The following is a 269,662-nucleotide window of genomic DNA, read 5'->3' as shown; positions in this document are numbered from 1 at the left end:
TTTTTCCTTTTGTACAGATGGGGTCTCACTATGCTGCCTAGGCTAGTCTCAAACTCCTGTCCTCAAGTGATTCTCCTGCCCAAAGTGTTGGGATTACAGGGGAGAACCCCATGCATCCTGCCTTTTCTGTTTTCTTTTCTATTTTTTTTTCTTTTTTTTTCTTTTTTTTTTTGAGATGGAGTCTCACTCTGTTACCCAGGCTGGAGTGCAGTGGCATGATCTCTGCTCACTGCAACCTCCGCCTCTCGGGTTCAAGGGATTCTTCTGCCTCAGCCTCCCAAGCAGCTGGGATTATAGGCACAAGCCACCACACCCAGCTAATTTTTTGTATTTTTTGTATTTTTTTTTTTCCAGTAGAGACAGGGTTTCGCCATGTTGGCCAGGCTGGTCTCAAATGATCCGCCCACCTCGGCCTCCTAAAGTGCTGGGATTACAGGCATGAGCCACTACATCCGGCCTTTCCTTTTCTTATTGAGGGCCCAGCACAGAAGATTATTAAAAACCACACAAAGTTGTGTGGGATGAAGTTCCCCTAAAAGACACAGAAATAGAAAGCACTGAAGCTGCTGGCTTTCTGGCACAAGCCCTTCCTGCTGCAGATGGACCCCTCCTGCACAGGGACCACAGCCCTTGAAGGTACCAGCCCTAAGGTACAGCCCTTTGTCAGTGCCCATCTCCCCTACCCTCTTTTTTTTCTTTTTTGAGAGTGCACAGCTAGGCCTCCCTGCAGACAGAGCCACCTTTGGAAGTTCTGTGCAGCAAGGCTCTTTGCCCAGGCTCACTTTTTTCTGCACATCATCACCATCAGCATTTTGATTATACCTGCACCATCAAAACAGGTTATACCAAATGCAAATGAGTTTCTGGGGCAGGAGTTTGCACTGACCCCATCCAGCTGGGCAGAAGCAGGGCTTTTCCAGGATCCTGGTGGGGGATAGATGTGCAGCCTGAAGGTGAGGTCCTGGAAGAGTCCAGAAACTGTGGAAACTGGGCTCTGTAAAGCCTGGACAGACTTCCATTGAGTGAGAGTAGCTTAGGAACAACTTAGAAATTGTGCAATGCTGATGGACTCTCAGCATGGACATATGCAAACCAGATGCAACATTATGCAAATTATATACAAAATACATGCACAGGTCTCCCAACTATTGCAAATGCCAGATATGGTCCTTGAGGACCCTGAGTTTAGCTGAGACCTGTTGTGGGGCAGAGAGATCACCCTGGACTTGCTCTTTCCTTCCTCCCTCCCTCCCTCTCTCCCTCCCTCCCTCCCTCCATCCCTTCCTTCCTTCCTTCCTTCCTTCCTTCCTTCCTTCCTTCCTTCCTTCCTTCCTTCCTTCCTTCCTTCCTTCTTTCTTTTTTTTTGTGTGTGTTGAGACTGACTCACACTCTGTTGCCCAGGCTGGAGTGCAGTGGCGTGATCTTGGCTCACTGCAACCACCGCCTCCCAGTTTCAAGCCATTCTTGTGCCTCAGTCTCTGGAGTAGCTAGGACTACATGCATGAGCCACCACACCCGGCTAATTTTTGTGTTTTCAGTAGAGACGGGGATTTACCATGTTGGCCAGGCTGGTCTTGAACTCTTGACCTCAAGTGATCCACCTGCCTCGGCCTCCCAAAGTGCTGAGATTACAGGTGTGAGCCACTGCCCCCAGCTAGGACTTGCCAGTTTTCTTATGGTGGGCAGGAAGGGCTTTGCTCCAAGGTAGTTCACACACTGGGGGGAAGAAATCAGGCAAGGAGTCAGTTAGACTTGGGTTTGAATCCCAGCTCTTCCACTCACAAGTTGCATGACCTCCTTGGAGTCACTTTACCCCTCTGAGCCTCTGCTTTCCTATAATAAAATGATTATTATTATGAGGAATGGATGAGAACTTTGGCCAAGGCTCCCATGTGCACAGTCGTGCACATAACAGATGCCCAGTGAGTGTGGCAGGGCTCTGCAGAGTCCCTTCTTGGGGGTTGGCTATCTGGGGCTCCTTTCTAGTCACTGCAGTAGCAACTATGCCCCCTCAGCTCATGGGCAGGACCTTCTTGCAAGGCAGCACATGCAGCTCTGGGTTTGGAAAATGTCAGTGCTTGGATGGGCCAGGAATCCATGTTCCTCTCACTCATCAAGAAATCTGGCAGAGGTCACACTCAACAGGGGTGCTGTGGGTACCCCACCCAGACTCCCTTTCCCTGGTCAGTGTACCCACGAATCCCCTGGCTGCAGCTGTGATGACGGGAATGCTCCCAGCTGCCCCTTCTGCGAATTGCCCTTCGCTGAGGAGTGACTGGCTGATAGGGTGATATGGTTTGGCTGTGTCCCCACCCAAATCTCATCTTGAATCGTAACTCTTACAATTCCCATGTGTCGCGGGAGGACCCTGGTGGGAGGTGATTGAATTATGCGGGCAGGTCTTTCCTGCACTGTTCTCATGATAGTGAATCAGTCTCACAAGATCTGATGGTTTTAAAAAGGGGAGTTTCCCTGCACAAGCTCTCTTTTCTTGTCTGCCACCATGTGAGACATGCCTTTCACCTTCCACCATGATTGTGAGGCCTCCCCAGTCATGTAACTCTAAGTCCAATAAACCTCTTTCTTTTGTAAATTGCCCAGTCTAGAATATGTCTTTATCAGCAGCGTGAAAAGGGACAAATACCCAGGGGGACATAAAAGGCAGCCTCCTCGTCTCCTGGTGGACAGCCCAGTGTTAGTTTATGTTGCAGAGCCCCCTTGGTCAGGCCCCTCTAGACTCTACCTGGGATCCATTCTTGCTCTATTTCCATCCTCTCCTGTTTTCCTACCTCCCTTATGTGTCTCTCCCAGGAGCCCCCTTGATAAATGACCTATAACTAGATCACTGTCTCAGGGTCTGCTTTTGTGGAACCCACCCCAAGAGAGGGGGACAGGCCTGCATGCAGAGGGGGACATTAACTTGTAGAGTCAGGAACCATAGGGTAGCATGGGCTCACAGAGGAAGAAGCGCCTGGTTCCTGGGCTTGGTGAAAGGGATCAGAGGGTGTTTCACAAAACAGGCAACACTAGAATCCACCGCATGGCGAGAAGCACCCTGGGTGGTGGGTAGGGCATGTGCATGGCCTGGAGGCAGGAGAGAGCCTGGTATGTTTGGGGAACCTGCAGAGCTCTGGGTAGCCCAGGCTCCAAGACAGGTTGGCAGAGGCCAGACGAGAGGGGCCTTGAATACCCCATTGAAGAATCTGGACTTTACAGCTGGGAAACGAGACGTACAGAACTGTCAGGGAAGGCATCCTGTGGCTGCAGCTGTGCGGAGCAGACACTGGAGGTGGGGTGCCAGTGGGGTGGCCCTGGCAGCTGTCAGCCACCAGGCTAACAGGCACCGAGAGATGGGGAACAGGGTGAGATTCTAAAGGCTTTCAGGACAAAGGACTGAAAGGCCTTGGTGGCTAATGTGGGGATTCGCTGTGGGAAGGAGTCTGGAAGGCACCACAAAGAGGGGAGACAAAATGTCAGGGCTGAGGCAGGGTTGAATGAGCTGTACAGGGCAGGGGTCTGCATTCCGTGTGCCCACCACAGCTAGAGCCAGCCTGAGCCTCCAGCTGGAAGGTCTGGACACTGACCAGAGTATGTGGCACAGCTGGCCTGACCCCAGTAGGACCTGGGGCTGCCCCTCACTGGAGGGGCTGGCCTCCAGGCCTGATTAGGACAGGGATGGGGAGAGGCTGGGGGCGGGGGAGTGAAGTGGAGTGCAGAGCTGCTCAGGCATTGATGCGGGGGTGTGGTTGCAAGGCCCTGGGAAGGGCTCTCCGTCAGCTCTTCTCTAACTCTTCTATTCATGGGCACCAGAGTAAAAACTACACAAGATTACCCGCCGGTGTGGGGGAGACTTGCAAGGCAGGGCGGGTGCAGAGAGGCCAAAATGAGCAGGGGAGGGGGCTACTCTCCATGGGGGGAAGGAAGGGGAGGTTGTTGCCATGGAAGACTCATGCTTGGACAGGCAGAACCTGACCTTCACCCAGACACTGTCCTTATCTCAGACCTGCTCTGCCTTAATTCCTTAATTTGCTGGGACATTTGCTGGGCACCCAGTGCTGGAAGCGCAGACAGGTCGGCTCCAGGCTCTGTGCTCAAGGCACCCAGAGGGGCAGAGGTGGATGAGAGTTAGAGAAGCCCCAGGAGGGGCCAGAAAGGGGCCTGGGGAGGTGAGAGGGGAAGGAGCATCCATGGTGGGAGGCACGTGCTCCAATCAGAGGGAGGGGACTTAGCAGGGGATGTGGCTGGAGGGGAGAGGGTTGCGTGCAGGCTGAGGACTTGAGGAGGCTGGGGGGGGTGGTACCTGGAGACGCTTGGCCTTCAGCCCCTCGAATCCACTCCAGACCGCTTCCTAGTGCCACTGCCATTTTCTGTTTCTGAGTCAAGCTCCAATCCAGACTGGTAGTCCTGGATGCAGGGGCCATCTCCTGCCCAAGTTGGCTGAATGGATGCACCGTGGGCGTTAAATGGGTCATTCTGTAGCCATGAGGAGATGGCACTAGGCAGGCTGGCACTGGGATCCAGGCAAGAGATGCTGGAGATGAGAGAGGGTGGGCATTTTGGAGACAGAGTCACCAGGCTTCAATGAGCTGGCTGGAGAAGGGCTAAGGTCAGGGTCGGTGGGGCCCCAGGATTCTGTCTTATGCTTAGGGCTAGATGATATATTTGGCATCTATTCAAAAGGGCTCCCCAGGCCAGGCACTGTGGCTCACACCTGTAATCCCAGCACTTTGGGAGGCCGAGGCGGGCGGATCACGAGGTCAGAGTATCGAGACCATCCTGGCTAACACGGTGAAACCCCGTCTCTACTAAAATACAAAAACTTAGCCGGGCGTGGTGGCAGGCGCCTGTAGTCCCAGCTACTCGGGAGGCTGAGGCAGGAGAATGGTGTGAACCTGGGAGGTGGAGCTTGCAGTGAGCCGAGTTCGCACCACTGCACTCCAGCTGGGTGACAGAGCGAGACTCCTTCTCAAAAAAAAAAAAAAAAAAAAAAATGGGCTCCCTGCCAGGGCCTGATCCTCTGACACCCCTTTCTCCTCCAGAGCAGCCCAGCCTTCTCCTTTTGCTGGGGTCCCACCCACCTGTCCTCGCCACCCACCATATGACCTTTGAGGCCTTCCCCAGGTTGAGTCTTTGCAGCCGGGAATCCCACATTCCTGGCTATGCTGGTGTTGGCCAGCAGCCCCAGTTCCTTCAGGAAAGAGAGGACAGGAGGCTCCCACGGGTGGGACTGTATCCTTTCCTTCCCTCCCTTGCCCCAGGAGCTGCACTGGGATTAGGGTATCTTCCTCTCTGGCCATAGCACCACAGTCCCACCTCCAGTCACAGTCTCCCCTCCCCTCCCTCTCCCTCCCTCTCTCCATCCTCCTCCTGTGTCTCTGGCCTCATGAAAAGGCCCATCGTCCCCCCAGCTGCCCACCATGGAGTGGGTGGTTGGTAGTGCCAGTTAGGTGGCAGTGCTGGTGCCTGAGCCAGGGTGAAGGCTGGAACCATGTTGGTGAGGATGGAAGGGAGCAGCTGAAAGCATCCAGGCGATGAGACCTTTTGACTTTTGAGGGGCTCCTGGATGACTACAGGCTTCTGGCTTGGGGGGCCTTTTGCTGAGACAAGGGCAAAGGGGCACACCAGTTTGGAGGGAAGCCATACTGAATTGGAGGTGCCTTCAGGTACCCCGGGGGAGAAGGCTGTCTGGAGGCCAGCAGGATATACACACTGTTAAGGTGTCCCATTTGTTGGCTGCCCCTTTGAAGCTGGGGGCAGGGCGGGGACGTGCTGTAGTGCAAGGTCAGAGGTCCACCCTATCCCACTGCTGTCCAGGGCTCCTGTTAGAGCCACAGGGAAGTGGCTGACTGGCTGTCCTGGTGCCCCCTCCTCCCTGATAGCTGATGAAGGCACTTGGTCAGAGGGCATGGCTGGCTGAGGCCACAGCCCCTCTGCTGCCCCGAGGCCATCCTTCCCTGTTCCACGGGCCTGGCACTTCCCAGGTGGCTGCTGCACCACGGATGATCTTTCCAGCTTTGGGTCCCTCATGTGTTTTTCGTCCTTCCCCCCATGCCTAGCCTCTCTTCTCACCATCTCCTTCCCAGGAGCCCTCCCTTTCTCCTCCCGCAAACCTCATTCTCCTTTTCCCATAATCAGGAAAAGCTTTGATTGCCTATTATACCTGGAGCCCAAATTGTCACCAGGAGAGAAACTGGTTTCCCCCACCTTGAGAGCCTGACCTTAGACACTCAAGTGTGCCAGTCAGGGCAACATTCCTGGGAAGAGAGGGGAGGAGTCTAGGTTCCAACCAGGCAAGGGTCACCCTCCCCAGAAGAATGGGCCAAATGACTCCTAATGCAAGGGAAAATAGAGACAACCCCCCAAAAAAGTCTTACAACAAAACCAGCTAATGTTCAAAACCTGCCCTGTCTCATTTCTTTGAAATTGAAGATAATTTAACTCATCAGAAAAAAATAAAGGCTATGGGAATGAAGAGATCTCCAAAGGAGTTTGTAGGCTGAGCACAGTGGCTCACACCTATAATCCCAGCACTTTGGGAGGCTGAGGCAGGTGAATCTTTTGAGGTCAGGAGTTTGACACCAACCTGGCTAACATGGTGAAAGCCTCTCTCTAGTAAAAATACAAAAATTAGCCAGGTGTGGTGGCGTGTGCCTGTAATCCCAGCTACTCAGGAGGCTGAGGCAGGAGAATCCCTTGAGCCTGGGAGGCGGAGGTTGCGGTGAGCCAAGATTGTTCCACTGCACCCCAGCCTGGGCAACAGAGTGAGACTCTGTCTCAAAAAACAAACAAAGGAGTTTGTGTGGTGTAAGAAGAAAACTGGGGACATTTAGGGTGAAAACTAAGGAAAATGAGTCAGTGAAGGAGATCAGAAAGAAGTGGTCAGAGGAGCTGGAGGAGGGGTGGGAGAGGAGGGGAGAGAGAGAGGGAGAAAGATGGGGGGAGACAGAGACAGAGAGAGAGAGAGAGACACCAGCCAAGATAAGAGATCAAGAGATGGAGGAGTTTCCAAGAGACTGAGAGAAGCTGCAGGTGAAGAGTTGGAGTTCACAACCCAGAGGGAAGGTGGTGGTGCCCTCTGCCTGGACCAAGTTGGGTGGAAGCAGGGTGGGAGGTGAGGGAGTCATGGAGTGCAGGCAGTGACTGTGGGGAGGGGGCCGGAAGAAGTCTAAGGCAGCTGAAGGAAAATGAGTGAGCCCAGGGAAGGGTACGGTGCTGAGCTGGAAGAGCTGAGATGTTTCTAGGCAAAGGGGAGGGAGCCAGAGAGAGGAAAGCAAGGCCCCTAGCGGGCAGGACCCAGGCTGGAGGGAAGAGGGGCAGGAGAAGGAGGAGGCGGCAGGCAGGCTGGGAGGCAGAGCACCTGCGGGTGTGGCGGGGACTGACGGGATGGCAGGAAGCAGAAATGGCCTCAGCTTATTGGTCTGAATGGGCAGTGAGGTTTTCTCTTGAGATCTGGAGAGAGGATGGAGGGATATTTAGATAAGGCTGAAGAGAAGTGAAGGTTTGAGGACAGGCTAGACCATAGCCTCTGCGGTGGCCGCAAGGCTCTGGTGACTGCCCCTTGGCCACAGCCCCCCGCAGTTTGAGGGCGGGGCCAAAATGTTGCCTACAGGGGTGGGTCCAGGGCTGTAAGGGTGGATCTAGGGAGGGAGAGGAAACCTGGGGGTAGTAAGGATTGCTGCTCCGCAACCAGTTTCCTAGAGAAAACCAAATTTAGAATCAACGGAAACGTGGCTGGGCATGGTGGCTCATGCCTGTAATCCAGCACTTTGGGAGGCTGAGGCAGGTGGATCACTTGAGGCCAGGAGTTCAAAAGACCAGCCTGGCCAACATGGCGAAACCCCGTCTCTACCAATAAAATACAAAAAATTAGCCAGGCGTGGTAGCACGTGTCTGTAATCCCAGCTACTCAGGAGGCGGAAGCATGAGAATTGCTTGAACCTGGGAGGCATCCAGCCTGGGTGACCGAGAGACTGTCTTGAAAAAACAAACAAACAAAATCAACAGAAACCTGGCAGGGCCTTCAGAATTGGAAAATGTGACTATTTGCTTTGTGGCAATGTAAAAATAAATCACATTTTCACTGAGAAAGAAGAACAAATGAAGAAAACCGAATGTCTGGGGACAACCTGACGCTGACATTTCTCTGCCTTGCTGGTGTCCACCTGCCCACCTGCCTGGCTTGTTTGTCGCTGTGCTTACAGATATTTCCTACTCTTTACTTCTTGACATCTTGACCAAGGTAACTGTGATGAGTGAAGACACAGTCTGTTGTTATTTTCCAGTAAGAACTCACCCAAGGAGTTAAGTGATGGCCCAGAGTTTTCCAGAATCATTAGCACCTGGCACTAAAATAGAGGCAGAGACTGAATGATACTGTTCCAAGACAGGTGTCTCTTATCGTGTGAAGATAAATGCTGGTTGATATCGCCCATTAGGCCGGGTGCAGTGGCTCACGCCTGTAATCCTAGCACTTTAGGAGGCCGAGACATGTGGATCACCTGAGGTCAGGAGTTTGAGACCTGCCTTGCCAACATGGTGAAACCCTGTCTCTACTAAAAATACAAAAATCAGTTGGGCATGGTGGTGCACATCTGTAGTCCTAGCTACTCAGGAGGCTGAGGCAGGAGAATTGCTTAACCCGGGAGATGGAGGTTGCAGTGACCCGAGACTGCACCACTGCACTCCAACCTGAGAGACAGAGCAAGACTCCATCCCAAAAAAAAAAAAAAAAAAAAAAAAAAATTGTAGGAAAAGAGACCTTTAGATCAATGAAGATGAGTGGTGCTCTTTGCAAAAGTGTACAAATTCTAAATGGAATTGCAGGGAAAAATAAACACTGAAACATTACAGGGTTTTATATCTATCAATGTATTCCCAGCTTAAAAAAAAAAAAAAGGAGTCATTGGACCCTAGTGTTGGATCCACAGAGATTCAATATGTTATGGCTCCCCTTTTGTGTAGTGTGTGTTCAGAAGTTTCCATAATTGGCCAGCCTGTAATCCCAGCACTTTGGAGACTGAGGCAGGCTGATCACTTGAGGTTGGAAGTTCAAGACCAGCCTGGCCAACATGGTGAAAACCTCTCTCTCTATATATATACACATATATATCGAATATATTATATATATAATATATTAACTATGTAATATATTAAATATATAATATATAATATATAAAATATATATTATATTAAATATATAATATATTAAATATATATTATATTAAATATATAATATATAATATATAAAATATATTATATATATAATGGTTCCATAATAAAGTCTTAACTTTTTTTTAAAAGATGGAACAATTGACAATAGACACCTGTCATTCCTCTTTTCCCCTTCTTATTTTGGAAGCTCTGCTAAATGCTGCTGTCTGCAAGTACTGACCTTGCCTTTTCTGATTTTCATTAAAAAGAAACTCATGGCAACTAGGTACCAATTAATTCCTCTCACTGGCGAGCTCTTGTCCCTGTTTCTCCTCCCCCAGACAATAGGAGATATGTAAAATGCCTTTTCAGGCTCCCTTTCCCCTCCTCAATACCTACATTTTGCCATCATTCAGCACTTTCCCTTTAGGTTAGCAACACATGTTATTGCATCTCTCTTCTATTTAAAAGAATATACTTAGCCCTTACATTACAAATTCTGTCCTATCATTATTTATTTGAAGGTAATTGTACATGATTTGGTCGACTCATGGCTCACCACGGGTTCCTCTTTTCTTCATCTCCTTGTCCTCAATCTGATTCATCTATTTCCTGATTAGATTCCTTTCTATGGGAAAATTACGTGGACCTTTGCATTTTTTCCATCCTGGGAAGGTGAATGGCAACCTGGTTAGTTTAGGATGCTTTTCTCTCCGTGGTCTATGGAGGTGATTCATATTGGTTTCTAGCTTGCAAATAAGATGTATGATTTCAGTCTGATTCTTTTCTTTCTATGCAACTTATTTTCTCATTAGGGAAGCTTGTCTGAGTTTTCTCTTTAATCGTGGAATTCGGGAAACTTACCAGGCTATGCCTCGATGTGTGTCTTTTTTCCATCATTCCTGCCTGGAACTCAATGAGCCTTTTAATCTGCAAACCCAAGGCGTTCTTCAAACCACAGAAAATTTTCTTTCTCATTTAAAAATGATTGCTTCTCCTCTATTTCTTCTTTTTTCTTTCTGAGATTTTTATTCTTATTTTCATTATTCACCTATTACAACTCCTGGATCTCTCTCCTCTGAGGCGTTTTTAGACTTTTACTTTGGGTTTTATGTTATCTCTTCCATGTAGTTTCCCAAGTCTCCATCCTCCCCTCCAAGTCATTTTAAATTGAAAACAACGTTTCCTCGTTCAGGAAAGTATTTGATTTCGCCTTTGCCTATTTTATTTTATTTTTGAGATGGAGTTTCGTTCTTTCACCCAGGTCGGTGTACAGTGGCGTGATCTCAGCTCACGAGATCCTCCGCCTTCCAGTTTCAAGCGATTCTCCTGCCTCAGCCTCCTGAGTAGCTGGGATTACAGGCACCTGCCACCATGCCTGGCTAATTTTTGTATTTTTAGTATTAATGGGGTTTCACTACTTTGGCCAAGTTGGTCTCGAACTCCTTGTGATCCGCCTGCCTCAGCCTCTCAGTGCTTTTGGTTTTTTAAAATATGAGCTTATGGTTTTGTTTACTTTTCCTGTTGTGCAGGTTGTGGTTGGCCTCCTCTTGCCATGCTGAGTGAATTGCAGGCTCTTCCTTCCTGGCTGCTGGATTCCCTCAGGTGCCGACTGTCTTTCTGCCTTCTTGCAGCCCTAATCATCTCCAAGGCTCAGATCCAGCTGACAAATTGGCTGCACCTCTCTGTGTCCCAGGAGAGAGCTCTCTGCTCATTCTGCTATTCTGCATCCCCGTCTCCCAGCCTCAGGGCAGGGAGGGATTCTGCAGGGCCTCCCAGGACCACCCAAAGCTGCTGGCTCTGCTTCTCTTGTGTATCCCTGTGCCAAGTTCACTCTTGGAGCCTTGGAGGTCTCGTTCTTACCCAGGGCTCTCTCTGCTGCGGGTCCCTACTGTCTGCCCCAGAGGGAGACTAAGTGACTAAGTCCTAAGCCAGCCCTATCAGGACAAAGGCCCTGTCCAACCCACCAGGCCTGGCTGCTGGCTGACCCAGGAGCTCTGCTGCGGGAGCCCATTGGAGATTGGAAAGGAGGGCAGCAGGGTGGTCAGGCTGCCTACACCCTGGAGGTTTAATTAAAGAGAAGTTCTTGGGTTTCATGATATTGAAGAGATGACTGGGATCAATTACCTTGCAAAAGTATACTTATACTTGCAAAAGTATATCAGAAAAAAATAAAAATAAAAGGCAAAATGGAATGGATTTGAATAAAATCAGTTTTTTTTTTTTTTTTAACTAGGTCTATGAAGATGCATCTAGCATGCATAGAAAATTGAGTGACATTGAAGGAGTTCTGAGGAATTCTGCACATCTTTTGGTTCTGGTAATTATAGCATTTTGTGAGGAAAAGAATAAACCTTAAATGCTCTCAGTTCTCTCCTGTACTATGTACCCACAAAAGAGTTTTCCAAACCTTTGAACGTGGGTGAAGATGAAGTGTGCAGGGAGCAGGGTGATTTCTTTCTTCTTTTCTTTTTTTTTTTTGAGACAGAGTCTCACTCTGTCGCCCAGGCTGGAGTGCAGTGGCGCGATCTTGGCTCACTGCAAGCTCCGCCTCCCGGGTTCATGCCATTCTCCTGCCTCAGCCTCCCAAGTAGCTGGGACTACAGGCGCGCACCACCATGACCGGCTAACATTTTGTACTTTTAGTAGAGACGGAGTTTCACCGTCTTAGCCAGGTTGGTCTTGATCTCCTAACCTCGGGATCCACCCACCTCGGCCTCCCAAAGTGCTGGGATTACAGGCGTGAGCCACCGTGTCTGGCCGATTTCTTGAAAACACTTTGGACTGGGCCTCACGGTCCATCTTCACCTGTGGCTGAAGAACTTTCATATACCATTAGACCACAGGAAGTTGTAACAAATGACTCTTCAGCTCTTGCAGGTGATCGAAGTATACAATTGCTATCATTGATTCCAATTTTGATTTTATCTTTTGTTTTACTTTTTTTTTAACCACATGATAAGTGTCCCAGGAATTTTTTCTAAAGAGCTTCAAAGTGAAACTGCAGACATTTTCTTTGCCTTTAAAAGCCAAAAAAGATCATCATCTGAGAGAAATTATGAGCCTTTCAAGGCCACTTGGGACAGAGTGGATAAATTATGCCAAAAACCAATTCCTCCAGTTCCTAAGGACTTCAAAGTTGAAAAATATTTCCTTCAGAAGAAAAGAACTTCTAAGATAAAACAAATGATAGCAATTCCAATTATGCATTTTTCCTACTTTCTCATAAGAAAAGTATTAAATTAATGTCTCTTATGAAGGATGGGTTCCTAGATTACATTTAAATTTACAGTTTCGTAGAAATGATCACATTGAAGTGAAGCAAATTTCTGAGCAGTCCCATTCAGTTGAAATTAAATAATACATAGAAATAGCCAAACACGTGCAAAATTTGTGCAGTCTGGAAGCACTCTAAATCCCACAATTCAGAGTGTGTTTTATGAAACTCCAAAAAGATCACTCCTGCTACGATTGTATCAACTTAATTGATCTTGGCAGCCTGGTGATTTGACACTGTCTTCACCACACTGCTCTTTAGTCTCAGCGATTACAATAGCAGTGCAGAAAGCTCATTTTCTACTCTTAGTGGCTTAGAAACCCACTTTTGCTGCTCTGTCCAGTTAGAGGTTCTGGCCCCAACAGCTGCAGAGTGAGACAAACCATATCGAATGTTTCCTGAGTCTTTCCTTTTCCACCCTGATATGGTTTGGCTGTGTCTCCACCCAAATCTCATCCTGAATCGTAGCTCCCGGGAGGGACAGGGTTGGGAGGGACTGGGTAGGAGACAATTGAAACATGGGAGCGGGTTCCCCCATACTGTTCTTGTGGTAGTGAATAAGTCTCACGCGATCTGATGGTTTTTTGTTTGTTTGTTTTTGTTTTTTGTTTTTTTTGAGATGGAGTCTACTCTATGGCCCAGGCTGGAGTGCATTGGTGCCATCTCTGCTCACTACAACCTCTGCCTCCCAGGTTCAAGTGATTCTCCTGCCTCAGCTTCCTGAGTAGCTGGGACCACAGGTATGCACCATCACACCTGGCTAATTTTTGTGTTTTTAGGAGAGACGGGGTGTCACCATGTTGGCCAGGCTGGTCTTGAACTCCTGACCTCGTGATCTGCCTGCCTCGGCCTCCCAAAGTGCTGAGATTACAGGCGTGAGCCACCACATCCAGCCGAGATCTGATGGTTTTATAAAAGGAAACCCCTTTCTCTTGGTTCTCATTCTCTCTCTTGCTTGCCACCATATAAGACATGCCTTTTGCCTTCTGTCATGATTATGAGGCCTCCCCAGCCACATGGAACTGTGAGTCCATTAAACCTCTTTTTCTTGTTAATTACCTAGTCTCAGGTATGCCTTTATCAGCAGCGTGAAAAGGGACTAATACACACCCTGAAGTCATTGGTTCATTCAGTCTTCAAGCAACCCTGCAGGAAGAAATCACTAGTCCCATTTGCTGTAGGAGGAAAGTGGGGGTCAGAGATGTTAAGTGACCTGCCCAAGGTTACACAGCAAGTAAAAGTCAAACCTAGCCTGATTCCCAAGCCAGTGTAATCACTGCGTTCGGTTTGCAGCCAAACGGGTGAAGATCTGAGGCTCCTGTGACATAATGGATCATCTATATTTGCTGAGATAAAAATGATGTAGTATTAATTTAATCTCATCTGTAAGAACTTTTCATTCCTGGAGTTATGATGTCTTTTATCAGGACATCCACGTGTGGTTCTGAAGCTCCTGCTGAATAGAGTGAGCCATGGAATGTCTGGTTTGCTGCTGGGGTGGCATAAAGGGCATACACTGAAGTGAAATGCTGCCAAAGCATTCCTCTGTTCTTAAAAAATGAAAAATTTGTCTGGCTAAACAAACTGTGGAGTATTAATATAATGGAATACTACTAAGCAATGAAAAGGAACAAGGTACTGATTCATGTAGCAACATGGAGGAATCCCAACAGTCTTACACTGGGCCAAATAAAAAGCCTGACACAAAAGAGCACAGAGCAAATGACTTTATATGAAATTCTAGAAAAGACAAACTTAGTGTATTATTGTGCTAGGGCTACCAATGACAAAGTACCAGGGACGGGGTGGCTTAAACAGCAGAAATTTGTTTCCTCACAGTTCTGGAGGCCAGAAGCCTCGATCAAGGTGTTGGCAGGGGTGGTTTCTTCTTAGGCCCCTCTCCTTGGCTTGTAAATGGTGGTTTTCTCCCAGTGTTTTCATGTGGTTATCCCTCTGTGTGTATCTGTGTCCTAATTTCCTCTTCTTACAAGGACACCAGGCATACTGGATTACGTTCCACCCTGAGGACCTCATTTTAATGTAATCATCTCTTTAAAGACCCAACCTCCAAATACAGTCACGTTTTGCAGTACTAGGGATTAGGACTTTAACATGTGGATTTTGGGAGAACACAATTAGCCCACAACACCTAGACTATGGTGAAAATAACCAGAATAGTGGTTGCCTCTGGGAGGAGTGTGACTTAGGGATATACTAGGAAAGGGTTTGGGGGACTTTCTGGGGTTGATGGAAAACTGGATTTGGTGATAGGGTTTGGGTTATACAAATACCTACATTTGTTGGCCAGGCACGATGGCTCACGCCTGTAATCCCAGCACTTTGGGAGGCCGAGGTGGGTGGATCATGAGGTCCAGAGATCGAGACCATCCTGACCAACATGGTGAAACCCCGTCTCTACTAAGAATACAAAAATTAGCTGGGCATGGTGGCACACGCCAGTAGTCGCAGCTACTCGGGAGGCTGAGGCAGGAGAATCACTCGAACCCAGGAGGCAGAGGTTGCAGTGAGCTGAGATTGCGCCACTGCACTCCAGCCTGACAACAGAGCAAGACTCTGTCTCAAAAAAAAAAGAAGTATCTACATATCTACATTTGTCAAACTCACTGGAATAGAACATGTAGTCCATATTGTACATGGAATAGTACAATTTGTGCATTTAATTGTCTGTTAATTTTGCCTCAAAGAAAACCAGAAACACGGCCGGGCGCGGTGGCTCAAGCCTGTAATCCCAGCACTTTGGGAGGCCGAGACGGGTGGATCACGAGGTCAGGAGATCGAGACCATCCTGGCTAACACGGTGAAACCCCGTCTCTACTAAAAAATACAAAAAACTAGCCGGGCGCGGTGGTGGGCGCCTGTAGTCCCAACTACTCGGGAGGCTGAGGCAGGAGAATGGCGTGAACCCGGGAGGCGGAGCTTGCAGTGAGCTGAGATCCGGCCACTGCACTCCAGCCTGGGCACAGAGCAAGACTCCGTCTCAAAAAAAAAAAAAAAAAAAAAAAAAAAAGAAAACCAGAAACAAATATTGAACTCTAGTTAATAATATGCATGCATACTGTTAAGGGATAAAGTGTACTGCTGTCTGCAGATAGCTTTTGAACTGATGGCTGGGTCTATAGATGAATAGATATTTGAAAACGCAAATATAGCAACCTACCAACAATTGCAGACTTTAGATGGTGGATTCACTGTACAATTATTATTATTATTATTATTATTGAGATGGAGTCTTGCTTTGTCGCCCAGGCTAGAGTGCAGTGGTGTGATCTAGGTTCACTGCAGCTTCTGCCTCCCAGGTTAAAGTGATTCTCCTGCCTCAGGCTCCTGAGTAGCTGGGATTACAGGTGCCCACCACCATGCCCGGCTAATTTTTGTATTTTTTTAGTAGAGACGTGGTTTTGCCATGCTGGCCAGGCTGGTCTCAAACTCCTGGCCTCAAGTGATCCACCTGCCTCGGCCTCCCGAAGTGTTGGGATTACAGGCGTGAGCCAAGCCACTGAGCCCAGCGCTTTTCTTTTCTTTCTCTTTTTTTTTTTTTTTTTTTTTTGAGACAGGGTCTTGCTGTGTTGCCCAGACTGGAGGGTAGTGTTGTGATCTCAGCTTACTGCAACCTCCATCTTGTGGGCTCAAGTGATCCTCCCACTTCAGCCTCAAGAGTAGCTGGGACTATAGGCGTATGACACCACACCCAGCTAATTTTTGTATTGTTTTATAGGAACTAGGTCTCACCATGTTACAGAGGCTGGTCTCAAACTCCTGGACTCAAGCGATCAGCCTGCCTCAGCCTCCCAAAGTGCTGGGATTACAGGCATGAGCCACTGTGCCTGGCCTCATTGTATAATTCTTTCAACTTTTCTGTAGGTTTGAAATTTTTCGTCATAAAATGTTGGGGGGGGGGGATAAAATTTGCATTTGAAAATATTAGCTAGACGTTTCTCATAAAATCTTTCTTCATTGTTAGATCAAGATTGCCACAAGCCTATGCCCAAGTCATTTGTCCTTGTGTCCCCCACCAATGTGCCCAGGAAGAAAGAGTAGGGAGACAATTCAGAAAGAGGCCTGAGGGTGCTAGGGAGTTCCAGGGACTAGCTAAGGCGTTTGGGCTCTGTGTTTGAGGAAACTGAGGCTCAGGCTGTTTAGCATTGCTGTTTAGAATCCAGGGAAGTCCATGATGTTTTTTCTTAAGCTATGTTGGAGTGCTTAGGTTCAGTGGAGAAGTTGGGCATGGCCATATGAATGATATGCAGTTGGTGGCACACAGTAGGCACACAAGTGTTTGCTGAATGAATATTTACATGAAATTGGAAAGGAGCCTTCCAAAGATGGAGCCAGCAGGAGACAGTGAAGTTGCCTGTGGGGGCAGGGAGGAGTCTGTCTCTGTCTGTGCCCCAGCCCACCTCTGGTCTGGCCTGAGATACCTTGAAAAGTGGGCCCAGGAGAGGCCCCTGGGTCCCTGGGTTCCTGGACAGCCAGGGCGAGGGCGCTTTGCCACATTCTTAGGAGAGAGCACATCCAAAACAATTTCTTTTTCTAAAAACTCATTGCTAACGGATTCCAGATGTCCGTTTGTTATATAATGGGGTTTGTTTTAATAGCGTCAACTTCCAGATGTGCAGCCTGGAATCAAGAAGCCCATTGGCCCCCTGAGGACACTGTGAGCCAAGCTGAGAGCTGCCCGGGGGAGAGACAAGGACGTGCAGAATCAGGGATGGGAGAGGAGCCAGGTGCCCTCTTGCTGCCCACTGGGCGCTCACCTGCCCTGCAGCTGTCCCTGGACTGAAAGGCAGGGAGGGTGTTCCCGCTCCCTTTTTTTCAGCCCTGACTCTGAGCAGGGGCTCCCAGGGGACAATCATAGACAGGCAGCTTGGGGAGGGTCTGCTTTGGAATCCGGTTCAAGCAGGCCTAGCTGGATGAGCCTGGAGTCCCTTGGCCTCCCTGTCTTTGAATGGAAAATAGAATAACGCCATTCTACCCACAGAGGTCATTGTGCAAAATGAAATGAAGTAAGTAGCACAGCGCGGGGCTCAGAAAGCCCTGGCTTTCCCTTTGGGCAGAGTGGAGAGAACAGGGGCCCAAGTAACCAAGCATCCTCCCCTACTCCTCTCAGCAACACGGATGCCCCTGGGCAGCACGGGCTGCCTTTTCCCTGGAACACTGGAAAAGAGCCAAGGTGGGCAGCTCACCACCTCCCCCAGCGGCTCGTTCCATGGCCCTGCAGCTCCAACGGATAGAACATTCTTCCATTCACTGAGCCAAAGATGGCCTCTGTGTGACCCCTGACTGGTCTGAGTTCTGCTCTCTGGAGCTCTGCTGAGCAGGCCACACCCTCTTTCACCTGATACCCTCGAGTATGGGAAGACAGAGACCAAGTCTCCCGACCCTTTTCCTAGTAGGCGGTTGCAGTTATGACATCAGATGGACAAAGATTAAGATGCTCTAAGGAGAGGTGTTCAAAATCCCAAACAAGAAAAGTCACAATGTCTAGGGGAATGACTCTGTGGTTCTCCCTGTGTACATGTTAATAAAATCGGTATGCCTTCACTCCAATTCAAAGAGAAAAGGGCCAGGCTCACGTCTGTAATCCCCATACTGGGAGGTCGAGGAGGATCACTTGAGCCCTGGAGTTTGAGATCAGCCTGAGCAACACAGAGAGACCCTGTCTCTACTAAAAATAAAAAAAATTAACCAGGGGTGGTGGCATCTGTGGTCCCAGCTAATTGGGAGGTTGAGGTGGGAGGATCACTTGAGCTCGGGAGGTCGAGGCTGCAGTAAGCCATGATTGTGCCACTGCACTCCAACCTGGATGAAAGAGCAAGATCTTGTCTCAAAAAGAAAAAAAGAAAAGTCACAATATCTGAATGCAGTCACAGGGGCGAGATGTCCACAAAGAGATAAACTCATCATCTTCTCCAAATGAATCTATACAAACAATGCCCTTCCAACAAATTTCCAATCAAATTGGCGGGGGTAGGGAGAGGGTGCAATATAGTAGAACATAAGTGTAGAATACTCACCATATCTCCGCAGATGAAAAACATTAAAGCGTGACTTACCCTCCCAGATGTTAAAACACAGGTAACACTAGAATACCTTCAACATTATGGTACTTGTGCAGGCGCAGCAGAGAGGGAAATGGCACAGAAAATGGAAACACGAGCAGTAAACCCATCTCCAGATGAGAATGTGGAATGTGGCAAAGAAATGCATGTCACACTAGGCTGGGCGCGGTGGCTCACGCCTGTAATCCCAGCACTTTGGGAGGCCGAGACGGGCGGATCACGAGGTCAGGAGATCGAGACCATCCTGGCTAACACGGTGAAACCCCGTCTCTACTAAAAATACAAAAAATTAGCCGGGCGTGGTGGTGGGTGCCTGTAGTCCCAGCTACACAGGAGGCTGAGACAGGAGAATGGCGTGAACCCGGGGGGCGGAGCTTGCAGTGAGTGGAGATTGCACCACTGCACTCCAGCATGGGCGACAGAGCTCTCGTCTCAAAAAAAAAAAAAAGGAAATGCATGTCACACTAAAGCAAATAGGAAATTTCAACAGTGGTTACCTTTGGGGAGCGGGACTTGGCATGGGACAGTAGCGAGTGAAAGGGAAGTGTTTATTTTTCATTTTGTATCTTTTAGAGTTGTTTTATTTTTCCAACCTTATATATGGTTTTGTTTGTTTGTTTGTTTGTTTTTTGTTTGTTTTTGAGACGGAGTCTTGCTTTGTTGCCCAGGAGTACAGTGGTGCAATCTTGGCTCACTGCAACCTCTGCCTCCTGGGTTCAAGCGATTCTCCTGCCTCAGCCTCCTAAGTAGCTGGGACTACAGGCACGCGCCACCATGCCCAGCTAATTTTTTGTATTTTTAGTAGAAACAGGGTTTCACCATGTTAGCCAGGATGGTCTCGATCTCCTGACCTTGTGATCCACCCGCCTCGGCCTCCCAAAGTGCTAGGATTACAGGTGTGAGCCACTGCGCCCTGCCGTATGTATTCTTTTTTTTTTTAAACCAACATATACACACACACACATACATATACATATGTACATACATACATATATATATATTTTTGTTTGTTTGTTTGTTTTGAGACAGGGTCTCGCTCTGTTGCCCAGTCTGGAGTGCAGTGGCACGATCTCTGCTCACTGCAACCTCCTTCACCTGAGAAGCCAACATGTTTTTATGCCAAAATATGTTCCAGAGGTTTTGATCCTTTTTGGGTTTTCTCTTTTGAACATCTCTGCACTTAAGAGAAACCTAGTAAGTGTTGTAACACTAATAATAATAGGATATATAACAAACGATGAACAGTTATTGCCTCTACCTCAGGGAGGTGAAAGGGGAGGAGGGCTTTTACTTCCTAAGCCATTCATTTCCCCACTTCTCATCCCCCTCCTGCTCACTCCTCTTCTTTTTCCTGGATAGCAGGTATAACTTTAAAAATCGAGGAGAGGGGGAATTGAAAATTTGGAAAAAAAAAAAAACAACAACAGGGCAGAAATGATGGATTACTTAAGAAGTGGGACTGGACAACTGGCTAACAATTTGGAAAAAAGTTAGATTTCTACCTTAAACCCAAATAAACTGCAGATGGCTTAAAGATTTAAATGCTAGAAGGTAAACCATAAAAGAATCCGAAAACTTACACAACTTTAGGATAGGGCACAACTTCCTAAGAAGACATCATATGAACACACTGACAGATTTCACGACATGATAATGGGAGGCTTCTTTCCATCAAAACGTAATAAAGTAAGGTCAAACTGTGAAAAAAAATGACAGACAATATTTAACAGAGGATCAAGCATTTTAATATAGAAAAAGCTCTTACAAGAATTCCTGCCTCATAATTGTTTTCCCTAAGCCAAGAATGGAGGGGAATTTGACCACAGTGAAATCAGGGTTTCTAAGGGCAGGAGGAAGGTAGGAGGGGAAGGGCTGAACAGAGTTTTCAGGTTGGGGGTGGACAGCTCAGGGGGACAGCTCCAGGGCCAGGGTTGGGTGACCTCCATGTGGCAGGGGTTCCCCACTCTCACTGGCATTCACAGTCTTATCTGGTGCCAGTCACTTCCTCAGCCAGCCTGGCATCCCCGCCTGGGACATTTAACATTTTGCCATCTTCCTCACACATCAGGCATTTCCCTGTTTCCATGACTTTTGCAAATGCTGGTCCTTCTGCTTGGCTCACTCTCTTTCATCTCTACCTGAAAAAAATCCAACTGCTCCTTCAAGGCTCAGCTCAAATATCCCCTGTTCTGCAAAACTGTCTTTAATCCATCTGTCCCTGCTGCCCCCAAGGAACTCCCTTTGGGCTCCTATGGCAACTGCCCATCAGTCTATTCGGCACTTACTACACCGCATTGTCATTTTCTGCTCACTGGCTCACTCTAGACAGGGGGCTCCGGGGACCCCTTTCCCCCTCTCCATATCCGGCAAAGAGCAAGTGTTCAATTAAAATTTCGTGAACAAACGCATCGAACTGTGAGTGACAGACCAGGGCAATTGAACTGACACTAATTGAGCTTCAGGTTCAGTTCATTTCTTTTATATTTTTTGAGACAGGGTCTCGCTCAGTCACTCAGGCTTGAGTGCAGTGGCATGATCACGGCTCACTACAGCCTTGAACTCCTGGGCTCAAGCAATCTTCCCACCTCAGCCTCCTAAGAAGCTGAGACTACAGGTGTGTGCCACTGTGTCTGGCTAATTTTTTATGTTTTGTAGAGATGGGGCCTTGCTATGTTGTTAAGGCTGGTCTCAAGCTCCTGGCCTCAAGAGATCCTCCTGCCTCAGCCTCCCAAAGTAATGGGATTATAGGCATGAGCTGCTGTGCATGGCTGATTTATTTCCTAAAACAGTATGCTTTTATTTAAAATAAGGGCAAGTTATTTAACGATGATGCAATTAAGAGAAATAATTATGTATAATTCAATTATGATGTAATAACTATCATAATTGCATCATAGTTGAAAGATACCAAGTTATAGTAAGATCAGAAGACACGCTAAGGGACATTGGTACGTGAATGCACTTGAACTATTGAAAGCTGCTGTCAGACTCCACAGTGACTGCCTGCCTGCCTGCCTGCCTTCCTGCCTTCCTTCCTTCCTTCCTTCCTTCCTTCCTTCCTTCCTTCCATTTTTATTTTTTTTGAGACGGAGTCTCGCTCTGTCACTCAGGTTGGATGGAGTGCAGTGGTGCGATCTTGGCTCACTGCAAGCTCCGCCTCCTGGGTTCACACCATTCTCCTGCCTGAGCCTCCCAGGTAACTGGGACTACAGGCGCCCGCCACCATGCCTGGCTCATTTTTTGTATTTTTAGTAGAGACGGGGTTTCACCATGTTATCCAGGATGGTCTCCATCTCCTGACCTCGTGATCCACCCATCTTGGCCTCCCAAAGTGCTGGGATTACAGGCGTGAACCACTGCACCTGGCCCAATTTTTTAAAACTTTATAAACAAAATAGGTTTAGCTGACTCATAGTCCTGCATGACTGGGCAGGCCTTACAATCACGGTGGAAGGCAAAGACAAGCAAGGCACATCTTACATGAGGGCAGGAGGTGGCAGGGCAGAGAGAAAGAGAGAGAGAGAGAGCGCGAGAGCGAGAGAGAGCGAGAGAGAGAGCGCGAGAGCGAGAGAGCGAGAGAGAGAGCGAGAGAGAGAGTGCGAGAGCGAGAGAGCGAGAGAGAGAGCGAGAGAGAGAGCGCGAGAGCGAGAGCGAGAGAGAGAGAGAGCGAGAGCGAGAGCGAGAGAGCGCACCGCAATGGCTTTCAATAGTTCAAGTGCATTCCCGCCAGGCGCATTCCTGCCCGTGAGACTCCAGCATCAGCCAGGAGCGCCTCAGTGGGAGAAAGAGCTGCGACAGTGATGATAGTGACATTCCAAAGTTTTGTGGCAACATGAAGGAGGAGGTGTGTCTGCGCTTGCACCGTGACTGCAGCCCTCGGGCCGATGTGGAGACTGTGTGAGGCTAGAGGCTCCCACAGCAGGGGGCATAGGGAGCCTGAATGTAAGCCCCAGGCGGGAAGTTTTGCCTATTTGCCCACCGTGGAATCTCCAGCATCTAGAAGAGCATAGTAGGCTCTTGGTAAATATCTGTTGAATGGAAGGACTGAAATTAGTTCTGGAAGTGTCTGGAGGGGGCTTACGTTACCTCTGAAGGGCCTCCAAAGCTAAATCCTTTTCCTGAGTTAGAAAAACAGGGCTGTTCTCACTGAAGTTTTGGCCTTCAGAGTGTGATGAGGAGTGCAGAGGGGCATGGGGCAGCTTCAGGGACATGGCCGGGACCACAGGGGGTGAGAAAAGGGCACAAGGGAGGAGGGGCGCTCCCAAGATGGCAGTCCCTAGAGATCAGGCCTGGGTCTTGCTTTTCTCCCTGGGGCCAGCGCAGCAGGAGAGGGTGCTGGGCAGGGGTGCTGGGGGCTGAGAGGACCAACCCAGCTTCACCAGGCCCAGAAGAGAAAGTGTACACAGGGAGAAGACAGCTGTATGCAGTGGGCTCAATAAAGAGGATTTAGGCTTGGTGTGGTGGGTCATGCCTATAATCCCAGTGCTTTGAGAGGCCAAGCTGGGAGGATGGCTTGAGGCCGGGAGTTCAAGACCAGTCTGGGCGACACAGCAAGACCCCATCTCTATGATACATTTTTTAAAAAATGAGCCAGGCAAGTGGTGCACACCCGTAGTCCTAGTTACTTGGGAGGCTCAGAGAGGATCACCTGAGCCCGGAAGTTCAAGGTTACGGCAAGCACTCCAGCCTGGGTGATGGAATGAGAAATGAAACCCTGTCTCTAAATAAATAAATGAATAAATAAAAAGATCTGCCTCTGTATAAGAGGAGTTTGAATTTAGGGCTCAAAAAGGTCAAGCACATTCTCAAAATCACTCAGAGAGTGACAAAATCAGGATTCAATTTCACATTTTTCTAATTCCAGAGCCTGACTTTTTTTTCACTCTGCTAAAAAAAGTGAGGTCACAGGCACATGGCAGGCATGGAGCCCTGGGCGAGCCAGGTCTCAGTCTGGGTCAGTGTAGCACCAGGGCTGGGGTCAGAACCACAGTCGTTCTGGAGACAGGGCCAAACTAGGGTTAGAGTTCAGGGTGGCCAGGCCTGAGAACAACAAGCTTTCCGGGCTTTTTGCCACCAGCCAGACACAGTGTCCCGGGATTGGTGGCAGGGCCTGCTGGAGCCCCCAGCTCCCTCTTTCCACCCCCCATCTAGGGCCTGGCCTGACCTTCTTCCCCAGGGCAAGGAACTGGCCTGGCTTTTATCCTGGAGGAGGTTGCAGCTGCTCCTGCAGCCCTGGTCCCAGCAGACAAAGGCGCTTTCTTTCCTAGCACAAGGTCTTGATTGCATGTTGCCCTGGATCCAAAAGTTCCTATGGAGGAAGCGGTTCCCTCCCAGGGTGTGTGTGTGTGTGTGTGTGTGCGCACACACATGTGTGCTGGGTTTCAGGGAGTTGGGTTGTCAGGGAGTGCAAGCTCTCTCCCAGCCTCCTGCGTTTAGCCTGGCATTGCTCAATCTGCATCCTTTGTGTACATCTCTAAGTGTCTATGCATGTGTGTGTACGTGGTGGTGTGTGATTGTACGTGTGAGCATGTTTGTGCATGTCCCTGCAGCTGCAGGTGTGACTACCTAGTATGTACCTGTGCATATTTCTGTACACATCAGCACATGCTTCTACACACTCACAAGTCTGTGTATCTGTGTGACTTGTGTCTGTGCCCACATGCGTTTGGGGGTGTATGCGTATGTTTCATGTGTGTGTCTACATGAGACACCTGGTACCAGCTCCCTACCTCTGCTGCCTCTGGCCGTGCCTCCCCACACCCCTTGCTGCTGTGTGGGGGCTCTGCAGTATGCAGGTCCTCCTAAAATAGCCCCCTTTCTTCTTCCCAACCCCCGGCCCCGCCTCTGCATTTGTCTGGGAACAACCTGGCCTCTTTCGGCTCTGGGAGGGAGACAGGTTTGTACAGCTTGGCTTGGCCCATACACTTTCCAAAAGCTCTCTGGCTCCCAGCCAAACTCTTTATAAAAAGGCTCATGGGGAATAGCCTAACAGGAAGGTGGGAACTCTGCATGGGGGGCTCAGGAACCCTGCTCCAAGCCCCAAGATTAAATGGGAGCATCATTCAGCTGAGCTTCAGCCAGAGAGGGCCCTGCAGCCTGAAGCCGAACTTGGTTAACGGATCCTTCACCCCCAAAGATGGGGACACAGCACCTCAGGGTCTCATGTCCAGGGTGGCAGAGCTGGGAGGGGTCCCAGGGCTCAGGCAGCTCAACTCCCCATGGGCACACAGGAGAGAGAGGCCCAGAGGGATGCCCCAGGCCGGGCAGGAGCTGAGCCCCTTCCTGGCATCCTGCAGCCCCAGGCCCTGGTGACCCTGCCATGGATAACCCTGGGTCTGCCTCTTCTGCAGGGAGGTGGGTGCCACTGCCAGACTTCAGAGTAGCAGGTTCTGAGCCTGGCTGGCCCTTTTGCTCAAGGACTCCTGAGTCCACATCACAAAGTCAGTGTTTGAGCACAGGGTTGGTTTACCCAGCACTTGCCTTACTCGGGGTTCTGGGGACCTCAAGCTGTTTCTCCTAGTCCCACTGAGGCACAAGGGAGGGGCTTTCTGCACTGCTGTCTCCCCTATTGGGACTCAACCTGGTCTTTTTTTTTTTTTTTTTTTCCTTTGAGACCGAGTCTCGCTCTATTGCCCAGGCTAGAATGCAGTGGTGTGATCCCGACTCACTGGAACCTCCGCCTCCTGGGTTCAAGCGATTCTCCTGCATCAGCCTCCTGAGTAGCTGGGATTACAGGTGCACACCACTATGCCTGGCTAATTTTTGTATTTTTAGTAGAGACAGGGTTTCACCATGTTGGCCAGGCTGGTCTCAAACTCCTAACCTCAAGAGATCTACCCACCTTGGCCTCCCAAAGTGTTGGGATTACAGGTGTGAGCCACTGTACCCAGCCTCTACTGGGTCTTAAGTGTGCCTTAGGGTGAAGATGGGAGGGCAGTCCAATGGGTAAGAACCTATCCCACATGGATGCTCAGGGCACAGGTGGCAGCCCCCTCACTGGTTCGTCACAGGAGACACAGGGGCTACTGCTGGAGATGCCACAGTCATGTGGGAGGGGCAGGCTGGTGGGGCACCTGAGGAAGAGGAGCCCGGAAGCCTGGTTCCAGACATGGCTCCAGGGGCCTCCTGGGTGCTGGAAACAGACGAGACACCCTCAAAGAGGATGGTTCCTTCAGTCCATCCCCACTGACCCCCGCCAACCACCCCTCTCCTCTTCCCTTCAGGAACCCTTTTCCTGGCGGGAGGGATGGTAGCTGGGAAGCTTTGCTCTTATCTGTCATGTGCCCAAGCCGGGCACCGAAACTCAAAAGCCAGGCAGAGAATCTTTTTTTGTCTGCTTCCCATTGTCATATCTCGTCCCTGAGAAACACTCATGGACCAGTCCAGCTTGAAAGGGAGTCAGAGAACACAAGAAACAACCAGGAACTCCAAAGAAAGGTCAGGGTTTCAAGAACGTTGTGCCGCCCCACTTGACTGTGCAGAGCAAGTACCTCTTTGGACAGAGGTTTTATGTCTTTGAACTCTTGTTCCTTACAGAAGCTGGGAGTGGTTGGACTCATGGGGTGGGGGTGGTGGAACCCGACCCCTTGTCCTTGGGCCTGTTTTGGGGGGTGCTGGGTTGTGCAGTGGGAGTGGAGTTGGTGGGGGCTCTGAATCCTCCTCCCACACTCAGTCTAGGGATGGGAGCTGCCTCTCTGTTCCCTCATGGGATGCTAATTATCCTCAACTTGTCTGGGGGAAGAAAGGAAGTAGCTGCAGGGGCTTAGCCAGGAGGAACACCTGCTCCCCTGCCCCACCGCCCTCCAGCTCTCCCTCCCTCCCTCCTTCCCTTTCTCTCAGATGCACATCAACACTAGGAGTATCCTTATATACGTATGTCCTGCTTCTTGACAGGGAAATTTGACAAGGGACTGGGGTGAGGGTAGGAGTGTCCTCTGCCTGGGGAGGCCCAAGGGGCTGCGCAGCTGGGGGCTTTCCTCAGCCTTGTACAATCCGCCGCCCCACCCCCAACCCCTGCCCAAGGCACTCACCGGGCCTTGGCCTCCGGGCTCTTTGCCGGTCTGGAAAGTCTGGGATCTGTGAATGGAAAAGCCTGGGTCAGAGCTGGAGTGGGGAGTGGGTAGGAGTTGGGAGCTGTGTCTACAGAGTTCAGAGTTTTCTTGGTCTGAGCCAGGAAAGAGTCTAAACACCCAGCAGTGCTGAGTCCTTGCCTGCCCTGTGCAGCATGGACCTTCCTTGGCCCGGCTCTCCTGACCCATACAGGCTTTGGGAGTCCCTGAGGATTTTCAAAGAGCCTCAAGGCGCTGGGTACAGAGAAAGGTGAGGCCAAGTTGTCATCCTGAGGGGGAACAGGCACACACGGCCAGCAGGGGCCTGATGGTAGATGAGACCAGGGGGACGTGGCAAAGCTGCTTCAGTCTGGCCACAGCACTGCGTCGACCTGGACTCTTGAGCCTGTCCTAGTGTCCTGCTTCTGAGAGCCAGCTGGACATCTCAGTGGGGAACAGGACAGTCACTCTCGAGGCAGGAGGATTGCTTGAGCCCAGGAGTTCGAGGCTGCAGTGAGCTGTGATCACACCACTGCACTCCAGCCTGGGTGACAGAGGGAGACTTTGTCTCAAAAAAACAACAACCAAAAAAGGCTCCGTGTGAAGAGGGGAGGGGGACAGGGCAGCTCCAGTGTTTCCTCCAAAGTGAAAGTATCCCCTCAGGTTTGGAGGCTGGCCCTCAAGAAGCATGCCCAAAGCCGAGGGCTTCTTGGAAGCATTTTATCTCAAAAGTAGACGTGAATCTTATATTCCACTATGTGATTCACTTTTATACAAAACCATGTTTGCGTTAATATGAAATATACATACATATATATGTATTTTTTGGGATGGAGTCTCGCTCTGTTGCCCAGGCTGGAGTGCAATGGTGCTATGTCGGCTCACTACAACCTCTGCCTCCTGGGTTCAAGTAATTCTCCTGCTTCAGCCTCCCAAGTAGCTGGGATTACAGGCACCTACCAACACACCTGGCTAATTTTTGTATTTTTAGCAGAGGTGGGCTTTTGCCATGTTGGCCAGGCTGGTCTCAAACTACTGACCTCAGGTGATCCACCCACCTTGGCCTCCCAAAGGGCTGGGATTACAGGCGTGAGTCACTGCGCCTGGCCATATGAAATACTTTTAATGAGTTTTTGCATTGAATCTATGAATAAAATTGATGTTGCAGGATGGGGATCGACAAACGTTTTCTGAAAAGGATCAGACAGTATAATAAATATTTTAGACTTTGCAGGCTGTGTGGTCTCTGTGACTACTGCTGTCATAGCCCAAAAGCAGCTTTGAGTATAGCTGTGTTCAATAAAACTATTTATGGCCACTGGAATTTGGATTTGGGATTTTTTTTTTTTTTTTTTTTTTTTTTTTTTTTGAGACGGAGTCTCGCTCTGTCACCCAGGCTAGAGAGCAGTGGCGCGATCTCGGCTCGCTGCAAGCTCCACCTCCTGGGTTCATGCCATTCTCCTGCCTCAGCCTCCCGAGTAGCTGGGACTACAGGTGCCCACCACCATGCCTGGCTAATCTTTTGTATTTTTAGTAGAGACAGGGTTTCACTGTGTTAGCCAGGATGGTCTCAATCTCCTGACCTCGTGGTCCGCCCGTCTCGGCCTCCCAAAGTGCTGGGATTACAGGCGTGAGGGGATCATTTTTATGGTCATGAAATATTTCCCTTTGATTGTCCAATTATTTATAAATGTGAGTCCTGGTTCTTGGCTTGTGGGCCGTAGCTCTGACTCCACCCCGGGAAGAAAGTGTGTTGGGCCTGTGGCTCCACATGCAAAGCCAAGGACTGAGCAAGAACACTAGATTTTGGAATCAGATCCATCTCTAAATTCTTGTTCTTCCTCATTAGTTGTGCCACTGAAGGCAGGTGACAACCTACCTGAGCCTGGTCCTCCTGGAGAACATGTTTTGGAATGAGCTCACAGAAGGCCTGCACAGTGGCCTGCAGAGTAGGTATTGACTAAGCAGTGCTGTGGCCACCTTTAGTGGTGCATGTGGCTGAGCTTCCCTGGGTAGGAGGAAGGTCATGGCCAGCGTATGGGTGGGTGAGATGTGCCCCTTCCCCTCCCTGGTCAGCTCCCCCATCCTTTTCCCCAGGCCATTCTAGCTGAACAGTTGTCCTACCCCCTGCCATCCTTCTTTCCACCTTCCAAGATTGGACACTGCTTCTCACGGGGCTCCTTGGCCCTGGGCTGGTGAGTCCAAGCACTTAGACACTTACTCCCTAGGATAAGCCCCAGCTCAGAGGCCTCCCAACACCAGCACAGCAGGGATGGGAAGGAAAAACTGAGGCTAACTGCCTCCCCACTAGCCTCAGGGATGGTAGCTGCAGCCCAAGGGCAGCAAGGGCCAGAGCAACCTCTCTCCCCTTGCTCATCATTTGCGCTTAGTGCTATTTTATGAAGCTGCACTCTAGAGGGATGGCCTGCTCCAAGCCTCAGACTAAAGATGCCCATCCTGGCTCCCCTCCTGCTCAGTTTACAGTTCTGGGTTTACTCCTTCTGAGTCCCTGAAGCCTAGCCCTGACATTTTCCAGCTGGATGATTGGGCAAGTTACTTAGCCTCTTTAGGCCTGGGCCTGTTTCCTTGTATGTATGATGACAACCTCACAGGGTTATTGCGGGGATTAAGAATTTGGCCATAACATACATAGAACAAATCCTACTCACAGGAAGTGCCTAGTAAATAGCACACTATTGCTACTAAGTAAGGTTACCAGATAAAATACAGGATGTCTGGTTAAATTTGAGTTCCAGATAAACAATAAATTTTTTTTAGGCTGGGGGTGGTGGCTCATGCCTGTAATCCCAGCGCTTTGGGAGGCTAAGGTGGGAGGATTGCTTGAGGCCAGGAGTTTGAGACCAGCTAGGGCAACATATCAAGATCCCATCTCTACAAAAGATAAAAAATTAGCTGGGCATGGTGGCTCATGCCTGTGGTCCCAGCTACTCCAGACGCTGAGGAGGGGGCATCACTTAAACCTGGGAGTTTTGAGGTTGCATTTTTTTTTTTTAGAGACAGGGTCTGGCTCTGCTGGCGGGGCTGGAGTGTAGTGTTGTGATCATAGCTTCCTGCAGCCTCAACCTCCTGGGCTCAAGCGATCCTCCCACCTCAGCCTCCTGAAGGACAATAGGCACACACCATCATGCCTGGCTAATTTTTCAAAATATTTTTTGTAGAGATGAGGACTCCCTATGTTGCCCAGCCTCAAACTCCTGGATTCAAGTGATCCTCCCCGCTCAGCCTTCCAAAGTGCTGGAATTACGTGGTGGGCCACTGCACCCAGCCAAAAATATTTAAATAAATTTAAAAAGAGAAAATTTTAAAAAGTGCATATACCAAATACTGTATGGGATATACTTACTCTAAAAAATGTTTACATGGAATTAAAATTTAACTGGGTGTTAACTTTCCCTCCTAAATCAGGCACTCCTACACTGAGGGAGGCTCCACAAACCCATGAACCTTCCTGTCCCCCGGCCCCAAAACAGTCTCCACATTCCTCTAGTCCACCCAGCACAACGGGCTCATGCAGAAAACCCTTCTTTCCTGTGGGCAGGACAGAAAGCTGGTTTCCTGCAGTGCTCTGAACCCAATCCCAGATCCACTCTGTACTTGCCTTGGGACTTGGAACAAGCTCTTCCTTGCCCCTTCCTTATCCTAGTTTTCCAGTGAGACTGGTAAATTCTCTTGCTGGCTATCCAGAAGGAGTAAAAGACCTATGACTGAAAAGAATCAGCAGTATTAAGAATCTGATTGATTGGGCCAGTGGCTCACGCCTGTCATCCCAGCACTTTGGGAGGCCGAGGCGGGCGGATCACCTGACGTTGGGGATTTGAGATCAGCCTGACCAACATGGAGAAACCCTGTCTCTACTAAAAATACAAAATTAGCCGGGTGTGGTGGTGGGTGCCTGTAATCCCAGCTACTCAGGAGGCTGAGGCAGGAAAATCGCTTGAACCCAGGAGGCAGAGGTTGCAGTGAGCCGAGATTGCACCATTGCACTCCAGCCTGGGCAACAAGAGCGAAACTCCGTCTCAAAAAAATAAAAATAAACAAAGACTCTGATCATTTCAATGAACCCCATCAACAGCCCTATTAGTGCAAATTATCATTATCCCCATTTTACAGATGAGGAAACAGACTTGGAGAAGGGTGTTCCAAGTGGCTGTTCCTCCTCCACAACTGGCTCTCATTCTAGTTCTTCCCATTGTCCTCCAAGGCTTGGGCTGAGCCAGAACTCAAACCCCAAGGCCGTCTAGGAGGCACCAACTTGTCACAGCTATGCTCAGACTCCATGTCCAAATCGACCTCATAAAACAACTTCCCAGAAGCAGCCAGCATTGAACTCACCCTTTCCCCTATTCCCTACTTTGTCCCACAGATACCTTGTTGAGTTTGGATTATGAAAATGGCCACAATGTCCGCCACTAGGCGGCCAAGATCCCAATTACTGGGCTGGGTGAACTCTGCTTCTGACCTAAGAAAGAAATCCTGTGGTTTCCAGAAGAGGCAAATGAACAATACTTCTTACAAGAGGCCATTTAAGCAATTTGGTGTAAATGAATCTAGCATCAAGTTTTCCAGAGGGTGTGACACTTATTTGAGTGTTCTGTTTTTCCTAGTGCCAATTTTTCTGAGTGTAATTTCTTCACTCAGTTTTGGTTTCTGAGATAGAGGCCCCAGACTGTTATCACGAAAGGCAAAATTAGGGTGCCGTCTCCCCAGCTGGTGGGACTGTGGGGTCTAGCCCAGCTCTGCTGTTCAGGATTGACAAGGTAGCTTTGGCAGTCTCTCTGCTAGTTTTCAGGAGGCAAATTCGATGTTGGCATCCCTCTACCCAGTGCCCAAGATGCAGTGAGGACAAATGAGGTCACTAATGGCAAACACACACCAACAGTAGTCCAGTGTGCTGAACCAACTATTCCTCTTCGGTCCTTGTACAAGGTAGTATTTCCTGGGACAGGGTTTTAGGTAAAAAATGAAACCAAGACCCTTTACTACTTCTGTTTAAGTTGTTATGAGGGCTCCCTATGTCTTGATTAAAGGCCTATAACACCTAAGGCCTTACTGTAACAATGCCCATCCATGCTCCAGGCCATTCATGCACGCATCAGGTGGTGTTTAGTTGGGAGCCAACAAGATGAGGCTGGGTCAGTCTCTTGCTCAGCCTTCAAAGAGGCTGTGGCACTTTCCTGCCAGCCTCACTGATAACTTCTGACTCACCCCTTTTGGGGTTAAGACACCAGGCTCAGGAGCACAGAGTTCTGAAAAACCTTGAGAATTTCAGCTACCCTGGTGGTCCTGTGTTTTATGAACCTACTCTAACCCACTCAAGTCTAGTTCCCCCATACATTGCAGGTATGTGATTGAGGTGGGACTCTCGGTATGGAGCTTAAGAAGTGGCGCTGGGGATGTACCAGCTGAGAGCGTTCAGGCCTCGAGTCTGTGGAGCAGGATGCTCTGCTGCCAACTCTTTCTTTTTTTCTTGAGATGGAACCTCACTCTGTTGCCCAGGCTGGAGGACAGTGGCACGATCTCGGCTCACTGCAATCTCTGCCTCCCAGGTTTAAGTGATTCCCTGTCTCAGCTTCCCGAGTAGCTGGGATTACAGGTGCCCGCCACCATGCCCAGTTAATTTTTGTATTTTCAGTAGAGACGGGGTTTCACCATGTTGGCCAGGCTGGTTTCAAACTCCTGACCTTAAGTGATCCGCCTACCTCGGCCTCCCAAAGTGCTGGGATTATAGGCGTGAGCCACCTTGCCCACCCCCGACTCCCTTCTAGGGCATGTTTTAACCAGGTGTTCTGGTCAGTCGGTCGAGAGACAGGCCAAGTCAACCCTCATGATGAGTATTCAACAAGTCCTCCATAGGGTGCCCAGCACGGATTGGACACCTTGGAAAGACAGTGGGCATACCATGCACTCATAAATGCCCCAGGCAGCAAGAGACACCCAAGTGCCACTGAATTCCTCAAATACAAATGTGACTTTTAAACTTTTTTTTTGTTTTTAAATCCAGGATCAAGACCACAATTTATTATGTAAGACATGGGGTGAAGAATGATCAAGAAAACTTATGGCTGTGAGTGACATGGAATTAGATGAAAAGGCTCAAGTTTGCTGAAGAGTTTAAATTTGGCTTTTGCTCTTGGAAACGTCAAAATAATCATAAGAAGCACTTGTGCCTTACAGAGCAAATAATCCACAGAGTGTCATTTTCATTTTGCAAACAGGGTCACAACAGCAGTCAAATAGAAGCCTAAACACCCAGAGAGTTAACATACAGATTCGATAAGGTATAACAAGGGATTGAGCATGCTGGTGGGTTTTTAAGTCAGATCCACATTGAACCCTGTGACCTACTGGAGGTTATAAGTGGAACCCGGGGAAAGCAGCTTTTCCATACAAAACAACAACAACACAACGACAACAAAGAAAACCAGACTCTGCTGGATGTCTATAATACTCATTTGCAGTAAGGCTTTCAAGATACAGGAATTTTTATAGCATTTGTATTTTAAGGATTTAGGGCAAATACATTTTTTTTTCTACTTGATAAAAAGAAAATTAGTACTTAAAAGGTTCAAAAATATATTGATTGAGTTATTTTTTTTACATAAATAAATTATATTGATTTTTAGGATTTAACAGCTGAAAAAACCCTTTCTGCTTCCACTGGAGGCAAAACTGAACAAAATGTTAGTTAAATAGAGAGAGCAGCATTTCTAAGAAATCTGTGGTCAGCATTATAGACCATCTATGCTACAAGGATGTCATTAAATAGGATTTGTTCAATTACTGGATTCTTCTGTGATTGGTTATAGAATTTCTGGTTTATATCTGATTCATAAAACTGGGACTCCACTTTTTGAAGATACATCTGATTGACTTTCTTCAGTCATGATTTAACAGACTTCTTTGAGATGCTCATTTTAACATTTACATAATTTATAATCCCAAATGTATAAAAGACAATGACAAAAGCATCATAAATAAATAATGCAAAATGAAATAGTTATGTCAAACTTTTGGACCTTCTGATAAATTAGCAAAACTGTAACAGAAAAAGTAAAAAATACAGTAAATTGTGACAACGAAAAGTGAAACTGGTACTAGTAACACTTGCAACATTTCCAAGGGTCCTGCGCAGCCCTGCGCCCCCAGAGTACTGAACCATGAGCTTACTTCAAGTCTTAGAGTGTGAACTACCTGTGAAGAGTGAGACCATTAGAAGGGACGTTAACACGAAGGTGAAAGGACATGGGGAAGTGCTGCTTAGGCAGGTTCTTTCTCAGTTCCTAAACAAGGAGAAGCTGAGGAAGAGAAAATAATGTTGACTTGCAACACAGTTTCGATTAACTGATAATTTGGGATTTGGGTCCAACTGTAAGATATAAACAGAATGGAGAAATTAATGGAGAAGGAACTTTTCACAGCTGTATTATAAAGGATGGCACACATCTGACAGCCTCAGACATTCCTGATCAAAGGACCTACTAGCAAGTGTCAAAGTGTTGGGCAACTGTCTTCTTGCAGGCTCCAGAAAGAGCCTTACTGGTGAAGGAAAGCCTGAAGTGAAAATCCATTCGGTCCTGGTGCTCTTTAAACACAGAGAGGCAAATTAATGGCTAGAGAAATCTGTAAGTGAGCCAGGTGGGAGCAGAGCGCCAGCTGTGTGTGTGTGAAGCAGCGTGGAGCTCCACGGGGCGGGTCCTGGCCCCACCCCCGTCGCCAGCAATAACTCATGGTGGGTAAAGCTTTCTTGCAGCGAGAGGCATCTTTTCACTGGGGAGAGGGATGTATAGAAAATAATGCCTAGTCAGTATTTCTTCTTGCTGCAGGTGTCTGAAAAACCATGAAGGGGGAAATTATATTACCACCAGTAAGGTTTTTGTTTTTTATAAAGAAATGAATGTATGTATTTTCAACCATTAGTTATATGCTTCTGTCTATACTACTCACTTAGGAATCATGATAAAATAGGGAATTATTTTAACTAAAAAATATGCACCAGCACTTCCTTTTTCTGTGCTTTTTGGTTCCCTGTGACATTCCTCCTGTGCAACCCAGCTCATAGAAAAAGAGCTCCTCTTTGTCTCTGTTCTTCAGCCCTTCAATGGTAAATCCCTAGACAGCTTTCTTTTGCCGTTTTTCCTCCTCGAGTGAGTGGGAAACTTGGAAGAGAAGGGGGTGGGCGCGTCACCAAGTACTGTATTAGCTACGATTGCTGGAATGAACGGGATGAACAGAATGCGAATTCTGTGCCTCCTAGACTAGGTAGACAACACTTATCTAATGAAGTGGTGAGACCCTGCAACTATTAACATCTGTTACCATAGTTCTCAGACAGGAAATCAGGTAGGTCATCTTACTTATGGAAACACAGGTTCTTATGGAGGTGAAGTGAAGGAAGTAACAAACCTTTATGGGATAAGAAACTTACAAGTCACAATAATTTCTTAAATGAAAAAAGTTCTAATTGGTGTCATTGTTGGAGTCTTTGAGTGCCCCCTCCCCAGCCTGTGCCATATGTTCTCTCTCTGCAGGCAAAAGGGCACTGGGTTCGGCACAGTTCTCATCACTGCTGGGCTCCCTTTCGCAGCTGGGCGCAGGCTCTGGGTGGGAGTTGGGGTTGTCCCCCTTTGTCTTCTTCTTCTTCCTCTTTTGGCTCTCCAGGCCTACTATTTCCGAGTGTCTGGCCTGCTGCATGGCTGGCAGAGCCATGCCCATACCAGGGGAGAGGAACATGGACGGGTAAATGAGTCCAGGAGATACTCCGGGGATGAGAAATGGGTTAAAAGCCACAGGACTACTAGTAGTTATTGCAGGTTCAGACTGATCAGAAAATGGACCTGGACCAGGCTTGTCCTCAGCTAAAGTGTCTGTTTTCACATCATGGCTACTCGGCTTGTCTCCTGCAGTCTTTTCAGTCACTGCCGTACCACTTTTCGTTGTGCTTGACAGAGACGCCGGAGCAGTGGAAGTGCAGGTGGTTGCCATGGGTGGACTGAGGAGTCCCCCAACACCAAACATCTGGGGCACAGCAGCCATGCCCGGCAGCATCATGGGCAGCATGCTCAGGGTACTTTTGACCTCTTCACCCGTTGGCATCGTGGCAAAGCCAGCTGGAAACCCCACCAGCCCGGTGAGGGGGATGCCTGGCATATTTCTCATGTTCTGAAGTCCTACCAGGTCCATCCCAGCAATCAGTCCATTCATGAACAGCGGCCCCATTCCAGAGGGAGAGTCTGCCACAATGGAAGGAGCCTTCAGGAGCTCGCTCCGAGGCCGCCTCCCCCTCCTGCGGGGGCCCGTATCTCGAAGAACAGGCTCACCCAGGGTGTGATTGAACTTGTTTTCTGGAAGAAACCCCTGGAAAAACAAAGAAACACAAAATGCTGAGGCGACAGGATGGCAGGTGGTCAGCTGAGGGTGACGACCAGGGCTCTGCACTGGCCTGGCCTGTCTCCAGCTGCACGAAGGGTTCCCAGGAAAAGGAGCACCTCCCGCCTACTTGTGCAGCTCTCTGGCCTGACTGTACCTGACAGGCTTCTCCCTCAGCAGCTGAGAGCATTTTGTGGCATGGGCACAACTAGGGCACCTGTCACTGCCCAGTGACAATTCCAACATGCTGACTGGCAAAAGTGGCATCCAGCCTGTGAGAAGCTGGCAGAAGAGAGTGGGGAGCTGGAGAAAGCAGTAAAAGTGCCCTGGTTCTCGGTGAGACTATTGTGGCTGCGACCCCTTCACCAGATCCCAACGCTTGCCTTCCTCCTGACACAGGTTTTTACTGAAGCAACAAAGAATATGTAAGACACGGTTTTGAAGCCAGACAGACCCGAGTCTAATCCTGATGGCAACCTCCTAGCTGTGGGACTCAAGACATGTCAGTTAGCCTCTGAGTTTAAGTAAAAAAGGACAATGGCAGCTATCTTTAGAGTTGCTGAAAGTGACGGGTTTAACACATTACCTGATCCATAGGAAGCAGCGCTTGCTAATGGCACATTATTTATTTATTGTGTGTATGCCCCACCCCTCTCTGAATAAAATGGGATGTGTACATGCTTGTTGAAGAAATGAAGGACTTCTTGAACATTGTTGGGGAAACTGCCACCAAAATAAGTTATGTTCTCCCTAAGGGAGACCATCTATTTTTTCTCCATTTGGAGGTTCACTCTCCAATTTTCTTAATTAGCAGAGAGCTCTGCAGTAAAGCACTTCTGCTCCATGTGGACCACACTGTGACAGGACCAGGGCCCTCAACACGGGTGATCTGGCACCTGCACTGGACATTCCCATAACCCATCAGGACGGCTAGTGTGCACAGAATCACAAGGGAGGCAGCACGTGGAGAGGGAGGCGCAGGCTGCGGCCCCACACCCTTCCTCTTGAGAGTGGAGCTCAGGAGCTCTGCAGGGCAGAGAGGATGCAGCCAGGAACCTGGTCCCTGGAGCGTGAACAAACCACCGCAATTACAAGGGATCTTTCTCTGAATTTATAATCCCTAGAGAGACAGAGAATTTCTTCCCTACAGATGGGGAGCGATTTCTTTCAGGACTTAGTGCCGCAGGCCCTGCGCCCCTGGAGAACTGCATGCCTTTCTCTTTTGATTGCCCTCCACACCTCACTGCTATCAGCTAGTTTATCAAGTAGTACATGCCCATGGTATGAAAAAAGGTGAACTGTACTTGTGCAGTTGAGCAGTCTCAGAGTTTCCTCACACAGAGGAGGTGTACAGTGTGAGGACAAAGCCCTCCCCTGCTGGCACCTCCCTGACTGCCTGGGCATCTTCTTCTTACGGTTCCTGCTACAAAGGCAGTGCTGTTTTACCCCCTTCCCTTTGATTACAGCAATGGTGAAGCAACATGTTCACAGTGGCCTCAATGGATCTTGTCACACTGGATTGCACTGAGGTCAATGATCACCATCAAGGTCGGAATGTGGAGCCTACGGAGGAGCATGAGGCGGGAGAGCTCAACAGTGAGGGGTGAGGCCTCTGGGCTGCTGAGGCGACTCCTCGGGCTGCACCTGCGGCCTTTCCAGGATTCTCCTTTGGAATACCTTCCCTTCCACTAGAGTCTGCAGAGTCGGGGGTGGTGATGTGACAAGCAGCAGCTGAGGCTCCATCAGCCCACAGCCTCCTTGTCTGTGGGAATCAGAGGCAGGGATCTGGCTGTACCTCGCAATGGGGCACACTCTTGGGGCGAGAAAGGAGGTGCGGGTCTCACCAAGAGACACCAGAATGACCGAAAAAACCCCACAGAACGTAGAGAAAGAAGCCAGGGAAGCTGAGGATATCTCTGGGCTGAGACTTGCCACCAGGCCTGAGGGCAGTTAAGAAATCTATTTACAATCTGCCTAAGGGTACCTACTTTTAACTTTAATTCAGCAGCCCTGGCATTTCCCATTTTTTTTCACTGCCTCTCTTCTCCATAAACTATGAAAGAAGCAAACCCTTGGAAGATCCACCAGATTTTTATTTAAGGGGCAGCTGTAACCTTAGTTGGTGGCACTGGTTTCAGGTTCTCATGGGCTGTAAGGACACATGTGTGTGGTGGGCCCCAAATGAGCAGCAGCTGGACTGTGTTGGTTCCCACGGCAGTGGGCCCTCAGCAGAGAGGGGAACGGCTGTCAGAGGCAGCAGGGAAGGCGGTGGTGATAAGAGGATGAGCAGCAGAAGAGTGCGAGACGCCATGAGGAAGCACTGATCACGTGTCAGGCACTGTACGGAGGGCTCCAGCAGCGTCTCAACGAATCAGTGAATCAGCCCTGTGGAGTCAGTACTATCATCATGCCTGCTTTACAGAGAATTTACAGATTCACAGGTGTGTGAAAACGTGCATATCTGAATGTTTCTGAGTCCCCAGAAATATTTTTTGAACTCCTACACCTGTCCTTCAGTTTCCCAAGAATATATATATATAAAGCCCCAGTTCATCATAAATAAAAAAGCTTTATGATGGCAACTTTAAGAAAATTCTTCTCAAAAAGCCTTGGTTTGCATCACAGGGCTGGAAGAAATCCCTGAAACTGTTATATTTAGTCCCCTTCATTTTCACAAGTGGGGGTGGGGGTGGGGGTGGGCAGGGTACAGCTCGTCAGGGACATAGCAGGTGAGAACACAGGCCCTGTGGTTCCCAGCCCAGACCTCTTTCCACAGCACACCACACCCTCTCTTCTTCCCAGCACGACCTGCCACTTGCAATGTGCTAGGCTGGCAACTGCCCCTCTGGCTCTAGGGAGGATCACTGGGGAAGCAATTCCTGGCTGGTTCCTATTTCTAAAGAGAGACAGTAGGACTTGATGGATCGGGGCCAGGCTAAAAGGATAATTTCTCACCAGTCTGTCTTGAGCTCATCAATGCAAATCGCCTCATTCTGGGCCAGCCACTCTGTCTACACAGCAGTCTCAGGCCCTTGCTGGCATGGCACCACAGCCCCGGGTGCTTCAGCCAGGGTAACCACAACTTGACCACACACCTTTCTGAGCCCTCTTCCTGCAGCCTACCCACAACCGAGAGGCAGAGAAAGATGATGGGGAGTGTCTTTCCTGTACATCCACAAATGTGCCCTCATAACTCTCCAGCGAGAGGGGCATATTCCATCTCGGAACTCTTTCTGTTAGGAAGAAAACAAGCCCAGCACTAGATGAATGGTGCCTCCTTCTTATTTTCAAGGAATCTGCTATAAATCAGGTCTTCTTTAACATGCTTTGAGACCCTCCTCAGGGCATCTAGGACCAGTCTATGCCCCAAAGGACCTTTCGCCACCTTGGCCCTGGCCCAGTAAGTGCAAATAGCACTCTCAGGATATGGGATGTCAAAAGCATCCTTTCCCTGCCCCTTGCTGAGAACCATGGGTGTAGAGAGAATGGTGGGTCCTTTCAGAAATGAGAACTTGCTTAGAAGGCACAAGCTGATCTTTCTTCCCCTCTAGATGTGGAGAATAGCAGCAGAAAGGCCCCAAGGATGAAGAGAACGCTCTTCATTTGCAGAAGAACAAGAGTGCTGGCAAAGGAAGTCAGCTTTAACCACGTCCTGTGGAGGAGTCACCCCAGCCACCAGCTGCTGCCCACCCCAGTCAGGTGCCCCTCCCAGCAGCGCGGGGACCACACACAGCGGCCAGGCGGGCTTTGGCAGCTCTCCCTCCCGGTAATTATACCCTTGGAACAAACCTGCTTCCCCTTCCAGGAAAGGCCTGCGGAGGGGGCAAAGAGAACAAGGAAAAGGAGCTTCCTTATGTTCAAGCACACTGGAGGCAAATCTGCTTTCTATCTAATTGCACAGGCATCGAGCCCAAGAACATCTTCATCAATGCATGGTAGCATTATTCCAACTCTAAAACTTAACTCTGGGTGCAGTTAAAAGAAGGTGGTGACCAGAGCTTCCTTTCTCCTCCGAAGGTTAGTACATTCATCCAACAAATACATGCTGGGTGAAAAGAGACCTAACAACGAAATGCGATGTGTGGCTCTTCATTTAAAAATCCTAAAACCAGCCGGGCGCGGTGGCTCAAGCCTGTAATCCCAGCACTTTGGGAGGCCGAGACGGGCGGATCACGAGGTCAGGAGATCGAGACCATCCTGGTTAACACGGTGAAACCCCGTCTCTACTAAAAAATACAAAAAAACTAGCCGGGCGAGGTGGCGGGCACCTGTAGTCCCAGCTACTCGGGAGGCTGAGGCAGGAGAATGGCGTAAACCCGGGAGGCGGAGCTTGCAGTGAGCCGAGATCCGGCCACTGCACTCCAGCCTGGGCGACAGAGCGAGACTCCGTCTCCAAAAAAAAAAAAAAAAAAAAAAAAAAAAAATCCTAAAACCAAACCAAAACACAACAGAAACCAGCTCTAAAGACATTTGTAGGATAACTGGTAGAGTCTGAATATAGACTAGATGACAGGTATTATTAACATGCACATGTAATAATAGTAATAATTATGCAGGAAAATGTTCTTTACGAGATGCATGCTAAAGTATTTAGGGGTGATATGTCATGTCTGCAACTTACTGTCAAATGGCCCAGCAAAACCCCAAAACTATACACATATAGGTAAAACCAATATATACATATGCAACTTACATATATATATTAAGTATCTGTGTGTGTATACATATATTTAATGAGTAACCACTAGGTACTGGGCATTAAAAATTGAATCCCACAACCTTCCATGCAGCCTGTGCTATGATAATTCTGTGGACACCACCCATCCAAACCATAGCGCATACGGCAGAAGGGCCATGTGAGCTTGAAGGAAGGGAGGAGGAATTCCTTATGAGATTTAGATCTATTTCTAAAAAGAGGGGTAGGGTTTCTGCTATAAATGTTTGTGTCCCTTCAGATTCCTATGTTGAAATCCTGTGCCCCAAGGTGATGGTAATAGGACGCAGGGGGTTTAGGGTGGTGATTAGGTCATAGGGGCTGAGCCTTTATGAATGGAATTAGTGACCTTATGAGAGCTGGCGGTCCCTTCCTCCATGAGAGGGCACAGTGAGAAGACATCTCTCTGGATGATGCGGTATAGGGCCTCACCAGACACCCAATCTGCCAGTGCCTTGACCTGTCAGTACCTTGACCTTGGACATTTGGGTCTCCAGAACTGTGAGAAATAAATTTCTGTTGCTTATAATCCCCCCAGTATTCTGTTATGGTAGCCTGAATGGACTAAGTATCTATGGCAAAAAAAAAAAAAAAAAAAAGAGTACAGTGCACCCTAGAAGGCCCCGTTCCAAGAGGAGCTACAGGAGATACACGGGTGCCCCTGTTGGGAAGGCTGAGCTGCCTGAGGTCTTGTTCTTGCCTTACTGCAGGAAATGGGCCTCCGAGGCAGGGAGTGTGTTTATTTAACAAAGGAGGCTAACACATCTCTGGGAAGAGGCTGGCTTGCAAGAACAGCTTAGAGATGGGTTTTCTGGCAAAGGGTCAGCATCTGTAGGGAGGGATGAACATTAGTTTCCAAGGAACATGAGGGAAACTGTTAGACATGGAGAAAGAAACAAGTAAGCCAAGGGGGAACTACGTGGCTCTTCCTGACACATCTCTAAAGCAAGAACTCAGAGACTACAACAAAGCAAGAATTGGAGGTCTTCCCTTGACGGCGTATCTGAGACACCGTGTGCCGAGACAAAAGGAGAAGGTCGGGGGCAGTGTGAAGGGGCGAGGAAAGACAGAGGGGACACAAACAAAGGTGAACCAACTCATACTGCTGCAGGTGAAAGAAAGTAGGGGGAGAATCCTAAGAAAAGGGTGGAAAGGACATTTTCTGAGACTAAAGCAAGAGGGGAAAAAAACAGCAGCTTCTCCAATGTGACAAACTGTTTAGGGTCCAAGTGCCCTCTCAAAGGGGCTGTGGTAGCAGATGGAGATGAGCAATGGCCACTGGTGGGGCTACTAGACCAGTGGTAATCCAGGTGACAAACTCTGGAACAAGTTCCCTGAGAACATTAAATGCCAACCTCTTTCTGCACCAGGAGGAAATGACTAGGGTGGGCGGTCTTTTGGAGCTATAAAAAGAAATCACATTCAAGCAATCCCACCGAGAAGGGAATTCCTACTCCAGGAAAGATGTAGCTGGCAGAGTACTTAAGAGAAGGCATTCAGGAAAGCTTGAGTTTATGGAACAACCTGGGAAAGGCAATAGTCCCCACGAGGATCTTCAGAAGCTCCCTATTCGGGCAGAAAGTGCTTTTAGGAGGTTAAAAGCACATTTATGTATAATTTGCCCAAGCTCAACACATTTTCAACTTGAAATGTTGTTACCGCCCCCTAGAGGTTATGACTTTTGTAGTCCAAATTTGTACTAATCTGTAAACTATAATTAACTCAGATTCGTTATACTAGAAGTATTCTGCAGAAGTCTTTGAAGTCCCTTCCAGTCTCATGATGCTATAATAGGAAAAGGGTAGTGCTTAGAGTCAGCTGTTTTTCATTGCCAGTGAGGCCGGACTAGGAAGAAATGTCTTACACGGTAGCCATAAAAACCTAAATTAGGAAATGAAAACTTCCAGTAATGAATTTTGTTCACTAACAGAGGTTAAAATTTCTTTCCCCTTGCAACTCTGCACACAGGAGAAACAAAACACAAACCCAAGCTTTGGCAATGGTTTAACAAACAATTCTGGAGGTAAGGGTTGAAAACAAATGACCACTGGGAGTCACAGAGTGCTCAAAAATGCCACAGCACCATTTCTTGCTGCTAATCAACTTCCTGTGCTGGCTTCTAGTCCTCTTGAAAGATGTCTCCCAGCGAACCCCTTCCCAGCTGGGGCTTTCTCTCAAGTGTAAAAGGCATGGCTCAACCAGGATGCTCCTCCTGGCCCCACACTCACGTGGCCTTCTTCCTTACCCTCAGTCCTGGCTCCTTGGGGACGGCAGGAACCCTCTCTTCCCCACTCAGAGAGCTGACATCTAATTTTCCAGGTTCTTTACAGCGTGGCCTCCTCTGCTTTGGTTTGTCTGAAAAATTCTAGGATGAAAACGGAGACCAACATTACAAAACACGCTATCCCAGATTCTTCTGATGAGGCTGATGCTTTTCAACTGGTTTTGCTATTGTTCTCTTCAATGGCTGTCTGCACAGGAGCTGGCCAGGTTAAACTAAAGAAAACAGCTACCTGGCCTCACCTAGGCTTTCTCTCCTGAAGCACCAGTGTTCCTACAGTAAGCTGGAAAACAGGCTGTGTGGGCCCCCAGCCCTCCACACTAGAACACATGAGCCAATTCACCAGGCTGCCAGGGCCCTGTTAATCCCTGGCCTTTTCCTCTTGATCATTTCCTTGGATTCTCTCGTCACTGCTACTTGCCTGGCTGGTTTCGCCTGTCTCTGGAGGGTGCGCATCTGTGAATGTGTTCTCCTCTTCTTGTGTGCTCTCTACATATGTATCTTAATGGTTAGGTGCATCCAGGACAAAGACGGTGGTGGGGTAGGTGAACAAGTGAGAAGAGAAAAACCAAAAAAGATATCGTGCTCAAGAGTCCTCTCCCAAAAATGTCTAGTCTGAGGGACTTAGGACAAAGGCAGTAAGGTGATTTGAAGGGAATGTCCCTAAGCAGAGTAACCATGAACTAAGGACAGTCCCCTAACCACCACAAATGATAATGTATTAACTTGAAAAGAATACAAAGGAACATTTTCATAGGTGGCCACGTTTATGCAACCTAAAGATTTCTCTATGAGCTCATGATACTGTGTGGCAATGTTTGTGGGGACAGGGGACAAGTTCTGTCCTCTTAGGATTTTGCATGTCTACTTTTTGGCATAGTATTTTGAGATGGGCTATCATTTCTATTACTGGAGAATTTAATCAAAATTTAAACTTAAAAACAAAAGTCCTTTAACATGATGTTGTCAGCTGACAGATTTCTCCCAAATAGCTCCCAACTTTCTGGTTTCCCTCAGCATGCTTTCAACAAAAATAGCAACAAGTCAGCAGGAAGTAAACAGCGATCTCAGGCAGCACCAACAAACACTTACTGCCCCGAAGCCAGGAACTTCTAAGGAGTAGTCAGCCTGCTGCCTCAGCCAGTCAAGCAGACTCTTGCTGGGAATGGCTTTCTCGGCTTGGCTGCTGGCTGCCGTGGCTGGCTCGGGAGCCGAGGTGGCAGGCCCTGGCCCCTCAGGGTGTGTGGTGCTCAAGGTGGCCTGCCCTGGGTCTTCATGGACTTCCTGGATGAAGGAAAAACGAGTATGTATAATCACGACAGAATGAAAATTAGTTTCTAAAAAAAGAAAACACGTAAGGTGTTATTTGAATCACTCCATCTATTTCCACCTTGATATTACTCAGCTGGGGCGCCTGAATTAGAACCCTACACATACCACTGACCCATGCACACATAAGCTCTTGTAAGTGATTTGGTGTTCCCTTCACCTGAGCGCTCCTCTCCCGCTCTTGTCCACTTGGTACACTTTAACTCCATCCTGAATGCCGGATTCAGTTTTCCTCCTCTGTCACCACTGCCCACTGTTCCAGGCAGCACTCACTGCTCCAGCTCCTGTCCCCACAGCACTCTGTCCCTAGCTCTCTCATGTAAAGAAAACGCCATACCACAATTTACTCACCCTCTATAGTTTGAATGCCTGTCTTACCTCTGTTTTACTAAAGCCTATAATAGGGTCTGTAACAATGTCAATGCTAAATAAGTGTTTGCATTAATAAATTTAAAAAATACTCTGAAGACAAAAGGGAAAATTTTTATTGGTCATTCCACTGGAATTCTATAATCATTATAGAGAAACTATGGTGTTGCACATCTAAAAAAGGTAATGAACTTTTTAAAAGCTTGCAGGATTGAGCAGGGAAAGGACGTGTCACTTCAGCTTCCCAAATTACTTTGGAAGTCTAAGAGGAAGACATAACCCAAGCAATATGGCTTAGCAGTAAAGTTCTCAACCCCTAGAGAACAAGGTCCTTGGTTTGGTTTCCTGCTTTGTCACTTACTAGCTGGATAATCTGGGGGAAATTATTTAATGCTTTAAAGCCTTATTTTCCTCATCTATAAAATGGGAATAACAAGCCCATCGTCAGAGTGGTTGTGAGGAACAAGATAATCATGTAAAGCCTTGAACATGGTAAGTAGTAGGCACGCAATAAGTACTAGCTATTACTATTCCTTTTAAAATAAGAAAACATAAAATGGATTCTCAAAATCCAGTAAATGGGAAAACCCAAAATACAACATTAAGCATCAAATAAAGCATAAAAGGGATCTCTCTTGGCCAGGTATACAGTTTCTGACCTTTTCTGTTGTTTGCAAATGATTTCCTTTGAGTTTGGAACAAACTGTCTTAGCATGATCTCCGTGAATCTTCAACCCTCCGTGGTAGATGCTGTTGCCCCACTTTATAGAGGAGCAAAGTGAGGCTCAGTTGTAGCCCAATGTCACCCAGTAAGTCAAGCAGAAGAGCCAGGGTCACATTCAGGTAGCCCTGACTCCTGTTCTTTCTCCCATACCCCAGTCTCGGAGAGCCTCACTACCCCGGAGAAAAGCCGCTGCACACTCAACCCTGCCATCTTGCTCTGCCGTGCCGTCAACAGTGGCTCTTCTGAAACCCTGGAGGAGCGGGGTTGTTCCTATTTGAAATGGCAAGACCTCCTGGCTCACTTCTCCAGGCTGTAAGCAGATTAAGCGCCATTAATGAGTTAGTAACTATCTAGTTCTACAGAGGATGGAGGGCATCTTATAATGAGAGAAAAGAAAGCAGGACAACTGAAATAGAGATAAAAGATCCACAAATTATTTTGTGTCTGAGGAAGAAGGATTTGTTTCTCAGTGTAGAAACGTGAATGTTTTTAATCTAATGACCTTGATACCCACCAAGATTCCCGCCTGAAGTGTTTGCTCCTTCAAAAAGATGAGGTCCATCCCTCCTTCAACATGTTTCCGCCTCCCTCTCCGCCTCCTCGTGGCCGCATCATCTCTTCTGAGGTTTCCATTGACAATCTGTCCGGTCACAGGATGGATCAGGCCAGCTTGCAGAATCCCAGACAAGTCCATGCCAAGGGCTCCCTGAAGTGAACTGATAGCCCCAATCTTAGGGGTGCTGGTGCTCACTGGGAAAGGGGATGTGGCTCCTGGGGACCCCTCTGATGAGCAGGAGAGGTCCATAGCTGACTCCCCATGCCAGCCATTGAGGATGATAGGGGTGTGCCCATGGGTGGCAGAGAACTGCTCCAGGCCCCGAGCCTTTGCATCTCTCTCCACCTCAAACTCATAGGGGCGCCTGTGCTTTTGTTCATCCTTTGTGAATACTGGAGCTAAGAAGCTCTCCTGTGAACACACAAACAGCAAGAGAGGTCTGAATGCCACACAAGTGGCTGCATGCCAGCTCTTTCTCCAGGCCTGATTTCCCTAGGCCTCATATTACTTCCAATCATCTTTTTAGGAGTTCTTCTAACTCGGGCCTCCTCAAACCTGAACAGCTTGTGAAAATGCAGATTCTACTTCAGTGGGTCTGAGGTAGAGCCTGAGAGTCTGCTTTTTAAACAGATTTCCAGGTGTTGCTAAAGTTGCTAGTCCATGAACTACATTTGGTATTGCAAGATGATAACTCAGGAATGCTCAACTTCAGCTGTGCATCAGAATCATCTGGGAAGTTTAAAACAACCCAGTACCCAGGACACACTCCGGACTGATTAAATCAGAATCATTAGCTTGTCAAGGTCCCCAGCTGACTGCAATGTGCAATTGAGCATGAGAACCAGCATGTTAATAATGTATCTCAAAACTCATCACCCCCACCAAAACGCTCACTCCTGCCTTGATTTCCCTAATTTCTATCAACTTCCATTGTTGGCTCAGTTCTCTAAGGGTCAACCACACTGTTCCATTCATGCTTCCCTTTCCTTATATATTTATTGGTCATGGAGTCATCTTTGTCAGTTCCCCCCATCTTTGTATCCACTCTGAACCAACTGGGGTCTAGAACTTCTCTTTATCAGTTTCCTGCTTGGCCCTCCTAGCCAAGCCGTATACCACTCTAGGTGAGCTGCAAACCTCTGCTTTCATCATGCCTTCTCCTGCTCCAATACTTTTACTAGCTCTCCACTACATACAGGATAAAGTCTAAATTCCCCAATCAACACTAATGGCTTGGCAAAACAAACCCCTATCCACTCGGTAAACACCTGCTGAATGAATGAACTCAACTGAGACGTGGAACATGCCCACCATTCTCTGTTTTGTGGTCACTCCATTCTTGCCGGCTCACCTTCTGAATCTGGGCCGCCAATGCTGCGCCGTTGCTGAAGCTGTGTTCTGCTGCTTCCGGCTCTGAGAGGCTGGTTCGAGAACCAACACTGCTGGTTAACACTGGGGTGGGCAGTGTGTCTGAGGGCTCATACTGCTGGCTGGAGGGCCACTTCCCCTTTAACACCACGTGGCAGATATTATCTAGGCGGTTAATTATCACGCGGTCCTAGAAAAAAGGATAAAGCTCTGATGAATAAGGATCACAAAATCCTTTGAGATCAAAGGTCAAGCTTTTCACCAGAAGGAGTCGATAAGAAAAGAGCACACTCAAACATACTCACTTTATAAGCCTTAAAATAAAAATCATAGTCTGGACAATACAAAGAAAGCCATGGCACTATAAATATGAGGAAAATCTGACACCTTCATCTTACAGTCGAATTAGTTAAGTGCATGTATCTTTAATGTTCAAATGCTACATAACTAATACCTTTTAAAGGTATTAAACATTTCTGAGTTTGTTGTTCAGAACTATTTCTAAAAGGTTTAAAAACAATTCAAAGCTGAGAATGGTTTTGGGGCGGGGTGGGAAATGCAAGCTCTGGGATACCTTTGGCCACTCAGAGAAGGAATAGAGAGTTTTCTCCTGTAGCAGCTGAGCAATAGTGGGAGCTCGAGCCTCCTGTAGCTCATCCCCAATGTCTCCTGTGATGCCCGATGTTGAACTCTTGCTCTCCTCTTCAGAGTACTTCCCTAGATAATCTGGGAAGAGGTTAAAAAATTACTCAGACACTTAATTGTTGTAGTGAGATAATAGTGATCTGAGAGATTAGGCTATCCTGATCTTTTCCTTTCTCTTTTTAAATTAGCTTATTCTGTGCTAATTTAGTTTAAATGGAATATTAATTATGATATCTTCTATTTCTAGGAGAACTGTATCAGCTAAGCCATAAAAGCAAATCCTGCTCTGGGGCTCCCAAGGCAAGTTCTCTAGTGAGCATCTGCATCCACATCCCAACACAAGAAAAGAGAAAGGAAATTTTTCTTGTGTATCCAAGAGTGAAAGGGGATGACTAATCACAAAGAGGCTTCTCACTCAGTGTAGTGGTCAAGGGAAAGCTGAATATTCCAATACTTTGAGATCTTTGAAGGGACAGTCTATGAAATGGAACAGCAGGAGGGTGATTAATATGAGAAAGGGTGAAAGTCATGAAGCTTACAACAAAGGTCAGACAGACCTGATTCATGTAAAAGATGCCAAGAAACTCAGAACATTTCAATTACCTCACTCATGGAAAGAAATGGACATGCAACTTATTCTTTCAAGCTTCAGTAATGGTGAAAGTTTATCATCAACGTGAGTAGATCTTCAAAGATCCACTTACAGGAAATGAACAGACAATGGCAAAACACCTAAGGCAGGAAAAGTTGTTGACCTCTTTCTTGGTTCAATGACAAGGAGCATCCATCCTTTGAAATGTGGGTATTTCATTTTCGAATGTGCAACAAGTTTCCTAGGGAACTGTAGCGACCTGACCATGAAAAACAGGGCCTTGCTAGGCCTGGTGGACTCAGGATAAGTCAGACAGACACGGCCCAGGCCCTCAAGGTTCCTACGGCCCTATGAGGGAATACAGCCAGGAAAGCAGTGACAGTAAAAGAGCAACTAAAATTACAAGCTGTGATAAGTGCTATCAAGGGAAAGAAACCAAGTGCCATGATAGGGAACAACAAGGGAGAACCTACTCAAGTAGGTTGTTAGAGAGTCTCTCGGAGGAGGGAAGTCCCATGAAGATGAGGCAGCAACGGGGAAGGGTATTGTGGACGTGCTGAGGAACTAAGTGAGGGCCAGGTGAAAAGTACAAAGATGAGGCTAGAGGGGTGGAAATCATCTAGAACATGCTGAGTCCTGTAGGCCAGGATAGAGAATTTGGATTTTATTCTAGATTCAATGGGGGACCACCACTGAAAGGTTTTAAGCAGAGGAGTTGAATTTAAGTTTTTTTTAAAAAAGCGAAATCCTGTGGGAGTGAAAATCTGGAAAAAGCCAGGAGACCTGGGCCGTGACAGGTGTATCAGTTAATTACTGCTCCTTCAGGACTGTAGATTTCTAGTCTCGAAAGCAGAGCTAACCTTCTCTGCCTTACCTGTCCCACACCTCGTATGTGTGGAGGATCCCTTCCAAGGTTTTCAGAAGCACTTTTAAAACCATCAGTGAAAGGGACTCCCACCCACACGTGCACACGATGCTCACCAAAGCTTATTGAGGTCACTGCTTCCTCTACTCTGACTTAGCAAGGCTGACGCTGCCATCAAAGGATACCAGTTAAGGAACATAATTTCTCCTCTAAACTGTACCTTGTACTCACTTGACTGCCTGGGTTTCCAAGGACCGATAATTTGATTTTTACCCACAACAGGGTTCAAAAAGCAATGTGGGTTTTATAATTCAACACATGGCAGCAATGCTTTGTGGCCTGCCGTGAGGAGAATCAGGCATAGTTGCAGACTGGTTCCTTCTGGGTTGGCTGAGGTTACAATTCTATCAAACTACTTTCAATTTGGCGTCTCGGTTTTTATCTCAGCTAGTGTGTAAATTTTAATTTGGGTTCAGAACTCTTCCCAAGAGTTCTGAATAAAACCAAGGAGTTTAAAAAGAAAAAGCTAGATAACTTGAGGCTGGGTGCAGCGGTTCACGTCTATAATCCCAGCACTCTGGGAGGCTGAGGCAAGTAGATTGCTTGAAGCCAGAAGTTCAAAACCAGCCTGGCCAACATGGTGAAACCCTATCTGTATTAAAAATACAAAAATTAGTTGGATGTGGTGGCACACATCTGTAATCCCAGCTTGGGATGTTGAACCCAGGAGGCAGAGGTTGCAGTGAGCTGAGATTGTGCCACTGCACTCCAGCCTAGGTGACAGAGCAAGACTGTCTCAAAAAAAAAAAAAAAAAGCTAGATAACTTGGGGGACTTAGCTTAGCTCCTTTCTTTCCCTCTTTAACATAAAATCAGTGCCCCAGAAAGGGTTGATGTGTCTGTCTACACGCCTCAGCATCACAGTGGACCAGGCATGAAGGGAGTTGTTTTCGGTTTTTTGTTCACTCTAATAGGCCTTCTTGGATCTGAAAAAAATTAAAACTACGGCTAACAATCATTTGTTGCTGTTGTTCCTCACGATCCCTAATCACTGTATGTCTATTCTTGCAAAGCCCATAGAATCTCAGGGTCACCTAGATTCTTAACATTTTGAAATTCCTTCTAGCTTGAACCCTTATCTAAGATCTCCCTATTTAAAAGGATCAAATCTATTTTCTTTATTGCTGTAAACTTTTTATTTCTTTTGAGTTACTGAAAGGAATCTAAACCAAATGCACTGACCTTAAGTCACACAGTTTTGACAATGACATGAACAAATGGCTTTTTTGCCCACCTTAACAAAGATCAAATTTATTTGTATTTTTGTTCAGTTCCTGAAAAATTAACTGCCCCCATATTAAACTGCAAGTTCCTAACATCCCAAGGCTGTTCCACTTTAGCCAGTTTGAAGCACCTTATCTAGGGGAAGAACAAACTATTTCCCCTTAACACCATACATAGCATCTATTGAATGAAAACACACAAGCCCCTGCCCAAATTACATGGGTGAGGCAGCCAAAGTGCTATGATTGTCTATGATCTTCTTCAATTTTCTACAACATGACCACAGTTACTAAGCTATTTGAATTTTCAGTCCAAGGCCTACGACCTTTGGTGAGGGCAGGCAGGTCTGTTTCAGAAGCTGTAAAAATATGAAGCACTCTCTCCCCCAAAATCCAACCCCCCGTCATGTGTGAACTAGTTTATCCAAAATACGACAAGATCCTACATACTGTACCTTGACTATGGCAGTTTCCATCTCTATCATACTCATCTTTATTCTCAAAATCCATGTCTTCTGCTTTGAGCTCACTTCCTTCGAGAGGATATGTGGGGAAAACTTTTTGCCCCTCTGCACTTTCTTTCCAAGGTTCTTTTAAAAGCTCATGCTTCACTTTAAACGGCTCTGATGGAACAGCAGTGGGTTCACCCTCCATGGCGATAGTATTGGTTTTGCTTTTGAACAGATCTGGGATATAAGCCTTGGGTTTCTCGATTTCAAATTCATCATTCTCAAGGCCATGCATCCACCTCTCCATGTGGTTGCAGTGGCATTGACAGGCTGCTGGAGGCGGGAAAGCCCTCTGTAGTCCAGGAGTCTGGTTTGCCACCTCTAAGCTTCCTTTCTTGGTTTCATCTGCATGGAAGCCTTGGTTCTTTTCCCTTGAGATGTCAATAGTGGGCTCTGTGAGATGCAATACCTCCGGCCTTTCCCCCATGCCTACTGCCATGGCTAAGTTTTCCTCCTCATTTTCCTCCTCTTCCTCCTCCTCATCACTATGGTTCTGACTCAAAATCAATTTACTTTCTAAGCTTTTGTTTTCCAATAAATCAATTAATTGCTGATCTGATGACAGGTTTCTTTTGGAGTCACAGACACTAAGACTGCACATATCTACAAACCCACTTTCATTTCCTGGATTCAAGGAAGGGGAAGCTAAACACTTGGCTTCCAGCTGGCTGATGCTTTCGGGTCTCTGTCCTGCCTCACTGAAGCAGAGGTCCTCTTCCTTTGAAATAGACATCAACAAATGTTTTCCATTTTTGATGTTTGCTTGAGCTACTCCTCCTGCTTCTAAGCTACCCATAAAAGTGGGGCCGGAAGCTATTTCTGCCTCATGGCCACGAGGCTGGCAGTTCCCATCTTTGCTTATTGAGATGGTAATAACATCTTTTCTACACTCTGTATTGGTACTTGGGCTCTCCCGAAAAGAGCCTGGTTCTTGGCTGAGCACCTTCTTACCATACATCATGCTCTCTAAGGACTCAGGCAGCAGGCTTTCATCATGGCTGATGGAAATGACATCCTGAACTTTAGAAATAAAGTTTTCACAAGTCACATCAGGCAGGCTGAGATGATCATCTCTGCTTTCTACTTTCACTAGATTCTCAGGTTCATTTTCAAGGGACTCTGAAGTCCTACTCATTTGAGTATATGTAAGAGATTCATATAATTTGGAGTTGGTCTGGTAAAGACAACAGAGATTTCCTGGTGCCTGGGTGTCGGATCTTTTATGCTGGGCATAGTTTCTATAGGCATCCAGGAAGGACAGCTGGGGGTCGTTCATGATGTAACAGTCAGTGCGGTTCAGCCCATGTTTGGCAGTGCCGATGAGCAGGTCTCGATCATGCTTCCCACACTCCCACCAGACTGGGAGGTAGAGGCTGGGCCTGCACAGCTGGAGGCGTTCATGCAGCTGAGGGCACTTAAGCACTTGCTCTCGAACTTTGCGTAACAGTTCAATGCGGTACAGAGTTCTTGCAGCACGTTCCTCAGTGATGGGTTCAACGTAGATGGTGGTATCTGGGGGACCTGGAGAGAAAGGAAAATAAAGCCTATCACTTAAGGTGGCCTCAGACACTTCCGCCCACCTGAGCCCCTGCATCTCTGGCTGTGGAGTTTAGCTCTCTGGCTCCTCAGCATGGCAGCTGTAGGTGTGTGGGCCCTTGCTAAAACAGGAAACTGAAAAAGAATGGAAGGACAGACCCAAGGGGTGTGAAAGAACTCCAGTTCTGAAAATAGTATCAGTTTCCTTTAAATAAGCATGTACTAGGCCAGGCATAGTATAGTAGTAGTTCATGCCTATAATCCCAGCACTTTGAGAGGCAGAGGCTAAGAGGATCGCTTGAGGCCAGGAGTTCAAGACCAGCCCGGACAACAAAGTGACACCCCCTGTCAAGTCTACAAAAAATAAAAAAAATTATCTGGGCATGGTACCATGTGCCCATAGTCTGGCTGTTTGGAAGGCTGAGGCAAGAGGATCTGGGAGATCAGGAGTTTGAGGCTACAGTGAGCTGTGATCACGCCACTGTACTCTACACTAGGTTCTTTATACATGTTACTTAGTTCTCATGAAAATCCCACCATATCATCATCATGCCTGTCCTGTTTCAAGGATAAGGAAATTGGCTCAGATAAACTACCTTGCTCCAGGTGACAGAACCAGGATTTAAATCCAGGTTTTGTCAGTGTGACTCCAAGGTCCACATCTTTCCAATATATTCAGCTCCTTGGCTTGGATGACACCACTTTAGCCCTGCCACATAGGAGGCAAAGGCTGGGACATCTTGTGCGTGCTGCCATCAGCCCTGAACCCACACTGAGTAGGTTCAATGTTTGCTTTAGCTTTCCTAAAATATTGTCCCATGGTCCAGAGGAACTCCATCTACAAATACGAGGCTAAAGGGAGGCGTTGCAAGTGTCAACCAGGAAGACATTTTTCAAAAGGGTTCTCTATTGGATCAAGGGATATTTAAACGACAGCCACTTACTTTCTATAGTTACAAGTCGACATATGAGGAAAGACTTAAAGTTATTAAGATTTAATCTAAGGAAGGTGCAAGATTCAGAGTAGGATAAATCTGAACATGACTTAAAAAAAAACCCTTATACTTTGGAGAAAGCGGTTAATAGTCTCTCAATATTTGTGACGTTTTAAGCTGAATTTCAACTTTCACTGAAGTTACATCATTTTGGGAGAGACATTTTATTTTATGAGGTGGATCCAATTAGAAGTTTATGAATTTCTAAAAGCCCACTCATCTTTACCTGAATTCCTCATGTAGACTCTAGTTTTAATAGGTATACCTAAAGTAATTCTGCAATTTGAAAATCAGAATGTTCTTTCCTTGTATCATCTGACAATATACTGATAGTTTTCTCACCGCCATCTTTCCATGTGGGTAGACGACAGACATTCCGGCACATGGCCACGAAACTATAAAAATACTGTTCCAGGCTCTCATCTGACTTCTTGTCCAAACGGGAAATGATGCGGAACTGTGTCCAGTCAAAGGTTTTCTTTTCTTGATCGTAAACAACACCAAAGGAAGACACTGTTCTATAGAAGTCTGCTTGTTCTCTCCTAGTCCACCTTGAGATTTAATCAGAAAGGAAGAGTGAGCTGTTTCTTCTTTTTGAAAGCCAATAACTGCTTATTGAGAGCCTACTATGAAAGCCCATAAAGTCAAGAAAGGAGGCAGAGCTGGTTTGTCTCTTTTGTTATTTTTATTTAAGTTAAACTGGGCTGAGAGGCTTATAATGAAAACAGCCTATTATCCTACTCCCAAAGAGGTAATCACTTCCAAATCTTTCAGCTCTTTCTTCTGGTATTTACCTCCCTATGTCTAAACCAAGTATACACTTGCTATCTCTTGATTCATCAATTTTAGGAATCACCTAGTTAAATTCTGCCTGTAGAAGACGAATATTTTAAAAATACTATATATACTTAAATATCTAGCCTTGTTTTTTTTTTTTTTTTTTTTTTTAACCTGTATGGCAATATAGAAGCAGAGAATCCTGGAGGGATCTTCCAGACCATTAAATTAAATTCAACCTCTCATCTTACTGGTGTCCCAAAGGGAAGTGACTACTTCAGTGACACAACCCCTGCCTCCCCACCTCATACTGCTTTTCTTTGTGGTTTTATGTATGTAGGTTGTCCATGACAATTATTTTCTCTGGGACACAAAAGTCCTCTAGTCTTTATATCCCATACGAGTAAGTCAATGACTTAAGGGAGGTGGATAATTATATACCACATAGCCTTTATGTGGGGCTCCTGGGCAGGGTGCTCTCCAATCCAGAGGGAGTCTACCTAGGCATGGGGGTAACAGGGTGAGGGGTCAGAGAAAGAATGAGAAACAGAGAAGAAGTGGCTTTGGTTCTTCTCTTTAGAGATGTGTAAGAAGGAAGAAATATATTCCCTGAAGTATCAAATTTCATAAGTCAGGAGTACAGAGAAGAAACTGAATTTGTTATGCAGTCTTCTTTTAATTCACGGGATGTTTCATCAGAAGGATAGAGAGATATGACTCAAGGAATTGCAGCTTCGTTGATACCTTCTGGTGGCACCATTCCTAGCCTATGCTGGCCTTCTGTAAGCCTTTTAGAGCTTAATTCTCAGATGGGCAAGTAACTGCTGGTAATTTATTCCTTCCTTTTGGGCTTGCATTTTATGGTATTTATTGCCCTGGAAGGCTTGATAAGGATTTAGCTATAAGACAGCTTCAATGTTCCCTTTGTTACTAAAAGAATTAGGGGGTCTGAAAGGGTCTGACACATTCCACTGTGGTGTTTCTAAACCACATCCCCAGACACTGGGGTTTAATTTAGGGAAGAGTGTCAAGTTAGTTAGAAAATCACAAAAATCTGGAAACTGTAAAGACAGGGTAGGGTGTTCCTAGACCTCATCAGACTCCCGTCACCATGACACCATCACAACTGAAGGCTGAAGGTAATGAATTCTGGAGATAACCTAACTTCACAAGACGACAGAAATATACTCGCCCTCCAAGCTACCAGCTTCACCTTTTGAAAACGTTACCCAGTGGGTGGCTGAGCATGCCCCTTTGGCCACTGGCTTTTACCTCTTTTGGGCTTCCTTGTTGATGAGGTCCATTTCTGAGGTTCTCCTGAACACCTCTTCCTGAACCCAGTATCCTTGGCTACCTGGTCCCAGAATTTCAGGCCGGCACAGTTCCTTGCGGTTGCAGCGCTGGTAAACAGTGACCAGACGTCTGAGACGAGCTGTGAGGGCGGATGAAACTGGCCAGGGCGATTTGTCTGGGTCGGAGCCATCCTGGGCTTCAAACATCAGTGAGGATATTAGTATTTACAAACAGAACTAAAACAGGAATGACTGTCTTTTGGTTTTGTTTAAATAAAAACAAAGCTGACTCAATAACTTACTCAAAGTAGTTACTGTTTTAATAATTGGCCCAGGAGCTAGGCATGGCTGGAAGGGCTGCAATTTTGCCTTAGATACAGCTTATGTTGTGGTCAATTCTGTTATCTCTCAAACACAGACGTACCTTTTGTGGTGGGAGAAGTGATCTGAGGACTTTGCTCTAAAGCACAGGAATGAGCAGACCCTTTGTTGCCTGGGCTTTCCAATTACCAAAGCTCCTGTCATGTCTGAATTCAGAAAATTCAAAAACCAAACCAAACTAAACCAACCCCCCCAATCTTTCTTTAAGAAAAGAAAATCAATGTCATCACAATTCCTTTTTACCTCTCAGACCCTATTCTAACTTAAGATACTAACATTTACTTCACTTTCAAATTTTAATGCCAGGTAGAGGAAGCTAGAGCCATGTTAAAGCTCCATGTGTGACTCCAGGGGAGTTTGATGAAGGTCAACTTATTTTGCTTTTTAAAAGAGCCTCCTTAAAAAACTACATGTTAATTATATATAAACTCCATGATAACTAACAAAGTAGGACCTTACTTTCCTATGCCTTCAGAAGGACATAGTCTCACCTGCCCGGCTGTCATCCTTCTTTTCGCCAAAAATGCCATCACCTCCATCACTGGAACTCTCCTAGGGATAAATAAAGCCATCCGATCAGCAAAACTACAGCTTAGAAGAAACCAGCTCAGAAAGTCTTGATATGGAAAAAGTAAGCATCACGCATAAGAGATGTCCCCTGCCCACGAACAACTCAGACCAAGGTAGGACCTGATAAAGCTTACTTCTGTACAATCTTAAAAGAGTCAGAAAGCAGTTTATTTAAAATAAGTTTTTTCTTTTTTTTTCCTTTTCCTGGAACCATGTGGAATGCTTCTGCCTGTAAAAAAATCAGCCTGAGCAATGATGAACTGGCACACTCTCTGGCAATTACATTTTACAAGTACTATTTTAGTTGCGAATTTAAATATTTGCCTTACCATCATCACTTGCAATTTAATACTGTCATTTCATTTCATAAAGGTTGTGCCTGCATTTCTGTTCTTTTGCTGTGAAAAAGTGTCATGTTCGTGTTCATTATGGTTAACTTACTTCACAGCAACAGACACTATTTTCATAAAACACTACTGCTCCAGACATGAAACCTGATGGCGCAAAACCCCAGGAATTTAAAATTAAAATCATGACTTGAGCTCTAAGTGAATCTGGAGTAATATCACAAGCACTGAGCTTGCCCAGTCGGTGTATGTGTCAAACTGCTTTAATGGATTCCTTCACAAACCCTTCTTGGTTTCAGGAATGGAACTTTAAAAACTCCTTATATATATAATTCAGGTGGGAATTTGAGGGGTAAGACAAGTGATTGTACTATTTTTCAACTGGACTCTAATTTCAACACTAAAACATTATATTTTGACTAGCATCTTTTGACCTGAATGACAGTACAGAACAACCTCAGGATTCAAGACTTTCCTATTTTAGAGCACAGGGTCAGAGAGAAGGGTCAGCAAACTGCGGCCTGCAGACTTTCTGTGTGGCCCTCAAGCTAAGAATGGTTCTTACATTTTTAAAGAGTGAAAAAAAGGGAAGGATATGCAACAGAAGCCACATATGGCCTTCTAGCCCAAGGTATTTACTCTCTGGTCCTTTACTTGCTACATCCTGGAATACACAACACGGTAGACCAGTAACCTAGCATGGTAGGAATGCAGACACCCACGACTGCCAACAGTGAAAATTCAAAAGGCTCTCTTTGGGCCCCTGATACCACGCAAAGAATAGGAGCCCATTTTCTGAATGAATTTCTCTCTTACACAGAACAGTGATAATAGCTAATATTACTGAGAACTATGTGTTAAGCATTGCATAAAACCTTTTACATGGCTCATTTCATTTAGTTATCAGCACTGTCTCATGAGATAGAAACCATTACTATGCTCATTTTACTGATGGAGAAAACAAGTCCTGGAAAAGTTCAGTCACTTGCCCAAGGTCACACATCTGGAAAGTGGCAGAGCTGGGATTCAAATACAGGTAATCTGATTTGAGAACCAACACCTTCAACTGTCAAGCTGTCTAAAAAAGGACAAGAAAGTCTTAGATGAAAATTTGTTCTGGAGAGTGAAAACGTATTTATAACAGAAGTGGGGAACACTAGCTAATCTCCTTTGCCTGGGCCAGAATTGTCTCCTGTTATCTAACGTTAATGAAGAGTGAAAACCCAGGGCTGATCTACTGTACCATTTTGACGTGGCAGTTAAATATACCATCTTATACTACTCTTTAGGCAGTTAAAAAACAACCTACTATGCCTTATATAATTTCCTGCCAGAGAGAACCTTTTAAATATCCCCATGGTATCTGTGAAGATTCTTTGAATGCTGAAATGTATAAGTGTAGTACTTCCAGCTGAGAAATGTTCTACAGTCTGCACAACACGGGTGGCAGGCCCCGGAGTTGCCATGTTCCTTCTTGCCATGTAGTGGTGGCTGACATGGGCATCATCATACCCAAGTCCATGAGAGTGGGCTCCCAGCTTGGTGTGAGGCAGGCACACAGCAAATGCTAGCTTCCCTTCCAGTCCACCTAGTAGTTTCTGTTGGTACAGTTAGTTTTGTTTTTTTTTTTTTTTTTTTTTTGAGACGGAGTCTCGCGCTGTTACCCAGGCTGGAGTGCACTGGCGTGATCTTGGCTCACTGCAAGCTCCGCCTCCCGGGTTCACGCCATTCTCCTGCCTCGGCCTCCCGAGTAGCTGGTACTACAGGCGCCCGCCACAGTGCCTGGCTAATTTTTTGTATTTTTAGTAGAGACGGGGTTTCACCGTGATTTTGATCTCCTGACCTTGTGATCCACCTGCCTCGGCCTCCCAAAGTGCTGGGATTACAGGCGTGAGCCACCGCGCCCAGCTGTTGGTACAGTTAGTAAACAGGAACAGTTTTAGGCACAACTCTCAAGTAAGGAAAGCTTTTAGTATTCATAGTGTTTCTCTGTTCCTGTATTCTCTTGAAGGTACTTCCTCTGTCTAGAAATGACAGAATGAAGAGGACCTAGTTTGTTAGTAGCTCAAGTGAAAAAGATGTCAGACTTTTAGTTAATAACCAGTTTAATGTGAGTGTGTGAGGTGCTGTAGCAGGGACAGTCCTGAGCATGCAGAGGCCCTGCATCTGAACTATGTAGTCTAATATTTGCTACCTCAATTTCTGCTTACATGAATCAACTTGAAAGAAATGTTCATCTTCGAAGAGGTATGAATCAATCATCTCAGAGTGAAGGGCTCCAGAGTGCTGACAAGAATGTCAACAACACAGCACACTGATTGGTTACAATGTGCAATTTCTCCATCTTGAGGACACACGTGGTTTGGAGTCCCATGATCCACGGCTCTCTGGCCTCGGGCAAGTTGTTTTGAGCTCTCTCAAGCTCATTTCTTCTTTTGCAAAATGGAGAATGGCATAATCTTCAGGTGGAAAGCAGATAAACCTCAAATGCCATTAACACAATATTCGAGGATTTTATTATGGAAAGATTGCAGAATATAGAAAAAGAAGAGGGCAGGGAAGATACCGCTCTTATGTCCCCTGGCTGTATGACTTTTTTGCAGCTGATTAAAACTTAGCTCCCTCAGCCGGGCGCAGTGGCTCATGCCTGTAATCCCAGTGCTTTTGGAGGCCAAGGTGGGTCGATCCCATGAGGTCAGGAACTCGAGACCAGCCCGACCAACATGGTGAAACCCTGTCTCTATTAAAAATACCAAATTAGCTGGGTGTGGCAGCGCACACCTGTAATCCCAGCTACTTGGGAGGCTGAGGCAGGAGAATCGCTTGAATCCAGGAGGCAGAGGTTGCAGTGAGCCTAGATTGCGCTGTTGCACTGCAGCCTGGGCAACAGGAGCGAAACTCCATCTCAAAGAACAACAACAACAACAACAACAACAACAACAACAACAACAACAAAAACCTGAGCTCCCTCATCTCCACAATGGGCATAAGAATAATGCCTAACAGACTGGGAAGTGTGCTTTGTAAGTGTGAAAGTATACACAAATACTAGTATTTGAGTACACAGAACCCTCAAACTCCTAACTCACAAGAAGAGGGTGCTTGTTCAGTTCCTCATTAAAGTTTTCGTACAATGGAATTTGGCCATTTTAGGCATAATTTTCCTGCAAGCTCTTGGCCACGACCTCATCCTTTTACGCACTGACCTCATGGTTCAGAGAGCACCTGAGATGTCACAGCCACCTATGGTAGGAACTGTGGCACAGCACGGACATGCATGCTTTTGACAGCATAATTACAATAATGAAAATTGTGCCGTTACTTATTGCTTTCTGTTAAAAGACGTGTTATTCTCCCCACATACTGGCTGTGATAGAAAAAGACTTTGTTTACAATTCCAGGCTCCAGACCATTCCAACCCAAATATACTTTTAGACTAACTGCTTTAGAAGGTTTCTGTAGGTTCATTGAATCTGGCTGCACGTTGACATCTGTAATGATTTGCCAATCAAAAGTGCTATTGGTATTAAAACAGAGGGTGGGGGAAGCTGTAACTTATATCATTTCAAATCTCCCTTCAAATTCTAACATTCTATGACTCTCTGAATGCCACATTTTAAGAGGACGACAACCACTGTGGGCTCTGGAAGGTGCTGGAATAGCAAGGGCTCTGGAGATGATATGATATAGAGGAACTAGAGCTATTTCACCTGAAAAGAAATTTAAAGATATTAAGGTCATGAGCTGGTCTCAGGCAATTTAAAATTCTATCAGAGAGGGGAAAAACAACAGTACTATAAAGAAAGCTAGATGGAACCCATGGAACCAGATGGGAGGCAGATTTCTGGTGTGGTAAAAAGAAGTATCATCCAACAATAAAATAGACTCCCTTAGAAGGTGGCATGTTCCTCTTGTTTTCCCCATGAACTCCCGGGAGTCCCTCGTCGACCTGAACAGCCCCCTGACAGCCCTGCTGAAGAGGGAACGCCACACTGAGACCACTCAGGCATGTGCCAGGGCTCCTTGTAATGCTAAGACTCCACCAATCTGCTAAATGGCTCCCTTTCTATGCCCAGGTCTGTTTAATTCAGAGGAACTGCTCTGATGAACAATGCTTTGGGCTTCTTTAACTCTGCCTGAGGACAGAACTGGAAGAAAGAAACACCCAAACAGTGTCTTCAGTGCAGGAGGTAGGGAGCAAGAGTGAAGCAGGGTGGGCAGCAGGTCTGGCTCAGATGCTGGCCATCCCTCTATGTGTGTGGTTTTAGCATGCGGACTAGAAGTCAAGGTGAATCCGTTTATAGTCTGTCCGCCTCAGAATCTGGGGAAACCCACTCCCTATTTCATCTGCTTTTGATGATATTCTATACCCCAGGTTTTAAGGATGTGAAGAGCAAAAGAAATCATAAACGTGTTAATTTTGTAAATGAATACAAAAGTACTTCCAGAGTTTAACCCTAATATATAAGAGAACTTAAGTTAATTTTATGGATTCTGCCATGGCCCTCCAGTGTCCTCCTAAGCACGTCCAGTTTAACGTCAGTGGCTTTCAGAGGCTGGCCTCTTCATATGAGCTGCTGCTGGGAGGAAGGGGCATAAACGCACACCTGAAATACTCTCTACTGTCTGGACTACGAAAAGAATACTTGACTACAACAAAGAATGCCGGCATATCTAGAGAATTACAAGTCTTAGCTCTGTCATCTAGTGGTTGTGAGAATTTGGTCAAGTCCTTTAACTTTCAGGGAGGGCCTAAAGTTTTCTCAGCCCTCAAATGAAGACAGGGTGAGGTGAGGATCAGCTTAAACAAATGGAGTAACTGGTTTGAAAAGAGTCAAGTTCCATATGAGAATAAGGTATTACGTTCATTTCTTTGGTACTTGAGTTGTTTCTACAGGGAAAACACACCCCAAATTACACATAAAAGAAATAATATAAACTAGGGACTGAAATGGCAGAACATGATTTTTTTTTTTTTTTTTTTTTTTGAGACAGGGTCTAGCTCTGTCACTCAGGCTGGAGTGCAGTGGCTCAATCTTGGCTCACTGCAACCTCTGCCTCAGCCTCCTGGGTAGCTGGGAATACAGGCGCATGCCACCACGCCTGGCTAATTTTTTATATTTTTAGTAGAGACAGGGTTTCACCGTGTTGGTCAGGCTGGTCTCGAACTTCTGATCTCGTGATCGGCCCGCCTCAGCCTCCCAAAGGCTGGCATTACAGGTGTGAGCCACTGTGCCCGGCCCAGAACATGGATTTGAATTGTCAAGACAAGAACCTAACTTCCTTCATGTTACCGGGATCTGAAGCTTCATGCTGATTTGCTTCAATCCACTGTTTCTCAAAGCTTGAGGACACAGGGAAACACATCTTTGAAAAATTACTATTATCTATTTTAAGAAAGAGATGCCATTGTTACTGTTACAGGGGTCAGAGCTGATGGAGGCCAAAGTAAGTAAATACAACATTCTGCAAGCTAGAATCAACAGAAGAGAATGGAAAATAATGGATAATTTTTGGGTAGTGATCAGGAGAAGAAGAGGGAGGACCCTCGCAGGGGAGTCACTTGGGGACAATGCTACAGTAACTTCTGGGATCCAGAATCCATAACATTCTAACATTTGCTCTATTACTCGATGCTAGAGAAAACTTGGTCACATGGTGCTGGGGCCCAGGTAAGGTTTCAGTCTGCTTTCGCAAAATCTCAGAAACTCATTTTAAAAATGCAACACAGACTGCCGCTTCTGGGATGCATTTCCCTATTCTTTAAGTACAACCCTCTAGATATTAAATTTGAAACAAGCGTAAGAAAACTCTGAAAGGTGAAAAAAAGAAAGGACAAAATAGAGACCTCAGGACCCAAGGAATGACATGATGAAAAAAACCCTGTTTTTTTTTTTGGAAATGGTAAAGGAGGCAGACAAAAAAGGCCCTCAGAAAAAAATTCCGGATGCAGTGGCTCACACCTGTAATCCTAGCACTTTTGGAGGTTGAGGCGGGTGGATCACCTGAGGTCAGGAATTTGAGACCAGCCTGGTCAACATGGTGAAACCCCGTCTCTACTGAAAATACAAAAAAATTAGCTGGGCATGGTGGCACATGCCTGTAGTCCCAGCTACTTGGGAGGGTGAGGCAGGAGAATCACTTGAAGCTGGGAGGCAGAAACTGTAGGGAGCCAAGATCATGCCATTGCACTCCAGTCTGGGCAACAAGAGTAAAACTCCATCTCAAAAGAAAAAAAAAGAAGCAAGCCTGCTTCCTGCTTTCTCTAGTTAAGGACTAGGAAGAGGCAGGTTAGCAGGTTAGGAACACAGAAAATATTAAGACAATAACTGTTATACCCCAGCCTAACAAGGCAGAAGAAACTGTGTCTCAACTCTACCCAATGGCACCAATAGCAAAGTGGGAGCTTAGACTTCTACTTTTTCCAGGTGGTTGGTAATAGGGTACCCCATTCCGTTGCTGGGGTGGTATCAGAAAAAAGCTAAGCAGGAAGTCAGGACTTTCAACCTTGACAGGTAGTAATGAGGTTCCCTATCCCTACCCATGGTGGAGCTAAACTTCCATCCCTGCTCAAAGAAATGAGAAACATCCCCTTTAGGGGTTAATGGGAACAGACTGGGAACATGAATTTTTGCTTCCACCTCCCAGAAACAAGGTGCCCCCCATCTCCACACCTCTGTTCCCCTGCCAAGACAGATGCTGAAAAAGAATGTTTAAATAAGATCCAGAGTCCCACAATATAATGTCCAAAATGTCCAGGTTCCAATAAAAAAATCACAAACCAAGAACCAAGAAGAAATCAAACTGAATGAAAAAAAGACAAAAGAGGCCAATGCTGAGAGGAAAGATCTTAGAATGATCTGATGTAAGAATTTAACACAGTCATCAGTGAGCCATTCTGAACACGCTTGCCACAAATGAAAAAAACAGAAAGTTTCAGCAAAGAAACAAAGATCCAAATAATCTTTGGATTCAAAGGGAAATTTTAGGTTTGAAAAGTACAATAAACTGGAACAAAAACCAAAACAAAAAATGAAAACCCAAAACCCTCAACAGAAGGCTCAACAGCAGAATGGAGGAGGAAAAGAATCAGTGACCTCAAAGACAGAAAAATGGAAAGTACCCAATGTGAATAACAGAAAAAAAATGAACAGAGCCTTAGAGACCCACGGGTCTATAACAAAATATCTAATCTTCATTTTATTGGTATCCCAGAAGGCAAGGAGAAAGAGGACAGGGCAGAAGAAATACCTGAAGAAATCATGGCTGAAAACGCTTCACATGTAGCAAAAGACAGATATCAGATTTAAGAAGATGAGTGAATTCCAAATAGGGTAAACTCACAGAAATCCATAAACACATAAAATCATAAACTTCTGAAAACTAAAGTCCAAGAAAAAATCCTGAAGGCATCAAGAGAGAAAAGACACATTACCAATAGGGGAAAAGAGCTTGAATGACAAATTTCTCATCAGAAACCATGGAGGCCAGAAGGAAGCAGCAGAACATTAAAAGCTGAAAGAAAAGAACTATCAACCCAGAATCCTCCATTTGGTGAAAATATCCTTGGGGAATAAAGGGGACATTAAGACATTCTCAGATGAGAAAAACGAAGGATATTAAGACATTCTCAGATGAAGAAAAACTAAGAGAACTGTCTGACAGTTCTCTAGTCTACCTTAAAAGAACAGCTAAAGAGATTTCTCTAAACAGAAAGAAAACAATAAAAGAAGGAACCTTGGAACACCAGGAAGAAAAAGAACACAGTAAAAAAATATGGGTAAATATAGCATACTTTCCTTCTCCTCTTGAGTTTTCTAAGCGATGTTTGACAGTTGAGGCAAAAATTTTACCATTATCTGATAAGAAATGGTTAAGACAACTATATCACAAATGGGAGAGGATAAAGGAACAAAAATGGAAGGTTTCTACACTTCACTTAAGCTGATAAAATGATAGTAGACTGTGATACATTACATATAAATATACGAAACACCTAGAAGCATTAAAAAGCTAAAAAATACAGATAAATCGAATAAAATCATACAAAATGCTCATGTAAACCAGAGGAAGGCAGGAAAAATAAAAAATCAGGGAAAACAAAGACAATAAAATGACAGGCTTAAGCTTTAATGTATCAATAATTACATTAAGTGTAAATGGTCTGAATAATACTGACTAGAAGACAGAGACTGGCAGAGCATATTAAAGATTATGATCTACTCGTATGCTATCTATAGGAAACTTACTTCAAATACAATAAAGTCAGGTTGAAAGTAAAAGAATAAAAAAGTTATATTTATGCACACATTAATCAAGGGAAAGTAGCCATATTAATTTATCAGATAAAGTACACTTCAGAGCAAAGAAAATTACCACAGACAAGAGAGAGACACTATATATAATGATAACAGGGTCAATTTGCCAAGAACATGTAATTCTCTCTATATATTTTTTTGAGACAGAATCTCGCTCTGTTGCCCAGGCTGGAGTGCAGTGGCACGATCATGGCTCGCTGCAACCTCTGCCTTCCAGGTTCAAGTGGTTCTCATGCCTCAGCCTCCTAAGTAGCTGGGATTACAGGCATGCGCCACCATGCCTGGCTAATTTTGTACTTTTTGTAGAGATGGGGTTTCACCATGTTGGTCAGGCTGGTCTCAAACCCCTGGCCTTAAGCGATCTGCCTTCTTTGGCCTCCCAAAGTGCAGGGACTACAGGCATGAGTCACCGTGCCCGGTAAGAACATATAATTCTAAATGTGTATGCACCAACCAGAGCTGCAAAATATATGAGCAAAAACTGATAGAACTGAAAGGAGAAATAAATAAATCCACAATTATAGTTGGAGGCTTCAATATTCCTCTCTCAACAACTGATGAAACAACTAGACAGATAATCAGTAAGGATACAGAAAAACTCAACAACATCATTGACCAATAGGACCTAGTCAACATTTATGAAATGCTGCATCCAACGACACCAAAATGCATATTCTTTTCAAGTGCCCATGGAACGTATACCAAGATATACCATAACCTGGGCCATAAAACAAACTTAAGAAATTTAAAACAACTGGAATCATATAGAATGTGTTCTCTGATTATAATAGAATCAAACTAGAGATCAGTAACAGCAAGTTAATGGGGAAATCTCCAAACACTTGGACACTAAATAACAAACACCTAAATGATTCATGGAACAAGGGAAATTTTAAAAAATACATTAAACTGAATGCAAGTGAAAATACAATGCAAAATTAATGAAACATAACTAAACCAAGGCTGAGGGAAATTTATAGCACTAAATGCATGTATTAGATAAGCAGAAAAGTTTCAAATCAATAATATAGAAACTCCCACCTCAAAAACTTAGAAAAGGGCTGGGCACAATGGCTCATGCCTGTAATTCCAGCACTTTGAGAGGCCGGAGAGGGAGGAATGCTTGAACCCAGGGGTTCCATACTAGCCTGGGCAACACAGCAAGACCCTGTCTCTACAAAAAATAGAAAAATAGAAAAAATTAGCTAGGTGTGGTGGTAGGGACCTGTGGTCCCTACTACTTGGGAGGCTGAGCTGCGGGCATCACTTGAGCCTGAGAGGTCGAGGCTTTAGTGAGCTATGACTGCATCACCACACTCCAGTCTAGGTGAAAGAGTGAGACCCTAAGTAAAAAAAAAAAAAAAAAAAAAAAAGTAAATAAAGAGGTATATAGTAAGATTCAGTACTGTAAAAACTCAACGAAGATGCCAATTCTCCCCAAAGTGATATAAAGGTTTAAAGCAATGCCTATCAAAATCCCAGCAACAGTTTCTGTGGATAGGATTATCCTAAAATTTATATGGAAAGTCAAAGGAACAAGAAAAGCAAAAACAATTTTGAAAAAGAAGAAAAAAGTGGGAGGTATCAATCTATCAAATTTTAAACCTTATGGTATTACGGAACTCAAGATTATGTGCTACTGGCAGAGGAAAAGACAAATAGATAAATGGAAAACAGCGGAGAACTCAGAAATAGAACCCACAAATACGCCAAACTGATTTTTCATTTTTTTAAAAAAATTTTTCGTAGGGACAAGGTCTCACCATGTTGTCCAGGCTAGTCTTGAACTCCTGGGCTCAAGGGATCCTCCCTAAAAAGACACACTTACAGGGTGGGAGAAAATACTTGCAAAGTACATATCTGACAAAAGCCTAGTATCTAGAATATATAAAGAACTCTAGGAAATCAACACTAAAACAATGAAATTAGAATACAGGCAAGGGACATAAACATTTCACTGAAAAGGATATACAGATGGCGATTAAACACATAAAAGATGTTCAACATTATTTAGCCATCAGAGAAATGCAAATTAAAATCACAACAAGATATTATACACACCTACCAGAATGGCTCAAGTAAATAATAGTGACCACACCAAATGCCGGTGAGGATGGAGAATACAGAGAAAGTAGATCTCTCATGCATTGTTAGTGGCAGTGTAAAATGGTACAGCCACTCTGGAAAACAATTTGGCAATTTTTTAAAAAACAAAACATGTAACTATCATATGACCCAGCAATTACACTCCTGGGCATTTATCCCAGAGAAATGAAAATGTATATTCACACAAAAATCTATATGCAAATGTTTACAGTGGACTTAATAGTCAAAAACTGGAAACAACCCAGATGTCCTTCAATGGATGAATGGTTGAACAAACCGTGGTTCCTTCAAACCACTGAATACTACTCAGCAGTGAAAAGGAAATGAACTGTTGATACAGAAAACCACCTTGATGAATCCCAGGGAATTATTCTGCGTGAAAAAGCCAATCCCCAAAGTTTACATACTGTATGATTCCATTTATAGAACATTCTTAAAATGACAAAATCACAAAAAATAGAGAACAGATGAGTGGTTGCCAGGAATTTAAAGAGGGGTGAAGGCAGAAGGAAGAGGATATGGTTATAAGACAGCAACAGGATGAATCTTTGTGGTCATGGAAATGTCCTGTATCTTGACTCTATCTATATTGGTATCCTGATTGTGATACTGTACTACAATATTGCAAGATGCCACTATGAGGGGAAACTGGATAAAAGGTATATGTGATTTCTGTATTATATTTTGTGACTGCTTCTGAAATATATAGTTATCTCAAAATAAAAAGTTTAATTAGAATAAAAATGCAATTGCAGTCTGTATATTTTAAGTTTTTATAATAAAATGTTGAGGAAAATGCAATGTAACTGTAGCAATGCAATCAACTTCCCCCAGATCACTACCAAGATAGGAATTTCTTTCTTAATATGAAAGACAGTGTAGACAACCAATACTGCACATTTGACTCACTGTTTGTTTCTGGAGGCCATCTACTTTGTCCTCAGCATTGTCTTCTTTGTCTGTGTTGCCTCTAAATAAAAGTAAAAAAAGGCATCACATACTACCTAGGTCCCTCTTATCCACAGTTTCAGTTACCCTGGTCAACCACAGTCCAAAAATACTAAGATATTTTTGGGGAGAGACAGGGCAAGAGAGAGAGATCACATTTACATAACTTCTATTACGGTATATTGTTATAATTGTTCTATTATTATTGTTGTTAATCCCTTACTGTCCCTAATTTATAAATTAATCTTTATCATAGGTATGTTTATATAGGAGAAAACACAGTTTATACAGGGTTTGGTACTATCTGAAATTTCGGGTATCCCCCATGAATAAAGGAGGACTTCCGAGTCAGCCCTCTGTATCCACGGAGGATTGGTTCTCGGATCCTCAGGGATACCAATATCGGCAGATGATCAAGTCCCTTGGTTGGCCCTCTGTGTCTGAGAGTTCTGCATCCACAGACAAGGAGGGCTGACAATAGATCCCTTCTACCGCAGGCATTCCAAGTCAGTTTTTCCCTCTCTTGTGGGAGAACTCAAGAGACACTGAGAATGAAAGAAACTATCACCAAACAGTCACCACTTCTACAGGCAAGGACCTTTATTCAACTGAGACTACAGCATGAGGCTCATGTCTACTCAGGCAAGTTCAGAAAAAGGTAATTCCTGCCCATCAAGAGTCATCTGAACAAGTGACTCTGATAAAAGAACACACTCTAGAAACTGAAGGCTGTGCACATCAAATGAGGCCTAATGTTGCAACTCCCTGGTCACAGTAGGACGAATCTTGCCACAGAATCACATTTGGCAAAAATCACTCCTTGGCTTGGAAGGAAGCTCTGTTGTCACTGGTTAACACGGACATTTTCCCCTTGTTACCATCAGACCCTTGACTCTAGCTCAGCTGCCTAATGTCTTCTCTTTTGTAAGCTTAACTACTGCTGATGCCTACCTGTTTTTCATGATTCTTTTAAAAACTGACTTTGAGGGTGGGTGCAGTGGCTCACGCCTGTAATCTCAGCCCTTTGGGAGGCTGAGGTGGGCGGATCACCTGAGGTCAGGAGTTCGAGACCAGCCTGGCCAACATGGTGAAACTCCGTCTCTACTAAAAATATAACAGCTCGCCAGGTGTGGTGGTGGGTGCCTGTAATCCCAGCTACTCAGAAGGCTGAGGCAGGAGAATTGCTTGAAACCGTGAGGCGGAGGCTGCAATGAACCGAGATCATGCCACTGCATTTCAGCCTGGGTGAAAGAGTGAGACCTCATCTCAAAAAACAAACAAAACAAAACAAAACAAAAAACCACACAAACAAAAAAACCCCCCAAAAAACTGACTTTGATATATTCCTGTCCCAAATATTCTTGTCCTTGCTGCTCAAGTCCTAGAGGCAAGATAAGCTCCTGGCTTTACTGCTTAACCGTAGAAAGAAAAGCCAACCCACAAAAAATAGCCTTTATGCCACATTCAGGCACCCATCCAGGGAGTGTTTTCCCTGAATCACTGAACGTAACATGAGAATCACCAGTCATACAGGTCTTTGTTAACATCTCCCAGAATGCATCTCTGTTATCTGTCCTCAAGAAACATGCTGGGGCAGCTGAAGTGATTATCAGGGGTTAAGGACAGATGGAAAATGCACTGCATACTTTTCTTGACCTGAGCAAATAGTTAGGGGCTCCTGGCAGTGCCACAGTCCTGGGCAACGCAAAGCAGTATCTGCTACTTTTGGGGAGAAACTAAGAGATAAATGCTATGTTTTGGCCAGGCGTGGCGTCTCACGCCTGTAATCCCAGCACTTTGGGAGGTCGAGGTGGGCGGATCACGAGGTCAGGAGTTTAAAACCAGCCTGGCCAACATGGCGAAACCCCGTCTCTACTAAAAATACAAAAATCAGCTGGGCATGGTGGCGCGTGCCTGTAGTTCCAGCTACTGAGGAGGCTGAGGCAGGAGGATTGCTTGAACGCAGAAGGCGGAGGTCGCAGTGAGCCAAGATTGTGTCACTGCACTCTTGCTTAGGCGACAAAGCAAGACTCCATCTCAAAAAAAAAAAAAGCTATGTTTTCAAAAACAGATATAATTTGAAGAACTACAATTTTTAGCTATTTAGTTTTCCTATGTATTTATGTCAAGAGTAAATAAAAATCAGTCAAAGGAGATGCTTTCTATACTTTTTTGCACAGAATCCATGGACAAGCTGAAATGCCATGGCCGTCAAGGAGCGGCCCCTAAATCCATCTTGCTCAGGGACTATGCAATCCTTAGACAATACTGGAATTTCAGCTGAGGAACTAGTTCAAAGTCAGGAAGGCTGTGCTTGTGTCTGTTCTTAGCTTTCTGCCAGACATGGGAGGTCTGAATTCTTTCACAGGAATCCTCTGACCAGACAAGGGATGGGCATGGTTAAAAAGCTGGGCAGGCTTTTAGAAAGGTGGGCAGCCTGGGGAACTCATGAGGAACAGGAACCGGTATTTGGTTCAAATTATGAAAAACAGCGGCAGTGTGGCAAGGTGTAGGGAGATGCCAGACACTGAGGAAGAGATACAAAGTGTGCTGGGTATATGAGGAAGGGGTCACAGATCAGTGGTATGGCACGTCACATCAGGGCTGGCCCACGTGGCTTCTCACCTTTCAGGAATGTCTGAAGTCCCATCCGTAACACCCTGTTCTGCAGAAAGGGACTTCTCATCGGGCATCCCAACTTTCTCCAGGAAGCAAAGTGCTGGGTCTGCTCGCATGGCATTGTACCTTTCATAACCTGATCAAGAGTGGTGAGAAATGCCCGAAGTCACGTTAGAACTCACAATATTTGCTTTGGGCACTAGTCTTTTTGTTTTCCTTATTTAGTAAAGAACAAAACAAACACACCAAAAAAACTTACTTAAGATTAATGAGATCCTATAAGACTAACAGGGAAAGATCCTGGTGCTAAAGTGGACACCTTTGAGTAGTGTTTGACCAATAAACAATGGCTTACAGAAATACTCAGTGTCCACGAAAAGATGCAACTGTACAGATACAATTCTGTTTGCTGCTTCCTGTGAGTTGGTTTTGCAACTTCTTCCCCCATTCTCAACACTGGATACCTTGTTATGTCCTTAGTGGGCCTTGTTTTCTTATAGCTCACTTTTATCCCATGTGTTGGAAAGGGAAGCTGAACAACATGATGGATGGCAGGACTGAAATATAAAGAGAACTACGATGATTGTTTATTGCATTAAGACAGACCTGTGGCCTCTGTATCACAAACTCAGTACAAATCTTAATCCACACTGGCCAGGGCTTTGGAATTGCTCCTCATCACACCCCAAAGTTAACAACAGACAGTGTTTTGACCCCGAAGAGGGGCCTCAAAAAGGAAGCAAAACAATTTTAATAACCCTCATTTTCAGTTTGATAAAGTCTATGAGGACTTATTTTATTGAACCTAATGTACTCTTAGAATGAGACAGCATTTGGCCACATAAAAGGCAGAGTCCCCATGACAGGAGATGGAAGAGCTGAGTGTAAATAAGAACCAGCCTGGCTCTTAGGAACAAACCTGATTTTACTGTGTTTGGTATTTCATCTCTATCTTGGTTTTTGTTCTCATATCACTGTTGATGCAGTTGTATCCTTCACGCTGTAGGTAGCACCTGGTTCTTTTCCCTGAGGAGCTGTGGGTAGCTGATCTTTTAAATTCACCGTGGCTCTCCTGCCATCTCCATGACAGGTGCTGCCCACATGAGGTACCTGGCATGAGAAGCTCTGCAGTGCCTTATGTTCCTAACTCACTTATTCCTTACGGCAATTACTTGACTGCTCTAAGTCTTTCATGAGGTCGTGTGCTTCCTAGGAGCAGAACCTGTATGTATTTTTGCTCATCATTATATAGTCAGTATCTAGCAAAGGGCCTGCCACGGTACAGACTGAACAAATAACTGACCAGATGAGTCGATTTTGCCTAGATTATTTCTCTTCAAATCACTGTCGTAGGAAGAAGAATCGCTCTCACCCTTTCCCCATGTTCCTGTCTCAGCTCACATCAAAACAGAAACTTCCCCAATACTCCTTTTAAGGAGGTTCCAGTCAGTTTCTCCACCTGCTCCTCATGAAGAGAGGGGTAATTTAAATGACAGGTGAGATGGTGAAATCCTTCCCTTACTGTCCCCTTACTACTGAGGGAGGCCAACTGTCCAGGAGTATACCACCTTCACACTCTGTGCTCAGGCATGGAACATGCTGGGACCCTCCCTGACCTGGGCAAGCTTCTATTCTGTAGACATTCTCTTGTCATGTGTGGATCTGAAGCCTAGAGACAGATTCAGTAATTTTATTTCTCAATTAGGTGTGAAGCTGGAGGCGAGGAAGAATGACTATTTTAGTCCCCTAGAAAACCCTAACAACTGCACTGAAATGAGGCCAGTAGGAGCTGCAACAGCAATACAAAGACAAACAGCAATGTGACAGGCCTGTGAGGGGGTGTCCGCTGCCTGCCTCTTTTCACTTAGTCTATAAGCTGCTCTCTAAGAATATCAACAGAAATACTAAAGTCCGTATGTCATGGAAAATTTCACAGATCCAGGCTACCTTGGAGGGGCAGTAGTCACTCAACCCAACTGAGCTGTCAAGGGCATCATTTAGAATAGGTTTGCCACAGAAGCCTTCTTGCTGCAGGCTAAAGCTCCAACCAAAAACTAAGCCAGTGCTAATGGGGTCAGCTTGGAGATGGATCCATGGCTATATTCATCTCATTTAACAGGGTTACAGCAGGCTATGTCTGGAGTGGACTAAAAGATCCACAAGGCCAGGCATGGTGGCTCACGCCTGTAATCCCAGTACTTTAGGAGGTGGAGGCAAGAGGATTGTTTTGAGTCTAGGAGTTCGAGACCAGTCTGGGCAACATACGAGATCCCCTCTCTACAAAAAATTAAAAAAAAAAAAAAATTAGCCAGGCATGGTGGTGTGCAACCGTAGTCCCAGCTACTTGGGAGGCTGAGGTGGACGGATCACTTGAACCTGGGAGTTCAAGGCTACAGTGAGCTGTGATCACGCCACTGTGCTCTAGCCTGAGTGACAAGAGTGAAACCCTCTTTAAAAAAAAAAAAAAAAAAAAAAAAGATTCACAAAACCTCAGTCAACGAACAGTCACGTGTTTCCTAACAAAGAAAATGGTTGCAGCCCTACAGCTCATACTTAACCAAGGCATGCAGGTGAAGTGAAGAGGGCTTCCTGACATAATATCCCTGAAAAGTGAACACTAGACAGACTGGCTTTCTGAAAATGGCTGAGTATCACGTCTCCAGAGCTACTGAGTATCTGAGAAGCTGTCACCTGGTAAGACATGTTGTGTGTGCTTGGTTATACTGTGATGACGGCTAAGATTAGAAAGGGGTGGTCAGATGTGCTACCTAGATGAGGACAGGTCTAAGACTAAGCTCGTGGAATAGGTAGCAGCCAGGCAGGGGCAGGATCTGATGACTCCGGAGGGTGCCAAGGAGGATGGGCCCATGAGGCATCTGTCCAACCTCATCTAAGTTGACTCTAACGTAACCATCCAAGTAAACTGATCTGGCCCTATGCAGAGTCTGCATTTATGGCTTAGGATTAGACTCTTAGCACTGAGAACAGAGGCTGTTTCTTCTCTTGTCTTTATAGCATTATCTGCTAAACTCATCCTGTACAATGAGACACTTCAAACACTGCACAAGTCACCTTCAAGGCCTCTGCCCCTCAGCTGTAACTGTAAATTCCAAGTTCACCTCAACTGACAATCTGTGAGATTCTGAATGGAATTGAGTGATGAAGTGTTATCTTAACATCTCACAGGTGTGATCAGGAAAAACAATTTATACTCCGCAAACCTGCTTCAATGAGCAGGAGAGTTTGGGAGCGACTTTATGTATCATCTGGGCTGACTCTATCTCCAATATGAGACTAAGAGATCAACTGATTAATCCCAATACCCTGAATGGTGATTAGGGATTAGGAAACCAGAAGGTGGAGCACCAAAAATAACTTGTCTTTTCCAGGTGAGAAAGCGTCTTGGACCTCCTTAGATTCCTGTCCACTTTTACACATTCTGAGGCTGTGTCCTTCGCATGAGAATTATTAATTCTATCTTCCTGGTGAGTTGTATCTATCATCATTGTGTAATGACCCCCTTTCTTCCAAATTATGCTTTTTGCCTCACAGACTGTGTGTGATATTGATTTGCCTTACCGGGTTGTTGTTAGTATTTTCTGGGCATGTCTTGTTTCACCTCTTGGATGTCAACCTCATTACCTCATTCTGTCCTCTACGTCTCATCTTGTCTTTCATGTCTTCATCTCTTTTTCTCTCAGGGATCTGTTTCTTTAGCTCTGCTTTCTTGGACCAGATGGCTTTTTCTTGCTTCCCTTTCCTGGAGGGGCAACCCTTTCAAGGCCATGTTTTCCATTTCTGTGGGTATTAAAAACCCAGTCCCTCTGGTCCACTGTCATATTGGCCCCTAAGCTTTCAGTTCTGCTTTAAATGACCTCTCTGCATTTGGGGACTTGCCTTTATTTCTTCCAAGTCCTGATCTGCTTTGATATTCTGTATGTCTATGGTGGGTGTGTTGGGGTGGGGGAGGAAGAAGTAGCAGCATGTAAATTCTACCTGCCATACTTCTGGAACTTCAGATGTGTTCTCTTTTCACAGCATGTTGTTGCCATGCAGGGATTTGACAATGTGCCCTAAAACCACCACTGAAATGAGACCCAGGGTCACTGGACCTTCCCCCACACACCAAATTCAGATGCTCTGGAATCTGGCTGTCTTTAGCAGCCTGTCGTCTTCTGGGGTCCTTCCAAAACTAGGTTAAACCAAGTGTGGGTTGCCTGTGGTCCCCTGTGACTAACAGGGAGGTCACACACTTCTTTCTACTTTGGAGCTGAGTTCTATCCCTGCACTGTCCAACAGAGGAGCCACTAACAGATGCTAGTAACAGATGCTAAAGTAACAACAAACAACAGAGGAGCCATGGGGCTATTTAAATTTGAATTAATTAACAGTACATACAAATACACTTGCTCAGTTACATCAGTCACATTGTAAGTGCTCAACAGCCACACAGGGCTAGTGGCTTCCACAGCAGACAGTGCAGAATTAGGGCATTTCGATCATCGCATGTAGTTCTACTGGACAGCACCGCTTTAGCCTAACCCCAGTGGTTTGACAAAGAGTTCTCGGCAGCACTGCACCACTGAAGCCTGCATTCTCAATACCAGCATCCAAGTTGTGAGTGGATTCCAAATTAAAATATGTATAGGCATGGTTGTTACTTAAATATAGCTGGTTAGCCTGTAAAAGTTGAAGAATTCCCTTTAAAGAACATGCATTAGAAAGTTAACAACCTTCCAAAGGCAGAGTAATATGGGAGAGTGGAATAGCACCTAGCACCTATTATGTACCAAGCACTGTTCTAGGTGGTCTACATTTAATGTAATATTTAATCTTTAAACAATCCCTAGGTAGGCTGTTTTGATACTGTATCTCCTCCATTGTATAAGTGAGAAAATAAGTCAGAGAAGCTTATGACTTGCCCAATGTCACACATTTAGTAAGCACTGGAGTTGATAGCTAAAGCCAGGTATACTTAATTCTTTTCACTTTAAACCTTGCTCCTCATTTTAAAATTTCTGTTGATTCACCTGGCAGGGAAAGTGTCTATCAGGCATACTATGGGTGACTATCATTTGACCCTTTCATCATTCATTTTAATGGCTGGCAGCTGGCTGAAAGCAAGGGCAGCTGTTTAAAACACTGCCGGAGATGAAGAAAGGGAGCACTTACTTCAGTTTTTCTAAGTGTTTAAAAAACCTCTCAGTCCCCTTTAGTGGCTCAATTACCAAAGTTTTAAAAAAGATAGTCTATGCTATCTTCTGTGCTTAGTTTTTTAAATGCCAATGGAGTAAAAGATACACACTAGGAATATATAGGTTATCTAGAATGACCTTATAATTCTGCACATATATGAAATACTGAAACTTAGCATTTCCCACCATTTATTTACTCCTTCATTCAAGGTGCCTACTATGTGCCAGGCACTGGGACTATTAGAGGCAGTCCCATATCTGACAGCACGGACAAGCAAGGGAGGAAGATATACACCAAACAGGTTCTTTGTGGCCTGAATGTTCCTCAATAATATAATATTCGCACTATTATTGTGAGCCATATATTCATCTGGTGGAAATTCCAACGGGGCAGCGGTGAAGCTCTACTTTTTGAGATGAATGTGTAACAGAATGATGGAGTTTTGCAGGAACATGCCGAGCTTAGAGCGGCTGAACTCATCCTTCCTGGGGGAAACTGATCCAGAAGGGAACGCCTTTAGAGAAATACACACCATGCTTGAACACGCCAATGAGAAGGGACTTATCGGCTTCAGCATCCCACCAATCCACTGGGATCTCCATGTAGTCGATATCGGGCAGAGGCACATCCAGCTCCCTAGGGAAGGAAGGGCGTAGACTCAAAACAACACAAAAGCTACTGGCCCAACCCTGGTATTGGGCCACAGTCCTAGTGGCATGCTGAGATGCTAAGGTAACAATAAACAAAAGAGTTAGGAAGGCTGTGGGTCATCGTTTCTCAACCAGAGCTTTGCATGAGAATCACTTAGGGAGTGATTTAAGCATAAGTACTTGATTTCCAGGCTCCACCTTTGACAGCCTGACACAGTCTTAAAGCACCTCTTGGAAAACCCAATGTCAGTTGGTCCAGGGTAGCATTTTGGGATCCACATGTATGGAGTTCTAATGTGCACCTTATGTGAACCACAGCAAAGGCCATTGATATATTGGACATCTGAAGGTAGAGCTTCCCCAACTTACTATTTTAAGTACCCAAATCATCGTGGCTCAGTATGTTGCCGCAACAAGTAGAGACCTTACGTACCATTTAAGAACAAGAGTCCACTCTGGAACAAGTGGGTATATCAGGAGGCCTTTCAGAGGGTAAGTGCCATAACAGGTGGCACCTCCTGGCAGTGGTCTGTTAGATTAAAAATGATCAAAAACTGCATTGCTCCTGGCCAAAGGGATGCACATAACTCACCCTAGGCCAGACATGCAGGTGTTAGCCCCTCTCTGAGTTTCTGTCTGTGTTTTGAGAGCTCATATAAACCCTAAGTTCACTGTCCTCATTCATCTGAGTACAGTCCTTGCTCTTTAAGGCTTTGGGGTTTAGGGAATAGCATGCACCTGGATGGCTTCTCCCTCCCCCTCCAGCTGCCTCCGAAGTTTCTTCTTCCATCAGGCTCTTACTGTGACACAGGACTGAATGCTCCCTACCAGGCCCAGCTTCCTCTGTGGGGCAGTGTTTCCTGACCCCCACCTTTCCAGGATCCATGGCTCTGCCTGCACAGTGCCATGGCTGAATGACTTCTCTGGGATGAACTGCTGTTCATGTCTCATGGCAACTTCTCCACAAGAAGGTATTCAACCTTAACAGGAGCAGTAAGAGACAGAGGAATGCAGAGGAAGGAAGAGGGTGGGCAGCGGATTTACTCTCTCTGTGTTCTACCTAGCTACCACCTATGACTTCCTACACATGACAGCGGTAAGTTCAGACTACTTCTGCCAGGTAACACCTGATGGAAATTATCAGGCGGAATTCTGCTGCATTTATATGCCTCAAATTGAACCTGTCCATCAAACACACAACCTCCCCATCCCTGCTGGAAATTACAACAGTGACTCTGAAAGGCATAAAAAGTGACAACAGTTGCTGAGAAGCCTGGCTCTGATTACAAGTTGCCCCATGGGTAGGGTTGTCTATGTCCCTCCCTCTTACTTTAGAGCTCCTATGAACTCGAGAGACACCAGCATTGCTCAAAGGAAAGCAAGAGAAAGAAGAAACCATGGCCCCAGGTAATCTCAACACAAAATCCGAGTATCAGCACTCTTGGTATTCTCTAGGAATGACAGGTGTGCACAGGGCTAGCAAACTGCACCTGGTGGCCCCATTTACAAACTGGGTCTTTCTGACAGCTTTATTAAGGGCCAGCTGAGAACCTGGTAGCCTCATTCTTGGAAATCTTGGGATACTCCCACAGGATTCTATAGCTTTCAAAACACTAATTTGCAAAACTAACATGCAACAAATCAAATAGGCCGCACATATTATTCATATGATCAGCAAATAAAAGAAATACGTATATGAGTACTATCGCCAAGAATGGGATGGTGGGTAAACTTCCAGTCTATACATGTCAGATCAGTAACTGACACTCATTCTACAGTAAATGACTATTTTAAAAGAAAATTTACAACACTTTTGAGGGAAATAAAATGAACTAACTCACCAAAAGCTAGGTTTCTAAGAAATGGTTTTCTCCTTTATTTTATTTGTAGATGACCTGATGAATTGTCCTTATTCTACTTGCCTGTTCTCCCATCCGGGTCACTGGTCCTGGGCAGGGGGTAGGAGGAACATGGGCCTCTTTAAGCACAGGCAAGTTTGGCCAGCTCCATGAATAGGCATTTTATGTCAATTCTTTAACGTTGACATGTTAAGTTTGATTTGCTTTACCTGGCAGGAGTTCCTTCAAATGCTTTCTCAGCTGCTTCTCCCAGTATTTCAGCTTTTAGGTAGTACAGCATCCGGACTCGCAAAAGTACTCTATGAAAGTTGAACACATTAATGCAAACAAATTAGAACCCATAACTGTCTGTGAACCACATGCCCAAGTTAACACTGGGAAATTCTGGACATTCCCATGTAGTTAATATTATGAAGTAATAGAAGAGAAGGCACTAGAGAAACAAAACATTATGGCAGACATTATTATGCTCATCCCATTTTACCAAAAAAAAATGACCACATCAGTTATCTGTTAGATCATCCTCTGAGCCACAGGGGGCAGCAGGAACAGACAGCGCTTCTCATCTTTAAGAGTACTCACCCCTTCCATGTGGCCACAGTGACCTGTTAGGCAGAGGTGGCTTCTGAAAGGCCAGCTACTGAAGAGTGAGTAGGGTGAACAGTGGTGCTTTCAAACAGTTTCACTTGTACACAGTTAAATGAACAAATGAATAAAGGCAAGTGTCTATTTTTCATGGCAATATGTCTTCTCTTCTGAGGTGCTCAATTCATTTTTATTCTATATGGACCACAATCAGGCTCCACGGGAATGCATCAAACATGTCTCAGACAAAGCAATTAAGCAAGTATTTGTTGGGCAACTACTATATGCTCTGCATCTTGCCGGATGCTATAGGTATGTAACAAAAGTAATGCCTTTCGCCATCAGAGGACCCTTGCCCACAAGCCGGCATCATGCTCTTGGGCATCCCAGCCTGCAGAGTCATGAGCCAATACCCAGTCTGTGGTATTCTGTTATAGCAGCAGAAAATGGACTATGACAAAGGGGTAAGGCCTCTAAGAAAGCACAATTTCTATCTATTAGATCTGGGTAGAAAGTGCCACTGTGGGCTCAAGTTGTAAGTGGAAACACACAAAGTCAGAACTTACAGATTGCAGAGAACCCTTATTATCTCTGGTATACCATTTCTCATCTCAGCTGTCAATCAACTCAAATAATTCTGAGAGTATTTATTATTACTTTTTGAGATGGAGTTTTGCTCTTGTCGCCCAGGCTGGAGTGCAATGGCGCAATCTTGGTTCACTGCAACCTCCCGCTCCCGGCTTCAAGCTGTTCTCCTGCCTCAGCCTCCCGAGTAGCTGGGATTACAGGTGCCCGTCACCAAACCTGGCTAATTTTTTCCATTTTTAGTAGAGATGGGGTTTCACCATGGTGGCCAGGCTGGTCCTGAACTCCTGACCTCAGATGATTCACCCGTTCTGGCCTCCCAAAGTGCTGGGATTATAGGCGTGAGCCACCGCACCCAACCTGTTTGTTTGTTTATTTTTAAAGCCCAGAGAATAAGAACTCTTAGGAATTTACAACCACTGCCAATCCTTAATTTGTAGATGGTCATAGCTGACAGCCTCCTTAGTAAAAACTGGAACAGAATGTCAGAGTCCTGCCTGCTGAGACTTAGCTCAATTAAAGTAGGGCTTTCCTGAAAATGTCTGTCTCCTTAAGACAGGGAGAGCTCTTTCCATTTCCATAAAGAGAAACAAATGTGTTGATGTCTGACAATATCTGCAGCATGAGAGAACAGAATTTAAAGCCAATAGTATTCAATTCTCCTCCAAATGGAAGGGAAATCAATTCAGAGGATGGATGGACAATTCCTTCTAGCCAGCCCCTCCTCCCAGCTGGCATCTGAACTCAAAGGGACACACAGCTGCAGCAACTTTGTAACGCCCTTGGTTTAGCCAAAGAAAACAATCCATTAATATTTTGGGTGGCGACATATCCTTTTTTTCTTTTTAAAAGTATTTTACTGATGTGAAATATACTTCCATAACGTGCACAATGCAAAAATGTATAGCTTAAAGATTTCCTACAAACAAAACATACATGTGTATTCAGCATCCAGATCAGGAAGCAGACTATTTTCCCTTAAGTCCCCTTGGTATTCCCTTCCAGTTACTATCCCACCCCCAGTGGATAACCATTATCCTGTCTGCTTTTAGCTTGGATTTGAAACAGTGCTTTTTCACTTTTTAAAAGTTCTTTAGATGATAATTTCACAGCTAAAATAATAATCGTGCTAATAATAACAACACATTGAGTGCTTACTGCTGTCTCTGAAGAGCTTGTACTTTTGTGTACAATAGTTTTTATTACAGTATTGGGCATGAGACTTATCTTCAAATATTTGAGGTGATCAAGGGAAAGGATTAAACTTTATCTGTAAAAGAAAAAAAAAACACCACACAACCCAACAACTACAGAATCATTAAGAAGATGTTACAGGGAGACGGGAAAACCCAAGCAAAAGCTCTTAACCTATAAGATAATAAATTCTTGATTACCAGAGGTGTGCAACCGGAGGCCCTCACACTGCCTACCAGGAATGCTGGGAAAATAACTCTTGCATGACTTTGATACGAATTAGATCGTTTCCAAGGGTCAGATACAATGCACAGTGGTGCAAATATCCATATGTAAACTTGCCACTGTTTTGTGGCTGAATGCCCTAAGTCCCCAAGACTAAACTATATGTGAACAAAGTTTCATTTTCAATCACTGTTTTCTTTTTGCTGCCCCCAGCTGTTAGCCTACAGACACAAAGCATACTACCTCAAATGCATGCCTATCAAATAACTAAAGGCCATGAATGGCAACAGCAAACTGGAAGAGGAGGCTGAGAGTGGCAGTGACTAAGGCCACAATGTTCTGCCCTTGTTAATGTGACCTCAGGGGCAGAGGATGAACTGACTGGTTTTTGAGAGTCAAAACAGAAAAATCCTCAAGGGTATATACAATGCAATGGCAGAGGGGCCAGGTTCTGTGGGAGAGCAGAGGTACTGTTAAAGGAGTTACAGGACCTGTAACATGAATTCTGACCCAGTTGAGACCACAGATAATGCATCCTGTTTTTCTAGACCTTGCATGGAAACAGCACAAGAGCATGAAGCGGTCTCCCTGTGACGTTCCCAGGAATCGAAGCAGTCTGAGCCGGGCTGCCACCCGGGTATGGGAGGAGGGACACTCACTTGTTGCAGTGCTGTTTGAGATGTTTCTTATAGCCGTCATCATGCAAGACCACCTCGGGGTTGCAGGTGGCCAGCCAATCTGCATCCTTTAGCTCTGGGATTAGCAGCTGGTTCTTCGTCTTCTTCCCCTTCCTCCCTCTAGGGACTGGGGCAGACAAGCCTGAAACAGAAAGAGAGCATAGGGCAAGTGGATAGCCAAGGAGGGTTAAACACGAGTTTTAGAACAGAGCTGGACTGGGGTTTGTTAGAACAGAGTTGGGCTGTGGTCTGGATAGCAGACCCTACTCCTTAGCCCATAGGTGGTGGTGGTGGGAAGGCCATGCACTTGGTCTCCTCCTTAGTAAACAAAGTCCAGGACCACTTAGTCTGTCAGTAAGATTTCCCAAGTACCCTGTGAGAATTAAGAAAGGTGTAACATAACCTGTGCCCTTTGGAACTACAACCTGGCTGGGAGAAAAGGAGTAATTGACTTGAAACTTCAAGGGAAGCCTTAACCAAGGACAGGGAAGAAGGAGTGTGGCATAAGAAAAGGCACAGACAGAGGTGGGACAGGGACAGGATGGTGAAATACAGAAGGCAAGTCAGAGAGCACTGGGTGTGCATCCCTAATTCAGAGGGGGAACCCATGTGAGATTCAGGTTAGTGGGCAGGACTGGATGTGGGAAACTTTAAGAGGGCCCAGTTGTACTTAAACAAAATATCATAGGTAACACTGGGAGATTCTGAGGCAGAACTGAAAGCAACATCTTTTCCCACTGGTAACATTCTGAAAAACACCTGAGAAAAAGAAGTCTCCCAAAACACAGCCACACGGCCCCGCAGAGGAAGAGGGAATGAAGTGCATGGGAATCTGTGCTTCTTAGGTGTGGCCCTGCCACCTCTCACCTGAGTGGTTCTGGAGGGTCTGGGCTTGCCCGTCTTTGGTAGGTGTGATCAGTTCCCAAATGAAACTCTTGATCTTCTCGTCCCCCTTATAATGCTTGACACAGTACACCAGGAGGGCACGGCAAATCATCTCCATGTCCTTCTCGTTCAGATGCCATTTGAATCGGCCATGAGTCAGGATGTCCTTCCACCGGCCCCAGCTGACAGTGGACATAGAGACAGGTGTTGGAGGGAGGATGGGCCAGGCCATGCATGCAGCCTCTCCACAGGAGGAGAAACAAGAGCCATACATGCTTTTGTTCTCTGTAGGTCTGTTAATCATCCCAAGGGCTTTGTCCCGAAAGGCCTTTGAGGACCACCTGACTGTAGCACACTAAATATCACTAAGGTGGATGTTGGACACTGAGAACTTCATATGGCCACTATAATGTTAAAAAGAGAGGGACCAAAATACTGGGAGCAGGGAATAAATTTGGAATTAAAGAGTCCAGCAGCATTATTCAAAAGCAATGATGAGCTCACAGAAGCTGAACCTTTGATTTCTACCAGAGTCAAAGCCCCGCACGAATCATGCCTTGACTATAACATCTGTTGTGTGGACTCCTCATATATCCTTGGGGGATGGGGGGAAGCAGGAAATCAGTACCAGACAGCAAATTAGTACCAGAGATTTGCTGTGACAGGCATATGAGAAAACCATGGCATGTCTGCATTGTGGTTGCAGTGCATATGGTGACTGAGGGATTCTGGGCAGATGGCATAGTTCCCTCTTGCTCCAACAGATCACTCTTTGCCCTATAATCCCAAAGGTGACTGGAGAGACATCCTAGACAAATCTTGGGGACTGAAAAACAGAGGGGAACAAACAACAACAACAACAACAGAACCAAGCAGAGCCAATACCCACCCAAAGATGAGCAGGTTCTTCTCTACCCGGAAGCACTCCGCTCGGAGGTAGCGCCTGGCTTTGTCATTGAGGCGCCTGGATCTTGTAGGCCTTTCATCTGAGTCGCTGTCTAACTCTGAAAACTCCATGAGCTCGTCTTCCTCAAACGAGTTGTAGTGTTTGGTCTGCTTTCTCACGCGAGGTCGGTCGATCACTAAGCTTTCCTAGAAATGGAGAGGACTACTGGGAAGAAAGTCCTCTTTTCTCTACTCCTATCACAATGCATAAGTGTATCTCCAGACACATTTGGGATAGAACCTTGTCCCTGTCTCATCCTCCAGCACTAAGGGCTCTTCCCAGCACACCTGCTGTCTCCATGACCACAGGACAAACAGACAGGATTCTCTGGGACTTGCTCAAGTTGGCGTGCTCCCTGGCCCCCAGTGCTGCTTGTCACCATCTGTTCTTTCTGTAGTCATTCTACCCGGGGTGTGGGCAGGCAAGGCCCACCCAGTAACCAAAGTGGTGGTCAGCTCTTGCTAAGAAAGCCTGGAGTGGTGAAGACCCAGCTGTTCTGCCCAGTATGCAGAGAGCAGTCTGCACTCTGGAGACAAGACAAGCCAGAGAATTCCATCTGCTCAGCAACTTTCTGAAGACAAACGCATATTCCTGCTTTATTTATCTGCCTTTGACAGGTTCTATCCACAACCCTTTGCCTTTCACTGAAAATACCATCTCCAGCTCAGGAGCCTCGGTCATTCTGATGGCTCCCCTGGCCGTGTGTCTTCTATAGTCTCCATTGCTTCCTGCTCCTCACTCCTTCCCCCTATACCTCTTCCCCAAGCCAGGCTAACTTCCTGAGTACTCCACACAGCCCAGATAACAAATGTCCAGTGTTATCCCTGCTTTGATCACCGTGCTTCCCAACAAAGAAGGCTCCAATTGCTTCTGCCTGGCTACAGAGCCACAGTGCTTTCTTCCCCTGCTTGGACCCAATGTCCTGCACACACAGTAGTTTCTTGATTGTGACACTGTGAAACACTTAGAACAGGTTACTAAAGGGGACTGTAGGATCTTCTTAAACGAGGAAAATCAGCATTTCTATTTATACGAGAAAAGAGGGTGGATTAAGCAACCTGTGGTGGTTCTGGCTGGGTGCTGGTTACTGAATTAGCTAGCTACAAGGAGGGACTGTCTCCCGGGTCTGTGGAACCATAAGAGTTCAATACTTACCTGAGAAGACACTCATCCTGAAGTGAGGTGACAGGGTCAGAGATGAAGGAAGGGAAACCAACATTTAACAGGCGCCTCACAGTGGGCTGGGCACTGGTGCCAGTTATATCCACAAATGCTACCTTGTAACCCCACAGTGTGGGCCTCACCACCTCCTCTTCTACTAATCTCAGTGGGGGTCAAGTACTTCATCCAAAGGCATACTCTGGTTTCACTCCGAAGTCCATTCTCTTTCTCATGTTTAGAATTAAGAAAACATGAGACACTGAAAGAATGGAGGTAAAGCCAACAAATTTTTGTCATGCTTTTTCCTTCTTCCTATTATATGTGAAGTTTCTCTCACAGGAAGTGTTGAAATAGAAATAAAATAGTCACATGCAAGGGACAGAATGTTGGCTTGAGACAGAGGCCTGAACTTGACCCTGTGTCCAGTTCCAGTTCTAACTGCCTTCATCTAATTTCCCAGGTGCCCAACAGACTGAATGGCCATTTAAAAATGACAACAGTTAAGATTTACTGAGTGTTGTCTATGTGCCAGGCATATTTTAAGTATGGTAAAAATATCATTTAAGAACCAAGACTCAAGAGTAAATAATGACTTGAGCTGTGTAGGAATTTACTATCATGTATGACATAAGTGAATGTTCCATGGAATAAAATATTATTATGCTGTACCTTTTCATTCTTTGCTTCAGTGTCCAGTTCAGCTATTTTAGCCCATTTCTGCCAAAAGTTAGGATCATCTAAGGAAATATCTGTTCTGTTTCCTGAAGCCACAAAGCTAGCCTGTGAAGAAGACAAGAATTAATAAACTGTGCTTGAACACAGTACAAACTAATAAAACACCAGTGTTACTTCAAATACAGGAGAAACCTAAGTATATTATCTATTTGCATTCAAAATCAAACCCTTAACAGGGCTTCCAAAATGAATGTGAAAATCTCAAGGTTATTCTTTTTTTTTTTTCCTTTTATTTTAAAGATTGGGTGAGCAAATTACAATTTCAACTGAAGGGATCATTTTTTTTGGAGCTTAAGCTTGGTAGCAGGAAGGCAAACCCTGGAAGACAATGGCAATGTGCCACTTGGTGTCTAGTTCCCTATGAAAGAGTTAACTCTTAAAACTTTTCTAGATTTTTTTTCAGTGCAACAGTTACCAAATGTCTGCTATGGAAAAGGTACTGGGCTGGGCAGTATGAGGTGTAGAGACAAGGGATTGTTCACCCATATTCTCCTTATAAAACACAGAACATCCCACTAAAAAACTTCCAGGTGTCACCAAACAGGAGATTTAATCAAACAGGTCACAAAGCTCTCACAGGACTCAGCAGTGGCTGTGGCTACGGAAACCTGAGAGTGATCTGCTAAGTTTTAAATCCAGTGGCCTCAACAGCGGAGAAAAGAGGCACCCAGACTAGAAGCTGGGAATTTTAAGTAAAATCTCTTTCCCATTAAATAAACAAACTAATTGCTTGAGTTTGGGGAATGGAGTGTTCACTGGAGCTTCCACTCTCTAACGGTGATGAAGAAGTGGTCTATAAGGAAATCAAGATGTCCACTGGAAAGTTTCAGAGCAGTCCTTGCAAATAGAGCCAACTGGGAATAGGAGTGTTTATTCTGTCTGTTAAAGATCAGCTCTCAAAGATGAGGAGTGGTATTTTCTTTGTATAGCCCCTGACTCCCTATTCAGACTTCCTTCCTCTTCTAAGGATCTATATCTTTAGATAGGCACACAGACTAAATGTGCAGCCAATTTCCAGGATTTGCATTCAGAGGAAGAGAAGCCCTGCTAATGGGTTTCAGAGAATAAACATATTTTTTTCTCTCCCACCCCCAACAGCTCTGGAGAGAAGGCCCTGTACCTTGGCAAAAGTGGACCCTTTCCCCTCAGACTGGATGGTGATGGTGTGCGTTCTCCTCTGCAGAATCTGGTCTATGTCTTCTTCACAGAACTTGGAACCTTCATCTTCTTCGTCCATTAAGGCTCCATAAGCACCTTTCCGGAGTAGGTCCTCCACCTCCATTTTTGAGAGCTGCTGTACCTGGACAGGTCACCAAAGGCTACTCACAAAGTGGAAAATGTATAGAAGAAAAACAGCCTCATATCTGGTTTTTGTGGTTCAGTGCATAGTTCCTCCACGAACTGCATGTCAGAAGAACAAAGGACGTGGGCAACAAACTTCAGCTAGTGAAAACCCAGATGCGATACTCTGGGGAGGGCAGGCAGACAGTCCTCTATAGGCAGCTCTGAAATAAAGCCAAGCACATGATCCAAGGTCCCTAACATTCTTCAGGACGTTGGTTATTATCAAATGTCACAAGCCACTACAACTATGCACCATTGAACATGGTATTTTTGACATCTTTATATTTTAGTTAAAGCCTGTATCTTTAAAAACTTCCAGATGTACCGAAACAAGCAGAACAATGATTTATTCATTATTAAATAAATACATATATTAGTATTGTAAATGATGGCATTTCTCAACTAAAAAAAAAAAAAAGATCCCATGACAAATGTGATCTTCTCAACTCTTGAGGAAAACAGGAAATGGGGTTCCAAACACCCTTTTCTGGTTCTAATTAAGAATCTGGTTCTCTTTATATCAATCACAAGAGAGAATTCCATGACTCTCTGCATGACTAACTTGAAGTATTATACTTAGCAACATACGCATAGCTAAGAGGATATGGAACATCTGGACTAAAGACAACTCATTTAGAAGGTTTAAGCATCCAATCTTTGATGCCCTGAGCCCAGAGATTAAGGAGATATTCTGCTTTGTCTGCCTATACTTTAAGACAATTTAAGAATCTTAGCTGCAATTCTTATGCCCCCAGAGGGGGAAAAATACTTTAACTGCCTTATTTTAACCTGCTAATTTATTCATTTGTTTACTGACCATCCGGCACGCCGAGCACTGTTAGGGGCCGAGTACACCCTCAAAGCTCAAAGTCTGAGGTATGAGATAAGGCACAGTAACAAATTCAAGGTTTTTTTTTTTTTTTTTTTTTTTACATTATACAAATACAATGTTAAGATCTGCTAGCTTCTAATGGGCACAGTTAAAAACTGTTTACTGAAATGTTACACCAAGCTGGGCAATCCTACCTCATAAATGCTTCTACAGATTTTCTTTAACCACCTAGAAAACACAGAGACCTGACTCTGAATCATGCCTGGTTGTAGGGAATTACCCAATAATGATGTGAGGGCTGGCTCAATGCAGCGAAAGTGAACCCTGAAACAGCCGTAAGAGAAGCCCGCCTGGGCTGTGCGACCAATGCTCCTTAAGACTCCAGAGTAGGCCCATCACACTCACCCCATTGGTGCCGCCCTTTCGGTTGATGTCCTGAAGAACAGCCTTGTCCAGACCCAGCTTTAGGCTGGCCTTGTCAAACATCTCGCGTTCGTAGGAATTTCGAGTGATGAGGCGATACACCTTCACGGCTTTGCTCTGGCCTATGCGGTGACATCGGGCCTGAGCCTGGGAAGAAGGAGGGTCATATACATCACGTCACCATATATATAAAACGGCAGCAGCCCTGGAAATCGGGGAGTGCTTACATGTCATGTGGTGTGAGTGGCCAGCTCTCGGTCACAAGTAACAGGACTGATTTCAGAACACAGTTCATACCCAAAGGTTGACTGCCACCTCCGTGGCCATTCATTTCTTTTCCCATCGTGTACTGACTACTGTGTGCCAGGGATAAAGCAACGAGAAGGACATGGTGTCCCATCCTGTGCCCCCACCCCGCTGTGGTCTGTGCAAGGCACCTTGTGAGTGGCACACATTCCCAGGATGCTGTCCTGTCCTCTTGGAAGATACGCTTCGGAGCTGGTAGCACTGAAAGTTTATTCTTAAAATTTTGCTACTGAAATTTTCAAACATAGACAAAAATACAGGACAGTGTAATGACCTCTTATGGACAATCTTGTTTATTTTTACCACACTCCACCCTCCCAGATTGTTACAAAGTAAATCCTAAGCATGATACTGTTTCATCCTTACATATTTCAATACACATTTCTAAAGATACAAACTCTTGTAAAATATATATTATCATTGCCACACTTAAAAACAACTGCATTTCTGCTGTGTCACTGAACAGGTACCTTTATTCCCTGTATTTTCTCTGAACTAGGAGTTCTACCTTGGAACTTGATCAGCTTAGGATTTGAGCATCTGAATATCCATCAAGAGGCACATGGTATCTGGTCATCTTTCTTTTGAATTGATGATCATTGCCTAGATCTGTTAATTCATCAGGGGCTACCCTAATGTACAGTTCATATAGGCGGGGCAAGCTCTCTCTTTATGTAATCAGTTTCCAAAATAACATCCCAAAAAGTGAGCAATGAAATTTTTTTTTATTACTTCTTTATGGGATACAATGAAGGCATGCATTTAAATATATCTGCCATGTTTTACTGCACTGCAGTTATTATTCTTATTGCTGTTTACATTTGGCCCATAGGAGCCTCACTAAGTTGGCTCCTGAGTTCCTTCAACATGACCTCTTCAAATGTGGAAAAAACGAAGATGAGAATCAACTCTGTGGTATTTGAATAGACTGAAGGTATCAGTATGAACTCATGGTTAGGTGTATATGTATATATACACACATATACATACACATACACAGATAAAGAAATAGGTATGGATATGTTTACATTCATGTTTGTATGTTATATCAAAGACTAGTAGTCTTTTGATAGTTCCCTTGCTTTCAACATATTCTACATTCCTCTTATACATTTCCTGTCCAGACCTGGCTTCAGCCATTTTGTTTCCAGGAGTCCTAGTTTCTTTTAGTGGAAATGTTTTCCCCCCAAGTAAGCAAGCAGAGGGGTGATTACTGACACCGAGAGGAATAGGTGGCCACGCCATGTGAGTGAGCCCTGCGGGTATCACTGGACACCCAGGGCCCTTCCTTATCTTGGCCCAGAGAAATGTGGCCCTTGCTCCTCTGTGAGTTAGTGGCAGAGCAAGACTGGAGCCTTGTACTTCTGCTCCTGCCCCATGATCTTGATCCTGGAGTCCAGAATTGCAAGCAATGGGTGTCCCCCATGTCTGAGGCCAGGCTGCTTGAGTTGGATTTGAAGTTACTGGACCCAGAGAAAGGGTAAGTCTAAGCAGGAATTCTATGTTTGTGCATAAGGGGCTCACCCAGTGCCAGAATCCCTGGATATGGAAGCCTCCATCCATACCCTGCCCACATTCTTCCCCTAACCTCATGGCTTAAAATGACACCAGAATTCCTATAATTCAGTACTAAAGTGACCCAAAGACTAAGAAGCCCAGTAAGTACTGGGACAGAAAAGAGGCCACTGGGGCGTACAGGAAAATACCATTAGAGCAGGGTGGATCCCAGGCACCTAGAGGTCCTCCTTGCAATAAGAAAGCCTGAAGTTCATCTTGGTGCCCAAAATTTGCATATCCTGTGATATGGTTTGGCCGTGTCACCATCTAAATCTCAACTTGAATTTAGCTCCCAGAATTCCCATGTGTTGTGGAAGGGAGCCAGCAGGGAGGTAACTGAATCACAGGGGCCAGTCTTTCTAGTGCTATTCTCGTGATAGTTAATAAGATCTGATGTCTTTATCAGGGATTTCCACTTTTGCTTCTTCCTCATTTTTCTCTTGCCACCGCCACATAAGAAGAGCCTTTCGCCTCTTGCCATGATTCTCAGGCCTCCCCAGTCATGTGAAACGGTAAGTCCAATTAAACCTTTTTTTGTTTCCAGTTTTGGATATACCTTTATCAGCAGCATGAAAATGAACTAATACAGAAAATTGGTACCAGTAGAGCGGGGCATTGCTGAAAAGATACCCAAAAATGTGGAAGTGACTTTGAAACTGGGTAACAGGCAGAGGTTGGAAGAGTAGTTTGGAAGGTTCAGAAGAAAATAAGAAAATGTGGGGAAGCTTGGAACCTCCTACAGACTTGTTGAATGGCTTTGCCCAAAATGCTGACAGAGATATGGAATGGTTTCAGAGGGTGAAAGCGCCAAACCTTGGCAGCTTCCACATGGTGTTGAGCCTGAGGGTCACAGAAGTCAAGAACTGAGGTTTGGGTACCTCCACCTAGATTTCAGATGTATGCAAATGCCTGGATGTCCAGGCAAAAGTCTGCTGCAGGGGCGGGGCCCTCATGGAGAACCTTTGCTAGAGCAGTGCAGAAGGGAAATGTGGGGTCAGAGGCGCCACACAGAGTCCAGGCTGAGGTGGTCTCAGATGGAGATGAGGAACTTGTTGGGAACTGGAGCAAATGTGACTTTTGTTATGTTTAAGAAATGAGACCGGTGGCATTTAGCCCCTGCCCTAGAGATTTGCAGAACTTTGAACTTAAGAAAGATGATTTAGGGTATCTGGTGGGAGAAATTTCTAAGCAGTAAAGTGTTCAAGGGGTGACCTGGGATCTGTTAAAAATATTCAGTTTTATAAGGGAAGGAAAGAATAAAAGTTTGGAAAATTTGCAGCCTATGCGATAGAAAAGAAATGTCAATTTTCTGGGAAGAAATTCAAGCCGGCTACAGAAATTTGCACAAGTAACAAGAAGCCTAATGTTAATCACCAAGAGCATGGGGAAAATGTCTTCAGGCCATGTCAGAGACCTTCATGGCAGCCCCTCCCATCACAGGCTTGGAGGCCTAAGAGGAAAAAGTGGTTTTGTGGGCTGGGCCCAGGGTCCCTGTGCTGTGTGTAGCCTAGGGACTTGTTGCCCTGTCCCAGCTGTTCCAGCCGTGGCTGAAAGGGGCCAACGCACAGCTCAGGCTGTGGTTTCACAGGGTGAAAGCACCAAACCTTGGCAGCTTCCACATGGTGTTGAGCCTGAGGGTCACAGAAGTCAAGAATTGAGGTTTGGGAACCTCCACCTAGATTTCAGATGTATGCAAACGCCTGGATGTCCAGGCCAAAAGTTTGCTGCAGGGGCGGGGCCGTCATGGAGAACCTCTGCTAGAGCAGTGCAGAAGGGAAATGTGGGGTTGGAGCCTCCACACAGAGTCCCTACTGGGTCACTGGCTAGTGGGCTGTGAGAAGAGGGGTACCATCCTTCAGGCCCCAGAACTGCAGATCCACTGACAGTTTGCACTGTGTGCCTGGAAAAGCCACAGACACTCAACGCCAGCCCATGAAAGCTGCTGGGAGGGAGGCTGTACCCTGCAAAGGCACAGGGGTGGAGCTGCACAAGACAACAAGAACCCACCTCTTGCATCAGCATGACCTGAATGAGAGACCTGAAGTCAAAGGAGATCATTTTGGAGCCTTAAAATTTGACTGCTCTGGTGGATATCAGACTTGCATGGGCCCCCTTTGTTTTGGCCAATTAATCCCATTTGGAATGGCTGTATTTACCCAATAACTGTATCCAAATCATATCTAGGAAGTAACTAGCTTGCTTTTGATTTTACAGGCTCATAGGCAGAAGGGACTTGCCTTGTCTCAGATGAGACTTTGGACAGCGGACTTCTGGGTTAATGCTGAATGAGTTAAGACTTTGGGGGACTGTTGGGAAGGCATGATTGATTTTGAAATGTGAAGACATGAGATTTGGAGGGGCCAGGGGCAGAGCGATATGGTTTGGCTGTGTCCCCATCCAAATATCAACTTGAATTGTATCTCCCAGAATTCCCACATTGTGGGAGGGACCTGGGGGGGAGGTAATTGAATCATGGGGGCTGGTCTTTTCCATGCTATTCTCACGATAGTTAATGAGTCTCATGAGATCTGATGGGCTCATCAGGGGTTTCTGCTTTTGCTTCTTCCTCATTTTCTCTTGCTGCTTCCACGTAAGAAGAGCCTTTTGCCTCCCACCATGATTCTGAGTCCTCCCCATCCATGTGGAACTGTATGTCCAATTAAACTTCTTTTTCTTCCCAGTCTCTGGTATTTCTTTATCAGCAGTATGAAAATGAACCAATACATCCTGGTTTACCAAGTTGTTCTTGGGGCATGAGGGAGGGCTGAACTTGTTCTCCACTGTAACTTTATTAGACTCAACAATGCTGGTCACTTCCTGGGAGATCCAGACCCCACTGAGGAAGGAGCACATAGCTGGCAGGCAAGGGTTTATATGTGAGGCCACCAAGCATGGGCAGCAGAACAGACCCTGGGCTCTCTGTGCACAGCAGAGTCACCAGGAAGACCAGAGCAAAGGTCTTCATAGCATGGGAATAGCTAATTTTTCCTCTCTCTTGCCAGGCTGCAGGGCAAGTGGCTGAGAAACAGTCTAGTCATAGATAGGAGTAGAAAACTTACAGAAAACAATCTGGATGTCCTAGGGGTGGTCCCTGCTACTAGGGATGGTCATGGTTTCCAGGGCCTACTCAGTGGGCAAATATAGGAAGTGTCTGTGTGTGCACAGTGTATATAAACATATGCATATATAAAACAAAATACATCATGAGGTCATACTGATATTTTTAGTTCAAATTATGATTGAGGGATTTTAGTTTCATCAACCTCACATTTGTATTTCTTTAACCATGTTGAAAAACTCAATTTTCAACCACACTAATATCAGTACTCATTTGATTTGTCCCATAATATAACATTTTCAGAAAACCAATACCATTACAACTCATTTAAAACATAATTACCAAAAACATGCAAGATTTTCTCTCCCCCAGCCACTTAGGGTTATATCCTGCTAAGTATGTATAGTGTTTTAAATACACACTTGAAAGTAGGTTTCTTTTCTATAGTTGCAAGGTTAGCAATCCTCAAACTACTTTCTGTTTAATCTAGGATTCAGCAAATGAGTAAAGATACTGGCGGTAGCAAAAGTAAGGGCTTTCACTGTTGGAGAAGGAAATTATAAATACGGAAAGGAGGAAAACTCAAATAAAATCTGTGGTGCTAGAATGAACTGGAGGTATCAGTGTTAACTCATGGTTAGGTGTACATGTGTATTTATACACACACATACATACACATAAAGGTAAAGAAATAGATATGGATATGCATGTTTATGTATGCACTTGTGTGTATACACACATATACAAATGAATGCATATATTTACACATATGCATATTTATAGTCTCTCTGTGTGTATTCCAGCTATGTCCACTGGGAGGGCCTAGAAGAAACATCATTGCAGTAGCAATGAACGCACCTAACTCCTGAATCTTGATTACTAAAAACCATTCTCTATACAACAGAGCCACAGTGTGCTAGAGAAATGGCTAACTGTAGCTAGGGCTGTGGTAGAGAAAGTATAGGATAAGTCTGAAACATATTACTGTGTCAGATGTAAGAAAGTACTCAATGAATGAGAGAGACATATGAGAATAACACTTGAAGCTTGAAGAGACTCCACTGGCTAAGTCTAGAACTATACGAACAGAACATCGAAATAAAGATAGTAACAGATTATAACTCACTACATAAAAAAAGAACCCATGTATTCATATTGACATAAATAAATGGGAGAAAAAGGGAACACTCTTCCTTATAGTAGAATGCTAACTAACCAGTTCAGAGCGACAGAAAATCACCACTTTGTAACCATCAAAGTGATGATCCATTCAGCCAAAAATAATCAATGGATGCTAAAACCAATGGATGATACTTTGATGAGGAATAGGTACAGTTCCAATTTATTTCTCCAAAATTACTTATTATTTTCAAAGGGAAAAACAGAAACTTTATAAGTGGAGAAATCTGATAGACATCACTGTACTAAGTGATCAAAGTTACCGTCATCAGACAAATGGACACCATGTTATTCCTGATGTGATATATTGAGATGGCTGTGTCAGTTCTGTGGTAGTACTAAACCTAGATCCAACCCTGAGGAAATACAGACAGATTCAAACTGAGGGACAACCTACAAAAAAAGTGGCCAGTACTCTTCAAAAGCTTAAAGGTCATAAAATAAAAAGAAAAACCGAGGAACTGATCCAGATTAACGGAGACTAAAGAGACACGACAGCTAAAGGTAATGGGTGATCCTGGATTGGATCCTGGACTGGGGAAATGACAGCTATAAAGTATGTTGAAACAAATGATAAGACTTGAATATGAACTGTGGATTGGAAAACAGTATTTTTATTTCTTGATTCTGAGAACTGAACTGTGAATAAACAAGAGAAAGTCCTTGTACTGAGTGAAATACACAATGAAAGTATTTAGGGGAGAAGGGGGTACAGTGCCTGCAACTTACTCTCAAATATCTCAGTCAAAAAGTGATGTCGGTATCTATACATGTACTCAGAGAAAGAAAGGGACAGAGACACAAAGGAGAGAGTGAGAAAGGGCAAAAATGATAGAGTCAATGAGGCAAAATGTAAACACAGCTGGTGAATCTGGATAAAGGGTACGCTGGAGTTGCAAAATGAAATTATATAGAAATAAAAATGTATAAACATCAAATATAGATCCTTGAAATAATCCTTTTCTGTGAGTTATATGCTATTCACTTGATACACAGCTAGATTCAATTGTTTCATTTTGCTTTTGAGTTTTAGGAACTGATGTTTCCCCCTATTAATTTAACCACACTGAAGCAGTTGGTGAAGAAAACAACTAAACTAAGCAACTTTGGCAAATAGTATTCTGATTATATACTGTAATACTAAAGCCCAAAACCCATTACAGACCAACATTATATTCTGGTAAATGTATTTTTCACAAAATATGGGTTAGCAATTCTAAAACTACTTGATGTGTATACTAGGATGAAATAAATGAGTAAATATACCGTGTTATGATAACAAGGTCCAGGCTTCAACCTGCCAGAGAAAGAAGTTACAAATAAGGAAGAGGAGCAGACTATAATGAACGCTGTGATGCCGCACTGTAATCAGAAAATTCACTATGGATGAATATATACAGAATAAATATAGCTGTGTGGTGTAAGTGCTTGTGTAAGTATGCATACATCTGCTTCCTAGCTCCATGTGCACAGAGGTTCTAGAAGCAATAACATTCCAGTAGCAGTGGGCATACCTAGTAGCCAGAGCTTGGTTTCTAAATGCTATTCTCAAGTAAAAGCAAGCAAGGATCGTTGGAGAATGGTCAATTCCAAGGCGGGGGCAGGAAAAATGTAACATGAACTTGAACATCTCATGGTGCCAGAAAGGAAGGAAGCACTCAAAAAACGATGGGAGTATGTCAAAAAAACATAGAAGCCAATGTGAAGGAGCTACCAATGGCCAAATCTGAACAACTTGAAAACAAAATAGAGTAATGGATTATAAAATAAAAGAAATATCCACAAGTCAATACTGATATAAATAAATGGGAGACAAAGGACAACTTTGTTATAATAGAATTCTTATTAATAAATGTAGAAGGAATGATGAGAATAGAAAATTACCATCAGCTAAACACCATGGTAATAATTTACTGAAAGCAAGAACCATTGATGGAAGCTAAAATTAATGGACAGAAGTAGGATGAAAACCAGGATAAGAGTCTCAAAATATTCACTCAGAAGATACTAATTTTTAGAGATAAATACAGTTATTTTATGGTGGAAAAACTTGGCAGATGGCACGTTAACCAAGTAATCAAAGTTACATCACAAGTAATAAGATGTAGTCATATAATGCATTCCCTGACAAAATGCACTGAGGAGGACGTAATATGATTTCTATGATACTCTTGCCTAAAATGTGTAACCTCAAATCTCACCATAAGAAAACATAAGGCAAATACAAACTGAGAACTGTCCACAAAACAGCTGGTCAGTACCCTTCAAAAGTGTCAAGGTCATGAAAGATAAAGAAAGACAAAGGAATTGTTACAGACTGGAGAAGGTTAGGGAGTCCTAACTTCTAAATGGAATGTGGATACTGGGCCAAAAAAAAAAATATTTATAGGAAACTGAAGGAATGAATATGAATAAGGTCTGTAGATTAGTTAAAGAGTATTGTATCAATGTTGCTTTCTTGGTTTCAATCATTATACTATGGTTATATAAAATGTCAACATTAAGGGATGCTGGGTGAAGTGTACACTGGAATTCTACATAATTTTTGCAACTTTTTTTAAAGATTAAAAAATTAATTTTGTTTTAATAATGAGGTAAAATACTTAAAATTGTTCCAAAGTCAAATACACAAAACGGCATATTTGGAAAAACTAGTTTATTTCCCTGTCACTTCCACCCTGTTCTCTAAGGGTAACCATTTAAAAACGAAGTTCGTAGGCCGGGTGCGGTGGCTCATGCCTGTAATCCCAGCACTTTGGGAGGCCAAGGTGGGCAGATCACAAGGTCAGGAGTTTGAGACCAGTCTGGCCAACATGGTGAAACCCCATCTCTACTAAAAATACAAAATTAGCCAGGCATGGTGGCACGTGCCTGTAATCCCAGCTACTCGGAAGGCTGAGGCAGGAGAACTGCTTGAACCCAGGAGGTGGAGGTTGCCATGAGCCGAGGTCGCGTCACTGCACTCTAGCCTGGGTGACAGGGCAAGACTCCGTCTCAAAAAAACAAAAACAAAAACACACACGAAGTTTGTTTTAGTTTTATCTTCGGTAGCGAAGGGACAGATACAAAGACACACAGCCTTTTAAGATAAACACTAGCATACAGTACAAACTTCTTCTACCTTATTTTTTTCCCCACTTAACAATATATCCAGGGTATAATTCCATAGCAGGATACACTAATATTCTTCATTCTTTTTTCAAAGCTGAATATACTACAGTTTATTCAATTAGTCATCTATTGTTGAATAGAGTTGTGTAGTCTTTGGCTATTATAATTCGTTGCTGGACCTTCTTTCTGTATCTTTAGCGGCAGCAAATCTCTGCTACTGGGAGAAGGTTTGATGAATGATTCTGCAAATTAAGGAAGTGATCAAGCTAAACAATATGGTTTATGAGACCTGATTTCTTTTTTTGGCTCATATGGTGTTGAGGGTAAATTACAAGAGGGAGTTGAAAAGTTCTGAGCAAAAGTATCACCGAGGAGCCCTGCAGACACTGCTAATGGCCTTCGTAGCATCCATCTCTTTCTTGCTCACTACCAGAACCCTGATTCTTGTACAGGGCAGCAACATGTTCAACCAAAACACTCCCAGCCTCCCAGGGATGGCCAGGTAACACACTCCTAGACAATGAGGTGTAACAGAGCCTCCTGAAGATACGTGCCAAAGTTCTGCTTTCCAGTAAAATCCAACATGCCTTCTTTCCTTATTTTTCCTTTCTGGGATGGAACCAAGAGGCTGTAAACCACACATACTGAGGCCAGTAGAGCAGAAAGACAGGAAGAATCCGGGACTCTGATGACACTATGAGGTCGCCTCACTAGTCCTCAACTGCCTACCTCTGGACTTGTTAACCGAGAAAAATAAACCCGTTTGGAAGAGCTGAGGCCACAAGCAGCTAAATTAGATAGAAATAAACATGTTCTCCCCCAAGATGACTTACCTGAAGGACAACAGGGTGAGTCCCATCACATTTAAGAGACTCATCATTTTACAGTCAAATCTCAAACCATTCTTTATTTTCCTAAGAGAACTCGACCAAACAAACATGAGGTAGAGAAAGAAACATTCAGAACCAGGGCCAGGAACTCAGATGAAGTTCAAAGGAAATGCATCAGCAAAGGTATAAATATAAAAACCTTTGGAGTAAAACACAATTAGGGGGCGGTGGTGCTACAATACCTGGAGAAAATTATAGAGCTCTAATGATTTGTGGGCTCAAAATTTGTTCTTTATTTTTTAATACATTTGTGGTGGGCAAAGGCCAAAGAGAACTGAGTAACGATGTTCTGACAATGAAAAAACAAAAAACAAAAAACAAAAAACAAAAAACCAGGCTGGGTGTTGTGGTTCTCGCCCATCTTCCCAGCACCTTGGGAGTCTGAGGTAGGACTGCTTGAGGCCAGGGGTTTGAGACCAATCTGGGCTGTCAACATAGCAAGACCCTCTCTGAGGTTAAATCTGTCAGGTAAGTAAGTCAAGAACTAGCTGAGAACAGGAAGCACAGATGAATTCACAGAATGGGAAAGGGGTGCTTTTGGGCAGCAGAAAGGAGTTAAAAAAAAAAAGAGGACATTGACAAGGAGAGGCAGCAGCATACTCAAAAGGAACCTGATTCATTCTGTTTAGGACTGGTGCTGTGTAATAAGTGCCTTCCCATCCTGAGCTTCAGGGGTGCCACCTATTTACATCCCACTCTACATGGTCATACTCTTTGTTCTGTCTGGAACATTCTTCCTTCTTATCTCGTAATTTAAGATCCTTTTCATTATTTCTGCTCAAATGTCATCTTAAAGAAGTCTTCCTAGACCACTGTTATCTAAATCAGAGCAAAGAACTCCCATCATTATTCTTCTTCTTTTTTTTTTTTTGAGATGGAGTTTTGCTCTTGTCGCCCAGGCTGGAGTGCAATGGCATGATCTTGGTTCACTGCAACCTCCACCTCCCAGGTTCAGGCAATTCTCCTGCCTCAGCCTTTCGAGTAGCTGGGATTACAGGTGCCCACTCCCATGCCTGGCTAATTTTTATATTTTTAGTAGAGACGGGGTTTCACCATATTGGCCAGGCTGGTCTTCAACTCCTGACCTCAGGGGATCTGTCCGCCTCGGCCTCCCAAAGAGCTGGGATTAGAGGCGTGAGCCACTGCGCCCAGCCTCAACTCCCATCATTCTTATCCCCTTATTTTATTTCCTTTGCAGTAAATATTGCTTATCTGTAATTATCTTATTTTTCCTCATTTATTGTCTGCCTATCCTACTGAAATAAAAGTGTCAGTCTGGCTCACCGGTGTCTCTCCAATACTTTAAGTAACACCTGGCATGTTCCAGTGATCAAGAGATAGTCACTGAATAAATGACTACATAGTATACTATTTGTGTATACATTTACAAATTATTACTTTCTCACAGCAAAGAAAACTCAACAGGTGCAATCCTCCAAACTCCAGACACACACACTGTCAAGAAATAGGGGATTGTAGGCGGGGCACAGTGGCTCAGGCCTGTAATCTCAGCACTTTGGGAGGCTGAGGTGGGTGAGTCACTTGAGCTCAGGAGTTCAAGACCAGCCTAGGTAACATGCGAAACCTCTTCTCCTCAAAAATTACAAAAATTAGCCAGGCATGGGGCTTGTACCTGTAACCCCAGCTGTTTGGGAGGCTGAGGTAGGTGCAGGTTGCAGTGAACTGACATCGAGCCACTGCAGTCTAGCCTGGACATCATAGTGAGATTTTGTCTTCTGAAAAAAAAAAATTAAATTAAAAAGGTAAGAAATAGGGGGTGCAAGCAACATGGTGGCAGCAGAGTAAGAGGCACAGGGGTCCAGTGACCTCTCCCCATCGGAGCAGTGTGGGAGTTTCCTGAGACCTCCTTCTGGCGATTGTGGAAAGGGCCTGGCTCCTCACTCTGGACTCCCAACTCACTTCCAAAATCCTGCAGACATGCAGCAGCTGCATTATCCTGTGGCTGTGCTGTTGGCCGGGACATCTGCTCCCACACTTTCTGAATTCCGCCTTCAGGGACCTTAGCAGTAGGAAGGACACAGAACTGTGCAGCCCACCACTGTTATCTTGAACCCTCTTCAACCCTAAGGAACTCTTGCCTCCAGGTGCAAAAGGTCCCCCGGAGAATAAGAAAGAAGCAGAAGTATCATGGAACAATGGAAGAGGAAGGTGCTTATTGTCTCTGAGGGGGGCATGATACCATGTTATTCCTAAGAGGTCTGCCTTTGCCGTCAGGGGTAGCAGCAACAGTGGCCTACTTCTAAGAAGAAAGAAGATAAAAACCCAGTTTTTCATTTGTCTTTCCTTCTCAGGCTACTGTTATCGTCCTGTGTCACTTCTTAACCTTAGGTGTTATCGGAAACCTAGACAACACCTGCTGCTGCTGCTGCTGTGCCAGGACTAAATTAGAGCCTATGTCTTCTAAATGATGGTGAGAAAAGGTGAACTGATATCCTTCAATTCTGTACACACATTGATGCTAATACAGACATATTCAAGGTTTGAGAGAGGGTGTGGCACTTACCTGACTCTAGATAAGATCTCCCCATTAAGGGGACGTAAAAGTTGTTTTTTTTTAATAGTCCAGATAAAACAATAATATTGTTAAGATCTCTCAGTGCTAACTTTAATCTCTTTTGTTATTCCTAAGTAGTATGCAGTTTCTATCCTGGATCCTAATGAACCTGTGCCTTCATTTTCTGGAAAGCAAGAGGAGGAGAGGAGGATTTGGGAAGAGGAACACAATAATCTCAGCATCCCAGTCTCCACACTCTCTCTGGATTAAATATTCTATATTTATAGCACGTGGGTGCAAGGGCAAATGCCAAGGGGCATGGGAATTTGTGTGTTTGTGTGGGGAGTGTGCATCGCTCCGTGGACAGTCTCCAGCCCTCTTGCTTTTGGAAAAACCCTTTTGCTCTCTTCCTCATCACACCAAGCAAGCAAGAACTTTGCTCCATTTCTGTGGGAGACACAGAATTTGGAACTTCCTCTATCACATCTTTTTTATAGCCCACCAGTCCCACTCACTAACAGCCATTCTTCTAGTCCCCTGTCCTAAAACTGCTCTACATTTCTCAATTCTTTCGTCTCTACCTAGACATTTAAAAAAAAAAAAAAAAAAAAAAAGGATGATTCCTTCTGAGTCGTATAAATGTTCTCTCTCACGCGGTAACCTTTTGCTGCATTCTCCATATGAATTTCCACCTTGGATCTTCCGCAGTGCTGGTCTTCATTTCTTCATTCAGGCTGAACATTAGAGGAAGTTCAGAAACTGACTCAACACACTAATAAAGTTCACACTATCCAATTTCAGTTTGGACTTCACTGCTATTCCTTAATTCATCTCTTGCCAACTCCCCAGCAGTGGACATTGAGAACAGCTACTCCAAAGCTTCTCCCTTCATCCAAGACCCTTATTCTGGACAGCCCCACCCAACCTCTCTGGATGCTATACATATAAATCAGTCACCTCAGATGACTTCGCCTTCTCCACCAGGTTTGAATATTCACGTTCTTGCTTTTCCCATTGGCACTGCACCTATTCAACTGGTAATATTTAGACTTCACCTCAGTGAAGCATGGTCATTCCAAAATCTTTGCCTCCGGCCATAAGCTGTTGCCAGCCCCATGCTTCCACTGATCCTCCTGGATATCCCTTTAGGAATGTCCAGCCAGGTGTCCTCAAACTGGCCATTCAACTTTGGTTTCTTGTGCCATTATTCTCCCAGCTGCCATGCCTCACAGTCAGGTGAGCATCACAAAGAAGCCGAGAACTTTATAACTGTCAAAGACTTAAGAAATCATGTTTTGGGGTTGGCAAAAATCTGAAAAGAGCCTGATAGTAAATATTTTAGGTTTTGTTGGCTATGAGGTCTCTGTTGCAACTACTCAACTCTGCCACCATAACATGAAAGCAGCCATAGATTATATACTTACAAATGGGTTAGATTATATTCCATTAAAAGTATTTTTAAAAATAGGCAGCAGGCCAAAAGGCAATCATTTTCCACCCCTTATTCTGTATCATTGTTGTAAGTAAGTTCTTGATAATGAGTTGATCAAATAATAGTTTTTGCTTATTATTATTTTAGTGTTCAATGTGTTACTCCTTTAAAAATGGGTTATTCATTATATTTAGCAACTCATTTTCAGCCACCTTTTCACCACTAGAAAGATGGTAAGCTAGTTATAATCACTGGTTTTCTTTGAGGTTGCATGTTGAACATAGCTTACTTTATGATGTATAACATGAAATATTTTCAGAGTGCTTTTTTTTTTTTTTTTTTGAGACAGAGTCTTTCTCTGTCGGCCAGGCTGGAGTGCAGTGGCACAATCTCAGCTCACTGCAAGCTCCGCATCCCAGGTTCACGCCATTCCCCTGCCTCAGCCTCCCGAATAGCTGGGATTACAGGTGTCCGCCACCACGCCCAGCTAATGTTTTTTTGTATTTTTAGTAGAGATGGGGTTTCACCGTGTTAGTCAGGATGGTCTCAATCTCCTGACCTTGTGATCCTCCTGCCTCGGCCTCTCAAAGTGCTGGGATTACAGGCATGAGCCACCATGCCCGACCATTATTTTCAGAGTTTTAACCATCACTAACTTAATAATTTAAAGCACTAGTTTTCAACTAATAGCCTGCTTTCTTCAAACACAAGTTTATGTGGAAACTCATTAAATGAAAAAGACAAAGGGCCAGGCGCAGTGACTGACACCTCTAATCCCATCACTTAGGGAGGCCAAGGCGGGCGGATCACCTGAGGTCAGAAGTTCAAGACCGACATGCCCAACATGGCAAAACCCCATCTCTACTAAAAATACAAAAATTAGCCAGGCGTGGTAGCAGGCCCTTGTAATCCCAGCTACTCAGGAGGTTGAGGCAAGAGAATCGCTTGAACCTGGAAGGCAGAGGCTGCAGTGAGCTGAGATCGTGGCACTGCATTCCACTCTGGGGGAATAGAGCGAGACTCTGTCTCAAAAAAAGAGAGAGAGAGAAAGAAAAAGACAAAGTAGCAACTCTGTAGGAGTGGGTGGGTAGAGAAGAAGCCCAGATACCCATCGGCTTAGTGCCCTCTTCCCTGCATCTCTTCTCTTGCAGTATCCCCTAGAGTACCTCTTGAATCCTGTCAAACGGCAGGCTCCAAACTTCTTTTGATCAATCACCTGTATTATGAAAAAGGTTTTGAGCCACCCACCCACCGTCTTCACCACATACCCATAATCATCCTAGTATTAGTCAATATCTCAAGATATAGAAAATATACACTTTAGATGAAGTTCATCATCAATGATATTGACTGTAAATCTATATTCCAAATGGTCTTACTGACAAGTTAGAATCCTTTTTGGCTGACTTCACATCCCATATAGTTAAAATGCCATTTTTTTACTTTGATACAGGGTTGATGAAGAACTCCAAACAGGACCCTGCCATTTTCTTACTTGTTTATGTTAGCTTTTAAAAAATGTATAAACTCCAATCTTTGCAGTAATCTTTTAAAGCCACAGGTTATTTAGTTTGGCTAAAACCAGAAAATAGAATCCATAAAGCCACTTAACTGGACACATATACACTCTAACGTGTTGCACTGTGTGGAGAGCAAAGAACTACTGAGGCTGTCCCTGTTGCCCCTGCCATGCCATGGAACTTCCCCACCCCTCTGGGTTAACTCATTTACTGTACATGAAACATGACCGTCTTAACCAACAAACTGAGTGAAAATGCCCGAATCATCTACATATCAAGAATTAGAGAATTAGTCAAGCTTAATATCTTTATTTCTGATAATAATAATAATTAGTAGTTCTAGTCTGTATCTGGAGGCTACCACTGTCAAATATCATTTGATTTAATGGAAAGAACCACACTCTCTAATTAGTCAGAAGGGTCGACATTTACTTTTCATTCAGTTTCACCCCCTGACCAAGGCCCTAAGCCTGTCATCCAGCTGACACCACAGCATTGAGCATCATGGATGCTCTGTAGCCAAGCTAGGCCCTATCATGATGTTCTGGGATCCAGGGCAGCTAAGGTAAAGAGCAATCATCCTAGTGGTTACCTGCAAGTCATTTTGTGGGTTCCAGTCAGAATCAAATATGATGCAGGTATCAGCAGCTGTGAGATTGATCCCCAGGCCTCCCGCTCTGGTGCACAGAAGAAAGACAAAGCGGTCTGAATCTGGCTTACAGAACCGGTCGATGGCTGCCTGGCGCAGGTTTCCCCGTACTCGCCCATCAATTCGCTCATAGGTGTATCTGAGGGGACCCAAATGAACGAAAGCCCAGGCGTTAATCATGACTTCAATGGAGAACAGCAGAAAATGCAGGAAGCTGTTGACTGATGGCCTTAAATCCCTCACTTCTAAATTTGGACTAAATGACAGCAGTCTAGAAGGAATCCCGCCCCCTACATATGCAGCAGGGCAGACACTTAAAACTGTATTGCAAAATGTCCCCCTCTCAAAATAAAACAAAAAACCAAAACAAAGCAAAAAAACCCAGCTATAAACTAAGGACTAGAAGAATTAAATCATAAAATACTGATCCCCATAGCCCAAGCAACTTACTCTCTCAAGTATTTCCCAGTTTATACTTGTACTAAATCTAATCATAAGACCAAGAAAAACAAACAAAAGCCTTTCCCATCTACTTTAAGTAGTTCTCATAAAAAGGACTGAGTTCTCATCAGTTTCCAGCTACGTTAGGGTAAACCAGAAATGGTAAGATTACACTATGAGGCAGTCCTTTTATGCCATTTCTAGCCTACCAAGCTCCTCAAAGCTTTGGAGGTACACAGCAAAACCTCCAAGTTTATAGCTGAAACCAAGGTCTTCCGGGCAGTATATTGCCAAGTATAAATCACAGGAAAGGAAAGGTTTTTGAGGTGTGTGTGTGGGGTAGGGGTGAAGGAACTGATGAATAGTAAGAGGAAAATAAAGTAAGAAAGTAAAGCTGAATATCCTTGAGAAGGTATACACCTGTGTGGAAAATCAAGAAACAGGGGTGGAGTGCATGGTAGAGGTAAGGGTAAAAGGAAAGAGAATAAGAAATGAAACTGCTAAGGGAACATATTACTCATGTCCATCTAGAGGGAAAACAGAAGGGACCTTTTATGTTGGAGATCACGGGATTAAACAGAATATAGCAGCAATCTGGACAGCTGCTGGGTGTCTTATTCTTATTTACCCCTGACAACATATGAATTAACAAGGGGGATGTTACTTTGGGCCCAATTTTGACCTATAAACATGAACTGGTTAGTGAAGTAGAAGTAATAGGAAACTTGTGAGAAAAGAACCAAATCATCCCAAACCGACAACAGCCAAGATCATGAATCCTGGCAAAATCCTATCAGCAGACGAGAATTTGGAAAATTAGATCTCTAAAACTTACATAAATAAGCAGTAAGAAAATAAGGATAGATACCCTAGGGGTAGATAATTCTGTATGAGGATGGCTTTGGAAAACTATATCTGGCAATATGATCTTGACTTTCTTGAAGAAAAGAAAAAACCATGTAAAGAAACCACCCAAGGAAATGCACATGAAGAAACCTGACCAACTCAGACTTCTAAGGGACATGTATAAAGTAAAGAAACAAGTCTGAAAATGCTGTCTACCTTTTACAAAGCCACAATACAACCATACCTAAAATTAAGGGTACAATTTTTGTTTCCTCTTTATTTAAAATTATAATACACTCAAGAATAATAAATGAGAACTTCAGCAGGAAATAAAATGGGTGGTGGTGATAGGATTGTCATGAAGGCAGACTAAAAAGATTTTGTGTCATAGACAAAGGCTAAGGATTAGATGTCTGAATTCTATAGATTAAATTATCACTATTATTCATAACAACCACAATAATAATATTAGCAGCAAGTTCTTAAGTGTCAGTTCTGTGCCAAACCCTGTGGTACACGCTTGGTATACATCATTACATTTAATTCTCACAATAATCCTATGAGGTAGTTTCTATTATCATCCTCATTTTACACTGACAAAACCCAAAAACAGAACAAAACAAAAATTTATACAAGTAAAATATCTTGCTCAGTCCTCCAGTTGGTTGAGCTAAACCTACATCCATTTGACTTATAGCTTTCACACTGTACCTTACATTTCAATGCATTAGGACAGAAAGGTTTTCCTAAACAATAAAGAGGAGAAATGGAGAATACATAAGGGACACTGGTAAACTTTGGAAGCTTGTAACTCTAACAGGAGGTGGAAACACAAACTATAACTAGGTATCAAAACGTTTTTGATAAATCAATGCTCAGAGGATCTGTAACAGTTACAGAAGTTTAGCCATGTATGTGATGCAATAGAGGAAGCACAATACTTGCAGTCAAAAACCGGGTTGAGATTCAATTAAAGAACAGCCATTTACCCTCCTCCACCCTCCACCACCATCACACATATGAAAGATTAATGCTGCAGGGACAGACTCCATGCTCTTTGAAAAGACACCCCTAGTCATCAGATAAGAGTTAGATACCACATGGATCAGAGTGAGGCTGGGAATTAGCACAGCCTTAAGGGGGAGGGGAAATCAATAGACAGTGATGATACAGCTCAGCCATTACCTAGGGAAAACATTCCCATAAAATAAGATAAGTGTTTTTCTGTATTATAATGTAACAACACTTTCAGAACTTTTAGAACAAGATGAACGGAATAATTCTCTATCACTTGTTTAGTTTTGAGGGAGTGCTCTCAAAGAACGCAAAACTTAAAAAAAAAAAATTGAATTACTTGAGCTCTTCCCTCACTTCTGAGCCAGATCCTCTGGCCATGCCCTCATTCCTATATCAGAGTCTGGCATGAAATTATACGGGAACAAAACCAAACTGACAGCTGGAGAGGCAAAGAGGCTCAAGAACAAAGAAAACCTTGAGGGCAAATAAGTCTGAATGAAGAAATCAGACATCATAAAATTTTCCACACTGAACTTCAGCACAGCAATTAAGTCTCTGCGACAACTGTATTTTTAACAAGATCCCTAGGAGCTGATATGGTTCAAACTGTAATTCTGAGTCACTATCAAATACTATCAAATATCAACAAGCAGCAGGTGGCACTCTGGAAAAAACCTCTATGTGACTGGCCGGGAGCAGACTGGTAGGGAGTGGAGTGACATGTTTTTGGCACAAGAAATGTTGACTTTAGAAAGGCCTGAAGGGAAATGAACAACTTTCTGGTCTCCCAGCAATAATCAACTGGAAAACATGAAGAATTAATTTTAAAAAAGGAAAAAAAAAAAAAAAACCCAACACAAAAAACCACTCACAACAGTTACAAGCATATACAATACTTAGGATTTAATTCAGTAAGAAATATGAAGAAATGGTAACATAACACTAAGGGGCTATGCTTTGTTCACCATTATGACTGTAAGTTCTAGCACAATGCAGACACTTTATAAATATTTACTGAGACAACAGTGTATATGAAGGACCCAAGTTAAGTGTAGTGAAAAGCATGTTCTTTGATTTTGCAAAGATGTCTAAAAAAAAAAAAAAAGCTAAAAAAATCCCAACACACGAATATATGTATATATAAACATGTAAATGTGTATGTATGTATACATACATCTATACATACACATTTTTCTGGAGTTAGGGGCTGGAGCAGACAGAGACAGATAAATAAGTCAGGTATGGTGGCTCACTCTTATAACTCCAGCAGTTTGGGAGGCCAAGGCGGGAGGATCACTTGAGGCCAGGAGTTCAAGAGCAGCCTGGCCAACATAGTGGAACCTCGCCTCTACAAAAAAGAAAGAAAAATTAGACAGGCATGGTGGCCAATGTGTCTATCATCCTAGCTACTCAGGAGGAGCAGGTCGGAGGATTACTTGAACCCATGAGTTCAAGGTTACAGTGAGCTATGATCATGCCACTGCACTCCAGCTTGTGAGACACAGCAAGACCCTATCTCTAAATATAAATAAATAAATAAATAATTCTGAAGTTAATCTGGAATACTAAATGTGCAAAGGAATAAAACTACTGATCAAAAGAATAGAAAGGCTAGACATATATCCAGTATATATAATATCTCCCTATATTTCATAGAATTTTATGAGTGAGGGAAATAGACTATTTTAATAAAGAGAAAATTAGAAGATTCAATATATTTGGAAATAAACGAAAATCAGACTTCGAGTATATGCCATTTACCAAAATTACAGAAGGGCTAAAGACTTAAATGAAAAAAGAAAATCAAATAATCCAGTTAAAGATTATGAATTAACATACACATTTAATTCTTTGATCTCTCCAAACCTCTAGTAAAATGACAGTAAAGGATTTTTTAAAAAAGGTATAATCCCTTCCCCAAATAAATACACCAAGAGAACAGAAGTGATAAAATTCTGGAATCTGGAAAGTAGTTTTTGATTTGAAGAAGGCAGAATCCCAGGCAAGACACAACCTAATTTAATAGTGCAGAACATCTGACGGGATCAAACATTGGTGGCACTAGGTTCCCCTGAAAGCAGCAACACAAAGAGTCTAAAAACAGGGAAACTGGTGGAATATTTGCTGAAGTATTTACTTAGCCTCTAGATCACCTACCCCCACCTTGAAGAGGGTAAAATAAAAGATCTTGATCCTCTCTACTCTAGAAGATACTAACCACAGTTAAAAGTGAATGTGCCACGCTGAAAAGGGGAAGAGAGACAGAAATAGTGAGAGTCCTTACTCTTTCTCACCCCTCCCCCACAATTAGCTCAAAATACAGTCAAGTTTCCACCTATAAGCAGGGGAGCGTAAGAGGCACAGGACCTCAAAATGCTGATACAGGAGGGTCCCCAATGAAAATGGTCCAGCCAGATGCACAGTGCTCACATATGGAAAGTGAAGTGCACAGTCAACAAGCCTTGCTCACATACTCAGAGCTTCTGGTTGGCTCCACAGTGCCCCCCATCTGATGGCCTAAGATATCAGACATGAGGCTGATATGAAACACACAGCCCCTGCTTCTGGTAAGGAGGGGCAATGTCCTAACACACCAACCCTCTAGCAAATGACAAATTCTGGACAAACTATAAAAACCAAAATGAATGAACAGAAAAACCTACCTGAGGGCACTGGCGAGTTAACAAAAGCAGATAGATCTTGGAGAAGAATAGAAATTTGTGGTTTCAGCCAGAGGAGAGGCCACAATTATGGTGGCAAGATGTTGATCAGCTGTAATTGATAAAAGTTGTTGTCTTTCTGACACACATGAGGGGAAGATGCCTGGGGCAACTAAGACTGCCAGAGAGTGAGAGGGGAGCCCCAGAAAGCAGAGAAATAGAGATGGGAGCTCCAAACTCTGGGTATAAACTCTGCCCAAGTTTCTGGCTGACTTCTGACTCACACTTGCTCGGGGCTGACTGTGGTAGTCTGAAATGGGAACTACTGTCTACCGGAGACATTGACAGAGTTTGCACTTTGAGGATAACCTAGTTAGCTGCTTCCAAATAAAACCCATCAACATCTTCAGAGCACTGTAACAGAATCCTCAAGCTCTAGAACATACTATTCACTAGGTCTAGGGAAAAACTCAGTTATTCCCATTCTCAAGAGAACAGACAACAGATGTCAACGTCAAACCTACAATGTTATAATTCAGACAAGAACTTTAAAGCTGCTATTATGCTTATGCTTAATGAAGTCAAGGAATGTTAAGTCATGAATAAAAAGATAAGAAAACTCAGCAGAGAAACAAAGCGTTAATAAACATAGAACTAAATGGAAATTTTAGAACTAATAAATAAATAAAGCATAGAGTGTGCTTAATAAGCATGATGGAGATGATAAAGAAAACAGTCAGTGAACTTGAAGACAGATAAAAGAGAGAGAAAAAGGATTTTTAAAAAAACAGAGCCCATGGACTTGTAGGGAATATCTCAAGGTCAAATAAACAGGGAATTAGTTTCACAAATAACCAAGAGAATGGGGCAAAAACAAAAAAGAAACTGAAGAAATAATGATCAAAAACTTCTCAAATTTGATGAAAGACATACATTTACAAATTCAAGAAGCTCAGTAAGCAGGATGAATCCCAATGATCACAGTTAAACTGCTGAAAACCAAAAATTAAAAGAAAATCTTAGAAGTAGCCAGAATAAGTCAATGTATTACACACAGGGAGCAGCAACGTGAACGACTGCAGAACTTCTCATAAGAAATCACAGGGGCCAGGACACAGTGGACTAACACTGTAAAGAGCTGGAGGGGGAAGAAAAGGAAAAAAAAGTGAACCTAAAATTCTAACATGAAAGACAGATATAAACAAATGGGAAAAAATATGACTTGGAGAAAACAGATGAAGATAAAAAAATTCTATCATGATTAGCCTTAGAAAGACAGGAGAAGACACTGTCCTTGTGAAATAATGGTGCTATTAAAAATAGAAAAATTACAAAAAATGTTCTGTGAAATTAAAAAATATAATTATAGTGAAAGATAAAGTCAAGAAAATTCCCCAGCATGTGAACTTAGATTTCAGATGGGAAAGATCTTTTTAGTATCCAGCACCAATGAAGCAGTTCATCATAAAATTTCACAGGACTGGGGACAAAGAGAATACATAAAAACTTCTAAAAAGATCAAACTAACACATAGACAGACTAATAATTCTAAGGGCTTTGAACTTCTTAATGGTAACCCTGGAGGCTAGAAGACAGTGGATTAACATCTTCAAAATTCTGCAGGGAAATGATTTACAACCCAGAATCTCAAATCCTGCGAAAAGATTCCTTAAGAATGAGAGCAGAGTAAAACAGTTTCAGACAATGTCTCAAAATTTACTATCATTCACCCTTTCTCAGGAGCTCCTGGAAGAGGTGCTCCAACATGGAATCCACAACAAGATCTGATTTAAGAGGAAAAAAAGGAAAGCTGTCAGCATGAGAAAGAAGGCAGATCACAGCTGACAACTGTGTACTCTGTGGGGAACAGCAACAGGCCAGGAGGCCCCAGAAGGTATGGCCTAGAGAAGAGGAAACTGATGTGTTGGAACATAACCAGAGGGAGTTTAGACAACCAGGGTAAAGTTTGCTGCTGAATTATAATAGGCGTATAGAAAAATAAGCAATCAAAAAGATAATTTTTAGTTTCAAAGAAAATAAAAACTGTACAAGAATGAACATTAAACAGCACATGACACAGCTCAGCTGTAATTTCACATTTTCATAAGTCATAATAAACAACGAATATTAACCTAACTCCAAGTATTATGTGGCATACTGGGAAGATGAGAGGACAGGGAGTTGTATACATGACGATATGAGGAGCAGTGAAAGAAGACTAAACATTCATCTTCCACAGTGAGAACAGATAATACCTACAACTGAAAAAACCAAGATATTACAACTAATAGCATTATTTAGATACAGCTATAAATACCAAAAGAAATAGCATAAAGAGTTGAAAGTAAATGCTTCTGGGATATGAGAAACCATGGGAAGGTGGAGGGTGAACCAGCACATAATTTTTCATAAGTGTAATAGAATGACATGGCTTTTCAAATCATGTGCATGTACAACTTTAATGAAAATAAAAACTAAACTAAAAAGAGAAAGACAATGATAATATTAAGGCCAGAAGAACCCTGTTGAATGCAACTTGGGTGAAGAAGCCATAAACATGAAAAGAAGGGCTGGGTATGGTGGTGTATGCCTATAATTCAGCTACTCAGCAGGCTGAGATGGGAGGACCACTTGAGCCCAGGAGTTTGAGGCCGCAGTGATTGACCCACTGTACTTCATCATCTTAGGTGACAGAGCGAGACATTGTCTCAGAAAAAGAAAAAAAATATATATATATAAACATACTTCAGAATATTTATATGGGTCTCACGATTAAGAGGAGAGAGAAGTCTTTTAAAGCACATTAATTTAAGCTTAGGTTTAGGCCTAAAAAAGGATTTAAAGTTGTTTGACAAGGATTTGACTACTATAAAATTTAGGACATCAAAAAATAAAATAAATGAAAACCCATACTCATAAATAAAAGAACAAAAACAACACTGGGGAAAGTTTTTGCAACATGTTCTCAAGTAAACAAATAATTCTTATAAATTAATAAACAAAAAGTCAAAGACCAAGAGAAAAATGCAGGAAAAACATCAATCCACAAAAATGAAATATGAATAACTAATAAATATGAAAAAATACTCATTAGTAATCACAATTACAAATTAAAGAGATCATAATTTTGAAATACTGAATTAGCAAAGATTAAGAAGTAAAAACAATATTGATCAGAATATGAAAAAAAAAGCATTCTCATACGATATTTCAGAAATGAATATAAATAAAACACTCTTAACTAGAGGGCATTTTGTAAATACTGAGTGTATCAAATGTTTTAAAAAATGTGCACTGACATTTATCCTAAAGAAATAACTGGAAACATTCATAACTACTTAAAAGGGATATTCATTTATAGAGTCCCTTAAAATGCTGAAAAATTGGAAATGTTTAAAATAGAATATCATGTAGATCATTAAAATTTTGTTGTAGAAAAACAAAGAAAAAAATTTCATAATATATTAAATAAAAAATGACTTACAAAGTACAATGTAGAACAGCACTGCAATTCAAACAATAAAGCTAAACATATTTATGCAGAAAGAACAGACTGAAAAGATAACCCCCAAGATGAATGGGGAATTGTGCAGGTGGTAGTGTTAGATGTTTCCGCATTTTCAAGAGAAGCTATAATCTTAAGTAATTTGAACACAAAATGAGCAATAAATAATAAAGAGAAAATAGCATAAAAGAGAGCTAAAGACTTCTGTACTTACCAAAAGTCTGTTATATACACCATTACTCATTTTGGGGGGGTTCTTTTTAAAAAATCTGCAAACTAATAGTTGTACATATTTTAAAGAGTAAGATAATATAAGAAGCAAGTGCTCTGGCAATGGACTCCTAATCTACAGTGAATTCAAAGCTACAAAACTGCTTTACAAGTTTTGATTTATTCATGTAATACAAGTTTCAAGAATCCTTTACATAGAAATCTCTCCTATAGAGCTCTGATGAATTATTTTATTGTCTAATCAGACTTTGAAGAATTATTTATGTTATATTCAATGTCAGCATAGCCATAGTTTAATTTGTCATTTCTTTTAATCCTCTTGCTATAAACTACATGTACAAGGGCAAACAGAATGTTAAAGAATCTTAACATCTGTTAAGACACCCGAGATTTGCTATGAAAACAAGATTTTCTTTAGACTTAGCAATGCCTAGGCTACCAGTTTCTATAACCTTGAAAGTATTTTATCATTAAGAATGAATTTTTAAAAACTCATTTATCATCTTCAGATCATTGATGTGTCACAAAGACTGAAAATCTAAGGTAATACATGTGAGGTAACAAATGTAGTTCCCATACAGAATCCAAATAACCCACACAGCACCACAGACTTTTTATTTGCATGAGGAATGGAACTTAGATTCAAGGAATTACAAGAGTATGAACAAGAAAATAAATTGGGATGCCATAGCCAGTGCATCATAAAACCTTAGAGGGTTTGCTGAGAAAGGACATAAAATATCCCCAAATTCCTTCTCTGTGAGTTGCCAGTTTATGCTCTTTTAGAAATCTGATATAGTGATGATTTCCAGGATATATTTCTTTCACCATTATTAAGCAACAAAAACGTAAATACATGATTTTCCTAGACCTTTCTAATGCTATTTGAATTGTTTCCTCCAACTAAAGTGAATATAAATAAATATGTGGAATTTTTTTTTAAGCAAAGTAAGGACTCTACATCATAGGTCATGAAATTTACTCTTGACAGTTAAACTTGGGTCCATTTGGTCATAAAATTTAACTCTGAATTTCAGTCAGTCTTTAAAAGGAGATTCCTTTTCTCCATTTTTGAATGTCTTCTTGTGTTTAAACAACATTTTTGAATGGATCAAAAAACAATATCAAAGGAAAGGAACTGTCCCAGTGTTGAATGCAGGGCTTTGACACAAGTCTCACCTTCTCTGGATGAGGTAATCTTCCAGGATGTCGAGGCAACGCACCATCTGGGAGAAGATGAGTACCTTGTGGCCACCTGCAATCAGCTTAGGGAGTAGTTTATCAATCAGCACAAGCTTCCCTGCTGCCTGAATCATGGCCTGCAGCTGAAAGTCAGGGGCATCAGGGCTGTGGGTTTTTCGGAAATCTTCTAGAATTTTCTCCTCTGCTCCTGAAAAGGAATGGAACAAAACTATTCCCTGGACAGAATATAAGGATAAAGGTTGTACTCTGCTTTACAGATCCTGGGAAAAATGAAGTGAATTCTTAGGTCCTAGACCAGCAGTCCAGTGAGGAGATGCTGGGTGCACGCTGGTCTGTCCCTTCAGCAGAGGGCTCTGCAGTGGCAGCAGGAGAGAACGCGGGTGCTCCACTCTCCTGGGAAGTCTCACCAAGTAGAGTGAGGATCTGAGATACCAAGTCCTAAGCTGACTCACCCAAGAAACCTTCCCAGACAAGAAGGACTTTCACACCTCTTGACATCACAAAGACTATAAGATAATCCAAGCCACATTATGATTTTAAAATTTCTCAAAAAGTTTCATTGTAAAAAAAAAAAAAAAAAAAATCCTCCCAACATTTTCTCTAACTAGTTTGGTTAACTGTTAATTTGTCTGCAGAGAGTTTTAATGTCATTGCAGCATTTTCACTGATTCAGCTAAGTAACACATTTCCCTGTCCCCAAGTAGAAAGTATGTGCCAGACTTTGAACAAATAAAGGGCAGCAAACTGGTGAGTGATATCCCTTTCCTGCCCAGCAGAGTACATGCTGTGAGGCAGCGTGTTGGCAGAAGTTAAGTTCAAACCTTGGCTCTTGGTCCTTAGTAGCTATACTGCTTAGGCAAATCCATCAAGCTCTCTGAATCTCAGTTTTATACTCTGTAAAAAGGTGAGAATGCATACATGCTGGCATATAATGAAAATTCAATACATGAGTTATTTGATTATCATTAGCTTCTGGCAGAGGCCATGGCAGTCCTGAGTAACTTCATAGTGCCCCTGACTCACCATTGATCAGGTAGGGATGGTTACAGCACTTCCTCAGCTCCATCATGGTGTTGATGAGATTGGGCATGTTGTGCTGATTTGCCCCCTTGGTCAGGAAGGAAAAGTTCTTCTCGAGGATGGCACGGTAGTACTTTTTCTGGATATTGGTTAGTTCCACCTCAATGATCGTCTCTTGTTTGGGAGCAAGGTTCTTTTCCACATCATCTTTCAGCCGTCGAAGCATCATTGGTTTTAGGATAGACTGCAGTTTCTTTACCTGTCCAGGGAAATGAGACCTATTTACCTGCCTCAATCCTGATTTAACGATTACTGGGGTATTCCAACCTTCACTCTTATTTCTTGAACATTTACGCATAGTACTGTGGTAGTAGACTAACAGAAAGATCATGATTGACCCCTGAAAATGGGGCTTATAATAGTACTGAAAGGGAATTAGGGATATGATTTTAATTCACAAGCAATTACTGAGAATCTAGTGGCAATCTCAGAAGATAAAAAGGGAGAAAGGTATAAGAGTACTTATTCTCTAGGATGAAGAAAACACATCTCTCTGTCATTCTTTCTCTAACACACACACCACATGCATAGTAATTACCTGAAGAATATTTTAAATTACATTAGAAGGTATGAGTGATATATTACAAAAGAAACTTAGACGCCGAGGGAACGGAGTAAGTAGAGATGATCTGGAAAAGAATTCCTCCTATACCTTTCAAGTAACAAAAGCAGCATACATGTTTGGGTGTAGCAGTATGTAAAGAATTAATGTTATAGGTGACATCTGTTCTATCATGGAATCTGTCACATCAGGGGCACTTTAAGTCTGATGGTGTTCTTTGCTACAACTTGTCTGTACTTGTCCTAAAAGCACAGGCCTGGACAGCAGATCTTTATGCAACTGACTGCACCAGCAAGGTGACTTGTTCCCCCTCCCAGTGAGACAATGACAGACTAAGGGATTCAAAGTCTAAGAACCTGAGTTAACCTGGAACTAAAACATGATACTGGTAAGATTAACTCTGGCGGAAAAACAAAATAAGGGAAGATGAAAGTGCAAAAGAAATCAAGTTTCAGGTCAGAAATGGCTGTTCAAAAATTTTACAAGGGGTAGACTCTGCATAAACAAGTTGTGTGCTGCAGGATTGCTTCCTGAAGAAATACAAAGTGATTTACAGAGAGTGATTCAGAAGAGTTACTTACAAAAGCAGATTTTAGACAATGATGAACATGCTTTATTTTAGAAACAGATGCTTTCCAGAACTTTTATTTACTGTGTTTTAAAATACAGACATCTCACAGAAGCAGAGATTAGAGTGGTGGTTACCAGGGACTGGGGGGTGGGGCGGGGTAGGGAGGTATTGTTCAAAAGATAGAAAATTTTAGTTAGATAGGTGGGGTAAGTTCAAGAGATCTACTGAACAACATGGTGACTACAGTTGATAACAATGTACAGTATTTTTGAAGATTGCTGAGAGTGGATTTTGAATGTTCTCACAAAAAGCATGTGCTAATTAGCTCTGTTTAGCCATTCCACTATGTATACATATTTCAAAACATATTGTACATGATCAATACATATTTTTGTCAATTAAAAAAGAAAGCCAAAAAAGTAAAAATAATTAATTATAGAAAAATAAATATTAAAGATAAAATATCAAATAAAATATTTGATGTAATTTGTATGGTTTTCTCCTACCTAACTCCAGTCTTAATCTTTTTATGAGACCTTCATTTTACCAACGAAGGGTACTTAGAAATCTAATCCCCCATGTGGGTAAGGAATTACTGTATAAGAACCTAAAGGGAAAAGACTCAGCTAGCTGATTGTTAAAGATAGGGACAAATGTCAATCTGCCACATGCTGGGTTCAGCTTTTGCCCTTCACTTGGTTCATACCTTGAATCATTTAGAGTTTACTATATGCCAGACATTGTGCTGGTCAATACAACAAACACAACTTGGGAGAAGATGTGGGCCTTGTCCTCAAGGAGATCTTTGTCTAGGAAGAAGAAAAAATGCATACCACAAATTAAGTGCAATGGGAGAAGAGGATGCATTTCTAATGGTCCAAAAACAGAGAGAAGATTGGAGCTGGCTTTTGAAAGTCAATAGATACTGCAAATGTAGGAATTAAGTTTGATTATTCACTGCTCTGATGCAAGTCTGACTTGCATCAGAAGTAGGAAGAGATTGGAACCCCACAATTTTGACATGTGGGCAAAATTCCCAAATGTTTTCATTCCCCTCATTCTTCGCCCCAACCCACTTACACACCATTGCTGAATTAATTTGGCAGAGCTAATTATGTCATTCCTGTAATAAGGCCTTGTATGGCTTCTCCATTACCTACTAAATTCTTCAAACTACCTTTCAAGATCTTCCCACAATATAACCCTAAAGACTTCTGGCCTTATATTTCTAATTCATTCACTGTTTTCAGCTTAATCAGATGTTTCCCCACTAGTGAATAACTACCATGACTCTGATTTTGCTGGTTTTTTTTTTTTTTTCTATGCAAAGTGGTTACCACCTCTTCTCTCTATACCTATGAAAACCTGCCCATCCCTCAAGATGCATTTTCAAATTGTACTCTCTCCCTGGAGTCTTTTCTAATTCTCAAATAGATGTGACCTGTCTCTCCTCTGAAGGACCAACTCTATTATTTGTTCCTCTTATGGCACGTAAATTTGTCTGGGTTATTTCTATAATCCCTAGTAGAGATTTCTACTCATATGAAATAAGTATTTATTACTATCAGCTGTTTTTTATTAGCTTTGAGTCCAACAAGATAGACTTGGAACTGGACCTTGAAAACTGCAGAAACGCAGCTGATCTGGACAAAAGAGGACTTATCAACTACTCTAGGTATGTGACTGCCTTCTTTTCCTCACTACCTGTGTATTGCGTTGTACTCAAGAAGATGGGCCTGGGAATGAGTTGCAGATTTTGAAGGGGAAAGGATGAAGGATGAGAGAAGCAGAAGAAAGCACCATACTCCTAAGGCCAGAGCTATAAGCAAAATCAGTGAACATACAATATGTGAAATTAGTGAAGCAAGGAGGCCCGATACACCAACATAAGATATTTTGGGTATGGACCCATCTATCCTTTGGGGCAGTAAGAACCGCTAATAATCAGCTTACCCTCCCCAACATAAACAAACACATAAAATAAAGGAGGTAATGCTCATTTTGCCAGGAATGTGACAACTTGCTAAATCCTGGCCCCACAGCATCCTGCTCTTTTCTTGATGAAGATAATGATCACATTGTCTCCTCAATTCTTTGGGTCCCTAATTACCTGTTCCTCTGTCTTCAAATCTCCAAATTCCTCCAAGAAAGCGGTCTCTGAAGGAAACTGTGATGGCTCCAAAAAATTTAGCAAACTGAAGAGCTCCTCCACGGAGTTCTGCAAGGGTGTTCCAGTGAGAAGCACTTTATGTTCCTGCACAAATTAAACACACATGATGAATAGTGCTGGCGCCATCAAAATAGTGCATTTTCGTGGGGAAAATTAAGCCAGGGCATTGAGTGCTCAATTTGGGGCAATTCTGATCTGCTTTAATGAAAAGATAATATACCCTCATAGGTGTACAGTCAATAAACGAATCAACCTTCCTTTCACATCATTGATTCCAGCAGCACTTTCATGTTAATTAAAGCAACTATTCACTCATTCACTAAATATTATTGAGGGCCTCCCCACCAGATACTGGGCACCATGCCAAGGCAGTGATGTTAAAAGGGCATCATCTTTGGTACCAGTTCATTTAGGGGCCTGGAAACAAGCCAAAACACCTTACATTTCCAAGTCACATATTTCATGGTATTTAAGAGTCCTCCTAGTCTATGGAAATCAATCTGTGGCAAAGGTCATTGTTGACCCAGTTTGTAACAAAAAAAATCTTGATTCCTATACTCTTGCAGTTATAGAGACCAAAAAAGAACATCTAATGTAAAAGGACCAGGCAGAAATAAGCTACATGCAGAATGGCTAAGGAGTGTTTCCTCCAAGCTGAATAGAATGAACCTGTGTTTATGTAAAGAGTTGCTCTCACCAGGGCCATAAGCTTTAGACCCTCCAGAAGTTTGCAGTTCCTGTTCTTCAATCTGTGGGCTTCATCAATTATCACACAGCTCCAGTGAATCTTCTTCAACTCTGGGCAGTCTGCCAGGATCATCTCAAACGTTGTGATGACGACGTGGAACTTGAAGACTCCTGAAAGGGGGTTTCCCTGAGGATGACACAACCAAAGGCAAAGCTTTACACCCCGGCTACAGAATTCTGCTAATACCTGCTGGATGAGAGGAGTTAGCACTACAAATGCTGGGGCCTAGGTGAGAAGACAAGCACTGCTTTTCCTCACGTGAGAAAAGAGAATATAAGAACGAACGAGCTAGTTAGCCAAAAGGCCTCACACACCATCAATGAAACAGAAGCGAGACAACATCTGCCCTCACAAAGGTGAGAAGGATGGGCAATATGGAAGGCACAGCAAGGGAGCATTTTTACTTATTAGCTGCTATGATAAGGAAATCAGATGGGTGTTGGTTCACAAGTTCCCAGACAGGAGTCAGTCTAAACCATAGTTTGAATGCCCAAAGGAAACTCTCTGCTATTTTTCAGACTTAATTTCACCTTATAATTTGAGTTCTAGCACAGATTTAAGGTAATGATCCTGATTCACCTAAGACAAGTGCTACTAGGCAGGACACAGCTTTGTTGTTCAGCCTGTCTTGGTGTTGCCATCACATTTCAAGAGCAGAGCCGCATCATGTTAGAGCAATTCTTAAATTTCTTCCAAGTGTCTCTGCTGTCTCTGAAACCTCTGGGGAGACCACTGGCTTTCCTCTGATTGAAATCATTTAATTTTTACCTTAATTATAAAAACCAGTGTGCAGGACAAACACACAACTATATTCAGCTAAGTGACAGTACTTAAAAACTTAAAAAAAGAGAAAATGTTGCTGTTGCGTACTTAATTATTTGAAACCTATTTTCTCTTTATCCTCTCTGTCAAATCTGTTAACCTCCTCTCCAAACTCCCTGGCTGGGAATCCATTCTCTGTAGAGTAATTCTTTTGCTCACTTTCTTCACTGAACACATAACAATTCAGATAAAATCTTCTGCATATAAAAGTAACTTCATAAACCAACAGGTAAGTCAAATTTTCAGTGTCCTAAAAAAGGTATATCTCAGAGTTTAGACAGCATGCCCTACAATCCTGTGTTGTATCATAAATTAAAATGAACTACCAGGGAGAGCAGGAGTCAGCCTTGACAAACATATTACAAAGTCATTCCACATTAACACAAGATGCAGGGCACTGGAACTTCTGAAGTTAAGTGACAGAAAGGCTGCTCCAAGCTTAGGCAGTCCCTGGGTCTCTGATTCACGTGAGGCTCACCTGGGCGTCTCTGTACACCATTTCATATTGCTGGATCATCTGCCTGCTGATCTGGCTGCCGTGGTACACAATGGCATTCATCTCTGTCCATGTCCGGAACTCCCGCTCCCAGTTAGTGATGGTGGAGAGAGGGGCAATAATGAGAAAAGGGCCGTGGATTCCTCGCAGAAATATTTCTGAAAGGAATGTGATGGACTGGATGGTTTTCCCTAGGCCCATCTCATCAGCCAAAATACAGTTTTTTCTGCAGAGAGTGAGAAATACAGGTAATTCATTATCAATACGGGAAACTTATAGAGGCTGGTTGTAACTTGAAAAGATGCTTCACAAATAGATGTTTACCTATAAGATTATCATTGAAGGCTTTATCATCATTTTACATATTAAACTGAGGTTAGTTGTTATTATTATTCATACCTTGCCTACTTCCAAAACAGAACTGTGCTAATTTGGGAGAAAATACAGTCACGTGTCACTTAAGGATGGGGTCACATTCTGAGAAATGCATCACTGGGTGACTGTGTCATTGTGGGAACATCAGAGAGTGTACCTACTAAACCTAGATGGTATAGCCTACTACACACCTAGGTTATGTGGTATATAGCCTACGGCTTCTAGGCTATAAGCCTATATAGCATGTCACTGCAGTGAATACTATAGGTAATCATAACACAATAGTATTTGTGTATCTAAGCATGTCTAAACACAGAAAAGACAAAGTAAAAATAGAGCAAAATACAGATTAAAAATGGTATACCTGGCCAGGCGCGGTGGCTCACACCTGTAATCCCAACATTTTGGGAGGCCAAGGCAGGCAGATCACCTGAGGTTAGAAGTTCGAGACCAGCCTGGCCAACACAGTGAAACCCCATCTCTATTAAAAATACAAAAACTAGCAGGGCGAGGTGGCAGGTGCCTGTAATCCCAGCTACTAGGGAGGCAGAGGCAGAAGAATCGTTTGAACCCAGGAGGCAGAGGCTGCAGTGAGCTGAGATCACACCATTGCCCTCCAGCCTAGGTGACAGAGCGAGGCTCTGTTTCGACAAAAATAAAAATAAAAAAATAAAATGGTATACCTAGGTGATAGGTTGATAGCTGTAGCAAACCACCATGGCACACATTTACCTACGTAACAAACCTGCCTATCCAGCACATGTACCCTAGAACTAAAGATAAACATTAAAAAACAAAAACAAAAAAGGTACACCTATATAGGGCACTTACCATGAATGGAGCTTACAGGACTGGAAGTTGCTCTGGGTGAATCAGTGAGTGAGTGGTGGGTGATGTGAAGGCCGAGGACACTACTGCACACCACTGTACACATTATAAATACTGTACACTAAAGCTACACTCAATTTATTTAAAAATATTTTTTCTTCAATAAATTAATCTTAGCTTACTGTAACTATTTTACTGTATGAACTTTCAAGTTTTTTTAAACTTTTTGCCTCTTAAGTGTTATATATATATAATATATAGATATTATATATATAATTTATTATATATTATTATATATTATTATTATATAGTATATAATATTATATATTATATTATATAGTATATAATATATATTATATATTATATATAATAATATTATATATTATATATAATATTATATATTATTATATAATTTATTATATATTATTATATAATTTATTATATATTATTATATATTATTATAATTATATTATATATATATAATTTATTTATTTTTTTGGTTAAGGATTTAGAAATAGAAAACAGCTTTAAAGGATCTTCTGGATTTTGTTTCATCTAGATTGAGCCCAACCTTTTGGTGTGGCTGGCCAAAAAAAGGGGCACAAAGTCAATGATGTCATTCCTTTTGGTTGGAGAAACAACTGACAAAAATAAAATTAGTCTTGGATGATTAATGTGCAAAGATTACCACCCTAAATTGATGGCCATGCTGCTTCCTCTCACCAGTCTGCAACTGCGACTCTAGGTTTTCCAGGCTAAGGCAGTAATATACCTCCGGGTACAAACATCTGGGCTGGTTTTGGTTCCGTACCTGTTATACCAGTTAAAAAGAAGCCAGTTCATCCCCTCCAGCTGGTATTCCCGGAGCTGGTTACTGTTCTTATACTCGCGAGACTTCTCGAGTTTCTGCCAGGAGTCTGAAGCAGGCCGCTCCTAGGGAGGAAAGCAAACAGCAAAACAGATAGAGAATGATGTTTTAGGAGCATAACATGGATACTAATGAGGACAGTGGTAAATCTCATTGTCCCAAGGCTGGTTTCAAACTACAGTTATTACCTTCTGAGTAATGTATAGGTTGGGGGAACTAAGTAGGAGTCAGGCTGAGAGAATGGGTAGGAATCCTGATTGCTTCTAAAAAATAACTTACAATTAGCTTCAGAATGAAACTCTTCCTGCTCTCTATCTGGTCTGTCACTGCATTACGCCACATACCACAATTAGCCTGGTGCTGTATTTGTTTATCCATGTACACACATGCTTCTTCCATTAGACTGTGAGCTCCTGAGGGCAGGGCCTGTACCTTGTTTCTTACCATATCTCACACAAGAATCAACCTATAGCAAATGCTTAATAAATGACTGACAAGTTGAATTAAAAGCAGAAAACAGTATATACGGGAGAGGGTTGAAAGAAAAATAATCAACCATGCAAACAAAACACTATGAACTATGTAAGTTTCTACACAGTTCTGCATCTCAAGACACCTCTATCTATCTTTCATACGCCAAAAAAACAAAAACGAAACACTGCTCTTGAATGGACTCCTACAGGGACCCAAGTTTAATGTTCTGAGTATCAACCTTCCGGTGATGTAAAAGCAACAAATAATATTAATAAGGAACTAGATAAGAGTTTTTCATATAAAAATAGCAATTTTTCTTTTTTAAACAGAAACTATCATTCCAGCCTATAGCCATATTCTTTAACAACTGATTCTCTTTTCAAGTTAGTTACACCTTAATAAAAGCTCTGGCCCGGGTGCGGTGGCTCATGCCTGTAATCCCAGCAATTTGGGAGGCCAAGACAGGTGGATCACCTGAAGCCAGGAGTTCGAGACAAGCCTAACATGGTGAAACACCATCTCTGCTAAAAACATACAAAAATTAGCCAGGCGTGGTGGCAAGCACTTGTATTCCTAGGTACTTAGGAGGCTAAGGCAAGAAAATTGCTTGAACTCGGGAGACGGAGGTTGTAGTGAGCTAAGATTGTGCCACTGCACTCCAGCAACAGACCAAGACTCCATCTCAAAATAAAAAAATAAATAAAAGCTCTGATTTCAACTCTCCCTCAATTGTTGGATAATTTATATACTTCTCAGGCACCCTGGGAGATCTTGGCAGTTGAGTGGTAATAATCCAGAATCAGAAAAACAAATAGATTCAATAATGTTTATCAAAAACCTATGTTCTCTCTGTGGGCGTTACAGGGATCTGCAGATAAAGGACAGTTCTTCTGCTTAATAATATTCCAGTTGAGTGAAGAAGGGAAAATCAAAGAAAAGAGGTAGCTGATGAAGAGATAAGAAACAGGAAAGATACTACTGAGCTTCTCTTGCATACCAACCATTTCTTACAAATTTAATTTTACCGACTCCATATAACAGCCACACACCAAGAATTCTAAGCCAATAACAAAGCTTCTTAAATGTCACATACATCAAAATAGACCTGAGACCTAAAGGTGACCAGGGTGCTGGCAAAGTTCGATCTGGGGAGGAAAACAGTGAATTGCGGGTTCAATGAGAAGTAACAAAGGTAAAATACCACAGAAACCACTTAGGAACACAGCCAGGTGAACTTCCATGATTGCAAAGTTCATAAAATTACATGTTCTGAGAAGTGTCAGAGAGAGACAAGATTACTTTACCACATGCTTAATTTCAGGGAGAACTTGAAGAGATTCAAATTCTTTAACTTTTGCAGGATCCACATCTTCCTCTAGCTCCCATGTGCTTTCCTCATATGGTAGGGAGCACCACTTCACCAGGTAATGTGTTACCTCCTGGTAGGAAAATAGGAAAGAAACTTAATGTTCTATTAGATTAAAGGAGTCAGTCATATCTGCCAACCTCTGAAAAACCACCCTAAATGACTAGACAGGAATACCATTAAGACAAAGGCCACATGTTAAAACAAGTGAAATATGTGGAAAGAAGGGAAGATGCTTTAGAAGAGGCGAATACCCACCTCCCCTGTTTCTGCATCCTTGGTGTGTGCCACCTCCAAGATGCGATCAACTTCTACATAGTCCGGATTGAACAAGTCTTCATCAGGCTAACACAAACAGAGAACAGTTAGGAAGTGTGTCCCCTTCCCTCAAATCCAACACCTAGGGTGTTATCTCTAAGTGACCCCCTACTCTGGGCCCTATCAACAAACACAAAAAGAAAGGGTTTGCTTAATAATAAAAGTCACAGGCATTTATTCAATGTCTCCAAATCCTGCTCTCCATGACTAAATTTAAAGGATCCAACCATCTTAGAGGCTACACCCTAGCCAGGTAATAATTCCCTATTGGTCATTATAGCAATGTACAAAAATCAGCAGAAGGGTTCCCTTTTCCTTACTGGTCCTTATTTCGAACATAGCCCTTGGAGACTAGGAATTACGGTTTCTTTTTCTTCTTTTTTTTGAGATGGAGTCTCACTCTGTCGCCCAGGCTGGAGTGCAGTGGCCGGATCTCAGCTCACTGCAAGTTCTACCTCCTGGGTTTACGCCATTCTCCTGCCTCAGCCTCCAGAGTAGCTGGGAGTACAGGTGCCCACCACCTAGCCCAGCTAGTTTTTTTTTGCATTTTTTAGTAGAGACGGGGTTTCACTGCGTTAGCCAGGATGGTCTCGATCTCCTGACCTCGTGATCCGCCCGTCTCGACCTCCCAAAGTGCTGGGATTACAGGCTTGAGCCACCGCACCCGGTCTCTTTTTCTTCTTAACAACAATAGCTAACATTGGAAGGGGGAATGAGGGAAGCTTCCTGGGTGCTGACAATGTTCTATTTGCTGATCTAGGTAGTAGTTACACAAATATGTTTACATTGTAAAAATTCATGGAGATGTACACTTTATCTTTATGCATATTATGCTTCAAAAAAAGTTGACCTACAAAACAACAAGAAGCAACATACAGAAATACTTAATGTATGTCCAGAGTAATGCTAAGTACTTTCATTTAAGCTCCAAAACTACCTCACGGAGTAGGTACTATAATTACCTTACAGATTAGGAAACCGACTCAGAGATATTAAGTAATGCGACCAAGTTTGTGGAGCTATGTTAACTGGACCGTTCACCCAGGTCTTTCTTACCCAGAAGCCGAAGTCCTCCTCCAGGAGTGCTGGAGTGCTCTTACTGACACTTAGGCTGCAAGGCACTTTTGGGGCTATCTAGTTTCATCGTCTCATCAATGCAGGATACTTTTTACAACATCCCTGGCAAACCTCTCAGATTCAATTATTCCCAAATAAGAAATTTACTACCCTCCAAGACCTGATTCACTGTCAAAACAGCTTTATCTCTACCTCTTTAGTAGTAGTATCATGATCTTTATCATTAGTAAATTATAACTTAACTTCCTTCCTTATAACTGTTGCTCACTGGTGTGAACTGCTTCCTCTAGAGCAGCAGTAAGTAATTTGACTCTTTCCTCTTTGTTTAGGCTCTTCAGCAATCTCCTCCCTATTTGGGTTAAAAAAAACCCAGTTTGTTCAACAGTTCTTCATATACCATTTCCATCTTAACGATATGAAAAGCTAATATTTATGGAATAGTGCCTATGAGCTAAACACTGCTATAAACATTGTGCCCTTTATTACTCACAACAGTCAAGATACAGAAACAACCTAAGTGTCCATCAAGGGATGAATGGATAAAGAAAGTGGGATGTATATATCCACACAACAGAATACATTCAGCTTTAAAAAAGAAGGAAATTCCGGTCGGGCGCAGTGGCTCACGCCTGTAATCCCAGCACTTTGGGATTACAGAGGTGGGCAGATCACGAGGTCAGGAGATCGAGACCATCCTGGCTAACACGGTGAAACCCTGTCTCTGCTAAAAATACAAAAAAATTAGCCGGGCGTGGTGGCAGGCGCCTGTAGTCCCAGCTACTCGGGAAGCTAAGACAGGAGAATGGCGTGAACCTGGGAGGCGGAGCTTGCAGTGAGCTGAGATCGTGCCACTGCACTCCAGCCTGGGCCATGAGCAAGACTCCATCTCAAAAAAAAAAGAAGGAAATCCCATCATTTGCAACAACATGGATGAACCTGGAGGATGTTATACCAAGTAAAATAAACCTAACACACAAAAACGAAGATAAGTGTATGATCTCACTTATATGTGGAACATAAAATAATCAAACTCGTAGAAGCAGAGAGTAAAATGGTGGTTGCCAGGGATGAAAGGGAGGGGTAAATGGGGAGGAAGACACTGGTCAAAGGGTATAAAATTTCAGTTATTCAGGATGAATAAGTTCTGGAGACCTAATGTATGGAATGGTGATGACAGTTAAAAATACTATATTATATATTTGAAATTTTCTAAGACGATAAATCTCAAGTGTTCTTACCCTAAGGTGGGAAAAAAGAAAGAAAAAAATCCCCTAACTATGTGAGGTGATGGATATGCTCACTAGCTGGACTATAGTGATTATTTCACAATGTACACATATATTAAAACATCAAGTTGTACACCTTAAATATACATGTTTGTCAATTATACTCCAATAAAGCTGAAAATGGCAAGAAAATTATCACCTAATCCTTGCAGGTATTCTGTGAGGCTGATTCTATCAGGAGTCCTGCTTTTTTCTACGATACTGAGTTTGAAGGGGCTTATGCCACGGCCTGAGGCCACCCAGATGTGTGTGAGGCTGGGCTGGGAGGGGCAGTTTGACTGCAGAGCCCAGGCTCTTAGCATTGTGCAGTCCGCTCTCCACCTATGCTCCATTCCCACCATGACAGTCCTCTTGCAGCTGCCCTCAGGTTTTGCAAAGTCCCTCGCTGAATCCTGGTACCCAAATGAACCTAACATTGAGGAATGAAAAGAGCCTGGTACAGCAGGACTGTTCTATTGGTGCAGTCCAGGATTAGTAGGATTAGTTTACTTTTTAAGCAGCCACTTCCTACTCTTGACACACAGTAAATGCGTAGTTAATTAAACTGGCAATATCTTTTCTCCCTAGAACTGCTACCCAGTCATTTTCCTCACTTCAGAACTAGAAAGATTCCAAGAACAATGTAAGATATTACATTTATTCCTACATTTATTCATCCTAGCCTGTCCAGGCAAACCCAGGCTGATTCTGTCATTTATCCTCCCAGTATTGGGTCTGGTTAGGACGTCTCCTGGGTCTTTAGGAGTTAGGATTTAGTCACGAGTCTACGTCTGTGCATGTGGGAAGTTGCAGGCTCTTGGAGCCTGAGTTTCCTCCACGTGTGCTTTAGCTGCCTTATAAAGCAGCTGGAAATAATGGATATAAAGCTCTACTCAAAACTAAGTTACTATTTATATCACAAAAATATTTACCCAAGTTACTAATAAATATGTTAAATAGGTCAAGACCAAAGGCAATGTTATAGGAACTACTCTTCAGTATTATTCCTCCTTAATTTCATGTGTTCCAATATTCTCAAGAGCCTTTCCTTTCCACAAAAATATGAACTCTTGTTGCATTATTTCTATATACCCCAGCACAGTTTCCTCTATTCTCAGCCAAGGAAAAACCACTGCTTTAGGAATAGATCAGAAAACAGACACAAAGGGCTATGGAGGCTATATTACAGGGTTTAGACTTTATTCCAAGAATAACACATTAAGGTTAAGGTTTGTGGCATTTTCTGATATATAGCACTTACAGATTTGTTTAATATTAAAATCCATCAGTCCTTCCTCTTGCTGTAGGTACAATATTTAGAAATTCCCAAGTTTACATAAATAAAATTATTTGTTTACTTTCTCACACTTTTAGATTTGTTTTTTTTTTTTTTACATTCAAACTTTAGGACCTTCTGAAATGTGGGGGGTTGAGGGAGCACGGACGAAAGAATTGTGTGCATATTCCTCTCACTCTAGCTATTTATTAGTATTCATACCAAGATGCATGCTCTTATGAGTTGTCAGTTTATAAGGCTTGATCCTGAACTTTGGTGGATATTTTTCTCTGACTTGAATCTAGACTAGTTTTGTTGCAAATCAGCACACGTTTATCAATTTGACTTGAGCAACAGATCTGTATAGGACTTTAACTTGGACTTAGAAACATAAACAGTATTTACTGCTGCAAGAAAAGCAGCAGTCAAATGAGTCAGTAAATATTGCTTCACCTCCGTAAAAATGTGCTTCATCTGGGCTTGTTTATTCCTAAATCGCTTGATCTTCTGTGCGATGCGAGGATCCTTTTCGAGCTCTTCCATTGTGGCCCATTTACAATGTAAGTAGGAACTATCCAAAGACATACAAATTGTCAGGCAAGCACATAACTAGCAAATGATTGAGCTTTAAGGTGTTCAATAAACAGGGTGACCATCTAACACAGAAATAGTAAAATGGTTTATTGTGCAACTGCTGGAGATTGGGCTTAGAAAGACTTTCCTCTTAAGGGCAACAACAGAAAACAGAACAAAATGGAGTAATTCCAAGCAACTGATCTCTCTGCAGCTTCTAGAGAAACTGGCCAAGAACAGAGGCAGTGCAGGTGTGGGCAGGTTATCATTAACACACGTTAGTGAAAGTGGGCTGTAGCAGAAACGAAAAAATGTAAGAGGGGAAAAGAGCATATGCTACAGGAGAGTCATTCTCCACCCTGGTTGCATATGAGAATTGCCCAAGGAGTTTTAAAAAAACAACAATCCTTGGGTCCCACTGAGTTTGAGTCGATGGTCTTGGGTGGAGCAAGGGCTTCAGTGGTTTAAAAAAGCTCTCCAGGTAATTCTGTGTGCAGCTATAATTGAGTGTTACTGCCTAAGGTAAACTTTAGTCAGCCAAGACCTGTGGGTCATGCCTTAGAGGCAAGACTCTGAAGATGCAGAAGATAATAAAGTCACATGAGAAAGAAAGTTTTATTCATATAAAACCCAAATACAGAGAATACTTTAAATAGACGTACAAATTTCTATACTTAACGTAGAACAGCTCCAAGTCAAACGGAGGTTCTCCTGGGTGAACCTGTAACAAATAGCAAGCAGTTATCAGCCCAGATCCCAGGCAGATCACCCTTATTGAGCCAAAAGAAAACAGGTAATCAACATCTCTGCCTGATTTCCATAAAGATTTCTTGAGCATATTTTCATTTTCCCAGGCCTTTTCCTGACACCTATTGGTCAGGTTTTCCAAAGGTGGAATACACAGCTGCAAGGTAAAAAACTGATCTTCATGCTGTCCTTCCAAGGTCTAGGCTGGGACGGCACTCAGCTCATAAACCCAAACTGGCCCAGGTCTCTTGAGAAATGTCAGGACCAGAGCCTGGTATGGAAGTGACTACATCCATCTCTGGTGTCCCCCTAACGCCTCACTTCTGAAACGGCAATGGTATTCACTCTCCAAGTAAAGAAGTGTACTGTCATAAATACTTGAAGTAAAGATGAAGCCATGCTCTCACCAGCACCAACATACTCTACCACTCCAGGAATTTCCTCTAGGTGATTCCTACAATGGCCCTGAGATGTCTGAAGAAAAGAACCCCCAAAACATTTCCATTAGGACTCATATGGGGGGTGTGTGTGTGTGTGTGTATTTTTTTAAATAGAGACAAGGTCTCACTACGTTGCCCAGGCTGGTCTTGAACTACTGGGCTCAAGCAATCCTCCGATGTTGGCCTCCCAAAGCGTTGGGATTATAGGCGTGAGCCACTGAACCTAGCCTCCATTACAACTTTTTTTCCATCTCTTCTTCTTGGCCCTCCGCTAAATTCTGGTGGGCTACAGCAGCTAAGGGATATAATGATATAATGAGGAAATCATTAGCTTGAGCCATTCTAGATATTTTAAGAGTTTTACGTCCTAAAATGCTCTATAGGGGTAAAAATAAGTGTTGGCTAGCCAGACAATATTCTTGCCTAGCTCTCACTCCAGCCAATAACGGTCATTCTAGGTTCTCTAGCCAAAAGTCTCTTCACAGAAGATGTAATCTGTGCTAATGATATAAAAGCGAGAAACACAAGCCACCAACCTCCTGAACAGTCTTAGATGCCAGGATCTTCTCAATGATGTTTGCATCATCTTCTGGAGGCTCCTGGAGACAAAGATGAAAAAAAAAGAAAATTGCTGGAACCACAGAATCCAAGAAAACAACTCTATAAGAAATACTACAATAGGTACTACTTCATTCAAAAGTTCACCTTTGAGTACCAAGGCCTCCCGTCAGGCCACAGAGTGGTCAAAAGGTCACAAACATTTTGCAAACCTAGAATTCAAAGTGGTGGTGGCTTCTAAGCTCTGGACACAACTATATCACAAGAGCAGAGATGCTTTTCAGATTCAATTTCAGATCTGCATTTAACATACTTAAAATTGGTCTCGGACTTACCTTCTTTGCAAAACTACCTACGCGTTGCTGCATAAAATTTTCAGAAAGTTCTGAGTCTGGGGTCTTAAAATTAGTTCTAATAGCTACCAGCTATTGACTTTAGGCAAGTCAATACCTCCTAGTCTTCAAATCTATTAAAATAGGAGTTAAAAATACATATCTCACTGGATCAGTGGGAAGATAAAATAGCATTACTGTGGGAAAAATGTTTTCACATACTACTCAAAATCAAGGTATAATTATTCTCTATTAAATTGTACCATCTTTCCCCTTTTGTAGCTGGAAAAGGCTATTTCACGGATCATCCTTTGACTGTAAATCCCAACTGAAAACATATTCCTTTTTACCCTAGATAAACATCAACACTTCTGTGCTCCACGTCTCCATGAAATCTCTTTCTACAGAATATTTACAGTTAAAAAACACTGAATGTTTAACACTCTTTCTAGAACCTCAAGCAGCATTATTTCTTAGTGGTTTCGTATGTACAGTGACCTTTTCAGATCTATTACAATATGAAACTTAAAACACCATATGAAGGGAACACTCATCACAACAATGTAACTGCTAAATTCGGTATTCTGGGTTCCTGGCTGGAACGTCCCAGAAAGGTGATTTGTATACCTTCAGTCTACCCATTCTTGGGCGTAAAGCCATAAAATTATAGAAAACATCTCTTAAGATCTTAAATCAAGCTTTTCCCAGGAAAGTGATGATGGGTTAAAAGAAATGAGGAAGGCACATGGCAGAAGAATTATGGAAGTAAGCAAGCACAGGCAGATGCTCCCAAAGGTTACAAATATTTACTAAGCTCTCTCAGACACATGGCATTGTGCCAGATGCCATGCACAAGTTAATGCAAAACCACACACATCCCTTCTCACCACTCAACAGGAAGGCAAATAAACTATAATTACCGTACAATAGAAGAAAGGGGTGCAAATACAGACTATGGTTTTGTTCCTCTGTTTAAGTATTTGTTCTGCTTGGTTCCTAAACATAGATAGGTGGCAGGGAGGAGGTGGCAGTTCACTGTTTATTGCTGTCTTCTCCCTTTACTACATAAACTTTCAAAGGGCAGGGATCCTTGTTTTATAGACCGACATAGCTAGACCACGAAATGCATAATCAATAGGTATTTGTTGAATGCTGAATAACAAGGAAGAGGAAAAGAAGGAAATACAGCGAGGAAATAAAGTGTGAAACTCTCTGAGGCCACAGAGTGGAGACAGCTATTTTTCCTGATTTACGTCACTTAATTTAAGAAATCCCCCCCTGCTCCATAAACTCAGACTTATACACTGTCAGGATGGTAACAGCAAAGGGCCAAAGCCAGGTGTACTTTAATGAGCAGCAAGGACCACGACCACTGATCTTGCAGCCAACTAACTAAAGTCTGACTATGGCAAGTGGGCAGTGAACAGGTGCTAGGTTAGGAGAAACTAGACTAATGAACCAGCTTCCTACCTCATTTCCTTCCTAAATTTTTATCGCACATTATTTATGGAGTGCTTTTAGTTTATGCACCAGTCTTAACAGAAGTAAATGAGATATGTCTAGTCTTAGCCATCAAGGAACTATCAGGCATGCTAACATAATGCTTAGTTATTGAGGTATGGCATACTTATAGTATGCAGAAATCTCAAGTGTACATCTTGAATTTTTACATACACATATGCACTTATATAACTACCACTCAAGATCAAGTTATATAATTTTTCCAACACTCTGAAAAATCCTGTCCCCACTGTAAGTAACCAATATTCAGACTTCTACCACCATAGACTGGTTTTGTGTATTATTAAACCTCATGTAAATTGAATCGTACAGTAAACAGTTCATTCTTTTTTAACACTGTGTAGTATTTTGTAATATAAATACACTATCCACTCTACTGTTGAGGAATATTTGGTGTGCTTCCAATTTTTGTAATTACACAAGAAATTCATATAAATTATGTCTTTTGGTGGAAAAATATGCTAATTTATCTTGGATATATAACTAGGAGTAGAAATACTGGGTCATGGGGTAGGTAGATGACTAATTTTAATAAATATTATCAATCAATAAATAATATTGTCAAAAATTTTCTCAGTGATTGTAAAAATTTTGACACCTACCAGCAAGGTATGGGAGTTCTGGGTAACCTGATATTGTCAGTCTTCAGCATGTTAGCCATTCTGGTGGATGTGTAGTGTTGTCTCTTTAATTCACATTTTCCTGATAACAGAGGATGCTGTGCCTCTTCTCATACGCTTACTGGCCATTTGGATATCCTCTTTTGTGAACCTCCTATTCAGGTCATTTGCCTATTTTATAAATTATTCTTTTTAATTTATTTTCAAGAATTATTTTAAATAAGAGTCCTCTCTCAGATACACAAATTACAAACATTTTCTACCAGTCTATGGTTTGCCTTTTCAATCCCTTAATATGTCTTCTGATGAAGAAATTCTATATAATCCATTTTATCAATCTTTTCTCTTATGAATAGCGTTTTTGTGTGCTGTTTAAGAAATTTGTGTTGTCACCAATGTCATTAAGCTACAAATGTAAATTGTAATTTTTATTTTAATCAAATTTTAAATTTAAATGTAATGTCATTTAATTTTAAATGTAATTTAAAATTTTCTAGTAGCCACATTAAAAAAGTAAAAAGAAACAGGTGCAAATAATTTTAATAATATATTTCACTTAAACCAATATATCTAAAATATTATCAATGTGTAATCAACTAAAAAATCAAAAAAATTTTTAATAGTCATTTCATACCAAGTCTTCAAAATATGGTACTTTATATTTACAGCACATCTTAAGTCAAACTAGCTACATTTCAAGCACTCAATGGGCACATGTGGCTGATAGGGTCCATACTGGACAAGGTAGCTCTATTTTGTTCAGCTGATCTATTTGACTACCCTTACGGCAATACTGCCCTGTCTTCATTCCTATAGCCTGATTACAAAGTCTTACAATTACACCTTCCAATTTAGTTATTTTTCATGACTGTCTCAGGTTATACTAGATAGGTCTTCAGCATTTTCATATACATTTCCACCAATTAAAAAATGCCCTGCTTAGTTTTTGACTGGATTTGAATTATAGACAGCTTAGCAGTATTAAATACCCGTATGTAGCTGGGCATGGTGGCTCATGCTTGTAATCCCAGCACTTTGGGAGGTCGAGGCAGGTGGATCATTTGAGGTCAGGAGCTCGGGACCAGCCTGGCCAACACGGCGAAACCCTGTCTCTACTAAAAATACAAAAATTAGCTGGGTGTGGTGGCGCATACCTATAGTCCCAGCTACTCGGGACACTGGAGTATTGCTTGAACCTGGGAGGTAGAGGTTGCAGTGAGCAAGATCACGCCACTGTACTCTAGCCTGAGTGACAGAGTGAGACTCCATCTCAAAAACAAAACAAAGCAAAGCAAAGAAAAACAAAACAAAACCCCATATGCGCTACATCTATTTGTTTAGGTCTTCTTTTTTCACAGCAATGTTTTTAGAATAGACAGCTTGTGTATTTTTTTGAGTTATACCAGGGTATCTGATACCTTGATGCTATTATAAATGGGATTTAATAATTATCCTTTCCTGATGTTATGTTGCTAGTTTATAGAAATAAAAAACTCATGTATTTGCATATTGTCTTTGTATCCAGCAACTTAACTAAATCTACATTATTTATAATGATTTGTTAGTACATTCTGTTCAATTTTCTACATATGCACTCATGTCATCTACAAATAATAAAAAAGTTTTACTACTCCCTTTCTAATCTTTTAACTTTTTATTTATTCTTTCTCTTTATTGTAGTGGCCAGGTCCTACATTGTATTTCTGAGTATAAATTAATGACAGTGAAGTATTTTTCTTATTCCCAAATTCAGGAAAGAATGCATTCAATATTGTACTACTTAATACAATATCATCCATCAGATTTTCTCTTGCGGCTTTTAAATGTTCTAATGTTCTCTCAGTCTTTGGTTTTTACAGTTTAAGATATGCCTAAGTATGGTTTTCTTTTTCTGTATTTTTCCTGCTTCAGAGTTATCTGATTTTGAATCTACTGGTTGATATCTTCCATCAGTTTAGGAATTCTTGGTCATTAGTTATATCTTCAAATGCTACTCTGCTCCAATCTCCTCTATCCCTAGGACTCCAATCAGAAATACTTAGAACTTTTGGCTGGGTGCAGTGACTCACACCTGCAATCCCAACACTTTGGGAGGCCGAAGTGGGTAGATCACCTGACGTCAGGAGTTTGAGACCAGCCTCGCCAACACAGTGAAGCCCCATCTCTACTAAAAATACAAAAATTAGCTGGGCATGGTGGTGTACACCTGTAATCCCATCTACTTAGGAGGCTGAGGAAAGAGAATTGCTTGAACCCAGGAGGCAGAGGTTGCAGTGAGCTGAGATAGTGCCACTGCACTCCAGCTTGAGTGATAGAGTGAGACTCTGTCTCAAAAACAAACAAAAAAAGAAATATATTAGAACTTTTAACTGCATCCCACTTGTCTCTCTCTCTCATGCTTTTACCTTTTGCTCTGTTTGATTCATTCTTTTTCCTCTATGTGCTTTAGAAATTTTCCATTGATCTGTCTTCATATTCACTCATCTTCTCTTCTGCTGCATCTAATCTACTTATAAACCTATCCACTTGGTCTTGAATTTTATAAACTGGATTTTTCGTTCTACACTGTTACCTGATTCTCTTTATAGATTTAATTCTCTGTTGGAAGTTTTCACTTTAAAATTCATCTTATCCACCTCTTCCTCTATTTTTTTTTTTTTTTTTAAAACAGGATCTCACTCTGTCACCCAGGCTGAAGAGTGCAGTGGAGTGATCTCACCTCACTAAAACCTCCACTTCCCAGGCTCAAATGATTCTCCAGCCTCAGGCTTGCACGTAGCTGAGACTAGAGGTGCAAGCCACCACACCCAGCTAATTTTTGTATTTTTTGTAGAGAAGGGTTTTGCCATGTTGCCCAGGTTGGCTTCGAAATTCTAAGCTCAAAGTGATACTCCAGCCTTGGCCTCCAAAAGTGCTGGGGTTATAGGCATGAGGCACTGTGCTGGCCCCCTCTATTTTCTTTAACATTTTAATCATAGTTATTTTAAAGTTCTTTCCCCCTGCCAACTCTAATATCTGGGTCACCTGGGGTCTGCTTCTATTATATAATTATTCTCTTAATTTTCAGCCACCTTTTCCAGCCTCTTTGAATGCCTAATATTTTTTATTTTATGTAGGACACTGTGCATAAACGAATTGTAGCAGCTCCAAACAGTATTTTGTACTACAAGTATTTCCCATTTTCTCTTAGACAACCAGGGCGAGGGGATGGTCCCTTCGATCCAGTCAGAGATTGAGTTGGGTTAGGACTGAGTTACTGTTTTAAGATTCAATCCACCTCTTATTTTACTGTTTTTGGAACATGAGTATCCAGGGTCACTGAGTGAGAGTGGCAGGTCTTTTTTCTCTTGAGCCCTGAAACATGCTCTATGGAGGTTTTGAGCTTAGTGTTTTAGTCTTCTGCCCCACGCAGGTTAAAAGTCCGACAAACACCTTAAGTGAGAGTCAGTATTTTGTGGTAGGTCAATTCCTTTAGTGATTTTTTTGTCTCCTAAGTACCAGGCGACTATGAAATTTCAATCTGCCTTCTGGCTGAACTCCTAGCTTCCTGGGATACCCCAGAATTCAGTAGAAGTCTCTTGAGGAAATCCCCTTGCTTTGGGGATTTCTTTAGTTTCCAAACATTCCACCAGCCCTGTATATTCAATCCCCAGTAGCGTCAGATGGTTTCTCTTCTACCCAGAACAGTTTCTTTTGTTTGGGCCAAACCTGACCCTCAGCCCACTCCCAGAACTGGGAAATGTCTCCAGAGAAGAAAACAGCCAGTCATCATCAGCCTACCTAGGGATGAGTCTTACTGTCTGATATTTTAGTTCATCTCATTCTCGTTGCTTCCACAGCTATATGATGCCTTTAAAAAGAGCTTTTTGCCGTTTATATATATATTTTTTCCAATATTAACTCTCATTACTGGAGTGGTCTAGGGCTTAGTTTTTGGGTTTCTTCTCTTTTCTATCTGTATTCATTGTCTTGGTGATCTCACTCAGTCTCAGGGTTTTAAATACAGGCATCATCCAGCTCAGAACCTCTCCCCTGGCAATAGCCTCATATATGTAATTCCTATACGCCATCTCCACTTGAGTATCTCAGAGGTATTTCAAATTTAAAATATCCATACACTAAACTCCTATCCAACCCCCCTTTCCTATCCCTCCTACCTATAGTCTTCTCCCACCTGAGTTAGAGTAAACTGTGCTTTCAGGTACTCAAATCAAAAATCTTGGTGTAATCCTTGACTCTTCTCTTTCCTTTCCATACACCGTATCTGACTGGCCTAGAAATCTTGTTGGCTCTATCCTCAAAGTATGTCCAAAACCCAGCCTATTTTTCACCATCTCCATTGCTTCTAACCTGGTCTGTACCACCTTCATTTCTCACCCAGATTATTCTCAAGAGTCTCCTAACTTGTCTCCCTGCTTCTGTTCTTGCCCCACTAGTCTATTCTCAACATCCAGAATGACCTTTTTCATTACGTTATTCCTCTGCTTACACCGCTTAAAAGGCTTCTCTTTTAACTCAAAGTAAAACTAAACATCTTCCAATGTCTACAAATCCTACAGGGTCCATGCCCACCCTCCTACCTCATCTGTTATGGTTCAGTTATCCTTGTCTATTCTTCATGCATACCATGCATGCCTCTACCTCAGGACTTTGTATAGACTATTCCCTCTGTCTAAGATGTTCTTCTGCCCTGCACAACTCCCTCTCTCCTTTACCTCCTTCTATTATTCGCTCAAATATTATACTTTTAGTGAAGGCAACTCTGACCACCCTATTTAAAATTGCAATCCTCACCCTGAATTCTGCATCACCCTTATTCTAATATATTTTTAGAATGGCATTTACTGCCATTGATGTACTAGGTAATTTTCTTATTTAAGGTTTATTAATAGCCTCTCCCTATTTACTTCTACTCTTTGGAAGTTTTGACCTAGGTCCTTTGGCCTCCCATGCCATGTAGGTTCAAAAGTGGCAAATGTTGGAGGGAGAGACCAGTTGCAGGCTTTTCCACGAGGGCAGGAATTTCTGTCTCTTTTGTTCCCTGGTGTTATTTCCAGAAATTAGACAGTCCTTGGCATACAGTAGGTGCTCAATAAATATTTCTGAATAAATACTGTTAGGAGATTTTGCAATAGAACATGGTAACAGTAGTAAAAAGCAAGTACTATGAGAATACAGAAGCCAGAGCACCTGGGCGAATTAGAAGAGGCTCTGGAAATGATGTGACATATGAGTTATATCTGTGGGCAAGCAGTAAACTTCCACGACTGCTGACTACTTTCCCCACCTGCTCCTAAGTCTGTATACCCCAGACTAGCAAGCAAGCATCCACACATGTACACACACACTCAAAGGAACAAAGTTCTCTTCCTTACTACTAGATTGCTTCAAATATTTTCTTATTCTACCTACCATGAAGAATAGATAAAAATGGTTTCTGATGATAGGATTTTGATTACAATTCAGAATATTTAACTAGGACCAAATCTAAAGAAACTTTAATACACGGATGAAGCAAGCACAGGACTTTGAATATTAAAAGAAGTCAGGGTTTAAACACTCTTCATTATAGGAAATTTTCAAGTGAAAATTAAGGAGTTTGAAATAAAATTTCAATTTTTTTTTGGCACTGTTAAAAAAGAGAGGGTAAGCACTCATGTTAAAGAATCAATAGTGATCATCCAAATATGGAAAACAGGTTTTTATTTTATCCTAATGAAATGAAAAGGGAGCAGTATTTCCGAAATACACATTGAAGTAGGAAGGAAACTGGAAAATCAGAATCTTTTTTTTTTTTCTGAACAGAGATTGTGCATAAGTACGATCATGTGTGTATAAACACTCAGTGTATACAGATACACACAGATATAAACTAAATCTGCTTGCCAGACACACTTCCATAACAACCATCTGTTCTCAACTGCTTGGAATTTCCTTAAATTATCCTTCAAAGAAGACCATTTTAATTCATACACTTTTTATGTCAGAGATTTATATAATCTTAATATTTTATCCTTAGGGAAAATTTTCAAAAACTTTTAACCCTATTTACCTTCAACCTCAACCTACTACCTCTCTTACTTCTATTTAGCAAACCATAAGGAGGGAGCGTAACAAGAAGCAAATCAGGTTTGAAACCACAGTATTTATCAAGTGCCATGGACTATACAAAACCAGTATCAAGCTTGATGCCCAGTTTCAAGGGGATTACACTCATTCAGGGAAGACAAAATAAACATATCTGTCTTAGAAATATCCCAGGGTAAATGCTAATCGGTCAAACAGTAACTACAGTCCAATGAGAGTTCAGAAAGTGAAAACAGCATGGATTTCACAGCATAGGTGAGGTTTTAGTTGGGCCCTAAAGAACACTGGCTCATAAAAGAGGACAGCAAAGAGAAAGGTAAGATGAAACGAGAGATGAAAGAACAATCTTACAGGATGTATGATGCATATCTAGAATGCTAAGTAACCTGCCTTATTAGAGTGAAAGCATTACACGAAATGAGGAGTAGGAATGAGAGTAAACAGGTAGTGTGTGGCCACATCTTTAAAAAAAAAAAAAAAAAAGAAAAGAAAAGAAAACACAGGAGTTTTGATCTAATAAGGGAGTTAAAAGGTAACCACCTTGGATTTTGTGAGCAGGAGACTGAGAAACACCAGCAATTCCCTGGTATTCTGGGAAAGTTGGTCTGGTATCCGACTGGGGAGAGCAGAGACTTGTGGCAGGCAAACTACAGAAGTGTGTGCTGCAGTAAATTGTACACTGGGCTCGGCACAGGGGGTGGCAGCAGAAACCAAGAGGAAACAAATACAGGAAACAACCTAGAGACAGTGTGGGAACTGGTGGTTGTACCCAGTGAAGAAATGGGAAGACTCAAGAAATTACCCACCCAGGCAGAGCTGATGGGAGCCTTATGATGAAGGGCCCTAACGGACACTTCTGCACCGAGTCACACACGCTGGCACGGAGCTACGGCAATGCCAAATAGCAGCAAGGAGCCTCAGAAAAGAGGCCTGTCTGAGGGTTTAAGTGAGACAGAGATGAATACCAGTGAGGAAAAAGTGCCAGTATACGGAAATGGAGGAAACAAGAGCCTGGAAGAAAAGAAAAATCTCTTTCCTTTCTAATACAGAGGTTTAAACAAATCATACCAGTTTGAGTTTTAAAGCAGTTGAGCTTTAAACAAATCATTACCAGTTTTCATACCATAATGAGTTTTAAACATATTTATTCACTCACTGAATAAGTATTTGATAAGTCCAACTAAGTAGGTCTTTATATTAGCTACTAACCAGCAGAAATATAAAGTTCTACTTATGCTAAGAAAAATTAAAATAAATTAAAAAGTGATGGCTGTTTTTGCAAAACTCTGCAATCTGACTGGGGAACAATCAGGAGTGATCATCAAAACAGTATGGCAGAGGTACTGAACATCAGGACCATCATAGGCTATGAATAAGTGGTACAAGGGTCCCAGCTGAATTTAGACTTAGGGAATAATAATTACAATAATGAAAAACATTATCAGGCAGAAGATGGAAAGTGCCACTTCATCTGAATAGTTCCTGGGAGTAAATGTAAATTTTATTTTATTGAAACTCTCCTACCTGAGAGGCACATAGGACAAAAAAAGATACAAATCCTACACTAACATAACTCATGGTTTAGAAGAAGGAAACAAAAAATTTGGCAGGTGTCCAAAGGACAATGACAGTTAAACATATTAGAGTGCACTGAGAGTAAAGGGGAGGGGCACTTATCCCCAGCTCGGAGGAGCAAGGCACTTTCGGGAGGAGGAAACAACTGAGCTCAGCCTGCCAGATATAGAAAAAGGCCTATCAAAGAAGAGTGCACTGTACGCAGACATAGAGCACAGTACAGGAGAGCACCACGAGCCAAAACCTTATTCAAATTCAAGTCCTTCTGTTCCAAAAGGCAAAATCACACAAACCACCCAAATTGCAGAAGGCAAAAACTGAGACAGCCTTGTCAACAGTCTATACATTGTAAATAAAATACACCACAGAACTCTAAAAGTTTGTGTTCCAGACACCAAAATGAATTTGACAAAGAATAAGAAAATAAAGAGTCACATTTAGGATGGAAACTTTTCTACCCCTGAATCCCAAGCTGGGGATTGCGCTACAGAGTCCAAAGCACAGCTGTGATAATATGCCATTCCTGAGCTAAAGTGAGTCGTGTGTAAAGATGTTTTAGCAACTCACCACTTGGTAACCAATGCTGAGGTTGTGATCTGGGGCTGGGACAAGGGCCAGCAGTCACAGAAGTGGGTTGAGCATGCTGAGAAGATACTGCACAGATCTGCAGAGAGATGGCAGTGGGGCCATTCTGGTGCTGACTCCAGCTCCTTCTCTGCCCCGAGCTAAAGCTAGCAGGCAGGCAGACACCCACCCAGAGGGCCCCGGGAGAAGGATATAGGAAAAAGCTTCCTCTTCAGTGATTTTCTGTGCCACTGGATGTGCCTTGAGATTGCCTGGAATCCTAGATGAGATTCAAGGCTTTCAGGCTTTTCGTTAGTGTAGGAAATCTTTGTTCAAACTTCCTCAGGAAGCCCAGTATGTAAAAACAGTTTTAAGTGGAGCTGTTTTGGTTCTGCAGCAACTAGGACTCTACAGAGCACCAATTTTGAAAATCACTCGGTAAGCCGATCTCTCCAGTCCCCTCACTGGCTGTGTGGCCTGCCCTGCATGCTAGGCCAGGCCTTGGCTCAGAGGCCAGCCCCACATGGTCGCACTTCTCTGAATGTCCAAGCCAAAACCATGAATCAGGCCTCTCTCTTCCTTAAATTTGGTAAATTTTTTTGAGATATAATTCAGATTCTAATTTATGTTTCTCCATATATAAGCCCTCTCTTTGCTATATCCTTAGAAGAAAAAAAAGAGTCTTAATAAGATACCTAACATTTCCTGAACTATTTCTGTTAGTTAGATCAGCTACTGCTGCCCTTCAGGTGCCAGGGGAGAAGTCATAACAACATCTGAAATATGGTTAATGGCTTAGGCTAAATGGCTACTAGGAGAAAATCAAATTCCGTATAGTGTTTTAACTACCAAACCAACCATAACATCCCCAAGGAATGGAAACCCCATTACAAAGCAATACAATTCTATCACCTCATGGCAGTCTTGCAAGGGCTATTTTTAAATATTAATATTTGCTTGAAAAGTATTATAGTGACAATACATCAAATTATTATTCCTACTGTTATATTCATTAGTTGGATAACCCTTAGCAGAGACATGAAATCAACTCTTATATGCTAGTCACTGATTAATTGCTGCTATGTAACTCTGACCTGGATCGTTCTGGGCTTCAGTTTCTTCATTGTTAAAATAGGGACAATAGTCCCTGCTCCCTGCTACTTTCTATGCAAACATAGAGTGAAAGAATATGTGGAATTATATGAAAATGGTTTAAGTTGGAGGCAAGGTAGTCAAGGAAGATAAAGTATTATCAGCTTCCATAAGATACACTAGCATCCAGGAGGAATGACAGGTATTTGTGATGCTACTGCTCCGTACAGAGTGTGAATTCTGCCAAGTCAGCAACAGTTGACTCCATAACAACAGACAGCCATGTCCCAGAATGTGCTCTTGGCAATAACGCCCCTCCTACATGCACAGCCTGCTTCTTCTCTTGCTTTTCACTTCTTCTCTATAAGCTCCTTGGCACAGACCACCTTCTTTTCAACATTTAACCCTTCTCTCCTTTCTAGTGCCTCTGTATCAAGTGCTAATACTATCATCTTCTTCCTTGACACTGCTGCCAACAGAAACTGCTAAAATGCAAATACAGTGGTCCTACTCCTCTGCTTCAACACATCAGTGCCTCCTATCCCTTGTCCAATCTGCATGATAAAAACAAAATACCTTAGGTGATATTCAAGGCCCTTCACACTGTGACTGCTCCTACCTCTCAGTCCTCCTCTCTCACCACCCCTCAAATTACACCCCAGCATCCAGCCAAGATTATCCATTTGTCATATCACAGCTTGTGGTGCCATTCAGTTTCTGGGGCTTTATGAAGTTCATGTTGGAAAAGTTCCTCCAAAGTCCTTGTCTTCCTATACATCTGACCAGTCTTGCTTCTGTGCAGCCTCTGTACCCAGCACATCTAGACTCGCAATACAAGCCTGTTGAATCAGAGTTCCGAGTTCCAACTGTAATTACTAGTTCATTTGATCTCATCCACTTAACAGCTATTTATTACACAAAAGACTTTTACTTTTTTTTTTTTTTTTTTTTTTTGAGACAGTGTCTTGCTCTGTCACCCAGGCTGGAGTGTAATGATGCGATCTTGGCTCAATGCAACCTCTGCTTCCCAGGTTCAAGTGATTCTTGTGCCTCAATCTCCCAAGTAGCTGGGATTACAGGCCTGCACCACCATGCCCAGCTAATTTTTGTATTTTTTTTTTTTGTAGAGACGGGGTTTTGCCATGTTGCCCATGTTGATCTCGAACTCCTGGCCTCAAGTGATCCACCTGCCTCAGACCCCCAAAGTGCTGGGATTACAGGTGTAAGCCACCACGCCCGGCCAAGACTTTCACATTTTTAATGAGAGACAAATAAAACAACATCAGAGATCAGATACATTCAAATGCAATTTGTGTTGTGGTAAATGCTTTAAGGAAGCATACAAGGGGCTGAAATAGAACATCACTGGGATGAGGGGAAGGAACCTACTTTAGATAAAAGAGTCAAGAAGGATTTCTCTAAGGAGATAACATTTTAGGCAAAACTGATAAACCAGTCATGTAAAGCATTGCAAGCAGAAGGAAGAACAGAGGCAAAGGTCTACAGGTGGAAAAGAACTGTTAGTTCAATGCATTAAAAGACAGTCAGTCTTTTGGCTGGAGAGTAATGGGACAGGGAAAAATTGTTTATCTAAAAAAATGAAGAATTCGGTGAAATAAGGCGAGAGTGTGATTGTAGAGGGTCCTGCTGAGCATAGTAAGGAGTCTGAATGTTATTCCCAGTGCAACAAGAAGTTATTTGAAGGCTACAATCAGCAGTTAAAATGATCTGACTTATGCTTTAGCAAAGGGCCAAGAAACAACTCTGTCATCTAGGTCAAAATGACTGTCCAGCCAAAGTCAGTACCCTCATGCAAAGGCCATACCTCTGCCTGCCAGGCCAGTGTAGAAGCTGAGAGTGCAGACGTTCGACCAGCTCCAAGAACAGCAATTGTTTCCCCATCATCATCCACCACTTTGAAGTCCAGGTCCTCATTGTATTTTCTGCGCTTTACTTGCCTTCCCGAGCGTCGTTTCTGCAGGGCAAACACACCGGTCAGAGAAACACTCCGAGTGAAAGACAACAGCCTACATAAGAAGACCCTCATCTACATTTACTAATAAGCCAAGGAGAGCTTTCTTGCCTTACAAAAGAAATCTTTCTTAAAGACAACTCTTTTAAGGACTAAATTCAGTCAAAATGGGATCTAGCGGAGTAGGGGACAGAACAAAAGCTCAATCTCCAAATTGCCATGATCCACTAAAAAGAAGGGGTAATGTCTCACTGTCCAGTAAGATGTGTTCTGTTGATCAACGGTAGTGACTTCCCCCCTTTCAGAATCCACTTTTCCTCCAATAAAACAAGGATGGGAGCTGAACTCTATCATCTTTTGGGTCCCTTCCAGCACTTGCTGGAAGCACAGATTTTATGACATGATGACAGTTTTTTATTGTTTTTGCTTAACTTCACCATCCTTACTGTGTACTTCTAAAAATGTAGTTAGAAAACTAGTTAGTATCAATTTTTTGGATTTACTTTGAGAATCTCGTAATGCTTCTTGAAACGCAGGGAGACATCTTAAGTGTGACAAAACAAGGTTCCTAAGTCACCTTGATTGTGATGATCTAAGGATTCATCTCTAATTAAGAAGCCTGTACCTTTTAATATTCAACAACAAAACAGCCCAGTGGCTTTCCACAAACAGAACAGCATACAGTTCATCTCTACATACTCATCATATCTCAACAGTAGAATCACTTCAGGGAACCATTTACCAGCCAGTTCACTCTCAAATATTTAAATCTTAAAAAACAAAAGCAAAAGCAAAATCCCACCTCTCTTTTCTTCTACAAGATACCTCCTGAGCATCTCTCTTGTGTTCCTATCACTTCTTCACTATGTTGCCTCTATGATGTTTTACTTTATATGAGGGATTCCACATAAAAACCTCTCCCCAACACCACATACAGATCACCATTCTACAAACACCTAATACCCTGCCAAATTCCATCAACTCAGTGTGCCTGGCTCCTCTGCCAATCTAGACACTTAACAGCCACCAGCCCCAGTTTATAGGCAGTGAGGAGTCTGCTCTGACACCAGACACTGCTGCTTATTAATACTATGACATTACTAGCTGTCATTTTCCTACAGGGAAGAGCAGTGAGAAACCCATGAAGGTCCAGATGATCCTGGAAGGTATAGTACGTCAGTCTTATTCTAAATGAGCCTTGCAGCAGCGTGGCTCAGATAAATTGCTATGAATATCAGAGGAAACAGAGCACTTTCAAATATTAGACTTCATGCTCAAGAGAGGTTCTCAACTCAGAAAATCCCTAACACTGTCACAGGCACACTTTGGCATATTTTTAGGAATCTGGTTTAGACGGGCAACTCCATGTTTCCATGTTTGGCCAAACTTTCCTTACTTGTTGGCATAATGGATACATTTCTGACTTTCCCAGCATCTGGGATTATGAAAATGTCCTTGTACAGGCTGGCCTGGCACTCTGAGCACTAAATGCATTACCTGCATGGCAAAAGAGGCCTTACAAGCTTGGCTCACAACTTTGTTTTCCACATCAACTCCCTCTGCAGCCTAATATCCTGCTACTTTTCAGGAATGAGGCAAACACCACTAGAAAACTGGGATGTCATTAGTATACTGATCGGGCTAGGGAGCGTGCTAGAGATAGGCATAGAGGAGCAACAGGATCAGTGTGAGCCAGATCCCATCCAGCAGCTGTAATCTCCACCAGGCCTCCCGGTCACAGCTGTACCTGGCTGTCTGTAGACTCAGTGGACTCCTCAGGACTCCGCAGAGATGGGTTCGTCAGGCCCTGATCCAGCTCTAAACTCTCCACTGTAGTTTCACTTTTCCTTTTTCCTTTCTTCTTTTTCTCCACTGGGGTTGGTCCTTGCTCCTTGCTACAAGGAGAAATTCAGAATTAAAACTGTTGGGCAGTTTTTAAAACTAAGATTTCTCATGTGATCAACATCATGAACTCACATCCTGGAATTCTAGGGCCAGGGCAGGCTTTAATGGGGAATCTATAAGAGTTTCTTCCCAGAAATGAACAGAAACATGGGAAGAAATATCTACATGGATCAACGCAGAATTCACTTTATTACACCCCATCGTGACTATTATAGCTACAATTAATATGTAAGAAATAATATGAACATCTCCAAAAACTTCACTTTTAGTTTATACAAATGTCTTCTCTAGGAAGTTCAACTGCTTCACAGATACCAAGAGTCTTCAAATTATAATCTCCCTTTAAGTTTCTTAGGAAGAGACATCTCCCTAATCTGTCACCATCCTCTACTGAGTACATGCTGGACCTGGAGTGAACACTAGGCACTCAAAAATGAAGAGAACACTGCCTCTGCCCTTGACTGGCTTATGATTAAGAAAATCCTACAGTTCCCCTACAACCACAGCCCAAGGCAGTACATGAATGCTTCCTCAGAGAGGCAGAGATGGGCCAAGTCCATCCGCCCTGCAAGGCCCTGCTAAGATGGCAACATTTTCTCCAAAAAGCCTTCCCTGGCCTTCCTAGGTGGTAAAATCTCTTTCCCACACTCCCAAAGCACTTCAACTATACTTTACTTAAATGATCTTTCACCAGAATTAGTTGTTAACTACAATATCAGGCTCAGAATTCACAGAACTACATACAGTGCCTGGATCCTCTACAGTTGCTCAATAAACATTTGCTGGATAGATGAGTATTTTATACTTCTCTGATGTCTCTTACCAGACTCGAAGTTCCTAGAGGGCAGTATGTGCTTGACTATGCTTGTATTCCTCAGAGTGAGTGGTCTTATGCCTTATACATAGTAAGTATTCAATTAATATTTAAGCAAGTTTTAAAATTGTTTTTTAAGCAACGGATAGATGGATGCATTAATGAATGGCTATGATTAACTGTGGTTGGGGAGATTTGAGAACATACATTTGATCAGAGATATATATATATGTACATATAAAAACACAATTCTGACAGTAGTAGGAATAACAATAACTAATGATTGCAGCTAATACTTTATATAATAATTACTATATGCAGGCACATTCGTTTACATTGCCTTTGCTCTTCACAACAGCCCTGTAAGGTAGATGGTATTTTTTTTTTTTTTAAAGACGGAGTCTCGCACTGTCACCCAGGATGGGGTTCAGTGGTGCGATCTCTGCTCACTGCAACCTCTACCTCCCATGTTTAATTCTCTTGCTTCAGCTTCACCAGTAGCTGGGATTACAGGCATCCATCACTACGCCTGGCTTTTTTTTGGTTTTTTTTTTTTTTTTTTTTTTTTTTGAGATGGAGTCTTGCTCTGTCGCCCATGCTGGAGTGCAGTGGCGCGATCTCCACTCACTGCAAGCTCCGCCTCCTGGGTTCACGCCATTCTCCTGGGTTCACGCCATTCTCCTGCCTCAGCCTCCCGTGTAGCTGGGACTACAGACGCCCGCCACCGCGCCTGGCTAATTTTTGTATTTTTAGTAGAGATGGGGTTTCACCATGTTAGTCAGCATGGTCTCGATCTCCTGACCTCGTGATCCACCCGTCTCGGCCTCCCAAAGCGCTGGGATTAAAGGTGTGAGCCACCGCACCTGGCAAGCAGATGGTATTCTTATTTTCATTTTATCATGAGGAATCTGAGGCATGGTGAGGTTAAGTTAGATTTCCAGGGCAACAGGGTTAGTAAATGGCAGAGACAAGATTTGAGCCCAAGTGGAATCTGTGCTCCTCTGTGATTATCATAGCATTCTTGGGGGAATAGAACAGTGTTTTGGATACATTTAGTAAAAGATAGTTGGTTGTGTGTCTGGATAACAGGGCAAGTGAACAGAAGCACCATGTTATGCAGCTCGAAGGAAAAATCAAGGGTGCACCAGGCCAGAAAGTTTAGACTTCATTCTGCGTGAAAAGGGCCATGAAAGCAGGTCCAGGAAAGAGGGAATGAAGCCTTTCAAGGGTGGAAATGCTTTGAAAGGCCCAGCAGGAGTAGAACCAGGAAGTCTTGGCAAGTGACAGAATGTGGGTGACAAGCAAAGAGCCAACACTGGTACTTCCCATCAGGAGATTTAGCAGAAAGTATGGGGAAGAGAAGGAAACTGGATGACCTTGTTCAGAGGGGTGATCAAGGACACAAACCAGCCAGTGCTGATAGCTAAATCTGTCTGCTTCCCTCTTGAATACCCTTCACCCTTCACATGCCCCCAACCAGGTCAGCACAAACTCTGCCCAGCTTTTATTCCCCAGGCTGGAGACTGGCTTGCCTACCTACCAGGAAAGTTCACGATGAAAGCTATTTGCAAACAAACACAGGAACAGAAAAACAAATACTGCATGTTCTCACTTACAAGTAGGAGCTAAATGATGAGAACACATGGACACACACAGGGGAATGACACACACTAGGGTCTTTTGGAGGGCGGAGGATGGGAGGAGGTAGAGGATGAGGAAAAATAACTAATGGATAGTAGGCTTAATACCTGGGGGATGAAATAGTCTATACAACCAACTACCATGACATAAGTTTACTTATGTAACAAACGGCACTTGTACCCCTGAACTTAAAAAAAACAAACAAACAAACGAAAAAACTATTTTGATCCAACCTAAAGAACTGAAACTCAACGGGTCGTGCCATTTTCGAGGATTACAGATTTTTAACAAGGGACTTGTACCCTTAAGCAGGGGAAAAAGCAAAAGTTCTTCATTTCTCACCAGTTCAGAGGAGAAGACTCAAGTAAAACAGTTTTAAAAGATGCTAAATTTTCACGAGTCTTTATCTCGTGAAATAATTATGTGGCTCCTCATTAAGAAAACTGCATAGTCAATTACATTCTATAAAGTACTCGTGAATTCCATGTCTCATCCCAATCCCATGAGGGAGCCAGGACAAATAATCCCCATATTCCAAATGAGGAAAACTGAGATTTAAAAGCAGCAAATGTCCCAAAGTCAGCAGCAGGGCAGAGGCTTATGCTCAGGTCAGCTGAGGCACAGGGTATTACTTTTTCACACCAAATCATGTATTTTGCCTCTTTTTTTCTAATATCCCAGTCTCCCTTTTAGTAAACGTAAAACCTTCAAATATCCTTTAATGTTATTTGAATCTCAAAATAATGGTTTAAAAAATCAGAAACATTCCAATGACCCAAATACAGAAAATTCACAAATCCATAGATGTTGATAGTTTTTTACAGCTCTCTTAGAAAAAGGTTTAATTCTTTGACACAAATTTAAAGAAAGCTTACAATATGCCAAAAGTCACCCTAACAGTCACATGCTCAGTGGCTTTTGAATCTTCTGTAAAATCTTAAATCTTTCTTCCCAGCATTTGAAATCAATTTCATCTACTTACTAAATGTAACTTCATTATATTAGAACACTTTGGGTGTCTATATATTTTTAATCTTCATTCTAAATATTTATTATGTGTGCGCGCGCACGCGTGCCCACATGCTAGAATCATGTGCTTCACTGTGGAACATCATACTCGAAGCTAAACCAAGTCCAAATCATAACTAACGAATAGAACTTCCTCAAAATATGACACTTTTACTAGGAGACTTGTGTGCATTTTGAGCAACACATTAAATGTTGAAAGGAGGGAGGAGTCATGGTGAGGCACTTTCCAAGACAAGCCTGAGGCGCTACTAGATTTTCCCAGCCATAAGCTGGGGTTCAGGTAGCCTGGGAATACTTTCTCAAATATTTGTCAGTAAAATAGGAAAATACTGGCTGAAACCTGCTCCCTTATTTGCAGGTAAATAAGAAGATACTCTACTCGGGAAAGCTTCAAAGTGATTTTTTGGAGGTTACCTTTGGCAAGAGAAGCCATTTTAAGTTCCAAAAATTCTTCCTGGAGCTCTTCTGATAAAGGCAAGTATCAGGAAGAAAAGATTCCTTATAAGCTTACAAATGGGATCTTCAAATACGATATTAAGAAAAATATCATCTGAATTCATCCTCTAGGAAGACTAGATAAGGTGTATCTTTCCGCTCTTTGGAAAAAGTTTTAAAAACCTTATGCTTGAGAGTTTTATCAGTTGAAGACATTTTAATCTCTAAACTGCTATACCTACAGATGATTTGGCCCATGAATGTTTGTTTGCTCCTTGAAGTTCCAGGTTCTTCAAAAATAATGGATAGGCCAGGTGTGGTGGCTCATGACTGTAATCCCAGCACTTTGGGAGGCCCAGGCAGGCAGATCGCTTGAGCTCAGGAGTTCGAGACCAGCCTGGGCAATATGGTGAAACCTCGTCTCTACAAAAAAATACAAAAATTAGCCGGGCATCGTGGCATTGGCCTGTGGTCCCAGCTACTTGAGAGGTTGAGGTGGGAGAATCGCTTGAGCCTGGAAGGCAGAGGTTGCAGTGAACAGACATCATGCCACTCTGCACTCCAGCCTGGGTGTCAGAGTGAGACCTTGTCTCAAAAAAAAAAAGAGGATAAATAGGATCTAACAAAACTACATATGCAAATAATCTTTGACTCAGCAATCTACTTAAAGGAATGTAATCTAAAGATATATCACACGATATAAAAACACATATTCATGAGGTTATTTATTACAACATTTTTTGGTAATTACAAAATAATGAAAACTACCTATCTAAACATAAATGATTGAATAAATTAGGATATATACAATGTAATACTAGACAGCTATAAAAACAAGAAATAATTCTACAAACTGATAGGGAATGATTTCTAAAGCTATATCAAGTGAAAAAAGCAGTGTTAAAAGAGTACAATATGCTACCTTTTGTGTAAGAATAAAGGGAAATTTTAAAAACCTATACACATCTATCTACTAACACAAAAAGAAACACAGGAAGGATAAACAAAAAAATCTACAATGCCTATCTATCTACAAGGGGTAGGGGAGAGAACAGGGTAGCAGGGATACAGGAGGGAGTGACACTTCTCTGAGTATACCTTTGTACACAGATCTGACTTTAAGAAATCTGTTAAAGTTCTACATACTAAAACACAAAAAACTAAAAGATGAAAACAAGCTGAAACAAGTGAATCCATGTATGTTTAAAACAAGTAATATAACTGCACCTCATAAAGTATAAAACCGCTTCCATTAACTGATGAAGACAGCATTTGACTACATACTCTCAACTTCTGGGAGAAGGGGAAAGAAGAGCAAACCAATTCTGAACATTTTTTTCTTGGTAGTTAAGAAAAAACTACCATGGTGAAGTGACACTGAACTATTTCAGATGTGGTATAGGACTAAGCAAACGAGTAAATGTGTTGATGTTGGGAACTGGCAAATACGAAATGCTATAAGGCAAGGGAGATACTGTGAGATGAATCTCAACTGCAGGCATCATCAGTTGAACTCATGAGTTCTATAACATGTATGAACACAAGCACGTATATGTGCATGTGTGTATGTATATATACATGTATGTGTGTAGATATAAGTATGTATGTATATACGTGTGTACATATATTCATATGTGCATGTTTGTAATGTTTTTAATACTGAATGTTTTTAATACTGAAGTTGTTTTTAATAATGTTTTAATAATGTAATGTTTTTAATACTGAAGCTCCTCACAGAAATGGCTGAGTCCAAGGCTAAAGCAGGGAAGAGAGAGGATGAGCCCGAAACACCCTGCTATGTCAGAAAGTAAGAGAGTGTTTAGAAAAACAAACATGGCAAGTCAAAATGAGAAATAAGTCAGCTTAAAGAGCTTTTGTTGCCCAAAACTGAGACCATCTGAACACCAAAGTAATTGAGGACAGTAAAGAATTATAAGTCACTGAAAATAATAGGAATCTATACCGATGAGACATACATAAAAAATGAATAAGGGATAAAGGGGAGCTCTTGTTCACTACAAAACACAAATGGTAACTGTAAAGGAAGTGGTAGAGTTAGAAAATCATTTTGAGGCTGGGTGCAGTGGCTCATGCCTGAAATATCAGCACTTTGGTAGGCTGGGGCGGGAGGATGGCTTGAGGTCAGGAGTTCAAGACCAGACTGGCAATATATTGAAACCCCATCTCGGCTGGGCGCCGTGGCTCAAGCCTGTAATCCCAGCACTTTGGGAGGCCGAGACGGGCGGATCACGAGGTCAGGAGATCGAGACCATCCCGGTTAACACGGTGAAGGCCCATCTCTACTACAAAAATATAAAAAACTAGCCGGGCGAGGTGGCGGGCACCTGTAGCCCCAGCTACTCGGGAGGCTGAGGCAGGAGAATGGCGTCAACCCGGGAGGTGGAGCTTGCAGTGAGCTGAGATCCAGCCACTGCACTCCAGCCTGGGCGACAGAGTGAGACTCCGTCTCAAAAAAAAAAAACAAACCCCATCTCTACAAAAAAATCGAAAAAAAAAAAAATATCAGCCAGGCATGATGATGCACGCCAGGTACCTGGGAGGCTGAGATGGGAGGACTGATCGAACCCAGAAGGTCGAAGCTGTAGTGAGTCATGATGCTGCCACTGCACACCAGCCTGGGTGACAGAGCAAGACCCTGTCTCAAAACCAAAATGACAAACAAAAAAAACCACTTTGTAACCAATGTAGAAAAGATGGGCATGGTGCAGAATCATCAAGGGATGCTAAATCTAGGGAGAATGATGTGAAGAGAAGCAGGGTATTTGCATGATCTTAAAGTGTCTCCCTGCAGATTATTTAGTAGTTATAAGGGAACGAAAAGAATAACTAACTAGACAATGGTTATAGAAGAATGACTTACTCTTAGGAAAGACACACTGATGTATTAGGGACAAAAAGGCCAGACATATGTAACTTGTTTGCAACTGGTTCAGGAAACGTGTGTGCGCACGCACGCACGCACACACACACATAAATATATATATATACACACACCCACACGCATACACACACGCACAAATATATATATACACACATACGCATACACACACACACACACACACACATACTTTAAAAAATAATTTATCTTGACATACATCTATTCCACTGCAGAAGAGGATACTGTGTTTGGCATCTTTTTTCCTGACAACCAATACTGATTCCTAGACTATAAAAGAGCTCTGGCAGAAGGTCAGAGTGGGCTATGGTACCCCATTCCTTTTACCATGGTGATTGGTCCAGGATGGACACATGACCTAGCCAGACTAATCTGGGAGTCCTTCCTTTAAAAAAAAAAAAAATATATATATATATATATATATAGAGGCAGGAGTGGGTAGGAAAATGAATCTTTCTTCCTACGTCATGAAGTTGTTAAGCTGTAAACCCACAGCTACGGGCAGCCATGATTCCAGCCTTGAGAGGAATGCATTTGCAAAGGATGGAGTGGCACCCAGACAGGCTCAGGGGGTCACTGGAGACAAACAGCTTTGGTCTCAACTAAACTTCCTGGTTCTGATTCCTTAAGCCACTAACCTCATTATCATTTTTTTCTAACTTAAGCTAATTTGACTGGGTTTATGTTACTTGTAACCAAGAGAGTTCTGAATAATACAAACGCCTAATACTCCCACCAATTAATGGCACAGGGGCTTGAATCAAAGCAATCTTATTTCTATAATCCTCTTTTTAATTAATAGCTTTCAGCATTAGACTAACTTGGAAGGAAAAAAAAGGAAGAAATAACATTTTTGAGAGTCAAAGTAACTATTTTTTTATTCAAACTTGATTTTACAATCAAACACATCTCCACTTCAAAGAAAGTACCTACTATGCATTTATGACATGCAAGAAACTCCCAATCAATTATTTCATACATGCAGGACAACTATTAGTCATAACCATCAAAGCTTTTATCCTGTCTTCCACATGGCTTCATCAGCCAAGAAGACTGTGTGTATCTTTACTTTCTGTAGTTTGCCCTAGAAAAAAATTTTTTTTTTTTTTGTGCTTTCCAAATAGGAAATTTCATTATAATATGAAAGCACTAGGTAGACAGGATTTCTCAAACTTTCTCTGCAACCATATCTCCAGTTTCTAACCTCCAGGTTTCTTTGCTAGAACTAAGAGTTAGGAAGTGAGTGCTGAATCTGAGTACAAGGAAAAGATCTGGGTACATGTCATGACACTGTACTCCTATGAATCTTTTATGGCTCTGTCCCCGTGGATTCCAGGTATTGAAAGCTCTTATCTACTAAGATGCATTAATTCAAAATGATTCATCTTCTCATTTTAAAATTAAAACCTTATTAAATATCCATCAGAGCCTTACAGCAAGAATGAGTTACTACTACAGCCACTGAAAATAGCTCATGATCCCAATAACTACCTCCAAAGACAAGCAGAGTCTCAGGAGTCCAGTCCAGGAACCACTACTCCCCTCCAGCAACAACGCTTCAGAGAAGCTTCCAGAACTGACCTTCCTATAGGCTTTGATCCTCTTCCCAGGAGTACAATACTGAAAACATGGATATTACCTTGAAAAAGCTCATTTGCACACTTGATTCAGCTTTTCCATAATGCCCGTATTAATTGAGCCTACATAGAGAACTGAGTTGGTATCGATTTTTTAAAGATACTAGTTAAAAGAAAAAATACTAAAAAACCCTAATTATTTTGGTACAGATATAATCTGCTGTAGATAAACTGTGAACTAAATCTGCCCTGTCAGTCCCTTTAACCGTATCAATACCTTCAAAACAGAGATTACAGAGGACAATATCCTAGTAAAATGGAAACAAAAAGATTACTTCCTCTTAAGATGAAAAAGCAGAGTTTTACCAAGTAATTCTATTAAAAGTAATAAAAGCAACTGAAAATAAAAATTCAGAAAGTATAGAAGAGTTTCAAATAAAAAGTATAACCCATCCTTAGTGCACCAAATCCCCAGAAAGGATTGCTTTTGACTGACGCCTCTCTGATGCGTTCATGCTTCTAGTTCATTATTTATCAACATTAAGCAATGGCTACTGACATCCTGATAGGAAAGCGGATGAATTCAGATCTTATATACCTCCCCTATTCTGTCCCTACTCAGTATTTTCTTTGAACTCTTTTAGTGGAGGCAACAACATTTTAAATTTTCTGATTGCTCCCCTGTCATGACCTATTCTTGTGTTGCAGACAAAATATCCTCAATTTGAGGAGCTAATTTAAAATATGTTCATTCTTTTCCTTGAATTGTTTCTTCTTATGACAGTTGTTCTTTCATTCTTCCTTTTCCTGCTTTATGCTGCTTGTTTTCCTCTATGGTCTTGTGCTCTTCAGTAGACTGTTCCTATCGAAAATCAACTAGGCTGGTAATACAGGTGCCTGGTGAGGCTCTCCTCTGCTTCTGAGTAAACTGCTTTCTCTACAAGCCTCGCCCCTGAATATGAAGCCTGGCCTAGGACTCTGCACACACGTCAAGTGGCTGTCCCTCCCTCCACTTTTTAGGGTATGGGCAGGGAAGGGCAGAGAAGTTAGTGCTCTGTGCCCCTTTCTTGTGGGTGTCATTCCTTATATGGAGCCCTAGCCCCTTCCCCAGGGCAAACTGCCTAATATCCGTAGAGTAACTGCCTGACTTCATCCTAGAGCTGACAAACCACACAGCCGCTCTGCAGACAGTCCCTTAATCAGCCACCTCCACTTCTGGCCTGCCTCCAATCGCTCCTCCAGAGCTGCCTGCTCCATTGCAAGGAGAAAGCACTTCTCTCCCTGCTGCAAACATAGTGCCTGCATGAGCTCTAAGCTGGGACTCCCTCCATACCATTTATCCACCAGTATCATATCAGTGGACTTCTTTGTCCAGAAATTCAGGAATAGCTCTCATCTTTGAAAAATTTCATCCCCTCTGTTCTTCCTATCATTTCAGTAAGATTTGGAGAAGTGAAAATGAAAGCAGGCTGGATGTACCATCTTAAAATCTGGAAACCCCTAAAAAGAACATTTGTTTAAATGTCTTTTGGTCTTTTTGCTTTCAGTCTTTTCTCATCTATAAATTTCTTTAATAACTGGCTCAATACTCATCTCTTCCAAGGGACTCCTCAGACCAGAAATGACATACTCCTTATCTTCTAAATCCTTTCAGCTACTCTGTAAGCAGTTATACCAGGTTTTTCATTTGTTTATATTTTTGCTTGTTTCTTGAACACTTGTCAAGGTTGCTTCTTGTGAAAAGCACCTCAAACTCATAAAAGTACCTCAATGACTGGGCTCACAGATACTTCTGACACCTTGCTTCCTTCACTACTGCATTCCCTATAAAAAAAAAACTCATAAACAAAGCAAGACACAGAAGAGGCACTAAAAATATACTGGATAAATGAGTAGGCATTTATCAAGCATTATTATTTAGCAACTGTTCCCTTACAGATTTGGTAAAGGTCTACTATGCACCAGGCCACAAAGTAAGCACTTCTGATGCTCCAAAAAAAAAAAAAAAAAAACCAAAAACAAAACCAAAAACAAACAAACAAAAACAGAAATAAAGACTTAGTACAAAGCTTCCAAGGTGGGTCTCTGACATTACCATTTAGATTTCTTCCCTGGTTAACATAAAGTCCAACGGGTTCCAAGCTCAGGGTCTCTACTGAGGGCTCATACACACCTTTATGTCTTCTTTGGTCTAATAAATGGTCACAATGTAAAAACAGGTCTCCCAACAGAAAGAACCCCACTAATGTAATCTCTTGAACCTGAAATTAGCCTCAATAAAGATCTCTCTAAACAGAGATAGCTGATTGACCTTCAAATAAATGAGAAAGAGCCACCAGCCCCTGTGAGGAGGAAAGCTAGCTGTTTTACTACTCTTCCTGCACCACACAGTTATCGGCTGACTCAGCGGCAACCACGCAGCTCAGATGGTTATATAATCAGAAGGCCTGGGGTTGAACACTTCCCAGAAGCAGTCATCACAGATGAAAGCAAAAAAAGGTAAAATGCTGGATTTGGGAGAAAAATCTGCTCTGGGTTGACAAACCAAACAAATGGGGATGAAAAACTGAAACTGGGGCTGATCACACCAACCACTTCTTTTCCTCTTTTTGCTTTTTCATTCCTAGCAGACGTTACATACAAAAACTTACACAGGCTCCTTTTTCCTGTGATCTTTCACCTGGGAAACATGTTTCTCAAAGGATAATCTAAGACTCGGCCACACTCTAATTACCTGGGAGAATTCTGAACTGCAGATTCCTGGGTTCCACCCCAGACCTAATAAATCATTCTCTCTGGGGAATCCACTTTTCTAACAAGCTCTCCAGGTAGTTCCCTAGGCACAGGAAAGTCTGAGGACCAGAGATCCAGGTAGACAGACCTCCACTTGGGCCAGCACACTAATTTCTTGACTTGCAAGAAAGAATATGAACCATTCTGATATGTGTGGAAATTCCAAAGCTTATACTCTGCCCTCACCGCCAACATGAACACCAAAACTCAAGACCCTAGCTTTTAAAAGCAACACTCATGCCTGTAATCCCAGCACTTTAAGAGGCCAGGCAAGCGAATCACTTGAGGACAGGAGTTCGAGATCAGCCTGGCCAACATAGCAAACTCCCATCTCTACTAAAAATACAAAAAATAAGCTGGGTGTGGTGGTACACACCTGCAATCCCAGCTACTTGGGAGGCTGAAGCAGGAGAATCGCTTGAACCTGGGAGGCAGAGATTGCAGTGAGCCGAGATAGCGCCACTGCACTCCAGCCTGGGCGAGAGAGCAAGACTCCGTCCCCCCAAAACATGATATTCACAGGCATTTAGAAGCATTAGATGCAAAAACTGTTGTTGAGCACAGAATCCACTGCATAACAGTTCTTGCTATAATCTGAATTTGTCCCCCAAAATTCCTGTGTTGGAAACCTCATCTCCAATGTAGTGGTGTTGGGAGTTGGGGTCTAATAAGAGGAGATCAGGTCAGGTGGCTCTGGCCTCATGAATGGATGAATACTCTTATCACAGGAGTGGATTATCTCAACAGTAGCCCTCTCTCGTTCTCTTTAGAGTAACATTTCATCCTTTTTTGCTCCTCTGCCTTTGGCCACAGGATAAGGAGCAGCAAACAGGTCCTCCCCAGATTTCAGCGCCATACTGTTGGACTTCCCAGTCTCCAGAATGGTGAGCCAAATAAATTTCTGCTCACTATACATTATCCAGTCTGTGTATTCTGTTATAGGAACATAAAATGAACTATAACAGTTGCCTAATAAGAAATTTCTTTTTCAAATGGTAAAAACTTAGCTTCTCTGAGAAACTGTCATGTTGCTTTTCTAAGACCGAAACATTATATCCAATGTAATGAACAATTTTGGGAACAATATATTCCCAAAGCCCTTACTAACATTTCATGACCCTACATGATCTGACCCCTGCCTCTCTGATCCCCTCCTCCAGCTATACTGGCCATGTACAGGTATGTATGCATAGGTATGTGTATATGTTTCTATATACACACACACACGTACATCTGTGTATGTCTTCTTAGGCAAGTGGCTCCAATCCTCTGTGGAATAAGGCACTATAATTTTAAAAATAGTATAAGCATATAAACTATACCAAATGAAATTTTAATTTCAGAGTCAGGAAAATGACAGAGCCTACCTTGGCTTTCTTTCTTGCTTAAGTTTTACACAATAAAGGAATGAACTAAACTCATACTCAAAAACACTTTAGAGAAGCCAGGTTTAGTTATATATATCTGTAATCCCAGCTATTTGGGAGACCTCATCTCTAAAAATAATAATAATAATAATAATTTGGAGGGAAGAGACACTAGTTTCAATTGAAACTTCTCCTATTTAAGAATTTTAGGCTTTTATCTCTCAAGCAATAAATGAATACTGATCACTATTAATATCATCCTTGAAAAGGAAAATTTGCTAGACTACCTATCACCTGTTTAGAACAGACATGTTCAATAATCTGCTGCCTCTCAAATGCAAACATAAACAGCAAAGGAAAAAGTTGAAGACATTTAGTCCTTGAAAGGATACCATGAAGTATGCAAACTGAAATTCTATAGAAGAGCAACCATTTCCTACAAATAAAAACCAATTTATCTGACACTGAAATCTCCCCACGTCCATTTCTGATCTTCCTTAGCAAAACATAAAGACACACAGCTGAGGGGAGAAAAGTCGGTTTTACAATCAGGTGAACATGGAGTCAAATCCCAAGGATGGTGCTCACTAGTTTTGTGCCTTGGACAAGTTACTTAACTTTTTGAACTTTCATTCAATTATAAAATGGATATATTACCTACTGTTATATAACAATGGGAGTTATAAGATATAAGATACCTTATACAGGTCTTATTTTCAAGGAGAAGAGCTCTACCCATTCATTCTTGGAATACATTTATATCTATATATATAGATAGATATGTATCATGTGTGAACCTGACAAACCTCTCTGGTGACCAGCCCCAGGAACATAAAAAGGCACAAGGCAAGTTGATCCTGACCTCAGACACCTAACTTTTGTTGAGGAAAACAAGTCATACATACCTGAAAACCATAATTAATGATGGGGAAAGTAGCCTGTTTTAGAGGCAAACATACAAGACTGGGAATCGGGCCTGAGTTTATAACACACATCTGTGAATGACCTTAGACAAGTCACTTCTCTGCGGGTCTCCGTTTCCCTGGCTGCAGCCCTATAACAGGGCTGAACTAAGTAAGTATCTTTTAGCCTTCCCAGGTCTACGGTTATGATTTATAATGAAAAGTGAGGCTCCAAATGCTATGGAAGTTCAGAGAGGACACACGGGTACGCTGGTTTGGGGAAACTCTGATATATATATCTGTACTGATATACAGCTGAACTCTGATATATATCTGAACTTAGACTTGCACTCACACCCGAAGAATGGAAAGGACTTGGGATACCGAGAGGATAAGAGCTGGGGAAATACCCAGAGCAATCCAAAGGAGAAGTGGGTCAAGGACCTTTAAGAGCTAATGAGATTAATTGAGTTGGCGAGGTACAGTGCCAGAGATGGAAAGGGAGGGAGACATCAGACCCCAGAGGGTCTGAATAACAGAGGAAGGAGTCTGGATTTTGTCCTGGAGGCAACAGGAGCAATCAGGGGGCAACAGGAACAATCAGAAGATTCTAAGCGGTTATAAATTGTTGAGGGAATCCCATTTCCCTGTCTCCATGTTTTCATGAGGAAAAGCATATTTTATTCCCAAGGACTGAAAAATACTGGAAATATATTTTCCACCCTTCTTCAAATTTATCTCACTTCCCCGACTGGGGAAATACTCCAATAGCAAGACTGGAAGAAGGAATGGAGCACACATGGCCCAGCACCGCCACCTCTGCTTTCGAGTGCCTGCCGTGCTGGCAGATAAACTTAACTGAGGGAGGAACAACAAGTCTGATGGTGGCCACAAGCTAACCAATGTTCTCCAATCCAATTTACCAACAACAGAGCTGATAAATGAATGCCCATTTCTATTGACTATTTATCAACTGATTTAGAATTGAAAAGGGAGAAAAGGCGATTTGATTTATCCCCACCACCACCACCACTGTTGCCAGCATAAATAAAGGGGCCAACAGCAGTGCTTCAGAAAGACTAGCCAGGTGGCAGCTGGCAAGATGAACTGAAGGAGGAAAAGGCCAGAAGCCCATAAATCAGTTGTGGAGCTCCTACAGTAATCCAAGCATTAAGTGAATCATTTATAACCATCAAGTATTATCCAGGGTCTAATCGATATCTGCTTAAATCAAAACATGTACTTGAGCTAATCTGCAAGAGTAAATCAAAGAGAACAAAAAACTAAGGCTTAATTACTAATATATGCATATATATGTATGTGTGTGTATATATATGTATTTTTAAATCAATTAACATGCTTCATATCTAAAACTGCTTCTGCCTACCTGTAGGATCACTACTTAAAGGAACCAAAACAATTTTAAAAAGATATAAAAGAGAAGCAATCAAAGGCTAACCAGTCCAGAACCCTGGAGTACACAGAAGACTTCTATTATGTTACAGATCGATATAATATAGCTCCAAAAGAAAGAGAGAGAAAGCTCATGTAACTTGTCCACATTTTTAAACAGATGATCATTTCTGTCAACCTCCTCTAACAGGATGTCTCTTGGACTTCTAAACCTCAAAAGGTTCTGCTGTCTTCTAAGTTAGCAGCCTTTGAAAACACTACACCAAGCACTTCTCCAAGTCACTTGTATTTCATATTAGATCAAATCAAGTTGTGTTAGTATTGCTACATTTATATAAAAAAGCCTGTACATTTTCACTAGTCAGAATCCTGATTTTGCCTATACATTTGGCATCCAACACTTAGTTAAATGCCTCCTTATTCCCCCAAAATGGAATTTATGACAATGTTTGCATACTCATCACTTTGTTTCAGACCTCATACAATGTAAACATGAATTCCTTAAAAAATGAAGAGTTGATAAAATTGTAAACATCAGAAACCAGTGGCTAAGTGGGCTCAGACACCTATGGCTTTCTAATGTCTTCTAGATACAAACCAAGACTCCTTATTAGGGCTATAAAACCCTCCTCTAATTACCCCAAAATTCTCACACACAATCTTTATTCCTTATTATTCTCTGTAATAATAATAATAAAAAGTCGCCACACTAGCTCATGTCCGATCTTCCTTCTTTATATACGCTATTACCCCAAAGTACCACTTCAGCTCCTCCAAAGTAATCTGGAGATGAAAATTATTTGCAGAGGACGAACAGTCACTCTGCTACTCCATCCATACACTGGAGATTAGAGTATGCTCACTAGGTTCACTAAGAAACAAGTCCTGTAGGGTTTTAGTTAGGCAGAATCCTGAGTTTTGTCTACCTCTCTCTTGACCTTCTGTAAGGTATTTTACAGGCATTTTCTGTAATCTACATTCCTGGGATCCCACCCAAGTTTCTTTGGTAGAAGAACGATGAAATCCTCTGCCAGACAGAAGGGAGTGAATATTATGAGGCAAATTTTTAATTTGGATTAAGAAACCATCCATCTGGTCCCAACAAACTGTCCTTCTGAAGAAGAAGTGAACCATATAGTAAACTCCAGGTTGCAACACACACCACTTAAAATGCATTCTTCAAATTACCTCCTTCATGCCTGACCAACACAGGTGTGACAGCCTCATTACTTTATGTTTTGTTAGTATCCACATCAGTCTCTGTGTTTTTTATGAGTGCTCTTGGTCTAGAATAATAGATACATAGATAAATGTAATTAGCCTTCCTCTGTACTTAGATTTTAGACATGTAAATTCCTTAAGATTAGGAGTCATATATTTGGTGTTTCCTTAAAATTCTAAATATAAACTTCTGCACAAGGAATTTAGAAACAAAATGAGAAATATATTTGTATATGATGACAGATATTGAGCTCCCTGCACAAGGAATGCATTTGCTATCTTGATAGGATCTATACAGTGATTCTGTACCTATGCACTCTGGTCTCGCTGTAAGTCATTATGGTCGGCTCTGGTCTCATTTACTCAGCATTTCCTAAGCACTTGTCAATGTGTCAGGCACTGTGCTAGACACTGAACTAGATAAATAGATCAGGAATGGTCCTGCACTCAGGGTTTGGAACCTAGGGGAAGCTAGTCAGTCCTCAACTATCTGGAACTCTGTGGATACCGACCGCTCTCTTAGGCTTCCTGCACGACTGATTCCCGTCACTGTGCATCCTCCTCACAGCAGCTCCTCTGCCACTCTACACCACTGCTGTTCCAAAAATCACTGCCCTCTGTATCACACCTGGGATGTCACTTCCCTTACACCCTGTGCATGTTAACATTTTAATTCTTTTTTGTCCAAAAGGAACGGCAAGAAACTGCATGGCCAGTATTAATTAAGTTTATCTTTCTCTCATTAGGAGGTAAGAAAGGTGGTTCATTTTTGGCTGAAAGCTAATATGGACACAAAGAACACATAAACATGGGATATAGGGGGCACATCTACACATCTGGCAGGATACCAGCTAGCAACTAAAGAATGCTAAGTACTAAGACCAAAAAGAATGGTTGGGGTCTGAAGCGGGTGGGGAATTCTTGGGAGTATCCTAAAAACACAAATGTCTTTTTTGAAATGCCGTGACTTCAGAAATGCAGTGAGAAAACAGCAACCTTCAAGGACAGTCCCTTGCATTAGCACCAAGGGGTTATCCCTGCTCCCTATCCTATATAGGTGGGATATGAAGCTTAGGCCCACAGGAGTGCAGCAAGGTTGTGTCCGGGGGCTTGGGCCAATGCCAAAGGCAAATCATTCTGCACTGGCACAGGCAAGTGCTCAGAGAAGGAAGAAAGGAATGTACCTGGCCTTCCTGGACTTCGTCCTGGCTGCAGAGTCAGTGCAGCTCCTCTTCTCTTTGGCCTCCTTGGTGACTGAGGCCTCCCGGGGCTTCCGCGCCTTCTTTACCCCATCTTTTTGCTTCGGCTCCTTGTGCTCCTTGGCCTTCTTCGGCTCCTTGGCCTTCCTGGGTTCCTTTGGCTCTTTCGGTTCGCGTTTCCTCTTTGGCTTGGGCTCTCTGTCCTTGCTTCCCTTTGCTGCACCCTCTTGGTCTCCTGGCTCCTTTTTCTTCCGTTTCTTCTTCACTCCAGTACCTCCTCCTCCACTGTCCTCCATCCCATTATGGGATGTCATTTTCCTAGGAAAAAGGGTAGCAGCTTCCTCTTCAGCAGTGTATAGGTCCTTCTGGGGCAGACAGTGACTAGCAACATCTTCAATTTTCTCTTCTTGATCAGTGCTGCAGTCAAATGGGGATGGAGATTTGTAGTCAAAATTGACAGAGGCATCAGACATTGGGGAGTGATTCAAAACTTTTAAATTTGACAACTGTAAAAGAAAGAGAAACAAGCATATTACCCTTCCAATGCATGCTTCCTACAAAGAGACTTACCCAGTTTGAATACATGGATTTGCTCAACAAATATTTACTGAGTTCCCACTCTCTGTTAGTTCCTATTGTGCTAGGCCTTCGAGACAGAGTGACAAACAGGACATATATGGCCTTTAAACTTGGGGAGCTGTGCCAACGTGTTGTTAGCATACTAAATCAGGATCATTCAAAGATACACCTTTGATTTTAACTAAAAATTGTGCTGTTCTGTATGATCATCAAATCTAGCCACCAGACTGAGCACCAAAAAACCTTTGGTCACTTGCAGAAACCAAACTACCTGTATAGGAGGAAGTTTTATTGTGATAGATGCCATTAGAAAGGATGTGTCACAGGTGCTGAAGGCATCCCCAAAATGGAAGTTGCAGAGCTGTTTTTGAGCACCAACAAACAAAAGTACAGCCCCCCAAAGTGACCACTTTTTAAGAAAACATCCCTTTGGGTATAGAAGTTATATCTCATTCTTTCAGGTCTGGTGTTGCAAGTTTCAAGGAACAGCACCTCCCTTGGTCTGGAACAAAGAAATAACTTAAGGAGAGCCTGGGAGGGACAAGCAGGTTTTCTAGGAAGAGAGTTACAATCATCTTTGCATGATGGCTTAGAAATAGCACCATTTGTGAGGAACCTTTTCTCTTAACAAGAGGCCCAGCATGTGCTAAAGGGCACAGACAGCTGCCCAGGTGGCATGGTTTCCCTTCAGTATGCCGGTTATCCCTGTGCTCAGACTTCCTGGCCCAGCCTGGTAGTTACAGAGACTGTAACATTCAGCTGCGTATTTCTCCTTCTGTTTTTTCCAGTGTCTTTCCCTAGTCCAATGCTCCCAAACATAACACTGAGAATCCCAGGAGAAAAAGATGAAAGAAAAGAAAGATTTGGGGTGGGGAGGGGAAGAGATCTTTATCATATCGATATAGTCCAGCCTCATAAGCCTAAATGCAAAGGGAACTGGTCATTCCGGCAGGACTCACTACTCAAAAATAAAATAAAATAAAATAAAAGGAAAACAATTCAGTTTATGATCTCATTACTGATTGAGTACTTGAGATGGCTTGGGAAAGGAGCTAAGTGGACAAAAGGAATTTAAAATCAAATGCAAAAAAAAAATGGTTAAGATGGTAAATTTTCTATCATATGCTTTTTACTACAATTTTAAAAACTGTTTTAATGGGATAAAAGGCAAGAAGAAATCTAGCAGTGAGGTGACAGGTATCCAGGTGAAGCTCAGCTCCTGTGAAGTGCAGAGTCGTCCTCAGGAGATTCCTGAATTCTGTGCCAAGGACAGCTGGCCCTCAAGGAACAAGTTTTTGCTGAGCATGCAAGGGTATACAGACTGAAAAAGGACGAGTCACACGTTTCTTAGGCTTTCAAAGATAACATAAAAGATCTACTCCCACCGAGGCAGCTCTCTGAAGGTCAGAGTGAGACTCTGTCTTTTTAGCTCGTATCTCATGTCCAGGTCTCTTTTCTGAAGGACAGGGGTCCCCAAATAAGCTAGAAGCAGGTGGCAGTAAGGGGGTATTCAATCCTTAGGCAACAGCAAGAGCAGCAGCTAACGTTTATTGAAAACATGCCATATGGGTACACTAGAGCTTGTGCAAGGCATGTTTCATGACCTCTAAATCTTTATAACAATCCCACAGGGTCAATAAAAAGATGCCGGTTTTGTGTACAGAGAAATGGAAGGTTAGTGATGTTAACTGGTGTGCCCAAGGCCAACGGCTACTGAGTGCAGGAGTTTAGATTTGAACTATCCATCTGGCCAAAGCTAACACTCATTTCATTGAGCATTGTATGACCTCCCAGGGAACTACAATGATTGCTAGGCCATGAGACCAGCATGATGAAACTTGGTTAGAAATGTTAAATGCAGCCAGGCATGGTGGTTTGCACCTGTAATACTAGCACTTTGTGAGGCTGAGGTGGGAGAACTGCTTGAGGTCAGGAGTTAGAGACCAGCCTGGGCAACAGAGCAAGACCCTATCTCTACCGAAAAAAAAAAATTTTAAAACATTTGCCAGCAGTGGTGGTGCACACCTGTAGTCCTAGCTACATATGAGGCTGAGGCAGGAGGATCACTTGAGCCCAGGAGTTTAAAGTTACAATGAGCTATGATTGTGCCACTGCACTCCAGCCTGGGCAACAGAGCAAGACTCTACCTTTTAAAAATAAAAATAAAAGTTAAATGTGATGGCATATGCAATCACTTTGGGAAAGGTCATGCAGTTGTTGATGAAAAAGCAGGTATTAGTAATAAAATATAAAAAATTATAATTGAAAAGTCTACCAGAAATGTTTGTATTTTTAAAGCACCTTGTTGGGAGCTATGAAAATATATTTGCTGAAGATTAAAAAATATTAGACAAAAAATAATTTCTTTCATGTGTCTCAAGGTCAGTGGGGGGAAAGGCAAAGAGCCTAAATAAAAGCTTTGTTTCAGCTTCTACCAAGGGCATTAAATCACCACTTTGAAACTGGCCCTAAAACAAACAGGTTGGAGATGATGGGCCACAAGGTGCCAAAAATATTTTACAAATTATAACAACAATTTAAATAGAGACAAGAAGCTAGGAAAACAAGAATGAAATGGAGAGGGTCCACAGGTAACACATGCAACAATGCTAGCTCAAGAACTGCACTGTTAGTAAAAAACCTGTTTCTGTGATTCAAAATTATCAATCTATAATATTCCTGGAAAAGACACGTAAAGACATGAATCTAGATAAACCAGATCAGGTCAGTTGAAAAGGAGTTAGGAACTAATGAAAAAATTATGGCCCTGGGCAGTGGTTCCCAGAGGTCCACAGACAAACCTTTAACAATTATTCAAGAATTTGAAAGTCAAAACAGATTCTAATTAAGAAAATCATCCAGAAAAACGAGTATATCTGTTACATAATCTTCTTCATCAGTTATAACCATTTCCACACCTTTCAACAGAAGGCCTTGAAATAATATGCTAAAACTCAGGCAGCAAAAACTAGTAAATTTCAGTACATCAGGTTAAAAAAAATTAAACAAGCATATTTCACTGTATTTTTTTGTTTTGGGTCAGGAAACATAGATTTCTATCTGTAACGAATCCATACATGGGTACCTGACGATCATTGCCTGTAAGCTGCTTCCAAGCTAGTCCTGTTCTCTATCCAAGTTCCCAAGGAATAGAGAGAGACAGCTTTTCATTCTTATTCATATAAACAGTATTTACTGGCCATTTAAACGTTTCTTCACATACTGGTATGGCAAACAGGTATATATAGAGATGGAAGGTTGAAAGGGAAGATACTCTCCAAGTTGTGATGACATTTCCCTCTCCCAAATTTAAGATGATTCTTTCTTTGAAAGAAAAATTAAATAAAGTGACAATATAATACTATTAGATTTCCCTCAATTTTTCCTAAAAATTATGCATATTTTATGTGAAATACAGTAATTAAGGAATTTAAATATTTTTTGTTTAAAACTTTAATACACTTATCAAAATAAATAACTTTTGCACTTTAAAGAACATTATCGGGCCGGGCGCGGTGGCTCAAGCCTGTAATCCCAGCACTTTGGGAGGCCGAGACGGGCGGATCACGAGGTCAGGAGATCGAGACCATCCTGGCTAACTCGGTGAAACCCCGTCTCTACCAAAAAATACAAAAAACTAGCCGGGCGAGGTGGCGGGCGCCTGTAGTCCCAGCTACTCGGGAAGCTGAGGCAGGAGAATGGCGTAAACCCGGGAGGCGGAGCTTGCAGTGAGCTGAGATCCGGCCACTGCACTCCACCCTGGGCGACAAAGCAAGACTCCGTCGCAAAAAAAAAAAAAAAAAAAAAAAAAAAAAACATTATCAAGAATGTACAATTGGCCCTTTAAATCCATGGGTTCTGCATCTACGGAGTCAACCAACTGAGGATTGAAAATATTTGAAAACAAACAATTAAAAATGACAATACAATAAAAATACATATTTAAAAACAATATACTACAACAACTATTTATGTAGCATTTGTGTTATGTTAGGTATTATAAGTAACCTAGAGATGATTTAAAGTGTAGGAGAAGATGTGTATGGATTATATACAAATACTACACCATTTTAAATAAGGGACTTGAGCATCCTCAGATTTTGGTATTCACGGAAGGCATTAGAACAATCCCCCATGGACGCTGAGGAACAACTGCATAAAGAAAATCCCCAGAATGGGTGAAAGTATTTGCAAATCATTTATTGGATAAGGGTCTAGTGTCTAGAATATATAAAGAATTCTTACAATTCAATAATAAAAAAGAACCAAATTCAAGGCCACAAAGAGATACTATTTTATACCCACCTAAGATGGCTACAATAAAAAAGACAGACAATAATAATTTTGGCAAGGATACAGAGAAACTGAAACCTTCATACATTGTTGGTGGGAATAAAAAATGGTGAAGCCACTTAACAGTGTGACAGTCCTTCAAAAAGTTACACAGTTAGCAAATGATCTGGCAATTCCATCATAGACACACACACACACACACACACACACAGAATTGAAAACAGGTGTTTAAACAAAAACTTATACACAAATGTTCACAGCAGCACTATCCACAATAGCCAAAACGTGGAAGAAACCCAGTCCATCAACAGATGAACAGGCAAACAAAATGTGGTATGTCCATACAATGGCATATTATTCAGCCACAAAAAGGAGTGAAGTGGGGCTGGGCACAGTGGCCCACACCTACAACCCCAGCATTCTGGGAGGCCAAGATGGGCAGATCACACGAGGTCAGGAGTTCAAGACCAGCCCGGCCATACATGGTGAAACCCCATCTCTACTAAAAACACAAAAATTAGCCAGGTGGGGTGGCACGCACCTGTAATCCCAGCTACTTGGGAGGCTCAGGCAGGAGAATCGCTTGAGCTTGGGCGGCGGAGGCTGCAGTGAGCTGAGATCATACCACTGCATTCTAGCCTAGGTGACAAAGTGACTCTGTCTCCAAAAAAAAAAAAAAAAGAGTGAAGAGTGAAGTACTGAAACATGCTATACCACGGATAGACCTTGAAAACATGCCAAATGAAATAAGCCAGACACAAAAGGCCACATATTGTATAATACAATTTATATGAAATACTCAGAAAAAAACAAACTCAAAGAGACAAATTGGGGGTTACGAAAACATTCTGAAATTAAAGAGTGGTGATGTTTACACAATCTTGTCAATATTCTAAAAACCATGAAATTGCACATTTTAAAAGGGTGGATTTTATAGTATGTAAATTACATTTTCATTTTGAAAAATCCAATACAAGGACATACCGAAATCGGTGCGCTCATATATTGCTGGCAAGAGTATCAACTATTAAAAGTCTTTTTTTTTTTTTTTTGCAGGACAGAGAAGCAACATGCAGTGAATTCTTGCAATTTTATGTTGCCTCAACATCCATTTTGGATGTACACTGGACTTTCTCATACCAGAAGTGGAGCTTGATCACCCTTGATACAGTTTCCACCCTTGACACTGCCTTCTCCCAGTTCCTTAAGGTGGTCAATCCCGATATCTGCCTTTTACAACTGCCTCCTGGTGACCACCCACCTATGGGACAGCCAGAGAGCCTACCTATGTGTCTTGTCCCACTGACTCCCATACCCTGCATGGACTGCCCAGATACGCCGCAGTGACTCCACTGAATTCTAACTGCTTGCTCTAAACCCAGCAATTAGAACTCCCTGCAGGAAACCTGCTAGCGTAATGGGTAATGGCCTGGACCCCAATGAAGGCTTTGATCCATTGGTTCATCTTTCTATATCTTGCTCCCCACACACTGACTGAACATGCGAGCCCTGGACAGCTCTTCACTTCTCACTGGGCCTGTGACGTGTGCTGCTCTCTTCTCTCTAGGATCTGTAAGTAATAAAACTGCCTCTGTTATTTCATATGTTTTGTTATGCTGTCTTCTCTGTATCTCACCTGACTGACACACATTAACCTAACTCTCCTCCTGGTCAGGGCTCTCCTAGAGAGTGGTTATCTTGGTGGGAATAAACTGGACAAAGGACACAGGTTGGACAAGAGCCACAAGGAGTCTGCCAGTATAAATAAGTCTTCTGTGAGAGGGACACCTGGTCACCGGTCACTTGCATTAGGCTGCCTCCAGGATAGAGAAGTAGCTGGTGAAAGGCACACTGTAAACACACATGACCACCTCCCTGGGGCCCCATCAGGGCAGGGCTAGAAATTATAGCCACTGTCCAGGGAGTAACCTTAAGACCAAATTAGAGAAAAATACAACACAACAATATAAAATTTTAATTGTGGATATCCTTTTAAACGGGGCAACTTCTCTTCTAGGGCATAAATAAAGGAAACACGTAAGTACTCCAAAGGATTATGTATAAGAATATCTGATACACAATTGTGTTTAATAGAGAAAAAAGCTATAAATAACCTGTTTGCCAATCTTTAGGAAAATATTTAAATTAATAGTACACCCACCATCTGGAATAATACTATGCAGCCATTATTATACAGAGGTTTAAAAGACATGAAACATGTCTACATTTGGGAAGCAAAAAAAGAAAACCTATGGTCTAATCACATTTTGTTTTTAAAAACAAAAAGCTATCTATATGAATGCTAGCTTTTTAAAACAATTTTTTAAAGTCTGCAAGGGCACAGACCAAATGTTAACCATCATTATGTGTGGGTGATACGACTATGGGCAGCTTTCACTTCTTTTTTGTTCTTTGTTTTTACCTGTCTCCCATTAGTAGAATGTAAGCTTCAAGAGGCAGTGATTCTGTGGTAGTATCTAGAAAAGTACCTGGCTTATGGTATAATTCAATCCTGTGGTTACTGAATGAAAGTTATCTACAATTTGGAAAAGAGAAAAAGGAAGTCTATAGAATTGTACATGTAAACAGAAATGGCAATAAATATCTGTGCATAGAACAAATAATAGAAGAAAAACAAAATGTTAATAGTAATCATTTGAGGCTATGCAAATTTGGTTAATTTTTAACAGACATCTACAATTTCGATAATGAGAATGTATTACTTTCATGGTATTTTTAACAGAAAAACTTTCACATACATGTAATAGAAAATTTTTACAGACTTCTATAACAAATGAGAAAAACTGTTTTACCAGACAATTCATGTTTCTCCCAATCATAAGGATTCAAGAATCAAAGGCAGAATGAGAGGTGCCAGCACTGAGAGATTACATTTGACTGAGGTGCAGGACAAAGTGCGCACTTTGCACCTAGGCTGGAAAGGCCACCACACCCCCTTCATCCAGCTGTACTTCCTTGCACCTCAAACCCAAGTAGTGAGCAAGGCCTGGCCAACTCCTGCTGCTGGCTGGCTTTGGAGTCTTCTCTCTTTCCCAGCAGGGAGAAGATGGTGTTCTGTGTCAGAAATTAGCTAAACATAAAAATGAGTAGAAAAAATCATAAAAATTTGCAACCTTCTATCTCTTTTTAAAGTTCAAATAATAAAAATGAGCATTCAAAGTAAGAGGTAACTGTTCCTATTAATAAATCAGTTCATGGACAACATTTCAGGTAGCTAAAGTTATTTCCTAATTAAAATTAGGATTGTCTTATTTTTTCACCTTCACTTTCTTCAGAAAGTTTTTTTTTAAAACAGGTATTTGACTACGGAACATACTAAATGCAGAAAAAAAAACAAAAACAAAACCCACATGTCCTCGGCTTTTATTTTGCTGCAATTGTACTGGAACTTACCCATTCGGCAAAGACATCTGTATGGAATTAGCAAGACTGAACAGAGTGGGGGCAGGAACAACGTCTGTCCAATTGTTTGTGCATTTGTATATCTCCTTCTCTCTCTGTTTCTTTTTCTGCATTTAGTATACGGACAGTCCCCGACTCATAATGGTTTGACTTATGAATTTTCAACTTGATGACATGTTTGTCAGGACATAACTTCATTGTGAAGTCCAGGAACATTTCTATTTCAATGTATCTCTACTGAGGAGACCTGTGCTTTAGGTGACAAAGCAGGTACTTTGATCCTGATGTTCTTCACACAGTCACAGCTGGTTAGAACCAGGAGGAAGAGAGTTCAGTTGCAGGTATTTAAGGATAATTCAGGTGGAGAAATCCAGTAGGTTCTTGGATAATTTTCCAAGAAAAATTTCTACAAGAATGAATTAGATTGCCCAGCAAGAATAAAGAGAGAAGGAAAACAGGACCAAAACCTGACACATGCTAATGTTTCAGGATCACCAGAGGAAGAAGAACCTACAGAGTGAGAAGAAACAGTGAGATAAGCAAAGTGGCCACGAAAAAAATGTAAGCATGGTATCCCAGAAGCCTGAAGAAGACAGCATTTCAAGACAGAATCATCACAGGTGTCAAACACTACTGAGAGGCAGGTAAGTGAAGCACTAATGAGTGGTCAAAGGATTTGGTAATGTCATTTTTTCAAAACCTTTCCACCCCCAAATACTTGACTCATTTTTAGTCCCCACCTCTACTTCCATATTTTTGCAATTAAAATGGAGAGACGGGGATAGGAGATACTTTTCTCTTACGATGTTTCAAGAGTCTTAGAAATTTGAAATCTCTAAATCTGCAGTCAACCTAATTCTTGTTAACTCTAGGCAGTAACAAAAACTGCGGGCTAGTAAATGACTAAATGTGGATGCTGAGAGGGAAGAATTAGGAGGAGAGAGGGAAAATAATAATTAATAAGTGCCTGTGTTGTTTTTGGAAACTACTTTTATTTCCAACTATGGTTTTGGGTAGACCAAAACCTCACAGTAACTCAATTTCCTAATCTGCCTAAGTGGAATGATGTTTGCTCCACCAACCAAGGCCAGGAGATACGTCTTTCAGAATTATTTGCTGATATATTCTAGGACAAGTAGACGCTGAACAGAAACTAGCGGTGTGAATAAGACTATTTTCCTACCTCTTCATTCCTGGCCCACATGTAGTTTTACTGTACCAGAGGCCCAAGGCCCAAAACTTAGGCCAATTCTGCTCCTATCACTGCCACATAATAAACCAGCACCCGGGCCTAGAGTTAGAAAGACTGTATTCATGGATAAGGAATTGTTCTTTTATATATCTAAGCCTTGTAGTCACAATGACTTTGAGCACCTAGAATTGTTCTGATATTTTAAATATAAAATGGATGCCAAGGCCAGGTGCAATGGCTCACGCCTGTAATCCCTGCACTTTGGGAGGCTGAGGCTGGTGGATCACAAGGTCAGGAGATTGAGACCATCCTGGGCAACATGGTGAAACCCCATTTTTACTAAAAATTTAAAAAACTAGCTGGGTGTGGCGATGTGTGCCTGTAATCCCAGCTTCTTGGGAGGCTGAGACAGGAGAATCGCTTGAATTCGGGAGGCGGAGATTGCAGTGAGCCAAGATCATGCCACTGCACTACAGCCTGGCGACACAGACCATCTCAAAAAAAAAAAAAAAAAGGATGTCAATAATAATAATAGTTAATTTTACTAAGAATTGGATATTAGGAAGATACTAAGCTTATTGAGTGTATCACCAAAACAACCTTAAGATAGAGGCATATTATAACTCCATTTTAGAGTAGAAGCCTAGAAAGACTAAATAACTCACCTTGGTCCCATGGCTAGTAAGTGGTAAAGCTAAGATTTGGGATTTGACTCCTATTTCAAGGGCCACTGCTCTTAATCACTTCACATTGTCTCGTGTACTGGATACAACAAACTTAGAAATAAGAATCAGCAAGAACCTCTAACCAACCTCTATTTCGTTTCCATCACCCATTCCCCAACACAGCTGTATCTCCTCAACCTTTCCCCAGACGACTTTCAATTCACTAACTTTTCCTCTTCTATCCATTTCTTCATAAATCCACTTGTTCTCCAGATCAGATGAAAAACACATCAAGAATAAACAATTTATTAAATGGACGTATATTAAATAAATATAGTAGGATATATATTAAATAAGACTTTTCAACTTCACCCAGAAGGGTCCCAAGATGAGGGTCATTTTAAACAGGGACTTGGCAGCTACCAAAGATCTACCACCAACATCGTAAGAACGTAGTTAGCAGTAGACATATTTATTTTATCCTTACAAAATGAGAACGTTTTATTCTCAGTATCTAAATATTACATAGTTCCTGGACAGTAAGTTCATGATAAAGTTACAAACCATATCAAAATGAAAAAGACGCTCCTATTGCACTTCTGTTTTTTTCATAATACTTCAACCCTTTGGGACAGTTTTCCCAAGGATGAATCAAAGTTACGCAGAGCGGCCAGGCACAGTGGCTCATTCCTGTAATCCTAGCACTTTGGGAGGCCGAGACGGGCGGACTGCCTGAGCCGAGAAGTTTGAGACCAGCCTGGGCAAAATAGGGAAACCCCATCTATACTAAAATACAAAAAAATCAGCCAGGCGTGGTGGCGGGTGCCTGTAATCCCAGCTACTCAGAAGGCTGAGGTATGAGAATTGCTTGAATCCAGGAGGTAGAGGTTGCAGTGAGCTGAGATTGTACTACTACTCTACAGCCTGGGCAACAAAACAAAACTCTGTCTAAAAAAAAACAAAGTTAGGCAGAGGAAGACAATTCTTCACAGTCACATCAGTACTCGTGTGCGAGCTAAAAATGTCACAGATCCAAATCCTTCATCATCACTTTGAAGCTGCGCCAAAAACTTGGTCACCAGAGGTTCCCAGACTCCTCTGGTCAAGACAGGAGGCAAGGCAATTCCATTAGCTGTTTTTAAGTAGCCTTTTTAATGATAGTGTTTTCTACATGTAAACTTACAAGACTTACAGCTTCTTTATGCATAGGATTTTAAAATCAGCAGCTTATTTCCATTAAAATTTTGTGTCTGTCTCATAAATGCTAGTGACATATTTGATAACATTAGTAACATGAATTAAATGAACCACAGTGCAATTTAAATGTTAATATATTATAATTAATCCTACTATATATTTTAATGTTAATATTTTATACTAAAATTAAAACATTAGCATTTTAATACTAAAATATTACATAGTAATGATTACTACATAATCATATGTACTACGTTACATAATCATATAATCATGACACTATATCATAGTAATCATATTACTGTGTACGTAGAGTAATATTACTATATCATAGTAATAAAGGATTACTATGTAATATTTTAGTTAAAACTGTGTCAACTTATATACAATTTACTTTGGTCTTATAAATACCATAAATAAATGTACTGGCAAACTCTATGATTCTAGTCAGGATGGGCCTCTGAGGTTGAGTTCAAACTCCCATCTCATTCTTTCTAAAATACAAAGAATTAGGAGAGAGAGAAAATAATAACTAATAAGTTCTGGAGACAGGGAGCTTTACTGCTTACAAGGCATATGGCACAGCTGTGCAGCTCAACTTCTCCGGAGGTCCTTCTTTTTTTTTTTTTTTGAGACGGAGTCTTGCTCTGTCCCCCAGGCTGGAGTGCAGTGGCGCGATATCGGCTCACTGCAAGCTCCATCTCCCAGGTTCACGCCATTCTCCTGCCTCAGCCTCCTGAGTAGCTGGGACTACAGGTGCCCACCACCGCGCCCGGCTAATTTTTTGTGTGTGTTTTTAGTAGAGACGGGGTTTCACCATGGTCTCGATCTCCTGACCTTGTGATCCACCCGCCTCGGCCTCCCAAAGTGCTGGGATTATAGGCGTGAGCCACCGCGCCCGGCCCAGATGTCCTTGTTTGTATGAAGCTAAAGCCTATCCTCCTCTAAGTCTCCCCACATGTCCCATTCTCTTCCACAGGTCCAGCAGTAGACACATTTAACCTCTTTTCCACATGATGCCCTTAAGTCTTCACTTCTTCAGGCTACACAGTCCTAGCTTCATCCACAGTTCACATTATATAAGTCAGTGTTATTTTGCCATCCCATTGACTTATTCTGGCCTCGAGTGTATGTTTCAGAACATAAAGTGAGTAAGAATAATGAAAAAATAAATCTATTAAGATATGTTCAAAGAGGGGAAAGCATTTAATGCTCAGACTTCTTTTCCTTTTTGGAGGAGGGAGGAGAAAGGAGGTGGATAGGTACCTTTTAAGTCCTTTTGAAACATGATTCTAGGGTGAGGCTGTTTAGTCATCTAGGCTAGTATTAGCCCAGACGATCTTCAGACCCTCTGCAGATGAGGCTAAAAAGTCTTAAAAGTAAATTATTCACTCAATCATATTACCAACTTTGCTATTCTTCCTCTTCCACTATTCTGAATTATGGATCATGATTTAGTGATCCATACTACTAGTAAACTTGAGTCCTCATCTCTCCCTAGAGGACTTCTGGGACCAATTCTTTTGGGAACTATTCTTTGTCCTAGTTCACCCTCGGTCACCACCCAAAACTTAGCACCACACTCCACGCCTTTCCTTTCTCCCTTCCCACCATGTCTTTCAACTTCCCAAATCCACCCTCTTCCCTTCTAAGCTTTCCTCCTGAGGCCCTGAAGCAAAAAACCTGAAACCCAGCTCCCCACAGAAGACACTGCCTCTTTTTAGAACTCTCTCAATTTCTTTGGTGGGGCTGACCTTCCCTCGGCCCCCATACTCTCCAATTCCAGGGCATGATCTTCCACCACACGGTAAAACTCTGGCGCTTCCGAGGCATATTTCAATCCCTGGTTATATTAATAGTTTGTAATCAGGCTAGAAATTTCTTGAGAAATTGTTTTAGTTACTACTGGACCTGACCCCAAGTAGAACGCAAATATTTCTGAATTAATATTAATGAATTAATGCTGAAAAACTCAACAAATATTTGTTGAGTGAATAAATTATACCCATATTCACTCCAGGGAAGAAAATAAAGTCTAATAATCTGAAAGTCTTTGAGATTCTCACAGTATATCTGAAGAAAACTGTTCCCATCTTTATGTTTTCTAGAGGACCTAAGAATGAAAGGCTTTGCTTACCCAACTCTTGGCATGGGGTCAGGAAGCAAGATTCTCCTGTAGTTACTCAGGTCTGGGTTACCTCCTGGGCACAGCTCCAAGCTGTCATCCTACTTATAATATTATGTATTTCTATTGCATTCACTGTTTATTAACTGTCTTCTACACTGCATATGTGGTCCCAAAGCCCTCTTACCCCTTAAGATTACACCTGCCTGCAGACCATATTATACAGTACATAATATTTATCACTTTTTATGTTTTTTCCCAGTGCCAAGCAAGGAGCTGAGATGAATAAAAATCAATATTCCTATATCACAGTTTTGTTGTTGCTAACATTAGGATGTGCCCTCTTGCAAAGAAGTATTTACAACTATATTATACATCAATAGTGCCACATAGGTTTTCAATGATTAGAGTTCACATTTTATTTTTATAATTTTTTTTGCCTAATAATGCTTAGTCATCTTAAGAATTCAACATATTTCTTAGAAGCAGTTTAGTTCTCTATAATGTAGATAAAAGTCTATAGCTCTCCTGAGTGATTCACTTTCAAACATTTTATTAAAGTCTGTTTTCTCACAACGCTTCTTTAGGCAAAACAAAGTCAATCTCTACACCCTTTGTTCTGGGCACATTACACCTATTATGCCTTTTCTGGTTTAATAAGAAGCACTATTGTTTATTACTGAGTTTTGATTTAATTTGTAAAAATCTACCATCTCAATTTACCTTGATAAGATTTTGAACAAAGAAATGAGGAATATCAAGATCAGAGTGTATTTATATGCTATTTTTCTCCAAGGAAGAGGAAAGTGAATTAATAGGAATGAGGGTTTTTAAAAGGTGGATATTTCATTTGCTGCTACTTCTAACACCTCAGAATCATGGTAAGAGAAAAGACAAAGTTTGATGGCTACTTTTGTTAAACTGAAAGATTTCCTTGCCACTGACAAACTGAATACCAAGTACTTGACAAATTACCCCACTTAATCCTAGTCTTATGATGTGAGGCATGTTATGATTACTCCCATTTAAGTGACAGAAAAACAAGGCTGGCTTTTGTCTTCCAGCTCAAAGGAGGCCAAGGTGCAACTTTCTTTGGTCGTCCTGAATCGGATTCATCTGACACCAGCTGCCTCCACCATGCTTCTGAAGTTTGACCCCAATGAGATCAGAGTCTGTACGTGAGGTGCACCGGGGGGGATGTCAGTGCCATGTCTGCACCGGCTCCCAAGATCAGCCCCCTGGGTCTGTCTCCCAGAAAGGTTGGTGATGACATTGCCAAGGCAACTGGTGACTGGAAGGGTCTAAGGATTACAGTGAAACTGACCATTCAGAACAGACAGGCCCAGATTGAGGTGGTACCTTCTTCTTCTGCCCTGATCATCAAAACCCTCAAGGAACCACCAAGAGACAGAAAGAAACAGAAAAACACTAAATATAGTGGAAATACCACTTTTAATGAGATTGTTAACATTGCTCGACAGATGCAGCACCAATCTTTAGCCAGAGAACTCTCTGGAACTATTAAAGAGCTCCTGGGGACTGCCTAGTCTGTGGTCTGCAATGTTGATGGCCACCCCCTCGTGACATCATGGATGACATAAACAGTGGTGTGGTGGAATGCCCAACTAGTTAAGAAGCACAAAGGAAAAATTTCCATAAAGGATCATTTGACAAGACTGAACTTATCCAAAGTTATACAACTAAATCGTAGGGTCAGAGTTTCAATCCTGTTCTATGGAAATCAAAGCTGAAGTTCACTCCAGAACATGAGCCTCTTCTCTGTTAGGCACTGAATTCTCCATCCTGGAGTCTATATATTGCTTTAATTTGAACACAAATTTCTATTTTCATTCTCTGCAATTTCTTGCAGTTCAGTTATCAGTATGGCCTACCATCAGTATTTATAAGAGGAGCAGGATCAAGTCTTTCTGAAAGTTGCTCACTTCTTTAACCTGCTTCTCTATCCTATCTAATATTAATTTTTAAATGAAAAATCCTGTTCTGTTCATCATCAACATTACCATGAGGTCTAAAACAAAAACCCATCCAACTGAAGCTACATAACAGCTGGCTAATATACCAAAGGTCTTAACACGAACCAGTAAAATCTCACAGAAAGGAACCAGAATTCATTTTGGTGTAATCACTATAGAATGTTTTGATTTAAATAAATGCTTATCTTAAAGGATGCCTAAAAATAAATAAATGTGAAGACTGCTTTAAGAAATATAAACCTGCTCACATATCACAAATGACAATAGTTTTGAGGGTTTGGGGTTCTCTTCAGTAATGTGTTCTTTGAGACGGAGTCTTGCTCTTGTCCAGGCTGGAGTCCAATGGCGCAATCGCAGCTCACTGCAACCTCCACCTCCCAGGTTCAAGTGATTCTCCTGCCTCAGCCTCCTGAGTAGCTGGGATTACAGGCACTCGCCACAATGCCCAGCTAATTTTTTTGTATTTTTAGTAGAGACAGGGTTTCGCCATGTTGGCCAGGCTGGTCTCAAACTCCTGACCTCAGGTGATCGGCCTACCTCGGCCTCCAAAAGTGCTGGCATTACAGGTGTGAGCCACTGTGTCCAGCCAGTAATGTGTTCTTTTTAACAGCAGCATAATATTCCACTAGGTGGGTGAGCTATGATTTAAACAGTCCCCTTTTTGATGGATGTGTATGTTCTTTTCCATTTTTGCTATCATACATGAAACAGCAATTTAAGCCTTTATACACACAGTTTTGCACACCTGAGTATATCCACAGGATAAGTTCCTGGTAGATGGAACTGCATTCCATGTAGCATTTGCCTATCAGTTGACAACTCTCTGAGCTAGGACAGATATAAATCCAGTAAGTAGACAGTATTTAGTCACTGCTTTTCTTGTTATCTGGCAGCAGATGAGTTAACTAATTCCCCAAACCAACCTATCCATTGAGGACAGACCAGGGGGTAGTCTTTGTAACCATAACCCTGAGCCATAAGCCTACGTCACCCTATTATTAGACTAGGGTTCCCTAGAAGCAAACTGGAAAAGTAAGAGTGGCTAGTCTCACCCAACCTCTTTGTTACAGAGTCCCAGTGAAAAGCAGGGATTTAGATACCCCACTTCCCAGGTTGTCATTCAATTCTGTAAAAGAAAAACAAGTCTATCAGAAATAGCCCATTTCCAAGAGACAGAGACAGGTCTCCCATCTGACCTCCCTGAGTGAGGTCTCAGAGTTCCTTTGAATATATTACACTCAGGGCACAGCAGTACCAACCAAGGAAAGAGATCCTGGCAAGATAAATCACACTCTCCATCCCACACTCCCTTCAAAAAAAAAAAAAATGCCAAAGAGTTGATGCTCCTGTTCTTCTAATTATTTCACTATTCTTCTCTCCAGGAGGAACCCATCCACTGATCATTACTTACAAAATCATAAGTAAGGATTTTGTAAGTAAGAATGCTTTTAGTTTAACCAAAAATCCAGATGGATAGAAGGATAAATATATACACTATAAAGAATTGGTCACATCTCTCTTTCAGAAAAGACTCAGAAAGCTATTCAAAGGGAGGAAATGTTTCTCTTCTACTTGGCTAATTTGAATAATATTCTGATATACAGCTTTCATTACATTTACTCCTACGTGAAGATGAACTGAACAAGAAAAATCCGCATTATTAAGTCATTCAGAACAGAGCTCTCAGTTACTATAATACAGGCAACAGGGAAAGTACCAAAGATTAAGGGATGAGCCAACGCTGCCAGTGTCTCCCCTTGTTGAAAAAGCACCAAGATACCCCAGATGCATTCACTTAAAAGAAATGTGATCTCTTACCTGCTTCTCTTTCTTCTGTATTTTCATTTTCATCTATTGAAGGAAGATATTTATTTCTGTAAAACATTTTTAAAAAGGCAAAGATTATGACAAAATCCAAAATAAAACATTTTCAACATCTCCAGATTAACTGTAACACACAAGGAAAACAAACAGGGGATTACTTCTGCAGAACATTTATGTCCAACAACCCCCAGAGCCCTAAGTGTAGACCTAATTACATCTAACTCTATTAGACCCTAATTTATTGCACCCAATAAAATGAAGTCAAAAGGATATTGTCTTTGTAGATTAAATCAGTTATAAAAGATGCTGGCATGTATGAAAGTTAGCGGTAACTAATAAAGGAACAAAAACAATAACATGCCTTCATTGAGGGGTATTAGGAGATGGGGAGGAAATAAGGTAAGCCCTCATCCCTTTTGGAAGAAAACAATCAATGATGTCTATAATTGATAAATCAAGAAATAGAAATACAGACAATAAAAAAGAGCTAAGAGTTCAATGCAATTCTCTCTAAGGAGACAGGATTTGGTATATTATTTGACGTTTTAAACCACGTGCATTTATTACTTGAAAAAATAATTTCATTACAATACTTCATACGATTTTTTAAAGGACTGATTTTATTCTACCCAGGACTTAAGCCCCCATCCCCACTGCAACCATAATGTCCTGGATGACACTGCACTTCTCATAAATGACTTGTGCACACCATAAAAGCCCAGTAATTGTCTTTAGAGGTACAAAGGCGTGTTGGGGCATCTCAGGGAAAAGAACAAACCCTAGTCTAGGAAACCCAGAATTTGGGGCTGCCAGCAACACTAACTAGTACTACTGCTTCAGATCTGAAGCTCTTAACCTTCCTCATATACAAACAATACAAGGATCATAGTATCTCAGGTTTCTGGTTCTAGCCGGGATATAAACACTGCTTCCTATTTTTTGTTGACTTTGATTTCCTGGTCATCCCACACAGCTACAAAACACCACTCGCTCAGAAAACCAAATTACCCTTAAGTTTCCTAATTATTTCTCATATCCAAATGAATGGGATATGTAGGCATTAAGTATTAATAGAGCTTTTAAGATTACAGCTTTAAGATTAAAGTGAGATACGTATTTGAGGTGGTAGATATGTTAGTTTGACTTAATTATTCCACATTGTATTCAAAAATGATATCACTCTGTACCCCATAAATATATACAACCATAATTTGTCAATTTGCAATTTAAAAAACATTAAAGTGAGTTCCAATTCTAAGTGAGTTCATGGCATGCTGGATGCACACAGAAAAATGAAAGACATGATTCCAATCATCCTTGGGACTGCAATTACGGTTTATCATTTTAATGTCTGTCAATTTAGATTTTTTTTTCTCTAAGAGTTAGAGGCATTTTCTATTAAAAAGAACCACAAAATGCCATGGAATCTGTCCTAGAGAGACATGTCTACCAAGGTACTGCTGTTTGCAAAGAGTGCAGTGGCCAAGGAGGTAAGTAGCTCGAAAGCAGGCATGGTCGGGTGCTAAGGCGAAGGGGACGAGGGCAGAGACTAACTGGCTAAATCAGGGAAAGGCAAGTCCACTTAGTAAATGGCGCTTCTAAGAATCAATGCAAGGGTTAGTGTTTGATAGGACAATTATTTACCTGAAGAAGCCATAAATTCCAGATAAATGGTAAGTGCTCTGAACCAAGGCAGTTAAAATTTAAAAAAAAAAAAAAAAAAAAAAAAAATCTCCTAAGCTTCATTACAGTAGAGTCAGTTCTAGGTAAATGATGTTACTACAAGTTTATCTCCTTTATCTCTATTCTTTAAATTATCAGATCCCAGAAAACTGACACTCTCAACCATCACAAACTGCCACAAAGTCAAAAATAAAGAAGTTTGGGGGAAAATTCCAGCTAATAAAAAAGGCTATTATCAATAATAAGACATATGTGTAGAAAGTAAAAAGTTTCATCTTCAAAGTTCCCCTTCTTGTTAAAGAATAAATCATAAGTGTTAGAAATAATAGTTTCTTTTAAAGACTAACTTTCTTCAAAGCCTCTTTGTTTTGGGCTAATAACTCTTTGTTAGGCCCTATCCTAAGTAACTGTTGGACATGCTCATAGGCATGTTCCAGCTCACAGCCTATGCCCATTCCTTATTTGGAAATGTTACTGCTTCCTTAAACCTTTCGTAAGCAACCTCCTCTCCTTCTTTGTTCTTCCCTGCACTTACCTATTTAGGAAAGTTTTAGGCTATTAGTAAATCGGGTGTCAGTTTAAGAGTGTGAGGTCCAGCTCCAGCCAATGGATGCAGGACACAGCTGTAAGGATGATCCAAATGCACAAGGGATAAATATATCTGCTTTCCTTTGTTCAGGTGTGCTCTGGCCATTGTTCCATCTGCGACTGAGTACCCTTTCTGCAGAGACTAAAGATCGCCTTGCTGAGAGATCTTCTGTCTATGTGCTAACTTTTCTTTGTGGCACCGATTATTTCTAACCATTTTGGTATGTCTAACAATATGTCTCAAATAAAATTCTGCCCAATAAAATGAAATCATTAAAAATTACAGAAAGGTCAGGTACAATGGCTCACACCTGTAATCTCAGCACTTTGGGAGGCCAAGGCAGGTGGATCACTTGAACCCAGGAGTTTGTGACCAGCCTGGGCAACATGGCAAAAACTTGTCTCCACAGAAAATACAAAAATTAGCCGGGTGTGGTGGCTTCCACCTGTGGTCTCAACTACTCGGGAGGCTGAGGTAGGAGGATCATCCGAGTCTGGAAGGTCCAATCTGCAGTGAGATCACACTACTGTACTCCAGCCTAGGTGACAGAGTGAGGCCCTGTCTCAAAAAACAAACAACACAAAACACTACAGGAAAACTCTACCAATGTTAATAAAAAATTACCTTTGTAGTGTATAAAGAACCGATACAAGTACGATGCAGCAGGGACATCAGAAAGCACAATTTCTGATTCACTACCACAAACGAGCACTGCAATAAAAATAAGCAGCGTGCACAACACTGCCAGGAATGTGGGAAAACAGGTCCTACTTATCATTGCTAATGGCACTTTTAACTGTTTCAAGCTTTCTGAAGAGCACTCACGCAATATGCCACTAGATCTATGAATGTTTTCAATCCTTTTATAGGCCAGTTCCACTTTAAGGAATATCTCCCAAGGCCACGAGCGGGTAGGAAATGAACCTGACCCCAAGGGGAAGGTCAGAGATGAGGTGAGTGAACTGTGAAAATATCACATCAGACTTGGCCAGCCTCTGAGACGGAGAGAATGTGCATGTGAAATCTGAATGGTGGCGATGTTACTGTAGAATAACTGTCTAGTTCACTGAAAGCAAATGCTGGCAAATCTCATGTTACTGTCAAATCACTTCTGGCATCCCAACAGTTCACAAAACACACCAGCATGCTGCCACCCAACAAGATAACAAACGTCATCAACAGGTGTTCAATAAGCATTTTATTGGCTTGTCCTTCTCCAGACAGCACCCCATAATTTATAAACACCCTTAAATTATCTCTACTTTTAAATCTTTCTAAAGGCACACATTAAAAAATGTGTAAAACAATGTCATCTTTTTGTAAGGCTAAATTTTATGTGCTAGGAATAGATGACTAGTTACACCCTAAAGCTTGTACTTCTGTACAATGCTGGAAATGGCTCTACAGTCTGCTGCCATCACTCAGAAGTTCTGACTAGATCCTTCTGGCTCAATAAAGAACAAACCAAAAAGTAATTTCAGGGTCTCAATACTTAATTAGAAACATAATGCAGATAATTCTACAGACAATTCTGTATGGGCAAAACAGAAAACCTGTCAACAGCGGAAAATATCAAGTGTATAACTTCTGAATTGGGGAAACTGGTGGGAAGCTAGTGGAACTCCCACTCTCCTTGCTGCAGTATGTATGAGTGCTTCTGTAGGAGTGCAGCATTTAATTACCTTCACAAGAAGGTAAGCTGCTAATGATGTAAAAACAAACAACATAAAAGCTCCCATTCCTTCGTACACTCACCCATCTAAGGATGCTCCTATTAAGAAAAATGGGGGCCAGGTTTCAATTAGAACATTTTGAAAGTTTTCTTTTTTAAAATTACTCTCTCTCTCCCCAGTTCAAAAATTCTGCAACAGTGCCTCATCTCCTGGGGACAACTAACCTTTCCATCCATATTTGAGATCCACCCTCTCTCCCCCTACTCAGTCACCTCACTCTCTTGATTACCTCCCAGTTACTCTTTCCTCATTGCATTCAGAACTCTCCTCAAATATCACCTTAGCAGCAACGCCTTCCCTAACCACCTTACAGAAAACAGCACCCCACCTCCCACCCACCACCACTCTGTTATCCTCTTATTCTAATTTCATTTTCCTCCAGGTCCTTATTACTCCCTGATATTATATTATAGTAAGACCTTACTTAATGTCCAGACTCTTGGAAAAAGCTATGACTTTCAGTGAAACGACGACTTTAAGTGAAACAACTTAAGCCAGCTCCTCTAATCAACATCATTTCATTACAACGTTGATGAGAAAAAAATTAGTTTCCTTATATGCTGTTTTGCTTAAAGTGAGGACTTCCTATGTATCTATTTGGTTTTAAGCTTATTGCCTGTTCCTGACACACACACACACACACACACAGAGTAAACTTTGTCTTGTTCATGCTATACTCCCCGAGTCTGGAATAGGATTGAGCTCCTAGCATGTGCGCAATAAGCATTCTCTGAATGGAAGAATCATTTCTTCTCCCTAAGTTATCACTAAAAGTCTCCCTTTGTATAGCTCTCCTCCTCTCGACAAAGAAACATGTTTAACTCTATCTCAAAACATTAACAACACGAACAAATCCTCTACACATCTGAAAGTTCACTTCCTCCCGTATTACTTCCCTAAAGCTGTTCTTGACAATCACTCCCTAGCTACCAAATCTAACAGCCATTTTTAGGCTTTGAGTGCTCTGCAGCATTTTAAACTATGGATCATTTCCTCTTAAAATTCTCATCTCACTGGTTTCTTGGTCCCTCTGATTGCAGGCTTCTAGGTTAAGCTTCCTCGCTAGAATCCTCCTCTTATAAAACCCAATCCTTAAATATCACGGTTCCCAGGGTTCAATGCTGGCAATACCAGAAAGGCTCCCTGAGTTTTCTACTCAACTCCCAAACTTCATCTCTTCGCACAGTGACCTGCACATTTGCAAATCCAAGCCCTCCTCTTGACCTCTATGTGGCTATATCCAACCACGTCCTGGCCAGTTCCTGAGACACTGCACAGGTACCACCAAAAAACCCCACAACTCTTCCAAAACGAAACTCACACACACCTTTACACACACACATACACACACACAAACTCTCTCACCTGCTCCTGTGTTCCCCATCAGAGGTTAATGTCCTGCGACCTGCCATGCCACCCAGCCCAGAATTGAGTCATCCTTGGTTCCTTCCCTTTCCCATAACTCTTTTAATTCCAGAATCCCTTGGTTCCTCTCCAGTCGACTCTGGTTTATTCCCATATTTTTTTTGTTGTCATTTTTGCTTGAAACAGTTTCTTAAGTGCTTCTCTGTTTTCAATGTCTCCTACCCTCACCCCCATTACCCTCATTGCTACCAACAGTATGTTTTCCTGAAGTGCAAACAAAATCAGATGCTATCTCTTCAGTGGGTATTGTGTCTTAAAACAAAATAAAAACATATTCCCCATAGCAAAGAGCCCTGCATAAGCGATCTGGCCTCTGGTTCTTGTCTACTGCTCTGACATTATTTTCCAACATTCATGCAACTATACTGAACACCTGTGGGTTCCGACGTCTGCCCTGCTCATTCAGGTCTTGTTCAGGCCCTGCCTCACATGGTCTCATCCTTCAAAATCCAGATCTGGTGTCATGTTCTCTAGGATGTCTTCCCTGACCTGCCTAAATTGCATAAGCATCTTGTGATAGGCACTAAACTACAGCAGCTGTATCACCAGGTTATTATAATCTTTTACCTGTCTGTGTGTGCCAACAGCTGCGGAGTGCCCAAGCACCTTCCGGGGAGGAACCCTGTTCTGCAGTGTAGCGCTCAGTGCCTGACATTTGAACTCTTCAGTGATTAGCTGTGGAATGAGTAAGTGAATTAATGGGAAAGCTGTGTTTATTGAAAATGCTTTCAACTCCTCCTTTCAATGTAACTAGTGCCCTCTTGTTTTTTCTCCTAATCCAATCAAATTCCTCAGTATTCTTCCTTCACACCTTTCAAATACATGTACTTAGCTTAAGAATTCAATAAAAATATAAAGCCTAAAACAAAAAAACCAGTCCCTGATTCCACTCCCCAGTCCTGATTCACTATTCTCAGAGGCAATCATTTGAACCTCAGCTGTTCCTTCTGCTCCTTCCCAATCTACTTTAAATAACATGGTTATTACTGCTATCACTTTTTTTTTTTTTTCAATTTTAGGCATTATTTTATTGGCTTCTTCCTATGGAACAGGAGTCAGCAAGTATTTTTATAAAAAGGCCAGATAATAAATATTTTAGGTTTTGTAGGCCATATGGTCTCAGTTGCAGCTACTCAATTCTGCTGTGATGCGAAAAGAGCCACAGACAAATATGCAAACAAATGGGTATGGCTGTGTTCCAATAAAACTTTTTTTCAAAAACAGGAAGTCCCCCTACTATGGAAGATGAAGTGTTATCTTCCCAATATAGTTACTATCACCCTTATTTATTAAATCAACATTTAATTCACAGCTAAGCCATGAACTATACTTTGCTAAAACTTTGTGTAATTTTTTCCCTGAAGATAGTAACTACCTCATTTTAAAATTTGCATGGTTTTCTATGAGTCACTAACTTCTCATGAAAAGGTCCTCTAAACTTCTCCTAAAATGCTCCTCTAAAACCTTGAAACTCCTTTCAATCTAAGCTCAAAGTTCTTCTCTTGGGTCATTATAGGTAGAGTCCTCCATCATTGTCTCTTATCTGCCTCCTGGGACTTCTCATCACCATCCTCCCAGAGACTCATTCCCTCAGTTTCTCTCCATGGTGGACTCCGAGGTTTCTCCTCTCCAGGTTTACACTCTCATTTTAGTGAAGCACAACATCTAGTAATGCTCTAGAAAATCCTAAAAATGAGACGTAAGTTTTTGAGACCTTCGTGTCTGAAAATGTTTCTATCCTACCTGGATGGACTGGTGGCTTGCAAATCACAGGCTGGAGGTCGATTTCTCCTTGGAATTTTGAGAGCACTACTCCATTGTTCTGTTCCTTCCACCACTTAGGTTGAAGAATCTGAACAATTCTGATTTCTGCCCATTTGTATGTGACAATCTCTTCCTTTCTGGAAAGTGTTTAGAATCATCTTTTCAAAATATGTGCCTTGGGGCTATTTTCACCCATGAGGTTAGGTACCTGTGGATTCTTTCACAATCTGGAAACTGTCAGATTTTTCAGTTCCGACAATTCCTCTGGTATTATTTCTTCATAATTCCCTCCCTATTCTTTTCTTTTAATGGAACTCATTTTACTGTTTGAATGATGGACCATCTGAGCTGTACCTCTTAATTTGCTGTCTCATTTAAAACAGAAAAAAAACCCTTCATGTTCTACTTTGTGAGAAGTTTCCTCAACTTTCTCTTTCAACCCTTCTTTTTTCTTTATAGCTAATATGTTTTTAACATTCAACAATTTTTTTTTGAGTGTGCTCTGATATTTTATTTTTATAGTCTCCTAAACTCATGTCAACTAACCAACAATGGAAGAGTATTCAAATGACAAATGGTTACTCTTTTCTTTCAAAGATTAGCATGAAGAAAGGCTTCTGTAATAGTTTTAAAGATTTTTCATATATTCAAGCTCTGGCTGAGAAAGTATTTTTGCCTTAAAGGTGACAGAGCAGCAAAATATACTGAGGGTTTGATTTTCTTTTTTGTATCTACGAATTCTTTTAGATGCCCAAAAGTTTTCTTTGAAACATATGGCAATTTGTAAAGTAGATCAACTTCTGTGAAAATTTATCTTTTGCATATAAGTCAGGCCAAATAAAGTCTGTATAGGTGAATTCCTGACACTCTCTACTACAGGCTAGCGAAAACCTATCACCTTAAACTCAAGACTGCATATCAAAAAGTATCCATACCTGTAAGATTAAAAGAGGGCCATGAGGAGAGGGACCATATCTATTATGACTATTGTCTAACTAATATTAGCATAGTATTTGATAAATTAGTAAATATACTAATAGTATATACGGATTTATCGATAGTGGGTCAAAAGAAAAGGATCATACACACAGCTATAAAGCTTGGACGAAAAATCCATCTCTCCAAAAATGTGAACACTTAACTTAAAATATCTGCCAAATATTACTTGTGAGAAGGCACTAGTACTGTCATCACTTCCAAAGTGAGGAAGCTCTGTGCTTGGCTAGTTTGAAAGGATGCATTACCATCATTAACATTAAGACACTACCCCTCAAAAAAAGTGTTTTAAACATTCAATGAATTAATTGTGAAGTAAAAGCTCTGTTACCTTGCATGTGGGTAATACAAGCCAAAAGGCAAATCAACAGTAGTGATTTCAATCCTTGTCTGTGAGGAGATGGCAAAAATCAGTAGTAAGAGTGACAACAACCTCCTAAGAAACTCTCACTACTGAACCAAGAGTATTAGGAAAGTCCATTCTGAGAAACTTTCTGTGGGCCAACTGCTGAATAACAAGACTTTTACTCACTGAATGAATCTCCTCTGGCTATTCAAACTAATTACTATTAACTTGAAGCAGTATCTTATGTTGCTATAATTCCTATAATCTGTTTTACCTGAGATGATATAAAGGTATAAACTAAGGAAGCTTTCTATAGTCCACAAATACTTCAATGCCACATTCACAAATCAGAACTGAATGGGATCTCTGAGGTCACATGGCCAAACTCTTTGATCTTCATGATGACTGAGGCACATTCACACAATTCAAGAAGAGAAATACCAACTCCAGTTCATCTTTTTTGGTCAGAAAAAAATCATTTCTAAATCCTAATCTGCTGATAACAATCAATTAGCTTGATAAGAATTACTGTTAAAAAGAACAGTAGAAGTAAGTGGCCAGGCCCTTCTAGAGCTATCATATATCACATTGTAAGGCAAAATCTGACTGCACTTTTTTGTTGTTGTTGGACCCTATGCCATAATGTCAATTGACCCAGATCAGGAATGAACACAGCTGTGAACACAGGACTGAATAAACCAATTTCTTGACAGCCAAGCCCATTCAAGCTTCAGAGCCCTGAAAATTCAAGTTATAATCTTATGGGGGAAGACAAAGGATTTTACAAACAACACTCTACATATTCAGTCTCAAGAGGCCTCACCAGCAACACAAGACCTTTTCACCTATTACATTTTAATGCCTTTTGGGGTAGAACAACATTACCTGTAGACTTGGGAGTGAAGATAGCTATGTTCTGAACATAAGGGATGTATGATTTGGGCACTTTATTTGATCTCCCTGGGTCTCCATTTCTTCATTTACAGACCTGGTACAAAAGCCAATCATATAAGACTGACACATGGGCTAAAAACAAAAAGTTATTCTGTCAACACTGAAATGAGACACCATCTACAAAATAGCTTAAACATGTTTTGGGGCACTAAAAATGATCTAGATGACATTTTCTCTTCTTGTTTTCCAAAATAGCATATAAGACACCAAAAACTCACAACTCCCAATGTAAACTCCCTCTTGGGGGTATTTTAAAAACAGAGTTATAAAAAAGAACAAACCACTTATACACACAACATGGATGAATCTCCAATGCTTTATGCTGAGTGAGAGAAGACAAACTGAAAAGTCTATATACTGTATGATTTCATTTATATGACATTCAAGAAAAGGTAAAATTTTAGGAACAAAAAACATAACAGTGGTTGGGGTTGGGGACAGGAGCGGGTCAACTATAAAGAGAATTTCAGGGATGATGGAACTGTTCTGTATCTTTACTGTGATGCTCATTACACAATGGTATGCATTTGCTGGAACCAGAAGAATTCCTCACCAGAAAGAGGACATTTTTCTGTGTGAAAAAAGTTAACAAAATGTTTTAAAATCTTATTTAAAGGATATGTTAATCCAAAGTTAATGAGTAATTCAATTAAAAAATTGTTTTCTAAACACCTAACATGTACAATGGGTGACCAACAGGTGAAGAGGAATCAGCAAAGGCAGGTGAAGTTTGGGGCTGGAGATAAGTGATGTAGAGAGACTCTCAAAATGCCTGGCTAGGCAGTCTGAATTGAATCTTTTATGTAATGGAGAGACATTAATTGAAGATTTCTGAGAAAAGGACAAAAATTATCAAAGTTTGTTTGATGTAAAGATTCATCAGGTAGGACTAGGTAGGGCAGGCTTGGAGTCCAAGAAGACCAGCGAGTCATACCCAGGTAGAAGTAAAAGTAAACAGCAGGCTAGCAAATAAAACAGAGGAGAAGTCACGGAGTCCAAGAAAATGAAGATAACGGATTTTTTTTTTTTTTTGAGACAGAGTCTCACTCTTGTCACCCAGGCTGGAGTGCAGTGGCACGATCTCAGTTCACTGCAACCTCTACCTCCCAGATTCAAGCAATTCTCTGCCTCAGCTCCCGAGTAGCTGGGATAACAGGTGCCCACCACCATACCCAGCTAATTTTTGTATTTTTAGTAGAGACGGGTTTTCACCATGTTGGCCAGGCTGGTCTTGAACTCCTGACCTCATGATCTACCCACCTCGGCCTCCCAAAGTGCTGGGATTACAGGCATGAGGCACCGTGCCCAGCTGGATTCTTTTTAAGTGGTCTAAAATGGTAGAATGCTGGTATTGGCAAGAGACATCAGGGCATGAGAAAGAGGTAACTTTTGGGAAAGTAGATGGATGAGTTCTATTACAGACAGGCTAAGTTTGAAGGAACAGTGAAGACTGAATCACAGTGAGGAGAAAGAATCCAAGGCTCAGGCAATGTAATCCTTTCGTCTTAAGATAATGAAACTTAGGTTGAGAGTTGTCAAATGATCTGCCCAAAGCTTCACATTGACTCAGAAGTACAAGAATTAGATTTCTTGAATTCCAATTCACCTATCTTAATATTACATCAAGCTGCTTTGTAGACAAATGAAAATAAAGTGAGAGATCAGGACTGGAAATGTTCTATTTGGGGCACTCAGAGAGTGGGCAGAGGTTGGAAAGGTATTCTATGAATAAATTACAACAGTCTGGAAGTGCAGCAGTAAAGATGAAATGAAATTAACAAAGGCGGACCAATGATAAATATCATTCCATGGAAAGTGGGAGAACAAGTACAAAGAGAATACTAACTTTTCTAGCCTGGAAGATTGGGAAGATGATATTAGTACCATTAAAAGGGAGAAACAGTCAATGGGAAGAGCTGGTTCCATGGACTAAGACAATGCATTTGGTTTTAGACATGGTGACTTTGCTGACATCCATGAGAAGCAGTTCTCAATAATGGCTGAACCACACTAAAACAAAAATTCACTCCCATCTCCAAAAGATTCCAAATTAATTGGTCTGAGGTGAGACCCCACATAATTTTTTAAACTCTCTCAGATGATTCTAATAGACAGCCAGGTTGGAGGACCTCTACTCTGGAAAAAGACCTGAGCTGAAACTCAACCGTGAAATCACTATGCCATGCACTTTCCCTGACAGACTGCATTTTCTAGTACTTATTAGACAGTAGGTAGTGGGAGAAATGAAGGGGCAGTGAGATAGTGAAGGAAGGCATAACTACTAGCTTTGGGGGGAAAGGAAAAAAGTCTTCAAAGTCCAACACAATGGTTTGTGTGGTGTAAAGTCTAAAATTCAGGCCCAATATTATGTGCTGCCTTGGTATCTGAAATTGGAAAGACCTCCAATAGTCTATCCACTAGTTCCCTTCCCCACTCTGCTCCTATGGATAAGGTCCCCTAACCAAACCACCATCCTTACTGAGGGGACCATGTGCAGTTCCTCCTTATGCCCAAGTAGAAGATTTCCACTTCTTGCCAGCCTGTAGAATTACTCATGCAAGCCAATCACATCCTTCCATGGGAACCAGGGGTCACCCCGTCCTCTTGGTACTACAAAGTCTGCCTCCCACAGACCCTGGATGTTCACCCTTTTCCCAAGTACAACCCCTGTGTAGCCCTGTGTGGTGTGTGGTGTCTCCTCTTGCAGGCTACGAGTGTATGTGAACAATAAACTGCTGTTGATCGCATCTGCCCAGTGTTAGATGCACTGTGCTTGGTCATCCCTATAATCCTGTGTCAGGAATCTCACACAAATGGAGTGAATAGTAAGTAACTAAAGCAATTGGCATCATGAACAAGAGGGCCCAACCATGACCAAGGACACCTGGTTAGTTTCAACTTATTTATCTTAGCTAACTAACTAGTTCCATTATATGGTGAAGGTCACATGGGACAGAACCACCAATTGCTGGTGGGCATGAACTATGGCCTACACAGCTCTTAATTGTCTTTGCTAGATGTTGTCATCTCTTCCCACCCTAAAAGGCACTTGTCCCCAAGATGAGACTCTGTTGTTAACTGCATCCTGGTGTGATGCACCATCAGGTTTGGCCTATGTGTGGCGGGTGTTCTCTGAGGTTCCTGCCTGTAAAGTGGCAACAACACAGTGCCTTAACCAGCCAGCACTTGGGTCCCCCTTATCAAGGGTCAAGCTATAGCTCTTGGGTCACTGTGTCTAGCCTGATGACCATCACTGGCCACTTGGGACAGGCATACACACACTGTTTATGATTGTATACCCCAGGAACAGGCTCAGGGACAGCTGTTAAGTTTTTGGAAAGGGAGAAGACCACCAACCTGAGGGAGACTTAAGCATGGCATCTTGGTTGTGTAACAAGAGTCACTGTAGTTCCGGCAAAGGTAGTGGTGGCCTTGCCTGTCTCCTGTGCTGCTGCTTCCCTTGCTGTTATCATGTACACCTTCCTGATCCCCAAGTAGATATCAGGGTGCACATCGATGGTGGCTTGTGGTGCAGGTACTGATAAAAAAAAAAAGAGTGAGCATTTGTTATCAGCCCTCCCAAAACACAGGAGGAGAGAAGTCAAATGCTCTTCCCATGTGAAACTCCTAATGTGCCTGGGCTCTGCTCAGTTCTGCTGCTTACCAGCATGCCAAGGAGCTAATTTTGTGATCACAGGGCTCAACAAGGTCACAGACAAAATGACCTTGCTGGATGTGGACTCCAACCCAGGAAGACTGACTGACACTCCCTGAAGGAACACAAGGCTGCTATGAGGCAGGCTCACAGGCTCCTAAACCTCTCCCTGTAACTATGCAGGTATCTATAGCATGAGTGATTGGATGGAGACAAACACTGAAAATCATACTCTACATGGCTAAAAATCCAAAATATTCTGAGGAAATATGTCAAGAGAAAAAAGAATAAAAGTAAAAAAGCAAGGCTGTAGCAGAGGATGGTTTCAATCCATGGGTGAAGCACACAGAAAGCAATTAAAACAGCTTGATAAAACTGTCATTTAAAACGACCATATAAGCACATTTTAGACAAGATGGATGGATACTTCAGATAATATTACATACAAGGAAACAAAATATTTCAAACAAATAATTCATATGATAATTAAACATAGATAAAATCTTGAGGGATATAACTGTACATAATTCTGTTTAAATTCTTTGTCTACATTCATATAGCCCTCCATTTGAATTCTGAATTGTTAAACAAAATTATTTTGGATCAATTTATGGTAAGGAACAAAGTTTAACTGATAGCTATCCAAGATGGCAAGGAAACAAAGTAAACACATTAACAAAATCATAACAGACAATACTTAGCAGAGAAAAGTTTTCACTTTGAGATAATTAATAAAAGAAAAATCACATATTTATGGTTGCCCAGGCTCAGCACTCTTCAATCTACAGAAAACAGAAGAGTCAGCGCAAGTGGCAAGTCAATCTATAATTGGAAAATAGCTCCTCAACTAAATCTGTGGAATTCCTAGCAATAAAAAGATGGGCTTTCCCCTATTTCTATAAATCTGCTGTATTAAAGTAAAAATTTTAAAAACTCAGTATTTTTCCAAAGTGTTTTTTTTTCCTTTGTTTAAAGAGAAAATAAATAATGGATTCTGAATCTGACACACATTCCTTCCATTCAAGTTTTACGAATGAAATGCTAAAACCTACTTTCACATCCTACATCAAATTGCCTCTGCAAACCGAGAAGGATACTGCATCCTGATGGCTTCCACAGTCATTTCTGCCTCCTAAAAGCTGTTCAACTCTGGCACCTTCTGCACTTTCCTTAGGGTCTGAGAATTTTTGTTTAATATAAATTGAGAATGGTTTTAAACTCTGATTTTTCAAAGACAAGAAGCAGTTCTTAATCCTCTCCCACTTCTAATTCCTCCTTCCTAGAAGCCTAAGAGGAAGGGAGTACTGAGGTAAACATAAAACTAGTCTGTTGGGGAAAATACATAAAGCAGGATACAGCACATGGTGACCAAGAGGTATGGAAAAAGTTCTCCTTGCAAAAGCAAACAGAAAGCTCTGGGTGAATGATGAGGCAGGTGGCTGGCAATAGGATCCTCCTGCCAAACAGACAACAAATGTCTTGGTTCTCCCAATCTGGCTATAGTACACTAAAAGCAGAAACTGCAAGCTATAAGCAGAATACTTAGGAGGCCACTTTAGGCCATCTTAAGCCAATCGACAAAAATCTGTTAACACCATCTACACCATATGCCATTCATTTATTTTGCCTACAAACTGGTACAGACTTGGTCACCTACTTTAAATTTATACTACATTGGCAAACCACGTATTGTTAAAACTACTAACTTCTAATATCTAAATAAAACTAGTTGTTTGCCTAAAAGTGAAGTTTTCAGATTGGCATGGGGCACTATTTTAGGGGGACTGGTCTGAGAGATGACAGAATTCACGCCCAGAATGAGCACAAGAATCACAGAGTAAAGTCTGTTTGTTTCTTGGTAAATAGTACCAATATCCAGATCAAAAAATAACCATTTTATAATATAAACTTAACTTCTTATCATGTATCACCTCCTGCTTATACAGTCAGCCCTCCACATCCTCAGAATTAACAGATCAAAAATATTTAATAACAATAAGGCAAACAAATTTTTAATACAAAAATACAACTTTTAAAATACAGCACAACAACTATTTACATAGCATTTATACTGTATCAGAGATGATTTAAAGTATATGGGAGGATGTCAGTAGGTTATAGGCAATTACTATGCCATTTTAAATAAGGAACTGGAGCATCCTCAAATTCTGGCATGGGGTGGGTGTCCTAGAACCAATCCCCCACGAACACTGAGGGACTACTGTACTTATGTTACCTGTTCCAATGTACCCTTCCATCATCAGTTCAAGCACTAAGAACCAGCTGCAATGGCATGATTTAAGGTTTTTCTAGATACAGATGACCAGTTTGGAGCACAGCAAATTTCCAAACTGCTACTCTAGAATACACGTGCAGAATGAGACTTGTATCTTCAATCATAGGCACCTTTCCTCAAGATGTTAAATTTGAAAACGACAGTCTTTACTGGTGGCAGTACAAGCCCAGACGAGTAATAAAATGAAATAAATTAAAAGTCAGGAAACTCTCATTAGGTTGAATATGAAATCCAAGTATCACTTCTTAAAGGTTCATCAAAATCCTTAAGGAGTTGGTGCAAAGCTGGGTATCACAGACAAGTGATGCAGGCGGCCCTCAAAGAGAGGAATATAAAATAACAACACTCAGAGGGCCAAGGGACTGCACCGGATTCCAGTATCTAGGACAGACCAATAATGTAAGTACAGTACACATATACTGGTTGGGCAAGTAGGTGGAATGAATTTATATGTGAAGGGCCCACTGGCTAATTTCACCACTTACGCTGTTTTCTTCCTTCACCTCCAAATGACTTAAGGGTTAAAGATTATAAGGAAACAATTTTTGCAAGGGAATCATTCTAGATTCTCAGCTTTCTGTGATATGTTTGCAGTAACTCTTGCCCTGGCCAAATCCTCTCTATGTACAAGAATACCACCAGCTATTCAAAGCACAAAAACAACCTCATACGCTATATACTGGGAGATATCAAGCTTTGTCCACAAAAGTGGAATTAGACTAATGTGACTCACTTTAACAACTGAGCTTTTTTTTTTTTTTTTTTTTGGAGACGGAGTCTCGCTCTGTCGCCCAGGCTGGAGTGCAGTGGCCGGATCTCAGCTCAATGCAAGCTCCGCCTCCCGGGTTCACGCCATTCTCCTGCCTCAGCCTCCCAAGTAGCTGGGACTACAGGCGCTGGCCACCTCGCCCGGCTAATTTTTTGTATTTTTTAGTAAAGACGGGGTTTCACCATGTTAGCCAGGATGGTCTCGATCTCCTGACCTCGTGATCCACCCGTCTTGGCCTCCCAAAGTGCTGGGATTACAGGCTTGAGCCACCGCGCCCAGCCAACAACTGAGCTTTAAGCAGCTGGCTCCACTTTCAAATTCACCCTAAATTCTGTCCACAGTGTAATGCCAGAGTTTCTTAACAACCTCTGCTTTCTGTGAACATGAACTCTTTCTAGATTCCATAGCCATCCCTCAGATCCAGGTTTAACCACTAACTTGGTAGATTCCTTAACTTCTGCTCCCAGAGTTACCTACTCCTGAACAAATAACAGTACTGAACTGTTTCTGCTTAAAGCTTTTAAAAGCCACAAACTGAGTCTCTCCTATCACCACCAGTTAGTTCCCAAACCAAAGTCTACAGTTGTCGTTATCATTAACGCCTATATACAGTGGGTTTCCAAATCTCTCAGTGAAGAAAAACGAGGTCTGGTGATTTGTCAGCTGCGAGAAGGATATATCATGACAAAGATAAAAGCAAAGACAACACTTACAGAAGACAACAGTGATATTTTATTTAGACCAAGAACAAAGAGGTATCTGGGAGGCCATAAAAAAGCTTGCAGGTTGCTGCTTAAAGACTTGATAAGAAGAACGACAGCAAAATGAAGAAGTATAAATTGCTCTACTGAAGGCCTCAGAGTTACCAAATTTGATACCCAAACGTAAGGAAGTCCGGACAGTAATTTTTTTTTTTTTTTTTTTTGAGACAGAGTCTTGCTCTGTCACCCAGGCTGGAATGCAATGGTGTGATCTTGGCTCACTGCAACCTCCACCTCCCGGCTTCAAGAGATTCTCCTGCCTTAGCCTCCCAAGTAGCTGGGAATACAGGTGCCCGCCAACATATCTGGCCGATTTTCGTATTTTTAGTAGAAATGGGTTTCATCATGTTGGCCAGGCTGGTCTCAAACTCCTTGGCCATTAATATTTTTGTTGAATGAATTAGGTATCTATTTTTAGACATTAAGTTAGACAACCTTCCAATGGTTTTCAAACATTAAAAAAAAAAAAAAAGAATGAGACACCCTGGATTATATTTCCTCTATTCTAGACTGGATCTTGAAGCTTTTACTTTTTGAATCAGGTTATGTCATAATCTTAATGAAATATAATAGATATTTATAATAGAAAGCACAGCTCTTTACAAACTGCACATAGCTGTGTAACCAGCATCCCCATCCAGAAACAGTACATTAGCACTGCAAATCCATACTCCTTTCAATACTGCTTTTCCCCAAAAGTAACCAATAGCCTGACTTCTCACAGTGTAGATTAGATTAGTTTTACCTGTGCCTTATAAAAGTGGAATTATGTAATCTGTATTCTTGTACTTGGCTATTACTTAGTCAGTACTCTTACATTTGGCTTCTGTGCCAGTTATCAATTTATTGCCTTTTAACTCCAAACTCACCCTTCAGTACCAGTTCTGTAATAATGGACTGGACTCTCCAGAATTTCACCTTTACAGAGCACATGATGCTAAACCTGGTCAGCAGAGGGAGCTGGAGGGACAAGGCAGGAAGGGAGCTTGTCTTTTGGGTTCAAAAGTGCTGTGCTTTTGCTGTTCTTGCTCCTGCTCCAAGGTCTAGTGTGAGTATGTGGGGACATATGGTAGTGTTCTGCCTACCACATGCACAAAGCACATGGACCCTCAGCGACCACACCAGGCCTGGTGACCACCTTTCTGTGCTCCTGTAGACACGGACAGCAGGGACTCCAGGCCTTAAACACACAATAGCCTCCTGATGGCCTCTGCTGGCTTTTATCCCAGAGAGTTGTTTCCTGCAGCCCTCCTAAAAGGAGGCCATCTACCACTTCCCTCTACATGACCACCTACCAGGCCTGGCTCATCTGGACCCTGAAGGGTTATTTAACATGGCCTTCCCAATGCGGACTCTGCAGGCCTCTGCACCTTGTACCCACAGTGGCACCCAACTCCCTTCTGCATGCCTGCCTACCCACCAGGTTTGGTTTCTTGCTTGCCCGGCAACTGTGTATTCACTCTGGCCCAGGCAACCAGGGAACTCCTCTGCCACCCAATGGGCTACAACCACACCTTTACCAATTAAATCTGAACCCTAACCCTGCGGAAAAGGCCCTCTTATCCCATTCAGAGTATAAATAATTACCTTAAATTATTCAACTTTAATAACTAGGAGAGCTTAGATCTGCACCCAGGACAGTATAATAATAACCAAGACCCTTTTTTTTTTTGAGACAGAGTCTCGCTCTGTCGCCCAGGCTGGAGTGCAGTGGCATGAGCTCGGCTCACTGCAAGCTCCGCTTCCCAGGTTCACGCCATTCTCCTGCCTCAGGCTCCCGAGTCATTGGGACTACAGGCGCCCACCACTACGCCTGGCTAATTTTTTGTGTTTTTAGTAGAGACGGGGTTTCACTGTGTTAACCAGGGTGGTCTCAATCTCCTGACCTTGTGATCCACCCGCCTCAGCCTCCCAAAGTGCTGGGATTACAGACATGAGCCACCGCGCCAGGCCAAGAACCTTCTACTACCACCAATCTAGAAGAGATTAAGGACCTTTCACTAAACTCTTCTAAATTCTATGAAGTTTGAGGCAGTGTCATACTTTTCATTACCACTACATTTCATTACCTAATGCCACTATATTTCATTACCTAGTATACTGCCTTGCACACAGAAGGTGCTCTATAACTATCTGATGAATGAATGAAGATCTTGACATTGGAACTACCCATTTTATGCAACCTAAAGTCTCATATTCCATGATTTTTAGCCTTAATGTATTATGTTACACGACAACCCTAACTGGGAAAACAGTATTGCAGATTACTGTGATTAAACCATTTAAACATCCAGACCAAGTGACAAGGAAGAGCTAAATTCTGGAAGTTTCAAATTAGGAGTAAGTGATATAAATATCTGTGACCCAAGAAAGAGGGTTAAGACCTATGATCTAGTAAGGAAGATAAGACTAGCACACAAGTAACTGGAGAACAATGCAAAAAGAAAAAACAAAAACAAACATCAAGACCTAAGCTTTAAAAACCTAAGAGCCATGCGAGTTAAGAGACTATAATATCAATGAAAGTTTGACAATCTATTTCATAAAGTAAGCAAGGGACAGGAAGTGAAGACAAAGAAAACATGGGTAGTTCACTCTACGTTTCACCACGGGAGAGGTCTCTGACCATAAGGCAGCTCTAGAGAAATCAACTCAGGTAAGGGCTACTGCAGCCCCCAGATCCAGCAAACTAACTCCAGCTGTGGGCCTTTATAGACCACATGGAAAGGGGCAAGAGTGGATTCCTGATCCTTATAAGCACATGGGTAAAAGCAAGGGCCCATCACTCAATGTTCAGAGAAATAGTGGATCTAACTTTCTCCTAAATGCAGGTCGGCAATGCCCTCAGGCAAGCAAATGTTATTTTAGCTATCACTATACTGGAAAGGGAGAGAGGAAGAGGGAAGGGAAGCGGGGGTGGGGGAGGAAGGAAGAGAGGGACAGGGGATGGGGCGAGGGAGTGGCAAACCATCTAAAGTTTAAATTTTATGTATCTCTTTGTATGTTATTAAACAATAAAAAGTTTACCAAAGGGAAAAAATTGAACTGTTTTTTTCATTCTCAAAGATGATCTGGGAGCTCCAAAATGCCAGCGTGGGTTCTACCTATATTTAGAGATAATGAAATCATCCCCTAGTTTCTTCTCTTAGATAAATATACCAGGTTCCTAGCTTCTCTACTTGGGTATTATTTAGTCATTCACACATTTTCTGCTCTCTCCTGAACCTTCCATGTTCCGTATACTCCTTAATTTACAAAGTCAAAGCTGAACTAAGGTACTTTATCAGGTTAAAGTAGTATGAACCCTCACAAATACTCATCAAAATCAAGTTGAACCTTATGATGAAACGCTAAAGGCACTTCCGTTAACAAGTTGGGACCAAGACAAAAATGTCAGCAATCAGTGTTACTCTGGACAGTCTAAAGAATATGGGGAACGATTATGAGATAACACATACTGGAAAGGAAAACACAAAATTATTATTTATATATGATGTGGCTGTTTTATCTGGTAAGCCCTTAAGAAACGACTTGAAAACAATGAGAACCAAGAAAAAGAGTTTATAATGAGGTAGGAAAATCGGGTCTGAAGGCAGGGAATCTGAGGCAGAGAACCTAAGGACGATTCACACCTAGAGCTAAAGCCAAAGGAAAACTCCAACTTTCCATACAAACAAAAGGATCAGAGGCTACACCCTTTGCAAAGTCCCCTCCTTTCCCATGTGGCAGAGGGAAAACTGATCAGATATCTGAATAGGAGTGTAACTTTGTAACTTCACTTTAGCCTGATTGGTTACTTTCCCCAACCAATCAGGTGTTTGCACAGGAATGGGACCTTTGTAACTGCACTTCACTGAAGTGACTGCAGGCCACTACTTCATTTACACAGGGTGTACATCAAGTAATCAATGGGAAACCTCTGGAGGATATTCAAACCCCAGAAAGGTCTGTAACAGGTCCCTTGAGCCCCTATGCTCAGCCTGCTCCCACCCTGTGGAGTGTACTGTCGTTCTCAATAAATCTCTGCTTTTGTTGTTTCATTCTTTTCTTGCTTCATTTGTACATTTTGTTCAATTCTTTGTTAAAACACCAAGAACCTGGACACCCTCCACCAGTAACAATAAGATGGCCAGTAAAAATATATATTTATACAAACACCAATAACTTTGTGAAAAGAAACCTCAAGCTTTCTTTGTATGCACTTGCTATGGTTCGTGTCATGAATATCAGGTGAATACCAACTGGCTGCAACTGCATACTCAAGGAACTGGTGCCAGGGGAGGGCCCGTCCGCTCACACAGACCAGACATGAGAAGTCAACCTTCCGGAGGACAGTTTGGCACCACACTGGAACCGACCCCAACAAAAAACAAACAAACAAACAAACAAACAAAAAACAAAAAACAAAAGCCACAGAAACAGACCTCATATTTATCCTGTCTCCATTAATGCACCTAGAATTGTGCTAATATGTCCAACATAATATTCATCTTGAATTTCTACTACACCAAATCCAATCATTTCTGACATTTCTCCCTTTCATTGTATGGTTTGTCCCTCTGAGGAGCTGGTCACCTCACTCAACAACCAACATGAGAAGCTATACAAGACAGTCATTAATAAAACTAAAGAATCAACTTTTTTTTCCCCCAACTATTAAGTGAAGCCAAAAAAAAAAAAATTCTCTTTCTAAAGACTCTATGCCATAAAATCTCATAATTCTGACTCATTACCTAAAACTACATACCATGAAAAAAAACTCTGCGAAATGAATTCTTTTGAAGAAACAGTAATATGATCTCTATTTACTGAGTTATCTATTCTCTAGGTGAAAAAGAAAGCTTCTTTTAATATATAAGAAAAATTAATTCATTTTTTTTCTTCCAGCAAAATTTACTAAACAGGAAAAGCCGCAGAGAAGTCAGGAAAATGATTCAGGAAATGTTTCTGTGAGAAGACACAAACATCTTTACCAAAACATGTTAGGTACTTGAAGAAATTCTCTATACGCGAAGAAAATTAATCCTGTAATAATCATTACCAAAACAATATACAGCATCAATATTCGAATCTGTAAACAGAATAAGTAAAAGTAAGAAACATGTTGTCTTTAAGCCCATCCCCACTATATATGTAGAGAATCAATCCCTGGAGGCCTTTACTGTTAAGTTTTACCACTGGCACAGGCCACCTGAAACTTCAAACACAGTCCTGGCACGGTGGCTCATGCGTGTAATCCCAGTACTCTGGGAGGCCAAGGTGGGCAGATCGCCTGACGTCAAGAGTTGGAGACCAGTCTGGCCAACATGGTGAAATCCTGTCTCTACTGAAATACAAAAATTAGCCAGGCGTGGTGGCATGCACCTGTAGTCCCAGCTACTCATGAGGCTGAGGCACAAGAATCACTTGAACCCAGGAGGCAGAGGTTGCAGTGAGCTGAGATCGCACCACTGTACTCCAGCCTAGGCAACAGAGCAAGACTCTGTCTCCCCGCAACAGAAAAGGAAACTTCAAACACAGACTCAAACTCACAAGATGAGTACATCTCAGTAAGAACCAGACCTGAGGATGCTCCCTCATCTTTTTCCATCTTATCCCTATCAATAACATCAAACTATTCAAACCATCAGACTGTTATTATAATGTCCAGATTCTTGAGGATCTAGTCATGTTCTTATCCACACAGATTAACCTCTTATCAGACTAACACAAAAGAAGCACAATCCAAACATAAAAACAGAGAAAGAGAAAGGTGGTTAACTTTTTTGTGAAAAACATGCCTGCTCAAATTATCTACAACTCCCATCTGAACTAACATTTGGTAGAATAAATACACATGCTAAAGTAAAAACAGAATGAGGGACAGAAAAGGAAGGAAAGAGAATGATTTAAGAATCTGTTAAAATATAAGACACATTACTTCAACTAAAAAAAAGAAAAATCACTAAGCAAAGAGACGGCAGAAATAAACTTAGAACAAGACAGTCTCTACAGCACCTCCTGGCTTGGTTCTATAATCAGAGACTTGTGGCCACTATTTATCATGATTTAGAGAACGTGAAAAATTGTTTCTTTGGTATTGGATACCAGCTATTTGGCTTTCTGCTCCAAAAATAGCCTGAAAATGTATAGCTAAGATTTATCTGAGTGGCTGCTTTGTAACAAGCAGCTTTACCTTCAGTGCAAATAGAGTCCAAGGGTCAGAGAGGTATCCTGTGTGAATCTGTGACCTCAAGCTGTCTGCTAGGTTTCTCTTGATTTTTCCATCTACTCTGACCTCAAAGATTCTCCTACAGAATTTGGGGGCTATTTCTGCTCTAAAGTCAAGTAAAGAGATTCAAAAAAAGCTATACATTAAGAAGGACTTTCCAAAGGGAAAACCCTAAATATTTGCTCCTTTAGGTGGACATGTAGTGTGTGTGTGTGTGTGTGTGTGTCTACACACACTACGCATATGTGTAAACAAAATAAATATATGTGTAGCAAACATAATAAAGCAAATATATGTGTAGATTACTGGATGTTGAATAAACAGATTATCTTCCAAGGCTAGTGGGAAGTACACTTGAGTTATTTTTCTAGTAATAGAGACACAAGACAATTGATTCTCTCCCTCTCTTGTAGTACAAATCCTATAATCAGCTGTCTGGGACCATATCTTAGCCCTTGCTAATTGTTAGCCACATGGCCAGAGTAAATCACTTAACCTCCTTGCCTCAGTTTTCTCATCTACAAAACACGACAATCATATGAGGATTAAATAAATTAGTAGATGCAAATTACAAAGTACAGGGTCCGGCACATAGAAAATACTATATAAGGTTAAATACTGATATTTAAACAATAGCCATCCTAGGTTATAGACAAAATACGTGATAACAGCAGTGAGAATAAATGACCTATATGGATTTCAGTCTTTACCATGATTCATACACCTCAACCAAATAAACTTTAGCATTTTATTTTCCCTGGTTGAGGAGCAAGTCCCCCACACCCCCAATGTAGACAAAAACCACAAATGCATAATGCAGAAACACGACTCCAGATCAAAATCTGTTACCATAAAACTGTTTAAAAACAACACATTCAAAAACAAATAGGGGGCACTTAATTTAGCAAAATACAACTTTTAAACATTCTTATCTATCACAATGACACTTCTTTTACAAGGCATAACCACAGAAAAAGGTATAGCGCATAGTGAATAAATGGATTTTTCAGACACCTCAGAATTTCCTCACATTTAAAAAAAAGTTTTTTAATAAAAAATTTCTGTGTCACTTATTAACAAAATGAAACTTTGCTCTTCTTAAAATGCAGCAATAGTGAAATAATTATTTAGGCAACAATCACCAATGAATGTTCCGTTCAAACCAATTAGCTGAGCATAGTGGCAGGCGCCTGTAATTCCAGCTACTCGGGAGACTGAGGTAGGAGAATCACTTGAACCCGGGAGGTGGAGGTTGCAGTGAGCTGAGATCACGCCACCGCACTCCACTCCAGCCCGGGCAACAGAGTGACAGTGAGACTCTACCTCAAAGACAAAAAAAAAAGGAAAGAAATTTTCTATAATAAAAAAATTTATTGCTGGGTACAGTGATGCACACCTGTAATCCCAGCTACATGGAGGCTGAGGTAGGAGGATCACTTGAGCCCAGGAGTTGGATACCATCCTAGACAACATAGCAAGGCCCCCATTAAAAAGAAAAAAAAAAATCTACTTTGGGAGGCCACGGTGGGTGGATCACCTGAGGTCAGGAGCTTGAGACCAGCCTGGCTAACATGGTAAAACCCCGTCTCTACTAAAAATATAAAAATTAGCTGGGCGTGATGGCGTGTGCCTGTGATCCCAGCTACTCGGGAGACTGAAGCAGGAGAATCGCCTGAACCCGGTGGTGGAGGTTGCAGTGAGCCAAGATCGCACTACTGCACTCCAGCCTGGGCAAGAGAGCAAGACTCCATTTCAAAAAGAAAAGAAAAGAAAAGGCCAGGTGCGGTGGCTCACGCCTGTAATCCCAGCACTTTGGGAGGCCGAGGCGGGCAGATCACGAGGTCAGGAGTTCGAGATCAGCCTGACCAACATGGGGGAAAACCCCATATCTACTAAAAATACAAAAATTAACCGGGCATGGTGGCTTACGCCTGTAATCCCAGCTACTGAGGAGGCTGAGGCAAGAGAGTTGCTTGAACCTGGGAGGTAGAAGGTTGCAGTAAGCCGAGATCACACCACTGCACTACAGCCTGGGTGACAGAGTGAGACTCTGTCTCAAAAAACAAACAAACAAACAAACAAACAAACAAACAAACAAAAACACCAGAACTTAAAGGCTAAGAGAAACAAGACACGGGAACTCATAACCAATCCTAAGTTTGGCCACCATCCATGAGGAATGAAAAACTGCAGAAGGCCTATATTTGTAAAACACAAAAACATGAGATACTAGTGGTCTCTGAAGACTATATGTGAGATGCTTTAAGCATACCTCCTTGTCAGCAGAAATTTTCTGCACATTCCTATGGAGGTGTGCTTTCCACTAAGCAATGGAAATCTATTACCGAAGTATAAACAAGATGTCTTGATACCAAACTGAACTCTTCCAACCTCCTCACTCTTAGGAAAATTATTCAAAGAAACTGACTACTAAAACATGCTTGTAAATAGGATATATATATCTCTAAGAGTTCAGCAGCTTGCCTCTTACTACTTTTCAAGCTTTTTCAACACTCATATATTTTTATACAAAGAAATAATCTTTAGTACAATAAAAGAAAAAAAAACCGGGTTTTTGTTTTATTTTGCTTTCTGAAGTATATTTACAGCAATCTCTTCTCCATTTCCACTATTCCCAACTTAGGTCAGGCTATTATCACCTTATACTTGGTATCAGTGTAGTTAAAACATTAACTGAATATATTACAGATTCATAGGTCAAGTGTATCACCAATTTTCTTTCAAAACTTAAGAAAACAGTCTACTGCATGTATAGACAAGGACACTGTTCTAATGTTACAAACTACTATTTTTATAACGGGGTTCAGCAGGCAATACAGGGACCAAAGCTATACAAAGAGTGTTTACTTTTTGCTCTATAACTGTCCTTTGTATCCCTTCTTGTTATGTAAAGAAAATAGTGAATCCAAAATATTGTACCTTAGCAGTATTTTCCCAACAGCTGTCTGCCAAATATATCTTACCAGGCTAAACTCACCTTTCTGTGACTCCCTTCTCTCTTCACACATCTCTTGATAGGCTCACCCCTGTAATCCTAAGCACTTACAGAGGCTGAGGATGGCTTGACCCCAGAAGATCAAGAACACACTAGGCAACTTAATGACACCTCCATCTATACAAAACATAAAAAATTAGCCAGGTATGGTGGTGCATGCCTGTGGTCCCAGCTACTTGGAAGGCTGAGGCAGGAGGATTACTTAAGCCTGGGAGGTCAAGGTTGCAATGAGGTGTGATTATGCCTGGGCAACACAGTGAGACCCAGTCTCAAAAAAAAAAAGTAAAAAGAAGAAAAAGACAACAAAAAATACATCTATTGAACATGTTTTGGCCAATAATGGTGGTAAAAGGAGACACTATAAAAACAACAATAAATGATGCCTTACCTTTAGGTAAGAATGAATACAGTTTTAACATACAATTCAAAATAAGCTATAAGATGAAGTATATTTGGTTGTAGTGAAAGCTAATCTGGGAAATTTATTTCTCTATTGCTCTTATTCCCCCAGGAACAGGGCAGACTGCTCCTAAGGTAAGACAGAAGAGACAACATTATTGCTAGCAAAGTTGAAATTAATTAGCTCTGCCCCCTTTCTGCAGTTAATATGCCAAGCAAAGGTGGTTACTTCCTTGATTAATACAGTAGTAGTAGTTATATTTATCCACACTGATAGATGGCTTTCCAATATTATAGTCCTTCTACTCAAAGAACTTATCTTATAAGAACTTAAAATTGGATTTGTCTAATATTCACTGTTAATAATAATTAAGGTAGAACATTTACTGCATTTTGTCTTAATCATCATAATCATCCCATGAGATAGGTACAGTACTATTACTGTTCCCATTGTATAGACAAGGACATTGAAGCACAAGAAGGTCAAGTAACTTGCCAAAGATAACAGATCTAATAAGTAGCTAAGCCAGGATTCAAATCCAGGCAGTCTAGTTGCAGAGTCTATATTCTTAGCTACACATGATATGCCTGCCATAATGAAATAATATCATCATTATCGGCTGACCACGGTGGCTCAGGCCTGTAATCCCAAGCGCTTCGGGAGGCCAAGGCGGGCGGTTCACGAGGTCAAGAGATCGAGACCATTCTGGCCAACATGGTGAAACCCCGTCTCTACTAAAAATACAAAAATTAGCCGGGCGTGGTGGCGCGTGCCTGTAGTCCCAATGACTCAGGAGGCTCAGGCAGGAGAATCACTTGAACCCGGGAGGCAGAAGTCGCAGTAAGCCGAGATCATGCCACTGCACTCCACCCTGGCAACAGAGCGAGACACTCTCTCAAAAAAAAAAAAAAAAATCACCATTATCACCACTTGAAATCTTTAAGGGGCAAACTGAAAAAGTAAATCTATTAGTACCTTCTTCTAAAATCCATCAGTCTCATTAAATCCTGTGAAGAAATATTTAACGAGCATCTGCCATGTAGCCAGCATTGTGCTAGTAGTAAAGGGAATATTGGAGAAGAAGAAGACAGCTATTCCCTCAAAACCTTACTGTCGAGGTAGGGACACAAAACATACATGCATAACTAGGAGAGAAAATGTATGTCTTCTCTGTACAAAAGCAACTTCCTCATAAATTCATCCATGGCCAGCCCTCACTTCTTACTCCAGTGCATTTTTTAAGGTATATCACAGTTGACTGTGGAAACACAGGGACAATCTTCCCAAAACCTGTTGGTGGGCAGGGTCGTGTGGGTTTCTAAGGAATAAAAATAATTAAATAATCTCAACTCAATTCAATTATTAAAAAAAAAACCCTACACCTAAAATGTAGTTAAAGAATCTACATATCCAAATACTAACAAAACCCTGTACCTGCTTTTAAGAAATCAGTCTCATGAAAAAGACAAACATGCTACCAAATGTGATTTGATGCAAGCGCTGATATAACTAAGGAAGAGTTCCAGACACGGTGAGCAGAATTTAAGGAGTAGGCAACTCCAAGGGGAAATCCTTGATAAGATGAATTTTTGGGGTATTGTAAAAGGAAACAATACGGAAATGTGAAACTTCATAATAATTGAAAATAGTAAATCCTGTAACAGGTGCTGAATATTCTATATGCACAAATATGACTCCCTGCCAAACCCCAATACCAATGTAACAGTAGTAGTCTCAACATCAATATTTAATATCTATCTCAGTCTCTACTGTTCTACAACAATGTCCACCAGTAGATCAAAAATTATAAGGCATATGAAAAAGCAAAAGGGGGGAAGAACCCATATGGAAAGACAAAGCAAACAAGAGGGCCAGACTAAGAAAGATGACCAAGATGTTGTAACTGTTGGAGAGGAAATTTAAAATAACAACAATTGATATGCTAAACAATTTAGTAGACAATATGTACGAACAGATGGAAAACTTCAACAGAAAGATAAAATATGTGAGAAAGAATCAAATAGAAATGGTATAATTTTTTTTAAGTCATCAGAGATTTAAAATTTCCTTTGATGGGCTCATAAGAACACTCTACACAGTCAAGGAAGGAATCGATGAAGATAGGTCACTAGAAATCACCCAAACTGCAACAAAAAAGGGGAAAAAGAAGCGGTGGAAAACACAGAAAGAAGGCGGAGAGCTCTGGGATATGATCAATGACATCATATACATGTAACTGGAGTCCTAGATGGCAGAAGAGGATAGAGAGGGGAATGAGGCAGAAACAGTATTTGGCAGCGGGTAAAAAAAGGCTGAGAATTCTCCAAAAATAAAGTCATCAAACCACAGCTCCAAGAAGCTCAGAGAACGCTATAGAATAAATACAAACAAGTAAGCACAGAAATAAATATAATAAATACAATAAAGAACACACATTTAGACATTTTACAGTTAAACAGCTAAAAATCAAAGTTAAACAGAAAATCTTATAAGCAGCCAGAGCGGGGAAAAAGACACTACCTCGGAAGAAAAAAATTAAAATAAAAAATTCACCAGACTACTCATCAGAATTCTTGCAATCCAGAGGACAATGGAGTAATATCTTTACAGTAATGAATGAAAAAAAAAACACACCTCACAACCCAGAAATATCTCCCCAAAATGAAAGCAAAAAAATGAGTTTTCAGACAATTAAAAGCTAAGATAATTCAATGTCAGCATACCTGCACTACAAGAAATGGTAAAGGAAGTTCTTTAAGTAGAAGGCATATGACACTGAACAAAAATGAGGACCTGCATAAGAAGTGGACACCTCCAGAGATGGCAAAAACGGAGGTCAATGCAAGATCTTTTTTTCACATTTTTAACCATTCTAAAAGATAACTGCCTAAAGCAAAAACAGTAGCAATGTAGTGTAGAGATTATAAAAAATATAAAAGTAAAATGTATAACAATATCATATATGATGAAAGGGAAAAACTGGACATATACTGTATTGTTAGGATCTCATACTATATGAGAAGTAGTATAATATGGGAAGGTAGGTTGTGATGATGTATCTCGTAAATCCAAGAACAATCACTAAATTTTTATAAAAGGCATAACTAATACATCAATGATTGAGGTTAAATTGAATTTTTAAAAAACCCTCAACCTAAAAGCAGGAATAAAGAGGAAAGGGGGAACAGGTCAGAGACAAATAGATATCAATTGGCAAGATAACAGACTTAAATTAAACCATATTAATAATTATGTTAAATGTAAACAGTCTATACATACAGGTTAAAAGGCTGGGATTATCACAATACCCAGTTACATGTTTCTATGAGAAATCCATTTTAAAGACATAGATAGATTACAAGTAAAATGATGGAAAAAGATACACCATGCACACACCAATCAAAAGAAAGCTAGAGAGGTTATATAAATGTCACACAAAATAGATTTGAAATAAACAGTGAAAGCAATAGAGACATCCCATAATGATAAGTGAGCTAATTTATCAAGAAGATATAACAATCCTTAATATGGATGCACCTGACATTAGAGCTTAACAGCACACAATGCAAGAACTGAGAGAACTATAAGGAGAAATATACGTATCCATAATTAACAGTGGACTCAACACTCTACTTCTGGTAATCCATAATGTGTAGAAAAAAATTTCTATCTAGAAGATGAGAATAACACTACCACCAACTTTACCTAATTAATATTTACAGAACACCCCACCCTACAAGACCAAAATATACATTCTTTTCAAGCGAATATGGAATGCTCACCAATATGGCCTATATTCTTAGCCATAAAACAAACCTCAACAAATTTGAAAGAATTAAAATTCTATTATCCAACTACAAAAGAATTAAATTTGAAATTAACAGAAAAATATCAGGAAAATCCCTAAATAAAAATAAAACACACTTCTAAACAATATATGGATCAAAAAGGAAGTTAACAAGGGAAACTAGAAAATACTTTGAATTGAATCAAAATAAAAGCAACATATGAAAATTTATGGAATGCAACTTAAACAGTGCTTAAAGTTTATAGCATTAAAGCTTATATTAGGGAAGAAGAAAGACCTCAAATCAATTAAACTTCCACCTAAGAAACTAAAAATGGAGACCAAATTAAACCCAAAGGAAGCAGAAGAAATCATAATGAACAAAAATCAATGAAATTAAGAACAGAAATATAGTAGAGAAAAGGAAAGAAACCAAAGCAAGTTTTTAATAAACTTCTAAGCAGGGAAAAGACACAATTTACCAGTATTAGGACTCAAAGAGGAGACATCACAAGGTATACTATTAAAGGATAATAATGGAATATTATTAGCAACTTCCTGTATATACATTTTAACTTAGATAAGTTGAATAATTCCACAAAAGTACAAGCTACCAAAGCTCACTCAAGAAGATATAGAGTAGCTGGGCGCGGTGGCTCACACCTGTAATCCCAGCACTTTGGGAGGCAGAGGTGGGCGAATCACCTGAGGTTGGGAGTTCAAGACCAGCCTCACCAACATGGAGAATCCCTGTTTTTACTAAAAATACAAAATTAGCCAGGCATGGGGGGCATTCCTGTAATCCCAGCTACTCAGGAGGCTGAGGCAGGAGAATCGCTTGAACCTGGGGGGCAGAGGTTGTGGTGAGCAAGATCACACCATTGTACTCCAGCCTGGGAAACAAGAGTGAAACTCCGTCTCAAAAAAACAAAACAAAACAAAACAAAACAAAACAAAACAAAACAGAGAACTTGAACACTCCTTTATCTATGAAAGATGGTAAATTTACAGTTAAACGCCTTCCAACAAAAACTCCAGACGCAGATGACTTCACTGGTGAATTTTACCATATTTAAGGAAGAAATAATATCAATTTTACATAAACTCTTCCAGAAAATAGAAAAGGAGGGGACACTTCCCACCTCATTTTATGAGGCCAGCATTACCTTGACATCAAACGCAGCAAATACAAGAGACCATCAACCAAAGACAAAGATCAAAACAAGCGACATTAAACTCCTTAACAAAATACTAGCAGATTGAATCCTGCAATATATAAAAAAGATAATGAGAGACAGGACTAGCTGGATTTCCTAGGCTGACTAAGAATTCCTAAGCCTAGCTGGGGAAGGTGACTGTACCCACCTTTAAACATGGGGCTTGTAACTCAGCTCACACTCGACCAATCAGGTAGTAAAGAGGGCTCACTAAAATACAAATTAGGCTAAACGCAGGAGGTAAAGAAATAGTCAAATCATATACCGCCAGAGAGCACAGGAAGACGGACAATGATCGGGATATAAACCCAGGCATTTGAGCAGGTAGTGGTAACCCTCTTTGGGTCCCCTCCCATCGTATGGGAGCTGTGTTCACTCTTACTAAATCTTGCAACTGCACACTCTTCTGGTCCGTGTTTGTTCTGGCTCGAGCTGAGCTTTTGCTCCCCATCAACCACTGCTGAATGCCATTGCAAGACCCACCGTTGACTTCCACCCCTCTGGATGCGGCAGGGTGTCCGCTGTGCTTCTGATCCAGCAAGGCGCCCACTGCCGCTCCCAACTGGGCTAGAGGCTCGCGATTGTTCCTGCACGGCTAAGTGCCTGGGTTCGTCCTAATCGAGCTGAACACTAGTCGCTGGGTTCCACGGTTCTCTTCCGTGACCCACAGCTTCTAACAGAGCTATAGCACTCACCACATGGCCCAAGGTTCCATTCCTTAGAATATGTGAGGCCAAGAACCCCAGGTCAGAGAACAAAAGGCTTGCTGCCATCTTGGGAGTGGCCCACTACCATCTTGGGACCTCTAAGAACAAAGATCCGCTGGTAACAATGATACATCAAGGGCAAGTGAGATATATCCTAAGAACGCAAGAGTGAGTCAATCCTCAAAACATCAATCAATATAATTCACTGTATGAACAGACCAAAGGAAAAAACCCCATGGTCATCGCGATACACAAAAAGCATGTAACAAAATTCAAAATCCATTTCTGATAAAAAAAAAAAAGCTCAACAAATTAGGAACAAAAGGTAACTTCCTCAACTTGATAAAAGGCATTGACAAAAAACGTATAGTTAATGTGACTGAATTATTTTCCCTTAAATTCAGGAACAAGACAAAGACATTCAATCTCATCACATTGACTCAATATCATGTGAGGAGGAGGGATCCTAGCCAGTGCAATAAGGCAAGAAAAAGAAACAGAAGGCATAAAGAGTAAACAGGAAGAAATAAAATGGCTATTTGCACTTGACATAACTATCATAACACAGAAATCCCAAAGAATCTATAAAAAGAGCTTCTAGAACTATAATTTAATAAGGTCATAGGCTGTAAGATTGACATATAAAAATCAATTACATTTCAACATACTAGCAAGAAACAACTACAAATTAACATGTTTTAGTACCATTTAAAATAGTATCCAAAAAACATACTTAGAAAAATACTTAGAGATAACTCTAATTAAGCAGAGCCTTGTAATTGTTATAAACTAACTTTAAATTGGCCAATCTCTTCTGTTACAGAAATACTATGGGATAGCCTAAGTAGCCTAAACCTTCCAAATGAGCTGATTTATTTTCTTCTTATCTTTGAGGTGAGAAGAAAATAAGTCAGCTTATTCAGGATTTTGGAATAATAAGCAAGCCTTTCAGATGAGTAGAGGGTCTCTTCTCTCATGCTTTTCACTGACAAAGGTTCATCCCAAGAGTTTACACTGTAAGGTTAGTATCTTGGAACCAGGAAACAAAAAAAAAATGAATGCAGCCTCAGAATATTAAAAGCTTGCAAAAGTAAAGTTCCCTCTGGCAAGTGGGGAACTGCTCAGCCTGAAAACTGACAAGCTTTAATACTCACTCCCCAAAGCATGTCATAATGACATTAATGCTGTACAAAGGACAGCCTCCTGTTAATAATGCAGTGCCACATCTAACTGACCAGAGGTGGACTCCCTAACCCAAGAGCAGTTAATGCCTGAATGGGCCAGCAACTGATGACATTTCTGTAGTGAAAAACAAACAAACAAAAAAATCCTGCTAGGCAAAATAGATTCTCTCAAATTTGAAATGGAATGTACCGAAAGAATAAAGCATTAGGCAACAGGAGTAAACGCTGAGAAGTCATGAAATTCAGAGAGCCTGAAGGGGCCATGAGGGAGGGACCTTGGGCATGGAAAAAGTAAGAGGGAGCACAGTGTGTAAGCAAGCAGAAGCTATAAAGTAGAGGCAGGTAGCAGCAAGTAGGATGAGGAAGCCGGTAGGTGGGAAAAGAAGGGTGAGGTTGACCCACAGGGAGTGAGGTAAACGGCAAAATCCTATGGAGACTATCCAAGAAAACCTGCTTACGAAAGCCCCTGGAGTTGTCCTGGATCCAGCAGGATAAATGTGTTAGTCATCATCTATTGCCACAATGATGCTGAACAACAGACCACAAAATCTCAGTGTCATACAACAATAAGAATTTTATTTTCACTCAGGCATCTGAGTTGCGCTGGCACTGCTTTAAGCACAGGTCGTCTCGGGTGGCTCTGCGGTATGGTCTCACAATGAGAAACAAGCTGAAGAGGCTGCAGCGATTCAGGGTTTTTCTTCTCACAGTCATGGCAGAGGCACTAGAGAGTTCAGCCCATCAGCCCAAGCATCCTACTAACCTCTGCTTTTATCTTGTCCACTAACATCCCACTGGGCCAAAGTAAGTCATATGCCCAAGCCCAAAATGAAGAGGCAGGGACAAAAACCCATCTCCCATGAGGTTATGGCAAGGTAAAGATGTAGAAAACTACTACAGGAGAGTGAAGAATTGAGACCAATGATTCAGTCTCCCACACCACTCCACACCACTTCTCTAAGCTAGTCAGGCCTCAATCTCTGTACCCTGCAAACTGAAAGAGTCTAACTAAACACAGGGATCAAGAAAATTTTCTGGGACCAAAGACATGCTACCCTAGCTCCCACTCTCTAACGCAATGTCATCTAAGGACCCTGATCTCCCCTTTCTCCCCTTACAGGATATGGTCTAAAATTATTTTGTTGAAATATTTCTAATCAAAAGGTGATGGGGGGACTCTTAAGAAATCCAGGAGATTGAGAGGCCAAGGTGGGCGGATCACTTGAGGTCGAGAGTTCAAGACCAGCCTGACCAAACTGGAGAAACTCCGTCTCTACTAAAAACTAAAAAAATTAGCCAGGCATGGTAGCGCATGCCTGTAATCCCAGCTACTCAGGAGGCTGAGGCAGGAGAACTGCTTGAACCCGGGAGGCAGAGGTTGTGGTAAGCCAAGATCGTGCCATTGCACTCCAGCCTGGGCAACAAGAATGAAACTCCATCTCAAAAAAAAAAAAAAAAAAGTCAAGAGACATGTCTAGAAAATACGGCAGCAACCATTCAAGGATTTTCACAGATGGAAGGTGCCGATAAAACATACAGACTACCCTACAAGGTATAAAGAATTTCAAATCAGACTCCTGTGAATCCAAGGGTCACAGGTTCCCAATATCCAAAGCTTTTGAATACTTTCAGCACTTTTCATGGTTAAAAAAAAAAAAAAAATTCTAAGTGGTATTCTCTACCTAATTTCTTTTTTTTTTTTAAAAAAAGGAGATGAACCACACACACAAGAAAAGTGGGTAAAGTCAAATCTAAGTATAGAATAGAATGAAATGGTAGAAAACAAAATAGAAAAACTTGGAAAGTTAACACATTTAATTTGCTAGAGTAATAGGTAATATTTACTGTCTTAAACAGAGAGTCTTTTGAGAAAAATAGTTTTCCTCAAAAATAAGTAAAATCTGGATACACTTTTGAACTATGATCCATTTCAAACAATGAATTTACTCCTTTTTAAAAGAATTAACAATGACACAATAGTAGTACTTCATTCAAAGACAACGAGTACACATATTCACACAAACAGAAACTGGAGCTACAATGCACACTACATTTGCTGCTGTTCAAAGATTTAAAAATGCCTGTTTCTGACCTAGACTATCCTGGCAAAATCTAATTAGTGGTCAACAAATCCATGACTAAGGGAAGGAACAAAAAGGCAATGGACAGCACTGGCATTAGCAGGGATGCAACATGAGAACACCCGGGAATGCTGTGAATTCCCAAGATTCCCTGTTTTACAATAGGCTGGGTCTAATACCAGTGGGTGTGAGTTAACATACCTTAGTAAACTCTGTGACACACACCATTATGATGAATACTATTACACTGAATATCAAAGATTTCCAGTTCTCAGGTACCTAAAACATGCCTCATCTGCTACCACAGAATTCCTATTCATGTAAAAACAAAAGCAGTCCCTCCAAAATTCAATTTAGGAAACAATTTAAGAAGTGACTATGTAAAAGCAGTTCCTTAAAAGACTTCCTTAAACAAGAAAGAAAAACACCTATCCCTCCACCCTCTTTGTGGCAATCACAACAGAAAAATCAAAATACAATCCTTCTACAGAAAACAATTTCTTGCCTCTAAGGAAAAGATTCAGGCATTTTAAAACAGTTCTTTGGTATCCAAATGTTTTGATAAGGAGAATGCCAAGGCTGTTTAACTCAGCTCAATCAAAAAGGCGGGGGGGTGGTTTAAATAGTAAAAGAGGGATATGGTTTGTTCAGCACTAGAATAAACTTAAGAGTTATAAAAGTTAGGAAATTATCTCCCTTGTGATGCTCACTGGCCTTTACAGTTTGGTTTCTTTACTTCTTAGTCTCTATTTTCAGCATTAATTTATGAGAACACACAAGGAATTAAGCTGTACTGCCCAAAGGGTTTGTGTATGCACAGACCCAAGCCACTAAGAACTCAGAGATGGCACTTTAAAAGAAAGCCCAGCACCCACAGGGGTCCCACACGACTTCGGCCTACAACACTGCTACCTGCTGATATTGCAGCTCTTCTAGCCTGTTTTTCTCTGGTGACAACCCCCGAAAAGCCCAACTCTTATTATAATAAGTTTTGAAACATGGGTGTTATGAGCTGCAGTGTCTGACTCCCAAATTCATATGCTGAAGTCCTAACCTCTCTTTTCTCAGCATGTGACCATATTTGGAGATAGGGTCTTTAAAGAGGTAAGTTAAAAGGAGGCCATTAGGGTGAGTTCTAATCCAATATGACTGGTGTCCTTACAAAAAGATGAGATGTGGACACAGGCAAGTACAGAGAAAAAGGCCATGTGAGGATATGGTAAGAGGCAGCTATCTACAAGCCAAGAGAAGAAAGAAGAGACCAAACCTGCTGACATCTTGATCTTGGACTTCCAGGCACCAGAATTGTGAGAAAGTAATTTCTATTGTTTAAGTCACCCAGTCCATGGTATTTTGTTATGGCCCTAGCAAACTAATGCAACGGAGAACAAATTTTGCTAAAAAAAAAAAAAAAAAAAAAAAAAAAAAAAAATTCCCATGATCAAGATGAGATGCTACTTCTAAATCTACCCTTACAGGATTTTTGATGGCTTAATGTAACACCTCAATTCATCTCAATTATTGAAAAAAACACCACATTCATAACAAGCATTCTTATAGTTTTTATCTAACCTCATAAAGGTCTTCCACAATATCAATAGTAAAGCACTGTTGGAACCTTTTTCCCTAGCTGAAGCAATCACCAAAATTCACTTCCACTCTTTGCCTTCTCCACTATGGTATTTTCAAGACCATATGCTAAAGTGGTCACATCCCATGGCTCCAGCCTAAGATAGGAAGTCAAACTTATTTGCCAATGTTTTCCTCAAAATTTCTTCCCAAAGTGATGTTTTTGGCATTCTTACACCAATCTAAAATCAAAGTACTGATACTGCAGGTCTCTGAAGACACTGCTCTGCTTCACACCTCCACATCTGTGCATGAGCCCTTTGACCATCTGGAAAACTCTCCTAATAATCCCTTAAGAATCAGAAGAAACTCACCACCTCTATAAAGTCTTTTGAAAACCATTTTCACCACCTAAAAGATGACCTACCACCCGTTGTGATTATTTGTGTCAGAAACAGTAAGTTCTTCTTCAAAGCTTCCTTGGTCTGTCTTGTTCTTTACACAGCCCTTCCTGCTTAATCTGTAAGGAACACTTGTTTCTCTGCTTAATCTATAACTAGCAAGCCTCTCACTCTGTAAACAACCCTTCCCACCTAATTGGTAACGGACAGCCTCTTCCTTCCCGCCTAATTGGCCGTATTCAATTTCAAACACTAGCCAACTGGGTCAGCTTAGACTGTGTGGTAGACTCCAGCCACTGGGGGAAAGGACACAGAAACAGGAACTGTTAGGGATAAAAACCCCTGCCCTACCCCGCTGGGTGTGCTCTTGCGATCTGACAGGTGCAGGCAGCACTTTTCCATAAAAGTAAATGTGCCTCGCTGAAAAATTTTCTAAGTGCTGGTGTGTGTGTGTCTGTGTGTGGCACTGATGAGCACATGTCTCTAACAATTTGGGGGATCGTCCGGGATCCCATTCTCCTCCAGGGGAGGGGTCTCTGATCATCTCTTGGGAGGAGACGCGTCCAGCTGCCTTGTTGCAGCGGCCTCAGGGGTGAGGGATTGAGACCCACCTGGTGTGATGAATAAACCCAGACTCTCAGCAACGCAGGAGGAAAGGGCCTACAGATACTGCAGCGACCTGGTAACTCTGTAAACATACCAAGGTAAGAAAATCCATGGGGGCAGTGAGGTACTTCCTGGGTGGTCAGGACACCCTGGAAGTTGAAAGTGTGTGAATGAGACGCACAATTAAGTGTGAAGCAAGTGTGGAGTCCGGATTTGCAGTTCTGTGGTCACCTCATACAGCTTAAGGCGGCTTTCCTGTTGGGGGTTTATACCAACCCACCAATGCTAAGAGGTACCTAAATTGCCGCGAGGGAAGTGGCCAAAGAAGGACGAAGAGAAAGCAAAGGAGTGCAGGAAACCTCCAGTGTGGGGGGTAGAGCCTCCAAAGAAATGGTGCAAGAAATCGCTAAGAGAGCTTTAGCCCCACACATGCAGGAAACTCAGGGAAACGCCTAAAACTTCCAGGATGGGAAATAACCCCAAGCAGGACAGGGAATATAAAGGACAAGACAGATAGTAAAATTCCCTCTAATAGCCCTCTAGGTCTCATGTTAAAATACTGTAAGGATAATGAAAGGACCAAACATAAGAAAAAGCAACAAATGATAAAATATTGTTGTTTTATTTGGACAAAAGAACCCATCCTTGAACGCTTTTTTTCCTTTTTTTTTTGGCCAAAGTTTGGGACAAATGAGGATTGGATTTGTCAACTTTTAATAGAATATGTCAATGACAAAAGTCCTGTCTCCCAGGAGGAAACAGATAGCCTTGTGCTGGTGGCAGGGGCCTGTCCTCCTCTACCCCCTAAAAGCTACAGGAAATAAGCCAAAAGCTACCTCCCCTGAAAACAGAATCCCTACCCTCAAGCAGTCTAATACCACATGGGACCCTTAGACAACCCTCCCCCACCGACCACTCTGCCCCAAGCTGAACACTCAGTCTCTCCCCCATATAACACTGCCCCGCGGGCCCCGTCACCCCATATTCCCACTGGGCAGTTGCCCAAACATGCCCCTCCCTCGGGGAAGCTCCAACGAGAAATAGAACAATGCCAGAACAATGCTACAGGGACACTCACAACTTCCCTTTCCCCTCCTCCTCAAAGGACTCTACCCCAACCCTTTTTCCCTTAAGAGAAGTACCACGTGGAGGAGGGGGAATTGGCTTTGTAAATGCCCCCCCTTAACTAGTTCAGAGGTCGAAAACCTGAAGAGGGAACTTAAACCACTATTAGATGATCCTTTTGGGGTCACGGATCAAATTGACCAATTTTTAGGACCACAGGTATACACATGGGCTGACCTAATGTCCATCTTAAGTACTCTCTTTTCTGGGAAGGAAAGAACCATGATCCGCAGGGCTGCTATAATAGTCTGGGAGCGCGAACATCCGGTCAAAATATCCCTGCAGCAGAACAAAAATTTCTGGCCCAAGACCCACAATGGGATAATAACAATGCAGCCCACTGAGAAAACATAAAAGACCTTAAGGAAACGATAGTTAAAGGGATGCAGGAATCAGTGCCTCGAACCCAAAGTATTTCCCGAGCATTTAATATACAGCAGGGAGAAGACGAAGGGCCCGTGGAGTTTTTAAACAGACTCAAGGAACAGATGAGAAAATATGCAGGCTTGACACAGAAGATCCCCTTGGGCAGGGGATGTTAAAGCTCCATTTTGTTACTAATAGTTGGCCAGATATCATAAAGAAATTACAAAAAATAGAGAACTGGAAATGGAAAGATCGGCCTATAGAGGAACTTTTGAGGGAGGCCCAAAAAGTGTATGTAAGAAGAGATAAAGAAAAGCAAAAACAAAAGGCAAAAAATCATGCTGTCCGCTTTACAACAATGTACCAAAGGGTCCAAAACCTGTAAAGAACTTAAGCCCTACTCACTAGGCCATATAAAGGGTATGAAAAAGCAAAGCGAGGAAACTTAAAAATAGGGAGAGAAAAAGGGCAAAACAAATGTTTCAAATGTGGAAGAATAGGTCACTTCAAAAGAGAATGTCCCGAATGGGAAAAGGAAAAAGAAAGAAGTCATCCCACTTACGGCCTTCAAGGAAAAATAGGGAGGTCAGGGGCTCTGTTTCTTTTATCTCAAGTTCCACTAAGAGCCCCTGATAAATTTAGAGGTGAGACCTAAACCTGAACTGCTCCCCGGAAAGACATCAGCTTATCCCTTATGAAATGCTTTATGGATTGCCTTACTTAAATTCCACTAATGACTTCCCGACATTTGAGACAAAGGATCAGTTTCTTTAAAACTATGTATTTGGTCTGTCTTTCACCCTTTCCTTTCTCAGGCCTCCTAGCACAAACTCCATCCCTCGAATTCGCAGTTCACCAACACCAACCTGGAGATCACATCCTTATCAGAAGTTGGAAAGAGGGAAAGCTCGAACCCACCTGGGAAGGAACTTATTTAGTGCTCCTAACGACTTAAACAGCAGTCTGAACTGCTGAGAAGGGGTGGACCCACTGAACCCGAGTCAAAAGGCGTCGCCCTCTCCAAAGTCATGGACCGTCATCCCAGGACCAACCCCCACAAGAGTAACGTTAATCTATCTATCCTTTTTTTTCTCTTCCCTTTCCCTTAGCTGCCCTACATCTCATTATTAATGTAACCACATCAGAGTCACCGCAAATCACTACTTTTGATGCTTGTCTTGTTAAACCTTGTGGAGACTTGCAAAGGCAAAGGCAGCTCTCTACTTTGCCCTTCTTGGAAATTCTCAGACTGGGCAGATTCTATTAACTGGGCAGTTCCCTTAGACTTGGGATATTATTTTTAAAATTCTGTTAACTGGGACTCTCGTTCTCCGAAAACAGAACTTCTCTGCCGTAGCTGGTCCAATGTTCTATGGACTACCAAAAATCAGGGTTGGACCTCCCCAACGAGTCTCTGTGTATCCCTAAAACTATACACTCGTTTAACTAAAGGAAGCCCCCCTGCCAAATGCCAGCAAAACCAATGTAATCCAGTACAAATTTCCATTACTATCTCAATTTCCCAAAATTCCTCCCCTTCATTAAGTCGTTTCTATGGTATGGGAACAGAGGTCGCAGGGGCAGACTCTATAGGATTTCTCAAAATGAGTTTCATCGCCTCATCATTCCTTCCTCCCTCTCCTTCTAAACCTTCTAATCAAACTACTAGTCTCTCCCTACAATGCAATGGCTCCCAAAGTAGCCACTGTAGAAGTTAAAGATTTAAAACCAACCCTAGCTATTGAAACAGGGTACCAAGATGCAAATGCCTGGCTGGAATGGATTAAATATTCTGTCCGCACACTAAACAAAAGCGACTGTTAACGCTTGTGCAACAGGCAGGCCAGACACCCAAATCGTCCCCTTTCCACTTGGATGGTCCTCTGACCAACAGGGTATGAGCTGTATGGTAGCTCTCTTCCAAAACCGCACAGCTGGGGGCAATAAGGCATGCTGAACTTTCTTGCTGTTATTCCCGGAAGTTAAAAGCCCTGCAGGTAAGCCCCCAAGAGCCATCTGTCCTTCATATACTAATGTCAGTTTCACCTCATGTCTCTCACAGCAAGGGGAAAACTTGGCATTCCTTGGAAATCTAGCAGGATGCAGTAAGCCTAAGCCTTTTTGGGAGCTAACCAATCAGTCTGCCCTTGTTCATCCCCAAGCAGATGTATGGTGGTATTGTGGTGGACCACTATTGGGGACTCTGCCAAGTAACTGGAGCGGAACTTGAGCCCTAATTCAGTTGGCCATTCAGTTGGTTGGCATTTCATCAACCAAGCAAAAAGGACAATCGCAAAAAAAGGAATACCCCCAACGGGTCCTTAAACCCTCACATATTAAATAGATGCAATTGGAGTTCCACGAGGAGTGTTAAATGAATTTAAAGTCTGAAATCAAATAGTTGCAGGATTTCAATCTATATTGTTCTTGTGGGTAACTATAAACAAATGTAGACTGGATAAATTACATTTACTATAATCAACAGTAGTTTGTCAATTTTACTAGGGATGCCATTAAAGGAATAGCTGAACAATTAGGCCCTACCAGCCAAATGGTTTAGGAAAGTAGGATAGCCCTGGACATGATATTACCTGAGAAAGGTGGGGGTCTGTGTCATGATTGGGGTCCAATGCTGTACTTTTATCCCTAACAACACAGCACCCGATGGAACAATTACAAAAGCCTTACAGGGCCTTACCACCCTAGCAAACGAATTAGCCGAAAATTCTGGAATAGATGACCCCTTCTCTGGTCTCATGGAAAAACGGTTTGGAAAATGAAGGGACTCAACCTCAATCTTTACCCCCCTTGCAATTGTTATAGCTATACTCATTCTTGTAGGTTGCTGCACCATACCTTGTATTCGTGGATTAGGGCAAAGGCTTATAAAAACAGCCCTCACCAAAACCCTTCTTGATTCTCCCCCACCCTATTCAGATAAGTTCCTACTCCCAGACAACCAAGAGGAGCAACAAAGCCAAGATATGTTACAAAAATTTGAAGAGGAAGAACTATAAACTCAAGAGGGGAAATCTGCCAGACACAGTAAGTTCCTCTTCAAAGCTTCCTTGGTCTTTCTTGCTCTGTACACAGCCTTCCTGCTAAATCTGTAAAGAACACCGTTTATCTGCTTCATCTATAACTAGCAAACCTCTTACTCGGTAAACAACCCTTCCTGCCTAGTTGGTAATGGATAGCCTCTCCCTTCCTGCCTAATTGGCCTTATTCAATTTCAAACACTAGCCAATTGGGTCAGCTTACACTGTGCGGTCCAACTCCAGCCAATGGGAATGAACACAGAAACAGGAACTACGTAGGGATTAAAAACCCTGCTCTACCCTGCTCGGTGTGCTTTTGTGATCGGACAGGCACAGGCAGCACCCTTCTGCAGAAGTTAATGTGCCTTGCTGAGAAATTTTCTAAGTGCTGGCTTTTCTTTGCGGCACTGAGTATTTGTCTGTAACATTTGTGTCTGTCTCCTTCAATACACTGAAAAGTCCCTGACGGCAGGAACTGTATTCGTCTTTAATCTATAAACCCCTGTAGAGCTCCTGTAAATGTGTATTGAATAAATGAATGCCACCAACAAATTCAGACCCAACCCTCAATGGCACAAATCATATGTTATAATCAATGCCTCCCAACAAGTTGAATCTCAAAGATATACTTTGCACTGAAGAAGCCAGATACAAAGCAGGACATTTTGTATTATTCCATTTGAAGTTCAATAACAGGCAAAACTAATCTTTTACAGAAGCCAGAACTAAGCGGACTGGGGTAGAGTGAGGGGGATATTATCTGGGAAGGGTCACAAGAGAACCTTATGGAGTGCTGGAACAGTCTCTATGTTGATCTCAGGGTGGCTGTTACACAGGTATATACATACCTAAAAGTCCACTGAGCAGTATACTTGAGATTAGTACCATTTACTGAAATGTATGTTGTATTTCAAAAACCCAAGTTCTATATGTGGTCCTCATCTGCCCCAACCCCTATCCAAACATCAATGCTCAATAAACATTTGTGACTAAATGCCTAAATACTTTCTAAATAACAACAATCAACTACAGTATTTTCATATAAGGAAAGAAAAATCTAGTCAAGCAATTGCAGTTAGTTTGGGTTGGAGCTAGGCTAACCACCACCATCAGCTCACTCAAACAAGAAACTTGCTTCTGTCCAGAGTTGCAGTATGCCTACAGGTGCTGCATGGGTAGCATTTGCCCCTCCCTATGACTGGCTGGAAACATAATTCCTACTTATCCAGCCCCACTGCTGAGGCATAGGATCCCAATGGCATTTCAGGTCACTAGGGGAAAAAAGTGGAATTTTACAACTGAAGGCTCTTTCTATCACATCGAAAATCTAGACACACTGGCAATAAAATCAGAAGAAAACCTCTGCTCATCTTTCCATGAATTTTCACTTAATCTTTCTGTGACTGTTACCGGCCTGACAAACTCGTATTCATCCTTCAAAACCCAACTCAGATGTTAACTCTTCTGGAAAGTTCTTCCTAACCTCCTCACCCTCCTATGTTTCTTTTACTTTCTATTACTTTGGTTCACTTCAATTTAAATATTGGTCATGTTTATTTCCCCTGTGATCATATTTGCCATTCTAGCATGAAGTACATGGCAGGGCTCTTTCGAACATGCAAACGTCTGTTGAAGTGACTTGAAACATGACTACTACTGGACATGCCTTACCATTTATATGCCCAACTCTAGAGTCCCAAAATAAGTGGTATTTCCCAGATAAGGCACAGTCTGTACTTATGAAGAGGGAGTGAAAAAACTATAAATATTCTCTAGGACAGGGTTATTTTTAGTATTATGGTCACCAGCCTCTAAGAGTGAATTTCAGAGTAGCAACCTGGAGACTAAATGACTCAAAGATTATGGGATCTGCCAGGAAAGGTATGCTCCTGAAGCTATGGTATAGTGCATATGGTCCCAGAGGCAGTGGGTTCGCTCACTTCAAGGCAGGATCTTCAATGCCCTGCATTTATATAAATGTCAGAACAAGTAACTGTGCAACCCTGAACGAGTTACTTTACCTGTCTGTGCCTCCGTTTCCTCATTGGTAAAATGGGGTTAATAACAGAACCCAAAATTTCATGTGGTATTAAAGGATTAAATGAGATGATACAGTGCCCGGCATATCATGAGCACTCAATGTTTGCTCTAATTATTTCACTGCTCTGGGATGGGACAGGGATCCCTCAGTTTTATTTGGTCCTATCTTATTCCTGCCCTACCTGGCACTGGCACCAAATCTCTTCTCTGAGCCTCTCCACCACTGGTTTCCTTGCTTGCACAGCTGATTACCCTCACCACGCAGGGCCTTCCTCTGGCCATGAACACAACCCAACAAAGTTACATTGCATTCTTTAGTCCCTCTCCTCTTCTACTCTCCTAATGAAAACTTAGTTGTTTCCTATTTCATTTCCTTGGTGCTCTGTCTCCTTTTAGTCAGCAGATTAATGACAGCAAACTGATCAAATACCCATGTCCCTAAAGTCACTCTCTCAAAGATTCTCATGAATAAACTCAGTTAAATAGAATAACATGAATTACAAGAATTTCAGGCTCTACTGTTTAATGAGACAAAGCTTCCTTTCCTCTACCCCCTCATCTCCCTCTCTCTTTCTTCCTTGCAAAGAGGAGAGGCGATGCTGGCACCACAAAAAGAAGGTGCCCATTTCACCTTCCTATGAGGCAAGCCCTTTGGTTGACCACCAGAGCAGTTTTACCTGTGGGCTTACCCCAGCCTTCATGTCACACCAAGGAGTAAAAATGCCAGTTTGCTCAAGTTTAAGGGTGTTTAATGAAACACAATCCAGTGACTGCAGTGAGCACAGTGGTTCAAGGCTGGGTGCTGGCCTGCCTTTCTTGCCTCCCTGGTGGACAGTCTCTAGACCAGCTGTGCCTCTGCACTGCTCCTCGCACTGTAATGCTTTTACAAGTCAGTGGGGTTATCACCAGCATTTCTTTTTACATTTAAAAAAATAGAGAAGTTTAAAAGGACAATTTTATAGCATGTAAATTACATGTGTGGCTCACGCCTGTAATTCCAGCACTTTGGGAGGCCAAGGCAGGTAGATTGCCTGAGTTCAGGAGTTCGAGATCAGCCTGGACAACACGGTGAAACCCTCTCTCTAGTAAAATACAAAAAAAGTTAACTAGGCTTGGTGGTGTGTGCCTGTAATCCCAGCTACTTGGGAGGCTGAGGCAGGAGAATCACTTGAACCCAGGGGAAGTAGAGGCTGCAGTGAGCCAAAATCGTGCCACTGCACTCCAGCCTGGGCGAAAGAGTGAGACTCAGTCTCAAAACAAAACAAAACAAAATAATACAAAAGAATTCATTTCATGAAGCCTAACTCCCAAGATTCTATATCCAGCTGGAAATGACACAGGTAGCAAGGCCTTGCCCTGGGTTCACCTCTTCCCGTGTGTGTATGTGTGTGTGTGCGCGTGCGCGTGTGTTTGTATAGGCCGGGTGGGGGTGGGTAGGTAGGGGGTATCAGGGAGAACAGGGGCTGCTAAAGAACGTGATCCTCATGTTCCTAGGCCCCTGGTTAAATATCATCTCATTCTCCATCCCATGCTTAACAATCCAACCAGTGCCCAGGTTTACACAAAAAGACGCTGAGTTCAGTTTTGCACTTGGACAGGCAGGTAGAGCTGCTGAGTGTGTGGCTGGAAATAAAGGTTTGGATCACAGGAGAGGGTAGGGATGGAAAAATAGATTCTAGAGTCATCAAAAGTTGAAACAACAACAAAGAATAGCCTGCCCAGGAAGGAGTATAAAACTAGAAGGGCACAAGACCAATAAGGTATGACTGAGGAATATTTAAAGATTAGAGAAGTCCTTAATAGTTTTTTAAAAATTAAAACCCCAGGAACTACATAATGACTGGTCATGAAAATCAGTGGTCCTCAAGAAATAGCAGAAGACTCCTAACTCTTTGTGTTGCAGATGTCTTAGAGTTGGCTATGAAAATCATTTCCTAAAGTCTCATTAACACTATCACATTTTCTTAACTAAGCATGTGGGTGACTCAAATGGCCTTAATCCTAAAACGGAAAATAACTGTCCAGATAAAGCCTCTCTGAATCTCAGGAAGATGTGAACAAACAGGTCTGCACTGGATGTGAGGTTCCACTTTAGAACTCTGCCACCCATCTTCTCTGAGGCCAATTCCCTACCTGTGGCGGGGAGCACAGAGAGAGGTAGGCAGGGAAGAAGACTCCAGAAGCTGAGTCACACCATTTTCCAGGTGTTTTCATTTCCATTTCTGGAATCCTTGGACTACCAGGTCAAACTAATTGATACTGAAAGGTAGGGGCACATGACAACGTAATACAATGCAGGATCCTTGACTGGATCCTAATGGGGGACAGGGAGTTGGGGGTGGCGAGGCTACAAGTAACATTTTCATGGGAAAATTTTAAAAAGGACTGCATATTGGGTTTTACTTCAAGTTTCCTGAGGGATATAATTACACTCTGATTATTCTATGTAGGAGAATGCCTTTTTCCTTAGGATAAATATGTAAAGTATTTAGGGGTGAAGCATTACAGTGTCTGCAAGTAACTCTCAAATGGTATTGTCAAACAAAAGTGCATATATAGAGAGACAGAAAGTTTTAAAGCAAATTTATCAAAATGTTAATAACAGGTAGTTCTAGGTGAAGGGGAGATGGGTGCTCATGTACTCTTCTCACACCTGTATGTAGGTTTGATACTTTTCTAAGATACAAAGGAGTATAAATCCTTTAAGAATAAAAAAATGTTTTTAATTTCTACAGGTTCCAACTCCCTTCCATTAGAATGGAGAACAAAGAGTTGACTCAAAAACACCTTAAAACATTCAATACTATCCCCATTCACAAATAAATGAAGTTATTTGCCAAAGAGAGACTGAATTTCAAGTGCACAAACCAAGTCAGCCTCTATACCACACTGAGTTCCTGAGTTATATAAATTAACAGAAGTTAGGTGTTATTTTTAACGTAAACCTCCCATATGTTGTTGGATACTTCATCTGAATTCTTTATTTTAAAGGATGTATTAGTACTAAGGAGTTTTTACACAAATACCAAGGATTAATGGCAAATTTACTTATTTGTGCCAATATAGAGAGACAGCACGGATAAACCATATGTAAGACTTACTGTTTTAACTCGTGAATTTTAATCTTAATCAGAACTATTAGTAAAATTGACAAAAAAAATTTCATTTCTATCCACTCTCATTCCTAAAGAAGATTCTATTTAACAACAAAAAGGAAAGAAGTGAAATGAAAATATCCAAAGTACTCAACAAGTATGAATACTTGACCAAAGGAAAACTGACTTTAATGCAGGCAAATAGTTTTTGAGAACCTACTATGTACAAATCTCTATGAGGAATTCAAGGTACAAAGAATGGGCCTTGCGCCCATGAGGACCACAATTTTGTAGGAAAAGACAAACATTTAGAACACTGAAGGAAAAGAATAATGGTTGACTCTGTCTCACCTTGTCCCAGCTCCTAATGCCTCAATTCAAAGACTTATCTTGGCCGGTCGCGGTGGCTCACGCCTGTAATCCCAGCACTTTGGGAGGCTGAGGCAGGCAAATCACGAGGTCAGGAGTTCAAGACCAGCCTGGGCCAACATGGTGAAACTCCATCTCTACTAAAAATACAAAAAATTGGCTGGGCGCGGTGGCTCACATCTGTAATCCCATCACTTTGAGAGGCTGAGGCGGGCGGATCACAAGGTCAGGAGATGGAGGCCACCCTGGCTAACACAGTGAAACCCCATCTCTACTAAAAATACAAAAACAAAATTAGCCAGGCGTGGTGGCGGGCGCCTGTCGTCCCAGCTATTCAGGAGGCTGAGGCAGAAGAACGGCGTGAACCCAGGAGGTGGAGCTTGCAGTGAGCCGAGATCGTGCCACTGCACTCCAGCCTGGGCCACAGAGCAAGACTCCGTCTCAAAAAAAAAAAAAAGAAAGAAAAAAATTAGCTGGATGTGGTGGCGGGCGCCTATAACCTCAGCTACTCAGGAGGCTGAGGCAGGAGAATCACTTGAATCCACGAGGTGGAGGTTGCTGTGAACAGAGATTATGCCACTGCACTCACTCTAGCCTGGGCAAAAGTGCGAGACTCTGGCTCAAAAAAAAAAAAAAAAAAAAAAAAAAAAAAGGCTTACCTCCTAGTCAGTCCATGCAATAGTATCTGATTTCCTTACTCCATCAGGCCCCTCTAAAAGAGTAGTTCTCAAACTTAGATACACATTGGACTCACATGGGAAATTATCAAAAATCCAATATCTGGGTCTCTCCTTCAGAAAATCTGATTTTACTGTTTGTAGCCTGGGTACTGGTATTTTTATAAGCTCTTCAGGTGATTCTAATACACTACAAAGTTTGAGCACCACTCAACCAACCTCTGGTGCTTGAGTGCAGAGTACGAGACACCCTCCTGCATTAAAACCTGTGATGACTCCTCACTGCCAGCACAAACCCAAACAACTGACCATGATCTTCAAAGCCTTTCTCAACATCTCCAACCTATCCCTCCTCCAGCCCCTCACCTACCAGTACTCCATGACTCTCCACCATACTCCAGCCAGAATGAACTTACCATTTGCCTCTGAACCCCCAGCAAGATGTTTCTTATGCATAAAAGGCTCTCCAAGCTCACAAACACTAATCTGTCTCTGATTATTAAACTCCGAATCAATTTTCAAGTACCTGTTTAAAAGGTCTTCCTTTCAAAAGCCTTAACCTACTCCCCTGGCTTAATGGTTGATCCTTCTTCTTGAGTCTTAACAAAATTTGGACATAGCTCTAATCTGACATTGATCATGATGCTTGTAGTAGCAGTTTACCTTTCTGTGTCTTCTAATACAAAGTGCATTCCACAAAGGGAGAGACCATGTGCATTTATCAAGTTCCCAGGGCACATGAATGGCTGAAACACAATGAATTTTCAATAACTGTTTACTAAATAAATGGGCATCACACACTTGTGGAATAAATGAATAACAATGTAAGAAAAGACAAAGGCAATTCAATATGAAATGCCAAATTAGTTACAAAGGGAAAATCTAACTCAAGAAGTGCTGTGGGGAGAGAGAGTGCTTCAGGCTGATATGGGATGAGAAGGCTCCATGAAGACACCGGTCTTGCTCTCAAGTCTCATGGAAGGAAAATATCTGGATAGGCCAAGAGGGAGGAGCAGAAAACAATGAGCATGGGAAACAGTACAAACGCAGACCACCCCACAGGGGCAAAAAAAAAAAAAAAAAACTCCTCATTAAAAAAGCTCAGTGCTTTAAAGCAAAGGTTTACTTGCTTACACTATGTAACCATTACATATTTCTTTAAAAAGAAAAGGTACCTGCCTAGAAGGGACACACATCACTTCCACTGAAATGTCAATATCCAAAGCAAGTTACACAGTCATGCCTAATTTCAAGGTGTAAGAGAGAATGTAACCCTACCACGTGTGCTTAAGGAAGAGAACCAGAATACTGAAGAGTCCTAATGACCACACCATGAAAGAGTCTAGCACCATACCTGGCACACAGTAAGCACTCAGTGACTGACAGCTATTGTGATCATGATTATTGAGAGATCTGGGGAAAAAATCTATCCTAATAACCCTAAGTCATATAAAGCACGTGTGAAAAAAATCTTATGCACATCATTGACAAATAAAGCAAAGGTTAATTTACAAGCATTTTACTGTGATAAAAGGGAGGGATATGCTGAAAAGTTTCCATTAAGCAAAAAATTAGTAAACAAGATTTACCAAAATAGTACAAGCACTTTACCACGATATGAGAGAGGGACATGCCAAAACATTTCTAGTAAAGAAGAGCTATTAAAATACCCATTCTTACTAATTTAAGACATGTAATATTTCACTGATAGTATCTTTTATTATTTTAGAGAACATTAAAAAAATTACGGAGACTTTCACACATTCACTCCTAATCTCAGAGCATGCCTGTCCCATATTTCCCTCATGAAATTCTAAGGGAAATTCTCCCACATGGGTTTTCAGGACCCTAATCCTTGGAGGTTAAGGGAAAAGTCCTATACAGCAAAATGAGAACTGAATTCTAATCAAGACTTGACTGCAGATTAGCTCTGTGACCTCACAAACATCTACATGACTAGGACCCCATTCCATTATGTGTAATGAAAATGGATAGATGTCTTCAGAGGTACCTTCTAACTCTACTCTTCTGCAATCCTGACAAGCTAGAAAGAAGCTTTGCTTTCTTTCAGAGAATCTAGTAATGATGGTGACCTGTGTAAGACCCGGTAATGGTTAAATCTGCCACAACCACACTCATAAGGGCAAAAACAAAGCTTAGTTCAAGAGTAAATACGCAACACAGTCAAGAACATGCAGGCCGAGCTCTGCTACATGAAAAGGTGCAGACACAAAGTGCAGATAAAAATGGACAGAGAGTATGGTTATTTTGTGTGTAGCTTATGAAATCACAATATTTTAGTAACATCTCACACAGCATTCCAAGGACAAGTGGCAGTGATGGGAACAAAACTGAAGCAAGGAACCTCCAAACCTTTTAAGCTTAGGATCTGTCCAACTATCAGATCTAAATTCCAACACACTGGGCTTTCCAATTCTTTAAAACCCTATGGCAAGAATTCAAATACATGCCCAGAGAGCTGGGCACAGTGGCAAGTCTGTAGTCCCAGCTACTCAGGAGGCTGAGGCAGGAGGATCACTTGAGCCCATGAGTCTAGCCTGGGCAACATAAGAGCCCCAGTTTCTATAAAACAAAAACAAAAACAAAATACATGCCCAGAGATCTAGAACTTGACATCCTTACAAGAAAGTCAGACAAAAAAGCTCAAAGCAGCAAGTTACAAAATGTTAAGCCCCCTAATCAGTGACACTTGTGTCAAACAGAAGCACCTGCCCAGACAACCTACCACCAGTCCCTGCTCTGTGAGTATACAACCACCCTTACAACAGAAATTAATGAGAAAACAGTGCTGATCTGCAATGAACACCAACGAGAGACTACACAGCATTAACTCACGCCATAAACAAAACAGACACTGCTGCATTATAAATTTTGCTATGCTGGCAGCCTTATCCCTGATTTTTAAGGAACCTTCCAATTCTAATGTTCTATGAGTCTATAAACCACATGGGACATCCGTTACTGTCTTTCTTGCTTCAAGAGTCACTGCCTAAATGACTAACAATTTCCTGCTTGAAAATCTAAAACCTAGTAAATATATCTAATAAAACTGCTGTATGATTAGACTCACTTTGTTATGACTGGACAGCATTTTTTAAGCTACAAGTCTACATGTGGATCTGTGTTTACTTTTTTTTTTTTTGAGATGGAGTCTCACTCTGTTGCCAAGGCTGGAGGGCAGTGGCACGACCTTGGCTCACTGCAACCTCCGCCTCCTGGGTTCAAGCAATTCTCCTGCCTCAGCCTCGCAAGTAGCTGGGATTACAGGCATCTGCCACCATGCTTGGCTAATTTTTGTTTTTTTAGTAGAGTCAGGATTTCACCATGTTGGCCAGGCTGGTCTCGAACTCCTGACATCAAGTGATCTGCCCACCTCACCTACCAAAGTGTTGGGATTACAGGCATGAGCCACTGGTGCCCAGCCTGTGCTTACTTCTACAGTAATTTCCTTCTTCTTGTCAATCACAACATAATTTTCAATTTTGCAATAGATTTCGATCAATATACTAGAATCAATCTTATCACTGATTTTTAGGAGTTTAAAACTTGTATTCCCCCTTTACAAGTAGATGGGAAGAGGAGACGGAGAAGAATGTGCAACCCCGAATGAACCAAAGAAACTGCTTCTATTAACAAATCAATTTTTAAAATACATTGGAAAGGGAACAGAGAATAAGACTCAGTCTTTCAAGGCAGGCTTGGTAAATGTTATTTTGAAAAAACAAGATTCCCTTTATAAAGTTAATTGATAAACCTGATATACTTTGTATGGTAAAAATACCCATTACTGGTCTAAAGTAATGGGAACCCCCATAGCCAGTAGTTTTTATAGAGAACAGGAGAACTACAGTGTTACACTTAAAAGCTGCCTATCTTCAATCTTAGTATGAAAGAAAAAAGCTTCAAAAGTCATGTTGAAAGACATCATGCATGTTAGTCATAGACAAGAAGGGTCATAAGGCCCTGCTGAAACAGCTACCTTGATTTTTGTAAAGCCTTACAAGACACATCTAAATTTATTCTCTCATCTTACTATTTTCTGAACATTCAAATCAACTTTCAGATAAAAATAAAGAGAAAAATATAAATAGGTAAATAACTGTCAAATTTTATTATACGGTTTGCTTAGACTTGTTTTAGGTTAAAGGACAATCTTGTTTCCTATTATATTTTCCTTCACAGACACAGAAAAAAAACCATCTTTGCTCCAAAGAGGGTAGAGATGCTAAAGGGTCTAGAGCTGTGCTGTTCAATAGTGGTACCGCTGGCCATGTGTGGCTATTTAAATTTAAGCTAATATTAAATAAAACTTAAAATTCTCATCCTCAGTCATACTAGCCACATCTTACGGGCTTGAAAACCATCAGTGGCTAGTAGTTCCCATGCAGATACTGGACACCTCCATCATAACAGGAAGTTCTACTGAACAGTGCTGATCTAGAACAATGTTTCTCAAATTTCTATGTGCACAAAATCATCAGTATGTTAAAACACAGACTCCTGGGAACCCCAGGTGGTCTATTTCAGTAGGTCTGGAATGGGGCCCCAAAACTTGCATTTCTTTTTTTTTTTTTTTTTTGAGACAGTGTCTCACTCTGTCACCCGGGCTGGAGTGCAATGGCGTGATCTCAGTTCACTGCATCTCAGTTCACTGCAACCTCTGCCTCCAGAGTCCAAGTGATTCTCCTGCCTCAGCCTCTGGTGTAGCTGGGATTACAAGTGCGCGCCACCATGCCTGGCTAAGTTTTGTATTTTTAGTAGAGACAGGGTTTCACAATGTTGGCCAGGCTGGTGTTGAATTCCTGACCTCAGGTGATCCACCTGCCTCGACCTCCCGAAGTGCTGGGATTACAGGCGTGAGCCACCACACCCGGCAAAACTTGCATTTCTAACATGCTCCAAGGTAATGCTGAAGTTTCCCAACACTATGAATTAGTGAAGAACTAGTTTTTGTTTTTGCTCTTTCCCAATCTACAGCCAAGACTTTCATAAAACACCAGAAAAAATGAATTTCCAGGAAAAAATAAATTAAAAAGGACTACAATTATAAACTAATTGCTTTTATTATTAGATTCAACAAACCATTTTTCTAACCATCTGCTATAAAAGCATCTACATGCTTCTTTTCAAGTTCTGTACTCACCTTGTCAGACAGGTAAGCAGTCCACAGACCTGCAGGAATCTGTAGACTACTTTTAGTAGCCTGATCCACAAGAGCTTATTTTTTTACATTTTTACACTTGTCTTTCTGGAGCTGGTCATTAATGACCTCTTTCATATCCTCTATCATTTCCTCAATACATTTTTACAACTCAAGGCAAAACTGTTAATTCCATTAAGCAAAATACCCCTAAATTCCTTAAGTGATATTATACCAGGTTTACTTAAAGAAGCAATCTAATGGTGTCATCACTTACAATGTGATCTGATTCTATCACGGGATCAACCAATAATGATGGCTTAACTTTTTCATCCAAACCCATAGTTTAATTTAGACTGCCAACAGTGCAAGAATTGCTAAGCCAAAATACACAATGAGCAATAATAAAGTCTCTGTGTTAAATTATGCAAAATTCTTTCCGTAAATAAAATCTATGATCTAGACTTAGCTTACCAGACATAATCCTTCAAAGTATTTCTTAGAATACTGATGGTTTTTCTTGGATCCAAAGTAGAGTCCAGATATATTTCTTTACTCATATACACTTAAGGAAGGAACAAACCAAATAATCAAGTCAATGCCCTTCGTCATCTACCTAAAGCTTAGGTATTTTCCCTAATCTAATTATTATTATCTATTATTAAACAAAATAAACTGATTTTTCTTCTATTCAACTTCTGGTCTGGCCCAACAAAAAAATCTCCAGAATAACTTTAACTTTACCACCTCCTAGAGTTATTCTTAGAATTTTTTTGTTACTCTAATATTGTTTTAGCAATTTGCTTGACTTATTAAGTAAATAATAAGGCTCTGAGAAGTTTAATATAAAATCCTTTTCATATAGTAACACCTGGTTTTGTATGTATGTTCTCTGTAAAATTTTTAGCAGTCTAAAAATAAGCTTTTATGTTCAACCACACATTATTTTAACGAAGAACTCCACTAAAAATCAGCACTAATGGAAGTTGCAAAGCATTTCATAAAAGTCTGGGGAATATAAAAAATGGAGGGCTTCTTTTAATTATTCTTCAGTGTAAGAAAGAAAATCCCTTTTCCTCCTAACATATTGAATGAAGCAATAGCAGAATTAGTAAGAAGTAGTATTCAAAGCAAGAAAATGTCAGGCGCATTTGCCATAGCCACCCTTCTAGTCCCATCTGCAGAGGCAGATGTGTGAAAACGAGAAGCCAAGGACCCTCAAGAGCTCCCATGTCTCCCATTCCAACCTTTAACTCTATCAGGCTGCAAGGGCAAGGGCAAGGAACGCTTCCATGTGATCGCAGGGAGGGAAGAATTTGGGTGATAACCCCAGGGAATGCCTGAATGCTGCCAGAGGGATGCAGTCCTTCCCCAAGCCCAGGCCAACTGATCAAGGCGGAGATTGCAGAACTTGCTAAAGGACAAAAAAGGTCCAAAGAAGTCAGCATCCAGGCAGAAGATTTTGTTCATGCAAAGCAGTTGTTCTAGAATGACCTAAATTAATGACCCTTAGTATTTTTTTGTATGCTGGTGGAAAGGTATGGGGGTAGGGGTATGAGAGTCACGGATCCGTTTGAGAATCATAAAAAGCAATGGACTGTCCGCTTATAAAATACACAGACACAAACAAAAATTTGCATACTATTTTGGGGCTTTCACAGACCAGTCAGAGACTCCCTAGAGGTCCACAAACTACAGGATAAAAAGCCTAAACCTTTAGGTAGGAACTAAAGATCTCTGTTACCACAGTAGCTGGAACTTATAACCTGAAGCCAGGCTTTTACATAAAGACAATCTTAGAATTAAAAAAAAAAAATTCCAAAACCAAAATACCTTGGTCACATAGTATATAAGAAAATCCAAAATATATTAAAAATTTAACTACTTGATAAAGAATAACATATTTGATCCATAAAGTGCGATCAGCGACTATTCCTTACAAGTATCCTTAATAAAGGGGTAAAAAAAATGGAAATCTTCCTTTACTTATTTAGAAAATTCAAATATGTATCCATCGCTTTCTACTTATGTTTGGATTCTTGTCCTGGTTATCTTACAATTTGACTTCCTAAGCATCCTGAAATTTTCAAATGCTGTCTTAGTATATTATTGAAATAGATAACAAAAGCACCACGGGAGTCCGTTGAAAACTTAGGTTTGTTCCTTGCTAAAATTTCTAAGTCCTTCATTATGACTATAAAGAAAAAACGTTCAATTTAAAAAAAAATCCTGACTCTTCAAAATAGGAGCGATTGAAGTTATATCATATACACACTCCATTACAAATTCTAAAGGTTGCAAAATAGAACAGTGATGGCAAACAACATAACGAATAAATGTAAGAGGATGCACAGAATCACTATTTAATGACTGTAAAAACCAACAAATACAGGTACTATAGGCAAAAATAAACATTTTTCTTTGGATTTTATGCAGATGATTTAGTTCAGAAACAGGGACAAGCATGGATATTTTAAAATAACTCCATTTTACTACCTTCAGGACTTTTATGGAAGTAACAGAATTTCTCATGAGGGTATCAACGCCTCCACAACATGAACCGAAGAAAAGAACATTTTGGCAAAGGAAAAAGTGACTGCATTCTCCCTCTACTTCATGGTTATTACTGTACCAGGGTACACCTGAACTCCTAAGTGCCCCAGGAAGACCACTCCTACACCATGGAGACAAAGCGGGGGAAAGGGTGTCCTCACTGTATTTCAACACTCCTCTTCAGTGACAAATTCCTGAAACGGAAAAGTAAAAATGGATGCACGTGTAGAACTTAGGGAAGGTGTGTTAGTTAACTAACCTAACACCATACCACTAAAATACAACAGCACGCTTGAGCTTTTAAACAGATCTTTAGAGAGAACTATTGGTGAAAAGGACATGTCTTGGATACAGATGATCTGGGTTCAAATTCTGGCTCTATCATTGATTACCTTTATGGCCTTTAACAAGTTACTTCATTTCTCTGAGCTGCAGCCCAGCCTCATGAAGTGGCTATGAAAGCAAAGGTATTTTTCCCAACTCTGTAGCCCCAGTATCTGGCTGAGTACTGGACAAACACCAGGTATTCAATCAATGCTAGTTCTTTTTGCTCCACTCACAAGTATGTTACATTCCATTGCAAAAAAAAAGAAAAAGTTCTCTAGGGAAGAGAGATCTCAGCCCTAGCTATCATTTCATGTATTTCAAAGAGTTTTCAATATAATAACCTGGTATAGGAGAAGGCAGGCAATCCTATGGAATTCACTCCACCTCTCACTAGAATTAAACTAAAGCTCTGCATGAGCAATGAAGTATAAGAGAATCATTAAATATGTATTAAAAACAAAACTATTTCAAGCCGCCTTATACCAGGCAGGGAAAGGGGAAGGAGGGAGGGAGAGTACAGCCTCCTCAGTTGATATGGATATACTGTCACTGTCCTATACCAAAGACATTTTTGCAGGTAGAATCTCTGAATCCTTAAACTTGTTCAAAGAGATTCAGAACATGGGTGGTCCGTGAGTGATCTCATTTAGTAATTACCAATTAAAGTCTTTCCATGAAAGGTGAAAAACATAGGCACCTACAGGGAGAATCAAGCCTGATGTTGTGGAACCTCATGGTATAACACAGGAAGACATAACCACAAACTCTGCTTGGGGCAAAGCCATACTTCCAAGAAAACCAAAACATTTCTTTGAAACTTATATAAACCAAGGAGCTCTCCAAGACATAGTAGCCCAAGGGCCGCCTGTTGTTTCTAACAGGTTTTCTGCAATGTTAGAGCAAAATCATAAATAAGATGTGGTTTCTAATGAGATATGATTCTGCTTCAGGTTTTCTTTGATATTTGAAATATACAAAAAGTAAATCAATAAATACAGAAACAAAACTGCCAAAGGTTCTTCCAGAAATGCAGCAGATAGTCGTATTTCTCCCACTTCACTTCTAACTTGTCTTTCAATTTCTTGTGTGGTTTGCCTCAACTAATACATTGATGAGTTCAGAGAACTTCCAACTACACGAATAATAAATTATAAAAATTATAAAGACATAGAATATTTAAAAGTTATAAAAATGATCATATTGAAAGAGTCTGCAGTGCTACTAAATGTAACAGAAGAGCTAAATGTGAAAAGCAAAGAAATAACTGCAGAATAAAAAACGTGACTCCAGGGAAACTGTGATACCACACTGAAACACAACTCAATTTCGCAACAGATCCAGATTTACTTCGCCCATGGCCAGACTACACCAAGAACAGTACTGTAGTTTCGTTATTAGTAGAGAGACTCCAAAGCTAACAGAAAGGTGGGGAAAGATGTGTGCAGGCTAGCTTTTAGTCGCCCACTAATCAAGAAAAAAAGTTTAAATTCAAAATAACTTATAATTCACCTATGAAATCTGCCCTGGAACAAAAAGAACTCCAAAATTAATAATCTTACCACTCCGCATTTTCCCAAGGCCTTTGGTTATAATGATGCATTGCTTATAAGAAACCACCTGCTCTGTTTGGCATAAATCATGTTACTTGAGGATTCATGCCTAATCATTTTATCACACACAGATCTCAAATCTTCTTTCTGTTGCCAGAGAGCCATAAAGTTCACAAAAACTCTCTCTCTGAGGTTGCCAACCTGATTTTCCAATTTGGCTTATAGTCAAACTCGACTGTGCCATGAAATCAATGAGACAGACCCCCAATAAGTCACACAGCTCACATCAGCCTAGGGAGCAAAACCAAGTGGTCTGCCCCGGTTTTTTTCCCCAAACGCCACAAACATATTTCCACAAAGTACATCGAAATTGGGGGCCCACTGGGATGGTACTCTTGGTCTACCATAATCAAATCTCGGGCAATATTTCAGACATCCTGAAAACTGTAAATATTTAAAATGTGTATTTTCTGTGTTCGTGGATCTGCCACCAGAAACGAGTAGTTTTCAGGGGGTGGGAAATAAGGCACACACAGTCCCAGAGAGATGCTCAGAGATGCCAAGGATTCACCAGAAACCTTGGCCAGATTACTAATGCTCCATAAACCCTAATTTGGAGAACAGGGGCCTACACGATCAAAATTGAATTATACTGCCTTATTAGATCCCACACAACTGAAACCATAGTCACATTAGTCATAACTGGAACTAGGAATACTTTATGTACACAAATATAAAGTGCCTGCTTATGCATTTTTAATTGTATCAAATAAAACTGAAGCTGCAAACTAACTCAAATTTCAATTATCTCACTAGTGAGGGGATTTCCTAATAACGCCTTTTAAAAAAACCCAAGTAGCTGCCAACCCTCTGCACATCCGACAGGCACGTCCCTGGAAATCTGGGCGCAACGGACTCCGTTACTTCTCAACAGCGAAGAAAATAAATACCTTGAAGAGGACAGATAGATCTTTTTTTAAAGCTCAAACATGCAATCTAATAATGCACAAAACTTGGCAGCAGGGTTGCAGGACCCCTCCAGGGCTCCAATTTTCGGGGCGAGTGCGCGCTAGTGCGTAAGAAGGGGGCGGAGGGGGTGCGCGATCCGAGGCCGCGCCGGGGCCCCCGCCCCCTCCCGGAGCAGCAACCTGGCACCAGCCCACCCTCCTCCACCCCTGCAAACAGACGCAGGACGCGAATAGAGCAACTTCTCCGCGGGGGCGGCGGCGGGAATAGCGGTCACCCCCGCCCCGCCCCAGCGCGGCCGGGCCCGGGGGTCCCACCGCGCCCGCCCCGGGGGGGGGGGGTCTCTGCACGCCCCGCCCCCGCCCGCCAGGCCCGCGGCCGGGGTCTGCCCGGACCCCCGCCCCTGCGCGCGGCCCGCAGCGGCGCACTCCCAAGGACGGCCGCCCGACCCAAGCGAAAGCGGGAGCGGGAGCCGGAGCAGGAGCCTGGCGCGGCAGAGGCCGCCCCTCTCTCCAGGCCGCAGGCCGCCGCCTGCCCTCCGCCAGGCCGCCCGCCCGCCGGCCGCGCTCGGACCCCAGCCCGGGCGGGCCTGGACGCCGCCGCAGCCCCTCATCCCGGCTCCATTCATAGGGGCACCCTAGCCCGGCCGGCGGGGCGGGGCCGGGGACCCGCGGACAAGGCCGGTCCGCCGAGGCCAGGAAGGAAAATAAAAAGTTAAGAGAAGAACTTACCTAAAATGGCTCCTGCAGCAGCCAAAATACAAACAGCTATTATTTGGTGAAGTTTAGCTCAGACACCCTGCAAGGACACCCTAACCCATCTCGGGCCCGCCTTCCCTGTCGCGCCATTGGGCTTCGCCGGTCCAAAACACAGAACCATTGGTCTTGCCGGCTGCCGCTCAGGCAGAAGCCCATTTCAAGCTTGCTTGCAGGGGCGAGTGATGGGCTCGCTCCATTGTGCTCGTATTTGCATGGATGTGATCGCGGCCTTGATTGGTCGGCGCTGAGACTGCCCCGCCCCCTGCCTCGTGCCCCCCGCCTTGGAGACGCCGCTGCGCGCGGCCCCGCCCCCCCGGGACTAGCGGCGGGGCCACGGGGGCGGGGCGGGGCCGGGGTCCCGCGGGCCGAGGGGGCGGGGCGGGGTCTTGCACGCGACGGATCGCAGGCAGGGGGCGGGGACCTGGGGCGCGCGCGGGGGCCGGCGGGGGTTCAGCCCGCAGGTGGAGGTCTCTCAGGTAGCTGGCTAGCTCTCTGGAAGAGCCGGGGCTGGCGTCTCCGCGGGTGGAAGAGGATGTGGCTGGGGTCCCGCGACACAGGGGTTCCGCAGGGGCCGAGGTCATGCTGGCAAATGCAGGGAGAGGCGAGGGACCCGCAGGTCAGGAAAAGAAGATCCTGAGTGGCCAAGGGAACAGAGGAGCAGCCTCCAGCCGCGTCTCCTGCCGCTCAGCCCGGCTCACTGGCACTCCTGGCTCCTGACGGACTTCTTCCCAAGGCCCCGCGCACCCGGGAGTTTTCCAGCCCCGCGGACCCTGCAGCGCCTTGGCTAGATCTCCGTGAAATCAGGCGTCGAGCTATGGTACATTTATTTTCGGGCCTGTCGCCCCTACTATCCTTGTAGCATCCTCAAGGACAGGGCCTAGTGTTTGGCAGAGATTCAACTAATTGTTACACTCTCGAATTCATTCGTTAGCAGCTAATCTTTGAGTGCCCACAAATTCGAGACACTGATATAAAACGGGATATTGCAGTCAACAAGACAAAGCCCTTTCATGGAGTAGGCGAAAGACTAAATACAAGGGGCAGGTAGTGATAAATGCTGTGAAGAAAAGAGAAGAAAGGAGGGAAATTAGACCAAGGTTTAGGAATTAGGAAATTCCTAAATTAAGAAAGGAGGGATGGAGAGGTTGCGGTGCCTGGCTGAATACTCTGTATGGCATCTCATTACTGCCCTCTCCCACCCTGACCTTGGCAGCCACCTGCCCTCCTCGCGCCCTGCTTGCCCATCGTGTTTCCTAAGCACCGACTAAAAAACTGGATTCTGACTGTAGACGCTTATTCTACCTCAGTTAAAGCAGGAATGATCTGAGTCTGATGGTTCTAAGAGCAGTTTGTGGGATACATTTAGGATAAGCACATTTTGACTGTGTCAGGGGCCATGATAATGATTTAGCGGAGCCTTACTGTACCCCCAGAGAGAGAGTATTTTTAGCTTCTTTGAAATCCCAGTTTTCCGATGGCTTTCAGCCTGTGGCCCTAACTCTCTTGTGAGTAACACTCTTCACTTCTTGGCAGACACAAGAGGTTTCTCCAGCTTGAAAACAGAGGCAGCAGCCCCCTGCTGCCTATCTCTCTCATTTGTGTGCATTTCTGTCATTTGACTCAAGGCTGGCCAAGATGTCTCATGGTCTTTCTTTCCTCGTCTTTCTTCCTCCCTTAAACAGATATTTGTTAGGCACCAACTATGTTCCAGGTATTGTTCTAGACACAAGGGATGCAGCATTAAACAAGACAAATAAAATCTTTGCCCTCAAGGAGCTTACCATCTAGTTGAGGATGAGATAGAGAGTTATGCATAGATCCTGAGGATCTCCAATTTTGCCAAGCTGCTGGTGAGTGAGTATACTGAGGGTGACCCGCCTGCTGCTGCCTCCTGGGGACAGCATGCTTGACCTTCTGAACCAGCTGCTTCAGGAGCTGAAGTTGAAGCTGAGGCAGGACCAGGCAGCTGGTAGCCACAGCCTCTCCAGCTCAAACACCAGAATTACAGGTTCCAAAGCTCTCAACAGTGCCCATGGTACTCTTGGCTCTCATGTCTTGAAAGAGGCTGGGAGCAGAGTTGGTTTTTTGTTTGTTTGTTTGTTTTTGTTTTTTTTTGAGATGGAGTCTCACTCTGTTGCCCAGGCTGGAGTGCAGTAGTGTGATCTCAGCTCACTGCAAGCTCTGCCTCTGGGGTTCACGCCATTCTCCCACTTCATTCTCCTGAATAGCTGGGACTACAGGCACCCGCCACCATGCCCGGCTAATTTTGTTTTTGTATTTTTAGTAGAGACGGGGTTTCACCATGTTAACCAGGATCGTCTCAATCTCCTGACCTCATGATCCGCCTGCCTCGGCCTCCCAAAGTGCTGGGATTACAGGTGTGAGCCACTGCGCCTAGCCGGGGAGCAGAGTTTTATCAGAGACAGATTTGGTGGGTCCTATGTGGGAGTCAAATGACCCTTCCTTTGCGTAATAAAGTCTCTTGCCTACAAAAATTGAAATAACATAAATGAGGTGGTACTCTAGACAGAAAGAGGAGCATGTATGTACCAATGTAAGAGGCAGCCTGGGGAGGTGTGAGAGCCAAGAGGGAGATGGAAGGTAGACTTGTCAGTAATTGCTATTCTTAAACATTGAGAAAAGTCAACAGCACATAAGAAGTTAGATATACACAGAGACACAATATTAAGTCACCAAAAAAGAAATCAATAGAAGTATATGACTGATTCACAAATGAGTGGGACAGGTACAACCAAAGGAACAGTCTGGGGACTGCATTTAGGAGAGGTGGCAGGCTTGACCTTATCCAGTGAGAGTCAGGTCTGCAGAACTGAGAGGAGTTAGTGGAGTCTGACCCAAGGTACTTCATCAGGAACCAGTGGGGAGGAACTGGAGGGGAAAGGGAAACAGAGACAGCTAAGTTGCTTTTAGCTATACCCATTCATGGCAGTGTCTTCGCCTGCGTCTCCAGAAACAGAGCCTGATTCTATAGCGTAGGAGTAAAGCAAAAGGAGTAAAGTAGGGAGGAAGGAAGAGCCAATACCAGGATGGTTATTAATCTGGCCTCCACTAAGTATGGCTGATTGCTTCTGCTCAAGGGATTATCCTCTGAGAAGCCATATAAAATGAGTCTCAGAATAGCCTATGGGAGGGGGAAGGGAAGGAAATCTATCCATCAGCTCATCTCATTGAATAAAGACTCACACCAGTTGTTCATGCATAGGTGCCAAGTGGGCTTCTACAGTGTCCCAAAACTCAGTGTCAACAGGGAACCTAGCAAGAGGCACGTGGCAGGGCCACGAGGCAAAGTACTGTCAGGGTGCAGCTGTGTGAAGTCAGATGGTACCCACGCAGAGCTTGATGCCACAGCAGCTGCTGGAACGAAAGATGATTGATGCTACAAGGGTGATGCCCGTGATGCACAAATTTTTGTACCATATAGTGTGCCCCATTTCTAAAGGGCCCCAGAAAAGCAATCCTTAGGAGCTCTGAAGGGAGCCACAGAAGGGCTTCCAGCAGTTCTAGAACTTTCTTATGGTAACACCACAAAGAAAGAGTTGCATCCCACCTGACTCTGTTCTCTCTTGCTTTCATGTCTCTGTTCACTTGTCTGTTTCCTCTGTTAGACCATGAGCTTCTTTATTGTTCTTATTGATATACCTGTGGCAGGAAAAACAACTCTTTTCACCAACCCATTTCATTTTCCTCCTAGGTTCATAATAAAACTATATTTCTCAGTAATCAGGTAGACCCATGTAACTGAGCTCTGGGTAATGGAATCTGGACAGAAGTGGTAAATATATCCCATTTCTGGACATCCCCTAAAAACTCCCATGAGATCTTCCAAACTTCTCCTTTCCTCATGCCTGGCCAGGTGCAAAAATATTGAGTGGAGGACTCAGAGGCCCCAGAAAATGGCAATGGTGGCTCACTGCATAGAGTAGAACCTCTGTGCTCACTTGCACTGGATCATGTTGTAAACAAGAAATAAAATGTCATGGTGTCAAGTCACTGAAATGTGAAGGTTGTCTGTTACAGCTATTAGTATACCCTGTCTGATACAGTACTTGTCTAACTTCATTTGATTCCATGTCACTCCAGGGCAGGGACTGTGTTTGTAACTCAAGCACAAGTGCAATGCGTGGCACATAGTAGGCGTTTCTTGAAGTATGGACAAGAGTAAATGAGCTGATACCTGAGCCTGGTCTCAAAGATCAGAGGTAGAATGCCAAGCAAGGTGGCAAGTAGAAAGTGTTCCTTGAAGGGGGCATAGCATGTGTAGAGGTAGAGAAACTAGGGAAAATAGAGTCAGTTCTCAGCACTGCAGAAGGGTCATGGATATGGTTAGGGTGAGGCTAGAAAGAAGGCAAGGGCCAGATCACGAAAAGTCTTGTATGTTACATGAAGGAGTTTGAAATTTATCCTACAGGAATCATTCAAGGATTAAAAACAAGAATGTGCTGTCATCAAGTTTATCCTTAACAAACATCTCTCTAGCTACCTGGAAAAGGATGGATTAGAAAGGGAGAGTCAAAAATACAAAAAAATTTTAAAGCAATATTTCGTCTTCTCAAGTTATTTGTCCCATAAGATTTTCCACTAAAAAGAGGTTTTGGGGACAAGTTAGTTTGGGAAGTTGAGTATACTGTAGCCTCTCCTGGAGGTTCTTGGAGATTCCTGTTCACATATTTAAAACCCTGAGAGGTCCTGCACTAATGAAATCTGTTAAAGTTTAATGTAATAGTTCTCAAAATTATTTGACCACAGAACCCTTTCTTCATTGAACACCTATTAAAACTAGTATCACAGCTGGGCGTGGTGGCTCATGTCTGTAATCCCAGAACTTTGGGAGGCCTAGACGGGTGGATCACGAGGTCAGGAGATCGAGACCATCCTGGCTAACACGGTGAAACCCCGTCTCTACTAAAAATACAAAAAATTAGGCGGGTGTGGTGGTGGGCACCCGTAGACCCAGCTACTCAGGAGGCTGAGGTGGGAGAATGGCATGAACCCGGGAGGCAGAGCTTGCCGTGAACCGAGTTTGCACCACTGCACTCCAGCCTGGGCAACAGAGCAAGACTCCGTCTCAAAAAACAAACAAAAAAACTGGTATCACTTAGGACTCAATTTGCCTGCATAAATATGAGAAAACGATATAAAAAGATTAAAGTTGATTTCTGTCTTACATAAAAGAAATTTGGGAAGCAGGCCATCCAGGGGTGGCATGGCAGCTCTCCGGTACCTTCAGGAATTCAGGCTTCAATGTTTTTGCTCCATTATCCTTAGCTTTCATTCCCAAGGTCACTTCATGGTCCAGAATGGCTGCTGGAGCACCAGTCCACATGTCCTTGGAAGGAAAAAGGAAAGGCAAAGTAGAAAAAGTGGAGTTGAGTCCCTTAAACAACCTTCCTGGAAATACTACACATTTTTGCTTATGTCTCATTGTCCAGAACCTGGTCATGTGACCATGCCAAGCTGCAAAGGAGGCTAGGAAATCTGGTCTTTTATTTTGCTTTTCTATGTGCCAAGTTAAAAATTGGGTCTGTCACTAAAGAGTTGAGAGACTCAACTAGCAGTTTCTGGCACAATGCCCTACAGAAATAATGTTCCACAGAACCTAAATTGGGATAAAATGACTAAGTAAGGAGATTGATTTTTTAAACATTTTTAGCAGCTTTATTGTGGTATAATTCACATACCATACAATTTGCTTACTGCAAGTATATAGTTTGACGATGTTTAGTAAGTTTATACAGTTGTGCAACCATCACCACAATCCAGTTTTAGAACATTTCTGTCACCTTCAGAAGTTCCTTGTTCCCACTTGCAGTCAATCTCCACTCCCACCCCCAGGCCTGAGAAACCATTGATCTGCTTTCTTCTTTAGAGTTCTGCCTTTTAAAGAAAGGTCATATAAACAGAATAGTACAATATGTAGACATCCGTGTCTGGCTTATTTCACTTAATGTAATAATTGTGTGGTTCATTGTGTTGTAGAAAGTTTTGTCAGTTTGTACTTTTTAAAATTGCTTGAATGGCATTCCATTGTCTGCATATGCCACCTTTTATTTATCACTTACCAAATGATGGACATTCAGATTGTTTCCACATTGGGACTATTATGAATAATGCTCCTATAAACCTTCAGGTAGAAGTCTGTGTGTGGACATATGTTTTCATTTCTCTTGGGTAGACGCCGAAGGAGATTGGTGTTTAAAATTGAATTCGTTCATTGAAAAGATATTTATTGAGTGCCTATTACTGACAAGTACTGTACTATATGCCAAGGATACAGTAGTGAATAAAATTTGACGCAAACTCAGCCCTCATGGAGCTTGCAGTCTATAGAAGAGAAAGGCATTAGTCCAGTAGTCATGCAAATAAATGTAACATCACAGCAGTGGTAAGTGTATGCCATAAAGGAGGGGTATAAGATACTGTGAGAGATTATGCTAGAAGGATCTGCCTTTGTCAAGGAGGTCAGGAAAGCTGCCCTTGAGCTGAGATCTGGAGTGTGTAAGAATGTAGTCACTCTGATTTCTGTGTTTCAAAGTAATATATCTTAGGAAGCCATATACTTATTTCCAATAATGCTGCCCTTGCAGACATGTCTGAGCCAGTTTATAGATATGCTGGTCTTGGGCCTATTTGTGCTTAAAGTCTCTATGTTTCAGTCTCTCAGAGTTTTTGAAAACTGTGAAGCAAACACAACTCCCTGTCAGTAAAGGTACATTTTCAGTCATTTCTCTCTCTCTCTCTCTCTTTTTTTTTTTCAGAGACAGGATCTTGCTATGTTGCCCAGGCCAGTCTCAAACTCCTGGCCTCAAGCAATCCTTCTGCCTTGGCCTCACAAAACACTGGGATTACAGGTATGAGTCACTGTGCCTGGCCCATCTCTTATATTATTTTCTGTATGTTTGAAATATTTCGTGATTAAACATCTTAAAAATGTACTTTTTAGTTCCCTTGAGAATTGTACCTGCCAAGCAGCCCAGCCTTTCTTGTCAGACCCTGACCTTGTTCTCTCTCTGTGGGAAGAGGAGTCATGATCAGAAAGTGACTTCTGGAACCTGGAACTGAGGGGATGATGCTAATAGCCAGTGTTCTGGAACTACACTGGTCCAATCCCTGTATCTCCACTGTAGGGGTGAATCTGCCACGAGGCATTCTCCTTCCAGAAGCTCCATTCTCCAGAACAAAGCTGGATAGACTAGTTAAGCCCACAGGCTTTGAAGCCCTACAGATGTGGTTCAAATCTCAGCCCTACCACTAGTGTCCTTAAGAAAGTCACTTAACAGGCCAGGCATGGTGGCTCATGCCTGTAATCACAGCACTTTAGGAGGCTGAGGTGGGTAGATCACCTGAGGTCGGGAGTTTGAGACCAGCCTGGCCAACATGGTGAAACCCTGTCTTTACGAAAAATACAAAAATTAGCTGGGCATGGTGGCACACACCTCTGTAATCCCAGCTACTCAGGAGACTGAGGCAGGAGAATTGCTTGAACCTGCGAGATGGAGGTTGCAGTGAGCCAAGATTGTGCCACTGCATGCTAGCCTGGGTGATAGAGTGAGACGCCATCTCAAAAAAAAAAAGAAAGTCACTTAACTTACAGTTTCTTGATTCCAATAATAGGGTTGTTGTGTGGATTAAATGATTCATGCCAGGTGCTTAGCACATGGCAACTGCTCAACAAACTGGTTATTACTATATAATTATTACAGCCTTTCCTCTGCCTCCCATTTCCCCATGTTCTGTATAGACTTTCCCCCTTTGTTGACTTGCTGTTTTTGAAACATTAATTCCATTGATTGAACTGAAGTCAATCTCTGTTCTTGTGTTTGGCTTGGGGAACCTTCTGTCTTTTGGAGTGCCTTCTGCTGATATATGGCCTCCATCCCTCATGTATTAATCTCACTGATTTAACTCTTACAGTGCCACAGAGCTCTCATTCTCACCCATGTATAGCACTACCGCTATTTTGATTTTTTAAATCCAAGGTTATATATAAAAATGACTGCAGTCCCTTTCAGTTACTATAATTTATGGAAAATCACACCTCAAATGTTCTTGGGCAGGATTTTTCAAAAACACTACCCTGAAACAGCTTCGTAAATCCTTCATTCTTGCTCAACAGTGTACTTTCCTGCAATGACCATTAGACAGTTTCAGCGATAAAAACTTGCTTAAGGCCGGGCGCAGTGGCTCACGCCTGTAATCCCAGCACTTTGGGAGGCTGAGGCGGGTGTATCACTTGAAGTCAAGAGTTCGAGACCAGCCTGGCCAATGTGGTGAAACCCTGTCTCTACTAAAACTACAAAAATTAGCTGGGCATGATGGTGTGCATCTGTAACCCCAGCTGCATGGGAGGCTGAGGCAGGAGAATCACCTAAACCTGGGAGGCGGAGATTGCAGTGAGCTGAGATAGCACCGTTGCACTCCAACCTGGGCAACAGAGCAATACTGTCTCAAAACAAACAAACACACACAACAACAACAACAAACTTTCTTAAGCTTTTTACTGAGCTTCAAGTTGCTGTGGAATCCTTTTCTTTATGTGTGCAATTCTGCCATCACCTTTACTGACCAATTTGGAGAGGCTACCATCTGAAAACTGGTAATAAAAACAAGCAACACTGTTATACATACTAGAAACAAAAAACTATAGTTTTAAAAAATGAATTAGTTTCCATGTTTTTGCTGAGGTGAAGCATGGTAGCTGTCCTTCCATTTGGCCCCCAGTGATACTCATCTGCTGGGATTCAAACCCTTATACTGCCCTCTCCCGTACTGAATAGAGCTGATTTATATATGTAACCAGTAGGATATTGCAGAAGTGACAGAGTGTAACTTCCAATGCTAGTCACAAATGGCATTGCAGCATCTGTCTTGCTCTTTTGGGTAATTTGCAATGGGTAGAGTCCGTTTTCATGACATGAGGACATTCAGTCAGCCTTACGGAAAAAGTCTTTGTGGCAACGACTCAAGACCTCTTGTCAGGAACCATATGAATTGGCCATCTTGGAAGTAGATCCTCCATGCCTAGTCAAGCCTTCAGATCAGACTGCATCCATCCCCAGCCAACATTTTGACTACAACCTCATGAAAACCTAAGTCACTCTCAAATTTCTGACCTATGAAAACTATGTAAGATAATAAATGTTTATTGTGTTTTTTTTTTTTTTTTTTTTTTTTTTGAGACGGAGTCTCGCTCTGTCGCCCAGGCTGGAGTGCGGTGGCGCAATCTCGGCTCACTGCAAGCTCCGCCTCCCGGGTTTACGCCATTCTCCTGCCTCAGCCTCCCGAGTAGCTGGGACTACAGGCGCCCGCCACTGCGCCCGGCTAATTTTTTTTTCAATTTTTAGTAGAGACGGGGTTTCACCATGGTCTCGATCTCCTGACCTTGTGATCCGCCCGCCTCGGCCTCCCAAAGTGCTGGGATTACAGGCGTGAGCCACCGCACCCGGCGTTTATTGTTGTTTTTAAGCCACCAAGCTTTGGGGATAATTTGTTATGCAGCAATAGATAACAATATTTCCTTGGGTGATACAAGTGACAGCTATCATTAAGGGACTGTATGTGTAAAATGTGCTTGGTTATTGTATAAAATTTGCCCCACATTTTAAGTGTTTTCTTAACATATGACCTGCATCCAGATATTTTAGGTTATTCTATGACTCATTTCAGTCCCATTCAGCAAACATGCTATATTGGTCTGTTCTCACACTGCTATAAAGAACTACCTGAGACTGGGTAATTTAGCGAGAAAAGAGGTTTACTTGACTCACATTTCTGCAGGCTGGACAGGAAGCATGATTGGGGAGGCCTCAGGAAACTCACAGTCATGGCGAATGGGCAAAGGAAAAGCAAGCATGTGTTCACATGGCGGCAGGAGAGAGAGAGAGAGAGACAGAGACAGAGAGAGAGAAAGAGAAAGAGGAAGTGCTACACACTTTTAAACAACCAAATTTCATGGGAACTCATTCACTATCATGAGAACAAAAAGGAGGAAATCTGCCCCCATGAGCCAATCACCTCCCACCAGGTCCTTCCCCCAACATTGGGAATTACAATTCAATATGAGAGTTGGTTGGGGACACAGAGCCAAACCATATCACATGCATTGCCTACATGTTTCAAAACCTGTTCGTGACAGAAAACTCCAGATCAACCATCAGCAATTTGAACCAAACTGATGGCAGTAAGTTGTTTTTCTCCATCCAATTCCGTTTCTTGTGAATGATGCTTATGCTTTCATGATTGTAGTTAAAACTCTGGATGCCAGGAAGTCCAGCTCCTACCACTTCTTTTGCTTGTTTTTGGAATATATGCCAGAAGGGAATAAAGTTGGAGAGAATGACGCCCCCATGTTACTAAAACATGCACTGTTACATTGACAGTTTGTAATAGCTAATTTTATTGTATAATTAATATGAGCTAAACACTCTTTTTAAAATTTTTAAAAATAATTTCAATTTTTATTTTAGATTCAGTGGGTACAGTGAATATTGTGTGACGCTGAGGTTTGGCGTATGAATGATCCCGTCACCTAGGTGGTAAGTACAGCACCCAATAGGAGTTTTTTCAGTCCTTCCCTCTTTCCTCCCTCCTGCCACTAGTAGTCCCCAGTGTCTATTGTTCCCATCTTTATGTCCATTTGTACCCAATGCTTAGCTCCCACTTTTAAGTAAGAACATGTGGTATTTGGTTTTCTGTTCCTACATTAATTAGCTTAGGATAATGACCTCCAGTTACATCCATGTTGCTGCAAAGGACATGATTTTATTCATTTTTATGGCTACATACTATTCTATGGTGTATATGTACCACATTCTCATTATCCAATCTACCATGGATGCCCACCTAGGTTGATTCTGTGTCTTTGCTCTTGTGAATAGTGCAGTGACGAACATATGAGTGCATGTGTCTTTTTGGTAGGATGACTTATTTTTAGGAGTGGTATATACCCAGTAGTAGAATTGCTGGATTGAATGGTAGTTTTGAGTTATTTGAGAAATCTCCAAACTGCTTCCCACAGTGACAGACTAATTTACATTCCCACCAATGGTGTATAGGTGTTCCCTTTTCTCTGAAGCCTTGCCAGCATCTGTTATTTTCTGACTTTCTAAGAATAGCCATTCTAACTTGGGTAAGATGGTATTTCATTGTGGTTTTGATTTGCGTCTTGATGATTAGTGATGTCGAGCTTTTTTTTTTATATATGTTTGTTGGCCACTCATGTTTCTTCTTTCTTCTTTTGAGAAATCTTTGTTCATGTCCTTTGCCTACTTTCTTTATTTTTTGGAGACAGGATTTCATTCTCTTTCCGAGGCTGGAGTGCAGTGGTGTGATCATGGCTCACTGCAGCCTTAACCTCCTGGGCTGAAGCAATCCTTCTACATTAGCCTCCTGAGTAGGTAGGACTACAGGCACATGCCACCACATATATTTTTTTTTTTTTTGTAGAGATGGGGTTTCACAGATCGTGTTGCCTAGGCTGGTGTCAAACTTCTGGGCTTAAGTGATCTGCCTGCCTTGGTCTTCCAAAGTGCTGGGATTGTAGGCCTGAGCCACTGTGCTTGGCCCTTTGCCTACTTTTTAATGGAGTTGTTTGTTTTTGCTTTCTTGATTTGTCGAAGTTCCTTACAGATTCTGGATATTAGACCTTTTTTAGGTGCATAGTTTGCAAATATTTTCTCTCATTCTGTAGGTTGTTTACTTTGTTGATAGTTTGTTTTGCTGTGCAAAAGCTCTTTAGTTTAATTAGGTCCCACTTACCAATTTTTGTTTTTGTTGCAATTGCTTTTGAGGACCTAGTCATAAATTGTTTCCCAAGACCAATGTCCAGAATGGTATTTCCTAGGTATTCTTCTAGGATTTTCTTATAGTTTGAGGTCTTACACTTAAATATTTAATCTATCTTGAGTTAATTTTTGTGTATGGTTAAAAAGTGTGGGTCCAGTTTCATTCTTCTGCTTATGGTTAGCCAGCTATCCCAGCACCATTTATTGAATAGGGAGTCTTTTCCTCATTGCTTATTTTTTTCAACTTTGCCAAAGATCAGATGGCTACAGCTGTGTGGCTTTAATTCTGGGTTCTCTATTCTGTTTGTTGGGCTGTGTGTCTGTTTTTGTACCAGTACCATGCTAACTTAAAATTGAGTAATGTGATGCCTCTGGCTTTGTTCCAAGCACTGTTTTAAATGCTTTACATGTATAAAATATTTAAGTCTTACAAAGAAAAAGTTGTTATTACCCTCATTTTACAAATAGTAAAACTGAGGCACATCACTGGAAGGAAGGCCCCATCTCTGTCCGTCAGCCACAGGCCCAGTTGCCAAAGTGTAGCAGTAACTACCACACCAATAGCAGTTCAGTCCAGTGTCTTAGCTTCCCAGGCTCCTGCTGTAGGTATCACAAGCAAAAACAAGGCTGAGATTTTACAGAAGGAAAAGTGAAAAGAAAGCACCAACAAAGCATACAAAGAAAAATATTTACAGAACACAGATGCTGTGATGGTTAATGTTATGTGTCAACTTGATTGGGCTAAGGGATGCACAGATAGCTGGAGAAACATTTCTGGGTGTGGCTCTGAGGATGTTCCCAGGATAAATTAGCATTTCAATCAGTAGACTTAATAAAGAAGATCGCCCTCACCAATGTTAGTGGGCATCGTCCATTGAGGGCCCAAAGAGAATAAAAATATGGAAGAAGAGTGAATTCCCCCTCTCCTTGAACCAGGACATTGGAGCTCCTGGTTCTCAGGCCTTTGGATTCTGGAACCTATACCTGCACTCCCCTCACCTCTATTCTCTGTTCTCAGGCCTTCAGGCTTGAACTAGGGATTATATCATAAGATCTCCTGGTTCTCAGGCCTTTGGACTCATACTGAATTAAACCACTGGATTTCCTGGTTCTACAGCTTGCAGATGGCAGATTGTGGAAATATTCAGCCTCCATAATCATATGAGCCAATTCCCATAATAAATCTCCTCATATATGTGTGTGTGTGTGTGTGTGTGCATGTGTGCATGCTTGTGTGTGTCCTATTGGTTCTATTCTCTGGAGAACCCTAATTCAGATGTCTTATAGTAATTTTAAAAGATGAGGCTGGGTGCAGTGGCTCATGCCTATTATCCCAGCACTTTGGGAGGCTGAGGTGGGCGGATCACCTGAGGTCAGGAGTTTGAGACCAGCCTGGCCAACATGCCAAAACCCCGTCTCTACTAAAAATACAAAAATTAGCCTGGCGTGGTGGCAGGCACCTGTAATCCCAGCTACTCATGAGGCTGAGGCAGGAGAATTTCTTGAACCTGGGAGGCAGAGGTTGCAGTGAGCCGAGATTGTGCCAGTGCACTCCAGCCTGGGCGACAAGAATGAAAATCCATCTCAAAAAAAAAAAAAAGAACAGGGCCAGGTGCAGTGGCTCACACCTATAATCCCAGCATTTTGGGAGGTGGAGATGGGCGGATCACCTGAGGTCAGGAGTTCGAGACCAACCTGGCCAACATGGTGAAACCCCGTGTCTACTAAAAATACAAAAAAATTAGCCAGGTATGGTGGCAGGCGCCTGTAATCCCAGCTACTCAGGAGGCTGAGGCAGGAGAATCGTTTGAACCTGAGAGGTGGAGGTTGCAGTGAGCCAAGATTGCGTCAATGCACTTCAACCTGGGCGACAGAGTGAGACTGTCTCAAAAAAAAAAAAAAAAAAGATGAACAGCAGCAGCTTAGCTTTACTGACTTAATGGTTCTCAAAGTGTGGTTCCTGGACCAGCAGCAGCATCTAGGAACTTGGTAAAAATCCAGACTCTTGGACTCCAACCCAAACCAACTGGATCAGAAAGTTTGGGGGTGGGGCTAGAAGCCTGTGCTTAAATGTATGCTGAAGTCTGAGCTCTACCGACGTAGGGGACCCAGCTGTGGCTAAATCTGGGCTGTGTGACTCAGAGCCCATGACAACTCTGGGGAGTCATTACAGCACCAATTTTGGAGTCCAACAGCAACAATGAAAGATATTCTAGCCAAAAAGAAACATGACTGTCATTCCTTCGTAGGAATGGAATAAAGCAGGGACCTTCAATGTGCCTTTGATGCCCCCTGTCAAATACAGATTCCTGGGCTAGGATGAAGGATATCCACCTAACTTAACTTGAAAATATGGATTAAGTGCCAACTATAGTGGATGAAAGCATGTTGAGAGGAGGCTGAAAGAAGCCAGGTCACTTTAGAGCAAATTAGGTAGTATAATATTCACTAGCTGCTATAATAAATATACACACAAAAGAATAATGGCTCCAACAAAAAGAAGTTTATTGCTTGCTTATACAGTACTTCAAGGTAAGTATTTTTTTCTTTGTTTCTTTCTTTCTTTCTTTCTTTCTTTCTTTCTTTCTTTCTTTCTTTGTCTTTCTTTCTTTCTTTCTTTCTTTCTTTCTTTCTTTCTTTCTTTCTCTCTCTCTCTGTCTCTTTCTTTCTTTCTTTCTTTCTTTCTTTCTTTCTTTCTTTCTTTCTTTTTCTTTCTTTCTTTCCTTTCTTTCTTTCTTTCTTTCTTTCTTTCTTTCTTTCTTTCTTTCTTTCTTTCTTTCTTTCTTTCTTTCTTTCTTTCTTTCTTTCTTTCTTTCGTTTTTTGAGACAGAATCTCACTCTGTTGCCCAGGCTAGAGTGCAGTGGCACGATCTTGGCTCACTGCAACCTCTGCCTCCCCAGCTCAAGCAATTCTCCTGCCTCAGCCTCCTGAGTAGCTGCAATTACAGGCACATACTACCATGCTGAACTAATTTTTGTACTTTTAGTAGAGATGGGTTTTCACCATGTTGGCCAGGTTGGTCTCAAACTCCTGACCTCAGATGATCTGCCTGCCTTGGTCTCCTGAAGTGCTGGGATTACCGGGGTGAGCTACCACGCCCAGTCTAAAGGAAAATATTTTTGGTTGACAAATCACAATCCTCTAGCTGTTGATTCAGGGGGATTCCTTCTATGCCATAACTACATCACCCCTAGGGTTTTGTCTTCATCTGCATCCAACTAGCAAGAAGAGATTGTGGTTAGGACACACCCCCTTTTAAAAAGCCTAGAAATCACACATATCACTTCTGCTCACGTGTCATTGGCTAGAACTCAGTTACATGGCCACACAAAACCACAAAAGAAGCTGAATAATGTAGTTTGTATGTACCCAGGAAGAAGAGGAAATGAATTTTTGATGAAGAGATAGCAAGATCTTTTATCAGGAACAGAATGGGATGATAAAAATAACTGGATTGTGGGCTCCAGTTATTTAGATAGATTTTAAAAACTTTTTTTTTTTTGTTCTTCTTCAGTATTCTTAGCACCTGACAGGTACCTTGCAGAGCTCAGCAAATGTTGGTTGAATGATGGAAAACACTGGAAAAATGATGGGAAATGGTGTCATACCTGTTTCTACTTCTCCCTCCCATATCCATGGAGAAATTCTGGCTAATTTACCACCTTCTTTCTTGCTAATCCTGTATTTAACCCCAGAATCCCTATCAACTCAGAGCTCCAGGCAGACATTATTATTATGATGATGATATATTGTTTTGAGATGGAATCTTGCTCTGTCACCCAGGCTGGAGTGCAGTGGCACATTTTCAGCTCACTGCAACCTTTGTCTCCTGTCTTTAGGCGATTCTCCTGCCTCAGCCTTCTGAGTAGCTGGGACTATAGGCACCTGCCACCACGACTGGCTAATTTTTGTATTTTTAGTAGAACCAGGGATTTCACCATATTGGCCAGGCTGGTCTCGATCTCCTGACTTCAAGTGATCTGCTCGCGTTGGCCTCCCAAAGTGCTAGGATTACAGGTGTGAGACACCACACCTGGCCAGGCAGATATTATTAGTCAACTAGGAATGGCTCGCAGTATGAAACCTAATTGCTATCTCGGGACATTGACTTTTTGCTATAGTCATTTCATCTGTAAAATTGGTATAAGCCCTGTCTAGGCAGTTTCTCAGAGGTGCCTTTTTAAAATTATTATTTTTTGTTTTTATACACAGGGTCTTCCTGTCACCCAGGCTGAAGTGTAGCAACATGATCACAGCTCACTGCAGCCTTAAACTTCTGGGCTCAAGTGATCCTACAGGTAGGTGGGACTACAGGTACGCACCACTGTGCTGTCTAATTTTTTGTTTTTTATTTTTATTTTTGTAGAGATAGGGTCTCACTATGTTTCCCAGGCTCAAAGTATAAACCTTTTATGTATAATTCACTGATGTCTTAGTACTGGCCAGAGCTTATGTTTATAAACCAGTGATCCTACATTGTTGAAAAGTTAGTGCCTTCAAAATCTTTTGACTCGGGGCTCTAGAATCATCCAACTGTTGAGGAGTGGCATCTTCCCAGACCAGACTGCTGATCACAAGGAATTGTACTTCCTCATTCATTTCTGAAATATTATTTTGGCCAAGACTCTGATAACATCACATTTTCCATTACATTTTTCTTGAAAGGTTTTGAAGTAGTATGAACTATGGCCTCATGGACCAGTGTTGAGCTCCATGAAGGAGTCTCAACACTTCTGTGTAGCCAACAAATGAATGGTATCTCCAGGAGAGGAGCTGGGCCACTCTGACTCACCCAAACAACTTCACTCCAGTTTTAACTTATGTGCATGATGGCTTATTGACTTAAACATGTTCAGAAATCTAGCAGTCGTTTAGCCACGCTTCTCAGTGGTCACATCTTGACATGATCAGTCATGAGGTCTATGGCCAGTAATTTGTTACCAATAAGGCACCACAGTCTGAATGATTTGCCTTCTTTTAAAAAAAATAAATAGAAGGCCAGGTGCAGTGGCTCACGCCCGTAATCCCAGCACTTTGGGAGGCTGAGGCAGGCGGATCACCTGAGGTTGGGAGTTCAAGACCAGCCTGACCAACATGGAGAAATCCTGTCTCTACTAAAAATACAAAATTAGCTGGGCATGGTGGTGCATGCCTGTAATCCTGGCTACTTGAGAGGCTGAGGTAGGAGAATCGCTTGAATCCGGGAGGCAGAGGTTGCCGTGAGCTGAGATCACACCATTGCACTCCAGCCTAGGCAACAAGAGTGAAACTCCATCTCAAATAAATAAATAGGAACAGTTATTCTTATAATAATGTCATTCCTATTCATTTGCATTCTGATGTGCTTTCCTGAGCAACAGGGCAGAGGGAGGCATTTTAGCTCAGCGCTGGGAATTTCACACTACCCTCAGTCTAACTTATCTGTGTCTCAGCCTGTGATGAGAGACCATTAACAGTTTTGACAACTATAAATTATGGTCATGTTTGTGAGTGGTGATGTTCATGGTTACTGCCACTGCTTATCCTTTTGCTTCAGTAGTATATGCCTTCTCACCTTATTACTAGTACCTGTGAGGGGAAAGTCTGGGGCAAAAACCAAAACTTGTTGTTAAAAATAAAACTAGCTGGCCGGGCGCAGTGGCTCACGCCTGTAATCCCAGCACTTTGGGAGGCCGAGGCGGGCGGATCACGAGGTCAGGAGATCGAGACCATCCTGGCTAACACAGTGAAACCCCATCTCTACTCAAAATACAAAAAAAAAAAAAAAAAAAAAAAAAATAGCTGGGTGTTGTGGCAGGTGCTTGTAGTCCCAGCTACTCGGGAGGCTGAGGCAGGAGAATTGCTTGAACCCAGGAGGCGGAGCTTGCAGTGAGCCAAGGATCGTGCCACTGCACTCCAACCTGGGTGACAGAGCAAGACTCCGTTTAAAACAAAACAAAACAAAATAAGCTGGGTGCGGTGGTTCATACCTGTAATCCCAGCACTTTGGAAAGCCGAGGCAGGCGGATCACCTGAGGTCAGGCGTTCAGAGACCAGCCTGGCCAACATGGTGAAACCCATTTCTACTAAAAATATAAAAATTAGCTGGGCGTGGTGGCTGGCACCTGTAATACCAGCTACTTGGGAGGCTGAGGCAGGAGAATTACTTGAACCTGGGAGGCAGAGGTTGCAGTGAGCCGAGATTGTGCCATTGCACTCCAGCCTGGGCAATAAGAGAGAAACTCTGTCTCAGAATGAATGAATGAATGAATGAATGAATAAATAAATAAATAAATAAATAAATAAAATAAAGAAAAAAAAAGTATCTCATGCTTAGAGACAAACACTATCTTTGACATGAAATGTGGATTTGTTGGAGATTAGGGGAGTTTCCAGTTAGAAAAGGAGACATCTGGATAGTCTGTAAATTGTGTGTAAAGCTCTGAACGTGACTAAGCCTCCGTCCTCCAGGATGAACCAGTTAAAACAAGGGACTTTTGCACTTGATGGTTTCTCTATCTGAAATATAATACTCTGCCTTTAAGTAATTAACTTCTGATTCCCTGCATCACAGCACAAGCATTGCTTTCTCAAGGAAGCCTTATTAAATATACTCTTATAGTATTGTGTACCTTTGCTTTGGAGAGCTTATTAAATTAGTAGTTTTGCCTTTATTTGTATGATCATGTGATTAGTAACCATCTCTTCCATTAGACTGTGAGCTGCATAAGGACAGAGATCAAAGTATTTTTGCCTACCATTTTCTCCCCATCTATTAGGTCATACCTGGCAAATGGAAAAGTACCCAGTAGCCACTTTTTTGAATGAATGGAAACCTTCCCGTGGCATTCCTACTCAGGAAAGTTCTTGATGGGTTGCTAGGGCATTATTAATACTATGACAATGAAGTCTGGCTTTCCTGATGGAAGACTTTGACAGGCAGAGTACTTCTCCTAAATGGAAGAGCCAACCATCAGGTTTAGGGCTCCCTCTTCCTAGAGTCCCCTCTGCCTCCAGAGAGGCCAGAGCCCCGGTCTCTGGGCCAGGTCAACCATCTCTTTGCCTTCACTCAGATCCTCTTCACTTGGCTGTCCTTGAACAAGCATCCTCTCTGACTTGATGAGGTTCTAGCCATATCCCATTCCGAAATCCGTCAGTTCCAGCTCCAGCCACCTGCCCCTGCCTTGTTCTAGGCTGGTAGATTCGGAAACCCTACCTCTTACCAAAGGCTAGCACATCCTCTTCTGTCACTCTGATCATCCTTCTCTTTTCTCGTCTCCAGTTAGTTTCCCTTTGATCTTTTCAGTTATCTGCTAGACTTCAGTTTGAGTTTTGTGATCTGTTCTTCCATTCTATACCCAGCACACTGAGGATCTAAGAGAACTGCACTCAAATCCCAACTCTGCATGAACTAGCTGTGTGCCCTTAAGTGAGTTACTTAACCTTTCTGACTCTCAATTTCCTAATTCATGAAATGGATGCAATAAATCTATGCCCCTCGGTGGTTAGAGTGGATTAAACAAGATGATGCACATGAAGCATCTCGCACAGTGACTGGCAACAGTAGGTGATAATCAATTATTAATTCCCCTTCTTTCTTCCTAGGTTTCTTTCTCTCTTGTTTCTTCCTGCAGCACAATAGCAATCTCTCTTTCTATTTTTCCCTTTTCTGTCTACAGAACTTTTTCTAGCCTTCATAAAAATAGCAGCACATAAAATGAAATTGCACAGTATTTTTATATCCTCCAAATAACTCAATTCAATTATAGACTGGTCAATTTTAGTTATTTGAGCATTACTAAACCATCTGAAACTGGTAAATAAAGTTCTATATTCACATTCAGAAAATAAAGAGCTAAATGGATATTTTGGAAAAGCATAAAGGAAAGATACTTTCCTTGAGGCTTAAGACCTTATATGGAATGTGTCAGCCTAAAGCTAATCCTTCTGGCTAGAAGACAATGCACAGGAAACCCTTTATAGTTTAAATTCGACACAGCCGCAATGAAACTAGTGGAAGAATGAAGGCTCACATTTTCTGGGAAGAGGGATTTGGCAGGAGGTCCCTGTGTGTTATCCACGGAGTCCTCACGTGCATGATTTAGTGCAGGAGATCTGAAAATTCAGAGAGAGAGGGAGAAGTTAGTGGGAAAGAGGTTATCAACTTATTACTGGGATGATTACTAGAATAATTGGATAACAGTTTGAAGCTCCCTAAACTAAAGGGAGGTTTCAAGACAGGGTCATAATCAAATATTACAAATGCAAGCACATAAAAAGGCAGACAGTCCAGGGTTCAAATACCGGCAGCACCAGGTTCTTGACTTCATAATTTTGGTAAAGTTACTCCATCTCTCTGGGCCTCTATTTCTTCATGTGTAAATTAGGAACTAAGATTGTATATATCAGCCAGGCACGGTGGCTCACGCCTATAATCCCAGCACTTTGGGAGGCTGAGGTGGGCAGATCACCTGAGGTCAGGAGTTTGAGACCAGCCTGGCCAACATGGAGAAACCCCTGTCTCTATTAAAAATACAAAAATTAGCTAGGCGTGGTGGTGTGCACCTGTAATCTCAGCTACTTAGGAGGCTGAGGCAGGAGAATCACTTGAACCTGAGAGGCAGAGGTTGCAGTGAGCTGAGATTGCCCTACTGCACTCCAGCCCTGGGTGGTAGAGAAAGACTCCATCTCAAAAAATAATAATAAAAAAAAAGATCGTATACATCACAGAAGTGTGTAGCTGTTAAACAGTTCATTAAATGCACCAAGAACAGTGTTAGGCACCTAGCAAGTACTTAATTAGGGGGTGGGGTTGATTCTGAATTATTATTAGTTACGGAGTTTCTGGCACATTTACCTTCATGGCTTATTATTGAGAAAGGTATTTGCATAGTAATAGAAATGTTGGGGAATTATCTCTAAGAAAAGGTGGTAAGACTAACATTTTTCAGCAAAGTCTGGGTGAATTACAGCCTAGAGTCTGGCTGTCAGACTTATAGCTCAAAAACCTGATTTTTTCAGTACTGAGAAGAGATCTATCTCTAGGGCAGATTCATACTTATCAAATTCATTAGACCAATGTATTAACCAGATCATAGTCCATTAATTTCCAATGAGAAATACAGCTTTTGGAAAGGACCAGAATACTCAGGTCAGTGTGATCAGTTTCTCCCTGGGCTCATACCTATTGAGAAGCCAAATCTTCAAAGACAGACTACATCATATAAAACTTAGAGTCAGGGAAGTGAGACTTAGGAGATCTAAATGTAAAGTGGGTTCAGTCTAAGCTAGCCCAAGCCAGACATCTCATATTAGGGATAGCCTTTCCCACACTGTATATTGTGAAACTTTAGCCTCTTTGCCAAGTCAGAAATGGAAAATATTCATTGATGATTTTGACTGCATAAAAAAGTTTTAACTTCTGTACAACCAAAATACCATAAACAAAGTCAAAAGACAAATGGCAAACTAGAAAAATATATATTACACTTAGGTCAATCAAAAGGTTAAAATCAAATACATAAAGAGCTTTTTTTAATTGGTGCAAATTTTTTATGCACCAATTAAAAAAAGACTAACACTGTGTCAGAAAAATGGACAACAGGTAGGTATGGGTAATTTACAGAAAAAGAATACAAATGATTTATCAATTGTGCAAGGAAGCACACTGCACTTATGGTGAAATGCTTGATAAACTTTGTCAAGCTGATAAGTGGAAATGATATTTTATTATTGTTACAATTCACCAATTTGGCTAATGAAATTTGTATGTATATGGCTGTGTATTTTTATGTATATATTAAATTCATAATATGATTAATAACTATTAATATATATTTTTTAAATTATGTCTATCATTTGTCTATTGTTCTGTTGGGCTATTCTTCCTCTTATTGATTAAAAGAGCTCTTTATATATTCAGGTATTAACCCATTATGCATGTTAAATAAAGGCTCCTGCCCTTCTCTTGGCTTCTTGAGGCAGGTTCATGGGAGAGAAGCAGAAGATAATTCCCTTTAAATGAACATCCAATATGTACCAGATTCTTTCACATGGATTATCTCATTTGTCCTTACAACATTCCTAGGAAGTGGGTGCTATGATTCCTACTTTATAGCTGAGGACCCAGTGTCTCAGAGAAACTGAGTAACTTACTTAAGGACACATAGCTAGTAAGCTGTGTTTGAACTCTGAACCTAAAAATGTGCTCTTTCCTCTTGGTCATGCAAGTGCCTTCCCAGGAGGCTCCCAGCTCTTTTGACTATCACCTAATCTCTACTACAACATCTGGAGACCCAGCTGAGGTTGCCCCAGATCATACCTGAACCAATACCAACTGGGCAGGGGCTCCATCAAAAGCAAGGGTAGGTTAAAGTTAGTCATACTGCTCCTGTTCCAGCATCCTGTGTGTTTGGGGTTGAGTCCTGGACATCTGAGTACCCACTGAAATGCAATTCCCTCTTATTTTTGCTTTAGTCTTCCTCTCTGCCTGAGGTCAGACCAAGTTATCCTCCTACATTTTACAAAAAAAAAAAAGGAACTCAAACTAAACATCAGCAAACCATCTCCTGTTCTTAAGAGGGGAAATTGTAATTTGATTGGTTTAAATGCTGGGTGGGATCTCTAAAACCATATGCAGGAATAAGGCCTTTTCTTCTGCCTGCTGTCAACATCTGCAGCATTTGCTGCCACGTGCTCATATCCACGTGCTCATATCCACTCAAAGTATTAGTCCCACCCAGTTTCCTACAGTGCCCCAAATAGGCTTTGCTCTAACACGCCTCCATGCCTATGCATGGACTACTCTTTCCCACCTAGCAAATGCTTTTACCTCTTTTAAGTTCCATCTCACCTCGGCTATGGAGAACCGTCAGACCCTCCCTTCCACTGTGAAGGACCCTCAAGCCCTCCTTTGAAAAAGGCAGAGTTAAGTCCTCCTCATCTGTGCTCCACAGCTTCTGTGCGCACCTCTGCCACTGCCTTGACCATGTTTTTTTTGTTGTTGTTTGTTTTATAGAGACAAGGTATTGCCCTGTCACCCAGCTGGAGTCGACTCCATCATACCTCACTGTAGCCTTAAATTCCTAGTCTCAAGCAATCCTCCTGCCTCAGCCTCCTGAGTAGCTGGTACTACATTGGCACACTACCACACCTGGCTAATTTTTTTTTTTTTTGTAAAGACGGAGTCTCCATGTTTCTCAGGCTGGTCTCGAACTCCTGGGCACAAATAAGTGATCCTCCCACCTCGGCCTCCCAAAGCACTGGGATTACAAGCATGAACCACCATGCCCAGCCCCTTGACCATGTTTTATGGTAGTTTCTGTTTATGTATCTGGGGGATTCCCCACTGAACTCAAGCAGGGATTTCCTTCAGGGCAGGAGCCATAATCAACCATCTCTTCATCTCTGGAGCCCAGCACAGGGTGATGAATGGATGAGGATGCCTCTAAGTCTGAGGTCTCTCCTTCCCACGTAGCCTATGCCCAGACTCACAGAGCTGGTTTCTGCTTTGTATCTCACTCTGATTTGCTTGTTTGAGTAATTTACTTCCTTCCCCAGCTCTATAGAAAGATTGCTTCCATCTCAATCTTGCTGTGAGGGCCCAAATACTTCTTGATTTGTATCACCTGCCCCTGGTCTTCTTATCACTATTTCTGGCTGCCTGTTGGGAGAATCTTGAAGCCTGGGCTTCAGTGACAACACTGCAACCTCTTAAACACTTTCTGAGCTAGCAGAGTTCTCACAGCCCCTGTCCTGTTCCTGGCATAAGTACAGGACCAGGCCTTAACCCTCCCAGCCCTCTCTATGGTCTTATGGGCATGAGGCCAGGCCTCCTCATGACCATAAGACTCAAACCTTTGTTCCAGCTTCACTCCTATCAGTCTGCCCCTCCTACACCAATTCAGGCATGCAGAAGGCAAATCAGCTGAGTCACTCTCGGGCCGGGAGTCCTGCAGCATCACAACAGAAATCAACAGAGCAGGAGGAAATTGGCTTATTTCGCAGAGAGGCACTTGGAGCAGCCAGGCAGCCCAAAGCCCCTGGGAAGCCAGGCAAAGGACCACCTAGGTCATAACTGCATCCTCTCAGCTGTTGTTCCTCTTTAGAGAAATGTGTTTTCAGGACCCAGTCCTCAGACCCATTCACACCTGAGCCAACTCCATCAAAAGAGAGGGCAGGTGGGACCCTACCGGGCTATGGGGTCTCAAAGGTGAGCTGCTGGACCAAGGGATGGAGGACAAGTAAGATTGTGTGTCCTAAACTCTAGGGGAAGGCTGTTTGAAGGTTGTTGCTGAGTTAGTCTTTAGAAACTCACTGACACTCACCTTGGCCAGCTCCAAAGATTACTGAGACATAATTCCTGCCCCAGATGGTTCATAGTCTAGCAAAAGAGGATGTTAAAACTTTCTAGATTGGGATCTTGTAGAGGAAAGAAAATACAAGTAGAGACAGAGAAGTACAAACAAAGCCCCCTGGTGTGGAGTGCAGTTGAAGGAAGAGTGCATTGGCCAGAAAGTTGGAAGAGCTGATTTCATTTTTTGAAATATGTATTGAGAAGTTCAGATAGTTGCTGTACGATGGGAGTGGAAGGAGATGAGGCTGGAGAGGTAGGTTACAAGAGGGGACTTTGTTTGGAAGACCAGGTGTCTACAGTGGAATATTCACTGAGTTCAGGAACACAGGGTGAACAAGAAGACATGTGAGTGAAGATGACATGCTTAGGTTTGCACAAGTTGAGTCTGAAATGTTGGACTAGAGTGGGCTCCATTCACTCTGTGTGTTTGCCACATCCTTAGCCTTTCTGAGGAAAGTGGCTCTAGACCTATAGTCCTCGTACAGGACTCTCTATGAATAGTAATCAACAGATCTAATCACATCCTTGTTTGGGAAGTTTGGATCTAAGAGATAAACTTAAACAGCAGAATGGCCTGGAAGTTGAGAGAAATGCAGAAAAAGGGATCACACCTGTAATCCCTCAGCACTTTGGGTGGCTGAGGTGGGAGGATTGCTTGAGTTCAAGATTATCCTTAGCAACACAGTGAGAGACCCTGTCTCTACAAAAAATTATTTTAAAAAAAGAACTGGATGTGGTGGTGTGTACCTGTAGTTCTAGCTACTTGGGAGGCTGAGGCAGGAAGATTGCTTGAGCCCAGGAGTTTGAGGCTGCAGTGAGTTATAATCGTGCCACTGAACTCCAGCCTGGGTGACAGACTGAGACCCTGTCTCCAAAAAAAAAAAAAAAAAAAAAAAAAAAAAAAAAGAAGCAGCAACAGCAGTAGCTATGGGGTTTTTCTTGTGCTGTTCTCGTGATAGTGAATAAGTCTCATGAGATCTGATGGTTTTATAAAGGGCACCTCCCCTGCACATACTCTCTTGCCTGCTGCCTCCTAAGATATTCCTTTGTTCTTCCTTTGCTCTCTGCAATGATCATGAGGCCTCCCCAGTCATGTGGAACTGAGTCCATTAAACCTCTTTCCTTTATAAATTACCCAGTCTTGGGGATGTCCTTATAGCAGCATGAGAACAGAATAATACAGATACTTAGAAGCCAAAAATAGTAAATATCCTATTCTGAGATCAGTTAGGTCTCCCTCTAGCCTAGGTCAGTAAAATCCTTCACATTATTCAATCCAGCACAACCAGAGGCCAGAACCTCAGAGAAAGAAAGAGTGTGCATTTGTTTGGGCTTATTCTCTGGGCTCATATTTCTTTCAAAGGCTTGGGGAGAAGGGATGGACAGTAGTGGCTGTGGCAGGACAGGTTTCAGGTCTCAGGAATTTTGGGCATCCTCCAAATTCCATTATCCCCAACAAGACTCAACTCATCATAGTTGGCAACCAACCCTGGCCAAGAGAGCTCCAAGTTGAGAACTGAAGGGTGAGTAGCTGATAGGCAAGTTGGGGGAGGTGGTTAGAATATTCTAGGATATGTGAAGGCTTGGTGCATTTGGGTAACTGAAATTGATTCCATATGGCTGGGAAGGTGAGCACAGGAAATACTGGGATGCCATGAGCTAGAGAGGAAGGTGTCTTAGGGAGTTTGGATTTTGTGCTGAGGACAGAGGGATGCCATTGATGTGTTTTAATCTGGGGACAGACATGAGAATATCTGTGCTTTAGGAGCCATAACTGGCTTCTGTAAGAATATTAGTTCCATGAGGATGAGGGCTTTGTTTTGCTCACTACTGTATCCCTAGCACCTAACACTCCATAGGTACTCAGCAAACAAGTGAGAAATGAATGAATGGATAACTGCTGTGTAGAAAATGTGTCCAGAATAATCAGTGAGGAGGTGACTATGTAGTCCAAATATTAAATCACAGGTGACCTGGCTGTGGGGATGAAGAGAAGTGCACAGATTCATGGCATGTTTGGGAGGTAGAATAAATTAGATGCTAGTAGGGGCATAGTGAGGCTGATGGTGGGGAGTGTGGTATCAAGGATGAGATCCTGGTTTCTAACATAACAACTGAATAGCTGGAGGTACCATTACCTGAGATACAAATGACTAGAGGGGTAGGTCAATGGTAGAGAGTAACAAATTCATGTGCCAACACATTTAGCTTTAGGTGTCCATGGAACATCCAAGTGGAGGCTTCAGCTGTTGCCAGTCTTTACCCTGGAGAAACACACCTAGACCCAGATGGATCACAGGTGGAGCTTTAGACTCCCCTCTGGAGAGCAATGCCAGGGTCTGTGCCAGCAGGGGCACCTGAGCCCAGTGTGCTGGGACCCAACCCAGTCTCTGTTCTTGACTCTGCCATTCAGTATCTGTGCAGTAAGGATTATCGAGGGCCTACTCTGTGCCCTCTCCTGACATCCTCCACTTCCCATCCCATTCCTAGACTTACCATTTCATTACTACCGTAGGGAGGACAGCCAGCACTGCTTTGATGGGGACTGAGCCTAAACACTGCACCAGAACTGCTTTCTCAGAATTACATAAGCTAGGACAGAATGCAGGAGCCTCGATTTCAGACAGCACAGACTGACAAAATGGAGTGCTCAGATCATGCTTGTCTTGCTTGTGTAGTTAAAATAGCAAAACTAAACTAAAACAAATCGCCTAACAAAAGTGTTTATACATATTCTAACACCTTAGATAAGAAAAAGAATCCTGTTTTATCATTGCACTATTGTCACGTCACTGTGTCACTCCCCCTTCTCTGGGCTCTGATGTGAGGCCAGTCTGCCTTACAGTAATCAGCAGCAAGGAAATTACAGAAGAGAAGGCAGCAGGCTTGGGGAAGAACTCAGTGATTTGAGTTTGTAAGTCACCAAGTGGTAACTGCCATGTTTCTTCTCTCATGTCTCTGGGGCCTGGAGGTTTGGGGACACTGGGCATTGCTTCTGCCCTTGCAACTGCAGTTTGGGGGTTACTGTATCCCTTCTCCCTACAAATATCTGTACAATGTATGAGTACAAGACAGTGTCATCAACACAAACAGTAAAGAAAGAAACAGGCCTGTTGATTACATTGAGAACACGATCAAGATACAAAGCGTTTTCTAGTCGAGAAGACTTTCCTATTGTGTTTTGTGTGATAACATCTAATTTAATAAGGAATTAAAATTGTGCATACCCTTTGAACCTTGATATACACATATTGCATGCTATTTATTTAAATGCTAAAGTCGTTTTATTCTAAACATTAAATAATACTTTAGCAAATATAATTTAAATAATGAAGCAGGTGCTGTCTGTATTCTGTGTCCTCTCAGATCTGTTCCTTGTCCTTCTGCTTTGCTCTGTGCCTCAGTGAAACTGACCTCCCAGGCTCCTTTCTCGGACTCCTCTGCTGGCTGGGTTACAGCTAGCTTGAACATGGGAGGTAAGAGATGAGAGGACAGGAAGAAAGGAGAATCCAGGTGTTTCTCCCCTTCCCTCTGCCACAGGTGGCATCTTCAGCAGTCGCACATCTTCTCCTTGACTCTAGCTCTCATCAGATGTGCTTACCATGGTTCCAGTTTGCTCCAGTGACCTAAACCCTGAGCACCAGTAACATCACCTCCTTTTGTCCTTACAGCCTAGGGCTGGTAGCAGTTTCTGCTATAGCTAAGCTCTGAGTTGCTTCACCATCTTTGATTTGGCTTATCAGCTCTTCTGTCACTTGGAAACCCAAATCTCAGCATTAAATTGCCTGTTTTCAATACTTAGAATGGTTCTGTTTTCCATTCTGTTGAATCCTGCCTGATAAATGCAATGTTATTTAAAAGGGATCATGGATGGAGGATTTTTGTTGTTTAAACTGAGGATGGCCGCTTTCTGAAAGAAGGTACAAGGAATCAGAGGCCAAAGTTTGCCTGGATCTTGCAGGAATGTGGCGGTGGGGAGGATCTTGA

The 269,662-nt window shown here is 42.3% G+C and overlaps 1 protein-coding gene and 1 long non-coding RNA gene across 4 annotated transcripts; one reads left to right on the top strand and one right to left on the bottom strand.

The window, feature by feature from the left end:
* Positions 1–32,987: 32,987 nt before the first annotated feature.
* CHD6 (chromodomain helicase DNA binding protein 6) lies at positions 32,988–241,623 on the bottom strand. 3 transcript variants are annotated; one of them, XM_008017167.3, is made up of 38 exons: positions 241,513–241,530; positions 194,212–194,392; positions 181,359–181,414; positions 164,058–164,578; positions 146,607–146,754; positions 144,713–144,862; positions 131,075–131,137; positions 130,014–130,072; positions 129,232–129,349; positions 125,101–125,187; positions 124,781–124,915; positions 122,946–123,067; positions 120,914–121,157; positions 119,563–119,739; positions 118,806–118,949; positions 115,506–115,761; positions 114,459–114,669; positions 104,523–104,718; positions 88,345–88,509; positions 86,884–87,063; positions 85,698–85,808; positions 83,811–84,013; positions 82,904–83,103; positions 82,019–82,178; positions 78,980–79,069; positions 76,794–76,897; positions 71,072–71,201; positions 68,408–68,468; positions 56,649–56,709; positions 55,757–55,973; positions 54,050–54,258; positions 51,123–52,697; positions 47,858–48,009; positions 47,267–47,473; positions 45,874–46,326; positions 44,030–44,221; positions 42,902–43,021; positions 32,988–35,930 (listed from the first exon to the last, which is right to left on the bottom strand). In XM_008017167.3, exons 3-38 carry the CDS (start codon positions 181,389–181,391, stop codon positions 35,034–35,036), a joined length of 8,151 nt encoding a protein of 2,716 aa, XP_008015358.3. In that variant the 5' UTR covers positions 181,392–181,414; positions 194,212–194,392; positions 241,513–241,530; the 3' UTR covers positions 32,988–35,033. The 3 variants fall into 3 exon arrangements, with proteins under 3 accessions (XP_008015358.3, XP_008015345.3, XP_072862620.1); XM_008017154.3 differs by lacking the exon at positions 194,212–194,392 and having other exon boundaries at positions 241,513–241,623; XM_073006519.1 differs by lacking the exons at positions 194,212–194,392; positions 241,513–241,530 and having other exon boundaries at positions 181,359–181,416.
* A 378-nt stretch (positions 241,624–242,001) lies between these two features.
* On the top strand, positions 242,002–258,733 carry LOC140709058 (uncharacterized). The gene is made up of 4 exons (XR_012089388.1): positions 242,002–242,356; positions 248,316–248,408; positions 252,024–252,092; positions 257,554–258,733. It is a non-coding gene; the product is annotated as an uncharacterized lncRNA (long non-coding RNA).
* Positions 258,734–269,662: the final 10,929 nt, after the last annotated feature.

This window comes from Chlorocebus sabaeus, chromosome 2 (genome assembly GCF_047675955.1).
Source record: "Chlorocebus sabaeus isolate Y175 chromosome 2, mChlSab1.0.hap1, whole genome shotgun sequence".
Taxonomy (NCBI): domain Eukaryota; kingdom Metazoa; phylum Chordata; class Mammalia; order Primates; family Cercopithecidae; genus Chlorocebus; species Chlorocebus sabaeus.
The sequence above is the reverse complement of the archived record's forward strand: the minus strand, read 5'-3'. Positions and strand labels throughout refer to the sequence as shown.

Bases quoted from the DNA above. Each gene is read 5' to 3' on its own strand.
- CHD6 (XM_008017154.3), bottom strand. From the start codon at position 181,391: ATGAAAATGAAAATACAGAAGAAAGAGAAGCAG. The intron at 130,073-131,074 runs GTTGGTGGCTTG...TATTTGTTACAG, and splicing joins CATCTAAGACTGTTCAGGAG to GTTCACCCAGGAGAACCTCC. The intron at 85,809-86,883 runs GTACAGGGCCTT...TCTTCTTCACAG, and splicing joins AAGGGTCCACTTTTGCCAAG to GCTAGCTTTGTGGCTTCAGG.